Source organism: Ursus arctos, unplaced genomic scaffold, assembly GCF_023065955.2.
Source record: "Ursus arctos isolate Adak ecotype North America unplaced genomic scaffold, UrsArc2.0 scaffold_32, whole genome shotgun sequence".
Classification (NCBI taxonomy): domain Eukaryota; kingdom Metazoa; phylum Chordata; class Mammalia; order Carnivora; family Ursidae; genus Ursus; species Ursus arctos.
Genome location: NW_026623008.1, coordinates 16,506,420 through 16,754,381, shown reverse-complemented (window position 1 = coordinate 16,754,381; position 247,962 = coordinate 16,506,420). Strand labels below are relative to the sequence as shown.

The 247,962-nt window shown below is 44.6% G+C and overlaps 3 protein-coding genes and 2 non-coding genes across 14 annotated transcripts; 3 read left to right on the top strand and 2 right to left on the bottom strand.

Annotated features, from left to right (window-relative positions):
* Positions 1–3,816: 3,816 nt before the first annotated feature.
* On the bottom strand, positions 3,817–3,888 carry TRNAK-UUU (transfer RNA lysine (anticodon UUU)). Its single transcript has one exon. It is a non-coding gene; the product is annotated as a tRNA-Lys (tRNA).
* Positions 3,889–71,686: 67,798 nt separating this feature from the next.
* Positions 71,687–74,094, top strand: HTR1D (5-hydroxytryptamine receptor 1D). The gene has a single exon (XM_044390622.3). The coding sequence runs from the start codon at positions 72,267–72,269 to the stop codon at positions 73,398–73,400; it is 1,134 nt and encodes a 377-aa protein (XP_044246557.1). The 5' UTR covers positions 71,687–72,266; the 3' UTR covers positions 73,401–74,094.
* Positions 74,095–94,710: 20,616 nt separating this feature from the next.
* LUZP1 (leucine zipper protein 1) lies at positions 94,711–211,802 on the top strand. 8 transcript variants are annotated; one of them, XR_008956713.1, is made up of 5 exons: positions 94,712–94,793; positions 150,205–150,309; positions 168,062–171,248; positions 172,828–174,059; positions 211,664–211,802. XR_008956713.1 is itself a non-coding variant. In XM_048221697.2 (5 exons), the coding sequence occupies exons 4-5, from the start codon at positions 168,180–168,182 to the stop codon at positions 172,981–172,983; spliced, it is 3,225 nt and encodes a 1,074-aa protein (XP_048077654.1). In that variant the 5' UTR covers positions 125,930–126,077; positions 128,944–129,067; positions 150,205–150,309; positions 168,062–168,179; the 3' UTR covers positions 172,984–176,812. The 8 variants fall into 8 exon arrangements, 5 of the variants coding, with proteins under 5 accessions (XP_026372876.1, XP_026372877.1, XP_026372875.1 ...); XR_008956712.1 differs by lacking the exon at positions 211,664–211,802 and adding an exon at positions 209,333–209,632; XR_008956711.1 differs by lacking the exon at positions 211,664–211,802 and adding an exon at positions 181,503–185,772.
* Positions 108,327–108,404, top strand: LOC113268646 (small Cajal body-specific RNA 20). Its single transcript, XR_003321181.1, has one exon. It is a non-coding gene; the product is annotated as a small Cajal body-specific RNA 20 (non-coding RNA).
* Positions 178,173–236,627, bottom strand: KDM1A (lysine demethylase 1A). 3 transcript variants are annotated; one of them, XM_026517093.4, is made up of 20 exons: positions 236,119–236,626; positions 228,157–228,322; positions 214,447–214,506; positions 209,358–209,491; positions 205,516–205,594; positions 204,847–204,939; positions 203,901–204,007; positions 202,253–202,334; positions 200,979–201,073; positions 191,025–191,167; positions 190,568–190,658; positions 189,246–189,380; positions 188,416–188,489; positions 187,423–187,534; positions 184,187–184,319; positions 182,285–182,472; positions 181,766–181,880; positions 180,343–180,470; positions 179,550–179,696; positions 178,173–178,677 (listed from the first exon to the last, which is right to left on the bottom strand). In XM_026517093.4, exons 1-20 carry the CDS (start codon positions 236,470–236,472, stop codon positions 178,492–178,494), a joined length of 2,622 nt encoding a protein of 873 aa, XP_026372878.2. In that variant the 5' UTR covers positions 236,473–236,626; the 3' UTR covers positions 178,173–178,491. The 3 variants fall into 3 exon arrangements, with proteins under 3 accessions (XP_026372878.2, XP_026372879.2, XP_044246463.2); XM_026517094.4 differs by lacking the exon at positions 214,447–214,506 and having other exon boundaries at positions 236,119–236,625; XM_044390528.3 differs by lacking the exons at positions 200,979–201,073; positions 202,253–202,334 and having other exon boundaries at positions 236,119–236,627.
* Between the last annotated feature and the right edge of the window lie 11,335 nt (positions 236,628–247,962).

Sequence of the window (247,962 nt, the reverse complement as noted above, 5' to 3'; positions counted from 1 at the left end):
GTTTTGAAATTACTATTTCCAAGAACCATGCAAACAAAAATGTAGCTAGATTTGTTGGAGGCCAGAGAAATAAGACTATTATGTGGTTCTTGATTATTTACACCATAGAGGACAACGCACATATGAAGAGCTCAAGGTAATTTGAAGTGAGATTATATGCACCTTTTTATATGGGCTAGCTGATATCCTTGGACTTTACTTCAAATGAATGATGATAATACCTGTGAAAAGTTGGCATGAGGACTTATACTTTTTCTCATGTCCAGCGTCAACTTCTATAAACCAGGCATGAAGAGAAACAAAAAATAATTCTGCAGATCACAAGGTTTATTCTGTAAATATGTACGTGGAAGAGGTGAAATTACATTTCTCTGAGTCTTCCCTCCCCACCCGCCAACCACCTTTTGAGTCTATAGGGACAGTTGAGAGGTCAGTCAGGCTCTGGTTAAGTGTATTAGGTTATAGTAGAGGATTTTAAATACGGAAATGTTCAGTAGGATAGGGTTTACGACTGACCTTGAAGGTAAGAGTTACCATGAAAATTCATAATGAAAGACTGAAGAATGATCCGTTTCAAAATATAAACCTTGAAACTTAACAATTGTTGGCTCTTACGATAATAACAAAATACTAGAAACCAGGATCTCTAAGAGCAGAGGTCTTCTGTTGTTGATTCCCATCTGTTGGTTTAGCAGATTGAATCCAGGGTGTATCTTAGCCCTGTAGCAAACAGCAGTATTTTATTTTTGCCCATTTCCAGATACTGGTGCTTTGCCACTGTTGAATAGTTTTGAACAGTGTCTTCAGAAACTTGTAACATGTGAATTTGTCGTCCCTTTGAATGTTTTTTAACTGCAAGCTGAGAAGCATTAAGCCCAGCATTCCCCACAGCTTGTTCTCAAACTGTTCTTACTTAATTTCTCAGGTTATTTGAAATGGTGATTCCTTTTTTCTTCTCTTTTTTTCCCCCCTGAAGCTGAATTTTGCTTTTTGTGTCTCTTTAAAAGTGAAAACATGAGTCCCCCTTGTGCTTTGCTACCAGAATCTGACATCAGGAGCAGCTGTTGGCCTGTCTGATTTTCATGCATGGATTTTTCTGGGATGGAAAGCCTATCACATCTAATGTTTAATAGGACAGCATGAGCAAATTCACTGGCTTTCCTTTGTGTCTAGTGAACACCTAACCATTTTATATTCCTTATGCTTCTGGAATGTCAGTCCAAAAGTAGAAGTTGTGGACAGGAAAGAGGGCATTTCCATCATGTCTGATAAACAGACATTTTGAGGTTTGTTTGTTTTCCTTAAAAACTGCCCTGTAGACTCTTCAGGACCAGATGTTTTCCTTATACTTTCTTTAAAAAATTGTTTATTATGTTTATCATGCGTGAATTAGTATTCTGCCCTAGTCCTAAAGGTAGTTTTATATGCTAACTTTTGTTTTGCCTTTCTAGCTGCTAAGATAGATAATGGTTATTGCAAAGTGCACGTTTTTAAATGGTCTCCAGTGTCGACTGCTGAGCCAGTGATGGAATGAGTACATTGAGGAAGAATGTGTCACTTGGAATCCAGGACCATTCAGCAAGAATAACTGCCTGATATATGGTCAGAATGCTCAAACTCTTACGGCATATCGGTGGCTTTCTCTTCCATTGCCCTAAAAGCAAGTTTTGTTGGCCTGAGTTCCCCTAATCTAGCTATTCTCATTTCCATTTCCAAACTAGTGACCTAGTTCTGTCATTTTGGGGTTGAAGTGTCAGTGTGTGAGTAAAGCAGACATACTTAATCACTTATAGGGAAGCAAATAAAAAAAATTGTGAGCTACTTGAAGCATAGCAAGTTTTAATTTTCAGTTTATGATTTTGCAAGGCATAGTGACATTTCTTGGTGGTTAATTCCGCATGAATTATTCAATACTTTTTCCCTCTTACCTAGTTAATTTTAATGCTAATTTCTTATAACTAAGAAAGCAATTGAATGGAATAAGCCTTTGAATTTAAAGCTTGTACTAATGGTAGGGAAAGTTCACCTTTTTTCTGATTTAAGTGGCATGTAAATACCAATTTCAAATTTGACTGGCAAATTAGAGAATCACTTAGAACAATTTGGCATTATTTTTTATTCCCGTCGTTAGAACTGTTTTTCCTTTGCATTTATACTACAAAGTAAGTCAAGGACACAGACTCATATTAAAATGGTCAGCTTGTATTTGGTCTTCATGGGAATTAGGTCTTTTTTTATTTATGTTTTTAAAGTAAGCTCTGTGCCCAGTGTGGAGCTTTAACCCATGACCCCGAGATCAAGAGTCGCATGCTCTACTGACTGAGCCAGCCAGGCGCCCCTTCTTGGGAGTTACGTCTTTCTTCACTCAGCAGTTATTAAAGGAACAAACAAAATTTTAGGCTATTGCGGATTAATTCCCTTTAGTTTGACTAAGCTGAATTTCATTAAGGAATAGAACATGTAATTCATTTCCACATACTTTAAGGTATGACTCATCCCTGTTGAAGTTGTGAGACTCAAACTACGCCCGAATCACTTAATTTTATGTCCTTCCCTGTTTACTGTGTCTGACCTTCAAGATTTCGTGGCTGATGCTGAAATGGAAGCCAACCAGTGCAGAAATTTGGGGGAAAATGAACCTGAAGAATGCAAAGGGAAGTAGGAATTCATTTCTAGCATTCCCAAACCTGCTTTGTCCTGTCAACGTCACTGCAGTCAGAGGAAAAGAACTGAGTTCATGGAAATTACCAGCTAAGCCTTACATCTTCTTTAATGTGTTTAGGAAATATTCTGAAAAGGTAAGTGAGATGTCTGTTTTGCAGAAAGACTCTGTTAGGTGTTTTTAAATGAATTGTTCCATATTAGTAAAGATAGACCACGTCTTTATTCTGAGCTTCAGCAAGTCTTGCTCCCATTTGGTCTGGTTCGCAGTGTTGTGGAGAAGGAGGGGTCGCTCAGCCTGCCTGCGGCTTTTCCTCTGCTTCTCAGCAGTGCAGCTGGAACTTGCATTGAAATGTACAGTGCTGATTTTTGTTTCGTGCTCACATTCTTCCTTGGATTGTTGTATTGTAGTTTTAATTTTATCCCTCACTGTATCTATGGAAAACTTTTACATGCTTCAGAGTTACTACCAGAACTACACTTGCATTGTATGCAGTGAATCAGAGGGAGCTTAGGGTTTTTATAGGTCTCCACTAACATCCACCTATACTGGCTTTGTCGATAAGTTTTTAAATTACTAGGATTAAATTATTTCACATTCCTTACACACCTGCGTGTCTGGCATTGGGCCAGACCTGAGAATACAAAATGGACTAGCGCACAGTTCATGTCTTGAGGAGTTCATTTTTTACTGATAGGACAGAGATGAAATTCTAGTTCAGGAAATAAAAGTTAACAAAATGAGGCTTATTTCATTTCCCCATCAACAGTCCACTCTAGCTTGTAAATCTGGATATGACAGATTGTATTTGAAAGATCGTGTGTGTGTGTGAGAGAGAGAGAGATGCAAAAACACTTAATATGTGTTAAGTACTGTTCTAAGCTCTACACAGATATATATATTTTTAAATCCTCACAACTATCCTATGAGATAAATGCTATTAAAGCCCAGTTTCTAAATCATTAAGACAGAGAAGTTAATTAACTTCCCTAAGTCGGCACAACTGTGATCTAGGACCCAGTGTTTGAGCCCAAACAGGCAGATTGCAGAGTTTGCACTCTTAATTGCGGCATGATATTTATGTGCAGTACCTGGCTGTGAGTACCCATAGAACATTCCAGGGGTTTTTGTTTGTTTTTTTAAAGTAATCTCTACACCCAACATGGGGCTCGAACTCATGACACGAGATCAAAAGTCACATGCTCTACCAACTGAGCCAGTCAGGTGCCCCAAAACTTCCAAATTCTTCATGAAATTTTTGAAAAGGAAAGTTCTAATAGCATTTCCCCCTCCCGCAACAGAGTGTGTGCACACAAAATTGAAAACTGAAACAGAGAAGTGGAGCTTATCTTATATTTATTTCTATTCAATACCTGTTGTCCCTTTCTTTTTGGAATGTGGACATTTTCTCTAGCTGCTAAATCATGAGAAAATACAACTGCTGAGACTTTTCCTAGGATTCTTTAAAAAATAGATTAGGCGCCAGGGCAAAAGTAGAAAACTGCTCTGAGAACCCCAGGTAGGTAATTTACGTCCTGTTGTATGCACAGTTTATTTGAAGCTTCTGCACCTCTACGCCCTGTTGTTTTTATACTTCTGTAAATCTGATTTGACCTTTAATAAAGTATTTTCTGAAGTGAGTGTTTTTGTGGTCTCATTTCCCATTTGGCGTGTATCTCCTGCTGTATGTTATTGGCACCCGTTTCAAAATCGGCGGTTTAGTTAAAGTAAAAGCTACTATATACCCAGTACTGTTGAGAGCTAAGAAATCTATATGCCAGGGTTTTGCTCTTAGCTCAGTGCAGGTTCCACCCAGTACTAAAACTGGCAGATTTATAGAGGAGAAACCAGATGTTCCAAAATGAATGTGAACAGTGGTTGAATATCTGAAGCAGTTTTGACAAGAAAAATCTACCCTGGTGAAATCAAGTTAACTATTCCATGATTAATTAACCAGAGAGACAAATTGGATTATATTCTAGGTCAGGGCTTCTCAAACCAACGTGCATGTGAATCACCCGTAGTTACTGTTAAGATGCAGATCTCGATTCCGTAGGTCTGGGGTCAGCCTGCAAATCTGCATTTCTTTTCTCTTAAAAAGAAGTAACAGTTTTATTGAAATAAAATTCATATAAAATTCACTCCTTAAAAATGTACAGTTTGGTGGGTTTTTTGTTTTGTTTTCTTGTTTTTCTTAAACACGCAGTTATGCAGACCCTCACACTGTCTTAATTTCAGGACATTTTCTTCATGCCAAAATAGAAACGCTGTATCCATTAGTAGCTACCTCCATTCACCATCACATCCGCCGTCAGATCTCTGGCAACCACTGATCCACTTGGTCTCACTTTACGTTTCACGTGAATGGAATCATATGTTCGTGGACTTCTCTGACTGGCTACTTTCATTTAGTATGTGTTCAGGCTTCATCCCGGTGACGTGAATCAGGTCCTTCATTCCTTTTATGGCTGAATAATTTCCCATTGCATGGACATACCACATTTTGTGTATTCAACAGTTGATGGACGTTTGGGTTGTTCCTACCTTTTGGCTGTCATGAACCCTGCTGATGTGAACATTCGTGTACAAGATTTTGTGTGGACATGTGTTTTTGTTTCTTTAAGGACTAGACTTCAGGAGCAGAATTGTTGGGTCATATGGTAACTTCCAAAAGAATTATGGTAAGGACACTTGGGAGATTTACCCTCTTTAAATTTTTTTCTTAAGATTTTGGGCTTTTTAAGTAATCTCTACACCCAGCATGGGGCTTGAACTCACCACCCTGAGATCAAGACTCGCACACTTCACGGACCGAGCCAGCCAGGTGCTCCAGCTGTCTCCATTGTTAAGTGCGCACTGCTACGGTTAACTTCAGCACAGTGTTGCACAGCAGATCTCAGGCAAATGGTAACTTTAAAATTTTGAGGAAGCGCTAAACTTTTCTAAAGTGGCTGTACCATTGGAGAGTCTGCATTTCTGGTAAGCTTGCAGGAGATGCTGAATTGCAGGCTCTAGGTTACATTTGGGCACCTATCAAGTAAACCTGGATACGAACTTAGTTCTACTGGCAGTGTCTGGCCAGCAGCAAAGAAGGTGTTTTGGCTTTCACGAGGCCTTGGTCCCTCACTGCCTGTTTCTTCTGACATCAGCCTCACTGCCCTGAGCTTACTGTAGCCTTTGAACTCTTCATGTAAATGGGTACGTCTGATCTCTAAGAGGGAAGAGAATTTTCATTTTTAGTTTATAGGCAGCTCTAAGTCGCGAATGCCCATACAATTGGCAGAATATTTACAAAGATCTTTGTTCCACAAAATGTCTGGGTGGCTCCTCATTTAGGGGGAAAGAGATGAATGAACAGAATGCGAGGGTGTAAACCTTCCCTCCCAGTTGAGTTTCCTAAATTCAGTTCCTTTATTCACACGACTAAGATTTGACATACTGTGAGAGATTTGGTTTCTGGGCTTTGGTTTGCAGTTTGATAGGTAAGACTAGGTGGGCAAGAAGCAAGCACAGTGTCAGAAAGGGAGCCAAGTATAGCTTAAAGGTCTGTGGGAGTTCAGGTAGGGTAGGGTGATGGCTAGAGATAGGTGGTAGAAACTAGAAAAGATTTCTTGGAGATGACGAAGTAAGCCAGGATTTTAGAGAGGTGTATGAGGAAGGTGTGTTCTAACACGGCAGAGCAGAAAGCGCTGAACTATTGAGGTCCTTGGTCGTAGCCTCTGTACCAGCTCTTACTGAACAGCGGCCATGTGCTGTGCTAAGCCTTGGGTATACGATAAAGGAACAAAACAAGACCTCTGCTCTCATAATTACTGATCAAGTAGGAGATTTCAGGTGTAATACGATGTGATCTGTATAAAAATAGCATGTTACGATTTCAGAAGTAGTTTTAGAAAGGTATAATCCTTGGGATTGGCCGTTCTGTTTAGCTTGACTTGGTGGTGCCTGAAGTGAAAGGAGTAGGAAATATAGATGTAAAAGAAAATGAGCATGTTATTTACTGTAGCCTTCCGCTTTGAAGAAGTGGTCTAAAAGTCTGAGCACGTGGCTAGTAGTAAGGGGGGACAGCAGCAGTCTGGGTTTGGGGTTCTTTTCCCTTAGTGCCTGCGTGGCTCTCAACTGCAATCATAAATTGATGGCTTTAGTGGAGATGCAGGGAACTTGGTCTTCGTAATACACTCTAGGGCCAAACTTCTCCACCTCGTAGTCTCCCACAAAGATTGGTTAATGGGGTTCTTTTCAAAATAACTTCCTTGGACAGATATTTCCACCTCTTGGCTGTTCACAGCCGAGTCTGGTCGCTCTGTCCGCTCCAGTGGGTCATGGGTTGTATGGATGAGTCTTCACGGGTCTTGGGGGTTCTTTGTGTGTTGCTGCCTTGCAGACTACCCCCAACATTTAAGAGCTTGGTGGTTTATTGAAATGTAATTTAAGGTTAATTTTAGGGGATAGCTATAGACATCGATGTTTATACTTCAAGAAACCTAAACGTTAATGAGCTAGTGGCCCAATCTAAGGAAGAGGACTTGATAAAGGTAATCCTATACTCCTGACACTTACACTTCCTGATGCCAGTGTAAATGGTCCTGTGACCACGCACTGCAGAGCTGAAGCCGAGGCATCCTCCTATTTACATTCCTAGGATTTTCCTCCCCAGTATGAATTCTTGCATGCCGTAAAGACAGGAATCACTGGAAAATTTTTCAGAATTAACATGCTCGTTGGCTTTGCATCCAGGGAGAATTTTCCTAATGTAAGAGACACCATTAAAAGCTTTCCCTCATTCTTTATATTCATAAGTTACCTTGCAGCGGGAGTTGTCACAAGTTTCCTGAGAAATGTGGGAAAATGGAAGACTTTCTAATACTGATGGCATTCAATAGGACTGGCTCTCCAGAACGAATTCTCTTGTTGCTTAAAAATTGAGAAAACATTCAGGGCTTTCCCACAGTTACTACATTCAGACTGTTTTACCATCATTTGCCCAAGTAATGAGAATCCTTGTGCTGTAGGTTTTCTCCATTCCTTATATAAGTGCCAAACTTGGTTCAAAACGAACTTTATTATCTCATGCAGTTACACGGAGTCAAGAATCCACGAGTGGCTTAGCTGAGGGATCTGGCTCTGGGTCTCGGGAGGTTGCAATCACCTGAAGACGTGATGGGTTGGAGATTCTGCTTCCAGTGTGGCTCGCTCACATGCCTGGCAGTTAGTGCTGGTTGTTGGCAGAAGACCTCACTCAATTTCTAGCCGAGTGGACCACTTCATTGGACTGATTGAGTGTCTCATGACACGCAGAGCAAGCACCCCACCCCCCACCCCTGCCTGAGTGAATAATGTAGCAAGCCTCCTTCACTTTCACAATATCCCATTGATGACACCCGTCAGCCCCATTCAGTGTGGGAGGGCACTACAGGGAGGTGAGAATCACTGGGGCCATCTTGGGGGCTGGTTGCCACAACTTGAGAGGCATTCGAGGGTATTTGCTATTCTATTAAAACAAGTTTGATACAAAGCTGGCCCTTGATATGCAAACTTAGAAATGTCTGTTAATGACTCCTAGTACATCTTAATACTCTACAGTGAGTTCTCCAAAAGTATTTTGACATAAAGGTAAATGTTTAGTATGTGTGTAGCATTTTTGACCAACTTGGTTGGGAGACATTTTTCTAAGATCTGGAGGCTGCTTACTACCTACCCTGAGATGCACCCCAAGTGCACATAAGGCCCTTTAAGTTCGCTCATCTGAACTGAGAAGAGTGAGAATTTTTTTTCCCCTTTGGGCTTACTTGATTAGGAAAAGGCAGGAATTTGGAGAGGGGGGACTCAGGTGTGACTACGAGGTTTCTAGTGAGACCGTCTAGTAGGTCATAGCTCTACTGAGGCAGGGAATGCACGAGCATGCCTAGGCGCAAGAGGGATTTGATCACAGGTGGTTGGACGGGTGTTCGGAGATAGCAGAAACCAGTCTGCAAATCTGTCCATATGTAGTCCGCAGCTCAAGTGAGTTGAAGGCTGTAAATAAACCTCCAGGAGAATTAGGAAACAGGAGCAACACTCAGCCCGAGAAGGGGAGTTTCAAGGAGAGGAAGGCTGACAGGGCCAAATACAGCAGAGAGTGTGGGAAAGGTGAACGAGAAATGGGCACGGTGATGTGGCCGCAGCGAGGGGAGGACACGTGGTGCATTGAGAAGTGGGAGGTGAAGAAGGAGTGGTGAGGAGGACTCTTAAGCTTGTTGAAAAAAGGAGAGAGGAAACGGTAGCTAGAAAGGGATGGAGGGATGAGGTTTTGTTGTGGGAGGCAGGGGTTTGTTTTTTGTGTTTTTTTAAGATTGGAAGGGCCTGTTGAGAACAGGAAGGGTTAAAAGTGTGGGAGAGGGTGAGGACAACCGTACCAAGGCCCCAGAGAAGATGGGAGTGCGTGGAGTGGGAGGCTGTGGTGAAGCAGTGAGCCTTGGACAAAAAGACATCACATCCTCTGACACTGGAGGTAAGAATATGTAAGTTTGCAAGATAAGGGGAGATTTGAGAGTTTACCTTACTTGAAACTTGTTTGCTTTAAATAATGAAATCTTCAGAAATAACGGTTCCACTTTGTGTTACAAGTCCTAGAGGGAGGAATGCACTATTGGTTGTTGGGATCTTGTGTCAGAAAGCCCTGTTACAGTTAGAATTAATGTCTGCAAGTTCATCAGACTCACTAGCTGTGAGGCCTGGGGCGTGCGCCTTGCCCTCTCTGGACCTCCGTGCGGTCACCCCTAGAAACGAGTGCACTCCGTTCCTTGTTACTGTGACTAATCCAGCTTGATTGCCTTTCTCTGAATATGGTGCAGGCATCCAGCTCGGCTCACGAACTGCTCTTAAGTATGTTTCAGGGATAGCTTTAGATTACTCTGTAGGGTCGCATATGCTCTAATGTGCCATGTATGCGATTGGCAAGATAGACTCATTTCCAGAAACATCATCTCAGCGGTGCTGTGTGACTCGGCAAGTAACTTAACTTGTCTGAGCCTCTGGTGTTTCCTTCATAAAATGTGGAAGGGCTGACACCTACTGTATTTAATTTTGACCACAGGTCTATTGTGTATGTAAAACACTCCTAGTGCTGGAAACTGCGGGAATTCGATAAACAATAGGTCCAGAATCCCATATTCAATATCCTTGTGGCCGGATGTGTTCAACAATTAAGTTTTCTGATTGTAGGAAGCTGCCCTGGGGCATAGGTACTGAATATTGTGTATTACATTATCTTCCATTTGGCAGCATCCCAAAGTCCTAAACCACAGCATCCCATAGTCAAACACGTTAATATTTCTGCAGGGAAACATGCGACAAAAACTATGGGTAGCCGGCTGTCAGTTCAGGTTTTGCCTCCAAGTGAATTGTATACCAAACTTAAAAAAATTCTCTTGGTTTTCCTAACCTTTTGGGTTTGGGAATTGCCAATACAGATTATGGACCTGTGCGCCAGTCAGTCAGCATGTTAAGCCCTCCTCTGGCCAGCTCTGTCTAGTACTATGAGTATTACAAACAAAGACGAGGCCTTGGTATCCGTCCTCCCTCAGCTCTGGGCTGTTTGGACCATATCTAGAGCCCCTTGTGAGGCGCAGAGTAGAAGGAACGGGATAACTCAATAGAAAACTGGGCAAAAGACTTGAATCATGAATCAGCACATCATAAAAGAAGCTGTCCCAGTGATTACTGAACATAGGAAAGGACGCAGCTTCATTTGTAATCAGGGAAATACACAGCAAAACCACAGCGAATGCCGCCCTGACGGCGGAGAGAAGTCTGCTGATGGCAACTGTTGGTGATGGAGCCACGTGAGCTCACACCTGGCTGGTGGCAGAGCAAATTAGAACAAGCACGTTGTAAAACAGTTTGTCTTTCGAAATCAGAGAGGGAGACAAACCATAGGAGACAACTGTAGGGAACCAACGGAGGGTGGCTGGAGGGGGGAGGGATGGGGTAGCTGGGGGATGGGCATGAGGGAGGGCACGTGATGGAATGAGCAGTAGAACATCAGTGCTATGCAACTGATGAATCACTAAACTCTACCTCTGAAACTAACAATACACTATATGTTAATTGAACTTTTTTTTAAGTTTGTCTTTACATTTGAAGACACATGGCATATACCCCATTTTCCAGTATTGCCGCTCCTTAAAGTTGCAGCCTAGAGAAGTTCGTGGGCCCACGTGTCAGAATCCATGTACAACAGTGTGACAGAAGATACAAAAGATTCTATTTCGTGGTCTGTGGTGCTTTCCTGGTGGTTTGCTATATAATTATTCATCTATTTTTAATGCACTTGTTTGTACTGGTGTTCTATTTCACAAAGTGTTTTTCAAAAAATGTATAGATTTAAAAATATATATATATGGGTTTTGGAGCCTAAACTTACGATGTGATCTTGAGCAAACTAATGTCCTTGCCGTACTGTAAGGACTATTGAGCCAACCTATCCTAGTACCTAACAGTGCTCATAATAATAGGACAGCAGCATCTTCTCATGTACCAGGCATTGTGCTAAGCACTTTAAATAAATAATCTAACTTAATCCTTATAACATCCCTGTGAGATTGATGCTATTATTTCTCTATTTTTTTTTAATAAATAAGTCAACGGCTCAGGTTTTCAGCAACAGGCCTATTCACTTACTGGCCAGCTCACCAAATTTACTTTTTTCCCCCCAAACTTTTCTTTATAAAATTGATAACTCACTTGAATTCAATAGTTTTAATAACTCTGACCAGTTTTACTTGACCTGCCTTCATTTTTATCTTTAATCAGCTTTTGAAGGCATGTTGCTTGTGTTTCTTCCCTAACTCCCTGCTGTCTAGCTGCTGCTGTACCCCAAAGGGGACTGAAGCAGAGAGTCCTCTGCCTGGGGAAGAAGGGAGGAGAGTCGAGCTAGGCCGAGGCTGCTGATCCCACAGATGGGTGTTAACTAGAAGACATGAAAGCTTTAGGATCAACAACTCCATGAGGTAGGATGGGCAGGTGACCTCTAAACAGTGATTCCCCAATCACTCACTTAGTAAACTGACAGGTTTCAGAACCCAGGTAGCACTCCTCTCTGGGCATTTTTATTTTAATCAGAAAACCGTGAGAATGCAGAATCTTACCCTCAGAAAGGAATTGTTTAAGGGTGGGATTTCCCATGACCTAACCAAGAGGACTGTGGTTGACCCTTGAACAACATGGGGGGTTAGAGCACAGTTGAAAATCTGTGCATAACTTTTGACTCCCCCCAAACTTAACTACTAATAGCCTCCTGTTGACCAGAAGCCTTACTGAAATTATAAACGATTAACACATTTTGTATATTATATACTATATACATATAAGATTTTTATTTATTTATTTGACAGAGAGAGACAGCCAGCGAGAGAGAGAACACAAACAGGGAGAGTGGGAGAGGAAGAAGCAGGCTCCCAGTGGAGGAGTCTGATGCGGGGCTCGATCCCAGGACCCCGGGATCACCCCGGATCAGACGCTTAACAACTGAGCCACCCAGGCGCCCCTTATATACTATATCTTTACCATAAAGTAAGCTAGAGAAGAAATGTTTTTAAAATCATAAGGAAGGGAAAATACATTTACAATATGTTATTTTTTAAATACCTTTATGTGTGTATGTATGTATGTAAGCTCTACACCCAACATGGGGCTCAAACTCACAACCCTGAGATTGAGTCACGTACTCTACTGACGGAGCCAGCCAAGCAGCCCTGTACTATATTTATCGAAAAAAATCCACATAGAAGTGAACCCATGCAGTTCAAACCCATGTTGTTCAAGGGTCGACTACAGTCATCTTATATGAAGGCATGAATGGGAAGTAGTTGGGTCTCTGGGACTCTTTCTCCCTCGCCCCCAACCATTGGCTTTATTGAGATATAATTAACATATAACATTGTGTAGGTTTAAGGTATACAACGTGTTGATTTGTACACATATATATTGCAAAACAGTTACCGTCACAGGGTTAGCTAACACCTCTGTCACATCACATGATACACATTCTGTGGGCCTTCTGATAATGAGCACGCCCCTGTGAGAACTCATGTTCAAAAATACTACTAGAAACATAAGAGCTATAAAACAGTAGTATGGCTACAAGTTCTGTCTGCAAGTCCTGCTTTCTAGTATTCCAGAGGTTCCTTATACATTTTTGTTGAATAACCAAAAACAGTGGAAAAAATAAAGGGCTAGCAGACATTCGAAGAAGGTATTGCCAGACTATTCCCGGCTCTGGCCACCAGGTGGCACTGTTTGCACAGCTTCCAGGTCTTGGTGACTTTCTAGATTAGAACTACTTCCACGTGTGTGTACAGTATGCCCTGAAACTATCGGTAGCTCGCAGAAAATTGTCTTCAGATTTCAGAGATTTGTGTTATTTTGTTTTTAGCTTGACACTCACTGTTTTGAACTTTGTGTGTAAAAGAATGAGCATCAGCCTCGAAGTTTTCTGACTATTCCACTAGTCCCAAGACTGGAATGAGAGGCACTAACATTCAAGATCTCTCTGCTCTAGCTTCTGTTTTGGACTTCCTGGCAAAAGACTCTTGTTTAATTCTACCTTGCCCTTTATAGATGCTAATTTAAGCATCTGTTAGGACAACCATAGCCAATTCCAGAACATCAAGTGGCATCAGTACTTGGTGTTTTTAGAAAGTTCCTTTGGGTTCCTTTTGACACCAAGATATATTTCCATAATTGCAACCGAGTTCAACCAAAATTGTCTGCTTTAAGCAGCTCTCAAAGACAGAGGTGAGAAAGAAAAGGAATCAACTTCGGGACAACACTAAAGATCTCCTCTGTCTCTCTTCTCCCTTTATCCCTTTTCCTACCACCTTTTTTCTCGTTTCCTTTTCTTTCTTCCCCGTTCTCATAATGTGATCGATATGCCTATAAGTTTACTCCCAACATCTTATGAACATTTTAAGCTTTGAGAAAAGTGGAGAGAATTTACAGTGACTACCCCTATACCAACTACCTGGATTCTACAATTACTTGACTATACTTGCTTTATACATGTCTGCGCTTCCTGCCATCAATCAGTTAATCTTATTTCCGTGATCTATTTCGAAGTAAATTGCAGACGTCTGTACACAACCTCCCAAATAATTCAGCAAAGGATAGGCCTTCCAGTCTATCTGCCAACATAAATTTTATGGCTTTCCAATGTACTGTGTACTTCTAGTGAAGTTTAGTGGAAGTTTCTTTCACTTGATGGAGCTTAGGGTCTTAATTTCTTGCCTTGGTTTGGCCAACCATCATAATGCTTTTTGTAACATGAAGACTCTTTCTTGGCAGAGATCCCTCCTTGAAGCCTATTCAAGATGGTCAAGGGTTGGCTAGTCGTTCAGTGGTGACTGCTGTTAGGTTCATTGTCTTTGGCAGGACAAAATCCTTAATAACCATCCCCACCCTTCACACTCCAGGACATGTCTTCTCCCACCTGCTGTGAGTTTTCTGGGAGAAGTTCTTATTCCTTCCCACATGGATTGTTCCCTAATCCATGTGATTAGGGAACAATGTCGGTTTCCAGAACAGAGAGTGTTGCTATGGGAACCTAAAGTTATTTGGAGTTGCAAAATGATAGCGAGTAATCAGTGACACAACCTGAAACACTCCATAATTGTCCCTGGAGAATAATAGGGTAAATGTTTTATTCTTAGATGAGGGAACTTCTGTGCTTTTGTCCTCTGGGGAGCTTCTGGGAGATGGTGATGAGCTGCTGAGTGAGAAGGCTGGGGGTTGGGAGAAGGTGGCTTCTGGTGGCTCAGATACCTGGTTGTTCCTGGATTGTGGCCCCTAGACAAGTCGTTTATTCTTACTGAGCAGCAATGGTCTATTCTGGAAAATGGGGTGTCAGTCTAGAGCTGAAAGGGACTTGGAGATAAGCTGATGTGTGATTCTCTGAAACAGACGATGCCTGCACATTTTGGTGGGAAAGCCCTATAAATGAGAACTCAGCAGTGAGGGGGAAAGTCTGTACACACAATCCTGGACTTTCATAGAAGTCACACATTCACACATTACACTTCGGCGGTCCTTAACATTTTAATCTATATGCAGCACTCAGGATGGCCTGTGACTAGTGCCATTACACCATGGTGTCATTATCAACCTGCAGTCCAAAAAACATGATGCTTGTGTTTGAGAAGATAATAACACATTTTTCAGAAGATAATTTTGTTCCAGTGTAGTTAAAAATGTTCATGAACTTAAAGGTGCAGGTAGGAGATGAAATCAAGAAGCTAACAAGGATAAGGTCCATAGGACCTTCGAGGCCGCTGTGAGAAGTTTTGAGAGAAATGGGAAGCCCGAAGAGCACTTTGAGCAGAAATCAGAGTTCCCTGGTCGCTGCAGTCGCAGTGGCTTCCTTGCTGCTCCTTGAAACAGGGCAGCTTCTACACGGAGCCTTTACAGTGGCTGTTCTTCTGTCCTGATCGCCCTCTCCACAGAGGTCTGGAAAGCTCACTCTTCACCTCGTGCAAGTCTGTGCTTCACAATAAGCCTCTCCTGACTACCTTCCCCTGCACCGTGCTTCCGATACCCCCTCCCCTGCCCTACTCTTGCTGCAGCACTTTCTCACCTTCAACCCACAATACATGACTGACTTATGAGTTATGTCCACTGTTCATTCTCTGTGTCCCTGTGCTGGAACGTGAACTCCCCAAGGGCAGGGAGCTTTGTCTCTGGTTCACCAAGCACCTAGAATGCGTCTGCCACATTGGAGGCTCCCACGTATTTGCTGAAAGAATGACTTAAAGGAGTAAGTTATGATTATGCGGGAAATTTGGCTAAATTAATTTAATTAGTTTTGTGGTTTTTTTTTTTTTTCTCATCGACAATGACTAAATGGGGATTGAACGTTTAGAACAGTGAAGAACCTCTGAATTATTTCAGAGAGATTCGGTTCTGCTCTTTAAAGGTGTTTCCCACACCAGGAAGGTTCACTCCTCTTTTAGGGATATTTTTAGTGCTGCAGGGTGAAATAAAAGATTTGGGGCCAACTATTTTTATTTACTGTTTTTAAAGATTTTATTCATTTATTTGACAGAGAGAGCATAGGCAGGGGGAGCGCAGGCAGAGGGAGAGGGAGAAGCAGATGCCCTGCTGAGCAGGGGGCCCGATGGCGGAACTTGATCCCAAGACCTTGGGATCATGACCTGAGCCAAAGGCAGCTACTTAACTGACTGAGCCACCCAAGTGCCCCTATTATTTACTTTAATATGATTTCTAACTTACTGAAAAGTTGCAAAAATAGTACAGGGAACTCCCTATAACATCCATCCACATTCATCAATTGCTTTTGCCCTATTTGCCTTATCATTCCCTCCGTGTGTGTGTGTGTGTGTGTGTGTGTGTGTGTTTCCGCAACCTGAGAGTTAATTGGAGACACTGTGTCCCTATACCCATAAATATTTCATGTGTATCTTTCAAGAGCAAAGACATTTTCTTGCTCAACCACAGCACAGTTATTGAAATCAGGAAATTGAACATTGATAGAACACTATTGTCTAACCCACAGCGCATTTTCAAATTTCATCAACAGTCCCCAAAAATGCCCATCACCGCTATCTTCCCCCCCGCCCTGTCTTAGATCTGAGCCAAGATCACACATTACATTTAGTCATTAGTCTCCTTCAATTTGAAAATGTCCTTTAGCCTTTTTTGTGGGGTGTTTTTGAAGTGTCCAAGCCGGTTATTTTGTAGATTATCCCTCAATTTGGGACGGTCTTGATGTTTCCTTACGGTCAGATTTAGGTCGTTCGGGCATATTTAGCAGAAATACCACAGGAGTGATCTCATATCCTCAGTGCATTGTATCAGGAAGCACGTTTGTTGGTGTTTCCCAATATTGCTGATGTTAGCTTGAATCATTTGGTTAAGCGGGTGTCTGCAGATTTGTCCATTGTGGTCCATTACTATTTCTCCCTTTGAAATTAATGAGTAATTTGTCTGGATATCCTTTGAGACTGCGTTCCTCATCAAACTTTCATCCACTGGTGTTAGCATATCCCTTTTGTGTTTATCACTTATTAATCTATAAGGAAGAACTCTCCCTTCTCCTGTGTTCCTTTATGTTAGTGTGGACTCACAGATTCTTTTTTTTTTTTTAAGATTTTATTTATTTATTCGACAGAGATAGAGACAGCCAGCGAGAGAGGGAACACAAGCAGGGGGAGTGGGAGAGGAAGAAGCAGGCTCATAGCAGAGGAGCCCGATGTGGGGCTCGATCCCATAACGCCAGGATCACGCCCTGAGCCGAAGGCAGACGTTTAACCGCTGTGCCACCCAGACACCCCGGACTCACAGATTCTGACTTTACTTGATGGTTTATAATCCATTACTATCATCATATTATTGCTCAAATGGTCCCAGATTTCTGGCCAGCCATTTGCCTTGAAAACAATTTGACATAACCATAGTCCGTAGTTAGGGTTTTTAAAAAAGGAAATGGTAGTCCACATTGAAAAGGTAGAATTTAGGTTACTGGAAAGTAGAAATAATTGGGTAAGGAAAAATCACCTTGGGCAATTCACCACCACAAAAACACCCTATATGCTGGGGTGTGTTAAAGAGAAATAGCGAGCCGCTCAACACTGTTCAGAGCAGGTGTGGTCTAGGGGACGAGGAGGGGTGTGTCCCCATCAGAGAGAAGACAGACAGAAGTGCTGCTCGAGAGGGTGGCTTCAGCCCTGGAGTCGTGGGGGCAGTGCACGGATGCAGCAGGAGGAGTGATGGCCACTCGTAAAATCAGAATGTCAGTGCCGGCCAGAACCTCAAAACCCATGGTTCAGCTGTTCTTAACCTCTTTGAGGACGTAGCCAGCCACCTTGGAGAGTCTGATGAAAGCTGTGAACCATTACTCTTCAAGATGCACATACGATATTAGGTACAAATCCGAAGCGTCCAGAAATTTATCCATGGATCTGAGGTCTACTCAATTAACTTCTTTCCCCCCCCATAACCTTGTAATCAAAGAAGAGTGTGATTTTCACATTCTTAGAACAAAAAGAAGTATGATCTGTTTCACCATGAGGTCATGTACAGATAGACTTTATTTTACTCTGATGCTTGTCTGAAGGCTCAACAATCAGGTACCAGCCAAGAGTCTATGTCTTCAGCAAAGAAGGACCATGTGTCTCAGAGCGTCCTCTTTCCACCCAGTGGAAAAGAACGGTACTAGGCACCCCAAACTGTTGACGTTTTAGAGAATAGTCTCTTCGGTACAGGCTTCCCGTGTCCCCACTTAAACAACTTTCACACTCTACCAGTGGGCCAAGTGAGGATTTCCAGAACACTTTAGCTAAGAAGGTGACGGCTTCATGAGATTGCTAACCTAAGATCTAGATGACATAGGACTGAATGAACTGATGGGAGATGATTATAGTTTGAAATACTATTGATGTTTTTTAATGTTCTAGTTTCTGGAAATATAAGGAAGCCTTTCTCTCTTCATAAGCTATGTATAACATGACAGTTTAGTAGACTCTGCTCTTGCAAACTGAAATGAAACTTATTTTTTAAAATATTTTATTTATTTTAGAGAGAGAGCACGAGTGCAGGAAGGAGCAGTGGGGGAGGGAGAGGGAGGAAGAATCCAAAGCAGGTTCCGTTCAGCACGGGACTCGATTACGCCACCGCAAGATCATGACCTGAGCCAAAAGCAAGAGTCAGACGCTTAACTGACTGAGCCACCCAGGCGCCCCTGAAATGAAACTTTTAAAAATGATATCTTCTGGGGCTCCTGGGTGGCACAGCAGTTGGGCGTCTGCCTTCGGCTCAGGGCATGATCCTGGCGTTATGGGATCGAGCCCCACATCAGGCTCCTCCGCTGTGAGCCTGCTTCTTCCTCTCCCACTCCCCCTGCTTGTGTTCCCTCTCTCGCTGGCTGTCTCTGTCTCTGTCGAATAAATGAATAAAATCTTTAAAAAAAATAAAAATAAAAATAAAAATGATATCTTCTTCTCACCGGCCCACCCTCTCCTCCCCCTCCCCTAGAAACTCCTCTGGGGTGTCCTTATTTTTCATGCAGTGTAGTTATTTGCACGGGTTTTTCTTTACCATTCTGTAATGGAAACATTGGCTTGTCGTGTTTCAGAAGGATGCTTCTTTAATCAGGTACGATCAGTACTCTCAAGGAAACAGAAACGATACTTCCATTGCCCTCTGGCACGCGGTTTGCAGAGTTCCTAGCCTCATAGGTGAATAAGGAAGGCCATTTCCTGGCAGGTCCCAAAATCTTGGATATTTGGGGGACTCAAAAAGAGAGGAATTCACTTAAATTTTAAGTTCAATCTGAGATCCCTTATGAAAACTTACAATAAATTTATACTGTCTGTGTGGAAAGTTAATGTTCTTGCCGTACCTGTGTGTATAATCAAGCCAAACCTAATGAGACCGCCCTTATTTTGTGAACAAGAATAAACTTTCTGGGGCGCCTGGGCGGCACAGTCGTTAAGCGTCTGCCTTCGGCTCAGGGCGTAATCCCGGCGTTCTGGGATCGAGCCTCACATCAGGCTCCTCCGCTAGGAGCCTGCTTCTTCCTCTCTCACTCCCCCTGCTTGTGCTCCCTCTCTCACTGGCTGTCTCTCTCTGTCAAATAAATAAATAAAATCTTTTTAAAAAAAGAATAAACTTTCTTTGAGGGTTTTTTTTTTTAAAGATTTTATATATTCATGAGAGAGAGAGTGCCCAAGCAGGGGGAGGGCCAGAGGGAAAGGGAGAAGCAGGCTCCCTGGGATCACAGCTGAGCAGAAGGCAGACCCTTTACCAACCGAGCCACACAGGTGCCCCGAGGTTGGTTTATTTGTTTTTTATAACAGGGAGTGTATTAGTCTCCTGTTGCTGCTGTAACTAGCTGTCACAAACTTGGCTGCTTAAAACAGCCTAAACGTATTATCTTACGGTTCTGGAGAGCAGGAGTCCAAACTGGGTCTCGCTGGGCTAAAATCAAGGTATCAGCAGGGCTGTGATCCTTCTGGAGATTCTAGGGGAGAAGGCATTTCCTTGCCTTTACCAGCTTCTAGAGGCTGCCTGCATTCCTTGGCTCATGGCCCCTTTCCATCTTCAAAGCCAGAAATGGCTGTTGAGTCTTTCCGATGATGCCCCTCTCTGTTCTGACTCTCGTCTGGCTCTAACCCATTTAAGAACTCTTGGGGTCCCGTGAGGCCCACCCACATAACCCAGAGAGATTTTCCATCTCAAGGTCACCTGATGAGCAACCTGACTCCCCCCCACCATGGAACATGACGCCTTTATTCACAGGTTCCAGGGGTTAGGACATGGACCTATTTGGGGGGTCATTCTTCTGCCCACCACAGGGCGAGGCTGTGGGAGACTTTGTGCTACAGTAGGAAACTGCGTTGTCCGGAGCAGCGGCTGGCAACCCCCCCCACCCCCAGCAAGGCCAGCAGCCCGCAGGTTTTGCAGTCCTGTGAGTGGCTTTTACATTTTCAAAGGGTTGACGAAAATTAAGAAGACTATCTTGTGCTGTGAAAATTATATAAAATTCTAATTTTTGTGCCTATGAAGTTTTTCTGAACGTAGCCGCGCTCATTTACGTATTGCCTGTGGCTACTTTCACACCCAAAGGACGGAGTTGAATATTGGAACAAAGACAACATGGCCCACGACCTGGCCCTTCACAGGCAGTTTGCTGAGCCCCGGTCTAGCCCACACCCTTCCAGGTTGTCCGATTTCGGCTTTTCCTTGCTTCGAGCTATTTTACGACTCTGTAAACTGTAGAGAACTGATAGAAAAGTGAAAGAGTGCTCGTCGGTCGCCATGCAGATTCTGCCTGACAGAGGTCCATTGACTTTACTTCCCGCTGCGGAGAAGCCGTTCTGCTTGCTTTGCACACTCAGCAGTGTTTCTGATCAATAAGTATGTCTATTCTTTGGATCCTCCTTTGAACTGATTTTAATATCCTACCCGTTCCCTCGTGAAGAATGAGTTAAATAAAATCTTCAACGCGTGTTCATTTTATACCTGAGTGCAGAGTATGATTTTACCCATTTTGGAAAATAGTGCTTAAACATGGGCTATTCAGCGAGGGATGTGAAGACGAACGAGGCCCAGGCCCAGCCCCTCCAAAGCCGGGCTCTGCCTGGCACCTGCATTAACCCTGAAGTTTCCAAAGCTTCCAGAGATACCGCAGAAATCATTCTGCTTTGGGGCTTATCAAGGTGGTGATAGAGCCGATACCTGCACAGGGCGTCACAGAGAACCATGCACAGACCAGAACCTAACCAGAGGGGAGCTATAGTCTGAGGACCCGGGTGCACCGCAGATGAGGCCAGGGAAGGAAGCATCTTGCACGGTAGCGAAGCAGATGGCCTTCGGAGTCCGACAGTCCTGCCCTAGTTCTGCCGTCATGTGATTAGACAAGAGGCATCAACTTCCCTGACCCCATTCCTCCTGTACGTGGGCATAATACAGATGACTGGCAGAGCTGCTCCGAGAACTCCAGAAAGGAGGCCGCACCTGGTCCCAGGGCTCTCACACGGCAAACGATCAATATCGATCAATCAGTGTTCTCACCAGCGGAGCTAACAAGGAGCTGAGGCTGATGGGGCAGGGATGCTGGTTTCAAACGGCAATAATTGTTGGTGACGTCTCCTGAGTCCTTACGAGGAGCGGTGCTCACTCAGTCCACACGGCGTCCCTAGAAACAGGCACTGCTGCTATAGAACATGGCTGGTTGATGGAGTATGGCCTCGGAGAGGAACGGACTGGCCTTATCCGAGTGCTTCCGAAAGCCCACGCGAACCCCAGTGGGCTGAAGTTGCACGGAGACAAGGGGTGGGTTCAGGGAAAGACTAACCTCAACGCTGTTGCACAATAACGGGGATGGATGTGAGGTCATGAGCTCCCCATCACACACCGTGTTCAAGCAGGGACCATACAAGCTCTGGAGAACCCTGAAGATGGGGTTTATGTGTTATACAAAGCTTGGAGTTTGGGCTCGATGACCTCCAAGATCCTTTTCCATTCAAATTCTGGATCACTTTCTTTCCCGCTTTGTCACCGATCTCCTCAGTCCTGATGCTGCTTGCTATGACCCGAAACCTCTTTACCACTCAGAAGCCTTCTATTCCGTGTGGTCTTTAAAAAGTGTCCCAGTGTTGTGTTCATTCTGTTGTCTCTTACAGTAGGCGCCAACTGGAGCACGGGAACCCCGTTTCATGCATCTCCAGTAGCCTTGCCTGTGATGCCCCCTTTTTTTCCAAAACAGGTCTCCTGCCTGCACCATCATGAGGCAGAGCTTGTGACCCCAGCTGGGCCACTCATGACTGCAGCCCTGGCCACAGTGACAGGCCAGGTCCCTCAGTAGCTCTCTCCAGATTGTTTTCAAACTGGAGCTTCGGTACTAAAGTAGAAGGGTGGAGCTGGAGTTGCTCGTGGCCATAGTCCTAACACGTCGAAAAAGTCGTGATGGGGCAGGATAGTATAAAGCCGTCATATCACCAATAAAAATAGGCAGAAATGCAAGGTCCCTGCTGGCACTTGAGGCTCAAAGCCAGCCCACCCAGCCCTGCTCTTCCCACAGCCGGGTCAAATAACCCCAACATCTCCGTTTTGAGCTTCGGCTAATTGGGTTACTTGCAGCCGAGAATTCTCTTCAGTGCGTTTACCCTTTGGCATGCCAACCGAGTGAACAACAGGCATTAAGTTATCTGAAGTCTAATTTGCATTGCATTATCCTCTCCCAAAGCACTTTGGTGGCCATCTGCAGTCCCATCCTCCCCTCTTGATCTCGGGGTCAAGAGCTCAAGCCCCACGTTGGGCCTAGAGCTTACTTAAAAAATAAAAACTCAAAAAAAATTATTGTAGGTCAGTCGGTTAAGCGTCTACCTTCAGCTCAGGCCATGATCTCCGGGGTCCTGGGATCAGGCTTCCTGCTCAGTGGGGAGTCTGCTTCCCTCTCTCTTTCTCTCTCTCTCTCTGTCTGCCCCTCCTCACCGCTCATTCTCTCTCTCAAATAAATCTTCTAAAAAATTATAATAAAAATAAAATGGAAATTGTTTTATAGAATTTAAAGTTATCTGTGTGGAAGCAACTCAAGTGTCCAATGGATGAATGGATAAGCAAAATGTGGTGTATCCTATTTAACTGAATAATATCCGGTTAAAAGAGCAGGAAATTCACCTGCTACAACATGGTGGGAAGCTGGGCACATATACTAAGTGAAATAAGCCAAGCCCAAGGATAAATATTGTGCAATTCCACTGATAGAGATAGAGTGGCTGGATGCATAGAGACAGAGAGTAGAAGGGGGTTCCCAGGGGCTGGAGGGAGGGGGAGACCACGGGATTATTGTTCACTGGGGCAGAGTTTCAGTTTTACAAGCTGAGAAGTTACCGAGCTGGATGGTGGTGATGGTTGCACAACGTTATAAATGTACTTACCTCCTCTGAACTGTGCACTTAAAAATGGTTAAGGTGATCAATTTTATGTTATGTGTATTTTACCATGATTTTTTAAATTGGAGGGAAAAAAAAAAAAAGACGGAGTCATCTGGATCATTCCCCATCTGGGCCACTCCGACCGTGCAGATCAAGGACGCATCACCATTCCCACTGAACTATGCCAAGTGCACCGTTCCCACCTCGCGTGTGGCTCTGGCAGTGACTTGGGAATTAGGTTAATTTGCACCCTTGATCGAAGTCAGAGGTGTACGTACCAAACCTTTCACATGTTCTCCTTCCCTAACTCACTGGAGGCTGCCCTCGAGAGAGGGGCTGTGGCTTTCAATGTTTCTGACGTCCCTCAGCCACCTCCTGCAGAAGGTCGCAGGCGAGGGGCAGGGGTTTGGGGGCTCCACGCTTCATTCATCCCAAGTGCAGCAGAGACTGAATAAGGAGCTTCATCGCAGTGCTGTGCGTGGGAGACAATGCGCGGAAAAGGCAGCCTGAACAAAGTGAACTAAAACGTCCTGTTCTCCCCACTCCAGGTGAGGGGAGAAGCTGGGGCAGGGCACCTTTTCAGGTTTCCGAATCCGAGGACACCGTGTCGTGCAGTTCCAGGCAAGGAGGGGAAAAGGCACCTTGGGCATAGTAAGAGCAAGAACGGAGGTATTGTTTCACAGCGAATCGGATGAACACCAGGGTGATCGGAGAATGCCAGGCTCTCACGTAGATGCGAGAGGCGTGATCTGCAGGGGGACCCCGGTTCCGCGGTGGAGGGGAGCTTGCTTTCAGAGAAGCGACCGCACTAGACCTTCAGCTGCAACAGAAGCTCCCGCAGCCCTCTCCCCATCCACGGAGCCGGGGCCCAGCCTTTGCCCTGGGCAGGGATGGCCCAAGGCAGCTGAGACCAGGCAAGAGAGAAGGGGCGGAGTTGGGGAGCGTGGGAGTGTCCATGCAGGACCCCCTCTCTTGCCACTGAGGTCCCATTTGTAATCTAAGAGCTGAGCGCCCCATTCGCTGCTTCCCCTACCAACTTCCCCGGGGCCAGAGACCTCCCGGGCCTGGGGGGACTGTGCTAACTCTTCCTTCGGGTTCCCTCACTCCGGTACCGATACCGGTACCGTTTCTCCCAGCCGGGGCACGATTGACATTTCGGGCGAGTAAGTCCTCCTTGAGCTGACCGCTCTAGCGGGGGCGCGAGTGCATTCACCGAATGCGTGCCCCTCGTTGCAAGAGCTCCTTCCAAAGGCCGGGGAGAGCACCCCCCCAAGGTGTTCCAGAGTAAACATCTCGTAAAATTTGCAGGAACGAGATTTTTCTTTTTTTTAAGATTTTATTTATTTATTTGACAGAGAGAGAGAGACAGCCAGCGAGAGAGGGAACACAAGCAGGAGGAGTGGGAGAGGAAGAAGCAGGCTCCTAGCTGAGGAGCCTGATGTGGGGCTCGATCCCAGAATGCCAGGATCACGCCCTGAGCCGAAGGCAGACGCTTAAAGACTGCACCACCCAGGCGCCCCTAGGAACGAGGTATTTTAACTGTGGTTAGTTCAGACCACTTACTGTCTCCTTTTCTTCTAACACTTTCCTCCCCAAATTTGTTTTTAATTTTTTATCTTTTTCTTAAAGACGCCCCCCTGATGGGGTTCAGGACAGGCTACCCCCAAATATAACATTTTGACATCTTGATATTATTTTGAGCTGAAGGGGTTTGGGAAATGACAGAGCAGAAAGGTCACTCCGACTTCCTCCCCGCTCGCCCTTCTTCCCTGAAACAGGTCATTGAACCCACCACGGGTGAGAGGTGCCCTCCCCAGACCCAGAGGAGAGGGACGTCCTGATCTCCCAAGACAGAGGGATGCCAAGAAGAATCCTGGTTATACTAGACTTACCTCATATTCCTTAACTTGTCCTGTTTCGGCACGACTGCCCGCTCTCCTGTCATCCACACGCTCGGGCTTGACTGTTCGGGTCGCTCTTTCCTTGCGAAGGCTCCCGTGCCATCTAAGGCTTATGTTAAATCAACTTGCGTGCTCTTCGATTAATCTTTGTCAGACCCCGCCAAGGACTCTAAGACGACTGAGGACAACTTTTTCCTTCCTCCACCCCCCAAATAACCTAAGCTTCAGGCTCCACAAAACTCAGATCTGATCCTGGAGTTGCCCACCTCTGGGTTCAAATCCTGGCTCTCACCCCATCCTAATTCATTCAAGACTTTCGAATCTCTTGGAGCCTCTGTGTCCTCATTTGAAAAATTCACGAATGGTGATTCCTCTTAAAATTCTTGTAAACGCTGAGAAAACACATGTGCACCGCTCAGCTCCCATGCCCGGAACAATGGAACACCCCGACAATGGTAACAGTTATGGAGGCGGTCGTGTTCGCTCTTCCTGCCGCTGCGGATCCAATGTGGTGGCTGCTTGCATCTGGGGAAGCACTACCAGCTTCCCCACCGTGGGAGACATAGATGACAAGGAGGGGCTAAAACATTTGCCAAAAGTGCCACCAAGGAAAATGTCTTTTTCTGAAGACGATGATGGCGTGTTCAAGCTTAGTGTCTGAGAACAGAGGACCCAGCAGAGAGGACCCTACTTTCATGAGTGTCTTACTAGGAAGCACCCTCTCTTGATGGATCCCCTCTCTGTTGACTCCTCTGCAGATCCCCCCATTTATTTATTTATTTTAGAGCGAGGTGGGGAAGGGGCAGAGGGGGAGCGAGACCAGCAGACCCCCACAGAGCAGGGAGTTGGGTGTGGGGCTCGATCCCAGGACCCCGAGATCATGACCTAAGCCCAAATCACGAGTCAGATGCTCAACTGACTGAGCCACCCAGATACCCCTAGCAGACCCCCATTGAAATAGATGCCGCAGTAGGGGCTTCACAGGGACTGGTATTAATTCTGCTTCTGAAACTTGGTGGTGTGTTTAGGGATTTCATTAGAATTCTTCAAACTGTAAGATACAGGGACACCCTGGCTCAGTCGGTAGAGCAGGTGACTCGATCTCGGGGTTGTGAGTTCGAGCCCCATGTTGGGTGTAGAGATTACTTAAAAATAAAATCTTTTAAAAATAAACAGTAAGATACGTTATATACGCTTCCTTTGTGTGTATGGTGTATTTTGCTACTTTTTTAAGCTTGAAAAACAAATATGCGGGGGCGCCTGGGTGGCTCAGTCGGGTAAGTGTCCCGCTCTGGATTTCAGCTCAGGTCATGATATCAGGGTCCTGAGATCAAGCCAATCGAGCCCCATGTTGGGCTCTCTGCTCAGGGGGGAGTCTGCTGGAGGATTCTCTCCCTCTGTTCCGTCCCCCCCACCTTGTGTTCAGTCTCTCTCTCTCTCTCTCTCTAAAATAAATAAGCGAATCTTAAAAAAAAAAAAATGCAGCATGGTTCTCCCTTGTCTCTGCCCTTGGTTCACCATCATCTCCTGGGCCTCAGTTTCCACTACGTAAAATGGACCTCTCTAGGGTCCCTCTGGTTTTAACAGTGTATAGATGTCTATGGAAGTCTTTGCCAAACTGAAAAGAACATTAAGAACTTGAGTCTGACAGCCCATCTGAACGCCTCCCCACTCAGCAGCAAAATGTATTTCTGTCTTGACATCTAAAATGAAAGCTTAATTGCTGATAAGCGGCTGACAACTGGTAAATGCATTTGGGTGGCTTAGGAGAACTCAATCTATAATGGGCATCTGACGCTGCTCTAGAAACTTGGGCTCTCGGAGTGAAGCGAGGGGTCTACAGGTGGTGGGGAGTATGTCAGGGATCCTGTGCGGCCCAGGAATGGCAGCCCTGTCCTCTACAGGCCGTCAGTGAGAAGTGACAGCAGAGACAACACGTGCCATTTATTTACTTACTTTAAAGATTATTTATTTATTTGAGAGAGAGCACAAGCAGGGGCAGAGGAAGGGGCAGAGGCAGGGAGCCGGACACGGGGCTCGATCCCAGGACCCCGGGATCACGACCTGAGCCGAAGGCAGACACTTAACCGACTGAGCCACTTGGGCGTCCCAACACGTGCCATTTATAGGACACCTGCTGCGTCCCAGCACGGCCCTGATTGCTTTTGTGCAATGATCTCGTGTGGTCTCCTGACAACCCTACGGTAATACCTAATGACAAACATCCTTCATCGAGAACTTCCTATGGGTCAGGCCTGACCCTAGGCATTTGAGGTCTTGAAAGACCTCTTTCAAGCCTTACGAGTCTATGCGGTAGACCCTCTATCTTACACTCGTACAGATGGAGAAACGGAGGCACAAGTGGCAGACAGTTCATGCGTGATGCGGCCGAGATCCGAGTCCCATTGTCGGGCTCCAGAGCCCACGCTCTTACCTTCTGGACTCTATTGTCTTTCCGAAGGAAGTGCTATTATTATTTCCACCTTATCGATGATGGAACGGAGGCCCACAAAGGTGAGGTGACTTACCTGTGTGACCTCAGGCAAGTCACGGCCCCTCTCCGGGCCCAGTCCCATCTGTACACGAGAGGCTGAGTGCTCTCTCAGGGTGTGGCCGGGACGTGGCCGGGGACGTGGATAAGGAGGTGAAGGTCTGGCACAGAGCAGGCGATGAGGCTTTAGATGAACCAGCTGCTTCTGACTCCCCAGGAGGACAGGGGACCTCCAGGGTGGGGAATGTCCCATCGCTTCAACCAGGGAAGCCCCTTATCCCAGGCTCCTCACTTCCTGGAGGAGAAAGACCAGGAAAAGAGATGAGGGGTTCGTGTCCTGTGACTGCTGTCACAGAGTGCCACAGACCTGATGGGGTGCCACAATGGAGCCCAGTCTCTCACAATTCTGGAGGCCAGAAGGTGTCAGATGGGCAGGGCGCCCTCAGGAGGCGCTGGGGAGAAGGCTCCTGACCTCCAGCTTCCGGTGGCCGTGGGCATTGCCCGGCTGTGGCTGCTCTCTGCTCCATTTCACGCCTGTGTGTCTGTCTAGTCTCCCTCTGCCTTTCTATTTATGTTTTTACTGGGGATTTGTGACTTCGCTGGGTTTTTGTTTGTGTGTTTTTTATAGTAGGCTTTATGCCCAACGTGGGGCTCGAACTCACGACTCTGAGACCACCAGTCATGCTCTACGGACTGAGCCACCCGGGAGCCTCTTGTGACTTTATTGTTAATTCTGTTGCTATATCTTTTGCTTATGGATCCTTTTTACCCAATGTTTTAATTGTGGAAAAATATGCATAACATAAACTTTAACCATTTGTAAGCGTGTGGTTCACTGGTACGAACACCATGCATGAAGTTGTGCGGCCAACACCAGCCATCTCCATAACCCCTCATCTTCTAGAACTGAAACTGTACGCATTGAATAAAACTCCCATTCGCCCCTGGCACCCCCATTCTGCTTTTCGTCTCTGTGATGCCGTTGGCTCCAAGTCCCTCATAGAAGGGGACCCAGCCGCACAGCATTCATCTTTTGGTGGCCGGCTTACTCCACTTAGCATAACGTCCTCAAGTTTCTTCCATGTTCTAGCAGGTGTCAGAATTTCTTAACATTTTAAGGCTCAAGAACATTCCACTGTGTGTATACACCACATTCTGCTTATCTGATCCTCCATCTGTGGACCCTGGGGTTGCCTCCATGTTTTAGGTACTGGGTACAACACCGTGATTCTGCCTCCGTCTCTTAGAAGGTCACTTGAGGGGCGCCTGGGTGGCACAGCGGTTGGGTGTCTGCCTTCAGCTCAGGGCGTGATCCCGGCGTTATGGGATCGAGCCCCACATCAGGCTCCTCCGCTATGAGCCTGCTTCTTCCTCTCCCACTCCCCCTGCTTGTGTTCCCTCTCTCGCTGGCTGTCTCTGTCTCTGTCGAATAAATAAATAAAATCTTAAAAAAAAAAAAAAAAAAGAAGAAGGTCACTTGAGATCGCATTTAGGGCCCACAGGGATAATCCAGGATAATCCCGTCAATCTCAAAATCCTAAACTTAATTACACTGGCAAATACCCTTTTTCAGAGCAAGGTTACAGGCAGAGGTTCTGGGAATTAGGATATAGACATACCTATGGGAGTACTTCTCAGCCTGCCACAGGGTAAGAGGAGCAAGAAAAGGGGGGTCAATGGATGGGGGGGTGTGGCACCATGGGTGCCGATTGTAGGGCCCCTCATCTGTGCCCGAATGCCTAATAATCGTCCTCTACCACCTTGTCTGCTTCCATAGTGAGTCTATGCAAATCTCATGACACTCCCAGCGAAGTGTGCACATTCTGTTCTTCCGAGGCCCACAGGGTGTGGCAGCAATGCCACCACTCTCTGCGGCCGGACTTGCTGCCACGGAGCACCCTGACAGACCAGGGGTCTGGGACCTGGGTTCTAGGCCTGCCTGTGCTCCCGGCTCTGCAGGACATTGAGCAAGGTACCATTCTTCTCTGAGCCTCACTCCCTCCTACATGCTGTTCCCTCTCCTTGGATCTCCTTTCCACCCCCTCTCCTCTATCTCAAATCTCAGCTCGCATATCTCTTCCAGAAAGCCTTTTCTTAGCTCTCAGGGTGAGGCTAGCGGCCCCTCTTCCACATCCTTGAAATGGCCTTGTCTGTCATCCACACAAGCGCACCAGACCGTGGGCGCTGCAAGGACAGCCATGGTGACCCACATGGTGGCGTCCAATCCAAGCTCTGCCATTTACCATCTCCATGGCCTCGGGCAAGTTACTGATCATTCCTTGCATGCCTCAGTTTCCCCCTCTGTAAAATGGCAGTGATAATAGCATCTGTCATCTAGCGTGACTGTGACAGTATAACTGAACTATTATCTGTAATGTGCTTAGAAGAGCACCTGACGTCATGTGAACACACACTTAGTACTGACGCTGATCGTTACCCTTTGAACCTCCGGGTTGGCACACAGAGGGCGCTTGTGCAAATGTCGACCAGCTCCAGGTGATTTCCACGTTCTTCCCAGTCTTCCGTATTTTCCAGTTTTGTGTCAATGAGCGGTTGGTGCAGGAGAAGCCAGGCAGGAGCCGCGGTGAACGAGACGGTGATTTGAGCACGTCCAGACTCGGAGTCCGTCAAGTAGCGCAGCTGAGTGTTTCATCTGTGCTCCCAGTCCTTCCCAGAAATGACCCTGCTTCCTCTGTTTCTCTTTTCAGACTCCGCCACCCCTTTGGAAGCTGTCTGAAGAGCCACTGTCTGAAAGCTGTCATGAGCCTGGGCAGGTGAGAGGCTGGAAGAGGCTCTTGCCTCGGTTTCCTTGGGGGGCCGCAGTGCTGAGTAACACAAGAGAAGGGAGGCTGGGCCGGAGGGCCTGCAGCCTTGCAGGGCGGCCTCGAGTCTGCTGTCACGGAACAGTTCCCCACCTCCCACAGCCCCGCCCGCCTCCCCCCTACACGCACATTTGCCCACAAGATGAAGTTCTTTTTTTCTTTCTGCTCTAATGACCAGTCTTGGAACTTGTATCAGTGGATGGAGAACCAGAAACACACATGACTTGTATGGCCTATAAGAAGGTTTCTGCTATTTTATTTATTTTTAGGTACTCTTCTTTCTTCTTAAAATAGATCTGAAGCACCATGAGGTTGTTCAGAATGACCTAGGCTAGGCTGGCACTTGGCAAAGCTGTGTTTCCTTCCTCCTGCCCCCAGGACATACACGCGCCTGCTCCCAGGCCCCTAGATCGTGGCCCTTCTCAGCTGCACGTCACCTAAGCGGCTGAGGGTTGACTGGTCAATGACCTTTCTCAGAGGTGTTTACATTTGAAAAGCAAATGCATGGAAGCCCCAGCACCCTAGTTCTTGCCGGCTATGCTCCCCAGAAGCCCAGTGCCCTGGAAGATGGTCCCAGATAACCTTTCATACAGTCAACAACTATTCACTGGTACCAGGGTCAGGGGTACAGAGGAGAAAATGAGAGTCCTGCCTTCAAGGCCTAACCAACAACTGGGGAGACATGCAAATTACAAATAACATCGTTGCAACATTAGAAATGGGAACAAAATACTACAGGAGGTCAATGAGAGGAGCTGACATTTACTGAGCACTTACTATGGTCAGGAACTCTGCTATGTGCTTTATTATACATTAACCTTGAAACCTCACAATGACCCTGTGAGGCCCCCTTTCACAGATGAGCAAATTGAGGCTCAGAGAGGTAATGCAATCTGCAAGATTCCGTGGCTTTCAGCCAAATCTCTCAGACTGAAATCTGCCTGAGAAATCGGGGAGGCTTTACAGAGGAGGCAACTTTTACATTAAGACTTGGAGGGGAGTCGGGAGATGGCCAGGCGGAAAAGTTGAGGGGGTAGGGGAAGAAGACTTCATTTCAGTTGGCAGGAACCAACTAAAGCTTGGCAACTTTAAGGAATGGGGAGGAGTGACTGCTTCCTCTTCCTCCCTCCCAAAGCCTATCCCCTAGGATTCCCCACCGCCGGTATGGCATCTACCCAGGAGATTCATACCAACTTGGAAGCCCGTGTCTTCTCAAGAGTGATGTTATTCTCTCTGGCTGGAAGCATTTCTGGGAGACTGTGCGACAAAAGCACATGCCTCGGGACTAAACCCACTTGGGTTCAAATCCCAACTTTGTAATGTCCTAGCTGTGTGGGCACGTTGCTTTCCCTTCTTGAGCCTCAGTTTCCCCATCTATCACAGAGGGATAACACCACCTGCTAAGCCTGTTCTGACGCTTGACTGAGAGGATCCGGCCAAATCTCCCGGCAGTGAGCACACCGCAGTAAATGCCAGCCGGTATTCATATTAGGAAGTGCGTGTATGAAAGCTTCAAGGCCGACTGGTTAATGTGGGGGCCAAAACACTTTCCACGGGATCAGATGCCCGGTGGCTCTAATGACAATCTGGGGGCAAAAATCTCTGCAGGATGTAACGAGGATAAAATTGAAGGAGGTGATTCAAGTATGCAGAGCACTTAGTCCGATGTCTAGCACTCAGGGGTCGGTGCCCCAAACACTAGAGCTCTCCCTGGTACTTATCGTTCAACAAGCCTTCTTGCGCACAATGTAAATAACCATGATTTACGGAGGATTTTTTCGGAGATTCATCTCATGCTCTCTATCCAGGGACCTCTATCTTGTACAACCACTTTCTCTCTCTTTACAAACTGTGTTAAGTTCTGTCTGTGTCCTTTACAGAAAAAGTTACTTTTTTGGCAAGCTTGAATTTGTAACTGGAAAAGGGATAGGATGGCTTTAGAACCAGAGATCCCGTGTGTGTGTGGGGGGGGGGTTGCCATGGAAACGGTTTAAGGTAAACTTTCTTGTATGGTATGCCCAGTGAAGTAATTGGTCAGGAGGGAAAAGGAGAAGCTAGAAGCAGTGTCCTTTGAAAAAGAAGAGTTAAAATAACGAAAGAAAGGCTAACAGAATGAAGAGAAGTCTTTTTCTGCTCAGGAAAAAAGACAAGTTAGAAGGGTCCTACCGCTGGTGAGGACAGACACTGCATAACTTGGAGCTTTCTTTTCTCATTGTTTCTTCTGTGCATGGATTGAGATGGCGGGAGTGGGGGAGGGGGGTTGGAGTAAAGAGAGAAGGGAAAACAGTAAAGCTAATCAACGCTCCCGACTGAAAGTAGGGAGTGTTTATGGCGATGAGGACATCACTGGCCAGTAAGAAGAACCACATGTCAGGACTTGTTAAGGTGTTTGTAAGCCCCACAGAGGTATGTAGACCTATACCCCAGGAAGTTTTAGATGGTTAAGAGACGAAGAGCCAGTTGAAGATATCTTCTCTTATAGCCAGAGCCCTAAGCCAAGGGTAAGCCCGGCCGTAATAAATACCAGTGAAGGATTGTGATACCTGGCTACTTGTATTAAACTAATTCTTCCTCTAATTGCATATATTTTAAGATATTATTATAAAGAACATTAACATTTTGCTAGCGTTTCATTGGTCTTTTTAAAAAGCAAGGCTTCTCGGGGTACCTGGCTGGCTCAGTCAGTGGAGCATGGAACTCTTGGTCTGGGGTTGTGAGTTCGAGCCCCACATTGGCTGTGGAGATTACTTAAAACTAAATCTTAAAAAAAAAAAAAAAGTAAAAAGTACGGCTTCTCTATTCACTGACCATACCTTCTGTTAAGCTTTCAAATCATCTGTCAGTTGACAGATATTCCCTGAGTCTAATGGGCACCAGGCCCCATGCTTGGCCAATGGGTAGCTGGAGATAATAAAAAAAAACCAGCGTCCCTTCCCTCATGGATTTTATAGCCTAGTGAGGGAGGCAAACATTCAATGAAAAATTACGTAATTAAGTGCTAAAAAGGAGAAGTTCAGCAACGTGCAATTCTGTGTGAGCAGAATATGAGAAGTATGAGCCTAAAGTCAAGTACTAAAATATCACTCATTCAGAGCATGAACCCCACAACGCCAACACATGAACAACGAGAACCAGAATCCTAGGGGGGCGCCCGGGTGGTTCTGTCGGTCAAGTGACCGGCTCTTGATTTTGACTCAGGGCAGGATCTCACGGTCCTGGGATCGAGCCCCGTCTCGGGCTCTGCACTCAGTGGGGAGTCTGCTTGAGATTCTCTCCCTCTCCCTCTCCTCCCTCTGCCTCTCCCCGGCCCACCCACCCCCCAACACCCACTCACACACACATGTGCACACATGCTTTCTCTCTCAAATAAATAAATAAATCTTTAAAAAAAATTTAGAATCCTGGGGCGCCTGGCTGGTTCAGTCAGTAGAGCAAGCGACTCTTGATCTCGGGGTCATGAGTCTGAGCCCCATGTTGGTCTTAGAGATTACTTAAGGAAGTAAAAAGAATTGTTATTTTTTCAAGATTTATTTATTCATTTGAGAGAGAGCGTGCCTGTCGGGAGGGGCAGAGGGAGAGGGAGAGAAGCAGATTCTACTAAGCATGGAGCCCAGCTCAGGGCTCGACCCCATGACCCCAAGATCATGACCTGAGCCAAAACCAAGAGTTGAAAGCCCAAATGATTGAGCTACCCAGGTGCCCTGAAATAAAAAAAATTATTAAAAAAAAAAAAAGAATTAGAATCCTACTCACATTTCTGAACTCAGCAAATTCAATTTTTTTAGTATCCTTTGCATACAAGATATGAAACAGAGGTGATCCTTGCCCTCAACAAGGTCACACTCTAAGTGGGGGGACAGATACGCGGTAATGACCTGACCTGGTTCTGTTCTTAGCTGACAGTCCTCGAGTGCTTGTTCTGGGCCTGGCAGGAGGCTAAGCACTGATGTACGTGATCTCAGTTAACCCTCACAACAACCCCAGTACAGTGGTATGGCAGTATCCCCTTGTTTCATACGGAGAAACTGAGTCACAGCTTGGTAAAGCGCCCTACTCCAGGTCACACGACTTGTAAGTGGTAGAGTGGGGGTCTGAACCCGGGCAGTGAGGTTCCAGAGCCTAGCTACCAGGCCACTGTCTGCTGTCAGTCAGGATGGCTAGACAGGGGTGTGGGTCAGGAATTTGGAAACGTCATACTATGGAAGTGTTGGGAATGGCCAGAATTCAGAGCAGACATTCCCAGGATTCAGTGGGGCTCGGGTGTAAGAAGAGAATCCTTCCGTCCCCCAGTGCTGGGGTTCGTCTGCTGCACCACCATCGGGCCTGCTCTGACAGGGCTGACAAGCGGAGGGAAGTCAGCCAGAGGGTCCTACAGTGCTGGAACGAAGCCTCATGGGGACGCCCGGTCAGCTGGGCAGGGACCAGTTTCCACAACCGCAGGAAGAGAGTGGCCACCAAGCACATGCGGCCCCTGGAAATGGGCCTGGAGAAAGGAGAGAACCATAGGAGGCTCTGGGAAGGAGGGCATGGAGGTGACAAACCTGGGTTGGGACCCTTGAGAGTCCTGTTTGCCAGTGACCCCTGTACTCCCCTGGGACTTCTTTCAGATATTCCCACTGTTTCCACAGAACGATGTTTCCAAATTTCTGACCAATAGCCTACGATGAGGAGACAGAGTCAGGATGTATGACCTCGCTCAAGGTCACACGGCCGCGATACGAGGGCCCTGGCTGCACATCCTGGCCCTCCCCGCCAGCTGTCACAGCACTTCCCGGGCTCAGAGGCCCAGCCCCACACTGAGTCGGTGCCCCGGAGCAGAGGCCAGAACTAGGCACCGTCCCCTCACCAGCTCAACCTACCACTGGGCACTCAGCCAAATGGGCCTGTGATTGATGGATGCAGCTCTTTCCCTGAAAAATAATGAAAGCCAACTGGGCACTTGCGGCCTCAGCTGCCGGGGTGACAAGTGCTGCCTTGGTTATTTCTGAAATAATTAATGACTGTGCTTGTCTAATCTCACTTGAGGTGTGAGAAGCAGGAGTGAGCCAGGGTGGGGGTGCTGCCTCTGCCCCATGAGGGACCGGGAGGGTTATTTTTATAAACTCGGCTTCAGAGCCTTTGCTTAGACAGCCCCTCCCTCCCACCCGTGTGGGCCTCAAGATGGCGGACAGGCTGCCTGCAGGTCTGGCTGAACCTGCCAGAGGTGTTATCCCCTCCCGGGAGATGGCTCTAGACACCCTTTCCCTTGTGCTCAGGCCCACAAATTCCCCCACAAGCCCTTGTGCACTGTCCCTGGCCAACCACACCCACGAGGTCACACCACAGGTCATCGTACAATTAGAGCCAGAGGCATGCTGTATCCCCTTCAACAGTGTCACCCCCTTGCTGGAACCCCACAGTGTCACCCCCCTTGCTGCAACCCCACAGTGTCACCCCCTTGCTATAACCCACGCTGTCACCCCCTTGCTGCAACCCCACTGTGCCTGGTGACTTGGCTGTCGTATCTCCCACATGTCAGGCTACCATCATCCTCTCGTCTCGAAGCATTTTCATGGAGCAGAGCTTCCTCACCCTCATTCCCATTTTGCAGATGGGAACACTGAGGCTTAGAGAGAATGAGTCACCTGCCCAGAATCCCATAGCTAATTTGAAGACCAGGTCTGTTGGACCCTGGAGCTCTTAACCAGTAAATTCATCTGGAAGAGCCCGCAGGTCGGTGGAACCCAGGCTGCCCAGAAATCCCACTGGGATGAACCACTTGAGATTCAGTCCAGCCCTTCACACTGTGAGAGCGAAGTGTCACAGGGATGTCACTGGAAAATAAAGTCACCAACTAACCCCTCCAGAGATGGGACTCTCAGGAAGACCGAGCTGCTCTCCGGGGGCCATACACGTGGGCAGCTGGAAGGGCCTCTGTGCAGCCAGCGCCTGGAGCTCAGAGCCTGGCCCAGGGTCCCAGAAGCCTCTGCTCCTCACCCTGCTTGTGTCTCCCCCGCTCTGTCCTGAAACGTGCCCCCCAAATTCCCTTAACGTGTTGGGGAGCATGTGTTTCCTCTGCTGGGCAAAGGAGAGGGCCAAGCCCAGGGGGCTGAAAACACAGACCCTGATGCTCCCGAGGACAAGGAAAGCAGCTCCCGCGCTGCCGGGATGGACCCAGCTGGGCAGGAGACGCTCTTCCAGCCTGGCTCAGGCACCAAGAGTTTGCGTGGAAATCTTCCAGATAGGAGTCCTCAGCTCAAAATGAATGAATCATTGTGACCAAAAAAACAAAAAAAAAAAAAAAAAAAAAACCCACAAAAAACCAAAAACCCAAAAAACAAACAAACAAACAAACAAACAAACAAACAAAAAACAAGTCAAAGCAATGGCAATTTATTCTTTAATTAGGAAAGGTATGCATGGTCATGTGTAGAGAAAAAAATCCTCTTTTTAATGCCTAAATAAATACATGCAAGTGTTTGTGTGCATAGTGTTAGAGACCCTTCTTTCCTTCCCTCCCTTCTTTCCTCCCCCTTCTTTCCCTCCTTTCCTTCCTCCCTCCCTTTTCCCCCTCTCTCCTTCCTTCCTCCCTCCCTCCTTTCCTTCCCTCCTTCCTCCCTCCTTCCATCCTCCCTTCCTTCTTCTTTTTCTACAGAAAAAAAAATCATTCTTTATTGTCCTGGAACCTATTTTTTCATTTAACAATGTATTGTGGACACCTCTCCAATGTATTAGATCTGTGTATTCTTTTCATTAATCTAAAATGTTAATAAGTAATATATTCACATGGGTCAAAGGTACACAAGAGCCTTCAAAGATGAGTTTCCCTCCACCCCTGTCCTCCAGGCACCAGGTCGGCTCCCCAGAAGCAGCCACCATTGCCTTTGCTGTGGGCCCTCCAGAGCTTTGTGAAGCATGGATAAGCAAATGTCTGCATGCAATACCGTCCCTCCCATTTTACGTAACAATATATTATTGTATGTACAAAACATACAGTGGATACTGTTCTGCATCTTGCCTTTTTTACTTAATACCATGTCTAAAGGTCATTCCTATCCATATGCAACATTTTCATTCTTTATAGTGGTTAATAACAGCCTATGGTTAATAACAGCCTATGGGACGTGGACTGATTCATTCCAGCCCTTCTCTCAGTGATGGACCTGTAGGTTGCTTCCAGTTTTTTGATTCTGCTGCTATAAAGAGCGCCTTCGTGGGGGTGCCTGGTGGCACAGTCATTAAGCGTCTTCCTTCGGCTCAGGGCGTGATCCCGGAGTCCTGGGATCGAGCCCCACATCAGGCTCCTCCGCTGGGAGCCTGCTTCTTCCTCTCCCACTCCCCCTGCTTGTGTTCCCTCTCTCGCTGGCTGTTTCTGTCAAATAAATAAAATAAAATCCTTAAAAAAAAAAAAAAGAGCGCCTTTGTGAATCTCTTGTACAAGGACCTTCATGTATTCGTCCTATATTTCCATCGGACAGATTCCTGGAAGTATACTTACCGGGCCAAAAGGTGGATATACTTTAAATTAAATTTCTTTTCCCCAAAGATTTTATTTATTTATTTGAGAGACAGAGGGAGAGAACACAGAGGGAGACGGAGAAGCAGACTCCCCGCTGAGTGGGAAGCCTGACTCAGGGCTCCATCCCACGATCCCGGGACCATGACCTGAGCCGAAGGCAGACGCTTAACCGACTGAGCCACCCAGGCACCTCTATACTTTAAATTGTAATAAGTAGCGCCAGATTAATTTTCCAAAGGTTGTAGCAGTTTGTGGGCTCACACTTATTTTTATTTTGTTATCTTATTGGTTGCTTACATTTTTGCCAATCTGATGAGAGAAAATAACACTTCTGGTTTTGCATGTGCATTTCTCTGAGTGTCTCTTCTGTGGGAGGCTCTGTGTCTTTTCATAAGCACGTTGGCCCTTTGCAGTCAGTCACCTTCTACGACTTGTCTGTGTCCTGAGCCTGTTTTTCTAGCGAGTTCTTTGTCTTCCTCCAAGCTACTTCTTGGGTATCCTTTCTTTGTTTTATGTAGAACTACTTTCCCCTAATTTGTTATTTTGACTTTGTGTATCGTGTCATGTACCGTGGAGAATAGTTTATTTTTTGTGTAGTCAAATCTGCCAAGCATGATAGTATTTTAAGGAAAAGAAATTTATTTTTATCTTAAAAGATGAACATTTTAAATTTGGACAGTATAATTTCAGCCTGAATGCTGATTTCGCTTGCCTGCCAGATGCTTTCCTATTCTAGGTGTTGTGAAAGAGAGAATAGCAGAGGTCAGTCCATACGTGAAATGTTTTGACATTGCTTTGTTTCAAATGCTCCCCCACCTCCCGGGGCCGGCGCTGGCGCTGGTGCTGGTGCTGGTGGGAAACTCACCTCCCCTGTGTTAGGCTATGCTCTACTCTTAGTTACGCTCTACTCCACAGTATCTCGTGTGATCCCTATGACATCTTTTGGAAGTCAGCCTTTTTTTCTTTTTTTATTGAAATAGAACTCACAGATCATAAAATTTACCCTTTCAAAGTGTACAATTCAGTGATTTTTTATTATGTTCACAAAGGTGGGTAACCATCACCATTATCTAAATACAGAACTTTTTTTTTTTAAGAGAGGGAGATGGAGGGGAGGGTCAGAGGGAGAGAGAGAATGTCAAGTAGGCTCCATGCTGAGCATGGAGCCCAATGCAGAGCTTGATCTCACCACCCTGAGATCATGACCTGAGCTGAAATCAAAAGTCAGACGCTTCACTGACTGAGCCAACCAGCGCCCCGAAATCCAGAACATTTTTTTTAAGATTCTATTTGTTTATTTGACAGAAAGAGAGAGAGAGAGAGAGCCAGCGAGAGAGGGAACATAAGCAGGGGGAGTGGGAGAGGAAGAAGCAGGCTCCCAGCGGAGGAGCCTGATGTGGGACTCGATCCCGTAACGCCAGGATCATGCCCTGAGCCGAAGGCAGACGCTCAACCGCTGTGCCACCCAGGCGCCCCCAGAACATTTTTAACCCCAAAAAGAAACCCTGTGGTAGGTACTGTTTTCATCCCCATTTTACAGATGAGGAAACAGACTCAGGGAGGCGATGTAATCTGGTTTGGATTTGAACTCAGCCCTTTTGCAAGTGTTGGCTTCCTTGTGACTGACACCCACGAGGCTAGTCCAGGGATTGGCAAACTTCTTCTGTAAAGAGCCAGATAGTAAATATTTCAGACTTTGTGAGTCACTCAATGGGTAAGTGTTTTTTGAATTGAATTTAGGGCAAAAACTCCATATGAGGAAGAAGTTTCTAAATGTCCGACAGTGGTTCAAGATTTCACGGAGGTATTCGAGTAGAGGGCCGGCAAGTAGACACAGTTTTTTGTTTTTTAAGATTTTATTTATTTATTTGAGAGAGTGAGAAAGAGCACAGAGGGAGAGGGACAAGCAGACTCCCGTCCGCTGGGCAGAGAGCCCGATGCGGGACTGGATCCCAGGACACTGAGCTCATGACCAGAGCCGAAGGCAGATGCTTAACCGACTGAGCCACCCAAGCGCCCTAGAAACAGTTTTAAAGAGTCGGATCCAGGAGAGACCTAATGGAGCCCAGTACTCCAGCTCCAAGTCAGAGCAGCTGATGTCTGAGACCCCTCCCATCCCAGCAGCTCCCAGGCCGAGGAGCACACCCCGCGTGTAGTAGGTCCCTTACAGGGCGTGTTATAAAGTCTAAACACCCTGTGCTGCCCTGGCATCTTTGAGTCTCCCAGGGCCTCGGAGGAGGCCTGTTCCCCTGCTCCAGATCTGCCCCCCGCAACAGCAGGAAAGGCTCCCCCTTCCCCCCGCTAGTTCCCCTGTTGGCAGGGCCAGCTGTCCTCATCACAACCTAATTGATTGCAACTCCCTGCCAGCCTGAGAAATTATCCAAACAAGCCAATCACATCCTCCCAAGGAAACCCCACCCTCTGGGTTACTACAAAGCCCACCTCCCTGGGCCCCCGGGCGGTTCAGTTGGTGAAGCATCTGGTTTCGGCTCAGGTCATGATTCTGGAGTCTTAGGATTGAATCTGGGAATCAGGGAATCTGCTTCTCCCTCTGACCCTCCCCACTCTCCTGCTCTTTCTCTCTCTCATTCTCTCTCTCTCAAAAAAAAAAAAAATCTTGAAGAAAAGCAACAACAAAGCCCACCTCCCACAGCCCCTGCAGGTTCACTCCGTTCCTGAGTGCAAGCCCCCTGCGGTCCTGGGTGGCGGGCTGTGTCTTCCTCTAGGGCTCTGGGAGTATGTTTGATTAATAACTCCCTGTTTGAGTTCATCTGTCCCGTGTCAGGGTCGCGTGTTCAGCCATCTCCTACTAGTTAGGGCGGCGACCCTCCCTCACCAAGCAGGTGACTAGGAGGCAATCGAGACAGAGGGCATCTGCTGCCCTTTCCCAGCATCCACGTTCAGTGACCTGATTTTCCCTTGGGGCGCCCCCTCCCCAAGCCTCGTGGTTCAGGTAGGACTGGCTCCAGCCATAACTCAGGTTTATTCCATCCATTTTGCCTCATAATTGGTTCAGAGACAAATACGTGACCCAGCCTGATCCACGGAGGGCTACTTTCAGGACTCTCTGAAACAAGGGAGAAAGAGGCACTTTTTTTCTGCTGAGGTAGCTAAGCAGGTGAGACAGTCGTCTGAAGTCACTAGTGGCCGCTTTATGGAAAGTCTGTCTGAGATAAACTGCTATAGTGGAAAATAGAGCCTGGATCCAGCTATACCTGAAGTGGTCCTATTCTTATACTTTCTCAGTTATGTGAGCCAGTAGGTTCCCTCCCCCCCCATTTGTTTTCTGTTTTTGTTTTGCTTTGTTTTGTTTTTTGCTTAGCTCAAAAGAGTCTGGACTAACAATACACTCAATGTACATAAATTAAATGAATAAATGCATTCTCAGTGCTTGCTACACTCTTTGGTAGGTCTTAATCTTTATTGAATGAAGTCTTCCATTTAAGAGAGAAGAAATCTTATCTACTGAAAACAGAGCCAGGACTAAGATTTAAAAACCTAAGATGGTGTGAAAAATTTGGGGGTGAGTTTTTCATGCACTCTAGCCACTCCACTGAAGCCACCAAGAACCAGAAGGGGCTGGTCTGCCCAGGTGGGACCTCCGTGCCCCAGTATCGCACGTCTCCCGGTGGTCCTGTTCCCTTGGATGGGTCATTGAAACAAAAGGTGTTTTCCCCCAGGTGTGAGTAATGGAGCTGGAGAGCACCACGTACTTCCTTGAAGATTTGGTCTCCAGTGAAACAAGCCGTTGGTAAGTTACCAAAGCACCGCCATGTCTGATTTCTGGTACAGCTCTATCTAGTGACCATACTTACAGTCTAGGCAAGGGGTGTTAACTTGGGGACCCCCAAGAGCTCCATGGGTGGAATTCAGGCAGGACACAGACTTGAATAGGGGAAAATTACTCGAATAGGGGAAATCTGTGTTTTCACTATCTTCTATCTGAAAGTTAGAATCACTTCAGTTATGAATGAAGGCAATAAACCACCTATTACTAGCAATCCCTGTGGCTTTGTTTCCAATAAAAATCATAGATATTTTGGTATCACATTATGGTTGTTGCAGATATCTTGAAATATTGTTTATGACTTTGAAATTAGGATGGTTATTAGGCCAGCTGCCAGATCTTGTTATTTAATGTGTCAATAAAGGAGCACTTTTATTATATCATGGGTTTTTAAAAAATACATTGTGACAACTGTATTTCATTATAATTTGTTTCCTTTGCAATCCTATGTATTTTATTTTATGCATTGAAATCACGTTCTGAGGAGGAATCCATAGGTTTCACCAGATTGCCAAAAGGGCCACAGCCCAAACACCAGTTAGGAGCCCCTAAGCTAACCCTTTTATGTTGTTACACCCCGAATCCAGTTCCTAGCCTCAGTGAATCGCAGTCTGTGTCTATAAAACAGGAACGTTAATGGCTATGTTACAAGATTATTGTAATGTTTAAGCGAAGTAAACATAGTGTCCAGCCTGTTGCTTAACACATAGGAGGATATCTGCGTGTTTCTCTTTCCGCATTTCAAGCAGTTCCCAGCTGGTAGTGCAGCGTGAAGCCCAGCGATCTGATGCCAAACTTCCTGGGTTCGAATCCCAGCTCTGCCTTGATCTCAGCTCTCTAAATCTGTTTCCTCATCTTTGAAATGGGGTTATTTCTTTCCAGCGGTGTTACAGGGTGAAAGATATAGTCACAAAACAGAAGCTGCTGGACGCCTGGGTGGCTCAGTCAGTTAAATGTCTGCCTTCGGCTCAGGTCATCTTCTCAGGGTCCTGGGATTGAGCCCAGGCAATGGGCTCCCTGCTCAGCAGTGTGTCTGCTTCTCCCTCTCCCTCTGCCTGTGCCCCCCGCTCGTGATCTCTCTCTCTCTCTCTCTCTCTCTCAAATAAATAAATAAAATCTTTAGGGGCACCTGGGTGGCTCAGTCGGTTAAGCGTCTACCTTCAGCTCAGGTCATGATCCCGGGATCAAGCCCTGAGTCGGGCTCCCTGTTCATGGGGAGCCTGCTTCTCCCTCTCCTCCCCACTCGTGCTCTCTGTCACTATCTGTCTCTCTCTCAAACAAATAAATAAAATCTCTTAAAAAATGAAATCTTAAGAAAAAAGACAGGAGCTGCTATTATCATCAACAGTCCCATCAATTTCTGTATGAAAAAAAAAAGCTGGACAAGTTGTCCTTTCTTTGCCAGAGAACTATCCTCGCCCTCAGCCCACTCCTTGATAGTTCCCGTCGGACTCTTCCGGTGATGAGAAGTGTCTCCAGGTTTCTACTGCCCTGCAGTCATCCCATCTTCCACCAGGGATGGAGCCTGGTGCTGTCATCATGCATCAGACACTAGCTGGCCAGGGGGAAACGTCCTTAAGACCTTGTGCTACAGGGGCGCCTGGCTGGCTCAGTCCGTGGAGCATGTGACTCTTGATCTCGGGGTTGTGAGTTTGAGCCCTACGTTGGGAGTAGAGTTTACTTAGACACACGCACAAACATGCACACACACAGACACCTGGTGTTCTTTTTTTTTTTTTTAAGATTTTATTTATTTATTTATTTATTTATTTATTTGACAGAGATAGAAACAGCCAGCGAGAGAGGGAACACAAGCAGGGGGAGTGGAAGAGGAAGAAGCAGGCTCCCAGCAGAGGAGCCTGATGTGGGGCTCGATCCCAGAACGCCAGGATCACGCCCTGAGCCGAAGGCAGACGCTTAACGACTGCGCCACCGAGGCGCCCCGACGCCTGGTGTTCTAACTGGGAAAGCTTGAGGCCCAGCAGGTGAAGGGACTTCCTCCAAGGTTGTGCAGATCTCCTTCAGTGACACAGATTCAGTTGCTGTCCTTCCTAGACATTGTTTCATTTCCTCTCTGCACCCTTCCTGCCTGAGAAAGAACGAGCCTTTCAGGAGAGGGTGGATGAATAATAATGAGAAAAGAAACAAGAGGAGAACTAACACCCCAGCACTTAATCCTGCCTGGCCTCATGTGACGAGCTACAGATCACGCCACTCTTCCTCACCCAGCCTAGGAAGTAGGTACTACTGTCCTCATCTTACACAGTGGGAAGCCCCGGAGAGGGCTGTATATCTTGTCTAGGGTCACAGAGCCAGTAAGTGGCAGGGCCAGGCTTTGAATCCAGAGCCGTCTGACCCAGCACGTGTGCTCTTGCCGTGATGACATCTCAGAGTCCCTTCTGCTTCTCATGTTTATTGAATGGCATGGGGTCCACGCTGCCCCAGTCCAGGGCCCCCACGCCTGCAGCCTCTCCCTAGAACTGCCCTGTGCCCTCCGCTGCCACCCCACCCCCCACCCCCGTCAAGAGTTCACACTGGCTGCGGCCCCGTCGCTCCGGCTGGAACCCTCCGTTCCAGAGCAGCCCTGGCGCCGAGCCAACGTGCTGCCCACCCGAGGGTCCCGCGCTCCCTCTTCCCCTGGATCACAGGGCTGCACGGACCTGCTAATTGGGTTTGCACTGGGGCTGATCTGTTCTTGTGCTCAGCGTGCATCCGCACCCCCCACCCCGGCAAGCAGATGGGCACGTTGTGCTTTCGAAAGAATCATAATTAAGGCAATTTAGCATCTTCCTCAAAGGACACTCTTCCTCCACACGGAGGAAATGTCTCTGGAGCTGCTTTAGAATGTCTGAGGTTGAATTCTGTGGCGCTCACAGCTGGTCCAATGGTGGGGGCGGGGGATCGGGTGCTGAGGGGGAAGAAAGAGAAAGCATTCTTCTGCCCAGGGCCTGGGGCCGGGGAGAGGAAACGCCAGGAGCGGGGGAGACCTGCTTTGTGACTTTGAGAAGGTCTCTTTCCCTTCCTGATCCTTTAGGTACCACGTTTGTTTAAAAAAAACAAAATAGGGGCGCCTGGGTGGCACAGCGGTTAATCGTCTGCCTTCGGCTCAGGGCGTGATCCCGGTGTTGCCGGATCGAGTCCCACATCAGGCTCTTCCGCTATGAGCCTGCTTCTTCCTCTCCCACTCCCCCTGCTTGTGTTCCCTCTCTCGCTGGCTGTCTCTCTCTGTCGAATAAATAAATAAAATCTTTAAAAAAAAAAAAAAACAAAACAAAATAAGTAAAAATAAAATAACTCAACAGTAGTTTGAGAGGAGACTTATAGATTCAGAATCCCTGGAGTTGCTTGTCAAGATTCACAGATGACCCCGACTCAAGCCAGGCCGGAAAACCTTTTGTTTAGAATATCCTCTGTTTTACTGAAAATGCTTTTTTTTTTTTTTTGCTAGAATTTTAGAGCCAGAAGTCACCTTAGTAACCTCTCTTATATAACGTGGAGCGTGAAGTTTGCTGACGTAAAGAAGCAGCTTGCTCGAAAGCTTAGTAATTAATGTTTTCTTTTACTCACATACATTCATGTAAATACATTTTATAGCAATAAAACCCCCTAGTTACAAATGCCAACAGTACATGTAAGAGAGTAAAAGCTGGAAGCCTTTTGCACCCACGCCGTCCTCCGGCCTCCCCAGCTGACCACCGTGAACAGCTTGGTAGGATTCCTTCCCAGCTACTTTTCCAGCATTTACGTGCATTTCTATAGTTGTAAACGTCCACAAATGTAGTTTGAATGAATACGTGAATTGAATACATGAATGGGATCACAGCACACAGGCTCTTCTAGAACTTGCTTTTGTCATGTAAGCTTTTTCCCCCCAGAGAGTTTATCATATCGATACACAGACACCTACCAAGTTATTTTTAACTGCTTTATGGGCGCTCATATGTAGATATAATATCATTGATTGAACCAAAGGGAATGCAAGCATTGGGTCATCTTCGGATTCTCCCCACTATGATAAACGGGCATCCGTGTGCATGTGGGAGGCTACTTTGGTAAGCTGAGACTTAGCAATGGTACTGTCAAAAGGCATGCTCGCTTCACCCTTGGAGATTTGCTGGCAAGTTGTCCCAAGTTCCAAAGAAGACAGTCCCAGTATCTCTTCTCCTAGGGGCCCCATTTCCCCACACCCTAGTCGATGTTGGATGTGACCCATCTGTTCCAATTTCTCCAGTCGGATGGGTGAAAATCAGCTCTCATTCCCCAAAATTGCCTTTCAGGAATGAGAGCTGATTTCCACATCGAATTTGGAGGTTATGTTTTGAAGGGAACACCTGAGATTTTATTTTTAAGTCATCTCTGCACCCAGTGTGGGGCTCGAACTCACAACCCCGAGATCAAGAGTCGCATGCTCCACGGACTGAGCCAGCCAGGTGCCCCAAGGAAACACCTGAGATTTTAAAAGGATGCTTAGAAATCTCAGATGTGTCTGTCAATTAATTATCCATGCCAGAAAGTTCCCTTGAATTTCAGAGACTGTCAAACTGCTTTGTCTTTGGAGAGAGGAAAGCTTTTTCCATAGTCCCAGAAGGCTGAATTTGGAAGCAGCATCTATGCATTGTTGTTATTATTATTATTATTATTATTATTACTATTATTAAGAAACCACATTTTAGGATTAAATCCTGCCTTTCGTCTCAGCTGGGTCCCAGCGGGAGTGGTATGAGGGGACAACAGCGTGAGACTGGTGTATGAGTACATTTAAGGCATCAGCCCTGCACCTCTGTGGTCAGTTCACATCGAGAAAGAATCCCTACTTACCAGACTCCTCTCTGTAGTGAGAATTACACACACACACACAGAGGAAAAACACTGGAGGATCAAGGGGCTTGTGGGCTTTAGGGATGCAACGGGGGAAAGGCAGGGAAGCAACTCCGTGGCTCTGTGGAGGGAGCTAGCTGTCGAGGGCCTGGCACCCTGCTGGCCTCTTCGTCTTGTCTCCCTTCCTCTCGGTTCTGCAGTAGCAATCCCCCACTCCATACTCCATACCTTTCGTAATACTTTCCTGGGAATTAGGATCTCACTTGTCCCCCTCAGAGTTCTGAGTCCTACTTCATAGTCGGAGAAATACTCAGGCCGAGTCGAGCGGGGTGGGCCCCCCACGCCAGCTGCCTCCTGTCATATATTAGCTGTGAGACCTTGGGCAAGTTACTGCCGTCTCTGTGCTGTCTCCTTGCCTGAAAAATGGGACTAATAAGTAAAGACCTGGGGATTCCCTTGGGAATCGTGTATGGAAAGTGCTCCTCATGGTGCCTGAGCTGTTAGCAAGGGTCTTCCCCACCCCCTCCACCCAGGGGAGGCCTGGGGACTTATCTCAGCCCTCTGAGCCTCGTTGTGTCCATCCATAAAATGGGGACGATAATTCCCTCCTCAAAGGCCGTTGTGAAAGTTAAGGAATTATTTAAGCGCTGTGCCCCGTCCCTTGTGGCCGGCCTGGCCTCATCTCCTTCTCTGGCTTCAGCCCCTTCTCTTTCTGACTGAAATGTTCAGAGGTGGGCTGTCCTGTCAGGCTCTGTTAGCTCAGAGGAGGACAGGCATTACGGGCCTGTGGAGGGTGGCGGGGTTGGCTGAGGATGCTCTCTGTGTGTCTCCCTGAGTCTGCGACTGGTCCCCTGAGAACCCAGTGTGCCTCTCAGACATAGTCCCAACTTTCCTCCCCCATCTACCCCGCAGCTGCTGCCTGCAGTCAGGCCCCGCACGTCTTGCCACAGCCTCCCACCCGGTCTCTCCCACTGCAGACCGTCGTCTTCATCCATCCTTTACACTAGTTCTGGAATTTTCTCCACATACAAACCAAATACGGAGTAAACCTTTCAATCAACTACTGTCTGTTCTAATACTTGATTTTTACTGAACATTTCTACGCACCCAGTCCTATGTTAAACGTAGTCCTCCCTTCATGTGCTCCTCACAACACAGGCAGATACTTTCACTGTGCCCATTTTACAGATGAGCAAGGTCAGAGAGCTGCAAAGTGAACCAGTGGGATGTAGACACGCTGAAATCCTCACTACAGTCCTTGAGGGTAAGTCATAGCCTCCTTGTACATTAATGTATTCATTCAAGAAACCTACCGTGGGTCTAGGATGGGTGGCATTGATCTAGGTCCAGGGGTAGAGGGGCAAGTACGGATGGAGTACGACAGGGCTGGAGCATGAGTAGGAGGGGGTGCCGGGGAAGGCTCCCTGGAGGAGGAGGCGGCCAGAGGAGAGCTGAGTGACCTGAGGGAGACAGGAAACAGGCAGAGAATGATGGATCCTGGCCCCAGGCACCTGGCAAGAATGAAAGGCCAGACGCACGGAGCTCAAACCCAGCTTCATGCTGTTCTCTGTGTTTCTCCCTGCCTCCGATGTCCCTAGGAGACTCCGAAGACTGCCCAGAGCCTGGATATTGGGTTGGAGGCTCCCTCCTGGCTGTGGGTACCAGAAACACCAAGACCTTCTCAAATGGCTTTGACCCGAGTTAAACCGAGATACCAGAAATTCGACTCCTCTGGGGAGGGGCCGCGTACCCCCCACACAAATCACAGAACCATCCGGCTAAAATGACTGATCAGAGATGACTAAGTTGAATATTGCTTTTTTGTTTTAGTTTATTTACACAGCCCCGGGATCAAGAGTCGCACACTCTACTGATTAAGCCAGCCGGGTGCCGCCACCCCGCCTCCTTTTTTTTTTAAACAGAACTGATGAGTGGATTTTGTGAGGATGACTAATCTGGTGTCAGCTCCAGTCTGGGTCGGCCCGCGGAGGCAAATGTGTCCTCCTCTTCTCAAATGACTAACTCTCTGGGCCCCTCCGTGTCTCAGAGAGCAGAGGGGTGGGAGGTTATGCCAGACCACAGACAAGCCCTCCTCAGAAGCTCCTTCCTCCCATGAAAGATGCCCGGGATCTGGTGGTGACGGAGGGGGTGAGGGGTGTTCACATTCAGCAAACATTTAACGAACGCCTAGGGGGCCAGGCCAGTGCGAGGCATTTCCATATCTTGATTCATTCCACCCTCACCATGATGCAGTGTAGGCACGAATGTCCCCATTTTACAGACGACAAAACTGTGGCTCGAGAAGAGCCCCTCCTGCCCAGGTTCACCAGCCAGGGAGCAGCAGAGCTAGAATGTTCTCCCAGGCCTAACGCCAAGCCCATGCCCTCTTCTCCCTGACACGCTATCTCCCTTTTATTTTCCACATCGTGTCTCTTTTATTTCCGCCCTCAACTCTGCAAGAAAGATATTATTCTCATTTTATAGGTGGATTGTGTGAACGAGTCGGTGGCGTTGTCCCTATTTTACAGATGACGATTCTTTTTTTTTTTTTTTAAAGATTTTATTTATTTATTCGACAGAGATAGAGACAGCCAGCGAGAGAGAGGGAACACAGCAGGGGAGTGGGAGAGGAAGAAGCAGGCTCATAGCGGAGGAGCCTGATGTGGGGCTCGATCCCATAACGCCGGGATCACGCCCTGAGCCAAAGGCAGACGCTTAACCGCTGTGCCACCCAGGCGCCCCAACAGATGACGATTCTGAGGCTCAGGGAGGTAAGATGTTAGAATTTGAACTCAGGCCCATGGGCTTGCCACTAATCCCCAGCAGGGCCAGGAAGCCAGTGGGAGTGGTTACAAGTGAGAGCAATCCGGAATATCACACTTCCCCTATTTCCTTGGCTCGTTTAAACTTCTTTCCATTTGTACCGCAGAATCTAAAATTTCTCCAGTTCTGAGAGGGAAAGATTCTTGCCTTGGGGTCAGACCAGACGTCCCCTGTGAGCTGAACTTCCCTGCTACAGCTTAAACCCTTCACAGAGCTGAGCCAAAGGAGGCGCCTCCCTCCCTTCCTGGTGGCTACCAGCCTCAGCCCTGCTGTCCCCTTGGATTTCTATTCCCTGGGTGAAGCCATGGAGCTCTTAATTAAATTCCCTGGTTAGAAGTCAAGCCCGAGGAAAACAAATAGAGAAACCTCTCCTGTGGGACCTGTCTTCTCCCTGCTTGGAGGTTTGATGCTGGAGATGTATCACGGCTGCCCTTGGGACATCCATTCCTCACTGCTCCGGGGAATTTCCTGTTGGCTGCTTCCAGAGGAAATTGCGATGGGAGGTATGGAGATGTTATCAGGAGTCTGGGTGCTGTGTTCCAGTTAGGAGTGAGGGGGGTGGTAGGGGTGGGAAGGCGGCAAAGACAGGGAGGAAGGGTGGTGGGAGACACTGAGATACGGGCTCAGGGACAGTTGGACACTTGTCCCCAAGGACAGTAGACACCTGATCACATGTACCCCCGTCCTAGGTGACTCCCATTCTCCCCTGACCACACTCTAACAGACACAAAGAAGCATGGGGAGCTGGAAAGAGCACTGATCTGTGAGTCAGGAAGTGCAAGGTCTAGTCCAGACCTGCTACTAACTCACTGTGTGACGAGTTAATCATAATCAGAGCAAAACGTGTTGTGGGTTACATGTTAAGTGTTATGCTAAACCCCACTCGTGAATGAGCTTACTTATTCTTGCAATCTTATCCCCCTTTCTCAAAGAACCTGAAGCACAGAGAGGTTAAGTGACCAACCCAAAGTCACACAGCTGGTAAGCAGTAGAGCTGAGATTCAAACCAAGTGGCCCGCCTCCAGAGCCCAAAGCTCCTGACCGCCCTCTCCAGATAGTTCCTCCTTGTCGGTCTCATCTGTGAATTGACAGGATCAATATACCTGAACTTCAAAGGCCCTCCCAGCTTGGACAATCCGTGCTGTAGTCAACATTCACTGTATTGCCAGGCACTGGGCTGGGAACTGAAGGATAAGTAAGGCTTCACCTCTGTCCTCAGGTTATAAACTTGAGAGTAGAAATCACATCTGAGTTATCCTTGCTGTCCCCGAGCCACTTACCACGGCACAGTGCAAAGAGCAGGAGCTCAAAATATTTGTTCACTAGACGTGTGATTCGTGGTGAGAAGCATGGGCTTACAGAGATAGAACTGAAGTGCCATCCTGTCACCATGCTTGCAGGAGAAAGTCAACTTCTGTGTCTGTTTCTTTATCTAGTGGCAATAGAGCGGTCCTGTCCTCACAGGGTTATGGAGAGGACAGTGGATGTTAAACACTCCGCATAGTGCTTGGCACATAAAAACTACTCAATAAATATCGGTTCCTTTCCTTGGTAGATTCTCCATCCTTCCCTTTGCCCTTGTCACTACCTGGTGAAGGGCCCTCTCTGTTGTCCCCAGGTCAAAACTGTCACCTAATTTCCGCTCCTGGGGGCAGGCAGCAAACTTGCTCAGCAAACTTGGGAGCAGCGAGGAAGGAAGAAAGGAGGGAGAAGGCTGGGCTTCCGGTTCCCTGAAAAGCCCTCGCCTGGATTCTGATTCCCATGCAGTCCCTGACCCTCCCTGGTGCGGATGTCCCCTCTGTCTAGACAGATCTCTCCTGAAGAAATTGCAAACCACAGACTGTCTGATGACAAAGCTTGCCCCTGACACTCGTTCCCTGACGCAGGATTCATTCAACCCCGTTCAGAAAAGGGCAAGCCTGGCTCCCACCTCTGAAGCAGAGGGGCCTCTGTGGCAGCTGGGTGGTTTCTTTCATGAATTTATCCATCCTCCGTCCATCCATCCATCCGTTCATCAGTCTTCGGTCGAATGCCTGCAGTGTGCCAACCCGGTGCTAGGCGTGGGCATCCTGAGGTGAATAACTCCTCCCCTTCCAGAATTCGAAGTTGGGGGAGATGGACACAAAGTAATTCTGAAAGATAGGGCATCCCAACTACAATGATCGTGATAGGGAACACTCGTGGGGGCTTATCACATGCCAGGACCTATGCGATGTACGTCAGGTGCGTGGTGTTAACAGTCCTTGTCATAACCCCCTGAAGTGAGTTCTGTTATTGGGATCAGCTTACACGAGCCAACTGAGGCTCGCGGAACTGAGGTAACTTGTCTAGGGTGGCACGGCTACTGAGTGGTGAAATCAGGAGTTAAAACTCAGTCTGATCACTGAGTTGACACTTTTTTTTTAAGATTTTATTTATTTATTGTCAGAGAGAGAGAGAGCACAAGCTGGGGGGAGGGCAGAGGGCAGAGGGAGAAGCAGGCTCCCCGCTGAGCAGGGACCCCGATGCAGGACTTGATCCCAGGACTGGGATCATGACCTGAGTTGAAGGCAGACGCTTAGCTTAACTGACTGACTCACCCAGGCGCCCCTGAGTCGACACTTTTAACCCCCACTCCACCATCAGACCTGCAAGGAGGGAACCACCACTTCCGTTCAGGAGGAATGGGACGGGCCCTGCAGAGAAGTGGATCTCAGAGCTGGGCCTTGAGGGGATGAGTCATGGTAAGTCAAGAAGGTATGAAAGATTCTGGAAGCGAGAGGGATTCTGACTCACGGAAATGGGGATGAGAACTTTGCAAATGGAAGGAAAAGCATGAGCCAGTGACAGAAGGCAAGACATACAGAGTGGGAACGACCTGGGAAGAGCTTGGAATGCCAGGGCGGGGAGTTGGACCTCTTCAGGAGGGGTGGCCGGCGCTGGCGATGTCCGCTGGCGATGTCCGGGCCAGGAATCCACGTGTTTCAGGAAGCCTGTTCTTGTGAAGCATGGAGGATGGTTTGGAGGGGGCAGGAAGCTGTCAGGGAATTGCTGCAGGTTTTCTCAGCATGGGAGCGGGTGACGGGGGGGGGGGGGGCTGCGCTCGAGTTTTCAGTGATGCCCATCTAGGTATCGGGGGGTCAGGGCACAGAGACTGCCAACCTACCACTGTTCTATCATGCTGTTTCCTTACTCAGAGCCCTTCCCTGTCTCCCATGGCTCTCAGGATAAAGTCTGGGGTCCTTCCCCTGCCATTCAGGGCTCTTCATGAGCTGGCTCCTTCCTGCCCCTCCAGCCACATCCTGACCTCTTCTCCCTACTCTAGCAATATCTACTGACATGCAGTTTCCCTAACCAAATTCTTTTTTTAAAAATTTTTTCTTTTGAAGATTTTATGTATTCATTTGAGACAGAGAGATACAGAGAGAGAGCCCGTGCATGAGCAGGGGGAGAGGCAGAAGCAGACTCCCCACTGAGCACTGAGCCGGGAGCCCAATGTGGGGCTCCATCCTCAGACCCGGAGACCATGACCTGAGCCGAAGGCAGACGCTTAACCATCTGAGCCACCCAGGCGCCCCCCCCCCCCAACAAAGTTCTTTTCTTAGTGTCTATGCCTTTGCACATGCTGTTCTTTCTACCAGGAAACTTCTTTGCTCTCCTTCCCCCTTCTTTGCTCAGATGCCTGCTACTCACCCTTCCGGGCTCAATGCAGGGTACCCTCCCCCCTCCAGCCTTTCTCCCTTCCCCCACACCATGCCGCACTTAACTGCATGTGTGTTTTCTCTCCAGGACTTGAAAGCTTCCTGTGAATGGAGAATGTGCTTACTTAACACAGAGGGCGAGGGGACCTTCTCCAGTAGACCCAGCGCTTTCCTTAGACCAACCTTCCAAAGGCATTTACCATCGTGGGCTGCTTTTGTTGTTAAATTCCATCAGTTCATTAGAGCGTGCTGAGACGTCACACACGGTTTGCCCCCCTCTCTTCCCTGTTTCTCATCCCTAGTCAGGGCAGCTTCTGGGGCCATCCAGGTCTTTTCATTGAGGACACCCCGCGCCCCAGGTGTATTTACCCGGTGTGGGTTTCCCAACTCTAGGACCTCAGGCCGGCCCCCGGTGGTAGTGCCTTGCTTCTGCTGTGTAGACAGGTCCCTTCCTCCTCTAGGACTGTTCCACTAGGGGCAGCAGCGGCAGCACCTATTCTGGGAAATGCCTACCTATGGCACTGTTCCATCTCCCTATTTCCTATTTGGGAAGAGAGCCCAGGACCTGAGCAGAGTGAAGGAGGCTGAGGTGTGGCTGCCCATAACTCCTCTCTCTTCACCAGTGATTTACTTGCCTGGGATTTGCACTAAGACAAAAAGAACTTTTGCATTATTGATGATCATTGATCACAGCCTTCCAAAAAAGAGATTGAGAGCAAGGAAGGCCCCTGGCCAATGCTCCAATGGTAAACTGGGAGGGTGAGGTGTGGAGAAAGGAGGGGAGTGCCAGGTGGGGAGGGATTTGTGGAGACAGAAGGACACGGAAGGACACTCACAAGAAAGTCGGGAGGAGCTGCTGAGGGTTGGTGGGCCAGCTGTCCAACAGCTGTGCGGGCGGTAAATAAACCAGCACCGGACTGCGGGCCTCTCCCTACACCCAGCTAAGGAGGCTTCACGACAAAAACTGTTGCCAGGGACGGAGAGTCACTTCATAAGGGCAAAAGGGTCGATTCATCAGGAAGACCTAACAATCCTAAAGCTGGATGGACCTGATAACAAGGCTTCAAAATGCGTGACGCACAAGCAGACAAAAAGCCCATCCGCACATGGAAGGCCAGCTCCACCCGAGCCGCGTGAAGCCTGGACACGGGGCGGGCCCAGCGCTGTGCCTCGTCCGCGGATGGTTCTCGATGTTCGCTGTGTGCTCGTCTTCTCTCAGCCCTGGTTCTCTGGGACAGGGCAGAGTCACGGCAGCACAGGAGCAGGGAACTGCCCCTGCCTCTCCGACCTCAACTCCCGCTGTTCACGTAGTCCCCGACCCACCGGCAGGCTGGAGGGTGGGAGGTGAGGAGTCCCTCACCGGGAATACCGCGGTGTTCCCCACACTTCTGCAGGGCCCACTCCCCACCTCCTGCCTCCGCTCAGATGCCACTTTCCCCGTGAGGCCACCTCATCTCTCTTCCCTTTCCCCGCTTTATTTTCTTCCAAACCATTTACCTCCAAACATTTTACATGTTTTACTTATCACATTCGTGTAAGCTCCCTTGGGTCCTCGTCTGTTTAGTGCACCACGTCCCCAGTGCCTAGAACACGCCTGACACACAGATCAACAGTTATTTGTTAAACGAAGGAAAAAAAAAATCCAACTAGGGATGGACACACGAGATGGGCCCGGAAGGACGGACGCCGAAGGCTAGGCTTTCACCCCGGGCTCTGGGCGTGGCCGGCCTCCCACCCCCGCCACTGCGGACCCAGCCCACCCGCTCTCCTACAGGTGCGGCGCGGGGAGCCCGGGGAAGGGCTGGGGCGGCCGCGGGAGCTCGGAGCTCCCCGCGCGTCCGGGACGGGAGGGGGCCGAGCCTGCGGGCCGCGGGCGGGGGGCCGAGAGGGGAGCCAGCCTCGCGGGGGAGGAGCAGGGGGAGGGGAGCGAGGAGGAGCGGCGGGCGCGGGAAGGGGAGCGCCGAGCGGGAGCCGCAGGGCGCCGGCCGGGGCGGAGGGAGGTGGGGATCGCGAGGGCGCGGGCCGGGCAGAGCCCCCGGGGCGGCGGGGCGGGCGGCGCCCGGAGCTTGGCGGGGGGTAGCGGCGGAGATGCGGCGACCGCCGGCGGAGAGACGCGGCGCTGCGCGAGGAAGCAGGACCCGGGCGGGCGAGCCCGAGGTCAGCACCTTTGTGGCCAGGAGCGGGTAAGCTCTCGGAGCTGAGTGCCGCCCGGGGGGGGCGGCGCGCCGGGGCCCTCGCGGCTGGAAGTCCGGCCGCGGCGGCCGTCCCGGGGGCGCTGGGGCGGGGAGGGGACGCCGCGGCGTGGGGCCTCGGTGACCCGGCACGGCCCCCTTCTCGGCGTCTTCGGGCGGGAGGCGCGTGAGCGCGCGCGGGACAGAGGGTCCCAGAGGACCAGTCCGACCCACGGGGAGCGTCCGGGGGGCGCCGTCCGGAGCCCCGGGACGGACTGGGGACGGAGGCAGCGCCCGGAGATGGCTGCGGGGTCCCAGGTGCGCGTTGGGGGCGCCCCGCGCCAGGACGAGATCTGGCCGGGCGGGGGGCGCGCCCCTGGGTCTGGGGCTGTGACGCCCCCACGTGGCCCCGGGCGGCGGAGGGAAGAGGGGCGCTGCCCCCTGCCGGCCAGGTCCGGGTGCGGCGCAGCGCGGGGCTGGCCCTTTCCCGAGGGGAGTTGAAAGAGCGTGCAGTGTGGAGCCTCGGTTTCCAGACCTGAAGCCCGGCGGGCCCGGACTTGCATTGTGACCTTGGGCAGGTCACTGCATCTCTTAGAACTTCAGTTTGCTCATCTATCAAATGGAGGGGATACTTCTCCCACCCTGCAAGATCCGTGGGAATAAATGAGATGCTGTAAGGATGCCTTTTTTAAAACTGTAAAGTTCTGTACAAATCCTAGCTAATCACGTAATGTCAGAACTGGAAGGGCGCTAGGAAATGTGCTTGGCTGTGAATGGGAAGAGTGGAGACTAAAGCTTTCCCAAGGTCGCATTGCTTGTGAGAGGATCTAAGACTTAGCCCCCTGCCTCACCAGCTCTGGGGAAGTTCAAAAATTAAGAGCAGGTGCTCTGCATCAGATTATCTGCATTAGCAAACCGGGCTTGGCTATTTATAAGCTGTCTGACCTTGGGAAAGCCCTTAACCTCTCTGAGCTGTGTTTTTCTCCCATGTGAAATGGGTTAAGAATGCTGCCTTACAGGGTTGCCGTGCAAATCAAATGTGGTCATTGCTCAGCACAGCACCTGGCCACCACAACAGCACAGTCACTGGTGGAAATCATTGCTCTGGCTCGTTGGAGTCACCTCTCGATCTCTTCCTTGGAATTGGCCTCCAGTGTTTTCTGATTGAGCACATATCGCGGGTCTGTGCTCTCCTCTGGACTGCACAGCCACTGGTCAGTATCTTAGCCTTCCTCACAGAGACATGGAGGGACTCTTTACCGACAGCAGCAAGCAAGGCTGCTTGGACAGCTGGGACTTCTCCAGCCTTTGGTCCTGTCCAGCGAGTGGGGAGAAATGGGTGGTCTTTATTGTGGAGGCATCGTGGATGCCAGGACCTCGAGGGTGGCCTAGGAGGAAGGGGCTGGCCAGCTGGACGTGAGTGGTAGGGCCTAGGGCCTCTTCTCCCCCATGGTGCCTAGTACAGGCCCAGGAATACAAAGGTGCTTCCTCAGAGGTGGTCAGTTGTGTGGCAGATAATGAGAATGAACGTACAGGGTGTCCCTTCTCTCCTAGGCCTCAGATGGATGACAGTTCTTGGCAAAGTGATGTGACTATGAGTAGAAAGACATTCTCAGAGTGAGGAGTTCCTGGGACCTGAGAGGTCCCTCTCATTGTGGATGGTGCGGGGCGGGGGCGCACAGAGGGTGTCCTCCAGCAAGCTGAATTCTACAGACATCGTTTAGTCTTGAACTTTCTCTCTCAGCAGCAGATGACACGGCTGACCACTCCTTTCCTCTGGACACACTCTCTTCCGGCTCCTGCAATGTAACATGGTCATATTTTCCCTTCTTCATGTCTTGTTTTTTTGCAGGTTTACCCTTCTTTCTACAGCCATTAGCTGCTCCGTTCCCCCAGGCCCTCTGCTCCGTGCGTACCAGACACTCTCCCTGGGTGATCTCATCCACCCCGTTGGCTTTAGTTACCACCTCTGTGCATGTGACTCATAAAGGTTTGTCTCCAGCTCAGATCTCTCCTCAGGCTGTAGACCCATCTAGGTATTGTCAGCCCCGCATTGTTCTAGGCGCAGGGGATACAGTGACGAGCTAGACGGAAGGCAAGTTTTGGGAGGGGGTGGGGGTGAGACAAGCAAAGACAAGAGGAGAATATCAGATAGGGTTAAGTGCTAAAACGAGCAGCGAGCAGGGTGATAGGATAGAGAATGAGAGCTACTTTATTATATTGGCTGGTCAGAGCTTTGCCAAAGAGGTGATATTAAGCGTGGGGTGGGCAGCTGGTAAGAGATGAAGTCAGGGAGGTGTCCTGGGCAGCAGACAGGGTAGGGCCTTGTGGGCCATGGTGAGGATTTCAGACTTTGTTCTGATATGGGAGCTGTTGGGGAGTTTCAGACTAGAGAGAGCAAACGCTATGATTTCTCCAGGGCTCATGGGAGCCTTACAAAGTTCTTCTACTGCCAGCCTACTGTGTCATGCTCACTGGAGTGCGGAGGGAAAAGAGGTAGCTCTTCAAAGAGCTTCCAGGCACAGGCAGTGAGAGGCACAAACAGACCTGGAGTCAGGAGAGGGCTTATAGGAGGAAGGTTTTGCATCTGATTACCAGAAAAGGCTTCCTGGAGGAAGCAGCTTTTGAGAAGGGCCTCAGAGAACAGATGACATCAGGTATGCACGGAGAGGAGGGGATCCAGGCAGAGGAGAGTCAGCCTGAACCAGGATGCAAAGGCCCCCAAATGTGTGTAGGGATCTCAGGGGAGAGGGGACAGGTTTGTAGGGAGGAAGAGGTCAGGCTAGGGAGGAAGTCTGAGCTGTTCAGAGCAAGACCCTGGGTCTGGCCACATATGTGCTGTGTGACCTTGAGCAGATTGCATTACCTTTCTGAGCCTCAACCTGCTCGTACATTAAAGGGAAGTAACTGGTTAATTGCTGGGGAAGAGAGGGGACGGGGAGGATGCCAAGTGGTGAATGGCACCAAGGATCCTGCCTGCCAAGGAGGAAATGGGAGGGGCTGGTGTGGATGAGGAAGATGGTGGCTGTATTGAGGGTGGGACCTCCCAAACCCCCATGAGCAGTGGAAGGAGTGGGCAAGTTTCATCAAAAAGATGACAGTCGATCCTTGGCGTGAAGTGGCAGTTGGGTGGGTGGATGAGGGTATCCCACACAGAGGGCGCTGGGCTTCATGACACATGTATACCACTCTCCCCACTTCCAGAAATCAAGTCCAGCAGGGAGACAGGCAGTCAGCAAGTGAGCCCAGTGGGGTGGGGAGGAGGGAGTAATCAGTTCCACCTCTTGGGTCCAGAGAAACCTCCAGAGAAGGTGGATCCAGAAATGAGAGGAAGGGTATTTCAGGTAGAGGGAATGGCCTGTGCAAAGGCTCAGAGGAGTGAGAGAGCAAAGTTGTTTTTGCAGGAGGGGGCCTCAGCCATGCTGGAGGTGGGGTCTTTTGCGGAGTGTAGGTGAACAGGAAAAGGAGAGGAAAGGGCTGGATCGTGCAGCCTCTGGATAGGTAAGCAACAGGAAGGGAAGAAAAAGGATTCAGGGCGCATGAAGGGAAAAGTTCTCCAAGGATTTTTCAGTCCGTGGAATAGGTGTCAACGGTCCCAACTCCTCTTTCCTGGCTGGCTGCAACTGTCCTGCGCTCTGCTTCAGGGTCACTTCCAGAGGGGTCCCAGGGTCGCAGGTTATCTGTCTCTCCTACATTCCCACGGCTCCCTTCATGCTCTGATGTCATCCTCAGTCGTATCTGTGGAGCCAGGCTCCAGGAGCGTTTCCCCGGGGCTGTCGGAAGTCTTCCCAGGAACAGGCTCCACGTGTGCGTTGCTTATACCAACACGTCGTAAGGCTTGAAGCGAAGAGCTATTGAATGGTTGAGGAAACAGGTTCAGAGAGGTCGAGAAACTTGCCCAAAGTCACAGAGCTAGTAAGTGGCAGAGCGGAGAAGCAAATTCAGTCTACCTGACTGCAAAGTTTGTGCTTATAACACAGCTGGATTGTGCCTCCCAGCAGGGCGAGCAGATGGTGAAGGGCAGGTCTGGATCCCGTAAGCACTAACAAACTCAGTGTTTCATTTCTAGGAAACGAATTCCTGTTGTTCGTACCTTGTTTATCCAGTCTGGAGAAGACAGCCTCTCGCTTGTCCTGGAAGTGGTTTCACTCCATCAGCTCACGTGCTGTCTGGGGACCCAGATGTGCAGCCCCGTGGGGGGGGGGTGGGGGGGGGAAGGAGGCTGAGTTCCAGGAACTAGGGATGCATGCAGCCCTCAAGGCTTCTGGTAGAGCATGGTCTGCCCTGCCAGGCTGCTCCGAGACTTACTCCCCCTAATATTGAAACTCAGACAGAGGTGACTGGGAGATTTGAAGATACCAAAACATACGGTGTGAAACGGGCACGAGAGCCACTGGATACTTCTGTCCTTAGTGTCACGTTCCTGCTGCAAACGAGAGGCAGAGGAAGCAGCAATGATGGGATCTGAAGACTTGGTCTCTGCCTGTAACTCACTGTGTGCCCTTGGGCCGGTGTCCTGCCCTCTCTGGGCCTCTCTCCCTGCCAGCGCCACAAGGGAGCTGGACTAAACGATTCCTGAGTCCTTCCCGCTCTGACACTCAGATCCTTAAGTCCTCGCGCTGACTTTGCTATTATCCCTCGCACCATTCATTGCGGCGCATGGACCTGCCGCAGCACGTGGGAGCTTGTCAGCAACGCCGACTCTCAGGTCCTACTCTGGTCCCGGGGAATCGGCACCTGCTCGTTTCATAAGATCCCTAGGTAGCCCGTGGGCTCATTCTGGTGTGAGATGGGCTGCAGTGAGCGGCTGTTTCTGCCCTCGCTCTGGGCTGTGCTGCGACGGCAGGTGGAGGATTGAGCCTGACCGCTGAAGGAAGAGCTCACGAGTGCTCCCCGGGGCCGAGGCCCATTCAGGTAAGAGCGATGGAGCCTGGCCTAGAACAGGTCCCCAGGAAAGAGTGTGTGAGTGTGTGCAGGCTTGTGTGGGCTATTTGTGCAGTGGAGGAGGGAGTGCAACGGACTCACTTACCTTTCCCGAGCGGTTTAGCAGGGAGGCGAGCAAGCGGGGCTCCTAGCCTAGATCTGCAGGGCCTCAGACAAGCCATTTCCCCTGAGCCGCAGTTCTCTGCCCTGGGCAATGGGAAGAACACCAGTGGGACTGACTTCAGAGGTTGGGATCGGCCCTAAATGAGTTGATAAAGGAGAAGTGCTGAAAACAGTGCCTGGCACATAGTAAACTCTTAACAGCGCGAGCCCGAGCCCTTACTACTGCTGTTCCAGCCCCGGCGCGCGCAGCACCCCGACCGTCCCCACCCCGCCCCTGGATTGAGGGAGTGCCCTGAGGACAGAGTCCCAAAATGACCCATAGGGGGCGATATCACCCCCGTTGAGAACCACTGGTTCCAGAGCACCGCTATGCAATAGAGATAGACAGCAAGCCACTAAGGTAATTTTAAATTTAGAAAATTTAGAGGTAGCTGTGAGAAAGAAAGAAAGAAAGAAAGAAAGAAAGAAAGAAAGAAAGAAAGAAAGAAAGAAAGAAAGAAAGAAAAAGAAAGAAAAGAGAAAGAGAAAAAAGTGAATTGAATTTCACTTGTTTTATTTACTCAATATGTCCAAAATACGATCAACTGATATAAAAAATTATTAGTGAGATACTTTACATTCTTTTTGAAACTCAGTGTGTTTTACACTCCAGCACATCTCAGTGGCCACATTTCAAGCCCTCAATGGCCATGTAGGGCCAGCAGTGGCTATTCTAGAGTTTCTCAGCGCTGGCTCTCCATCCCAGCTGTGTCACATATTACCCATGTGGCCTTGGGCTAGTCATTTCATCTTTCTGGACTTCAGTTTTGTCATCTGTAAAATGGGGGTGCTAACTCTGCCTCCAAGCTGTAGTATTAGAGGCAGATGGTGAGAGTTTAAAGCCCCTTTGCCTACTTTCCCACAAGCATGGGAGAAAATCCAGTGAGTTGTCAACCACAAAGCCTTTGTGACATTTAGTCATTCAAGGTGGTCCCTTCCCTACCGAAGGCTGGTAATAACTCAGTACAAAGCTGTAAGGAAGAAGGGGTTGCGTTCTCAGACTTCCCTAGCTGTTACAAAGGTCTGGAAAACAGGCTTCACCTGTCTCGGATTTTTATTTTATTAATTAAGATTTTAATTATTTATTTGACAGAGAGAGAGCAAGAGCAGAGGGGAAGGGCAGAGGGAGAGGGAGAAGCAGCTTCCCAGCTGAGCAGGGAGCCCCACTGGGGGCTCAATCCAGGACCCCAGGATCATGACCGGAGCCAAAGGCAGATACTTAACCAACTGAACCAGCCAGGTGCCCCAAACCCTTGCATTTTCAAGATGGAGAAACTGAGGCCCAGAGCAGGAACTGACTTCTCTGAGGCCATAGAGAGATTATGGCAGAACCAAGCAAAAGATCAGAGCTCCCCCCTTTCAGGCCAAGCTCTGTTCTCAGAATCCGTTCCTCACCAGTTCAGGGAGACTAGCATAAACAGGTACTGAGCTCTTGCTCTGGGCCAGGTGTCAGGGCTCTAGGGGTTAAGTAAGTCATGGTCCCTGCACTCAAGGTCTAGTGACGGAGACAGTCCAGCATGGTAAGAGCTGGGGTGGTTGGCATCCAGAAGCAGGGGTATCTAACCCAAGCTGGGCTGGGAGAGGTTAGGGAAGGCTTCCTGGGGAGGTGCCAGAGCTTAGTGCTGAAGCATGACTTGGATTAGGCAACCGGAGGGCTGAGTAGGGGATACTTTCCAGGCAGAGGACACAAAGGGGACGGAGGTTCAGAGCAGAAAGCAGCACTGGGGCTCATGGCAGCAGGGTGCCGGCAGGAAGACTAGCACACCTGTGTCACTGCAGTGCAGGGTCGCAGCCAGGCGGGTCAGGAGACGATGCTGGAGATGTAAATAAAGACTGGTTCATGAAGGGTCTCTTAGACCAAGCTGGGACTGAATCCCAGGGGTCTTGGGAGCCACTGGGGGACTGTAAAGGGCTGACATGGTCAGACTTTTAATTAAAAGGAAGATTCTGGGGGCGTCTGGGTGGCTCAGTCAGTTAAGCATCTGCCTTGGGCTCAGGTCATGATCCCAGGGTCCTGGAATCTAGTCCTGTGTCGGGCTCCTTGCTGAGTGGGGAGTCTGCTTCTCCCTCTCCCTCTGCCCCTCCCCACCGTCATGCCCTCTCGCTCTCTTTCACTCTCTCTCTCAAATAAATAAATAAAATCTTTTTAAAAAATTTAAAGAATAAAGGAAAATTCTGAGTGTGATGTGGTAAGAGAAGAAAGAGGGGGCAAGAGTGGCGCAGAGAGCCCCTTTAAGCCAGAGAAGATGGTGGCCTGGAACAGGTGCATGATGGCAAGGGCTAGAAGGGAGGAAAAGAGCCAAGGCACAGATAGGTTTATGCAGTAGAATTGGCAGAATTTAGTAATTCAGCAAACAAGGGGATTGTATCAGTCAGCTATTGCTGTGTAACAAACGACTCCCAAACTCAGTGGCTTAAAATGACATTTATTACTATGTGTCCTGCAGCTGGAGACTGGCTGATTTAATCTGAAATTGGCTGGGCATTTCTGCTGGTTTAGCTGGGCTCACCCATGCATCTGTTGGTGAGCTGAGGAGCTCTGTTCTAGGCTGGCTTTGGCTGGGGGCAGCTGGCTGGAGTGGCTCTGCTCCATGCGGCTTTGCCTCCTCTAGGGACCAGTGGGCTCATCCACACATGTGCTCCTGGCAGTGGCAGAGCGTAAGCGGAAACATGCGCAGCCTCTTGAGGACTAAATTTGGAGCTGGCTCACTGTTACTTCTGGCTCCTTCTGTTGACCATAGCTAGTTCATGCTGAACCCAGACTTGAGGGACAAGGAAATCCACCCCTCCTTTTGACAGGGGAAGGTGAAGGCAGCATGAGGTGGTAGAAGAAACGCAGAGCTGTGCTGAGAAGGGTGCGAAACTTCACTGGGTGGTCTTAGACAAGACACCTGCCTCTGTGGGCATCAGCAGTCTCAGCTGATTAGATTGGATTGCATCATTTAACCTGTTCCTTCTAAATCAGGTTTGCAAGGGAGGGGCTGTTAATTATAACCAACTGTAATTGATGGAGCGTTTACTCTATGGCTGGGCTTTCTGTTCAGCTCACTCAAATATAATAGTTTGAGTTTGGTGTTGTTATTGTCCACATTTTCTTTTTCTTTTTAAAAATTTTATTTTATTTTACTTTATTTTTTAAAAGATTTTATTTAAGGGCACCTGGGTGGCTCAGTTGGTTGGGCATCTGCCTTTGGCTCAGATCATGATTCCAGGGTCCTGGAATCGAATATGACATCGGGCTCCTTGCTCAGCGGGGAGCCTGCTTCTCCCTCTGCCTGCTGCTCCCCCTGCTTGTGCTCTCTCTCCCTGACAAATAAATAAACTCTCTTTTAAAATAAAAAAGATTTTATGTATTTGAAAGAAAGAGTGTACAAGTAGGGGGAGGGGCAGAGGGACAAGCAGACTCCCGGCCGAGCAGGGAGCCCAACAGGAGGCTCGATCCCAGGACCCTGAGATCAGGACCTGAGCTGAAATCAGACGTTTAACTGACTGAGCCACCCAGGCACCCCAGATTCTATTTTTAATTAATCTCTACACCCAGTGTGGGGCTCGAACTCACACCCTGAGATCAAGAGTCACATGTTCCACCGACTGACCCAGTCAGGCATCCTTCGTCCCCATTTTCCACATGAGGAAACAGCTCCAAGAGGTTAAGTGACAAGCCCAGGGTCTCCCTTTGACCGGTAGAACTCGTGGCGAAAGTTCTTAGGCACTGAGGCACTTAATCACTACTTTTTGGGGTAGGCTTTTTACAAGAACAAAAGTGCCCCAAATACGAGTGTATAGCCTGATGAACTTTCGCAAGGTGAACACACCCAGCTCAAGAAATAGGCCATGATCTTCAGCCAGAAGCCCCTGTCATGCTCCCTCCCAGTCACGGCACCCCCTCCCTTCAAGGACAACACCCTAGCATCACCTCCATCAGTGTGGGTTAGTTTTGCCTGTTCTTGAACTTGGTGATGTTGGACTCACACGTGGTGTGTCATGATGTTGAGCTTCTTAGGCTCGATACGATGCTCGCTTCTTCCATGTGGTCGTGTGTCGTGGGAGCTGGTGCTCCTTCTCACTGATGTGTCATATGCCTGTGCATCGCTCTGCCACAACCCGTTTCTGCAGCCCACTGCTGATGTCTGTTGGGATAGATTTCAGTTCATGTATGAACAATTCTTGCACAAGTGGTTTGGTGGACATACCTACGAGTTTTTGTTGGTTATATAGCTGGAAGTAGAGGTTTTGGTCAGAGGTTTGGCTATTTTTTATTTTCTACAGTTTCCAGATTTTATAATTAGAGAAACAAGGGACGGATGGACTTGCCTGAGATGCTAATTAGAAGTCAAGCCTTGCGCTCGGAAATAGACAGACACACACACCCACGTTAACACTTTTCTAGTTTTCTGCACATATTATTTCTCACAATACCCTCAGGAGATAAACTTGATACCCTGATTTTACAGAGAAGGAAACTGAGGCTGAGGGAGGTCCGTTGCCCTAAAGAGAAGGAGGTGGTCACAGCTGTGGATGCACTTTGTAAAATATACAGCACTCTTCAGATTTGTGGAGAATGATTTCCCCATCCAGGGCTCACTCAGCCGTACCACACAGCTTTCTAGAGAAAGAACAGACACGAATTTCTCTGGAGGGTATTTATCCTACTGCAACCAATCTTTATCACAGAGCCCTGGGTTCTTTTCTTCCAAAAGGATGAGACTGGCTTCAGAGGATACATTAAACCTATATATCCTCTTGGTTTCGGGCAAGGTTTTATGACTCTGTTAAAATAAAGATCCTTCAGAAAGGGGAGGTGACCGATCTTTCTGCAAACTGAATGAGCCCTGGGTAGGAAGCCCTTGTTAAGAGGCTACGAAGAGCCCCTGCTGTGGATCAGGCATGCATCCTTCCTACTGAATCCCCAGAGTGGTTCTGGGAGAAAGGTGCTATGACCCCAATTTACAGATGAAGAAGAAAAGCCCAGGAGGTGAAATGACTTGCCTCCACTCCAGGGCAGGGATTGTTTGGGGGAAAGGAACTGGAAATCCTGTCTTATTACCGTTTCTCAGGGCCCACTGGAGTGTTTCTTTGTCCATTTGAACTGGCTCAATGGGAAAAGTAGGAGCTGGTGCCAGTGAGGTTTCCTGGGTACAGAGGTTGCTCATGGACATCCAAGGATAGAAAGGGGTGCCATTGGATCTGGAAGTTTCCTTCCTCTTCCTCTCTTGGGGCAGGTGGTTCCCCTGTCTCTCTGCTCTTTTCTCTGTCCGCTCCCTTCTCCTGCCTCTCTCTGCAGACCTGTTTTCTTATTTACCTATGGCTTTTCTGCTGCCCCCAAACTTGCCCTGGCCTTGGTCATGGCCGTGGCCAGACTTCAGCCTGTGTCCTTGGCTTGCAGATTGCTCCTCCTCCGTCGTCAATCCACCCAACTGCTCACAGTCTCCTTGCAGGATTCCCAGGAGAGAATCTGGTGGGCTCATTTGGGGTCACGTGTCCACTGGTCCAATCGGCCATGCTCACAAGTATCCATGGAACAAGTTGAGATCGAGACTCTGCTTTTTCCCCTCTATCTTGCTTCAGAGATGCTAGAGCTGGGGGTGGATGGCGTGGCTGGGGTCTATGTGATCTGGACTGTGGGGGAGACACTGCTGGGCTGAGGGGAGTCCTCGCTGCTGTTGTGGTGGTTCCTGGGGGGTGTGATGGGTCAGGGAGAAGCCCCCTGGTATGGCTGACCATGGCAGACATCACTTACCAAAATGGAGAGGGATGGCTTGTTGAACAGTGGACAGAAGAGACCTCGTTGCCTGCAGACCTGACTTTGGTTGGACACGTGATAGAGAAACCAGAGAGGTCATCACTCACTCCGTCGGCCATTTGGATCCATGATCTTACCAGTGCTCTCCGTGCTCCTGTGAGGTCTGCATTATCAGCTCCAGCACGGAGGCTGTGCAGGCCCAGAGAGCTTACATGACTTGCCCAACAGCCGTAGCAAGAACGTGGAGCAACAGGAACTGGAACCTGATCCTACCTGACTTAAAATGTATGCTTTTAAGGGGCGCCTGCCTGGCTCAGTCGGTTAAGTGTCTGGCTCTTGATTTGGGCTCAGGTCATGGTCTCAGGGTCCTGGCACTGAGCTCCATGCTCAGTGGGGAGTGTGCTTGAGTATTCTATCCCCCTCTTCCTCTGCCCCTCCCCCGCTCATGCTTTCTCTCTCTTTCAAATAAATAAATATTGTTTTAAAAAATGCATGCTTTTAGGGGCACCTGGGTGGCTGTTGTTAAGCGTCTGCCTTCGGCTCTGGGCGTGATCCCAGGGTCAAGCCCCTCATCAGGCTCCCTGCTGGGAGCCTGCTTCTTCCTCTCCCGCTCCCCCTGCTTGTGTTCCTTCTCTCTCTGGCTGTCTCTCTGTCAAATAAATAAAAAAAATCTTAAAAAAAATATATATATATATATATAATGCATGCTTTTAGCCACTGCCTGCCATCTTTGTACCCTCGTTACATTTGTCCAAGTCTTTATACTCAGTGCACATCACATACATAATCTTACTGGAAGTACTAAGCATCCTTTGGGGCAGCACAGCCACGCTTATATTCCCATTTTACCAAGGAAGATATTGAGGGTCCAAGAGAAGTCGTGACTTATCCTTGGTTACCTGCTGCTCTGTGGCAGAGCTGGGACCAGAACCCAGATCTTCCAGATTCAGATGTACCAACAGGTATTACGGTATCAGATGTATCCGTGTCATTGCTGGTAGCATGGTTCCTTTTTTGCAAATGTACAAAATAGATTGTCTAAGAGAAATCATTACAAATATATCATTCCCCACAAAAGAGTATATATTATAATATACATACCGTTCAAAGAATAATCATCAACATCCTTGTAGCTACCACTACCTTAAAAAATCCATCATCACTGATACTTTTAAAACCCCTGCACAATCTCATTCTTGCATTCTTTCCCCTCCAGGGGTGACCACAATCCTGGATTTTATATTTAACATTTCCCTGCTTTTCCTTATGGCTTTGCCAACATATATTTATATCTCTAAACACTTTGCATCTCCGTACGTGTTTTTGACTTTGGCGCCAAGTGGTGTGCGAAGCACCCACTCGATGCAGCCGTGGTTTACCCAGGTTTGCCTCTCCGTGGTGCTCTGGCGTGGGAATACGCCCCATTCTACTACTCCGCTGTGGATGGATGTTTGGATGGTTTCCAGTCGTTTGTTTCTAGCCAGTGCCACCGTGACCATTCTTGTTCCTCTCTGCTGATGGACACAGAGAAGACTTTCCCTGCAATGTATACCTGGGAGCAAAATTACTGGGCCATGAGGTAATCATTGCAACTTTAGCTTTAAGAGATAATATCAGATTGTTTGCTAACGAAGTTCCTCCTCTTTACACTCTACTAGTGGCAGGTGACAATTCCTGTTGGTCCATACCCTTCCGGGATGACGTGACAGATTTAAAATGTTTTACTTGTCTGCTGGGTGAATATGCCATCTCACTGTTGTTTTCATTTGTATTTTTTGTTTTATTATTTGAAGTGTGACAGGAGAGGCAGTTCCTTCCAGAGCTATGGACTTTATCTCTAAAGGTAGCTGGATTATGGGAAATTCCCCCAACTTTGTTGAGGGTGGGGAAGGACAGCAGGCAGGAGAGGAGGGAGATAGCTTCAGAATCATGTGGCTTCCCTCAAAATTCCAGCCCAGCATTCCTGACCCAAGCAAGCCACCCTGTCCTTCCCAAGATGTCACCCACCTGCCTCCCGGGCCTTTCCAAGCCCACGCCTTTCACTGAGTGAAGTCATTGGAATGCCTGGAACCCAAGGGGCGGCCACATGGGTTTTGTGGAGCAAGCATACAGCCCTCCGTGAGAAATGACTACACCTAGTCTGTCTGGAAGGAAGAACATTCTAAACAGTCCAACCCAACTTCACATTTTCCATGTGAACCGAAGTGGGAGGAAAACTTCAGCCAGAGGCTTTTGAGGTGGAGCATGGAGTGAGAGGGTCAGGAGAGGGCATCGTTTTCACCGATCACCATGAGGCCTCAAACCAGTTTCACTGCTTGAAACCCATGCGCCTTAAGGCTTTTCTTCCTCATGGCAGGCAGTGTGGAGAAGAATGGAAATCTCAAACACAGCTCCAGACCCAGTTTTTCCACTTCCAGCTGGGTGACCTTGGGCAGGTGATGTCACCTCTTTGCTCACTTGTAAGGTGGGGGCCATACTGCCCACGTCACCGTGGGTGACTCTTGGCCCAAGGGCTAGCTCAGTGCCTGGAACATAGCAAGAGCTCTATGAAAGACATAATAATAATAATATCTTTTCAACTTTGGGAATGTTCTTGAATAGGTTAAGATTAAGTTTGGTTTTCTTGGGGCACCTGGGTGGCTCAGTCAGTTGGGTATCTGACTCTTGATCTCAGCTCAGGTCTCAGTCTCAGGGTTGTGAGCCCAAGCCCTGCGGTGGGCTCCATGCTGGGGTGGAGCTTATGTCAAAATAAACCAACAGATTTGTTTTCTTAAATTGAGAATGTTTCCCCTCCTCTAGGAAGATAGATATTTTTTTTTTTAAAGATTTTATTTATTTATTTGACAGAGGCAGCCAGAGAGAGAGGGAACACAAGCAGGGGGAGTGGGAGAGGAAGAAGCAGGCTCCTAGCAGAGGAGCCTGATGTGGGGCTCGATCCCAGAACGCTGGGATCACGCCCTGAGCCGAAGGCAGACGCTCAACGACTGCGCCACCCAGGCGCCCCGGAAGATAGATATTTTTAAAGATTTTATTTAGTTATTTGAGAGAGAGAGAGCACGAGCAGTGGGAAGGACAGAGGGAGAAGCAGGCACCTCGCTGCGCAGGGAGCTGACATGGGGCTCAATCACAAGACTCTGGGATCATGACCTGAGCTGAAGGCAGATGCTTAACCAACTGAGCCATCCAGGTGCCCCAGAAGATATTTTTTTTATTATTTTTTAAAAATTTTAAAGATTTTATATATTTATTTCACAGAGTGACAGCAAGAGAGGGAACACAAGAAGGGGGAGTGGGAGAGGAGACTCAGGCTTCCCACTGAGCAGGGAGCCCGATGTGGGGCTCGAACCCAGGACCCTGAGATCATGACCTGAGCTGAAGGCAGACACTTAACGACTGACTGAGCCATCCAGGCACCCCAGAAGATTTTTTTTTTAACAATGAAGTCCCCACAGTTTGAGGAGTGGAAGGGAAACTATTGCATTGCTGTCGTTTAGGCTCTTAATGGTTTAAAAATCAGTCAATCACAGACACAGACTGAACCTTCCCGACAAATCCCCCAGCCAAGCTGTAGGGGCCGGGAGTCAGACAATGAGTCTTGACATGGCTCAGTGTTTAGTGGGTTTCAGAGGCTGGCCTTGCCAGGAGCGATGGAAGCTCCACCAGGGCCCTGAGAAGCAGGTAGGGTGGCCACTGTTTTGACGATGAAATCTGAGACTCAGAAAGGGGTAAGGGACTTGCCCAAGGTCATACAGGAGGGGCGGGGGGAGAAGAGGGATTGGAGCCCAGCTTGTCCCACCGAAGCCAAGCTCTCCCCTGCACCCAGCTGCCTCCCACCTCTGGCGCCAGCCCCCTCCTGAGCCTTCTCTGCTGTCCTGCCTCTGCTCTCTGTGCTCCAGCCCACTGGGCTCTTTGCCAGGCCTAGCACTTTCTGACCTCTGGCCCTTCGCTTTTGCCTTTCCAGCTGCCAGGAATGCCATCCCTCCTGACCTTGACTGTTGAAATCTTCTTAATGTAGCCACCCATTGGAGCAATATATGGCCCTGAAGAATGATGTTAATGGGAATGACTGATGGAACAAAGTTCAAAATATATTGAGTTGAAAAACATACAAACTATGAATCAAATTCATACATAATCATAATCACATTTTATTTTATTATTTTTATTTTTTTATGTTTTTATTTTTTTAAAGATTTTATTTATTTATCTGACAGAGAGAGAGAGAGAGAGCCAGTGAGAGAGAGAACACAAGCAGGGGGAGTGGGAGAGGAAGAAGCAGGCTCCCAGCAGAGAAGACTGATGTGGGGCTCGATCCCAAGACCCCCGGACCACGCCCTGAGCCGAAGGCAGACGCTTAACGACTGAGCCACCCAGGCGCCCCCATAATCACATTTTAAAAGTGTGTATATATATAAATCTGTCTGGCCAGCTCCATCCCAGGGTCCTTGAAGCTATATGTCCACACCTCGTGCCAGGCTTTGAACACTCTCAGGATGCGACCTGGAAGAAATCAAATGAATCATAAGGATTCCTGGTGGAGTTATAGCATTCCATATAAGGCAGGGGAAGTGGTGGTAGGGGTGTGGATGGGGCTAAGGGGTCTTGATACTCTTCTTGTCAACCCCATACATCAGGGGCTGTCCGCGGACCCCACAGACTTCAGCTGGGGTCATGCCAGAGATGGGCCTTGCATAGAGTGCCCTCTGCTTTAGCTGACCCAAATCATCTATACCAGGGGCCCCAAACTCCAAGAACCCTTTGGCTTGTCCATGTCCCAAATACTGAAACCCAGATTCAAGGCCAGAGGCACACAGAGGAGAAAATGAGTCTTCAAGGTTTTTTTTGTGACGAAATTGCCAGTTTCCATTTAGAAAGCTGAATATATTTTCTGGAGTTGAACTTTCACCATGAAAAAAATGCTCAGTGTTTTAATTTTTCAATTAACTTTTCTGCTAACCAAAAGGTGTTTCTGTTTTTCCTTTTGTGTTTAAGAATTATGCATGCTGGGGCGCCTGGGTGGCTCAGTCGTTCGTTAAGCATCTGCCTTCAGCCCAGGTCATGATCCCAGCGTTCTGGGATCAAGCCCTGCATTGGGCTCCCTGCTCAGCGAGAAGCCTGCTTCTTCCTCTCCCACTCCCCCTGCTTGTGTTCCCTCTCTCGCTGTGTCTCTCTCTGTCCAATAAATAAATAAAATCTTAAAAAAAAATCATGCATGCTCACTCCAGGAAATTAAAAAAAAAATTTTAGGAATAGAAGAAAGGTCACCTCCCCTTCCCCAATTCCTAGAGAAATACATTGTAAAAATTTGGTATCTTTCCTGGTGACCTTTTTTTTCCCCCCTGTGCATGGAGTTATTTTGTTTAGTTGTCATTGTTGCTGAGCACATAGAATGATGGTTTCTGATTCATAATTTACAAAGCTGATTTCATGTATTTATAACAAGCCTGTGATGTTTCCAACGGCTCTGCCCCCTCTGGGAATTGTGGGGGTGGGACTCATTGCCCTCCCCTGGGTTCTCCTGACACTTTTGACAATGCTAGTTTCACTGTGCCACTGCTAGCACTGAGGAGTATGTTTTTAAACTTACAGTTAATGTCGAGTGTCTCAGTTATCCTTCTAGAGCCTAACTCTTGCCTTCTTTTCTCTTTTAAGCCCCAGAGCTCTGGACATGTGCCCTTCTCAATGAGCCCACGGTGATCGGTTTGTTTTGCCTTCTCCCAGCTCATGCATATTTCAGGTCTTGGTAACCAGAATGTTTTGTCTGTTCAGGCTCAAAGTGATCAGTGGGACAGGAACCAAAGTTAAGTGCTTCGTGATGTGTCAAGATGAACTTAGGAAAACTGTGAGCTGTTGACCGGACTGCTTCTCATAATCTGCTGGTACTTCTTTCTCTCTCTGGTTTTAAAAGTTCCCCAGAGGCAACCTGAAACCCAGGCTCTTCTCAGAATAGGATGGGGGAAATTCCGAAGTTCTCATCAAACACATTTATCCCTCAAGCTTTTAAAGGAGCCAAAATGCCAAAAGCTTGAATCCCAAAGCACTGCCCACACTGGTGTGATATCCTGATAAATGTCTAACAAATTCAGCATGTGTCCCCTGGGCTTGAACATTTGCTGGGCAAAGTTCCAGAATAGTGAGACATCTTGGGATTCATCCGGCTTAGGAAAGACCTTTAACTACCAGCTGTCACCTTACTGTTCTTCATATAGTCAAGTCTTGAGGTCTTTTCACTGTGGGCTGCTCTGATGGAGGGCCCCCACCAACGTGAAGCAGAAGGATGACCTTGTCCTGTAGGCCAGACAACTGTGAAGGGAGCTGTGTGTGTCCAAGTCTGTGGGAAGAGAGAGCCACCTAGAATGTCCCCGCCAAACCAGTCCCTGGAAGGCCTTCTCCAGGAGGCCTCCAACAGATCCCTGAATGCTACGGAAACCCCAGAGGCTTGGGGTCCAGGGACACTCCGGGCCCTCAAGATCTCTCTGGCTCTGCTCCTTTCCATCATCACGATGGCCACAGCCCTCTCCAATGCCTTTGTGCTCACCACCATCTTCCTCACCAGGAAGCTCCACACCCCAGCTAACTATCTCATCGGCTCCCTGGCCATGACTGACCTCCTGGTCTCCATCTTGGTCATGCCCATCAGCATCGCCTACACCACCACCCGCACCTGGAGCTTTGGCCAAATCCTGTGTGACATCTGGCTGTCTTCCGACATCACGTGCTGCACGGCCTCCATCCTGCATCTCTGTGTCATCGCTCTGGACAGATACTGGGCCATCACGGATGCCCTGGAGTATAGTAAACGCCGCACAGCGGGCCGGGCGGCTGCCATGATTGCCACCGTGTGGGTCATCTCCATCTGCATCTCCATCCCGCCACTCTTCTGGCGGCAGGCCAAAGCTCACGAAGAGATGTCAGACTGCCTGGTGAACACGTCTCAGATCTCCTACACCATCTACTCCACCTGCGGGGCCTTCTACATCCCGTCTGTACTGCTCGTCATCCTCTACGGTCGCATCTACGTGGCCGCCCGGAACCGCATCCTGAATCCGCCTTCGCTCTACGGGAAGCGCTTCACCACGGCCCACCTCATCACGGGCTCTGCGGGGTCCTCGCTCTGCTCGCTCAGCCCCAGCCTCCATGAGGGGCACCCCCATACTGCCGGCTCCGCTCTCTTTTTCAACCACGTGAAAATCAAGCTGGCCGATAGTGTCCTGGAGCGCAAGAGGATTTCCACTGCTCGAGAAAGGAAAGCCACCAAGACACTGGGGATCATCCTGGGGGCCTTCATCATCTGCTGGCTGCCCTTCTTTGTCGCATCTCTGGTCCTCCCCATCTGCCGGGACTCCTGCTGGCTCCACCCAGCCCTCTTTGACTTCTTCACCTGGCTTGGCTATCTCAACTCCCTTATCAATCCAATAATATATACTGTGTTTAATGAAGAGTTTCGACAAGCCTTTCAGAAAGTTGTCCATTTCCGGAAAGCCTCCTAGTCTTATTTGCTGGTGACTCCTATTATCTGTTGTGTCCTGTAACCCAACTGGAATTATCTTGTTTATTTTTCCTGAGATTTGGGTCAATCCTGGTATGTCGGGTTTTGGTTCGACCGATAGACTGGCCCAGCGTTCTTCCTGTTGTCTTCTTGACTTCTGCGCTGCCCAAAGTGGAGCAGCTTTGTGAAGGGTGACAAGACTGAAGATTCCACTTAGCATAATATTTTCACGGCTCATCCATGTTGGGAGAAGTGTGATCCACAGGATTCCCTGTTGATTCAATTCAGATGCAAAGCTGTCCAACTCCGCAGAGAGACCCTAGGCTCAAATGGGAGGCTTTCTGGTCTACCTAAGTTTTGTATGGTGCTCAGAGGAGAAGGGTACGTGAGGTTAATGACCTGAGCTGAAAGAGAATTGGAGTCAGGATGGAGGGCTCTCCATTCCATGTGACACCTTAATTAGAAAATAACACGCAGATCAACTACCCCCTACCCTTTCCCTTTCCCCAGTATCTCTGCACCGCCTTAATATTCTGAAGTTAAAACCCACCATCACCTTCAATGACATAGATTGACAGGCTTTGGACCCACCACGCTTTGTGTGGGACACCGTTCTGAATTTTGTTTCATGAATTTTTTTTTAATATCCTGTTCTCATCAGAGATCTTAAGATGTTGAGTCTTGTCGAATAAAAAGCATGAGACGTCATGGTCAGTGAGGTCCTTGGGTGTTCCCACCCCTCCCTGGATGAACCTTTCAATCCACTTCAGTCTCCAGCATTTACTGAGCACCCACCGCAGGTCCGCCCCGTACTGGAGTCCTGGCATCTCCCTCTCTCTCTCTCTCTCTCTCTCTCTCATAACAATGAAAGCCAGTCTTGTGATGGTTAAAGCTGAGCGCCTGAGGCCTCAGTTCAAATTCAAGTACTACCAAATTCTAGCTGGGTGGCCTGGGGCAAGTTTTTGAAGCCTCCTTTGCCTCACTCTCTTCAACTGTAAAATGGGGATAATACTAGGTATGTTATTGTGTAAAAACACTAGCTGCTGTTTATGGAGTGCCTACAGTGTGCCTTGTGCACATTTTCTTGTTTGCCCTTCATCCCCATTTTATAGATGCAGTAGAGAAATATTCCTGTTGTTAGGGAAGATTTCATAAAGAGGGGACAGGACCCCTAAAAGCTGAGTCTTTGTGGGATGGGAGGCTAAAGAAGGGGAGATGGGATGAGGCCTCTTGGGGGAGATGGAGCGAAGCAAAGGAAGGTAGGCAAGGTCACACCAGGTGGAAGAAAGAGCAGGAACAAAGACTGGGAGGTCTGTAATGCTCCGTGGGGTCTCTGGGCACAGAGAGAAGAATGAGAGCCAGGAATACGGGATATCAAGAAGGGAGGGAAAAGAGGGATGCCAAAATGGGGGGTGGGCAGGGGTACACAGAGAAGTCTTGTGTTGACCTTGAAGTTCCTGCTGGACATCTCACAGAGTGCTCCCTGGACCATCTGCATTAGATCCAGGGGCTTGTTAACATTGGATTCCTGGTCCCCAACTCAGACCCATTAAATCAGATCTCTGGCAGTGAAGACCAGGAATCTGCATTTTAAATAAGCCTCTCTCTGACTTCTTGGAGTAGATGATTTCTATCTCTCTAAAGTTTGGGAACCTCTATGTTAGTGTCTTGCTCCCCCTGTGAGGTCCCTCCCTAAGCCCAGAGACACCTCTCAGCATATTCATTGCTCTCCTCTGCACCTGGCATGCCCTTACCTACCTTCCTTTAAGGCTGTGCTCTCTTTCCCATATCCTCTGTCTTAATCTGGACCATCTTCCTGATCTGGGAAACATTAGGAATTCAGAGACAGGACAGGGAAGAATAGTTCAGTGGTTAGCTCAGCGGACATAGGCTTTGAAGCCAGAAACAGCCAGAATTGTGTCCCAGTTCTGCCATGTATCAGCTGTGTGACCTAGGGCAAGTCGCCTATCCTCTCTGTGCTCCAATTTCTTCATCTATTAAATGGGGTTGTCAGTATCTAAGCCATAGGATTTTTGTGGGAATTCAATGAGGTGATAATTATAAAATGCTTTGCACAGTGTCTGGCACATAAGTGCTCAGTAAAATGTCATCTGTTACTGTTTGAGAGCTTTGAGCCAATTACAAAAGAAGCTTAAAAGTCACCTCCTCGGAGGTGACCTTACCCTTGCCCATCTAGAACAAAAGTCAATAAACCTTCTAAAAGATGGCTTTATAGGGACGCCTGGGTGGCTCCGTCGGTTAAGTATCTGCCTTCATTCAGCTCAGGTCATGATCTCAGGGTCCTGGGATCAAGCCCTGCATCAGGCTCCCAGCTGAGCAAGGAGCCTGTTTCTCCCTCTGCCTGCTGCTCCCCCTGCTTGTGCTCTCTCTCTGACAAATAAATAAAATCTTTTTTTAAAAAATATTTTATTTATTTATTTGACAGAGATAGAGACAGCCAGCGAGATTGGGAACACAAGCAGGGGGAGTGGGAGAGGAAGAAGTGGGCTCATAGCAGAGGAGCCTGATGTGGGGCTCGATCCCATAACGCTGGGATCACGCCCTGAGCTGAAGGCAGACGCTTAACCGCTGTGCCACCCAGGCGCCCCAATTAATAAAATCTTAAAACACACACACACACACACACACACACACACATACACACATGGCTTTATTGAGACATAAGTCATACACCAAATAATTTACCCACTGAAAGTATACAATTCAATGCCTTTTAGTATATTCACAGAGTTGTATAACCATCACCATAATCAATTCATCATCCCAAAAAGAAACCGTGTACCCTTAGCCAACACTCCCCAGCCTCCCTGGCCCTAGGCATCACTAATCGATTGTCTGTCTCTATAGATTTCCTATTGTGGACATGTCACATAAATGGAATCATGCAATCTGCTCTTTTGTGGCTGGCTTCTTTCATTTAACATAGTGTTTTCACAGCTCATCCATATTATTTATTTTAGATTTCATCTATTTATTTGAGAGAGATCGAGAGAGAGCACAAGCCAGGGGGAAAGGCAGGCAGAGGGAGAAGCAAGCTCCCCACTGAGCAGGGAGCCTGATGCGGGGCTCAATCCCAGGACCTTGGGATGATGAACTGAGCTGAAGGCAAACACTTAACTGACTGAGCCACCCAGGCGCCCCCACAGCTCAACCATATTAGAGCATACACACTATTACATTTCTTTTTATTGCCTGCTAATATGCAATTGCATGGCTAGACCACATTTGACTTATTCATTCATCCGTTGATGGACATAGGGTTGTTTCGACTTTTTTCCATTATAAATAATGCTGCTATGAACATTCTTGTACAGATTTTTGTGTGGACACATGTTTTTATTTCCCTTGGGCACACACCCAGGAATGGGATTGCTGGGTCATATGGTAACCCTAAGTTTACCCTCTGAGGACCTGCCAGATGGTTCTCCAACATGGCTGCTCCATTTTACATTCTGATTAGCAGTGCATGAGGGCTCCAGTGTGTCCACATCCTCACTGGTATTTGTTTTTTGATGATAGCCATTCTAGTGGGTGTGAAGTGGTATCTCATTGGGAAGGCAAACTTTTTTTTTAAGGGCCAGGTAGTAAGCAGCTTCTATCACCTCTGTTCCGATTACTCATCTCAGACACTGTGGCATGACAGTGACCGTAGACAATATGTAAGTACACGAGCTTGGCTGTATTCCAATAAAATTTTATTTACTAAAATAGGTGCCAGCTCACAGGCTATAGTTTGCAGAGCCCTGATCTTAAAAACAAACACCTCTCCCCGCATCTACCTAGTTATTCTATATCCCCTTCTCTTGCTTTATTTTTTTTATCGTACTTATTACTAATGACGATACGTATGTGTTAGTTTTGCTTCTCGTCTGTCCACCATCTCTAGAGTGTCAGCTTCTTCAGGGTGGAGACCTTACTTGTCATGTTCATTGTTTGATACCCAGTACACCAGAGTGCCTGGCACATAGTACGTACTCAATAAATATTTGTTTGAATGAATGAGTGAATGAATGAATGAAACACCATTTCCAGGTTTACAAACAACCTCTTCTCAATGTCTTCATCTTTAAAATTTTAAAAGAAGGTGACAGGCCCTGGAGCTGGAACCTCACACATCATGAGATCTGATGTCAAGTAGACCTAGGAGAGACTCAGAGCAGTCCTGTCCTGAGTGTAGCTGATGCAAGAGATGAGTGAGGAGGCTGGGTGACCCCAGTGCCTCCAAGAAACCAGGGCTGGGGCTGACCTCTTAGCCTGCACTCAGCCTGGCCCATCTGTCCTTTTGTTCAGATGACCCCCTCCTCCTTCGTCTCTACGCACTGACAGTCAAAGGACAGACCAGCGCTGGACAGAGATGGGCTGTTTCCTGATCTTTGTTATTATTGCCTGAAAGCTGTCCTTCGGGATATCATACCTGGAGAAGTGCACTGTAATTAGGCAACATGAAGGTCAGATTAAAAATAAACTTGCGTCCCATGACCACAGAGGAAGCCTGTATTTGAGGCCTTTCTCCTCCATGCCCCCTCCCCCAACATCATTGTCATGCTCCTAATTCTTTCACACTTAGTCACAAACACACTGCTGGGGGAGAGCAGAGCCTTGGCTGGGAGGGGACTCCGCTCATTTCTGATTGAAGCAAGTGTGGTCGACACAGCAGGGTGCCCACCTAACAGCCAATCCTGCTTCCTTGCCCACTGAACCCCAGATCAGCTCCAATGGCAATGCGTCCAGCCCCCCAGGAGGTGAATCCTCATTGGTTTAAGCCAGTTGAGGGTATGTCCATGCCCTTTGCTAGGGATTGGTCAAGGGATAGACGTGAGCAAGCACTGGCCAATGGGATGCAAGTAGGGAGACCAACTAGACAGATTTGCCCAGGACTAAGGGGGTTCCCAGAACCTGCAAATTTCAGTAGAAGCCAGAAAAGTACCAGACAAACCAGAACAAGTTGCTCATGCAGAATATAAGGGGAAGCCGGCAGGGGGCTTTGGGAAAGATACTTCTTGCAGGAAAAGAGAGACAGGTAAGGACAAAAAGTTCTTCCTGCCTTGGGAGAAGTCCAGTGAGGAGGGGAAGCTTGGGCAGCCGTAAGGCGGTTCTGTAGGAAAAGATCACGGATGCCCTGAGGATGGCGGAGGGCAAAGAACAAGCCCCAGTTCCTTGACCATATCACTGAGGCACTGAGGCATCCCGGGGGCTACCTGTCTCAGATTTCTTGTTACCTGAGCAGTAACAATCCTTACGGATGAAACCCTGTTAGCTGGATTTTTCTGTTACTTGTGGCTGAACACATCCCGACAGATACGGGAGGGTCCTCCTCTCTCCTGCTACCTTGCCCTTCCATAGGCTGGATGGCAGCAAGCCTGCGCGTCATGAGGCACTCTTGGGTTGGCACAGGCTTGGCACCTTGGGCGGGGAAGTAGGGACAGCCGGAAGATGTTCAGAGTGAGCCAGCAAGTGTGATAAACAGCGTATGTGCGTTGGCTGCTTTGAGAGGTGACCCAGGGACCCAGGGATTTCCAGTGTGGTGCAAGCGCTCCGTGGGGTCCACGGGATCATGTGGCAGCAGAGGAAATGAAGGCTCAGAGAGGGTGACTCATCTGAGGCCACACCAGTTAGTTTGAATCTCCCATCCAACGTGCATGCTCTTTCTCTTCACAGCACTGTCTTGGTTACACCACCAAGAAGGGATACTTACTGGAACATTCCTGGGGATGGGGAGATCAGTTTCCATGAGACACCCAACCCATCATTGGTCAGCACTGACTGTTCTTCTCAATAGGGCCAAATCTGATTTTTTAAAAGATCTGTTTATTTGAGAGAGAGAGAGAGCAAGAGAGAGAGAGTGGAGGGGGCAGAGGGAGAGGGAGAAAGAGAATCTCAAGCAGACTCCCTGCTGAATGCAGAGCCCAAAATGCAGCTCGATCTCAGGACCCCGAGATCATGACCTGAGCTGAAGGTTAACCAACTGAGCAACCCAGGTTAAGCAGTTTTTGAATCCTGATTTTGCCAGCCTCTCTATGTGCTGTCTCTCCCAGCTTTGTGGGATCCTCATAGGAAATGCATCCCAATCATTAAAGAACTGTTACATGCGCTGGGGACAGAGGCAGAGTCCTTGGACCACTTCCTCCGAGCTAGCATCACCAAACACGGTAAGGGTGCCTGTTCTATCAGAGGTACTGATACTCCCCCCTACCCTGTATTAGAATTCTTCGGAGCAACAGAACCACTATGATGTGCATATGTACAGAAAGAGATTTATTTCTTTTTTATTTTAAGATTTTATTTATTTATTCGACAGAGATCGAGACAGCCAGCGAGAGAGGGAACACAAGCAGGGGGAGTGGGAGAGGAAGAAGCAGGCTCATAGCGGAAGAGCCTGATGTGGGACTCGATCCCATAACGCCGGGATCACGCCCTGAGCCAAAGGCAGACGCTTAACCGCTGTGCCACCCAGGCGCCCCAGAAAGAGATTTATTTCAAGGGATTGGCTCACACAATTGCAGAGGCTTGATGAAGCTGATGCGTGGGAGATTCAGAAAATAAGTTGCCCTTCGAGTCCAAAGGCAGGCTGCCATAGAACCAGAAAGAGCCAGTGTTGCAGATGAAGTCCAAAGGCCATCTTCTGGAGAATTCCCTCTTGCTCAGGGGAGGTCAGCCTTTTGTTCTATTCAAGCTTTCAACTGATTGGATGAGGCCCACACACATTATGGAGGGCAATCTGCTCTATTCAAAGTCCATTGACTTAAATGTACGTTCATCCAAAAACACCCTGGCAGAAACATCCAGAATCATGTTTGACCAAATATCCGGGCATTGTGGCCCAGACAAGTTGATACATACAATTAACCATCATCCCCCTTCTTGCTCTCACAGCAGGTTCCTTAGAACACGTCACTCTGACCTGTGATCTCTCACCAGACTGTGAGGTCCACAGGGACTCCCCTTGATCTCTGTACTCTTACTACCTGGTACACAGCCAGTGCTCAATTAATAATAATAGCTAGCATTTATCGAGTTCCTACTGTGTACCCAGATTGCCCTAAGCATTTTATTAACATTAACTCAATTAACCCACATAAAGTTGGTCCTTTTATTAACCTCCAGATAAAGATCTAGAAGTCCCAAGAAATTAAATAATGTGCCCAATGTCATGCTTCTAGTAAGCAGAGGAGCCAGAATTCAAGCCATAGAGTTACAGCCTTGAATCCGCCATCTTAACCCTAGTGGATGAGGCCAAGGTCAAAACAGCATGTAGCTGCCAGGGGCAGCATAAGGCAATGAAAAAAACACAGGTTTAGGAATCAGACAGACCAGGCTACCGATCTCGGCTCTTCCATTTACTTGCTTTCTGTCTCTGTGCCTCACCGCGCTCTTCTCTACAATGTGGGTAACAGCAATGCCAGCCTCTAGGGCGGTTGAGGCTGGGCACTGTGCCCAGCCCTGTTCCATTCAAAACCAGGGCATATTCTTGAGTGAGACCCAGCCACCGTTGACTCAGGAGGAATTTTGCTGAGCACCGACTATGTTCTAGGTACTTTACAGACATTTTCTTTAGTTTAATCTTCAGATCAGCCCTGGGAGGGGTCTGAGTCCTGATCCCCCTTTTACAGATGGGCAAAGGAAGTTTGGAGCACTCATGAGTCACATAACTAGGCTGGGACAACCCATTGTCCCGACACATTGCAAAACCGGTGCTCTCGCCTCTATCCCAGGAATCATAAGCTCAGGGGGGACTGTGGGGGCCATTCGTAAATGAGTAAAGCAGACCAGCTGTGTGATACAAGGGGGAGAGGTGGGGACTCTGGTGACCTGGAGCTCATGCCCTATCTTGTAGTGGCAGCCACTACTCATCTCCAACTGACTCATGCTGTTCAGAAATGTACTTGGCCTGTTGATTTTTAACAGAGTGACGAATCTGGATTTTCTATGCAGTCCCCTTATTTTGAATGTTGAGAACGAATTTAAAAACAAACAAACCAATGAGCTACTTACTATGCTAACCACAAAACAAACCTGTGAACCAGATGCGGCCCCCAGGTGGCAACCTCTGACCCTCCCCCACACTATTGGCTCATTTCTGTGCCGTGTATGGCGGTTGGTTCCCTCACAGAGCTCACAGTTTATCTGGAGACCAAAGTGCAGGAGCAGATTAGAAAGCCAGACAACCTGTCCTCCACTGCCCCTGTCCCATGCCCCGCCCCCGCAGCTTCCTCCCGTGCCATTCCAGTCACCTCCCTGTCACAGGAAGGGCTGGCTTGTGGGGGAGGGGAAGAGACAGCGCCTGGGGTTACACTGCAACCCGCGGGGAGCAGATGGGAGCAGTCCTCTGCACCTGGGAGTCTTAGAACAGTGCATCTACCTGCTCCACCAGGGCCGCCCCCCGGGATTCCAGACCGGGAGGCTATCAGATGCAAGAGGACCTTCGAGGTCATCCAGGACAACCCCAATCAGATCACTAACGTCAGAGCAGTAACTCACACATTTTGATTGCTTTTCTTCTTTGATCCCCCAACAACTAGGTTAAATGGGAGCCAGTATTAGCCCCATTTTTCAGATGGGGAGACTGAGGCTTAGAAGGGTTAAGTAACCGTCCCAAGGTATCACAGCACATAAATAGGAAAGCCAAGATTCACATCTAATCAGTGCGAACAACCCAAGAGCCAGTACTGCGAGCGATCAGCCCACACTGCCAGCCTGAGCCACTCTCCACCGGCTGCTTGATCCCTCGCCACTCCTACCAGGTATCCTCAAGCCTCTGCTCACGTGTCCAGTGACAGGGGGCTCACTACCTTTCTATTTTATTAACCATAGCTACACTCACCCAGCACTAACCAGGTGCTACGCTTTGCGCTACCCATTTTTTTTATGATTTTTCTTTTAGATTTATTTATTTGTGAGAGAGACAGAGAGAGCGTGAGTGGGGGAAGGGCAGAGGGAGAGGAAGAGAATCTGAAACAGACTCCCCACTGAGCGCAGAGCCTGAGGACTCAGAACTCAGGGCTCAGTCTCACGACCCTGAGATCATGACATGAGCCGAAACCAAGAGTTGAACACTTAACAAACTGACCACCCGGGTGCCCCAGCGCTAGGCATTTTAAAAATGTTTTACATCATTCCATCCTTATCGATCCTGCATGCTCCATATTATACCCATTTTATATATGAGAAAACCAAGTTTTAATGTGATGAAAGAACTTGCCCAAGGTTACAACATGAGTTAGGGACAGACTGAGATTCAAATGCATCTTTTTTTTTTTTTTTAATCTCAGACTGAACGCCTGTCTTGGTTTTGGGGGGAGAAAATTCTGTCCCTTGAAGTAGTAGCCCCTAATTCCTAGTTCTCCCAGCCCTCTTCCCCAGATGCCCTCTTCAGATGTTTGAGGGTAGACACTTGTATCCCTTGAGTCTTTTTTTAATAACAGAGTCGATATTCTGGCTCCTTCCACTGTTCCCCATAAATGTGGTTTTGTGGTCCTCCCTCAGCCATTATTTTGTTCATTCTCCTATGGATAAATTACAATTTCCCCATGTCCCATTCAGAGTTCTAACCCCAAATGGAACACAGAACTCCCGACATGGGCAGAAGGACCATCACCTCCCTCGCTGAACATATAGTGCTTCTATTAATGCAGCTCAAAACCCAATGAAGCATCTTCCATGTATAAAGCGCTTGGTATATAGAGAGTGAACAGTCAGCAACTTTCCAGTGCTCTGGGAATTTACATCTTCCCACTGAGCTAAGGAAGGAGGCAGAGTCACAGGTCACTTGATGAAGTTTATAAAAATTTTATTTATTTATTTTAGAGAGGGGGGTGGGACAGAGGGACAAGTAGATTCCCTGCTGAGTGTGTAGCCTGATGTGGGGCTCAATCTCATGACCCCAAGATCAAGACCTGAGCCAAAACCAAGAGTCAGACGCTGAACCAACTGAGCCACCCAGGCACCCCAACTTGGTGAACTTTAGACATAAATCCTAAAATATCAGAGCTGGTAGGGCCCAATCCCCTTCCACCCTTTTTTTACTGATGAGGCAACCGAGCCCAGAGAAGGGCAGTGACAGACCCAAGATTCCACAGTGAGACAGAATCAACTTCTGCCTTTCTCAGAACCTCAGGTTCAGGTAAGCGCTGGGAAGAGGGATGTAGACTGGGATGAAAATACCACCCTTTGGAATATTGCTGTGAAGTGGACGCATGCGAGTCCTCCTTTCCCAGAGCTTTGGTCAGAAATCCTGGTCTATTCCAGGTGTGACCACCAGGTGGCGGAGGGGCACCAGAGAGAGGCGCAGAAATCAAAGGGGGGTGGGTACCTTCCTCATTCACAGAAATGTTCCTTGGCTTGCGGGAATGGTGAGGTGGGAAAAACCTGTGCTTGCTCTGGGCGGACACTCCGGCAACTGTATACATTACAAACGTATACAGAGGTGAATTCTGCCTCAAGCTTCGGGCAGTTGCTAAAGCTTGGACATAGGTATCCCACAGACTTGTAGGAAATCTAGCTCCCCTTTGCTGCTTTATCAGGTCACCTCCCTGACACCTGGCCTCTGACACATAGAGTGGGTGCAAGATAAGGGCCTCATTTCCCAGGGCTCTACACAGAGCCGGAGTTGCTGGTGGTCCCTTCCTGGCTCGTCCCTCTCCCAGGTGGATGATGGGCAACCCCCCCGCCCCGACCACCCCCTCCCCGCAAGGAAGCCTCCGTCAAATGGCAGGAAGTCTTTGCTGCCACCTAGAGAAGGTGAAGGTGAGGCTAATGTCACCTGACGGCCTCACAGTCCAGCTTAGGCCTGGCCACTCATCCACACATTGGTCCATCTCATGTCACACAGGAAACTATGTGCGAAGGCACTGTTTGGGGGCTTGGGGGGCCAAGGATGCCTGAGAGGAAAGAGAGGGTTGGAGGAGTAGGCTGGGCCTTGGGAGCTAAACCGAGCTATTGACTTTGAACTTTAAACTGGGAACAACAGGAACTACTGAAGATTATTCATCAGGGGAATGACTTGTGTAGATAAGTGTGGAGAGCAATCACTCTGGCTGTGGATGAAGGGAGGAATGCAGGTGGGGGAGCCTGGAGGCAGAGAGACCAACCGTGGGGCTGAGCAAAGAAGAGATGCAGGCTGAACTCAGGTGACAGTGACGGTGGCTGATTTTTCAACCACTCGGAGCTTCTGATCAGCTTGAGGCACCCCAGGGAAACTTGTCTGTCTTGCCCATAAGCTAGTTCCGCCAGGGTAAGGGGCTGCCCGGAGGCCAGGCAGGAGGAAGAGGGGGTCCTAGCAAAGGTGTTTCCTAGATCCTTGATGAAAACATCCTGGCAAGAGAGAGATTGGCTGAAAAGAGAGACAAGATGCTGGGTCCGGTTGGAGGGGAGAGGCAGTGTAGACTAATGGTTAGGAACACATGATGGCATCAGACAGATCTCTTTTATGTCCCAGCTCTGCCACTTCTTAGCTATGTGTCTATGGAGACAGGTCACTTTGCTTCTCTGACCCTCAGTTTCCTTATCTGTAAAGTGTGATTCTGAATAGGGCTCCCCCCAGTGAAGCTGTTGGGGGGGCTGGACAAGGTAATGTGTGTAAAGCTCAGCACCGTGCTCTCCACCCACCACGTGGAAGCCTAAGGGGGAGTTCCAGGTCTTCAATCTCCCCTCAAAAACAGAATCTGTTGCTGTGACACGGTGGTCATTCTGGCTCTATGGCACCTTTCCAGGCCAGGGTGTCTCCAAAAGTGGGCCTGCCCGGGCTGCACACCACACTGAACTGAGCCAAGGGAATTCCAGCCAGAAGCAGCGAAATGATGATTTGATCAGCCCCAGGGCCACATTCTGGGGGAAATGTACCATTTCTGTTCTACTTTTTGAAGCATCGAAAGTTAGTCTCCTTACTCCAGGGGTCTCAGGCAAGATTCCTCGTTTTATTGTCTTGGGTTCTTATTTTGTGGGTACTCATGCACTACAGTCTTCCTGTAGTTTCAGTTAGTACGGCCAGTGCTTTGTAGAATTCTTTCATGTAATCTTTATGGCAACTCTCTTAGGTCGGTCCTGTTTGCTATTGTGTCCACTGTGCAAATGAAGAAACTGGCTTAAGGAGCTTAACAAATGTACCTGGGTCTGTTTAATACCAACCCCTTTGCTCCTTGCAGTGACACTTACCCGTCCTGTGGACAGGTCAGCAGGAAGAGACGAGGTTACCCTCAAGTGACCTGCCCCCGGTGTTCCCCAGTGAGTAGGATGCCGAAGTTTGTCTGGTCCGAAAACCAGTAAGAGAAATAACCATGTGACCCACGGCCCAACAGATGCCATAAAACAGCCCACCTTATTAGTTGGGGGGAGGCTGTCTCTTGTACAATGCATTCCTCTGAGAGTTAAGTGTAGAGAAAAATTTCTCTCCCAAGTCACTAAACTAATTCTTCCCATCAGACTATAGTTATAGCTAATTCCTACACAGAATTTACCATATGACAGGTCTGTTATAAGAACTGAATATGCTTTAACTCATTTAATCCTCCCAACGACTCAAAGAAAGGGGTTATTCTATTATCCCCATTTTTCAGAGGAAGAAACAGAAGCACAGAGAAGTTAAATAACTGCCTAAGGTCACATGACTAGTATGAGGTTGACTTGGACTTCAAAACAACAGTCTGGCCCCAGGTTTTGTGTGCTTGACTACATGTTTGCTACTTCCCATATAATTTGTAAACTCATCTTATTTCCCTTTTTGCTTTGACTGCCAGGAAACTCAGCTAGGTTTTTTTGCTTTGTTTTGTTTAAAGATTTTATTTATTTGTGTGAGAGGGAGAGAGCCCAAGCAGGCGTAGCAGCAGGCAGAGGGAGAAGCAGACTCCCCGCTGAGTAAGGAGCCCAGTGCAGGACTTGATCCCAGGACCCTGGGATCATGACCAGAGCCAAAGGCAGACACTTAACCAACTGAGCCACCCAGGCATCCCTGTTTTGTTTTTTGTTTTTGCTCTACCACAGTGCTATCCTTAGGAAACTTAGCCTAGTATTTCTGCTATAATTAGTCAATTTTTCATCTTTCTTCCCTTCTTCTCCACTGCCCTTTGGTCCAGGCTTTCCTTACTTGTTGATTCTTGCTCTTTAATTATCCGTCAAATAGGCTTGAGGCTGCAATGGAAACTACCCCAAAACACTTTGGGGAATAGGCAGGACAGAATGCATCAATTACATGAACAGAGACCATTTCCGATCCGCTGAGCCGACTGGACACAGTTGGTGCTAGATGGTTCTTTTGAGCATCTTCCGTGTGACCGACACCATGTTCCACGATGTGGACTATATAACAATGAACCCAAGTTTGTCCAGTGTTAAATTATGCTAACTGCTGTAATAGAGAAATCCTAAAATTTCAATGCCTAAATAGAGTGGAAGTTAGTTCACTGTGTTCACAGTTGTGAACTAACTGAACCCATTCAGTCAAGTGACTGAGTGAGACCCAGGCTGACCAAGCCTCTGCCACATTCAGTGTGTGTCTTCTGAGGTCACCCTGGTGCTGGCATCCAGCTGGCAGGTGATAGAGAAAAGGTAGAGCTCTGAGAAAGCATACATACTTCTTAACTCAGCTTTGGCCTGGCTGGGGCACACATTGTCTCTGCCCACATCCCATTGGTGAAAACTAGTCACGTACTTAATTACAAGGGGAGGTAGAGAATGTAGTCTGGGCTGCTTTTCTCTGAAACAACTCTACCCATGGAGGGTGAACATCTTTGGTGAACAGCTGACATTGTTCACAAGGAACCGAACAATTTTGAACCATCAATCCTAATAAAATGGCTAAGAATACCATGTAATATATAGTGTAGCCACGAGGAGGGAAATGGTCCTCCTTTATTGATAGGGAGCCAGGAGCAAAATGCAGTATTTACATTTTGGACCGAAAATATTTGTCCAACAGGAGAATGGGCTACTATGGGAGAGAAAGAATTCATCACGCTAGAAGGAGTCAAACAGAGGCTGGAATTTTCACTTGGCTGAAGGTTCTTAGAAGAAGTCAAACTAGATGCCTCCTACCAGTCCTTCTAACTTTGAGCTTCCGTGCTGGGCTCCATGGTCATCTCTGAGCACCTATTTTGTGCCAAGCTCTAGGCACCCCACCTTTGGGGACCAAAAACAAATGAGACAAGGTTCTGGCCCTCGGGTTACTCTGCTGTGATGTGTTGAAGCAGGATATATGGGAAGCAGGATAGAGGAATGGTCTGAGCTCTGGAAACGGGAGACTGGAGTTTAATTTCTAACTCTATTGATTTTAGCTGTGTGACATTGGAGAAGCCACTTGGCCTCTCTGGTTCTCAGTTTTCTCATTTCTAAAACAGGAACAATGTTATCTTCGTAGCTTCTGAGGAGTTCAATGGCACAATTATATTTAGAGCATTTGTAACACAGCGAAAGGTAGTAAGCACTTTATTTTATTCCAAGTAATATGTTAATGATGACCTTGGGTAGGTCATTTCAATTCTGTAAGCCCCAGCTTTTTCATCCATAGGCTGGAGTTACGCACTCACACCACGGGGCTGGCATCTTTCTGTGTTGCGGGGTCTGCGGTCTGCCGTTTCATCTCTCGGCTTCCTCCCGGGGTAAGTGGGTCACATCCCACCCAGCTCCTAAGGACTGAAAGATTGTGGATGGCAGTCAGCACCTTCCGGCAGAGAGGAGGAACCTGAGTTAACAAGGACGCGATTTCCTGGCTGCGCTCCCCGGGAAGGAGGTTTGTGCTGGGTCCCATCCCCCGGCGGTCCTGCTCAGGAAACGTGGAGAGAAAGCCAGGAACCAGGCCTGCCAGGCCCCGGGCCCCTCAGCGCCTTCCCTCCTCCCCGGCCCTCGACTGCAGGAAGCCGGCTGGCGGGCACGCCCTGCCCGCTGGGTGGGAAAGGCCGCGAGCGCGCCCCGCACTGCCGGCTTGCCAGGCCCGCGGCGGCGCGGAGCTGTCACTGCGGCAGGCGCGCCGCCTCCCCTGCCGCCCGCACTCCCGGCGCAGCGTGCCGGCAGGTTCCCATTCGCCGAGGCTGAGCCCCGCAGGAGCCGCCGCCCCGTCCCGCCCGGCTCGGAGCCCACGCCGCTGGGGCTGGGCTGGGGGAGGGAGAGGTCGCTGAGGCCTGAGGGTTTGTAGGTGAGTGGTCCAAGGTCAAGGCTCGCCAACAGCAAGGCCGGATTCGACCCGCGCGGTCGGCTTGACTCTGAAGTGTGCGCCTTCAGTCTGCGGTCCTGGTCCAGGGGGTTCAAGAACAGGAGGTCTGACTCTGGGGGCACCCAGAGGTCTGTGAAACTCTTGATTTTGTGCGTAACATGTTGTGTATTGCATTTTTGCTTGGAGTTTTAAAGGTGTCAGTGACCCAAAAAGGGTTAAGAACCGTAGCTTTCCAAGGTCACGGGTTCCTCACTGGGGACTCCAGCTTTCTGAGGACTTGAGGTTCCTCGACAGCCTATAGCACCTTGAGAATATCTCTGCAGGGCCCTACAGCTACTTTGGTGGGACTTGGGTTCTCTATAGGATCCCAGGATCTTCCTCCTGGAACTCGAGAATCTTTCTATAGCGTGTCTGGGGTCTGCTTGGGGATTTGAGGTTCCTATGGAATCCTGGAGTCTCTTTTCAGAGGTTCTGAGAATCTCCCTCTAAGGTCCTATGTTCCTCCATGGTGTCAGTTCTAAACCTGGGCCTCAGGATGCCCTGAAAGCGTAGCCAAGATATTGCGGGTGTAATTACTAGGAGAGGTTTCAAAGATGTCACCAGATTCTCACAGGGGTGTCTGATCCCCAAAGCTGGGAAAAGCATTGCTTTAGAGCATCCAGTGTAAAACACCTTATTCCTCTTTCACCAATAAGAGCCAGGGAAGAACAAGATGCAGGAGATAGAAGGTAGTGTTCTTTAGAAGGCACAGCACCGGCTTTGGAGGCAGGGGTTCCTAGGTTAAAATCCCAGCTTTTGTGCTTAGCAGCTATGTGACCTTGAGCAAATTTCTTCATCTTTCTGAGCCTCAAGGCCACCTCCTCCAGGAAGCCTTCCCTGTGTCTTGGATTCAGTTAGGTTCCCTCGCCACATTCCCCAAACCTGATGCTCTCTGATGCTTAATGCAATTGTTTTTAAGTAACGAGTTGTGTTTAATGTTATTTTGTCTCTCTACCCCATCAGCCATTCTCCAAGAAAGCAGGACCTTTTTCTGTCTTATAGGGTGTGCCATTCCTGGCACATGTTAGGCCCTCAGCCATTTATTATGAAATAAATAAAAGAGGGAGGGAATGAAGGGCTGCATGCCAGATGCTGCACTGGGGGCAGAAAGGGATCAGAAATGGCTAAATGTCATTTCTGTCCTAGAGGAGGTCCCAGGCTGGTGGGGGTAATGAGAGTACCTATAAAGAACCCTAAATGTGCTAATGGGGGTAAACACTAATGGGAAAAGCACCAAGAGATCTAAAGATGAGTGAGACTCAGTTCCTCGAGAGTTGATGGAATCACTTCCCTTTGTATTATGTGTTATGACTTACGAAGCGTGTAACTGACATAAAATGTCTGGGTAAACCCTTATCTTGCAGAGATGGGGATACTGCTGCTGAGAAGAGTTCAGTGACTTGGCCAAGGCCACCCACACAACAATGGCTGCCCAAGGACATAAGTCATTCGCTTTGGAACTCAGCCCACATCCTTTAGGAAATGGGCTTTGATGTTGTGAAGGTCTTGGTTTAGATCCCACTAGATGTGAGACTTTGGGCAAGTTACTTTACTTGCCGTGAGCCTTGTTTTCCTAATCTGGTGGGAATAATGACCTCCATAACCTATAAGAGCTAGCATCTGTGAAGTGCCCAGTATGATGCTTGCTTTACAGTAAAGGATCCGTGTTTGTTGAATGAAGGAATGAAATACACATCTTGGTGGGTGGCCTGCAAGGTGAAGGGACTGGAAATCATGCCATTGAGGTGACAGGAGGAGAAATTGAGGATGATTTTGTCCCTTCCCACTCTCACTTTCTGTGATTCCTATGAAACTTAGCACTGGCCTCAGCCACATTGTTATAATGTATTGTTTGCAACCAGCAAAAGTAGACCAACGCCAGCTTGGTTAGCTTTCCTTTTATACCTACCTTTACTGCATTTTTTCTGATGACCACATAATGTACGCTCCTTGTAAAAATTTAAATTACAGAAAAGATATGAGGAAAAACAAAGTGCAAGTTTAGGCACAGTAGATAAAAGATGCTGACATAGTGTTATTGTTTGGGAGGGGCACAGGACGAGCAGCAAAAAAATTCTTCCTACTTTAAAGTTTTTCCTACTGGCCTGGCCATGGCTTCTGGAAGTTTTGTTAGGAGTCTTGCCTTTGGCTGTAGCATTGAAAGTTCAAGTGTAGCTAAGGGCTGGAGAGTGGGGAGGAGGAGAGAATTGTCGGGGCAGGGGCTTTCCCTGGAATGAGATGGAAACTGTGGAACTTTCTATGGCAGTATGCAACTGGTTCAGATGCCCACTGTTGATTGCCTTGTAGTTGTGTTTTCATCCCCTCTCCTCTCTCTTAGAATTTAGTAGAGTCTCTTTGGAAAGTTCCTGCTATCACACACACACCACACAGAAAGGCAAATCAGAAAGAAAAAAGGTGAAAGCACCCTATTTCATTCTCTATAGTCTCCATTTTTATGTATGTACTGAGCATAGAAGTTATAACCATGAGATCCCACTACACCTATAATTCCGTACCTTACTCTTACTCTTTTTCCTTTTTTAAAGTTTATTTATTTAAGTAATCTCTACCCGCAATGTGGGGCTTAAACTCAGGAGTCACATGCTCCTCCTACTGAGCCAGCCAGGCGCCCCAGACCTTTTCTTTTTTCACTACAATGTCTTCCTTCCTTAAGAGGGCTGTCAGTCTCCAAACACTAGGATGCATATTTGTAACTAAGCATTCTATTGCATTGTGGAAGCCTTCTCCACTGTTGTCTGGTTTTGGCATATTGTCACATGTCCCTTGATAGCCATTCCAAAGTTCTCTGGGAAATGTGGGTTCAAAACTCTGTGCACCCAATGTTCATAGCAGCAATGTCCACAATAGCTAAATCGTGGAAGGAGCCGAGATGCCCTGCAACAGATGACTGGATTAAGAAGTTGTGGTCCATATATACAATGGAATATTATTCAGCAATCAGAAAGAATGAGTTCTCAACATTTGCTACAACATGGACGGCACTGGAGGAGATAATGCTTAGTGAAATAAGTCAAGCAGAGAAAGACAACTATCATATGATTTCTCTCATCTATGGAACATAAGAACTAGAATGATCAGTAGGGGAAGAAAGGGATAAAGAAAGGGGGGGTAATCAGAAGCGGGAATGAAACATGAGAGACTATGGACTATGAGAAACAAACTGAGGGCTACAGAGGGGAGGGGGGTGGGGGAATGGGATAGACCGGTGATGGGTAGTAAGGAGGGCACATATTGCATGGTGCACTGGGTGTTATACACAACTAATGAATCATCGAGCCTTACATCGAAAACCGGGGATGTACTGTATGGTGACTAACATAATATAATAAAAAATCATTATTAATAAAAAATAAAAAATAAAAAAAAAATTCATGCAATGCTAAAAAAAAAAAAAAAAAAAAAAAACTCTGTGCAACCGTACAGACCATTATGAGTGCTACGATTTACATAGTACAAAAATCAGAGTACTGAGTCAATGGAGAAATGAAACCAAACTACCAGTCCGATGAAACCAAACTATCAAACCAAACTGTCCACCAGGTATTTTGATCTTTTACAGCAAAATTGCCCGAGGGCCAATGGGTTATGTGGTGGAGATGTTTGCAGCAGAATTGCCTTGCAGCGAAAGTACCTAGAACCAGAAATCTACCCCATTCCCGTTACTGACTGAGATTCTTGAGGTCAGGACTCCCTGTCCGCCCTACTTCGGGCCCAGAGGCCAGCACAGGACAGGCCTTACTGGGAGTAGTAACAGCAGCCACCATATTAGGCGTGAACGAGGTGCTGGGCTCCGAACTAAACTCTTCCACATGTTATTTCATTTAATCCTCACAGCCACTGTGTACGAGATAGGTACTATTATTATTGCCATTTCTCAGATGAGAGGCTGAGGTGCCATCTTTCAGTTGAAAGCCCAAGGTCACACAACTGGTAAGTGACAGAACTGAGATTTGCATGCTGAGCTTTTCTGTGCCCAAACTTTTGCTGTGAATGAATGAATACGTGATTGATGGGCTCATGGATCTTGGAGAGAAAGTTCTGTCTTCAGAACCTCCCCTGTATGTCCTGGGTTCTCTCTGCCAGTGGTTTGCAATGCTTGGAATCGGCATCGCCACGCAGGAGAACTCAGGAAAGGCCGTTTCTTTGCCTGCAGCGGTCCTGTGGCCATGCCTGCTTTTCATGGGAAGTGGCATTTTTGAATCTCCTTTTCTAAAAATAAGCTGCATTTTGTTAGGGGCCCTTGAGAACCAGCCCAGGCATTTCAGGACAGCCATTTGCCTGTCTGCAGCTCAGGAAATTAATCAGAACCCCAAAGCCCTTTCCCTCTTCCCACAGGCCAGCACTCTGGAAACGCCCAGGGCCTTGCTGCAGCTCTCCTCAAGGACTGCAGAGATGCCAAGGGCAGTTGAACACAGATCTATCTCTTTGTCAGAGAAGCGAGAGCAGAAAGGCACGAGGGAGAAGTGGGTCAGCTCTGCTGCAAATAACTTGAAGAGAGAACTCAAAGCTGTCCCCCACTTGGACGGGTGCTGAGTGACAGAGACACCCGGGGGCGTCAGATGTGACTCTGCAGAATCCCCCTGGGGTTTAGAACTGGAGTGTTGGTTTCTGTTCCAATGGCAATGTTCTGCAGGCCTCTTTTAGTGAGCCTGGTGTTCTCTTGGGACCTCCAAGTCTAACCCCATGAAATGACTGGGAGGATTATCACTAGGGGTGCTATGTGCTGTTAGGAGCTGGAAATAATACTGATGATAATGATGAAAATAAGAATGACAACTACATCATTTCTGGAACACTCGGCCCGGTGCTTTCCACACAGTGTTTTATGTAATTACAGAACAAACACTGAAAGGACTATATTAATATCCCCTATTTTACGCATGAGAAGAATGAGACTCAGAGGGAGCTAGCATGGGCCAGAACATGGGTGTATAATTCCAGGGTTTTCTGGCACCACGAAACATGCGTGGTTTCTGACCTCAAGGAAGTGAGGAAGTGCTAAGAAACAAACAGGAGGTCCGTTTGACACAAGTTAAAATGTGTTCATGCCCGCATGAGAGTTAAACACAATGCACAGGTATTCGGGTATTGAGAGCAGGGAGAGTGGGCTCCTCATTGGGGGAACTAGGAGGAGTTGTAAGTTGAGATGAGACAGCAGGGGAAGAGCATGAGCCATGGGGCAGATGTGGGAAAGCAGTGGGTGTGCGAGTGGAAGTTTGGATAAACTTTACAGTGTGTGTATGTCTGTGTGTGTGTATAAAGGTAGGAAGAGAACAGACCAGGCCAAGGTTTTGGCCCTTACTCCGCAGGCAATAAGGAGCTTACACAAGAGATGTCTCAAGAGACCAGCTCTGCTGCTGCAGTTGGAGAGGTAGCAGCCCTCAGCGCATCTGTGTCCTGGCTTGTGAATGCAGCTCTGTGCCAGCATGTGGGAGGGCAGCTATGGGGAGAGAGTATCTGCGGCTGTGGCCTGTACCATGCTGGGTGTGGGGTTAGGGCTCCCTTCAAAGGCTCTCCTCCCTTCTTCTCTGGGTCCTAGGTACCTTGCACATAGTAGCTCCACCAGAAATGTGACATAGAATTATTGGAGGGACTTTTGAGAACATCTGGTCATCACTCCTTCCCATCTTAAGGTAAAAGTGAGGAACATAGATGGAAAAAGACTTGTCTAGGGTCACACGATGAATTAATAGCAGAGCTGGGGACTGGAACCCATGCCTCCACGCTGAGCGCCTTTTCCACATTTGCTGAGTAATAGAAATAGTATTCATTGAGTGATTACTCCATACCAGGCCCTGGGCTAAACACCTTTACATGGATTATCTCATTTAATCCTCACAACCCTCCTGGGAGTGCCCCTCTTGAAAGCAGGACATCTTTCTTGTCTGCCGATTCAATTTCGCACCGCGCCTAGCACAGGCCCGGAGCACCTAGCTAGGCAAGCAATAATAACTTGGCAAAGTCCAGGTCCTGGGAAGGGGGAGGTAAAGAACGGGGGGGGCGGGGCTGACCGGCAGCCCCGCCCCTCCATGCAGACCCCGCCTTCCGGGGCGCTTACGTCACCCATGGCTCCGCCCCTCATTGTCAGTCCCGGGGAGCCGGAGGAGGCGCCGGCCGCCGGGAGCCGAGCGCCGGACCCCTCAGCGGGCGGGAGCGCGGGCCGGAGTCGCCGAGGTGAGGGGTCCGCGGGGAGGCGGCGGGCGCGCGGCGCGGGAGGCTGGGGCGGGTGGGCGGGCGCGGAGGAGGGCGGCCGGAGGGGGCGGCCTGCCCGGGCAAGGGGTCGGGGCACCCAGGGGCGATAGGGCAGTATCGGCGGGCGCACCCGGGGGAGGGTTGGGGGGGGTACGGAGTTGAGGCGGAGGGCAGTTGGAGCAGAATTTTGGAGAAAGGGCTCGGAAAGAGATCTTTTGGGGCGAGACCTTGAGAAATTTTTTGGAGTTGGAAATTTTTCTGTTGGAGGGGGAGGGAAGGTTCTGAGAGACTTCTGGTGGGAGCGAGAATCTGAGGAGAGATGTTTGGGGCAGAGAGCCGAGGGGACATTTTCGGGGGGCGGAGGAGAGTTTCGGGTCGAGTTTGGGCTTCAGGGGGAGGGAGCGCGGGGCGCGGTGGGGGCGGGGAGCGGCCGGCCGGGTGGGGGGCCGGGACCGCCGGGAAGGGGGCTGCGCGGGGCCCGCGGGCACCCGGGGAGGAAGGAAGTGATCTTACAGGAAGAGCCCGGGAGCTCCCGAGGAGGAGGAGGAGGAGGACGAGGAGGAGGAGGGAGGTTTGGGAGCGCTCTGGCCGGGCTGCGGGACCGGGCTGTGGGGGCGCGGGCCGGCTGGGGAGGGGTCCCCGCCGCCGCCGCCGCCGCAGCTGTCGGCCCGCCGCGCCGGCCCGCGCGTCCCGGTCGATGCTGGCCTCGCAGCCAGACCGCTGGGCCGGGAAGGAATTCGAGGCATTCGCTTTGTTTAAGTTGCCAGTAGACAGTCCTTAGGACTAATTAATGGTGGAATCTGCAGGGGGACGCGGGCGAGCCGGGCCCGGGCCGCCCCCCGCCCGCTGCCGCAGCAGCCGCCGCGGTGAACTTTCCGCAGCGCGCGCGGCCCGCCTCCCTGCGCACCCCCGCCCCTGCCCGGGCCGGGAAGGAGCCATGGCTTCCCGAAGCGCAGGAATGAAGTGCGGTTTCTGCGGCCGGTGGCCTCTGGCTGCGGAGGCTGCCGGCGGGGAAGCCGGCGTCCCGGAGCGGCCGGGCTAGGGGTGCGGAGCCCGCATGAGAGCTCTCAGAGGTGCCTGCGGTTTCTCTTAATAACCTTGGAGGAAGCTCTGCGAGCCGAGAAAGACCATCTTGCTTCGGAGCATCTGTTTCTTCGTCGCGTCAGCCCCTTTCCTAACACTGCAGAGCTTGTTGTGGCTTGTTTCGGAAATGCCGAGACCAGTGCTCACACTTAAGGGTGGGAGAAGGGAAGAGACTAGGCACCCCCCCCCCCCAACAACCAACAAAAAACCAACCCTGCCTGTAATCTCCAGAAAGCCAGAGATTTGCTTGCAGATTCTCCGTTACAACGTCACTGACTTGAATGACCTTGGGAAAGGAATTGTGCTTCTGAGCTCCTGGTGCCTTATCTGTTGATTGAGGGGAAAATACTCTCTGGACCTCCCTGCCTTTTGGGGATATTTTGAGAGGTGGGGTTTGTTCAGTGCATTTTACTGACTGCTGCAGTTCTGGCCTAAGGAGCTGGACTAGAGTCAGAGTTGGGGGAATTCAGATCCTGGAGTAAGATTTTATTAGCTCAGATTAGGTAGGGAGGGGCAGTTTTGGATTTTAGGATGGTTCCCTTTGGAGAATCTGTACAGTATGTTCCAGATTGTATTCTGTCACTTTGTGTGCAGCTTTGGTGGCATTCGTGTGGTTAAATTAAGTAACTCCCATAGAAAATTCTTCTGTCAGAAATAATTATTTTGCTCAGGATTCCCCTTGGGGCAGATTAAGGTTTTGCTCAATTTACTCAGAAGAATTTTCCAGGTTTCTAAAATTAAATCACTTTTCTAAAGATAGTAACTAAAGTTTGAAAAACTGGAAACTGGGGTGGGGAGGGAGTTGATTAGAGTATGAACAAGGCAGCACATACAGGTTCATTGTTGTTCTGTGATTACAAACAGGGATTATGAATTAGCCTTGATTAATAGGTATTTTCTTACTCCTAAATAATTTAAGACCAAGAAAGGGAGCTTATTTTGTTGAGTTGTCTGCTCTGTGTGCAGTAATTGGGGCAGGTGGTCTATATCTCATATAGTTTTCTCAACAATGCTGTGAGGAGGTAGTTGAAATCCCTGCTTTACGCATGGGCAAACTGAAGGTCAGAAGGTAAAATGACTTCCCCAAGTTTACAGGTACAGCTTGGTAAGAAGTGGAGCTGGAATTCAAACCCAGGGCTATTTCTGAGGTCCATGGTTATGTCTGTTATGCACACTGCATTAGTTTCTAGGCCTTTGACTCAGCCACTGGTTCACCTTGGACTGTAGAGTAAGTCAGTTAAGTCTATTCCCCAATAGTGCTGCCTTCCTTTTCTTCCAGTAATGCTGTCAGTATGCTTTTGAGATGTTTTTGTTTTTGGTAGAAAAACAAACATATAAGGTTGTACTAGTGGTGTGTCCTATGTACAGTAAGTGCTAAATAAATAAATAAATAAATATTTTTATGATGGAAGCATTTGTATTGAAATGCAGATAGATAACTGGGTGATCATAGATTTCATTTATATAATGGAAGCTGTTAGATAGCTGGTGGTCCTTCTGTAGAGGCCATCATTAGGGTGACATTCATGATCAGAAGCAGAACCATTTTTCATGTAGTACAGCTTTTTGGGACAGTGTCAGCTTCTGAGTAAGCACATTACTTACAGGTAGGACAGAGATAGTCAAGCTGAAAGATTTGGTATAGACTTTGAAGCGCATAGTAGATGCTCAGTAAATGTTTGCTGAAGAAATACATGCATTCTTTTTTTTTTTAATCAGCTTTGTGGAGGTATAATTTACCTACAGTAAAATTCATCAGTTTTAAGTGTGCAGTTTGATGAGCTTTGACAAATGTATGCAGTTGTGTAATCCCCATGACTGCCATCATTTGTTTAAACTTTGTGTTCTTTTTAAGGTACTGGTTAGCAAAGTGATCCCTGGGAATGTTGTGAAGTTCCTGTGTTCCCAGATTCAAACTGATGAGATCAGAGTGAGTACTAGAGAGTCAGTATGCCAACTTTGTAGGAAATAGGGAAACCTTAGGTATTTATAGGTGAGGTGCATGAGAAGAATAAGACAGAGATAGGGATATTGGTAGATCAGGGGAAGGAAATTCATGAGGAACCAGGTTTTCATTTTAGGATGAAGATACACATGGGGGGGGGAATTACCCAAAGATTTTTAAGAAGTTGAACTTGTATTTTTGTTTCCCTTTTTTTTTTTTTTAAAGATTTTATTTATTTATTCGACAGAGATAGAGACAGCCAGCGAGAGAGGGAACACAAGCAGGGGGAGTGGGAGAGGAAGAAGCAGGCTCATAGCGGAGGAGCCTGACGTGGGGCTCGATCCCATAACGCTGGGATCACGCCCTGAGCCGAAGGCAGACGCTCAACCGCTGTGCCACCCAGGCGCCCCTTTTGTTTCCCTTTTGAACTGATACCTCCTGAAATATAAAACTTCAACATCTTTGGCTATACTTAGGAAGTGCTTTACACCTTATAGTTCAAATAATTCTTAAGGGTGGGGATGCTATAAAATAATTGAAGGCCTTGCCCTTCCACCTATGGCAGAATAGCCTTAGTGTTTATCCCTCTAACTTATTTTGGCTAATGTTCCACAAAGGGAATACATCAGGTAGAAATTGTGTCTTTCTTGGAAGACATGAGATTATTTTTTCCTTCTCATAATTTTTTTTTTTAAGATTTATTTATTTGAGAGAGACAGAGATAGGAGTGTGGGGGTGGGGAGGAGTGGAGGGAGAGGAAGAGGGAGAGAAGCAGACTCCGCGCTGAACATGACATGGGGCCCAATCTCACCACCCTGAGATCATGGACCTGAGCCGAAATCAAGAGTGAAATGCTTAACCAACTGAGCCACCTAGGCACTCCTCCTTCTCATAATTTTTTTTTTAATGCAAGATCTTTTTTTTTTTTTTTTTAAAGATTTATTTGACAGAGAGAGAGCGTGAGCACAAGCAGAGGGAGTGGGAGGGAGAGGGAGAAGCAGGCTCCCCCAACAGAACAGGGAGCCCGACACTGGGCTCTGTCCCAGGACCCCGGGATCATGACCTGAGCCGAAGGCAGTTGACTAACCAACTGAGCCACCTAGGCTCCCCATCCTTCTCATAATTTCTTAGGTCACTGAGCCTGTCCCAATCTGCTATAGTCTGTTTTAGAAAAAGTTTGAAGCCTCTGTTGCCAAGCTTTTAGAAGCAGCCTCATTTAAAAAAAAAAAAAAATTTATTTAGAGAGTGAGTGTGAATGGGGGTGGAAGGGGTAGACGGAGAGAGAGTCTCAAGCGGACTCCGTGCTGGTTGAGGGGCTTGATATCAGGACCCTGAGATCATGACCTGAGCCAAAATCAGGAGTCCGATGCTTAACCGACTGAGCCATCTAGGTGCCCCTAGAAGCAGCCCCATTTTTATATCTTACTGCTCATTTCTCTTTATGCATTCTGTTTCTACATGTTGACTGTTTTATAACCCTTCTGTCCCACCTGTCAGTCTTAAGAATGGAAACTCATCAGCCATGGGCCCTCCATATATCATTAGGAAATAATAATTAAATTAAAGTACCAGTCTACCAACTCAATATTTTGGTTGATGATAGGGAGAAAATAATAACTCTGTGTAGTAGTTATTATCCTCATTACACATGAGGAAGCTAAGCTCAGAGCAGTTACTGCTAGAGCTAGTGAGGGGCAGAGACCATTGATTTGAGCTCATATGTGATTGGCACTCAAGTTTGGGATCAGTTTCATTACCCTCTCTCTGTATTAGGGTTAGGGGAGCAAGGGAAGGGCTTGGAAATACCATATGAAAATATGACAAGCATTGCTAATCTTTTAGGCATTGCTGTTTTTTTTTGTTGTTTTTTTAATAAAGATTTTATTAGGATGCGTGGGTGGCTTAGTTGGTTAAGCGTCTGCCTTTGGTGATCCCAGAGTCCTGGGATGGAGTCCCACATCAGTCTCCTTGCTCAGCGGGGAGCCTGCTTCTCTTTGCCTGCCGCTCCCCCTGCTTGTGTGCTCTCTCTCTCTGACAAATAAATAAATAAAATCTTTAAACAACGAAAAAAGATTTTATTTATTTGAGAGAGAGAGAGAGGGAACGCGTGCATGTGCACGCCTGTGTGAATGCATGAGCAGGGTGGGGGGCAGGGAGAGGGAGAAGCTGACTCCCAGCTGAGCAGGGAGCCGGATTCAGGATCCATCCCAGGACCCCTGCATGATGACCTCAGTAGAAGGCAGATGCTTAACCGACTGAGCCACCCAGGCACCAGGCATTGCTGTTTTTATCTATTCCTTTCTTAATTTCTAGAGATTCTGTTTTGCATTCTAAGGCATTTATAGTTCATTCTTTTTTGCATAACTCCCTTCCCAGATCCTGCATTTTTTTCTTTATGAACATGATACTTTGTGTGTTCACTGGCTGTTTGACTTACCCCTTCTCCTATTTTATATGTATCTAAAAGTTTCCATCAAGTTAATCTGTCAATCAGGACATATTTGCGTGTGCTGTTCCCATTTTATCTGGACAGAGTAATATTTTTAAAACAATATTAAAAACTTGCATTAAAATTTTTTAAATCACATCTTTTTATTGAAGTATTATATGTATATATATATAAAGAGTACAATTTGATTGTGTGTTTTTTTTTTTTTTTTTTTTTTACAAACAATATATCCGTGGAACCAGCACCTAGATCAAGAAACAGTATTACCTGTACCCAGAAGCCCCCACCGAGTTCCTTTCCTGTTCCTGCCTCTCTTCCATCTCCCGGAATGACTTCTAACAGCATATATTAATTTTGCTTTTTTTGTACTTTTGTAAAAAGGGAATCATACAGCAGATATGCTTTTGGGCCTGGTTCCTTTTATTCAACAGTATGTTTGTGAGTATGCAAAAACCTTAAAGATTTTCTTTAGGGCTTGAAATAAAATCCAAATTCAAGCTCCTTATCTTGGCTTATGATATCTTGTATAACCTGGCCCCGCCTACCTTTCCAGCTTCACCTTATACCAGTCTTGTCCATCATGCTTCAATCACACCAGCTTCTTATTTATCTTTAACAAGCTTTTTCCTACCACAGGGTCTTTATACGTTTGGCTGTCTCTTCTTGAACACCCTCTCCCCTGCTGTCTGCCTGGCTGCCTCCTTCAGGCCTTAGCATATGCATCAGAGATACTTTCCCTCATCGTTTTATCTTGTAATCCTTTTCCGTTATTCCCGTTACTGGCGTCTGTTGCCTGCCTTCATAGCACCTATTACAGTTTATAATGATACATCTGCTTGCATGATTATTATCGCCTTCCCCACTAGACTTCACAGGAGCAGGGAACTCATCTGTTTTGTTCATCAGTGTATACCTAGTACATGACACAGTGACATGTAGCAGGTATTTAATAAATATTTAATGACCACTTTCCCAATTCAGCACCTTTGTTCCCATTATCTTTTGTCCTTTTCTCCTCATGCTGTTTAACTATTTAAACTTTTCCGTCATTCAAGGCTCAGCTCAATTCCCTTCTATGAAGTCTGTGCTGACTTTGCAGTAGTAAATCTTTCTTCTCTAAAATTTTGACATTTATTGCTGATACCCCTCATGTTCTTGGTAAGTCACACTAGCATGTATCTTACCTACTTAATTGGATCAAAAGCTTCCCCCCCACAAAATCTTGCAGCTTGTAATGCCAGTACCCCTAATATCCTTGGTTAATTTCACTAGTTTGGGTCTTTACCTAATTTGATCAGAAACTTCTTCATCCGAAGCTAAGTTGTTTTAGCTGGTAATTCCCCTCAATTGCTTTCACTGAGCTTTGCACATAGTAGGCCTTCAGTAGAATTTCTGATGATTGATCATAATGATCTTATGTATAAGTATCAATTTTAATTTCTTAGGTTTATTAACATGGACTCTTTTTTGCTTCTCCCTCTCCCTCTGCCTGCCGCTCCCCATGCTTGTGTTCTCTCTCAAATAAATAAGGAAAATCTTAAAAAAAAAAAAAAAACCCCGACAAAACATGGACTGTTTATTAGAATTCTTAGTGTTTTCTCTGATCCAAAAGTTGAGAGTGCCCCAGGTGCTTCAGATTGATATGACAGTTATCAGGGTGTGAAAGTACAGGAATCCAGGCCTGGTACACAAAGCAGACACTCCTTTGGAATCTGTCACTGGCAAAGAACTAACTATGAACAGTTCTTTCTTAGAAAGACGCTTAATCAGTGCTTGTCTGATGCTCTCAAATTGGAGTTCTGAACTGAAACGAGAGACTGGGTAATACCTCACTTGAACTATTTTGTTGAATAACATTTTATTTTGATGTCAAGGATGAAAACTCCAAGCCAGTTAACACTACCTTCTCTGAGTTGCCAGTGGGCTCCCTCAGTAGTAATTCTTGCTCTTTTATTAAAGGCAGAAGAATGTATGTACTAATATCTAGTACATACTTTAAGCCAATTTAAATGCAAATTTAAATTCCTTGTAACTGGGATGATTTGATATACATGTGGTACAATTAGGTGATACATGTAAAACTTTTTTTTTAAGAGGTGCCTAATGTGTATTTTAAAGCAATGATAATTTTAACTTTTTTTTTTTAATTAAAAATTTTTTTTGAGTAAGCTCTGCACTCAACATGGGGCTCAAACTCATGACCCGGGGATCAAGAGTTGCTCACTCTACCGACTGAGCCAGACAGGTGCCCCATTTTGACTTTTCTGATGGATTTATATCAGAAGATTGTGGTGTGATTTAGTAATTGTTTTTATGGAAACATTGGAGTAGAGGTACTTAAGGAAGTTTCTGAGAGACGTTGTTAGAGTAATTTTGTTCACAATCATTCCTTATCTTTTCACTGTTATTTCTTTTAACAACTTAGAAATATTTTGTGAAACCAGCCTCTTTACTTTTTACCCCAACTAGGTCAAAATAAACAGTATATAAGTAGAACGCATTTATATTTATCCATACTTCAGACTACCACTAGACTTCAATAACTAAACTTTTCTTTTGAAATGTGAGGAGACAAATGATAAACTATGGGGAATTCATGGTAAAAAGTGACTTTCAGGGACGCCTGGGTGGCTCAGTCAGTTAAGCGTCTGCCTTTGGCTCAGGTCATGATCCCAGGGTCCTGAGGTCGAGCCCCACAGCCTGCTTCTCCCTCTGCCTGCTGCTTGTGCTCTCTCTGATAGATAGATAGATAGATAGATAGATTGATAAATAAATAAATAAATAAAATCTTTTAAATAAAAGTGACTTTCAGAATGGATTACAAAGTTAGTATGTACTCAACCCAGTCTCCTGCACTTTTCTTACTCACAGTTGTTCATAACATTGGCATCTAGGCATCAGGAGATCTTGGAGTATGTTTCTGAATCATTTAGTTTTATTCAAGTAAACTTTTATTAAATGTGATTTATTGTATTCTGATTCTTTGACAGTTGGTTGTCTATTTGTGTCTTATTCTCATTCTTTGACCATTTTGGTTAAATAGTACTTTACCTTATAAGATTATTTAAAGCTATACAGTTTCACTTCTGTAGCCTCAAAAAGCCTTAATTTTTCCATCTTTATGATGGGAGGAGTGATTGTGAGGATTAAATAATTTAATGTACAGAAGCATTTAGATCATAATACCTGGTACGTGGTAAATATGGCCATTATTCAGTTTTACGTTTTTGTTTACCCAAAGAATAGACGAAAAACTTCCTGTTCTTATTAGTTTTAAAATTAATATGATTTAGTCTAAAGTCTGTTAACATCTTTGTATACTGGGCAGAGTAGAAGAAACTCAAGAATATTTATTTATTTAAGATTTTATTTATTTATTTGACGAGAGAGAGAGAGAGCACAAGTAGGCAGAGCAGCAGGCATAGGGAGAGGGAGAAGCAGGCTCCCTGCTGAGCAGAGAGCCCAATGTCATTCAATCCCAGGACCCCTGGATCATGACCTGAGCCAAAGGCATACATTGAACCAACTGAGCCACCCAGGTGGTCCAAGAATTTTTAAAAGCTTAATTTTAACTTGATTAATTTCTAATGAAGCTAGGGACTTTCTCAGTGACTAGTTTAATTTCCTTTATTAATCTGTTTTTCTTGAATGACTCATCTGTAGCTCAAATGTTGGCTATGTGGTTGTAATTGGTACAAATGAGAGATAATTTCTGGATGTCCTAGCCAGCCCTTCATCACTTAAAAGTGAGACCCTACAGGGGCGCCTGGGTGGCACAGCGGTTAAGCGTCTGCCTTCGGCTCAGGGCGTGGTCCCGGCGTTCTGGGATCCAGCCCCACATCAGGCTCCTCTGCTGGGAGCCTGCTTCTTCCTCTCCCACTCCCCCTGCTTGTGTTCCCTCTCTCACTGGCTGTCTCTATCTCTGTCAAATAAATAAATCTTAAAAAAAAAAAGTGAGACCCTGCAACTGGAAATTGAGACTATTAGTAAGATAATATGTGAGAATATTTTAAACCATTATAATTTTTGAAAATTATTTATTTGAAAATCATTGAAAAATATTCAGTCTGGTTATAGAATTTTGGGATAGTGATATTAATATTGTTAGCCATTTACTTCTGCTTATTCTAGGTAAAGATCTCAAGTGATTTTACAACATTAGTTATATTTGTCAGGTACTATCTTAAGCATTTTATGTGCATTATTTCATTTACTTATTCATTTAACAAATATTTATTGAGTGCCTGCCATGTGTCATACACATCATCTCATTTAATCCTCACCACACCCATGAAATAGATATTTATTCTTTTAGCCCCATTTCACAGATTAGGAACTGGAGCCCAGAGAAGCTGTGTATCTTGCCCAGTGTTACAAAGCTGTCAACGGGTCAAATTTGGGATTTTTAAAAAATTTTGTATGACAGTTGCTGAAATCTTGGCATAAATTACTTCTATGCCGGATTTTTTTTCTTTAGGAGAAGGATGTTAATCAAAATTTGAAGTGTGTTCTAAATAGGTTACAGTCCAGGTACTTGGAGCAGGATGTGTTAGGTTTAGGTAAGCTAAGCTGGGGTAATTTCCTCTCTTATTCCAAATCCGTCTCTTTAAACAACCAGCAAAAGAACAAAAGACAGTTTTCCCCCCCAAAAGACAACTTGGAAGTTCCTTCTTTTGGAGAATTCCAGTTTACCCAAACCAGTGTGAACCAAATGTAAATTTTCAAGAAGGTTGGATTTAAATAACTGTATTAAACATCGTTCCTTCAGAGGCACTCTGAGAGCCAGTGTTATGGAAGCACGATAGTTGAATTGTTAAAATTAAAGAACTTCAGTTGTTATCCACATTTTGGATATCCATTTTGCTGCTTTTGCATAGATCTGGTGTGATATTTCAGACTTCCTCTTTTGTTAACTGTGGTTTTATGGTCATCTCAGAGGGGTATCTATAGGGTAATATGATTGCTTTTTTTTAAAGATTTTGTTTGTTAGAGCGCGCCAGCACAAGCTGGGGAAGGGGTAGAGGGAGAGAGAGAAGCAGACTCCCCACTGATCAGGGAGACCAACGTGGGGTTCAATCCCAGGACCCTGGGATCATGACCTAAGCCGAAGGCAGACGCTTGACAGACTGAGCCACCCAGACACCCCATATGACTGCTTTTTAAAAGCAAATACCAGAAGTTTCCGAAATGGGAAATAATTTTGTATTTATTTTAATGAGATTTCCAAACTGCTATACTTCTTTTGAATTTGCTTTAGAGCATATTGCACATTCTTAATCCTGATAAGTCTTCATTTGGGGGAGTTATATTTAACTTTTGGAGATAAGCAAGTCTGGTGAATGAAGTGAGTAACCAGTGTGGTTTTTGGTCATAGATGTAATTCTGAGAGCTGGAGACCAGGAATTTTCTGTGTGAGGTTCATCTTTGAGAATCTACAAACAGAGTTTCAAAAAGGTTTTGAGCCTTGGTGGCATTGCTGGAAGAGAGTCTTGCTTCCCAAGATGACCTGAATAACAGCACTTATTTTGAACCTATAAATAAAAATCATTGCTTGACTATAACTTGTTTAACTTGTATTCTTGATTAAGTTGAAATTGTCTATAATGAAAGCATTATCTTGTATTAATACCAATATCTTATTTATAGCCTTTAAAAGTTAGTCTCTTTTTTCTGTCTAAAAGACAGTTTTTTAGTCTTTAGAAAAGAATATTTTTAGTCTGCTGAGAGGCAAATATATATAGGAACAGATTTGAACTCATTATAATTAAAGGGTGAAATGTGTTTTCCTGACCTACTTACCCAGGCATTATGTGTGTGGCCTTTCTGTGGAGGCCAAAGAGTTCAGATAGAAAAATGGTATCATCCACCTGGGTCTGACAGCATATCCTGTTTCTAAAAGTAAATAAATCTCTGGTTTTACCCAGTTTCAAGTTAACTGGGTAAGTTAAATGCTGAGCAAGATAATTATAGTTAATTTTTGGCTCTTTAAAACCCTGGAACAGCTTTATCACAAATGTGTGTCCTCCTAATTACCTGGGGGTGTTTATCTTACTTATTTAGGCCATGTTAGTGATTTGTATCTAGTATCAGTGAATAAGCAGAATTAGAATTGAAAATTTTCTGCGGGTTCTCAGTCATTGAGGACTAATAATAAAACCTAACATTATTGACTATGTGCCAGCCGCTGTATTTAAGCGCTTTTTATATCTTTAATCTTCCTCTCAACCATCCCTTGTGGTAGATACTATTATTATCCCCATTTCATAGATAAAAATTCCTTAGAATAGGAGATCAGTATGCCTAAAGTCAACACAGACGATGAATGCCAAGCTAGGATTTGACCCCTGAGCTTACAATTGAACATTACAGTGAGCACATGATGATTTTATGAAGTATGTGCATTTAAGATCATTCTTCCCTAAGTAAATGAGGCCAGTGTTGGCTTATGTTCCCTAGGATAGGAAGAATATAATTTTTAGATCTTGATAAACTTAAAGTTATATTAAATGTCTTTAAAATGGAAGACTGTTCCAGAGTATACAAAAGCTGATTGAATATGTAAGATACTACAGAAGTAGTTTAGGCTGTTTGTGTAACAGAGTAATGGTTGCCAGTAGGTTTATATTGGGAATACCAGTTGTTGTTTTTTAAAGATTTATTTATTTATTTGGGAGAGAGAGAGAGAGAGCGACAGAGAAGGAGGGAGAGGGGGAAGGAGGGAATCTTCAAGCGGACTCCTTGTGGAGTGCGCGGAACCTGAGGCAGGGCTCAATCCCACGACCCCGTGAGACCTTGACCTGAGCAGAAACCAAGAGTTGGGCCCTCAACCGACTGAGCCATCCAGGTGCCCCAGGAATACCAGTTTTTATGCTTTCTGCCACAGCTGTACTGGAGTACAATATGAGATATTCTTAATATAATTTGATAAAATTAGATACTTTCTAACATATGCTGAAATTTTTTTCCCGTAGGAACTTCAGGACTGATGATTATGTTAGAATTGTTTTAAAACCGGATCCCACTGTGACTTGAAAGAGACCATCAGGATCGTAAAGAAGTGTGATGAAAAAATAGATGGCTTAGTAGTAGTGAGGCAGTTAATGGAGCAGGAAGGAATAAGGTAATGGAGGGATAAAATTTCAGGTCATAAAAGGCAAGAGGAATGGAATTAGGGCAAAAATAGGTGAAGTAGGTGGTTATTCATTAAGTGGGTATAGTCGAGAAGAGTGCAGAGAATCTTTAGGGAAGAGAGGTAGAGAGGAGACAAGGAACACTGGCTTCATTTACATATTTGGTCAGTTTCACATCAAATTTAAAAGCCAATAATTTAGTTAATTCTATTCAATTTATAGTACCTGTTACATATTGAACCCAGGGCTAATTAATGTGGACAAAACAAAAGGACAAAAGAAGTGCTGTATATAGCCCTTGTTCTAAGGAATTTAACATTCTAGTTGGGGAGACAGTACCTGGTTTTTGAAACGGTTCCTTGACAATATTGGATCATATGTTAATGCCAAAAGGGGTGATACTGACTGGTGATTCCAGAGCTTTCATTTGATAAACCATTCATATTTCAAAAGAACTTTTTGTTTTCCAAGTAAGGATGCAAAAATGAACAACAGCCTTCTCATCTAATACCACTGTTTCAGAAAAGAGGAACCATTTTAAAACAGAAGTGGAAGGGCATCATCTTAGATGAAAGTCTTTGTATTGAATAATTTAGCCTTATGGAAAATTTAATATTCTTTGGTGAAAATGCCACTGAATCTATGTTTGAATGAGTGGTAATTGCTCTAGGAGGTCTGTTAATGCTACTAACTTACGTTAGAATGACAGGTAATAGTTTACTGAGATTAGCCTGGGCCGAAATGGTCTGTGATGTCTTCATGGAGGACGTTAAACTAGAGTTTTACAAGGATGGATAGATAGGATGTGAAGAGACAGAAAGAAGGGGATGGTTTTCCAGGCCAGGGCAACAAAAGAATGAAGATACCGAGATTGGGATAAACTTGTATTATTGATTGAACCTAAGAATACTTGTCTGCTCCACCCTTGAGGATCATTGTTGGGGGTGCCACGAGCTGGCAGCTTTGTTTTCCTGCCTCAGACATCTGGAGTTGCTGGGAGCCCCCACTTGGTCTATGCCAGGCATGCCGACCCCACAGACAGACTAGAATCTGAAGTGATAGCACTGGGCATGGGGCCTCTAGGCTTTCCTTGGATAGTGCCAGGCTCTCATGAGCCGATCCTGGCCCGTGTTGCCCCAAAAGTATTTTGGCCCCCTGCCTGCCCCATAGGCAACACCGAACAAGTAAACACACCTAAACAGGTAGTCATCTACCACAAAGATGCCTGGGAGGGAGTGGGGCCTCTCACCTCCTGCTCTCCTGCTACACAACTGCTTTGGCCCCGGGCAATATCACCGGGGCCGGGGAGGAGAGGGTGTCCAAAAGTGGGGACTTCTGTTGTAGAAGGGGTGTCCGAGTCCACTTGAGGAGGATCACCATTTTTCCCTGCCTGGATTAGCATGGGTGTCAGCCAGGCTGCTCCATCCATCCACTGAGAGCTGTGTCTCCTGCATAGGGTCCCCTACAGGATTGTGAGGCGCAGGGTGGTGAGGAACAGCGAGCGGGTGGTGAACAAGGAGCGCCGCAGGCCTCTGGGCTGGGAGGTCGGACCTGCCACTCAGTACACCGGCCACAAGCGCAAGCCCCACTTCCAAGTCCTTGGCTTGTCGGACTGCTTGGGCTCCACACGCTTGCAAGTGCAAAGTTTTCTGTGTTGAGGTGCCTACTTCATCAATTGCCAAAATAATGTTTTAGAAAAGTTTTCAAGCTCTAACGGTTTTTCACTAACAAGAGTTCGGAAAGCATCTTATTTTGTTCTAAAAACAATAAACCACTTTCTGTGGAACTGTGGGGGCGGGAAGAATATTTGTCTGCTCCAATAGTAGAGTTCAGATTATGGACAAGGAGGAGATAAGATTAGTGAGGTAATGCTTGGATTATGAACAGTCTTGAACGTTATACTGGGGGATTTGGACTTCATCTTGGTTCCATTTGGGAACCACTGAAGGCTTATAAAGGTAAGGCACTGATAAATATAGAACTGTAGACTGATTAATCAGGAGGTGTTATATAGATTATTGGAAAGAAGGCCAGTTAAGGATTTTTGTAGAAATTCAGATGTGCATACTATCAGGACCTGAATTTAGGGACTTAAAAAAAAAAAGTATCTTAGAAGTTTTGAAGAAGGGGGCGCCTGGGTGGCTCAGTCATTAAGCGTCTGCCTTCGGCTCAGGGCGTGATCCCAGAGTTCTCGGATCGAGCCCCGCATCAGGCTCCTCCGCTGGGAGCCTGCTTCTTCCTCTCCCACTCCCCCTGTCTGTGTTCCCTCTCTCGCTGGCTGTCTCTGTCAAATAAATAAATAAAATCTTTAAAAAAAAAAAGTTTTTAAGAAGGAAAAGATAGGAGTTAATGATGTGGAGAAGGAGAGGTAACTTTTAAGATTGTGAGACTGGTAAAACTGGGGGGCATTTGTGATAACTGGTTAACTGAAGTTGGAGAAGGGGACAGGGGGGTTAGCCTTTTTGCCACAAATTCTCTGCTAAATATTACTCTATATCCATGTGCTTTTATGACACCATTTATTTATTTATTAAAGATTTTATTTATTTTACAGAGCATGAGCAGGGGGAGGGGCAGAGGGAGAGGGCAAGAATCTCAAGCAGACTCTGCTCTGAGCACTGAGCCAGACATGGGGCTCGATCGCATTACCCCAAGATTGTGACCTGAGTCAAAACCAAGAATCAGTGCTTAACTGAGCCACCCAGGCACCCCACAACACCATTTATTTGAGATATGTTGAGGTTGCCTTGGGATTGAAGTGGAAGTTGAAAGGTTTTCTTTATTTTGGAAACACTCATTTGGAAAAAAATACAGATGTGGTACATTTGAAATGGTTAAACATTGTATAAGTTATTAGTTATAGAAATTGTATCCTAATAAATAATATCATTGTTAGATGACCTGTCAAGTATGGAGGAAATTTTGGAATGCATTGGTGACTTTAGAATTTTTTCATTTAGGGGAATTTGTCCTGTGGCAACACACTGATTCACCTTGGGTGATTTTATTTATCGTGATATAGTTAAAATAGTCCTCCAGTTTTTGTCATTGCAGCATGTCATAGTAGAATATAGTATCTGTCATTTCATGAGTATCTGCTGTGTAGCGGGTACCTGATGTCTACTAACTCTTCATTGTTTAAAACTGCCTCATGAAATAGGTATTGTTACTCCTACTTTACAGATGAGGAAAACTGAAGCTCATAGGGGGTTTAAGAAATGTCCCTTGGGGAGCAGTAAAATTAGGATTCTCGATCACTGTGACACAAAATCCATGTTCTTTCTCCTACTCTGTCCTTGGATTATAGGTCATAAGAATAGGAATAAGGAGGGCAAAGAGATAATTGATTAGGTGGTAATTCAAATCAGTGAAGTGCTACCCACATATTAACTGGTGTTATCTAGCGTTTTCCATCTTGTCTGTGTGTGGAGGAGTCGGGGAGGGGGGGGAGGGCTTCAAAGACCAGATATGATCTAGCCCTAGTTCTAGTCAAGGACAGTGACTTATCTTTTGGATAATGTCTCTCATATCCTTTTGTAGAGCTTTCAACAAATCCTTCATAGAAGTAAATGTTCGATTCAGAAAACAAACACACCGTTGACACAATTTCGGCAAATTGCTAGTCTGGGAGATGATATCTAAGGAATTTTCAGGGTCCAGCTTCTGGGAATGTGGGATTTGAGGGTCATTCTGCTTGAAAGTGTAGTTAGTGCTAGAGACTAGCTGTCTTTCATACCTGGCAACTTTTTTGGGTGGTATTTGCCTTTCTTAATTCTCCCCATTATCCACAGCCATAAAAGTGTTTAGCTTTTCTTCATGTGTGCTGTTGATAATTTCTTCAGTGTTCTCTCTTCGTGTTATAAAGCTCAGCCCCACCCCTCTCCACCTCATTCCTGCTGTTCTTTTACCAGCTGCTTGTATTGGGTCTGGTAGAAACTGTGCACAAATGTGAGCAAAGTCCTAGCTTCTTAAAATGTTTTCTCCCAACATTTCCTCCATCTCCTAACGCACAACTGAAAAAAATTTTTTTCTCTAATGAATGCTATTACTCGTATTTTTGCTGGTTGAATATTTTGTCATCCTTGGACAGGGGGAGCAATTAATATATTTCTAGTCCTTCACTGTTGCTTCTCGACCATTTTTTGCCATTTTTGCATGGCTTCTGATTTTTCAAAGTCCCTACCATTTGCTCTCCTCTGTTCTCATTGTGTTTGGTGACTTTCAGGATCCACACAGATCACTTTTCTTCACTGTCCCATTGCCTAGTATACACTTTGCCTAGGACCTCACTGTTACTGATTCTTGTCTGTCTTGGATCTGTAGATTGCATCCTTGCACTCTTTATTGAGTCCTTCCTTTGAGATTAGGAATACACTGGGGTCTTTTCTATCCTAAATAAATAAAATCCCCCTGCCTTTCTATCCTTTAGAGTTATTGCCATATTTTTTTTCTTTTACTCTCAGACATCTAAAAACAGAGCATTCTCTGTGCAGCCTTTTCTATCATACTCCTCATTCTTTAACACCCTTCCTGTCTTGTTTTTGTTTCAAACACTTTATTGTAAATGCCCTGTCAAAAGATCCAGTGTCCATATATTCAGTCATTTTCATAGCCTTTGTCTTCCTTAATCTCTTGTCAATATTTAAGCTATTGATCATCTTCTTCCTTAACCTCTGTTCTTTGGAGTTAAAAATATGTGTTTGGCCCCACTGAGCCTGGTAAGGCCATTTTACCTGGAACTTGGCTGGTTGTTGGACTCTGGTGTTCACTTTGGGGCCTGTACTGACTAGCAGAGAAGGGGTGGGGCAGGTTGGCGCTGTGCATCTCATCGTGCTCTGTACCCTGTGGACTTTTAAGTAAATAATTGATTTGACTTGCTAGTCTTCCTGTTCTCTCTCTACCTCTCTCCCTAATCCTGCTATGGCTTGTTGGTAAAATGGATTGCCCACTTCTGCTCTTGACTCTGGTTAAATACTATAGTACATAAAAGCAGACATTTCTTTTTTAGAGCAGACTTTTGGAAAGAATGTTATGAATTAAGTTCTTTGGTAAACTCATGTGAGATTTGAAATGCTCCAGAAAATTTGGGAAAGTTTAATGAATATCAGTGAAGTGGCCTTAATGAGAAAACTTTTATAAAGTCTTCTCTCTTATTTTAGTATTTTTTTGGAAAGCTATTTCTGGAAAAAAAACCCCACATCAGATTCTGTCATAGCAAAAATAATTACACTGAGAATCTCCGTATAATAGAATTTCTAAGCCCCATTTATTTTCAGGAGTGTTTGCTATAATAACCCAGTACTGTGACAGTTCCCTGGAGTTTATTAGGGTTTTGACCTGAATTTGCCAGGACAGTTTCAGAAAGTTACAGAGGTAGCTGGGAAGTAGTGGCATGAGCACATGTGGGTTAGGCTAATACAGATGGAGGACAGCAAAGTTTTGAGATGACATGATTTTTTAGAAGGAAACAGCGTTGAGTTATGCCACTTTTTGTTGCTGTTTTGCTATGTTAAATGGTCATGGAAGCCTTGAATCCTGAAAATTTTTTTGTCCTTAGAGATTTGAGTCATTCTCTGTTCTTAGATGTTTATCACCTTCCTGTACAGGAAATAGAATTATTCAGACAAGAGAGATGATAAAGAGGTTTGGACTAAGTGAGTCTGGAGGTTCTGGTTCTGTTTTTGTCATTATTTAGCTACATAGACTTGAGCAGGTCACTTTACTCTTTGGGCTTCAGATTTGTCAAATGATGTGAAGTAAATAATTTCTGAAAAGATACTACTATTTTAATTTGAGGTGTTTTGATTAAAAAGCCATTCACAGCGAGTCTCAAACTCAGTTTACCGATTAGTCAGAAATGTGATAATTTGTATTGAGATAAGTCTGTGACAGTTTGTATTAAGAGATAAGAGTTCAGTATGTCGTTTGACATGTAAGAAACGCTGCAGCTCTGTCTTCAAAATGGTAGACTAGATGCCTACATCAGCAGCAGTGTTCCATGGATTATAAGGGTACTAGAAAACATTACTGAACTATGGAGATACTGAAATGTGAAATCCAGTACATATGCCTATTTCAAAATGATGTGATAGCTTTGATGCAGATTTTTTAAGTGTTTGTTTATATGGAAAATAGGTAAAATGGCAGAGTGAAATATTAACAATAGTAGCTAATGACATTTGGTTAGCATTTCCTATATGCCAGCTGCTGTCCTCAGATGATTTTATAATGCATTTAGTCCTTCCTTAAATAATTCTTTGCGGTAGCTATTATCCCTGTTTTACACATGAGGACACTGGAACATAGTTAAGTAGCTTGCCCATACTGCTATTAAGTGATATATTGTCACATATATGACTAGGTCTGTGTGACTCCAGATTTTCTGTTCCACATACACATGTATCTGTACCACATACATGCTGCATTCAAAGTGCATACAGATGAAGGTATATGGTGGTGAGAACAAAGTAGAATTTAGATGTTGAATGTTTGACTAGGTTATTGTGTTTGCTTCCTTAAGCCATGTGCTATAATATTCTAACATAATTTTTATTACACATTACAATTATGTTAGTTTAGTAATACCACTCACATTTACTGACCAACATGGCCTGGGTTTGAATTCCAGATCCACCATGTGATTTTTGTGTAAACCTGGGAAAAGAACGCTACTTCTTTGTGCCTCAGTTTACTCATCTGAAAAATGGGGTTAATAGTATCTGCCTCCTAGTGTTGTGAGAAATAAATGAGGTGATGCAAAGGGCTTAGAATGATATGAAGTAAACATACAAAAAATGTTGGCTATTGTTATGTTATTCTTTTAACTTTTCCAAGTACCTTAAATAACCATTTTCTTCAAACAGCATTCCTGTGTGAGGGGTAGGGTCTAGAATCTAGCATATTTAGTCTCATTTACAAATAAGAAATCCATGAAGCAACTTGTCTTACGACATGAGAACAAAATTAAATGGAATTAAATTTAAAAGGTTAGTTAAGCCCGGTCTGAAAGACAAAAAAATGGTTTGGGATGAGTGTCATGTAATAGTCACCGGTCTTGGATAAGTAGGACAGGCCTGTGGTGTTTGGAACGGGAAGATCATTCCCAGCTACTCATTTCTTTTTCTAGTCCCTGATTCCCTTCCTGCTGTTAGAGGGGGATGTTGCTGCGTCATTCCCATGTCCTGGTGTAGCCATCTAGCAAGCTGAGAAACAACATTTGAAGGGTATCGGATTCTCTGGGAACTGAGAAAACAGCTTACCTTTTCTATGTGGAAAAGAAGGTAAACCGAGTGGGAGGTGTGAGCTACCAGTATGAGCTGTGCTCTCATGTGAGTTGTTTTATGGGTTTAACTCTTGAACTGCTTCCACTGAATCCCACTCTTTTGTTGTCTGTCAGTTTCCTGCAGTTGTTTAGAGGCATTTTTAGGATTCAAGTGCTTCTAGTTTTGTTTTATTTTTTCTAAAATGCTTCATGCGGCTTGATCTAGCTCAGCTGTCAGCGCCTGATTTTGCTGCAGTACGTGCTGCATGATCTCTGCATTGCTGGAACCAGATCTTGGTAAGACTTGCCTTTCCATCTCTTTGATGAAAAGATTTCTTTGCATCTCTCCCTCGGGCTAGTCTGCTGTAGCATTGGAGGCTCTTCCCTACTCTTTGGAAAAACCTAAAAAGAGTTTTTGAGAAGTAACCTTGCGTTGGGTTCCTCTTGGCTAGATTTCTCCAGCTAACGGCTGTTTGCTTTCCCTTAGCTCTAACACATAGGAACGATGTCTTCAGCTAATGTATATTGTGCCTGCCATGCAAGAGACTATTATTACCAGTCATTGGAAATGCAGAATGTAAAAATTGAAGCATATTGAATTAGACTGAATAATGATTAAGTACGGATGAAATGATATATCAAGAAGAGATTATGCAGACCTGGATTTAATTCCCAGTTCTGCCTTTTATTCCCAGTGTGTCTCTGGGCAAATTTGTTTAACTTTCCTGAATCTTAGTTTTCTCATCTATAGACTAGGAGTACTAATAATACCTGTTCTTAGGATTGTTTTAAGGATTGAGAGAATAAATTGATGACACTGAACAGAAAGCATGATACAGTACTGTGAAATGTTACTAGTCTTCCTGCAAGTGATTGAGTTTCTTGTTAAAATTGGTATTAGTACTTAGCTCAGGTTTGTTGCAAAGATGAAATGAGGATGGATAGACAGGTAGATAGATAAATAGCTGGCTCATAGATGTGACTTGTGCAAAAAAATACTGGAGCAACTGAAATGCTGGCAGTAGTGTTTCTTTGGAAGAGACGAATTAAAGTAGTACCCAAGTCGTACCAGCACCAGCAGCCAGTCAGCGCTGCTTCAGCAGTCTCTGTTACTCTTGCTGTACTGAGCTAAATATGTGCATTTGTTTTATGGATTTTGTATTTTGCCTGTGATTCAGTCCCTTCTTTTTTACACATAATCATGTTCTCATTCGGAGAGCTTAGCTTAAATTTTATCATGAAGTGCTTGTAGATCACTTCAGAGAAATGATTTGTCCCACTTCTAAATGCCATTATGATGCTTACATAGTATTTTTGCTCCCATGATCTGCCTGGAGAGAAGTTCTGTTCTATTCCTTCTTAAAATCTCATTCAGATCTCTCCTATGACCTTTCCTAACTCATTATCAGTCCACTCCTTCGGTACTTCTATGGTTGTAGTACATCTTCGGAAACACTTGTTGCACTTACCACATTATAATTATTTGCTTACTTTTGTCTCCTTATAGTGAACTATGACTATCATAAGAACAGAGAATTTTCTCTGGATTCCCGTTTTATAGCACATGCCTGGTTCAGTAAGTAATGATGAATTGAGACTTCGATGCATTAACCTTGTGTTGGTATTTTCTTTTTCCAACCCAAAAGGGCGTGGTGTCTCTCTGTGTGTTTTAAAATAAAACCAACAGGGGCGCCTGGGTGGCACAGCGGTTAAGCGTCTGCCTTCGGCTCAGGGCGTGATCCCGGCGTTATGGGATCGAGCCCCACATCAGGCTCCTCTGCTGGGAGCCTGCTTCTTCCTCTCCCACTCCCCCTGCTTGTGTTCCCGCTCTCGCTGGCTGTCTCTATCTCTGTATCTCTGTCAAATAAATAAATAAAATCTTTAAAAAAAAAAATAAAACCAACAGGGGTGCCTGGATGGCTCAGTTCATTAAGCGACTGACTCTTGATTTCAGCTCAGGTTATGATCTCAGGGTTGTGAGATCAAGCCGCATGTGGGGCTCCGTGCTCAGTGGGAGCCTTGTTGAGATTCTCTGCCTTTGCCCCTCTCCTGCCCCTGCTTGCGTACACACACTCTCTCTAAAATAAATAAATAAATCTTTAAAATAAAACCAACAAAAATATATATTGATGTAATTCACATACCATAAAATTCACAACCATCACCACTATTTAATTTCAGACCATTTTCATCACCCCAAAAAGAAACTCCATACCATTAGCAGTCACTCTCCATTCTCCCCTACCTCCAGAACCTGGCAACCATAATCTGTTTTCTGTCTCTGTGTGGATTTGCCTATTCTGGACATTTTATATAAATGGAAATCATGCAATATGTAGACTGTTGTGTCTGGCTTCTTTCGCTTACCACAGTGTTTTCAAAGTTCATCTGCGTTGTAGCATTTATCAGTACTTTATTTGTAGGGCCGCATAATACCCATTGTATGAATGTACCACATTTTGTTTATTGATCGGTTGAAAGACACTTGGGTTGTTTCCACTTTGGAGCTATTCTGAATAAGGTTTGCTGTACAAGTTTATGTGTTGGCACAAGTTTTCAGTTTTCTCAGATATATACCTAGAATGGAATTGCTGGGTCATATGGTGACTTTAACTTTTTGAGGAACTACCAGATTTTTTTCACAGCATCTGCCTGCACCAATTTGCATTCCTACCAGCAGTGTATGTGGGTTCCAATTTGTCCATATCCTCACAACCCTTGTTATTATCCTTTTTGATTATAGCCATACTAGTGGGTGTGAAGCGGTATTGTGTGGTGGTTTTTATTTGCATTTTCCTAATGACTAACGATGGTGCATCTTTTCATGTGCTTATTGGCCGTCGGTATATTTCATTGGAGAAATACCTATGCAAATCCTTTGCCATTTTTTTTTTTTAAGATTTTATTTATTTATGTGACAAAGAGACAGCCAGCGAGAGAGGGAGCACAGCAGGGGAGTGGGAGAGGAAGAAGCAGGCTCACAGCGGAGGAGCCCGATGTGGGACTCGATCCCGGAACGCCGGGATCACGCCCTGAGCTGAAGGCAGACGCTTAATGACTGCGCTACCCAGGCGCCCCCTTTGCCATTTTTAAAATGGCTTTTTACTGTTGAATTATAAGAGTTCTCTGTATATTTTGGACACTAGCCTCATCAGATAAGTGATTTGCAGATATTTTCTCTGAGTTTTTGGATCTTTTTTTAAAAATCTTTTTTTAAAAAAGATTTTTTGTTTATTTATTTGACAGAGAGATAGGGAATGCGAGCACAAGTAGGCGGAGTGGCAGGCAGAGGGAGAGGGAGTAGCAGGCAGAGAGCAGAGAGACAGATTCCAAACTCGATCCCGGGACCCTGGGATCATGACCTGAGCCGAAGGCAGATGCTTAACCAACTGAGCCACCCAGGCAGCCCTGAGTTTTGGGAACTATTTGCCTAGAATTCATTGCCCACCTCATATGTCTACTTGATATAGTAGAACTAGAGGTCCTAAAAGCATATGTTGATTGAAGGAATTGCCATAGTGCAGGTAGCACTGAAGTTGTGCTTTTCTAGAGGCCTTGGGTTATAAGAAAGATAGCGTATGACTCGGAACTAGGGAAATTTGGGTTTTAGTTGTAGCATTGCCATAGCCAGATAGTATGACTTTGGGCACATAATGTAATTCTCAGTTTTCTCACCTGTACAGTGAACGATTTGGACTAGGTAGTCTTTAAGGTCACCACTAAAGTTGTTTGAGTTGATAAGGTCCTTGGGGACACGTTATAGGTCAGATTAGACTGTCTCATTTGTTCTTAATACAGAACTCTTGTGCATGTTGTTACTTTTGCTAGAAAACTTATTTTTTCCTCTTCAGTCAAGAACCCTGTCTTTAAAACTAGTCATAGTAAATTCTAACCAGCTCCAGTCATATGAATAAACCTGGATTTTTATTAAAGAATTTATAGCTAAAAGAGACCTTTAACATTCTTTTAATCCAGTGTTCTCTATTACAAGTGATGAATTAGAGTCATAAAAAAGTTAAGGTCATTGATTTAATATCGCATTTGCTGAGTGTCTGCTATGTTCGTGGCTCAGGCTGTATAACTAGTTAGTGGCAGAATTGAGATTGAGAGCTGAGATCTCCTGGACTCTCGGTTTGCTATTTCTAGTATACCATTTTGCTGTGGATTACTAGATTAGAATCTGGTTAAGAAGTAGTATCAGGAATTTGCCAGTGTTTCAGCTAAGGCTTACAATAATTTGCCTCCAAATTCTGATCTTTAATTAATTTGTGGCATTAAGGGGGATCGACATATATTTGTTACATATTTTAGGTATAAGTTGATGGATAGTTTTAATTTTTAATTATCTTTCTCTTTTTCAAGGGCCTGTTTTCAGCCTTAGAGAATTATATGTAGCTCTAAGATCCCCAGTTGGCTGCCTGTGATTTTATTATAACAATTCCAGTCCAACACCATTGGTGTTATACTGTCCCAGCCCATGGTCTCTCTGGTCACTGACTCCTGATGGAAATGATTTATATTGGCCCTGTACCTATTCCTGACCACCTGTTCCTGTTAATGTGGGTTTTCCAATTCTTCAGTGGAATATGCAACTTCATCGGAATCACAAATACAGGGGTGCCTGGGTGGTGCAGTCGTTAAGCATCTGCCTTAGGCTCAGGGCCTGATCCCAGAGTTCTGGGATCGAGCCCCACATCAGGCTCCTCCTCTGGGAGCCTGCTTCTTCCTCTCCCACTCCCCCTGCTTCCGTCTCTCACTGGCTGTCTCTCTTTCTCTGTCAAGTAAATAAATAAAATCTTTAAAAAAACGCCAAAAAACCCAAAAAAACAAATACAGTTCTCTTGAAAATCTCAAGTCTCTACCTAACCTCACCCCGTAAATAGGTACTGGTGTGGGCTGATGGAATTATTTGAGTAGGAGCATAGCATATTCCCAAGGAGTCTGCAGTTATTTATGTGCAATGTCAAAACCCGAAAAGCACTTAAATGAAAAACATGATTCGCTTCATAGCAAAATCTGACCGGAACTAAAGTGAGACTTTTTATACTACTTAGTATGAATATTCATGTACAGATGAATGTATATAACATTTGTTTCATTCATTCATATAAATTCATTATTCATATAATAAATTCGTAAAATAAATTTCATTCATTCATATAACATGAAAAAAATATACGTATATATTTATATTTTTTTAAATAAACTCTACCCCCAGCGTGGGGTCTCAAACTCCCAACTCTGAGATCAAGAGTGACATGCTCTACTGACTGAGCCAGCCAGGTGCCCCATGATTATTCATATATTTAAACTGTGGAAATATTGATGTTTGCCTACTGCGTGTTGTCCTAGTCCCTATTATATTATAATCTTTCCAAAATCTAAAAAATTCTGAATTCCAAAATCTATTTAGCCCAAAACAAGGGACTGTGGATCTGTATTTGTTCTGTTGTTGGTAGTTGCTTGTTATAAGTGGATTCTTCTTGAAGTAAACCCCAGCAGGTTGAATTTTTGTACTGGGCCTTCATTGGGCAGCTAATTTCCACTACTGTGTTTTGTTTTTCAAAAGAACATTGCTGTGCCACCTATTCATTAATATTGCTGAAGGAGTTTTCTCTTGCTCTTTAAAAGAGTTGAGAATTCTTTATGGTTTCTTTCTTTCCTCTTCAATTATTATTTTTTTTTTGGAAAATTTCTAAACCTAAAAAATTGAGTGGATAGTATTATGAACACTCATTCACCTGGATCAGTGGTTCTCAAAGGGTTATTTACAGATCCCTGGGGGTCACTAAGACCCCGTAAGGGATCTGCAAGGTCAGAACTATTTTCGTAATAATACTAAGACATCATTTGCCTTTTTCACTGTGGTGATATTTGTACTGATGATGCAAAAGCAATCAATGGTGGATAAAGCTATTGGTGCCTTAGCACAAATCAGGGTAGTGGTATCACATTGTATTCGTAATTATATTTGTGACACACTTGCAGTAAAACAACAAATGTCAGTTTCATTTAAGAATGTTCTTGGGGCGCCTGGGTGGCTCAGTTGGTTAAATATCTGCCTTCAGCTCATGATCCTAGGGTTCTGGGATGGAGCTCTACAGGGGGCTCACTGCTCAGCAGGGAGCCTCCTTCTCCCTCTTCCTCTGCCTGCTGCTCCCCCTGCATCTGCTCTCACTCTCTATCAAATAAATAAACTCTTTAGAAAAATATGTTGATGCAGCAGTAAAAGTTACCAATTTTATCAAAGTTTGATTTTTGAGTACACATCTTTTTAATATTCCATGTGTTGAAATGGGGTGAAATACTTCTGCATATCAGGGTGTAGTGTTTATTTGAAGAATTGGTTCGAGTTGCAAGCTAAACCTCTTCTTTCATGAAACATCATTTTTACTTGGAAGAATGAGTGACAAGCTGGTTACTCAGATTTGGGTATTTGGGAGACTTTTTTTGGAAATGAGTGAAATGAAGTTTGTCACTTCAAGGAAAACAACTGGAAGTACCTATTGCCAATGATAAAATTCAGATTTCAAGCAAAAATTAGAATTTTGTAACATATCTATCACTGTGAGCTTGTCAGCTACCCAACACTTAGTCTTTTTTGACAGGATTGGTGGTGTATTAACAATAGTGATTTTTCGATACTATACAATGAAATGTGTCAGCATTTAAGATCTGCATATCTGTCAGCTTAGTGAACCAGTATTCATCAAATGATCAAGGCATGATTTTATAAAAATCATGCTTGGTAAAAGATCCATTTGAAGTGCGAGATAGATCAATGGATTTTAATGTGACGGAGTATGAAAAGTTCCTATGGATGTGGGTTCAGATTCCATATTACAACTAACCCGTGAGAAACTACTACTTGTCAAGTTATGGTATAGTATCATAGAAGAATATCTCTCATCATCTTAAAAGGCTGTCAAAGCACTCTTTTTTCAAGTGCATAGTATGTTGTTATTTTCTTCTCCTACAACAAAATGCCATATCGTAAGCATGACGCAGAAACAGGTATGAAATTGCAGCAACTGACGTCAAAGAGCTTTGCGGAAGTGCAAAACCAGTGCCACTCTTCTTATTAAATTTTTTGGTTTTGGAAAATTACTTTCCATAAAAATGTTACTTATGGTAACATAATGAGCTTATTGTAATTTGAAAATCAACATGTGTTTTACAATTTTCTCAGTGTTAATTTCTTATATGGCAAATCTAGATTCATATATAAACAAAAGCCCTTTGGGGTCTTCAGTGATTTTTAAGAGTACAAAGGAGTCCTGAGATAAAAAAGTTTGAGAACTACTGATCTAGATTTATGATTGTTAATCTTTAGAGATAATTGCTTTTTTTCTGTTTGTCTAATTTTTTCTGAAACATTTGAAAGTAAGTTGCATACATCATAGCCTGTAACCACTAAATAATTCTGCATTCAACCTTGATACAACATTGTCTAATGTTAGTTCATATTCAGATATCCCAGTTGTTCCATAAATGTTCTTTATTGCTTTCCCTCCCCTTTAGAATCCACTTCAAGGATTTCTTGTTACGTTTGGTCCTCCTGTCCCCCCCTTTTTTTTCCTCCTGTCCCTTTTAATCTAGAGCAGGGATTGGCAGACTTTTTCTGTGAAGGACCAGATAGTAAATATTTTTGGCTTTGCGGGCCGTACTATCTCTTGAAGAGACAAGCACCCATAGACAATATGTAAATGAACGGGCATGGCTGTACTCAAGTAAAACTTTAGTTTGAAGACCCCTGATCTAGAAAATCTTCACTCTTAACTTTCGTGTGTGTGTGTCTTTGATAACACTTTCTCTTTTAAAGAGTCTGGGCCGGTTATAATGTCCCATAAGTTGGATTTGTCTGATTCTTTTCTTTTTTTTTTTTTTAAAGATTTTATTTATTTATTCGACAGAGATAGAGATAGTCAGCGAGAGAGGGAACACAAGCAGGGGGAGTGGGAGAGGAAGAAGCAGGCTCATAGCGGAGGAGCCTGACATGGGGCTCGATCCCATAATGCCGGGATCACGCCCCGAGCCGAAGGCAGACGCCTGACCGCTGTGCCACCCAGGCGCCCCTGATTATTTTCTTATGCTGAGATATGCAGGGTAAACATTTTTGGTAAGAAATAGTACATAGATGACGCTGTGTGGTTCCCTTTGTATCATATTGCGAGACACATGTTAGTCTGCTCCATTATTGTTGATGGTAAATTAGACTCTTCATTAAAAGGTACTTAATAACTCCCCTTTGTAAGTAATCTGTGGGGTGACTTTGAGACATTGTGACTATCTTATTCTCCCACCAAATGGTTTTAGCTTTCGCTGATGATCCTTTTTTGAATCAGTTATTACTTTGGTGGTTGTGATTATAGTTCTTAATATCTGCTTAAGTAACAACAGCAATAAAAAAACAAATTGTATTTTCAGAATAGTGCTCGTGAGCTTATTTAGAAAGCCCTATTAATATATATTGTTACCGTGATTCTGTGGTTTAGTTTCCCATCCTAGACTGCCTCCCTGGGAGGGTGAGGCTGAAGGACTGGGTCTGCATGTGTTACACTGAACAGCTGCTTTCTAGAAGCAAAGTTCTAAAATATGGTGTCTTCTTCTGAGCCCAAGGTTGCTTAAGAAGGACCTGGCCTTGTCTGGGCTGGATATTGTCTTTGCCATGGCTAGTTTTTCCTCTTCCTTACCTCTTTTGCCAATATTTCATGTGTTTTAGTGGCTCAGTTTGTGGTCGTATAGTACTGTCTCGATCAGTTTCTGTCTACTTGTATGTTAAAGCTTGTGCTGAAAACCAGGTAGTTACAACTTAGAAAAAAAAATTTTAAGAGGGACATTTTTCCCTACTACCTTCTTATGAAATTTCAAACTTACAGAAAAAGCTAATAGTCTAATAAATACACCTTTTAGCTGGATTCAGTAATTGTTAACTGCCATATTGTACTTATGTAGTATGTATGTATATTTGTATATATGTATCCATTTTTTCTTAACTATTGGATAACCTGCAGATGTGTAACCCCCTAGAATAAGGGTACTGTACTACATAACCACCGTACTGTTATCACACCTGACAAAAGTATGTTTCTAATATATAATATCAGTTCATATTCAGATGTTTCCAGATTTCTCAAGATTGCCCTTCATAGTGGATTTCTGAGAGATATTCTCTCGAAGAACAGTAGTTGATGAGAGAGTGATGTACAGTTGAGCAGTCAAGTGCTCTATGTAGTCTCTGACAGAAAAATAACTACACATTTGTATGGTGCCCTGCAGGTAGCTGCAATTAGTTGCATTTCATTGGCCAATAAAATGAGGTCATCTCATTGCAGGGGAGGAGGCTCAGGACTTCTTTAGTTTATTATGGTCAAGTGTTGCACCTTTCAGAATGTCCGTGAACATGATAAATTGAAAACATAAATGAGAATGATGTCTAGCCTAGTGCCTGGCTCATAGTAGGTACTTAATGAGTATTTGTTGACTTAATTAAAGATGTAATTGGAAGCATGTGCCAGAAGACTATAATTGAGCATTTATTGCAGTGCATTTAGTGTCTGTTAGGTGTTTGTAGGAGAGAAAGAAGTAGAAAAATGGTATTCATGCTCTTGTGGAGAACTCTACAGTATTAGGTGAGAGGAAATACTCTTTTTCCTTAAACCGATCTTTATTGAATAACTATTATATTTATAACATTGTACTGGTGGGAGTATAAAGGAATGACAAGTCTGTACTAACCTTAAGGACTTTTGCATAATAGTTGGACTAATGTGGTATAAACACACAAAAACGGGCACCTGGGTGGCTCAGTTGGTTAAGCATCTACTTTCAGTTCAGGTCATGGTCCCAGGGTCTTGAGATCAAGCCCCGCATGGGGCTCCCTGCTCAGCGGGGAGTCTGCTTCTCCTTCTCCCTCTGCCCCTCCCCCCAGTCATGCTCACACTCTCTCTTTCTCTCTCAAATACATAAAATCTTTAAACACACACACACAAATGAGTGTACTGTATAAGAGAATAATATCTCCATCATGATAGTATGTGCTTATATGCTAGATGGCAGTAGGTGCTCAAGAAGGGAAGAATTAATGAGTAGTGAATGTGGAACAGTTCCACTGAAGAGGACATGGCATTGAATTGTTTCTTGAACAGATTTGATGAGATGGAGGAGGAGATGACGGCCATTCCGGGCAGGGGAGATGTCCGGGCAAAGGTATAACATGAAGGAATTTGTCCTCAGGAAATAATGAGTAGATCAGTCTGTCCAGGGAAAGGAAAAGATAATGACTAGCATGCCAGGGTCTTGAGGGACAGACTAAGGAATTTAGACTTCAGTTTGCAGTTGTTATGGGTGCTTCTCATAGATCTTATTTGTGCATTAGTGCCTTGTATTCTGAATCTGTTAATCAACTAATACTTATTGCTATGATACTCATTGTATTCTTTGAAATTCTAACAGCCTTGATCACTTGCAGATGTTAAATTGTGATTCTGGCGCATGGTTTGTATGTAGATATAGAAACAGATGCAGAAAACGAATGAACCAGGAAAAAAAATTCTTTTAAGTGATCTTACTTCCTTGGGAAAGTTTGATGGGGTGCGATTTGTATCACTAGTAGGTGCTGAGTAGTTGAAGGGTTTTGTTGAGAGATGGATTAGGGGAGATGTTGAAACTGTAAGAAAGGCCATGCTGATGTTAAAATGTGTTGCAAGATTCCAAATATCACTGTCATCTTTATAATCTGTATTTTGATAAGGCAATGATCACTTATGTTTGAGGGCCAAAAATAAGAGAATGTGAGACCGGTGGTGAGATTTTATCATCTTGATCGTTATTTAAAATACAACCACAAGGGGGCGCCTGGGTGGCGCAGTCTGTTTAGCTTCAGACTCTTGGTTTCGGCTTAGGTCTTGATCTCAGGGTTGTGAGATCGAGTCCCCCTTTGGGCTCTGCATCTGTTTGACACTCTCCCTCTCCCTCTGCCCCTCCCCCACCTCTAAAATAAATCTTAAAAAATCGTACAACCACCTACACATACAATCCTGATAGCTCCTTAATTAACTCACTGTCCCACCTAACCAATTCCCACTTGTTTAAGAAGGACTTTATCATTTCTTACCATTCTCGGCCATGTCATTGATAAATGCACTTTATGACATTAACTAGGACTAATGCTATATAGTATTTTATTTAAGATTAAGATATTTAAGATTATTGAGAATTTTTTCTGTATTCTGCTTATTTTCTCTTTAGCTAATGGAAGACTAAGCCAGTATATAAACTTATGCTGTGATAGTGTTTATTGGCTGTCCCTAGGAGTCATAGCTTTTATAAGCTGGAAGAAATCATCTGGACTCTTGTTTTAATCACCCTGGTTTGTAGATCTGATTTAACTGAATGGGTAAGTGCCTTAGCATGAAGGGAAGGAATTATCTGGATATAGAGGAACCCAGGCTCTCCTTCCCTCTCCCCTCCGTACATTGTGGTGAGATCATTCATGGTTCTTCTCAAAACAAAACAATATATTGATGTTTATATCCCAGTTCTCTGCTGTTGAGAGCCTTAATGGTGCAGTTGGAGAAATAGGACTTAAGACATAGGGGCGCCTGGGTGGCTCAGTCATTAAGCGTCTGCCTTCGGCTCAGGGCGTGATCCCGGTGTTCTGGGATGGAGCCCCACATCAGGCTCCTCCGTTGGAAGCCTGCTTCTTCCTCTCCCACTGCCCCTGCTTGTGTTCCCTCTCTTGCTGGCTATCTCTATCTCTGTCAAATAAATAAATAAAATCTTAAAAAAAAAAAAAAAAGACATAAAAAGGGTAAGGCACATCCTTCCCCCCCCTTTTTTTTCTTTTTGACTATATTCCCTATGCTGTACTTTTTATCCCTGTGATTTATTTTGTAACTGGAAATTTATTTATTTTATAACTTCACCTATTTCTCCACCCCTGTCCCCTCTGGCAACCACTAGTTTATTGTCTTTGTTTATGAGTCTGTTTCTCTTTTTTGTTCTTTGTTCTTTTGTTTTTCAGATTCCATATATAAGTGAAATCACATGGTATTTGTCTTTGACCTATTTCACTTAACATAGTACTCTCTAGGTCACATCCTTCCTTTCTTTAGGAAAATTTAGGACTAGTTGGAGTTTAGGACAGTGACCTCTTACATTGCTTCCACATGTAGTGGAACTTTTAATAATGCTGGCCTTATAGGTTGAGTCTTATATCAGATTTTTATTCTCCTATCCAGGTTCAGATCACACTAGTAAGTATCTCTGTATAATGCTGTACAGTTTATGAAGTGTTTTTATAAGCATTATCACATTTAAATTTTAGGACACTACTGTTGGGTGGGGAGGCAAGAGCATTTATCACTATTTTATAGCTGAAACTTACCTGAAACTTGAACTCAGATTTTACTTCATGTCTGCCTCCTAATGTATGAAATGACACTGCTTTTATGATTTCATTTGCTTTATATCCAGATTTCCATAGTAATGAGTTATGTTTTGATAGGTTCCATTTTGGAATAACTGAAAAAGCTGTGTTTTCCATTACTTATTCAAATGTAGTTGAAAGAACATGATTTTTTTTTTTTTTTTTTTTTAGCTAAAGTTGGACTGAAGAACTTGATCTTAGGCAGATTCTTGAGTTTGAGTTAAAATGTCCTGTTTAACTCTCATGAATTCAGCAAACATTTATCAAACGTGTTCTATGTGCCAGGCTTAGTGCAGGGGACGGGAGATGGGGGGAGCCTTGGAAATGAAAGTGTTAAAATGAAAAAAGCAAGAATTTTAAGTCAAGTAGACTTGAATTCAGAACCTAGCCTGCTACCATTTTATTTTATTTTAAAGATTTTATTTATTTGAGGGGGAAGAGAAAGAGCGAGCGAGCAAGAGAGCACGAGTGGGGGGCAGAGATAGAGGGAGAAGCAGACTCCTTGCTGAGCAGGGAGCCAGAAGCAGGGCTTGATTCCAGGACCCTGGGATCATGACTGAGCCAAAGACAGGCGCTTAGCTGACTGAGCCATCCAGATGCCCCCTCCTACTTATTTATTAGTAGTAAATTATTTAACTCCTTGGAGCCTCAAATTCCTGATCTCTAAAATGGGGATAATATCGGTTTTGTAGGATTATTTTGAGGATCAGGGTGACGCATATGAACCATTTGGTATAGTCTATCTTTAATAAGTCATTATCACCCCTAAGCAAATGAATAGTCAAATGTGTGTGGGGAGAGTTCGCTGCATCTTGACAGAAAGTGTTTGGCTGACCTAATGCAGAGTCGAGTGAAGTATGTTTGGCTGCCAACATACTATGTTCTGCTTTTGTTGAAACTTGCAGCTCTCACACTGGCGTTTGCCAACATTGCATTTGACTTCTCACATAGTAGAAGCCAAGTCATTCCTATGGAATATAAGTCATTTGGAAACACCTGTAGGCTGGACCTTTAAACCTCTATTGCAGTTCAGTTGGGGAAACAAAAAATCCCACATTACCATAGGGTGGTGAAAGTCATGTGGCAGGGAGCCTTTCTGGGCTGGCACCCAGATTCAACTTCCTGAGCGATGTAGCCATCTAAAGGATGACACTGGTGACAGTGCATATGGCAGGCAAACTGAGTGGGATGAAAGACCAAGAACTTGTTTTGTTTTGTGAAGTGGTGTTTTATTCATTTGTAAACATTTATTGAGCATTTACTATACGTCAGGTACCATTCTGGGTGCTAGGAATGCAGTGGTGGTGGTGGGAAAGCCCTTTTTCTAGTAGGGCTTATGTTCTAGTAAGGGAGAGTGTAAATAAATACAAAGTATAATGAATCTCCAGTAATGCTAAGTACCATGAAGAGAAATAAAACAGAAAAAGCAAGGACCAAGTTAGAGAAAGGGTGCGTTGTTTTAGAAAGGATCTCACTTTAGATGGAGTGGAAGGGAAGACTTTTCTGAGAAGTAACACACAGCCCAGAATGAAGCCAGTGAGTGACCATCCAAGGAAAGGAACCCGGATGTGTGTTTCAGTAACCCTTTAGAAGGGTCTTTGGTATGAGGAGTGGAGGTGGCACTGACTTCGGAAGTTGCTTTAGGAGGTGGGAGGGGGGATTACCTTATTAAAGTGCTTAAAATTAGCATATTTATTCTCAATATGGGAGGGAGTGGGTCTGGTACTGCTGAAAATCAGCCGGGCATCTTTGGAACACATAGTGTAGGTTACACCTCCCAGAAAATGTATATTTAGGTGTCCAGGAGAGTTAACAATATCCTTTTTCCTCACAGTATTTTAAAAAGCGTAATCTTTGGACCTTTTCTATCAATACAAATGCAAATCCGTGGGCTCCACAACAGATCCAATTAATGAGACTATTTGAAGATGGTTCCTGGGAATCTGCAGTTTTAACAAGTAATTCCATATTCATACTGAGGTTTGAAAATTACTATTTGTAGTTTTGTTGATAGAAATCGTCTTTATCCCATGCTTAGTGGGTGGGCAGGCAAGTACTTGCTTATTTAAGATTCATTACTTTTCATAATTTGCATCAGAGCTTGCATTTCCTTTTGCATTGATTCAGTTGTTGGCTTTAATCTCTGATAGACTGTAGCCTCTGTATTAAGATGTTTTGTTGATGAGCCAGCAGAAAACCAAGCTGGTCCTCTTTGCTCACATTATTTGGCGTTTTCACGATCAGCCACATCCCTGGGAAGGAACAGACTTTGAAAGGAGAATGCTGCATTGGCTGTGTGACTTAGATGCTGTAGAAAAAAGCTTGCTTACGCTCATTTTGTCTTGTTTTGTTTTCTGTTAATTGAAATTTCTAGTTATTGTGATTAAGGTTTTTACATTTTTTTCATAGGTCTTTAACGTAATGTAAAATGGTAAATCAAAGGGAAAATAGAGAATGAGGATATTGGGAAAGTATTTAATATATTTAGTGGTAGACAATAAATACTCAGTTTGATTTCAGTGGAGGGGCTGGAAACAATCAGCAGTGGCAAATTTAAACCATCTGTAGATGGTCAGACCAGATCCTTAAAGGCGTCACAGCCAACATTCTAGTGGGCACACTGTTGAAGAAAGTATGCACTGTTTCCCCCATGTTGAATTTTAGTGGTACCCTTGATGTTCATTGTCAGGTTGTGGGAAGGCTAGTAGCTTCGAAGCCTATCTGCCAGGGCCCATCTCCAGGCTGGTGGCCCAGCTTAAGACTTTCGTACCTTGCCTCTTGGGTACTATTGTGGTTACAGTCTTTCTTTGGCACCTCTTGGAAAGAGGTGGAGCCTTTTAGAACTTGAAAGGACCTTCGAATGAATGAAGTCTGTATTTTTTATCTTACTGTTAAAGAAACCAAGATTCAGAGAATCAAAATTTTTCTTGGGTGGACCGGCCTAGATACTGGATACTAGAATATGAAGTCTGGTGATGTGGTTTCCTTCGATAGGGTCATCCAGTTGAGTCATCTTTTTAAAATGTGCCTCTTTCCCCAAAGCTGTTCCCGTTCTGCCTCAGGGTTCTCATAGCCCTTCCATTGTAGCACTTGGTTGTTTTTGACTTTGCCTGGCCAGTGATTGGGAGGCCCAGGTAAGGTGTGGGTGGGAATTTATATCTTGCTTACTAGTAAAAATTATGTAATGTTTAAGAGAAAAGCTCTTGAAATTAAGGATCTGGAGGAGCAGAAGCTGGCCCTGAGTCACTCCACAAAGCATCAGAGAAGGAGAGTTCACAGAGTTGGTCTCTTTGCCTTGAACCAGATATTTACTTTCTTTTCCCCCCCTTTCCTTAGTCACTTGACTCCCATAAACTCAGTCTTATGAAGAGGTATGGTGTGGCTTAAGGGGCTTGAGTTGGGATTCTGGACACCTAGCTTTTAGGTCCAGTTTTACTCCAAGCCTTCATTTTCCTCTCTTTGGACCTTATTTCCCCCATCTTTAAAATGAAGGGCTGGATAATTGATCCTCTAAGATCTTCTTAGCTCTGATATTCTTAGATTTCATGAATCCTGGAAGGGTCCGACGTTGTTTGGTGAAGGGCCGCAACTTGTAGTTTGCTCTGACACACAGCATAGAGTCTGTATGGGAACTTTACCACAGTGTACCCCGGGGGATCTCAGGCTAATTTTTTTCAGTAGGAATGTTTCTGAGAGTGGATTTCATAGATAAGCCAGTTTTTTCTTTTTTAAAGAGAATGTAAAAGGTTAAAAATAAGAGTGAGAGAAGACTTCAGAGTTGGATCTGTGGGGAGTATATTACTGTGTGTCCCAAGTAACTGTTCTAGAACCGCAAATGCTTTGTTCAGTCTGTATAGGGTGGCACAGTAGTATGGCATTCTTCTGATGCTGTTGAGAAGAACAAGGGGCTGTAAGGAAGTTCAAAGTCCACAGTTAGTTTCCACCTTTGGAAGAGGCGTGCCAGCTTACCTCAGGGCCCAACGGGAGGGAGAGCTACTGAGGACAGGATTTCTAGCTTCATCTAAGCTCCTACTTCCTAGTGGAATGATTTGAGCCCCTCTCTCGGCTCTGTATGACTAGAAAATCTGCAGTTTAATCTTGGGTTGTTTGGCTTAAATTATGGGAGTTTATTCCCCCTAAAAATGTTACTTCAACCTGAGGACAGCTTAATGATTCTTGTAGGGTTCTCAGAGCTCTTTGGGGATGAGTCTGTCCCCAGAGCAGGCTTGATGGCTGTGTTGTAATGACCTAAAGCCAGATACAGTCTGGCTCTGTACTGGAAACCATGTACCCTCGTGCTTCTTCTTTCCAGTGGGTGGGGTTCCCTCCAGTCCTGCCTGAATGAGAAGCATTTAACTGGCTTCCTGGTCATGCCCTGTCTTGTCCTTCATTTTTTGCTTTTCATTGTTTGCTGTAGCTCAGCCCATCTAGTTGTGGCTTTACACAAGGCAGTAGCCTCCAAGCTTTGTACGTGTTTGTAACTGAAAAAAAAAAAAACTTTAAAAGCTTCAGTTAGGGCAGAGGAGTTTCCGTCTCTTGCTGTGTTCAGGGGATTAGGGTGAGGAGTGGGGAAGGTGGAGAGGTGGGGAGACTGGGATCCAAGAAAACACTCTAGATGAGGAATTTGAGGAAATGGAGCTTTGGGTTGTTGACAGGGCAAAAAAACTTGAGGAATGCTCCTGTTTGATAAATGAGCTATTTTTAGTTTGCAGAATGAGAGTAGTTTCACCAGCATAGTGGAATCTTCAGTCATGTTTGTAACTTACTGAGTTTAGGCTGTGCTGGAAACTTGTCAGGTAACATGCTAATTTCCTCCAATTTTTAGTTCTGGTCTGGCTTAACTCCTGTAGTCCTGTGGCTGGGCCTCAGGGCATGTGAGTGGAGAGTAGTTGGGGGAGGGGGAGAGCTGCCGCAGATTGAGAAGCTCCTCAAGGAGAGAGAATCTGTATGCTAGGCCCCCACCCTACTCACGCACTGGGGCTATAGGTCTCTTCGTAGATGTAAGGTGGTGCTTAAATTCAGAGTGATTCCTGGTGCGCCCCCAAGCATGACCTTGCGTGGAACTGCCTTAGAATCTGATTTGCAATTTTTCTGGTTAACTTGGCATTCTGTGCCCATCTTTCTTGGTCCTTAGTTATTTTACTCTGCCTTAGTGATTTTTAATGGATTTTAAGCTCCCAGTTATCATTTATGCAACACACTTTTATTCAGTGCCCTCAGATATGTGTGCCTGGCATTATTGTAGTGCTAAGTGCCCTTTGATCTTTGTTTCTTAAAGAATTTAGATTCTATATGTGTTTTTTCTTTGTCTGTTTGTTCTTTTAAGATTTTATTTATGGCAGAGAGAGAGAGAGAGCACAAGCAGGGGGAGAGGCAGGGAGAGGGAGAAGCAGGCTCCCTGATGAGCAAGGAGCCTGATGCTGGCCTCTATCCCAGGATCCTGAGATCATGACCTGAACAGAAGGCAGACCCTTAACCGACTGAGCCACCCAGGAGCCCCTATCTGTGTTGTCCTGTTGAAGAATGTCAATTTAATTACTTAAAGTATTTTAATTTGTAATTTTGGGAAAGCCAGTTTATGTCAGTTACTCGGACACAAAAACGTGTTTAGTGGTCTGATTTTAGGTACTATATGGTCATTTAGAGGAGCTGGACCTTCCTAACTGGGATGTGCCCTTTGCTCTTGTAAGAATTCACAGTGGTACGGAGAAAATGGTAACAGCAGAAGTTAGTGAGAAAATACTGGAGCAGGTACAGACTGAAACAGCTGTGCTTGGCTGACAAATACCCCGAGTGCTGGAGGGCTCTCTGGTCGGCAGGGTTTAGAGCTTCCCATTGGAGCAAATTTTGCTCTTATTTCTTTAGCTTTATACACAGGGAGGTTAGCCAGCAGCTTTTGAGTGTGGCTGTTTGTAGTCTTGGGATTTTTCTCCCTGGGCTGGCCTTATTTTTTGCTTAAAGCATAATAAAAGTAATCTGTAGGGGCACCTGGGTGACTCAGTCGGTGAAGTGTCTGACTCTGGATTTCTGTTCAGTTCATGATCTCAGGGTTGTGAGATCAAACTCCGTGTGGGGCTCTGTACTGGCGTGGAGCCTGCTTAAGATTCTCTCTCTCGCTCTCCCTCTGCCCCTCCCACCCTCTCTCTAAAAAATAAAAGTAATCTCTATAACTGATTCTCATGGGGATAAGGAAAACTTAAGAGGTAGTTAGCTTAATAAAGCAAAGCACCTGGTGGACTGACTGATCCATCTTATTTGGGGACACTGGGGAGTGGAAATGGTGAGTTTCCCTTTCTGGGCACTGAAGACGGGCTGCCTATGAAAGCCTTCTGTTAGAAGCTTTCAGCTTGCCTTAGGTTAGCAAATTATTTAAAATAAGAGCCTCTGTGTCCTCACATATAAGATGGGTTTGATAATACCTTCTCATAGAGTTGTGAGAATTAATTGAGTGTATGGGAGTGAAGGCACTTTGAAGTATGAAATAATGTATAAGCATTAGGTTTTATTATTAGCAGGTATATTATTTAGGGAACAAGAGGTGTGGACTTTAGAGGCCTCTGGTAGGTCATCTCTGGGGAGCCTTTCTGATGATTCTGGGCATCCTAGAATCTGGACTTCCTTTAGTTGGTGTTAATAAAATAATACTCAATGTTATTACTCAGTTTTACATGTGGGAGGTGAATTGTTCTTTCTTATATAAGTACACCTGTGCTTGTAAGAATATAAACGTAAGCACTTCTCATAGTGTTCAGCTATTTAGCCATTGAACATTTACTGAACTATTACTATATGCCGAGTTCTATGCATGTGCTTGGATTTGGAGATGAAATACTATAATCTTGGCCTTTTAAGAGCTCACAGTTTGGTGGGGGGAGATAAACAAGTAGATAATTACAATACAGGATGGTAAGTGCTATCTATGTAGAGGCAATCCTAGGGTCTTTCAAAGGGGCCTGTTCTTACTTGATGCCTCTTACCTTCCTCTCCAGACTTTGTTTAAAAGCTATAGGAGATCTTAGGGAGGCCTGGAGAGATGAAGCAGTTTGCCTGAGGTCATACCCATAGCTAGTTGGTAGTGAAGCTAGAACTAAAATATGAGTTGTGAAATTCAGTCTCTTACAGCTTTGTTCTTAGTTCCATTAGCACTGACCTCAGTTTTTCCTCCCTTGCCCTAGATTCCCACTCTTCTCGAAGAGGTAACTCTCTCTGTCCACTCTGCCCCACCATCTTTTCAAGCTTTGGTTCTTACTACCTTGTCTCAGTTCTATTGAAATGGAAGGAGGAAGGCTTGGGAGTCTTAAATTTGAGCTCACTGAGGTAGAATGGTCCTTAGCATTGGCCGCACATTAGAATTGCTTACAGAGCTTTTATAAAATACTGATACCTAGGATTCTGATTTTTACTCCCATATTTGTTTGCTCTTTATTGAGATAACTTATTTTAGTTTAATATTCCACAAAGGGAACACATCAGTTAGAAATTGTCTCTTCCTCAGAAGACATAATTTTTTCTTTCTCATAATTTCTAAGGTCACTGAACTTGTCGTAGTCTGTGATAGCTCAGGTCTGTCTTAGAAAAAGTTTGAATCCTATGTTGCCAAGCTTCTAGAAGTAGACCCATTAAAAACATTTTTTGGTAAATATTTTATTTAGTTAGAGAGTGTGCATGAGCGGGGGGGGGGGGGGGGGGAGGGGGAGGGGGAGAGAGTGTATCTTAAGCAGGCTGCATGCCCAGCAGCTCAGTCTCACAACCCTGAGATCATGACCTGAGCTGAAATCAAGAGTCGGATGCTTAACCAGCTGAACCACCCAGGCACTCCAATACTCAATGAATTTTTATATATATGTATACTGTCATGTAAAGACTGCTCACATCAAAATCTGCATCAGGTCAAGATAGAGAACATTTCCAGAACTCCGGAAGGCTCCCTTGTGCTTCTTCCTCATCAGCACTGGCTGCCCAAGTAACCACTTATTGTGACTTCTGTCTCCATTATTAGTTTTGTGTAGTCTTGAGTTTCATTTAATAGTATATAAATAGAATCAGTATGCACTCTTTTGGGTCTGGCTGCTTTTGTTCAACATTGTGTCTGGATATTGGATATTCATCCATGTTCTATGTAGGAGTATGCAAGTGTTTTATTGTTTGGATGTAGCACAATTATTTAATCTTCTGTTGATGGACATTTGGGATCTTTTTTTTTTTTTTTTTTTTTTTTTTTTTTTTTTTTTAAAGATTTTTATTTATTTATGTGACAGAGAGAAAGCCAGCGAGAGAGGGAACACAGCAGGGGAGAGGGAGAGGAAGAAGCAGGCTCCCAGCCGAGGAGCCCGATGTGGGACTCGATCCCGCAACGCCAGGATCACGCCCTGAGCCGAAGGCAGACGCTTAAAGACTGCGCTACCCAGGCGCCCCTGGGATCTTTTTTTTTAATATTTATTTGGGGTGCCTGGGTGGCACATCGGTTAAAGCGTCTGCCTTCGGCTCAGGGTGTGATCCCGGCGTTCCGGGATCGCGCCTCACATCAGGCTCCTCCGCTATGAGCCTGCTTCTTCCTCTCCCACTCCCCCTGCTTGTGTTCCCTCTCTCGCTGGCTGTCTCTATCTCTGTCAAATAAATAAATAAAATCTTTTTAAAAAATTTTATTTATTTATTTATTTGAGATAGAGCGAGAGCAAGCGAGAGAGAGAGAGCAGGAGTGGTGGAGAGAGGGAGAGGGGGTAGCAGGCTCCCTGCTGAGCAAGGAGCCCATATCGGGCTTGATCCCACATCTGAGCCGAAGCAGATGCTTAAGTGACTGAGCCATTCAGGCGCCCCGGACATTTGGGATCCTAACAGTGTGGGCTATATGACAAAGCTGCCATGGATACTCTTAAGTCTTGTGTATGTCTTTTGATGGATGTATGTACTCATTTCTATTGGGTGTATACCTAGGAATAAAATTCTGGGTCATATGTCAGCTCTGGTAGATATTGCTAAAGAGTTTGGTTGTACTGGGTGTTAGCTTCAAAAAAAAAAATTTTTTTTTTTTAAGTAGGCTCCATGCCCAGTGTGGAGCCCAGTGTAGGACTTGAACTCATGACCCTGAGATCATGATCTTAGCCAAGATCAAGACCTGAGCTGAGATCAGCTGCTTAACCCACTGAGCCATCCGGGTGCCCGTCAGATTTTTTTTTTATTATGAAAAATTTCAAACATTAAAAAGGAGGGAGGCTAATATAGTAAACCTATATATATCTATGTTCAGTAATTTTTAAGATTTTGCTACATTTGCTTCATTTCTGTTCTTTTTAACATTTTGAAGAATTTTAAAGCAAATCCCAGAAATTGTGTCATTTTACCCCTACATGCTTTTTTAAAAAAAGAATTTATTTTCTTTATTAGAATGCACGTGTGGGAGGGGCAGAAGAGGGAGGGAGAGGGACAAGCAGACTCTGCACGGAGCTGGATCGGGGCTCGATCTCACAACCCTGATATCATGACTTGAGCTGAAGTCAAGAGTTGGACACTTAACCAGCTGAGCCACCCAGGTGCCTCATACCGACATACTTTTATATGCATCTTTAAATATGGACATTTTCTTACATAACCATAATGCCATTATTAAATTTAATGAAATTAACAGATCCTTAATAATACCTAGATAAGATCATAATCAGCTTTCCTTGATTATCTGGAAAATGTCTTTGCAGTTCGTTTGTTAGGATAAGGGTCTGACCAGCCACACAGTACATTAGGTCATTATGTTTCCTGAGTTTCTTTGTATGTAGAGTCCTTCTTCCTCTGCTCTCCCTTTTTCGTATCATTGACTCATTGTAGAAATTGAGTCAGTTGCCAGACAGTAATAATGTTTTTGAAAGCTCCTAGGTTTTTCTAATAATTAGCTAAGGTTGAAAACCCCTTGGAGTGTAAATCTCAGGACTGTTCTTTTAGAGAGGTGAGGGCTAAGGGCTAGAATATAGTCATGAAGTTCTCATTTGTCCCGATTTTACTTTGTGGTGTGAATCTTCTTATTTAGTAGGAACTTTAAAGGTTGATTCTCTAACCTAAGAATCAGAGACTCTGACATGAAAAAGCAGGTATGATTTCTTCCCTGTTGAAGTTCTTTTCTTGCAGAACTGTTGATCATGAGGTTTTGGGTTTTTTTTGTTTGTTTGTTTGTTTTTTAATTAGCTGAACACAATTGGAAATTGAAAAATAGGTCATTCACGGCGGTTGAAAGAAAACTTTAAGGGATTAAGAAATTAAGTCTATACGCAGCACAGGGAGGAAGTGTTAAAACACCCATGTAGGGGCGCCTGGGTGGCTCAGTGGTTAAACGTCTGCCTTCGGCTCAGGGCGTGATCCCGGCGTTCTGGGATCGAGCCCCACATCAGGCTCCTCTGCTGGGAGCCTGCTTCTTCCTCTCCCACTCCCCCTGCCTGTGTTCCTCTCGCTAGCTGTCTCTGTCAAATAAATAAATAAAATCTTTAAAAAAACAAACAAACATGAGTGGGTAGGGGTGGGAGGCTGGAGTGTCCCAAGACAGGCTGCAGTAAAGCGCAACAGGGGCTGGATTCCCATACCAGGAAGACCTAGGGCGATTTCTTTTAGTTTGTGCCAAGCATCTTCTAGCAATTAGCCACCATATCACTCCATCCTCTTTATCTATATGGGCTAAATTGTGCAGATAATCTTATTTTAAGTAATTCATCAGATCTAAGTGCTCAACAGGTTTTTGTTGGAAAGTTGGTGTGGTGGTCACTGGCATGGACTGAAACGGTGTATCTAGTATAGGAAACCTACGGGAGGTCAGAGTGGCTGTAGCTAGGCTTTGAGGTACTATGGGATTAGTTCCTAATCCTAGATTGTCAGACCTAGAAGGGCCCTTGGGGTCTTGGATTCTATCCCCCCCTTTTAAAAGATTTTATTTATTTATTTGACAGACAGCGAGAGAGGGAACACAAGCAGGGGGAGTGGGAGAGGGAGAAGCAGGCTTCCCAGCGGAGCAGGGAGCCCAATGCGGGGCTTGATCCCTGGACCCTGGGATCACGCCCTGAGCCGAAGGCAGACGCTTAACGCCGGAGCCACCCAGGCGCCCCCCTCCCCCTTTTTTATATACAGGGTATGTTAGTTATATGTTGCGGCATAAAACAATACACATTTATTGTATCAGTTTCTGTGGGTTAGGAAGCTGGGCATGGCTTTAGCTGGGTCCCTTGCTTCAGCGTCTCACACAGCTATAATCAAGATGTCAGCCATCAAGTGTGACTGAGGAAGGGCCAGCTTCAAGTTCACTCAGAGGTGGTTGGCAGGATTCAGGTCCTCGTGGGCAGTTGGATTGAGGGCCTCAATTTCTTGCGGGTTGGTAGATGGAGGCCATCTGTAGTTCCTTGCCATATGGGCCTCTCCAGCACAGCAGCTAGCTTCATCAAAGCGAGAGATGGCAAAAGAGAGAAAGTGCCAGCAAGAAAAAATTCAGTCTTTTATAACCTAATCTCAGAAATGACATCTCATAATTCTTGCCATATTCTTGTTGTTAGAAGTAAGTCGTGAGGCCCAGGCCAAACTCAAGGGGAGGAGCCCACATGAGAACATGGACACTAGCAGGTGGAGATCATTGGGAGCCATTTTAGGAGACTGCCCGTTTTCTAGAGATAAATTCAGGCGTCCAGGTCTGCTGACTATCAATATATTTGCCTATTTACCGTATTTTTGATGCCACTGGGGAGAAAAAGCCCCTCAATCTGTGCATTTCATTTGCCTCTGTCTGTGTAATAACTCTGTTATGCAGTGTCCTTCTGTGACAGTCTGATAAATGTCATGTTTATATTTGTCAGTAACCAGAGCAAGTTGTTAAAAATCATACGTAGGATAGGTTGATAAGACTTTTTCACTTTGACCAAGAAATAAACCAGTCACCAGTCTTAAAAAAAAAAATACTGACTTTGTGTTTCACACTGTGCCAGGCCTGTAGAGGTACCAAAAAAGCATAAGAGAATAAGAGGGTAGTCTATAATTATTGTGTGGTATGGACAATAAGTGCAAAAAGTTAGAAATTAGCATTGAGTCAATCAGCCAATATTTTTGGAGCTCAAAGCTCTGTGTACGAAGCTTTATGTTAAGTGCTATAGGGAACATAAAACTCAGACAACCTTCTGCTCTCTCCTTAGGAGATGATATAAAACAAAGCTATAATGCAAAGTAGACTGGAAATTGTGCAAGTAGAGACACGGACAAAGTACTTTGGGAGCAAAGGATGGGGAGGCTTAGATGTTAGAGCCACAAAGGGCCCTTAGAGAGCATCAGGTCCAGTGGTCTTTACCATTCTGGGGACATGGAGCCATTTCGTCAGAGAAATTGAAGAATCCTTGCTAAGAAAAGAGAATCAAGTGAAATTAGAAAGAATATAACTTTTTTAGCTGCCAGGGATAGGAGGACTTGAGATGAAAACAGGTGGCCATAGATCATAGAACAGACTTCTCCAGGACTGAGGACTTTTCTCAGTAGCACAACTCAGCTGGCCAAAGGTAGACCCTGCAGCTGCCTTGTGTTACCTATACTATAACAATAACCATGTTTTATGGTGGCCAAAGTACCTTCACATATATTATTTCATTTGGTCCTTACAATCTCATTGGTCATTTCTGTTTTACAAATGAGGAAACTGAATAGAACTCAGAGAATTGTAATAATCCACAAGGGTCACAGAACCAGTAAACTGGAGAGACAGGACTGGGTCTCAGGATTTCATAGCCCAGCGTACTGCCCAGCGTATGTGTGCTCTGAGCTTGCCTGCTCTTTGTTCTGTGTGCTTGTAATACTAAAGACACTGACTTGAAACTTGCTAGCAAGCGGGACTTACGAAGGGGACGAGACAGAGACACATGCAGGGCTACAAGAAGGGAACTTGGACAAGGGGTGGTGGGGAGATGCAGAGAACTGGGCAGGGATCCCGCTGAGGTCTTCTGACTGGGGCGTCCTCTTTGCCCTTTCGGATGCTGCCCAGTGACACCTCTGGCCCCTCCCACCTCTCTAGTACTTCTTTAAAATTATTTCTGCTGGAACTGGGCCAATGAATTTCTCAAGGCTCCTTTCCCAAGGGCTTCGTGGTACACTTAGAGGGAAAGAGAAACTAAAAATGTGCAGGAGATGTAATGCTTTATCAGAATGGTGGTGAGAAGAAAATTGGATTAACATTTATAGAATATACTTTAGGCCAGGCCTTATGTGTGTACACTTAGTGTATATTTTCCTATAATCTGGACATCAGCCCTGTGAAGTTTAGATATTATCACCTCTGCGTACACTTGAAGAACCTGAGATCGTGAAGTGGGGTCACCGAAGCCGCTGTGTGACTGAATTGTAGGGGAACCGAGATTCCCTGGCTTCTGAGACCATGTGGACTCTTTCTGTGATAGTATGTTGCCTGGGCAGCAGGCAGGGCGGAGAAGGAGTGAGACAAAGGGAAGCTCTCTTGAGGCTCTAACATGGAAAGAAACTTCTTGCTGGGGGTAGAAATAATGATGACTCCCCCAAAACGAGCCTTGAAATTAAAATGGCAGAGCAAACCTTCTAAACCCAGGCCCTCCAGGATAAACAGCCATGTCTTCTGTTCCTGACGCACCAAGGGAAAGTGTGTAGAAGGGCATTTTTATCTTCCATTGTAGTGAGGAAGATGAGATGTATGTATAAAAAAAAGACTTCCGGATTGATACTGTGGACATTTGGGAATCAGTCCAAGGGGTGCGGAATTCTAAGCTGAGGAGAAGGGCTTGAAGCCTTTGGGTAACTTGCAGCCACCAGGACTTGCCACTTGTACATGAGGCAGTGCTGCTAGGACAGTGCCCCCTTTAAACAGAAGCAGATGAAACCGAGTGTCCTCAGCCCTGCGTCCATCCTCTTGAATCTGTCACCTTCACTTTGAAATAGCCAAACTTCTCTAACTTGCCGTCTGTATTCACTGCCTCCCTCCACTCAGCCTGTCCCAGGCTGGTTCCCGTCACTTTGCTGTGCACCTCTCAGGAAGTCACTCATGTCCTCTGTGAAGCCAAATTCAACAGATTTTTTTGGGTCATTTTCTCAGTGAAGTTGATGCTGTTGACCACTCCTTCCTTCCAGAAACACTCTCTTGTCTTGGCTCCAGTGACGCAACCCTGTCCTATTCTTCCTCCTACTTCTCTGCTGTGTTTGTAGACTCATCCTCCATTCTACAGCTATGAAATGTTCTACTGTCCCAGGCCCTTCTCTCTGCTCATAGTAGACACTCTCCCTCGGTGATCTCATCATCCCCATTGGCTTTAGTAACCACACCCCTGTGGACGTGACTCATAAATGTATGTATCCAGCCTGGATCGCTCCCCTGTGCTACAGACCCGTCTATTGTCAGCCGGGCCCCGTTCTAGGATATGGAATACGCTGGGGATATAGTGATGAGGTAGACAGAAGGTGGGGGTAGGGGTGGGGAGGAAGGGACGGACAATAAACAAGTAAACAAAATACCAGATAGGGCTAAGTGCTGAGGTACCATAAACCAGGGTGATTTGTTAGAGGTTGAGAGCTACCTTATATTGTCTGGTCAAGACTTTACAGAGGTGGTGGAATTTAAGCTGACCCTTCAGTGACGAAAAGGAGCCAGCTGTACAGAAGGAAGAGGGAACAGCTAGTGCAAAGGCCCCAAGGCCGGAATGAACACTGTGTGCAAGAAGCAGGAAGTGGGGAGGGGACCTGTTAGGAGATGAGGTCAGAGAGGTAGTAAGGGCCAGATCACACAGGGCCTAGTAGACTCCGGTGAGAACTTTAGATTATTCTAAGTGAAAGGAAAAGCTGTGAGAGGTGTTTTGTTATGTTGTTTTAAAGCAGAATAGAGTCTTGATCTAATTAAATGTTAATAAATTTAATTTGCTATCTGGAAAGTGGTGTATATATAGGGGAGAGTTGGTAGCAGGGAGACTTAAGGAGGCTGTTGTAGTAGGTCGGGTGAAAGTCCAGTAGCTTGGACTAGGGTGCCTAATAGGGGATGTAGAGAGCAGAGGGATAGGTTTGAGAAAATTTGGAAGTGGAGTTGATAGGACCCGCTGATGGATTTGCAGGTGGGGTGTGAGGGAAGGAGACACCTGGCATAATTGGGTGTTCAGCCTGGGCACTTGGGTGAATTGGGGGAAGACGTAAAGAGGAATGAGTTTGGGGAAAGAAGGGTGGGAGGTAAGTACCATCAAGAGTCAGCATATGGATATGTGATATCAATTACACATCCAGGCAGAGAAGTCAGGTAGGCTGTCGGATATGCTTCTGGACTTCAGGGAGGTCATTGCTGGAGATAAAAATTTGGAGGTCATTGATATTAAAAATCATGGGACTGGAGGGGATTGCCCAAAGAAGGGAGGGTACAGGTAAAGTAGAGAGGCCTCAGGACTATCTCTGGTCAAGTAGAGGAGAAGGCAGAGCAGACTGAGGATAACCCATGGATTAGGAAGTTCAGGCAAGTGTGATATCCTCGAACCAAGGGTTTCGGTGGAGAGTGGTTATTTGTGTTAAATGCCATTTGGAGGATAAGGAAGAGACCACATAGAATTTGGCAGTGTTGAGGCCTTTGGCCCTGATGAACAGTTTTCGTGGAGCATTGAGGATAGAAGGCTGATTGGTGTGAACTGAGAATAAAGGGTACGGAAGTGAAGAGTAGAGACCACTGTCGGTTTTGCTATGAGGAGAAGCAGAGACGCTGGACCAGCTGGAAGGAGGTGTGAGAGCAAGGGAGAGTTTATTCTGTTGTTTTTTTTTTAAGATCAGTAATTCTAGAATCTTGCTTTCCAAATGCGGCCTCTGGATCCATCTGGGAACCTTTTAGAAATACGGAATCTCAGACCCCACCCCAGACCTACTGAGTCAGTTTCCGCACTTCAGGGGGATCCCCAGCTGATTTGTGGGCACCAATTAATTTTTTCTAATCTGTCTAGGACCTGCATGTAGGTGTAGGACTACTGTGTGCATTTTGTCTGTAACTCATTCCACATGTGACTCACTGTGTGAGTTGATCAGCGTCCTCACTGGTCTAGACCCTGTGTGGAGAAGTCCTCCTCGGATCCTGTGCTTGGATGTTGTAGCCATGTTAGCTTGCTTCCCAGATGTCCAGGTGCCTATTCTCAAGTTCCTGTACTTACGCTGGTAGGAGTCTGCGAGCCAGGACTAGACTGTGGACCACATGCTCGTTGAGTAGGGGCATTTGAGAGTCTGCGGGGAGAAAAATGATGATGTAAGCGAGCAGAGGTCATTGCATACGAAGCTAAGAGGGCTTCAGATCCGTCGTAGACATGAAAAGCTGTACTTCATGTATCAGCAAAGCCTCTTCATTGTAACAATGGGGAAAGCAGAATGCTGGTATATTGTTGGACTTGTAGTTAGGAAATGATGGTCTGAGTGTTGCTTCTTGGGAACAAAGTCCTTTAGCTGATGAGGACTGGAGGTTTATTGAGAAAGAAAAAGATGTGCAAGTCATTTGGGGAGTCGCAAAGTGAACCTACCAAGGGAAATGTAGTAGCATTGCTGGTAGCAGTCGAGGGATGTGTTTGAGATTTGCGGTGATAAATTTAAAATGCGGTCTCCTGGCTGGCTCAGTCAGTAGAACATGTGACTCTTTATCTCAGGTCGTGGGTTCAAGCCCCATGCTGGGCATGGAGCCAATTACAATTTTTTTTTTTTAATGATGCAAGTCCGTAGTTAGCATTTTCTCTAGAGACATAGCTTAGTAACTTAGCTGCTTTGGTGTGGGCTCAGAGAGGTCGTTAGTTTCGTTTAGTGAGAACTGAAGTTTTACTACCTGAATACTGTGGGGGGGGGCAGGTGAATGAAAGATGTTTGCAAGGGACTGATTATGAGGGAAATGAGCACATGAAGGGGGTATGTAATACCATTAAATTACTTCTCTTTTATAAGATGGGGATAATAGAGTTGTAAGGATTCAGTTAATTCCCACAAAGTGCCCAGAACGGGGCCGGGGGCATAGTAGGTGCCATGTTTGCCCCCAGTGTGGTTAGGTCTTACTGCCGTTGCGCCTCCTAGCCCACAGAGGGCCACCCTCCCCGTCTTTTGACACCGTTCTTCTCTCCTTCCATCTGTGGTCCATACTGAAGCGGAAGTGATCTTTTTGAAATGTACACACCTTACCCCTACTTAACACTTAAATGACTTTCTGTAGCTCTCTGGATAAGGACCAGATCCATAATTTGGTCTCCAAGTGCCTGTGTGGCGTGGCTCTCTCCATACCTCTCCATCCTCATCACCGGTCATGCATCTGCTTGTTCCCCCTTCGTTGTCATCCAGTTTAGCTCCTTGAGTTCACTGTGCTCCCTCTTCTGCTTAGAAACGTCCTGACCACTAGTGGCAGCCTCGTAGACCTCTCTGGGAATGGGTCGGCTTGTATTAATTTACTAGTGTGATTCCTAAATCAGTGTTTTTGTGTTGCACTCTACAGTAAATGGCACAAGACAGTTCTGTTTCTACTCCTAGTTTTATCCCCAGTGCTTCCCTCAGAGCTTGATGCATGGTAGCCAGTCAGTATTTGCATGAATACATGATTGAATGAAAGAATGCACAAACTACCCATCAGCCTCCTGTTGGTTTGTGGTATTTGGGATGTGGATCAATACTGGCTTTTTGGAAGGTCAGAGTTCAGAGAATTCCTTGGGGAGGTGGTATAATGCAAATTGTGGGTCAGAAATACCTAGGCGAGAATCCACTGACTAGCCATGTAACTTTGACCCTTTATTTCTTCCTCAATTATAAAATAATCATGATGGTATTTACCTGAGGGGGTTACTGTGAAGATTAAATTAGGTAATAAAAGCACTTCTGGTTTCTTTCTCCTTAGGCAGGTTGTTGTGACTTGCTGTTTACATTTGCCATTACCTGCCCTAATCCTTGTGGCCCCTTCTTGATATCCTAATTAAAGACTCCTAGGGGTGAAAGGGAGCCAGCATGTTCTTCTGATTCAGCCAACTTTCTAAAGCAGGTCTAAAACCAACAATTTTAGACATGTGGTTCTATTGCTAAACCCCACAAACATGGGCTAATTGCAAGGAAGCCTAGTCTCAATGATAGCCTACTTGTTAGAAAAGGAAACGGCGGACAGGTGGCAGTCCTTGAGGCCCTGCTTCTAAATAGATGCCCTAATCACAAGCTAGTCTTATCAATTGTTTATTAATAAGTGGTTCCAAAGTGTTTGAAAGTTCTTAAATCCTTTCTTTCTAATTTTAATCTTGTTTATACTCTTGGTTCTTTGTTAGGTAAAGTTTCTTTGGTAAGCTTTCTTTGGTCTCTTTGGTGAAGCTGGGAGGTGGGATTACTGGATTCTAGTTCTGTCTCTGTTATGAGCTTCCTAAAAGAGTCACAAGTCTTAATCTGTTTGCTCATCTGTCATGTGGGGGATAAGAGTATCTGCTGTCTCATCCCAAGAGTTACATGGATAAATGAGTTATCCTGGGAGAATCAGACATTATTATTATTATTTTAAAGATGTATTTATTTGAGAGAGAGCGTGCGAGTGGTGGAGAGGGGCAGAGGGAGATGGAGAGAGAAACTCAAGCAGGCTCTGTGCTGAGCATGGAGCCTGACACAGGGCTTGATCTCACGACCCTGACATCACGGACCTGAGCCAAAACCAAGAGTTGGACACTTAACTGACTGCACCACCCAGGTGCCCCAAATTGGACATTATTTTAGCAGCCCTCCATCATAGATAGGTATTGAAATCTGTTATTAATGTAAAATTTAAGAATTAATAACAAGACTATTAATTTATTCTTTAAAATTTTGTATAAATTGGGCGCTTGGGTGGCTCGGGTGAGCGTCTGCGTTTGGCTCAGGTCATGATCCTGGAGTCGTGGGATCGAGCCCCACGTTGGGTTCCATGCTCAGCGGGGAGTCTGCTTCTCCCTCTCACTCTCCCTCTGTGCTCTCTCTCTCAAATAAATAAAATCTTAAAAAAAATAAGAATAAAAATTTGAATAATTGTATAACCCTGAGGTATTCTAATAAATCACGTGAATTGGCATGTCACCACTTTTGCCTTTTGGGACCTATTTTTTATAGTTTCTTCAAGGGCAGACGGAGACAGCATGTTAACGGTTCATACATGTTGTTATTGGGAAGGCCCTTAAATATCATTTTGTCTTGAGCGCTTTGTTCGACTGATGGAAAGGAGACCCAGAGTATAAAAGACTTGTCTGAGGTTGACAGTGTGTCAGGTGGCTGTGAACTCCCTGTTCAAGGTTCCTCACCTTAAGAGGGTACCTCTTCTTTTCCCCAGTTTCCCACTTGCTCTGGATTCTCCGCCCTTGTTGGCAGGTGGGATGGGGCGGAGAGGGCTTGAGAAAAAGGCAGGGCTTTCAGACATGTCTTCCTGCAGCCTGTGTCCCCCCCCCCCCCCACTTTTACCTGGAGTGTCTTGAACTCTGGCATGAAGTGACTAGAGGGTGGGAAGGTGGTCAGGGATGGCCTTCCAGTTACCTGCTTTTATCAACCCAGGTGAGACTAGATTGGCTCTCCCCAAGCTGCTGCCATCTTCAGCCCCAGACCCAGTGATTGGTCCCACTCCATCCTGCCATCAACTTGTTTACAGGTTGGCTTTTTGGTGAAGAGATTGTATAGGGCAGAAAAAACATAAAATCCCTCCTCACTTTTTTCCTGAACACTCCTGAGAATGCTCCCTTAGCAGTTCTAGGAGAAAAATATTTGTCTCCTTGCTTCTTGCTTTTCAATAGACACAACGGGGATTTGACTCCTAGGACTTTGGATATTATGGTTATCTCAGGCTTAAATTTTTATCCCACCCTCTCATTTTCCACCTTCAATTTAGTTCTTTGCTTACATCTGGAAGACCTCCGAAAGTTAACTAGTAGATATGAGGGGTGGGCTGCTCCAGCGGAATTGCAGGGTCATGGAATCTCTGTGATGCTTAGTTATTCTGGTTCTCTTGGGTAGCGGTTTATCTGGTGACGAAAGCTAAGGTATCACTGTGGACACTCAGGTGAAGGGCTGGGGGTGGTTCTTCTAGAGACTGCAGATGACCCAGAATTTTTCAGTGTGGGTAATTTCTCTTGACCTGCAAATTTCGTGGACTCTTTTCTTTGTCATCTCCATTCTGTTCTTAAGCCCATTCAGAGGATTTTGTGGTGGTTGTTTCTGTTCCGAAATTTCCACTTTTCAAATAAAAATTTTTTCACTTCCTCTGCTTAGCTATAATTGCTGCTTTAATATCCCTGTCTGATAATTCAGTATTTGGGTCATCTTGGAGTTGCCCTCTGCTAAATGTCTTTTCCCTTGCAAATGGGTGTAGTTTTTCTGGTTCTTCATGTGACTGGGATTGTAGCCTCAACATGAATGCATGTGGATGTTGTGCTGTGGAGACACTGATTTCTGATGATGTTTTTATTTTAGCAGGCAACTACCTCAGACTCAAAACTGCAGCGTCTGTCTCCCCTGTGGGGAGGAGGGTATGCAGTTTAAACCTTAGTCCAGTTCTTTCGTCCTTGGCTGAGGCATTTGGCTTCTGCCCTGTGCTTGGCGGGTCAGGGCTCAGCTGGAGGTTTGGACAGAGTTCACACACAGCGCCTGGGACTTTGCTTCTCTGGCCCTCTTCTTCCTTATTTCCCATTACCTGTGGCTGCTCTGGACTCTTGTCTGTGGTTCCTCCTTTGTTTTTTTGATGGGCGCTGGAGCTGTCAGCCCTCTGGTGAAAGCTCCCAGGCTGGGGAAGTCGTCCTATCCCAGCCCCTTCTCTGTTTTTGACTTCTTTCCCAAATCTGCCAGCCTTTGTTCACTTCAGATAGTTTTTTACATTTTTCCCCAAGTTTATTGTTATCTGTTGGAGGGTCATACTGGAACCAGGCTTACCTAATAGCATTTTTATCCATTATCAAAGTGTTTTGGGAACGGAAGTGATACATACTTAAGAGAGCTTCAGTCTTCAGTCAGATAAGGGTGATCGGATGCATGTTTTTCGGTGTAGCTTATTATCTCAGGTGGACTCAACCGCATTCATTTTAACTTGCTTTGCAACCTTGGATAAGTCTCTTCTCTGGGGAAGTCACTTCCTCCTCTGGCACGGGAGACAGTTCGAGTCTCCGTGATCTGTAAGGGTCCTTTCATCTCTTCTTCTGGACAGACAGACAGAGATACACTACCCACACACATACACTACCACCTCTGTGGTATGGGTGGCTCTCCCTGGGTGGAGAGCTCTCTGAAGGGGCAGCACCCCTCAGATGTTTACAGTCATCCTCTTGTTCTGGGGACAGCAGGCCAGTACGCCAAGGATACAAGAAGTAAATGACATTCAGAAGCAAAGGAAAGAAATCATTTGCTGCTTGCTTCCATCGCTTAGGAACAAGGAGAGAATGTAGACAGTTGAAAATAAATCCGGATCATCAGGAGTTCCTGTTTGTTTGATTCTGGACAGTGCATTCTATCCTGTTTTGAAACGGCTAGCCCCCTGGGCCTTAGTAATATGCCGGGAAATGTGGCAGGAGGCGGTGGGGGCAGTAGCTTTCAGCAGCTTTCAGTACCCTGTCATTGTTAGGGCCGAGTGGAGGTAGACCAGATTTAAACAGCAATTATACATGGTCTATACATACTGACTTTTTCAAAAGTGTGGGGGGAGGGGTTATGGGGGGAGCTAAAACTTCTCCTACATTCACTCAGGCCATCCCTTGGGTGCTGACCCTGGTATAGACCTTTTTTCCTACTTTTCCATTTTTCTTGCTTGTCACTAATTCTTTTCTGTTCTGGTCTTACTGGCTTGAGGCTTCAGGCCCTTGTCTTTTTTTAAAGATTTATTTATTTATTTATTTATTTATTCATTCATTCATTCATCTGAGAGAGTGAGAGCCAGCGAGCATGTGCAAGTGGGGGGGCGGGGCAGAGGGGGAGAGAGGATCAGTTAGGAGCCTGACACGGGGCTCGATCTCATGACCCTGAGATCATGACCTGAGCTAAAACCAGGAGTGGGATGCTCGACCAACTGAGCCACCTGGGCAGCCCCCTCATCTTTTTTCTAAAGCCATTTGAAAAAACTATCATTCAGTTATCTCTGTCTTTTAATTTTAAGGCTTCTCACTCTCTAGGAGCATAGAGGCAGATATGGACTCTACCGTGTGTGTGTTATGGGGTTGGTAGTGGAGATGTGGAAATCAGACTAAAGGGACCAACAGCCTCGGAAAGAGGTCACAGGGTAGTCTGTGGGATGTGTGAGGGAGGGATGGGCAGTCATGATGAAAGAAGGGGGTTAGTTTGTGGTTAAGACCAAGTATAGAAGCTTTACTTCCAGTGTAGAAGGTATCTTTCTGTTCTTTGGCAAGACGAGGATAGACAGCAGTTTGCCCCAGATCTTCTACCTCCAGTAATTCTTCTGAAACTTTAGGAGTAACATTCAATGGGTTAGTAGACCTTTCAGGTCTCTGGGGAATGCTTGTTACAAAACCAGAGGGTAACCTGCAGACAGAGAAGCTCTACTTGGTTCTAATTGATACTGGGTGGTTCAAGGCCCTTTTGAAGACCACATCTGGAAGGCAACCCAATGAGAGTCAGCCTGGTGAAGGGGCTTTTTTGTCAGACAGGCATGGGTTTAAATCCTGACTGCCATTAGCAAGCTGTAAGACCTTGGACAAATCACTTGACTTCTTGAAATTTAGATTCTTTATTGGGGGTGATATTATTGTATTATTGTTTGAATAAAATATAAAACATATTGCCTGGGGTGTGGTAGGTACTCCACAGATGTTTGGGTTTTTTTCCTTATCCATCTTCTAGAACATCTTATTTTTAGTAGAATACTGGCTTTAGCCCTAAGCAGTTGTGTGACTCACCCTTTCCAAGTTTTAGTTTCTTTTCCTTAAATCGAGGGCATTTAACTAGTTGATTTCTGAGATCCCTCCAACCTGTAAGATGTCATGAGTTTTAGACTACTGGGGACTGTGGAGGCATGTTAATTTAAGAAATACAGTGGAGTCTGCCTTGAGATCATATCATCTGAAAGGAAAAGGGAGTCTCCTCTCCCTTCAGCCCAGTCTTGGTGCAATTCCCACGTTACCTATGTCTTGCTTTCTGTTTATATTCTGTCCAGGTCAAGAGGCAGCTGGCATTGAAAGATAGTGAGTGTCTGTTTCTAAGACAGCAAGCACCAGGGAGGCACCGGAAGCATTAACGGAAAGCTTAAATTCCCTAAATGGTAAGTATGCGGTACGTGAAACCTGGGCACACTGGTAGAATCGCATGGTTTCTGAAGTCTCTGTAATTTTTGCATCACTGTAGGAGATGGAGGAAAGTTAATATTTGTTGATGAACCAAACACTGTGCTAAGTACTTAATTTTTTAAAAGATATTATTTATTCATTTGAGGGAGATACAGAGAGAGCGAGCTCAAGCAGGGGGAGGGGCAGAGGGAGAGGGACAAGCAGACTCCACATTGAGCAGGGAGCCTGACACGGGACTCAATCCCAGGACCCCAAGATCGTGACCTGAGCTGGAGGCAGACACTTAACGAACTGAGCTACCCAGGCACCCCCTTCATATGTTTTCTAATGTAATGTGCCAGCCAGCCAACCTACCCACGGTAAAAATCCTTGCATTTAGTCAACAACTTTCAGAAATAGGCTGAGCTAGCATTTGCTGAATACTTACTGTGTGCCAGGCCAGTCCTGTTTGACATGCAGTATCTCCCTTAGTATTTACACCGACGCTACAGGTAAGTGCTCTTATTTTCACCCCAAGGAAATGAGCCGCAAGGAAGTACCTTCTCCAAGTTCACACAGGGAGTGGAGGGAGGACTGGATTTCACCCTGGGTTATTTTCATTGTACTATAATGTTTCTCTTTTGAGAAAATTACCTTTTTTGGTTGAGACGGTGTCTGACTTAATCTTTAAAAAGCAAAGCAAAATAAAGAAAAACCCATCTTGGTTGACAGCTAGCTCCTTTTCCTAGTCCTTTTGGATTCTGTGAGCCAGTGATTTTATTGGTTGGTGCTGACCAAGGCAGAGCACACTGAGAAAATCGAAGGAGCTCACACTTACATGGCCAAAGGACCAAACCGAGGGGTCTTGGTCACCAGTGGTAGCTGGAGAATAGCTAGAGGAAGGTTCTCTGGAGAGGTAAAGCGATAGGGGCGGCCGCAGACTGAGTCTGGGAACTGGTTCTAGGCATAGTAGTGACAGGACAGGATGTAGGAAAGGCATCTCAGCAAGACCTCTCACTCTCAGGGTGACCCCTCCCCGGAAAGGGGCACATCACACATAGCTCTGGCTCTTCTTAAGGGGGTGGGAAACTTTGAGACAAGCTCTTGCCCTGTTAATTGGTTCAGGATTTTTTTTTTTTTTAAAGATTTTTTTTATTATTTATTTGACAGAGAGACACAGCGAGAGAGGGAACACAAGCAGGGGGAGTGGGAGAGGGAGAAGCAGGCTTCCCGCTGAGCAGGGAGCCCAATGCGGGGCTGAATCCCAGGACCCTGGGATCATGACCTGAGCCGAAGGCAGACGCTTAACGACTGAGCCACCCAGGCGCCCCTGGTTCAGGATTCTTGGCACGCCTGAGTGGCTCAGTTGGTTAGGCATCTACCTTCGGCCCAGGTCATCATCTCAGGATCCTGGGATTGAGTCCTGCATCAGGCTCCTTTCTCAGTGGGGAGCCTGCTTCTCCCTCTCGCTCTGCCTCTTCCCTCTGCTCGTTCTCTCTCTCGAAGGAAGGAAGGAAGGAAGGAAGGAAGGAAGGAAGGAAGGAAGGAAGAAAGAAAAAGAAAGAAAGAAAAAAAGAAAGATGTTAAAAAAAAATTGGTTGAAGATTCTCGTTCTGTTCCTTTCTCTGGAATATTTTTCCTACCTCAGGGAACTGGGTTAGGAAACTCGTTCCGGTTGGATGGTGTGGCAGCCAGCATTCATTGTTCATTGATCTTTCTGACATAGTCTCTTTTTATTGGAGCACCAGTGTTTTGTGGTTTTGTTTGTTTGTTTTTATGTTGCAGGTTTTTATGTAAATTCTACTTCGTTAATATATGATGTAATATTAGTTTCAGGAGTAGAATTTAGTGATTCATCACTTACGTACAACACCCAGTGCTCATCACAACAAGTGCCCTCCTTACTGCTCATCCCCCGCCCACCTCCCCTCCTGCAACGTTTAGCTTGTTCTCTATAGTTAAGACGCACCAATGTTTTTTAATATACTTGGTGAATTTGACAGGGTGGGTAATCATTTTCTTTAACCGAACTTACTACGCATACCTGTTGTACATAGAGTATTTTGTTACCTGCTGGGGCTTATGTTCTGGTGACACAAACTGACCACTTACTCCATGCCTAGCACAATTCTTGGAGCTGAACGGCTCTAAATAGAACAGTAATACAGCACTAAACAAAACAAGAAAAGTCCTTGCTCTAGGATTATGTATAAAAGGGTAGAAACTTAAAAAAAGAAAATGAATAACTAGATAGAAACAAATAGGTATGTAGATGAATAATGTCCGCTAGGTGACATGTGCTCAGAAGAACAAAAGCAGGGTAAAGTGGCCAAGTGATAGGGAGCCTGGAACTGCTCCTTTATGTAAGGAGATCAGGGAAGGCCTCTATGAGGTGATAGTTTCAGCCAAGATCTGAAAGAGGTGAGGGATCCAGCCAGGGATATCTGGGGAAGAGGTCCCAGGCAGAGGGAACAGCGGGTGTAAAGCCCCGAGTTATCAGTGTTACTTGTCCTTGACAAGGAGGCCCCTGTGGCTGGAGTGGAGTGGGAGGGAAAGAGTAGTAGGAGTAAGAGCAGGGAGGCAGTGGGACCCAGATCAGGTAGACACTCAGAGCCAGGGGAAGACCTTTGGAGTGCGTTTTATTCTGAGTGAGGTGGGGGTGGCCCTGGGGAGTCAGAGCAAGGAGTGAATGAGCTGACTTTTGTTTTGAAAGACTTTGGGTGCTGTGGGAGAATAGACTGGAGGGGGGTGGAGGGGAGGGCAAGAGGACAGTGTGAAGTGAGACGGAGAGACCAGCTAGGAAGGTCTCGCAGGGATCAGTACAGTGTAGGGGAGGGATGATGGCTTGGACTAGGGTCCTAGGGTGCGTCGCCAGAAAGTAATGGATTCTGGACATATTTTGAAGGTAGGGTCAAATTCTAATTCCCCCTGTAGAAATGTTTGATTTCTCTGGACTTAACCTTTAGGTCACGTGGGTTTGAGGGTATCAGTGGAAACTTGTCAGTAATCCCTGGTGAAATTCTGAAACTGAGCAAAGGATGAGAACACAGTGTCCCCTAAAAGCCACTTGTGCTCACTAAGTAAGTCATGCTAACTGATAACAGTTCTTTGTTTCCTTTAAGCTCTGCCTTGTTTTTATTTAAACTGTAGCATCAGTACAAGCTTATTGTAGAAATATAGAAAATAAAGATAACAGGAAACAAACCAGCCATAGATGATTACTACATGTAACATTTTGAGTGTATATCAGGACAATTCGTTTTTGCAAAGATTCTAGGCTGGATGGTCTGGAGTATGCTACAAAGATAATGTGGCTGTGGGGCGCCTGGGTGGCACAGCGGTTGGGCGTCTGCCTTCGGCTCAGGGCGTGATCCCGGCGTTATGGGATCGAGCCCCGCATCAGGCTCCTCTGCTGTGAGCCTAGTTCTTCCTCTCCCACTCCCCCTGCTTGTGTTCCCCTCTCTCGCTGGCTGTCTCTCTCTGTCAAGTAAATAAATAAAATCTTTTTTATTTATTTATTTTATTTATTTACATAAATAAAATCTTAAAAAAAAAAATAATGTGGCGTAAGTGCTGCAGTTAGGGATTTAACATTCTCTCATGTGATCCCAAGACAAAGGAAAAATTGGGCTGGCTTACAAGCAGGTATTGTACAAGTATTAATAATGGATCAGTGTTTACCAAGAGGGGCTGTATTTAGTGGTGTTCTGGATGGCTGTTCTTTGTTATATTTTGTTTTAACAATTTGAACATAAGCATCAGGGAAGGAATAGAAAAGATGTGCCTATCATATTTACAGTGAATGTTTGCAAGTTGAAATGTGTAGAAGTATTTAGACAATTGAAACTATTGATTGAAACTAACTTTCAAGTTGTGGAAATGCAAAACAATAGTAAACAATTTAAGCTGAAACTTCTGTGGCACTTCAGACGGATGGAGTACTAGTCTAAGCGCTTCATGTATTAACTCATGTGTGCTTACAGTAACTCTCGAAGGTAGGTATTGAAGCGCAGAGGAGTCAAGTAACTTAGCTGAGATCACACAGCTAGTAAGTGGCAAAATCAGGGTTTGAACTTAGGCTGTCTAGCTCCAGTGTCTATAATCTTTAATCCTTGTACCATACTGCATACAAAAGATATAAGTCCCATATTTAGGTTATTAAAATTAATTAGACTCAATAGCAGTTTATTTTTTAAAAATTCGGAATGAACTACAAACTGGTAATGTGGCTGCCAGATTAGCTCATGCAGTATTAGGTTCATTATTAAAACTGGATTAACCAGGTCATCTTTCAAATCCTCCCCCACCCCTTTACTCCATTGCTACTGTCTTAGTTCAGGCCCTTATTCTGTCTCTTGCCTTGGTTATTACAATAGCTCCCTAGTTTATCCTGTCAAAATGCTCTTTCACAAATGCAGCTCTTTTTTTTTATATAGGTTTTTTTTTTAAGATTTATTTATTTTAGAGAGAGCGAGAGAACAAGCACACGGTGGGGGGAGGGGCAGAGGCAGAGGGAGAGAGAAACTTAAGTAAACTCTGTGCTGAGCACGGAGCCCACTGTAGGGCTCAGTCTTACGACTGTGAGATCATGACCTGAGCCGAAACCAAGAGTCGATGCTAAGGGACTGCGCCCTCCCCCAGGCACCTCACAAACGCAGTTCTCATTGTGTGGCTCCCTTGCTGAAATCCCTTTGTCCAAAGCAGGTTTCTCATTTGCAAGCAGGGTCACTTGTAGACACGTAGGATGTGTTGTGGAGGGTCTGTACAGTGGTGGTCTTTTTGTTTCCGTTTTGAATTAGTTGGCCGCATTTAAAAGACTCCTATAAAAGTAGAAGGTGATCTCCCCTTTTAGCCATCGTCCTTCCAGGCCCCCGTCGCTCACTGACATCATTGGCCTGATGTCTTTGGCATTTGCATTTGCAACCCATGGCGTGAGGCTAGTATCTTTCCTCGAACGTGGCGCGCAGATCCGAAGACAGCTCCTCAGATGTAGTTTGGTTGGTACAGGACGCAGGCAGACTAATAGCTTCATTTCTTTTCCAAATATTTATAAGGTTCCTTGCCTTGCTCCAACACAGTGTTCAGCGCCCATGAAGGGAAAATAAAGATGGCACAGTCCCTGCTCTTGGAGCTCAGAGCCCAGGAGAGGAATACAAACATATGAGCACGGAAGCACCATGGGGACAGCGGTGGAAGTACCTGCAAGGTTTAGGGCGGTGCATGGTGTGCGGGAGGGGCTGTCTGAAAAGGCGGGAGAGCACAGGTGCCCCACTGAGAAAGATGGTCTCCTGGGAGTGGGGCAGAGGCGGCCCGAAGGAAGAGGCTGAAAGCACACCTGTAGACTTGTTCCTCAGACACGGCCACCTCAGCCTCTGTGCCTGCTGGCAGATTGCAAGGGTCTCCGTGTTGCTACCCTGTCTGCCCCCAGCCTCACCAGTTACCTGCTCTGTTCTTCATCTCATGCCTCTCCGCTCAGTCCTGCGGCAGAAGGTTCCCCAGCTGCGGCAATGTTTTGTTCCCTCTCTCCTTCCCTTTCTTCTCCTCTCCTTTCTTCTCTCCTCCCTCTCTCCTTTCTTTCTTTCCTTTCTATAAACAGTTATTTTATACCTTTTACGTACCAGAGACTGTTCGAAGTCTGAAGAGACAGTAGTAAAAAAACAGCTACAAACATGAAAAACCGTGTTCCTGGTGTCATGGATCTTACATTCTAGTAAAGAGTCAGGCAGTAATCAAGTGTTTAAGTGTGCTTAAAAAAAGGGGGGGGAGCTGTCCAAAGATGGAATGAATTGCCTTGGGAAGAAAGAAGTGTCCTGCCTATTGTTAGAAGTGTTTGGACAGGAGTGGAGTGGCTACTTACAGGGTACCTTCTACAGGGAGTGGGAGGTTGCATCCCACAGTCTCTAAATTCTTTCCCCCCGGAGACTCTTTCTCTGTTAGGTGAGCTACTAACTGTTGAGGTTTGCATATCTGAAACACGTGAATCTGTGCTTCTGGGAAAAGTAATTGAAGCCCAGTGCCGACATAGAAGCACTTGGGAAGAAGTGGTGGTGAGATGTGGACAGCCTGAGGGTTGAAGACAGGTGACTAGAAATGGTTGGGAGGAAGCTGTTTAAAAATAGTCTTCCCATTTTCCTTTCTATCAGGGGTTGGCAAACGGTGGTCCACAGGCCCACTGCCTGTTGTAAATAAAGTTGGGCGGGAGCACAACCATGTCGGGCACTTACACAGTGGGTACGGCTGCTTCATGCTACGGTGGCAGAATTGAGTAGTTGGGACAGACCCCAACTTAGGTCTTACAAAGCCTAAACTATTTACTAGTAAACTAAGTTGTATACTGCTATGCATACTATCATGCTTTCCATAATCGAAGTATAATTAACATCCAGTGTTGTATTAGTTTCATGGGTACAGCATATTGATTCAGCCTTTCTACTCCGTGCTTACCACGATGGATACTGTCAAACTCTATAGACAGAGCTTGCTGTCCCCCTACTTACAGGGACTGTTGGGAAGAGGAAGTGTGAATCATGGTAGCTGTGGTAGGGGGAAAGGGCAGGGCAGATTGGATTATGTTCTATTTCAGACCTTCCTGGTCCAGGAGGACAGGAAGAAGAGCCAGCCTCCAAAATGCTGGATAGGGCCATTTGGAACTGGGTTCAAGAACTTTGGCAGAAAGGAGCCCTGAGAGAGAATTGGTGCTGGATCTTTCTAGTGTGGATTGGAACTGAGCTAGACGCCGGTGTGGGGGGGGCAAGGTGGCATTAAAGGATGGGACCACCCTTCCCTTTCATCCCTTCCCTGTGATTCCTGAGGTTTAATATCAATCATTTCCTTCCCAGAATCCACCCTTGGGCACAATTAGTCACTTCTTCTGAGCTTCTCATGCAGCGTCTATCAAGTGGGTAAACTGTGCTAAGTGAAAAAAGCAGGGTAGGAGGACAGGAAGCAGGAACATTGGTGCTGTGCTGTGTAAGACTGTCAGGGAGGCTGCTTTATTATTGTTTTGTAATTCTCTCTTGTGCAAGGGCCAGGCAAGGGTCAGGTCTTCATAATCTGTCTAGCACTTGGCAAAATACTAGCTAGGCACCTCATAGATATTCCATAGATGTCTACTTAAATAAATGAGTTTCACCTGGATAAACATACTTAACCTAGGGCATGTGGGAGGCACTGGGAAGAGAGGCATCTACCCCTTCCTCTTGGATGGTCTAAGCGAAGCATTTTTCTTACTCTGGTTATGCTTAGAGCCAAATGCTCAGAGAAAAGTGACACTCTGACCTCGTTTTCGGTCAAGTCTCTTGTTTTTCCTGGGCATAGAAGGGCTGATTTTAGTGAGGCTATTTCTAGTAGGATTTTGCGTGGTGAAACTTACCTTAGGTCTGCATCGGACTTTTCAGAGTTCTTTAGCTGATAGTTTTTTGTTTGTTTTGTTTTTTGTTTTTTGCTGTGAGGTAGGTCAGGTTGGTATTTTATTTGCTCGGAGGAAGGTGCTGGGCCATAGAGAAGATCATTGATTTGGCCAACAGGGTAGCATTCTCAAAAGAATATGGATTATGGAAGTAGACTTGGGTTCAACATCTGGCTGTCCTCCTTGCTAGCTGTGTGACCTTGGGAGTTTAAAGGTCCCAATCCCATAATATTGTGAAGGCTGAATAGAACAGTAGTGATAGCTGCTGTTGGTTGTGACTTAGGTGCTGGGCATTCTGCTAAGCCCTTTACATCCCCTGGGATTACCATACTTTATGGAAGAGAAAGCCTCAGAGAGGTAACTTGTTTAAGAAAAAGTAAGTGGTAGATCCGGGATTCCTGGAGAAAGCCTGTCTATGGAGTACTTAGTATATTATCTGTAGTGTAGTAGTGCTCCATTGGTGGATGTCCTCTTCACCTTTTTGTTATTGGTCTGTGTATAAACAGAGCTCCATACTTTGTAAAAATGCTTAAGAGTTTTCAGGAAGGCGATTCTACACAATGGGAAGAATCCTGGATAGACAGTCGGAAGACTAAAGTCCTTACCTTTACTGAGTTGCTAGAGAAACCACAGACTTTACCTCTGAGTCTCAGTTCCTTCGTTTTTAAAATAAGGGGTTTGGGCCAAATAGGTGGTTTTATTTTATTTGTTTTTTTATTTATTCATGAGAGAGAGAGAGAGAAAGGGAGGCAGAGGGAGAAGCAGGCTCCCTGCTGAGCAAGGAGCCTGACCTGGGGCTCCATCCCAGGGCCCTGGGGTCATGACCTGAGACAAAGGCAGAGGCTTAACCGACTGAGCCACCCAGACGCCCCGGTGGTTTTATTTTAAATAAAAGCAGTGGAACTCTTTACTGTCATATGGGGGAAACCCAGTATGTTAAAAAGCTAATATGAGTTGCTTCGGCTGATGAAGTGAATGAAAGAGCCTGAAGCTCAGCCTGGTCAAACCTTCTCCCTTGTTCTCTTCCTCCTGGATGACTCCTGAAGGGATTTGCTGAGCCCAGTTTGAAAACCAGTGGATGAAATGATCTTTGAGTTACATTTTGGCTCTGAAATCCCATTCTGAGGAGTGGAAAAAGATCCAGATTTTCTTTTCCTCTTCTTTCCAACACGTGGTCCAATAACTAGAGTTAGACAGCCTGTGAATGATGTGGGGTTTTGAATTTATGCCGCGTTTCCATGCATAGACCTGAAAGCCAGAAGGGGCAGTGTTGGAACAGGGAAAAGCGCCGGGACTGAGACGCTGCAGGTGGCGCTGGGCTTGGGATGAGTCATTCAGGGCATCAGCACAGGGCCTGGTATCTGTGCCGGCCACATCTGCTCTTGCCAATTGTTTTTGCCCTTGTAATCCATGAGTAGCTTGTTGACATTTTTACTATTTTGTGTTAATGGTTAGTGCCAAAGGTCTGATAAGTCATTTAATAATTGGGGTCTCGTTGAGCCATTCATTCATTGAATTTTAAGCATTAAATATGTGCTAAGCTTCCTGCTGGGTACTAAGAATACAGTGGTGAATAAGAAACAAGTTGCCTTGTGTGCTGTGATGGGACCAGTACAGCGCACTCACTGGAAGAGCAAGGAGCAGAGGCCCTGATCTGACCTGCGATTTGGGGAGGGACGTGCTCCAGGAGCTTCCAGGGGGAGGTACTAAGGTGGGATTTGGAGAAATGAGAAAGATTACCAGTCAAGCTAGTAAAGGCCTGGAGGTGAGGGAGTGCAAGGTTTGTGGGCTGCAAGGGCGCACACGGCGTTTGAAGGGGAGGCTGACCAGGTGGGCAGGGCCAGATCCTTCAGGGCTTCACGTGCTTCGTTGGGGACTTTGGGCTTCATCCTGAGAGCAGCAAGGACCTTGAAAGGATTTTGAGTAGTGGTTAAGAGCTCCTTGTCTTCACATCGCCAATAAGTATTTGCTGGATAGTTAAAGGGCTTGGCTTTTCAGTTCTTGTGCTCTGCTAGCTGGTTCATATCCGAGTTTTGAACAGAACAGTAAAATTGGCACTAAAAGCCAAATGAATAAACAAGCAATAGGATTCTGGATTCTACTGATTCAGAATTAGAATTTCTAGATGGGCTGTACTAAGTTTAACATTTCTCTCCTCTGGAAAAGGAATTCGTTTATGAAAACTGTAGTATGAGTGAGTTGCTGAGGGAAATGTTTGGTTACTGTAAGCTGTTTTTTTTTTTTTTTTTAATTTTAAACAGCATTATTGAGATCTAATTTATATATCAGAGTTCATCTCTTTAAAGTGTACAATTTAATGGCTCTCTAGCATATTTATGAGGATGAGCTGTTTAAAGCACTTTGTAGAAGCATCATCATTTGTTATAACTGTTAAGCCAATACAGATTCTTTTAAAATGGGTTTATGGCCCCTATTTTATTCAGCTCCCATTTCCTTCACCCTGTGTATAAACTGGTCAGGTGTCTTTTGTTTTTACTGGACCACTAAGCAAAAGGCCAAAAGCTGAGTGGCACTCGAAGTAGGAAAAGTGGATGGGAAGAAGGGAAAAGGTTTTTTTTTTCTTTCTAAATATATAAATGTGGGTTTTTTTTTTCCCTTCCATTTTTGAGAATGAGGAAGCATATAAAAAAGAGAAAGGAGACCAAAAGAAGCAAAGAGAAGACAGAGAGAGACGGACCCAGGAAGCAGAGTGGCGTATAGGGGGACCAACCAGGGAGAGGGCAGAGTCCCAGAGGCTGAGGGAGGCTCTGTAGCTCCAGCACCCCCGCGGCCTTGGCGATTTTTAGGACCGCGCATGGGCGCCATCTGGCGGCTGGCGGCTTACAGTGCGACCAGGGGAAGGGAGCTTGGTGTTGGAGACGAGTGGCTTTTGGCATTTCCTCAGATCTTTCTCTTTTGCCCTGGGTTTTCTTGTGGGATCATTGTTGAGTTGATTCTTCTCTTCCGAGTGGTAGCTGTTCTTCTGTTATGGCTCAGACCACGTTCCCTCACTCCTTCCGCCTGGCTTTTAAATCTAACCTCATCACCCCACACCCTTGGTGCTGCTGTCACCTTCTGGTGCCCCAACCCCTCAAAGTGCCTCTGAATTCTCAGTGACTTTAGCTTCTTATTTAATGTCACTCTTTCCAGCTCTGGTCCTGTTAATTTGTGGTGCTTTCACAAGGTACAATTCTGTGGTCCTTGCAGCGCCTTTACCTCTAGCTATTTCTCTCTTCCAGTGATCTTCCTAGCCCATGCCTGCTCCCAGCAGTCCCATGATCATGGTCATCTGTGACCAAAAACTTCAGGATTTTTATTTTTGTTTTTTTATTAAGACTATCTGGGGCGGCACCTGGGTGGCTCAGTCCGTTAAGCCTCTGCTCTCAGCTCAGGTCATGGTCTTGGGGTCCTGGGATTGAGCCCCATGTTGGGTGGTTCTCCCTTTCCCTCAGCCTGCTGCACCCCCCCCACCTCCCGCTTGTGCTTTCTCTCTTGCTCTCTCTCAAATAAATAAAATCTTAAAAAACAAAACAAAAACTCTCTTGGGGGCGCCCGGCTGGCTCGGTCAGTGGAACACGCGACTCTTGATCTTGAGGTTGCAAGTTGGAGCCCCATGTGGGTGTAGAGATTAAAAAAAATAAAATATTTTTAAAAAGGAAAAAGACTATTTTAGAGTATTTTTTGGTTCACAGAAGAATTGAGGGGAAGAGACTTCCCATATACTCCCTGCCCGCCTGCCTTCCCCATTGCCAGCATTCCTCACCAGAGTGGTACATGTTACAGTTGACCTACACGCTCACGCCGTAAGCACCCAGAGTCTGTAGTTTATGTTACGGTTCGCTCTTGATGGTGTACATTCAGTGGGTTTGGACAAATGTATAATGACACGTATCCACCATCAGAGTGTCATAGAGTAGTTTCACTGCCCTTAAAATCCGTGCTCCACCTCTTCATACCTTAGTTTTCGACATTCTCCATTACTGCAGCCCCTTGGATCTATCTAGAGATAGATCCCTCTCTGATGACCAGCTCCTGTCTTTCAAGCTCACGTTCTCTCCTGAAATCTAGCCTTGTATATTCAGACGGCCTCTTGAATATCTCCATTTGGATGACTAATTCATATTTCGTAACTAGTATGCCCCAGACCGAATTCGATCTTCCTTCTCACACTGCTCTATAGTCAGGCATCCCTGTTTGAATTGATAACAACTCAGTCCTTCTACAAATTCAGACCAAAACCCTCGGAGTCATTATTTCTTTTTTAAAGAGCTTTTATTTTATTTTCAAGACTGATTTATTTTAGAGTAAGCATAAGGAGGAGGGGCAGAAGGAGAGAGAATAGACTGCGCTGAGCGCGGACTCTGATGTGAGGCTTCATCTCATGACCCTGAGATCATGACCTGAGCTGAAACCAAGAGTTGGATGCTTAACTGACTGCGCCCCCCAGGTGCCCCCCTCGGAGTCATTCTTAATCCCCTTGTCTCACACCTCACATGCGATCCAAGAGCAAGTGCCGTGATTCTCCTTTCAAGTGGCCAGAGTCGGACCACTTCTTACCATGTGTGTGACTGCTCTCCTGGGCCAGGCCACAACTGCTTTTTGCCTGGATTACTGCTCTCACCCTTAACCTCTGTGGTCTGTTTTGAGCACAGCAGTCATATCAGGCTGTGTCTTGTTTTACAGGTCGTCTGTCTCTATTTTTTGTTATTGAGATAAAATATAGGGTGTACAATCCTTAAGTCATATAGCTTGATGGCAGGAATCTGCCATCCATAGAACATCCCCCAGCAGTCTCCTCCTCGTCACGGTCTCCTCCGAGGTAGCCACGATCACCGTGGATTAGTTTTTGCCTGTTTTTCAACTACATATAAGTGAAATGATATAGTCCAAATTGGACTGTATTAACTTTAAATCCAAGTTAGAGTATGTTATTCCTCTGCTCAAACCTTTGGATGGGCTTCCCTTTCTTAGACGAGAAATCAGAGTCCTCCCTGGGGCCTACAAGGTGCCCGCACTTCCTCTTTGACTCCGTCTCTCACTACTCTCCTTTTGTTCCCTCATCTCCAGCAGCCATGCTGTCCCTGTTCCTTGAATACATTAAGTATGCTTTTTTAGTAGTCAGTTTTTAATCTTCTCTGCCTAGAATGTTCTCGAAATATTCTTCTTTGCTTCCTTCAAGTCTCTACCTAGGTGTCACCTTGAGGCCTACCCTAATTACCCTGTTTAAAATTGCAACCCCCTCTCAGCACCACCCCCCCCAGGCTTGTTTGTCTGTCTATTGAACTTAAATTTTTTTAAAGAGCACTTTTACATTTACAGCAAAATTGAGCAGAAGGTAGAGATTTCCCATATACCTCCTGCCTCCACACCTGCCTCCTCATTATCTGTATACCTGACCAGAGGGGAACATTTGTTACAACTGATGAACCCACACTGACACATCATTATCACCCAAAGTCCATGGTTTACATTATAGTTCATTCTTGGTGTGTTATACAGTCTCTGAGTCTGGACAGATTTATGAGATGTGTTCATTGGTACAGTTATCAGGCACGTAGCTTTATTGCCCTACAAATTCACTCTCCTTATCCCTTTCTAACTCCTGATCTTTTTATTGTTTCTATAGTTTACACAGTTTTGCCTTTTCCAGAGTGTCGTGTAGTTGGGATCACATAGTATGTAGCCTTTTCTTATTGGTGTCTTTTACTTTTGAGCTTCCCGCATCCATGTCTTTTCATGGCTTGGTAGCTCCTTTCTTTTTAGCCAAATAATATTCCATTGTCTGGATGGACCACAGTTTGTTTATCCGTTCGCCCACTGAAGGGCGTCTTGGTTGCTTCCAAGCGCTGGCAGTTAGGAATAGAGCTCCTAGAAACCTCTGCATGCAGTTTTTCCTCCTCTGGGTAAATACCAAGGAGTGCTGTTGCTGCATCGTGTATCGTGAGAGTATGTTTAGTTGTAAGAAATCACCAAACTGCCTTTGAAGGTAGCTGTATCATTTTGTATTCCCACTAGCAGTGGGAATTTCTGTCGTTCCACATCCTCACCTAGCATGTGGTGGTGTCAGCGTTCCAGATTTTGGCCGTTCTCATAGGTGTATAGTGGTATCTCCCCATTGCTTCGTGTTCCTGATGAGCTCTATTCGTAACTGCCATATGCCATATCGAGAGTATTTTCTTGGTACCTGTGTATATTCTCTGGTGAAATCTTTGGGATGGCCCATTTTTTAATCAGGTTCTTATTGGTGAGCTTTAAAGGTTCTTTGTATTTTGTTTATACTCCTTTATCAAATGGGTCTTTTGCAAATATTTTTCCCCAATGTGTAACTTGTCTTCTTATTTTTTTTGACATTGTCTTTTGCTGAGTAGAAGTTTTTAATTTAGTGGAGTCCAGTTTACCAGTTATTTCTTTCATGGATCACACCTTTGGTGTTCTAGCTAAAAAATCATCACCATACCATACCCAAGGTCATCGAAGTTTTCTCCTATGTTACCTTCTATGCATTTGATAGTTTTATGTTTTACTTTTAGGTCTGTGACCCATTTTGAGTTAATATTTTTGAAGAATGTAAGATCTCGTTCTAGATTCATCGATTTGCATATGGATGTCCATTTGTTCCAGCACCATTTGGTGAAAAGACTATCTTTGCTTCATTGGATTGTCTTTGCTTCTTTGTCAAAGATCAATTGACTATGCTAATGTAGATCTATTTCTGGGCTCTTGAATACTGCAGTTTTACAGTAAGTCTTGAGGTCAGATAGTGTCGGTCTTCCAACTTTGTTCTTCAGTATGCTTTGGCTCTTTGGGTCTTTTGCCTTTCCATACAAACTTTACAATCCGTTTGTTGATATCCACAAAATAATTTGCTGAGATTTCAATTGGGATTACATTGAATCTATAGGTCAAGTTGGGAAGAATTAACATTTGGATAATGCTGAGTCTTCCTATGCATGAACATGGAGTATCTCTTCATTGGCTTATCCGTCTTTGGTGCATCAGTTTTATAGTTTTCCTTGTGTAGATCTTGCACATATTTTGTTAATTTATACTTACGTCATTCTTTTTTGGGGGGTGGGTGCTAATGTAAATGGTATTTTGTGTGTGTTTTCTAAATGCTATTGTGTTTTTAACTTCAAATTCCACTTGTTCATTGCTGGTATATGGGAAAGCAACGGACTTTTGTATGTTAACTTTGTATTTTGCAGCCTTGCTATAGATTTTTTTTTTTTTTAAATCAGTTTGAGGAAGTTCCCCTCTATTCCTAGTTTGCTGAGAGTTTTATCATGAATGGTATTGGATTTTGTCAAATGCTTTGTCTGTAATTTTTGATAAGATCATTGATTTTTCTTTAGTCTATTAATATGCTGGATTACATTAATTGATTTTTGAATGTTGGGCCAGTTTTGTATTGGGATAAATCCCACATGGTCATGGTCTGAAATTCTATTTATACATTGCTGGATTAGATTTCTAACATTTTGTTGAAGATTTTTACATCTGTGTTCATGAGAGATCTTTGTCTGTAGTTTTCTTTTTCTTGTAATGTCTTTGTCTAGTTTTGGTGTTAGGGTAATGCTGTCCTCATAGAATGATTTAGGGAGTATTTTCTCTGCTTCTAACTTCCGGAAGAGTTTGCAGAAAATTGTATAATTGGCATAATTACTTTTTAAATGTATTTTACAGTTACTAGTGAACCCATCCGGGCCTGGTGTGTTTCCTGTTTTTGAAGGTTATTAATTATTGATTCCATCTCGTAAATGTATAGTCCTATTCAGATGACCTATTTCCTTCTTGTGTGAATTCTGGCATATTATATCTTTCAAGCAATTGGTCCATTTCATCTAGGTTATCAGATTTGTGGGTACAGAGTTGTTCATGATCCTTTATTATCCTTTTAATGTCCATGGGGTCTGTAGTGCTATCCCCTCTTTAACTGCTGGTATTAATAATTTTTATCTTCTTTTTTTCTTCATTGGCTAGAGGCTTACTGATTTTGCCGATCTTTTCAAAGAACCAGTTGATTACTGTTTCAATTTTACTTTTCTTCAGTTTACTTCGGTTTTAATTTGCTTTTCTTTTTCTAATTGCCAAGGATGAAAGCTTAGCTTATTGATTGTGGATCCTTTTTCTTTCCTGATATATGCATTCAATGCTATATATGCCTCTAAGCATTGCTTTTGGTACACCCCACAAATCTTGAAGTCTCCATCTATGGTAGTGGTTTCATCTCTTTCTTTTTGCAAGTCTGTAAGTTTATGCCTCACATATTTTGATGCCCCATTGTGTTAAGTGCATATACATTAAGGATTGTTATGTCTTCTTGGAAAATTGAGACTCCTTTATCATGTCTTTACCCCTGATAAGTTCACTTGCTCTAAAATCTGCTGATTGAAATTAATGGAGCTACTCCAACGTCCTTTTGATTAGTTAGCTTGGCAGATCTTTCTCCATCCCTTTACTTTTAATCATTACTTTAATCATTATATATTTTTTAAAAGATTTATTAGTTTATGTGAGAGAGAGAGAGCAGGGGAGGGGCAGAGGGAGAAGGGGAGCGAGAGAATCTCAAGCAGACTCCCCGTTGAGCATGTTACCCAAAGTGAGGCTTGATCCCACGACCCTGAGATCATGACCTGAGCCAGAATCAAGAGTCTGACGCTTAACCAACTGAGCCACCCATAAACAGCTTTTTCAGTGAAGGTCTGTTAATAATAAACACTTAGGTTTATGTTTTCCTTTTTTTGTTCTGAAAGGGTCTGAGATCAAGACCTGAACTGAAATCAAGAGTCAGGTGCTTAACTGTCTGAGCCACCCAGGTGCCCTTTCTTTTATAAAATCTTTTTAGGGGCGCCTGGGTGGCACAGTGGTAAATCATCTGCCTTCGGCTCAGGGCGTGATCCCGGCGTTGTGGGATCGAGCCCCACATCAGGCTCCTCCGCTAGGAGCCTGCTTCTTCCCCTCCCACTCCCCCTGCTTGTGTTCCCTCTCTCGCTGGCTGTCTCTCTCTGTCAACTAAATAAATAAAATCTTTAAAAAAAAAATCTTTTTAAGTTTGTGCTGCCCTTTGTAATCTGCTTATATCTCTTCTCAACCACTGTATCTCTTCATTTGCATCTAATATGCCATTTTTCTATTTCTAGTGATTCTTTTTGGTTAATTAAAAAATCTTCTGATCTTAGTTGATACCATCTTTTTCTTATCTCTGGGTTTGGATTCCTTTTATGACTTTAAACATTAGAATGTGCTTAATATGGGCTCAGTCTTACGAACTTTGGTTCTTCTTTGTATAGCCTTTGTTCAGTCATAGTAAAATAGTGGTCCTTGTGTTTGTGTGTATGTTTTAAGATTTTATTTATTTGTGAGAGAGAGAGCGAGCGAGCATGAATGGGGGACAGAGGGAGAGGGAGAAGCAGGCTCCCCACTGAGCAGGGAGACTGATGGAGGGCTCGATCCCAGGACCCTGGGATCATGGCCTGAGCCGAAGGTAGATGCTTAACTGACTGAGCCACCCAGGTGCCCCTCCTTATGTGTTTTGTAATTTAGAATTGTAAACCCAAGGTTCAGCAGGACTTTATCTTTGGGACTCTTGTGTGACCTGGGTAGAAAGTGTATCTCTCCAGAATTTTTTTGTTAACCTCTGGTAGGTTTCCCAGGGATTTTACCAGGCTGAGACCACTTTAGATTCTCAGTGAGGACAAGGTGATACCAGAACACTCAAAGCAGTGTCAATTTGAGCTCAGAACTCAAGTGAAGGCATGCCCCAAATGATCAGTTCTCTAGGGGTATAACCTTTTCTTTCTCCCTTCACAGAGCCTAGGTCCTGTTATCTCCCTAATGTCAGTGAGGTGATTTTCTTTTTCACTAATCTCTTTCTTTCTCTGAAGCTGTCATAGTTCTGAACAATTGTATGATTATTTACTGCTTTGTTACCAAGAGCTTTCTATGCATTATTTCAGAACAATAATGGGGAGAGATATGGTAGGGATCATTATACCCATTTACAACTGAGTAAAACTGAAGCTGTTTATTTAATGATTTGCAGAAACATAAGGACACTCCTGAGATTATGTAGGTGGCTCACGGTGAAGATGAGAAATGAGGCATTCCTCTGTGTCTTTTTGCCACGCGGCCACTGGTAGCATTCTTTATTAGGATGAAACTAGATAATCACCTCAGTATCAGTCATGAAACACTAGTGTTTTCCTGCAGGATTTTTAAAATTCATTCATTCAGCACATCTGAGCACCTGCTGGGTTCTAGGCACAAGAATTAAAACAACTGGGAGCTGAAGTAGAGACGTTAGATTTGCGCCTGACATGCTTTCTGCTTTCCTTCTGTAGCCTGATAATGGTCTCCAGCTGCCAAAGAAGGTTGTGGATGCCAAGAGAAAGGTAACCATTTCTCATCCCCTCGAGTGGAACTGCATGCCGGTAGGAGCCCACACGGCTGGCAGTAGACATGGCTGAATTTACAAGCTACAAGGAGACCGCCTCTAGCCGCCACCTGCGGTTTAAGTTACAGAGTCTAAGCCGCCGCCTCGATGAGTTGGAGGAAGCCACAAAAAACCTCCAGAAAGCAGAGGACGAGCTCCTGGATCTCCAGGACAAGGTGATTCAGGCAGAAGGCAGCAACTCCAGCATGCTGGCGGAGATTGAAGGGCTGCGCCAGCGGGTGCTGAGAATCGAAGGCAAGGATGAGGAAATTAAGAGAGCAGAGGACCTGTGTCAGCTGATGAAGGAGAAGCTCGAAGAGGAAGAAAACCTCACCCGGGAGCTGAAATCTGAGATTGAGCGGCTTCAGAAACGAATGGCCGAACTGGAGAAGCTGGAGGAGGCCTTCGGCAGGAGTAAGAATGACTGTACCCAACTCTGTCTGAGTCTGAATGAGGAGAGAAACCTGACAAAGAAGATCTCCTCTGAGCTGGAAATGCTCAGGGTCAAAGTGAAAGAACTGGAATCTTCCGAGGACCGCCTGGATAAAACTGAGCAGAGTTTAGTGTCAGAGTTAGAAAAGCTGAAATCATTAACTCTGAGCTTTGTAAGTGAGAGAAAATACTTGAATGAAAAGGAGAAAGAAAATGAGAAACTGATAAAAGAGCTCACTCAGAAACTGGAGCAGAACAAAAAAATGAACCGAGATTACACAAGGAACGCTTCTAACCTTCTGGAAAGGAGTGACCTACGGATTGAGGACGGGATCTCCTCCACACTGCCGTGCAAAGAATCAAGAAGGAAGGGCACTCTGGACTACCTAAAGCAGGTAGAGAACGAAACAAGAAACAAATCAGAAAATGAAAAGAACCGAAATCAGGAAGACAACAAAGTTAAAGACCTTAACCAAGAGATTGAGAAACTTAAGACACAAATCAAACATTTTGAATTTTTGGAAGAAGAACTTAAGAAAATGAGGGCCAAAAATAATGATCTTCAGGATAATTACCTAAGTGAGCAAAATAAGAACAAACTCTTAGCCAGCCAGCTGGAGGAGGTAAAGCTACAAATCAGGAAACAGAAAGAGCTAGAGAATGGGGAGGTGGAAGGGGACGAGGCTTTCCTGTCCAGCAAAGGCAGGCACGAGAGGACTAAGTCGCGAGGGCATGGGAGTGAGGCACCCGTGTCCAAGCACGCGCCCCGGGAACAGTCCCCTCAGCATAAGCGGGAGAGGCATCGAAACAGGGAGTTTGCTCTCAACAATGAAAACTATTCTCTGGGCAACAGGCAGGTCTCCTCTCCCAGTTTCACCAATAGGAGGGGAGCCAAAGCTTCCAACGTAGGGGCGGCTGCAGACAGTGGGACTCAGGAGACAAGGAGAACTGAAGACCGATACGCACCGGGCTCTTCTCAGAACGAAGGGAAGAAGTCCAGGGAGCAGCCGCCAGTGCTTAGCCGCTACCCGCCCGCCGCTCAGGAGCACAGTAAAGCGTGGAAGGGTCCCCCCAAGCCAGGTGCTGAGAGCGGGTTGAAGGGAAGAGTGGAGAAGACAACACGCACATTCAGTGACAATACCACCCATGGATCTGTTCCCAGTGACATACTGGGTAGAGCTGACAAGGCTTTGGACTCCTCCACTGAGGCCCTCTTTGGCAAGAGGGGGCAGGTACCCGGCAATGGAAGTCCGTTAAATCAGGCTGCAGACTGTGGCAGTCCTAAGGGGATTGGCTCCCTGGCCTCATCTCGAAGATCTTCCTCAGAAGGGCTCTGCAAGGGCAAAAAGGCGGCCAGTGGCCCAGAGGCTAATACCAGTTTCCCCAATTCCAAGCCTCCACTTTTATCAAAGTATCCTTATAGCTCCAGAAGCCAAGAGAACATCCTTCAGGGCTTTTCAGCCCCAAATAAAGAAGGCATTGATCAACCCGTAGCTGTTGTGATGGAAGACAGTAGTCAGCACGAGGCCCTGAGGTGCCAAGTCATCAAGTCCGGTGGCAGAGAGAAGCCAGACTCAGATGACGATGTGGACGTGACCTCTCTTGTCACTGCCAAGTTGGTAAACACAACCATCACTCCGGAGCCAGAGCCCAAACACCAGCCCAACTCTAGGGAAAAAGCCAAATCCCGAGGAGGGCTTAGAACCTCCCTCTTTGAGAATGATAAAGATGTTGGGACGGAAAATGAATCTGTGAAAGCTGTTAGAGCCTCCACCACTGCCGCGGAGTTCCCAGATGCCAATGGCGCTGGAGTGAAGAGCCAACGGCCCTTCAGCCCCAGGGAGGCCTTGCGCTCTAGAGCCATCATCAAGCCTGTCATCATTGATAAGGATGTGAAGAAAATCATGGGAGGATCTGGAACCGAGACCACCACGGAGAAGCAGAAATCCACCTCCAAACCAGGGCCAAACAAGGTGACAAGCAGCATAACTATCTACCCCTCGGACAGCAGCAGCCCGAGATCCACGCCAGGCGAGGCCCCGCGGGAGAGGCACACATCCACCAGCAACATCCAGGTTGGGCCAGCAGAGCTCACGTCAGTCAGCAACCACGTCAGCTCTCCCTTTGAGCTCTCCATCCACAAACATGACATCGCCCTGCAGTTCACAGAAGCTGAAAGAACAGGCGATGGGCCCCTGAAGAACAGGCCAGAAACCGTGGTCTCTCGGAGCAGCATTATAATCAAGCCGTCGGATCCTGTGGAGAGAAACAGCCATGCACCCGCAGCGGAGACAATCAGGTGGAAAAGCCATAGTGCCCCTTCAGAAGTGGGCTCTTCGGATGCCAGACACGTCACTGTGCGCAACGCCTGGAAGAGTAGGCGAGACTTGAACTCTTTAGAAGACCCCCCAACTCGAATAGGTAGAAACGTGGAAGCTCCCAACGCCTACACCCAGAGGGCCTCCACAGACTGCTCCGACCTCGGCCAGCCCAGGTTGTACCTTTGTGAGCAGGGCGTTCAAAGGGCAGGAAATTCAGGGGACGGCCCCGAACTCGCCTCCAGAAGGACCCAGAGTAGCCTCACCGTGTCCGAGGTGCTCACTCGTCGGAATCGGGTGGGAGACACTGCCACCACTGCAGCCTGGAACCACTCGGCAGGCACGGTGAGCCCCCTGCTTTCCCTCTCTCCCTCCCCTCCTTCCACTTCCCTTTTCTCTGGCCTGTGTGACTCAGGATTAGGGGGCTGGGCAGTACTGGGAGCTGGGTTGCTCAGGGACTGCTGAGCCTCGGCTGGGTTTGGCCTTGAAGAAGAATGAGGTAGCTGAAGAGGGTATTTTGGCAGAGAGCAGCATGAGTTTCCAAAACTTTTCCCAGCGAGTCTCTTCTGTATGTGAAGGCCACACAAAAAGAAGAGATCTGGCCCCACTCTCTGGGTGTGCCAGGGGAGCCAGAGGAGTCCCCTCAGAGCCCCACCGAGCGGCACCCAGCAGCACAAGAAGCCGCGCACAGAGAGGAGAGCCAGGGAACGGGTCTCCGCAGCAGAGCTCGGCCGGCTGCTGGCATGTGGGGAATGAGCAGAGCATGGGCTTATCCTGGGCCTCCTTGACTTGCTTTGTGCCCACGTGTCACCCTCTCTTTTGCCCCAGACACCTAAGTCATCGTATCCTCCATCTGAGGGCAGGGCTGGTCCAGTAGGCTCATTACAGGCTAGATAAATCCCCAGCCACCTCCTCTTGAAGGTCAGAGTGTCAGTGGAGTGAAGGGGAAGCCTCCGGGAGTGTGTTCTGGATACGGAGCCTACGAGGATGCAGGACATTCAGCGCGGGTTGAAGGGATCTGCAGTGGGGCCCAGGACTCCGACCTCCATTGTTTCCTTCTTTTTAAAAGGCAGGGGACGGTGCATTGACTCGAAATGTCCTGTAAGCCCTCACAGGGTGCTCAACATCTGACAAAGCACTTCCCCACCATCTCAGTCTCTCCAAGAGCCCCGTGGGCAGGTATTATCCCCATTTTTTAGATCTAGAAATGGAGGGTCAGAGACACAAAGAGCTTTACTTAAGGCTACCCGAGTGAATTACTGGAAGAGCTAAGATTTGAATCTACGATTCCTGTTTCTGAATCCAGCACTTTCTACCCTGCCAACCTGACTTTCTCACTCATACTTGTGGTCTTTGATCTGCCTTTGCTCGAAGGACCAATGAGAACATTGAAAAGGCAGAATTCTGGTAGAAGAGGAGTGAAGGGGTGTGTGTGTGTGTGTGTTTAGGTCCCTGAAGCTTTGGATATCTGAGACAGGATGAGGGGTAGGTATAGGACCTGAAAAGGAAGGGACCGGGCTTTCTGGTAGTTTGTAAGTGGGAAGTAGGAAAAGCCTGGTCCGGCTTCCTTTTCAGTATACTTCCTTGCTCTCCAAGCAGGGAAATGGCTCACCCCAAGAAGCATGCAGCCTACACATGCAGAACTCCGGGACCCTTACTTACGGGGCTGGCCCCGTGCCCCCATTCCAGGCCCTGTCCTACGCTACGAGCCCCAGCAACTTAGGGGTGTAGTCTCTCCTAGTTTCCAAGGAACATTTAAATTGGCCTGTCCTCAGACCAAAGCAAATCTCTGCAGTTACACTGTGATCTGTCTACACTGTACCTCCCTCTGCCGGGCAGGCAAGCATCCCTGGGGTAGGGAGTGAGCGTGTCTTTGTCACTCGCCGTTGTCCCCCACAGCTCACTTCTGTCCTTTTTGGCCCAGGAGGAAGGGGACGACTGTGCACTCAGTGCCCACAGGCGACCGCACAACTCCCTGGAGCGGTGTGAGCTTCCTGCGAAGCCGGGGCCGTCAGAGCCTGGGCGAGCCCGGGCTGAGGAGCGGTTACGGCCAGCCAGGCCCTGCGCCGAGGACAACTGAGCCGGCTGGGTGAGGTCTGCTGTCTCCTCTCCTCCAGCTTCTCCGCTCCCCTGCCTTCCTGCCCTATGAAGGATGCAAGTCCAGTTAACCAGGCTAGATGCCAGGCCTTGGCTGGGAGACGACGGCAGACCAGGTTGTGGCTCGGGTCATGTTGCCAGTTGGCCAGGGGGGATCACAGACTACAAGCTGGACGTAGTCACCCAGGCCCAGCCTTCCCCGATGCATGAGTCCTCTTTCCTTGTCCCTGTCCCCAGGTCGGATGGGCCCCTCTGGCCCCCAAATGGGGAAAGCTATAGGAAGCCCTTGTATCCTCACCACACAACAGCAGCCGAAAGCCCTTCTGTGCTCCTGTGGGTCCGAGGGCACCCCTTCAGCGTGGCTAGTTTCTCAGTCTCCTCACCGCATCCACTTCACTCCTTGTTTGCTCCAGGGGCCTAAGTACCCGCGGAGACTCAGCAGCCATCAGCTCCACGGGAGGGGTGGGGGGGTCCGCTCCTTTCCCCTTTGGCCTTCCTCAGACTTGTACAGCAGAAGAGGTCCGTGCTGCCTCTAAGGGACTATGGGACCAAGCTGCAGGCAGAAGCTTCTCGGACATGGCCCCCTGGCTGATGATGGTTTCCTGGGGGCAGAGCACACGGGTACCCACCTACTGGAATGATGTCATCCCTCCCTTCCCCCGGCTCTCTGCTCACCTTCCAAAGGCACCTGGAAGCGCACAAGCCTCACGCATCTCCTTTCCTGATACCAGTAATGCTGCTGGCACTGCCCGCTCCTCTCCCTCGGCTGGAGACTTCAGGCCAACTCTGTCGTTTCCAACCTTCGGAATCCTCCCGGACTAAACTGGGCCTGACCCAGCGTACTCTGCCTTCTAGAAGTGCCCAGTAAGGGGGAAAGTGGGCAGGAAGAAGCGTTTCCCCAGTCACTCCACAAAGCAATATTTCCACGGAAGGCATGGACTTTGTTCCTCTTCCTTCGCCCCCCACGGAGGAGGTGTCGCACTTTACAAGCTGAAGCATTCCTACAGTTGGGCCCTGCTTTCTGCGGACTAGCATTACGATGACTTCACTGGAGGAAAGGTAATAAATGCCTACCGAGGGCCCCAGGTGTATACAATGCAAAATGCAACAAACGTTTCAGGGAGCCAGCTAAAAAAACGGACTAGTTTCCTTCTACCAGTCCCCAGGGGTGGGGTGGGGGGGCGGTTACAAAGAACCAGATATTCTTGGCACTGCTTTTTGTATAACACTCAGTTCAAAGAAGGGATGCCTTTCAAAGGCTACTTTTAATGGCGCAGACACTGTTCCTTCATAGAGAGCATAACTAGGAGTCAGGAAAGCTGAATTTTCTTCATGGCTTTGTACTTTCTTGCTGTGTGACTTTGGGCAAGTCACTGTCCTCTTGGGGCCTCCGTTTCCTTATCTATAAAATGAATTCTTTGAAATGGTCTCTAAGGGTCCTAAATCTGGCATTCTGAGATGATTGTTTACACTGTCCTGTGGGAGCTGATTCTTTTGGAAGGTAGCATCCAGATGGGTTCGGGGAAGGTGTCCGTCCCCGTCCATTCCCACCCCCCCCCTTGTTTTTCTGGGCCTTATTCTTTCCACGTTTTAACACCGTGAGAAGTACGCAAAGCTCGGTTGGCCTTGTTTTTCTAGTCTGTGAGATGAGGGATTAGAGCAGATGGCTTCTGTAGCCCTTTTGGCACCAGCCTTGCCCACTTGGCACAGTGTCCCCTGGCTTTTGGGACACCAGTTGGCCATCTCGTGTTGCTGTGCTTTGCGAGCTGTCTTCCCTGCCTGCAACTTAGTGTGGCAAGCAGCACTCATCACGCCCGCGTCTGCCCTCAGACTTGGCGACCCTGGAGGTGGCTTGGGGCACACCTAGCTTCCTTTCGGGGACGGAAAAGTTTTGTGCCTCCTTCCATTTTCTGGAACGTTGCCAGGCTAAGGGCTTTGCCATGTAGCTTCTCTTTCCTGTACAACGCTGCTGCAGGCGCTCAGTTTAAGATGCTGTTTTCAAACTCTCTTCCTGCTGCTTCTCTCCGTCACTGGCCAGGAACTCGCTTGCCCAAGGCTGCAAGCTCTCACCTGTAGCCTCCCTGCCATTCTTCTTCGCTGGTTGGCAACACTGAGAGTCCAAAGGAAACGGACCTCTGTGGTGGTCAATTGAGGTTATAGGAAGCTAAGTCTGCGGCTCTTCTCTGCTGGTGGAAACAAAAGGGTGCCAAGCCATGCCTACAAAGATTTCGCCAATAAATCTCGTCTTTGGGCGTTGGAGCCCTGGATTCTGGTGCTGTAGCTCCTGGTGCCAAAGTCTGGATCTTTCCACATTGCAGCAGCACCAACACCTGCCACTCCCCAGAATGCTCTGTGGAAGAGGGACAGCTGTGGTGCCCTCTTGCTGGGGGCTGCTATCTTAAAATCTGAGTGCAATAGGATTTGATTGTAACAGTTATTTCAGGATAAATATTGTGTTTCCTTAATCTGCATACTTTCTAGAACCATTGTAAAATAGATTTTATTTTTAAATGTCTTCAGCATTGCAGAAGATACCATTTGTAATAGTAAGTGCAGGCTGGAGGCTCAGTTCCTCTGGGTTTCAAATGGCTGGCAAGGCTGGCTCTCAGATTCCAAAGTTCAAAGGCACCTTTCTGAAAAGCAGCCTCTGTGTGACCCTCTGGACCTCACCGTCAGGGGTCCTGGAGGAAACTTCCACAAAAAGGGGAGACCTGGTAATTAAATAGCTGTCCAATCGACCAAATATGCCCACTGTCCCAGCCATCAGACCCGCTTTTAGGACAAGCTTCTGCCGCAGCGTGGCTCGAACCCCAGATTTTACTGGCAGGTGGATAGCTGTGGGAGGGTTCCCCACAAGCCTGGGGAGCCTGGCGCTCCAGAGCTGCGTGGTTGGAGAAAAGTATTCAAGGTGGCTGAAGGCCAGAGGCCGGTCTCTCACCACTCTGGTACTAAAACCGCCAGAGAAGGCTGCAGGGGTGGCCGGCAAAGAAGCCATGGCTGTTTTTGCTTGGCAACGAAACAGCGCGGGCTGAAGGGATCTGCAGTGGGGCCCAGGACTCCAGCCTCCACCACAGGCAAGTCTGCACATAAATCCTCCCCCCTCACTGGGTGTGGGCAGGGTCTCTGTTGATCTTGGACCTGTCATCCTGGGGCAGTTTTACATATCGTGGGTTAGTGCCAGGTGCCACCCCTTCCCAGTAAGGGAGCAGGGACCCAGGCTCTGGGTCCCGAGCCACCTCTGTTGATGTGGGGTCCGTTGTTACTCTGACAAGACTGCTTTGGAAGAGCTGCTTTTAGGGATTATCTTTTGACTACCCCAGGTGGGGCCCAGGGTTCTCCTCAAAGCCTCACAACCAAGATCATAGGAAAGGGGCCCTATTTTCCTGCTGCTTCACAGCTCAGAACATGTACTGAATGGAATGTATTTTTAAGAGAATAAAGTCTATTTTTTTGTATTTTAAAGATTGGGAGGGCTGGGGAAGTAGCCCTCAAAAAACTGTTAATGCATCAGAGGCCCCTTTGCTGGGGCCTCGGTCTCTGTCAGTCCACATCTGCTCGTTCAGGTGGGCGCTCTGGTCCCCCCGCCCCTTGGAGTCCACAGGTGCAGCAGCTTCTACATTCCCGCTCCGGGCATGGGACCAAGGAGGCCGGACCCTGCTGCTGGAAACCAGGGTGAAGCCGTGAGCGGTGCCTCAGGCTCCTTGGGTGCATGTGTATAGTGGACGCTGCCTGTCTGCACGTATCCTCCGGCTCCATTGCTGTCTGTCGGCTCTGCAGCACAATATGTAACCAATAAAGCTCCCTAGTTTCCACGTGCTCTTTGCGTGAGTCACTCATGCCATTTTGGTTGTCATCGGAGTCCAGCTGTCGTCTGTGCACTGGCACAGCTAATGTATCTCACTGCATTTTATTTAAAGTAACCAGCTAGTGATGCTGAAAGGACTGGAAACATGCTGGGGCTTGGAAAAGGACACGCTGGCACCCACATAACGGGACTTGACTTAAATGTAGCAGTGAAACAGCTGCTAGGATTCTTAGTTTTAGGCTTGTCTGTTGTCACACACAAAAGAGTGAGCTGTCTGAAGGTACCTATGCCATTTATTTAAACAATGTTATAAAGCACCTAACGCTGGGTCACCCACCTGAGGTAACAGTATGAAGGGCAGAGCTGGGGTTCAGATACAGGTCATAGCAGTACTTGCCACTGCATGCTGTTCTAACCTTTACACCACTCGCCCTGATCCTGGTGTGCGGATCTCCCCCACTGCTGTTACTCGAAGACTAGGGAAAAGTCCTCTCCATCTTTATCATCTTATCATCATTAGCCCACCAACGTTAACGTCCCGGAAATCTTGAATTGACTAACACGAGTAAAAGCAAACAGATTATAGTAACACTATTAGGAGCCCTTGAGAAGAACAGTTACTGTTCCCTTCTTGTAAAAATGTTTTTACCTTATATGGCAAAAGGGACTTTGAGTAAGGATTTTGAAATGGGGAGATGATCTGGGTGGGCCTTAAATGAAATCACAAGTATCCTTGTACGAGGGAGATAGATAGGACTACAGAACAAGAAAAGCAGAGATTGGAGTAATGTGCTCTGAAGATGGAGGAAGGGGCCACAAGCCAAGAAATACAGCCACTAGAAGCTTAAAAGGCAGGGGAAAGGAATGGTCCCTCAGAGCCTACTGTGATAATGTTAGCAGCAGCAACAGGAAACTAACAGAACAGCTAAGTCACCCAAACCCTTGATCTTCTTACGGAACACTTCCTAAAACTTTTATACCAGTACGTTGGCCAAAAGTGGAAAGTTAGCACATACCCATGGAGGGAACCTGGGGAGTAAAGCCTGAGTGGTCTGCCAGAGACCCACCCAAACTCTGTGCCTTGTTTTACCTTAAAAATTCAAAGTCTCCTCTAATAACCATATGCTTGACCTGTAGCTTCACACTCTTGGCGTACAGTCACCCCACAGTCCCGATGGGGAGCTCTCTAGTTCCACCGATCAGGAAGCCCACTGCTTCTGTGGGGCTCCCCTCAACCCCATCTTCAGACCTGACCAACCAGTTTCTGCCTTTCTAGAAATATCCTTATACCTTATTAAACATGGATAAAATGGGCATTTCCAAAGGCACAGTACCCGTTATATAAATCTAAAGGGGAAACAACAAAAGAATTTTATATGAAGCTTTATTTTTTAAATATAAAAAAACCACCACACACCAAGAGACTAAGATGTCCTCTCACGATGCTTGCTTACCTCAGTCTTTAGGAAGAATACCGACTTCCACACTAACGGACAACTGCCTCTCTAGCTCTAAGTCACTCAAAGGAGGCCACCTCCTTGGCCACCTGGCATCATGAGTTCCAGTAGCTGATTGGAGCCCAGATGCCAGAGTGAGTTTCTCAGTGGGATCCAGTATTGCTACGAGAGCTTTGCTTACACAGCAAAAGACTCGCATGTCGTCTGCTTCCCTCAGAACCCATCAGTCTCACATGCTTGGGGACTGCTGTGCAGGGACGCCTGGTGTGGCCTGGCGAGGCAGGGTGTACATGGCCCCCAGGAACTGGTCTGCAATCCTTCCTGCTTCTCGCAGCCCACTCAGCAGAGCGCCATGGACGGTGGCTGGGTAGTTACGGATTGTATGTTCTCCAGCAAAGAAGAGTCGTGGAATTGGCTATTTCGGGAAAAAAATTGAGAGAAAAATCAGCAAGTTGCAAAGAGTAACTTTTATTTTTGTTGTGTTTGAACTGCCAAATTCCTATTGGCCTTTGAAGGCTGTGAATCACAGACCATCATTCTACCAGAAAGGATCTCCCTCATCAGCGGGCATTCTCCTAGAAATGACCAGAGTAGAAATGCAACAATACAACTCAGCCAAGCCAGCCTTAGTCCTAGGGTGATGCATAACTGCATCTGTTCTTGTTTATCACTGGATGCCGGGGGATACCCAGTTCTAGCACTTCCTCTGCCTCCTACAGTCCCTACTGGGGCAAGGGGTTCCTGACCACTCCGTACCTCAGAGAATCCAGCATTTGTTCTTTCTCAGGGACGCCTCTGCTGCTCAGCTCCAGAGCAGGCTCGCGGGGTCCTGAGGAGCCCCTGCTACTCGGGAGCAGAGTCTGGCATCTAGATAAGGGGCCCTCAGGGGCATGTCCTGGAGACCCCTAGTGACGGACACCCTGCAACAGTCCTACGTGCCGTTACAAAACAGGGTGCAACTAAAGATGTTTTTCATTTTTTAGGGGAGAAAGTTTGAATAAGGAAAAAGTAATTGGCTTATATGGTTTCTTCCATTCTGAATATGGATTGCCTAGGTTTACAGAGCCAGAACGTGAGAGATCACGCACAAATAATACTGTTCCTTCCTTTTACTCTGCTCTTGGTTATATGAAAGGGTGCAAGGACAGAACAACCAAAATCTAACCATCACCACCCCCTCCCCCCCCAGGGCAAAAAACCCACAAAACTGTGGCATGGTGTTGACCCTGAAATCCTGGGATACTGGCCTTTTCCCAAATAGGCCCAGGTAGTTTGCCAGTTTCTCACCTGTGGAGCACCTGGAATTGAGGGGCCAGGAGTGATTGGCTGAGCCATTAAATCATAGTCATTTCCAGATGATCCTGCAGCTACATATGAATAGGAGCCCCGGGCCCAGGGATCAGCACGCCAGCGAGATACCACAGTCTCCTTGGGCTAAAGGAAAAAGCATGAGCTGAAGTTACTACAAGGCAGAGGACAAACCGGTCCTCTCTAAAAGGTGGAAAAGGTGTGGTGGGTGCGGATAAAACAGAGCCGTAAAGAGGCAGGAGATAAGAGTGAGCCAAGTGATGAATGCCTCTGCTTTAAAACACACAACACAAATGGCTTCCAGCTAAGCTTCCACATTGCCCTATGAAATCTATAGACCTACCCGGGACTTGACCTTTAGTCTCTAATTCACATGAAGCATTAATATGCCTTCTTTCAAAGGAATCATAAGGATCTAAGGTGTTGCAGTGGGCCTAAAGAATAGAAAAAGTACTGAGCGATTCTTCCATGAGCGAGTCTGACCACTTTGTCTAAAAGGCAGGAATGGTAGGACTCCACATGCAGATACAACGGATGAGACCAGCAGGGACATGCAGCAAAAAGCCTTCTCAATCCCCCAGCCCACGTACTGGGGGGCTTTCCTAAATCCCACACTTACACACAGACTCCAAACAATGGCATTCATGGAAACCCAGCACACCTCTCAATTCTGGCTGAAACTGTCCGGAAACTGTGCTGCCCAATGTAAAGAGACTGTGTCAAACCCTGCTCTAGTGTGAGCCTTGATCCCCACTTGCCCTGACCCACTTACCTGGGGCACCGCACTGCTACCAAAAATCCCTTTGAGGATGGCCAGGCATCGGCCGACAATCACATCATCGCTTATGTTTTCCATGATGCCGGCAGCTTCTCCTGCCACTAGTGCCAATAGTATTGGAGCTAGAGAAACAGAAAGGACAATTCCAGGGTTTTCCTACAGACTCTTCTCAAAAACTTCTTTATCAGGCCCCACATTATTCTGGGCACTCTGAAATCTGATGACCAACAGATAGACACGCAACACTCGTGCTAGAGACAAGTTAGGTTTCTGAAATTGCAACTCAAAATCTATCCCTTAGAATGCAGGTGGCAAACTCTAGTCAGTCAAGCGTGCCTCATGTACTTAACCGCTTACGATTTTGCAGAATACGAACTTCAGACCTTGCTAAGAAAACCAACAGGTATTCCTGTATTTAGCCACAGAATCCTTAGCCCTGACCACCTTAAGACAGTTCACTCCGTGGCAGGAGCTACATCCTTTTAACTATTCCAGGCCCCTCCACGCCCATCACCACCTTCACCCACCCAGCTGGTGACTATTTAGGCAACAGACTTGTGTAACAGGCACAGTACAAGATGCTGGGACATAACAGCTATAAACTAGACTATATAACTCCACGGATCAATAGATAAATATCACACAGCTATAATTATGAACCGATAAAAGCAATGAAAAAAAACAAAGGATACAGAGGAAAAAATACAGGGACTTAATTTAGATTTGAGGCAGGGGAAGTATGTGTGTCCTGGGAGGCCTCTTTGAAACAGTGGCAGTTAGGTCAAGACCAGAAAGGCTGGGCAGAGTATGTCATGTTGGGAAGGAAGAGAAGAAAAAAGCTCCCCAGGGCCAGACCGTACAGTACATGCAGAGGCCGTGAAGTAGAAGACATGAGATTTTTACACACACACACACACACACACACACACACACACACTTTAAGCACCACAGAAAAGAGCAATTCAATTACAGAAGAAATTAAAATAGGAGATAGGAAGTTGATACATATATTCTGAAGGAAGTGATCAAAGATTCAGGGAGCCAGTAAGACACAAAAGTCTGAGAACGAGGAATATAAGTTTCCCCTTACGGGGAGCTTCCCTAGTTCTGTCTCCTGGCTGGGTTGATTCTTCTCTTTATGTTCTCTTTTGCAGTGCCCTGGGCTTTCACTCTGACCCTCTACTTACGGCCCTGTTCCTAGATGGCTTGCCTCCTTAAGTATTTCCCACTAGGATGTGAGCTCCTTGACTGCAGGTATTCCCTGCCCCGCCCCCCATCCCCATCACCTAGCAGGAATTTCTGGAATTGGTTGAATTAATGAAAAAATCAAGGCATATATATTTGAGAAAACCCTGAATATTCCTAATTCTCTGTTCCTGCAAGGATATGAAAAAGATTAAAACCAGGAAGCAGTTACCTTTATAAAGGTTCCAGAAGAGGAAGAGCTCACCCCGGCTGGCAGTCGTACTGCCGACATGCCCGAACAAATTGACACTTGGATCCCAGAACACACGGTCAAAACACAGTACCACCTGTTGTTAAAAAAAAAATGGAGCACACGAACCGATGACAGGGCTCAGAGAACACGGCTTAAGCACAGCTGTGCCTCAACAGGAAATACTACTTCTCAGACCTTATTAAAGTTTCTTCTGATCTACTCTCAATATAAGCCTAGAAATCCCCATCATAAATGTATTACTTAAGCAACATTTAGAGCTGTTTTTGTGGGCTTAGGTTTGCAAAGTGATCCCAGAAGACTCAGTCTAAATATATATAAAATTACAGGCACTGAAATGACTGAACTGACAGGCTCTCACCCTGACCTCGCAGAGCTGAGAGTACAGCAAAATTACAAAAATGCAAGCCCCTATCTGACTGGAGGACACGAAGACTATTTGCACGACGGGTATGTGCAGAGATGCCCAGGGCAAGTTACCTTGTTAAGGTTGCCAAATCCCATCCTTTGCACCGCGGACGTTTTCCACTCAGGAAGCGGCGGCACGAACTGCACGGCCGGCGGCTGCTGCTTTAGCACCCCCAAGGGCAGCGTGCAGAGCACTGCATCGCACTTGTAAATGAAGGTCTGGCTCGTGGAGCGAGTATTCACAGCTATCACTTCACATCCTAGAGATGGTGGAGGGAAAAGGCGTCACTGGCGATAAGGACGGTACTGAACATTCAGCGCACGGCGGAGTCTACCACCATCTCAGTTCGTTCTTACCACAGGTTTATGAAGTCTGTTCTAGCCACTTGCTAATATTAGAAAACCGAGGAGGTGGCAAAGTAACTTCAGACAAGGCCGCACGGGTACTAACTGCCAGGACTCAAATGCTAACAGTCCACTTCAGAGTCCCGGCTCTTCGCCACCGTACTTGTCGTACCTTCCTGATACACTGGTGATCTTCTGGGCTAATCTAAGAGCCTTATTATTTACCAAGGGTTAAGTAAATTTAGACCAAAGGGAAGACTAAAGGTCTGTAACAATAAAAGCAGTCCACGGTGGTTAGGTGCTTACTGAGGAGCAAGAGAGGACGACCCCAGACCACCGCGGTGCGGATCTACGGATGTCGCCCAAGGGGAGGCCGTGCTAGTCGAGAGAACGCACTGTGATGCCTAGCTGGCCAGAGTCTCAATAACGCTCCAAGTGGACCGCAGAAAAGGCACTGAGAAGAGTTTACTGTTACCTTCCTCACTGGTACTTTCTCTTTAACAAGTACCTATTTATAGAATTTCAGAAAATATATAAACAGCTCAAAATTGGTATGAGAGCTCAGTTCATGTTCACTTTCTCACTGTTCTTCACCTGCCTGCAAATGGCTATCTAAAGGCTACAGGTCTCAACATCAGCTAGAAGCTGCCTATGAAGGGGAAATCAAATGGAAAACGGTTTCAGGGGTTGTAAAAAAAAAAAAAGAACATCTGCGGTAATCTCTGCAATTCTAGAAGAGCGGTCATGAAGAGTAAGCAAGGTTGATGGCCATATCTCCACTTGTCGTGAGGGTCCTGGGGGGAGGGGAGAGGGGTGACTAGGGGTGATTAGCTATCATCGAGAGTTCCAGACTATTAATTCCCAAAAGTGGGTGGCCAGCGGGTTCTCTGTACTCCACATTAAATGTGCTCTGAAACCAGCCGCAGTAAGCACTGAGCCTTCTGCCTGTGGGAATCAGGACAACTCCATCTGCTCCCAGTATCAGAAACCAGCCCGAGCAGTTAGCCCACCTGAACAGGAAAGGCTAGAATGGATCCAAAGAGCAAGACGCAGTTGGTAAAATACAAGGAGTGGGTCCCACTGTACCCAGAGGCCAAAATCCTGGTCTTGAAGACAATATACTCAGTGGGACGCCTGGGTGCTTCAGTTGGTGAAGCGTCTGCCTTCAGCTCAGGTCGCGATCCCAGGGTCCTGGGGTCGAGCCCCACATGGGGCTCCTTGCTCAGCAGGGAGTCTGCTTCTCCCTCTCCCTCCCCCTGCCCCCCACTTGTGCTCACGCTCTCTTGCTTTCTCTCTCTCAAATAAATAAATGAATCTTTAAAAAAAATACATGCAGCAAAAATTAGATCCAAACTCACTGACAGTTGTTACAATACCAAAGGAATTCACATACAGATTGGAAACTTGCGTCGTTTTTGGTTTACACGACGATGGGTTGGAGCGCCCAATGGCTCTACAGGCTCAATCCTTCTGTCAATGCCGATTTTTAAAATTAGCAGTCGTAGTTTACATGCTACGACATTTTACCAGGAAGTGTACCGAACACGTTTTCGGTAGGTCGAACTCAAGCAAAGACGGGTGCCGTGTTTCAGAGCGAGAGGCTCATCCCCCAGGGAAGCGGGGCCGCACCTGAGGCTGTGTAGCGAACCTGCCGCACCGCCGTGTTCAGTTTAATGTCCAGGCCTTCTGCTAACGCCACGGGCACACACGAGTAGCCGTTCCTCACCGTCAGGTGGCTGCCAGTGAACTCGAAGTCGTCATCCTAAAGAGGAGAGAAAAGGCCATCCATAGGTTCTTAATTTATGCCATACATCCTGAGTTCCGTAAGATAAACATCGAAAAACCACCGTTTGTAGAAAAGTCAACATTCTAAGGCAGAAATTACAGAGCCACCACTCAGTGTTCATCACGGCTATCCCAGGAAACTAGAGGAAAAAGAAAAAACGCTTAAATGTCCCTAATGGCCATCTCTGGGCAGTGAGATTAGGGCAGTTTCTTCTTCCCCAGATTGAGTTTTCTCCTAACAATCCCATACCCAACCCCTCCGTCCAGGGGTGGGGGGGTGGGATCTCTCAAAGAAAGAAGATTCAATAAATTCAGATGTTTGTTTGGCTTTTGAATGCATTACAGATTTGGTGGAATATCTGATTCACCACCCTAATTACATTTTCTTCTACCTAAGAGCAAAATTAGTTATTTCTTAAACTTATAGGCTTGAAAGATGAGGAAGACTTCCAAAACTAAAGTTGGTCAAATTAGATAAAAACAATCTGGGATTATAAAGACTGGCCCAAGAGGATCCATATAGTAAAGAAGTCAGCATCTGGCCCGGAAGGATTCCCAAAATGATCTTATTTCTTTGAATTTACTGAAAATTTTTCTTTATAGAGAAATTTTTGAAGGCTAGTCAGTATTTTCTAATTTCATGAAATTTCTGGGAGAAAACACAGCACAATTCTTTTGAATTAGGTAAAAATATTGGGTTGGCAGAACTCTCACTACTTAGTGACTGATTCATCTGCTCCCCATACTGATCAGTTCAAATCGACCACACTACTCAGGATTTAATAAGATTACGAATGGATACATATTGAAACTTCAAATGATATATCAGTGATGAGGAAGGGTCTAATTTAGTAATACATGGAAAAAAAAACAAAAACAACTGGGAATTCTGTAAGACTTTTACCACTAACAGGTCCAATCCTCACTCTAAGTCAAACACTAAAGAACATCAAAGTATAATCTAAAGATTAAGAATTCAACTAATTTGGGTCCCCTGGGTGGCTCAGTCAGTTAAGTGTCTGTCTTCAGCTCAGGTCATGATCCCAGAATCCTGGGATTGCGTCCCGCATCGGGCTCCTTGCTCAGAGGGAACCCTGCTTCTCCCTCTGCTGCTACCCCTGCTTGTGCTCTCTCTCTGACAAATAAATAAAATCTAAAAAAAAAACCCAAAAAACCACACACAAAAACCCAAACTAATTTTACAAGGAAAATGTACAATGGAAATGAAAATAATGTAAGTAAAAATGTAATATTTACTTCTGTAGTCTTAGGTCTGGCCAAAGTCTCAGATTTAGAGACTGATCCATTCAATATCTAAGAAGTCCTGTGATTTCTCACCAGTCAAGAGTAACTCACACTTAAATACTTAATAATTTGACAAAAGACATGTAACACCTGTACATTCAGAACTGTAAAATATGGCTGAAAAATATTAAAGAAAACCTAAATAAATGGAGAGATATACCATGTTCAAATCCCAATACCAATCAAAGTCCCAGCAGGTATTTTTTTAATAGAAATTGATAAGCTGATTCTAAAATTTTTATGGAAATACAGAAGACCTAAAGTAGCCAAAATGATCTAAAAAAAGTTGAAGAACTTACACTACCTAATTTCAAGACGTACCATAAAGCAGCAGTAATCAAGACCATATGACAGTGGCATGTGGACAAATGAATGACTAGGAAGGAATAACCATAAATAGTCTCACACATGGTCAACTGATTTTCAAAAAAGGTGCCAAGACAAATGAAGAAAAAGGATGGTACTAGAATAATTAATTAGATAACCATACGGAAAAATATGAACCCTACCCTCATCTCTCATTGTACACAGAAATTAACTCAAAATGAATCATAGACCTAACATTAGAGCTAAGTCCATAAAACTTCAGGAAGAAAACAAGAGAAGATTTAGTGATCTAAGTTTAGACAAAGATTTTTCAGGATACAAAAAGCACAAAGCTTATAAAAGAGAGTTGAAGAAATAGGGAACTTCATAAAATTAAAAAGTTTTGCTCTTTGAAAGATGCCATTTAGAAAATGAAAAAGGAAGCTGTGGACTGCAAGAAAATACTTACAAAACAAAAATGTGACAAAGGAATTGTATCCAGAATCTAAAGAACATAATGAACTCTTACACAATTTAATAAGAGGTCAACCAGATTTTTAAACAATGGGCAAAAGATCTGAACAGACTTTCCACCGATGAAATGACATACAAATGGCCAATAAGTACATGAAAAGGTGCTTCACATCACCCATGGTTCTTCACATCACCCATCCCTCGGGAAATGCAAATTACCACAATGAAATGTACTATACACCCAGTAGAATGGCTCAATTTTTAAAAACTGGCAGTACCAAGTGTTGGTGAGGATGTGGAAGAACTAGAACTTTCATACACTGCTGGTGGGAATGCAATTTGGAATAGTTTGGAGTTTCTTACAAAGTTAAAAATCTACGTAAGACCCAGCAATTTCACTCCTAGATATATACCCAAAAGAAAGACGTGAATGTTCATAGCAACTCCCATCATTTATAGTCAAAAAAACAGGAAACCATCCAAATGTCCAGTAATGTACCAGTGTATGGATAAACAGTCTATGGCACAACCATACAACGGATACACCGAACACTGAAAAGGAACAAACCACTGATATACCACCAATGAATCTCGATAACTTTGCTAAGTGAAAGAAATCACACATAAAAGGCTACATTCTGTATGATTATATTCCATATGGTTCAATTTATATGTAATTCTAGAAAAAGCAAAACAACAGTGACAGAAAAGAAATCAGGGGTGGTCTTGGGCCAGGACTGGGAGGACTGGGGACTGACTGTGAAGAGGCAAGGAAGAACTTCCCAGGATGGAAATGTTCTGTATCTTGATGGTGGGTGATTCATGACTATGTACGTTTGGCAAAACTTCAAACTGTTTGCTTAAAATAGGTAAACTGTACTGAAACGTAAATTCTATCTCTTAATAAAGCTGTTTAGCAGACACATACAAATCAGGTTTCTCCTAAGAACCCTCTCAAAGATATGTGCACAAAATAAACGATAAAGGAATTTTACCTGATCCCAATGTTTAAGGGAGAGTGTAGACAGAGGTGTGGCATTAGCAAATTCAAGATTTGCAAAATGCCAATCAAGTATTTGTCGGTCTCTTGATGAGAGATACACGTCACTGTAACATGAAAACAGAGCAGCACAGGTTATTAAAGCACTACTACTCTCAGTGGGCTGATGTGGACAATCTTAGTAACTCAGGAACCTAAGCCTGGTACTGTGCCTTATATAAAGAAATTACAAGTCAAAAAGTAGGCCCTTATCTGTCTGAGTAACTCCTTTATTACTGGTGCCTAGAGAAGTGCAAAGCTCATTATATAAAGGAAATTACTATCAGGCTTCATTTGTCTGGGGGGTGGGGGGAGATGGGGTGCCTGGGTGGCTCAGCTGGTTAAGCGTTTGCCTTTGGCTCAGGTCCTGATCCCAGGACACATCGGGCTCCCTACTCAGTGGAGAGTCTGCTTCCCCCTCTCCCTCTCCCCTGCTTGTAATCGTTCTGTCAAATAAATAAAATCTTAAAACAAAACAAAACAAAAACGACTTCTTCCTATCAGTACCTGGCATTATAAAAGCTTGTTTTATAAATAGAGCGTGATTTTTTTTTTAAAGCAAGAATGGGTAGCATCCCCAGCTCCAGAACAGAGCAGATACATTGGAGGCCAGATGCATCATGGAGCACAGTATCAGCATATAAGTATTCACTGTCAAAAGTATACTACTTTCCTAGTCCTCAGAGTTACAGGAATTTAAAGCAATACCTACCACCTTCTATTCCACTCACAGGAAGACAGTATATTTCATTCAAATACCAGATCTTATGGAGAAAGGTTATCTTTTCAAAAACCAATATATTTAAATATTTAAGACACACCTACACATTAAGGTTACAATCCATTCACTGGACATAAATAAAAGCCCACAGTGCTTTGTAATTCTCCTTCTAAATATAACAAAGAACAGCAAAAGCTATTCCTCTGAACATCTGTGCGTTTTTCTCACCTTGGGGGATTGGCTTCCAATTCTTGAAGTTTTTCTTCTAGCTTTCCTTGTGTTTCGGCTAATTCATCGTATTCCTGATAAAATCAAGAGAACTGGGTTGATTTTAATGGGTCAGAGACCAACCTAGCTGTTTATACCACAAAGTGTAAGGCCTGGACCACCACCTCCCTGTCCAGGCCATATCTGGGAGTACGCCTCAGCTTAAGGCTGCATCAGGGCTCAGGAGGGTTGTTCTTGGAGGCAAGTTACCATGTGAGCCCAGAATGAAGACGGGGTGCGGAGGAGGGAGAGGGCACGCAGGAGGAGATAAAGGAAGGAGAGCACAGCAGTGTGCTGCAAAGTAAGGGTGAAAAAGAAGAGCAACGACCACTTTCTGTGCATTTACCCCGGCCCTGGCATGGGAGAGCATTTTAGACCCCTTACAAAGGGGAAGTATCAACACTGTGTCACAGATGAGGGGATTAAAGGAATCTAAGATCCCATGGCTAAGAGACACTAAGTTAGGGATTTCGATCAGACAGTTTGTTACCAAATGACTGAAGTCTACGTTATTACTCTAAACTGACAGGGATAAACTATGACAGGGAGCTAAACTGAGATGTAAGTAAGGTGAAGTACAAGACTGTGAAAACAAAGTAGAAATTCTGCAGAAAAAGCAGATCTCAAACCAAACTAACCCAGTCAGTCCCCTTGGTTTCGGTGTACCAAACCCTCTTCTACCACAGGCACCTGGGATTGGTTAGTGGCTCCCCCTTTTCCAAAGTTTCCCAGATCTACACTCTTTCTTAGGATTCCAAGGAGAACCACCCAGGCACGCATGGGTACCACACCTTGCAGAGGGCGGTCAGGTCCCTGTGTTTGCTTTTCACTAAGAACTCGGCAGTGATATCTCGGGGTGGCTTGACCTCAGACGCTTCTTTGTATTGCTGATGGAGTTCTTTAATTTTCTCTTTCAAATTTACCATCTAAGAGGGAAAAATACAAATTTACCATTTCAGATAGTGATGTAATCCATCTCCAAATCATATGCTTCGGTTCCTCCCCTCAACTGCAAGTATGCCAAAACAGGTTACAGTGCAAGGTCCCCGAAACTCTTAAATACCTCTTCCACATCCTGACACTTCAGAATAGGAAAAAAAACCCTGTATGGTTCAACACAGAGGTATCACACCATTATCACAGAAGAAAGATCATCTCTGCCTTCCAAAACAAATGGAGAACCAGGAGTGTTCCATTAATGTAAAACAACATATATGTATAGAAAAATCAAATTCCAGGAAAAACAAAGCACCACTTTAACTTATTGTTTTGGGGAACAAATTGTCATGATTTGTTTTCTAAATTGTGTAAAAAGCTAAATCACCACACGGAACCTTCCAGGGCCATTCCTAAGGTTAGTCTCTCAGCTTTCTGATGGTACTGGGCCCCACAGCTATCCCGGCAGCTGTTCTCCAGCCTCTGCTCATTTCACACGTGCCACACACAATCCATGAAGAAGGTGGGCACAGACCTCTTCTCATTTGACAGGATGAAGAGACAAGGCACAGTGAGAGCGAGGCAAGAGTCTGGTCACAAGACGCACCCAGATTTTGCATTAAAAAGCTCCCCACAGGGGCTGTCCCACTTCACATTTAAGCTTATACTATGTTTGCAGATGGCAAGATCAGGAGAAAACAAATGGTTTCCCAGTCTGGAACCAGGCCTCTGCGAAGTGGAGGGAAAGAAGAGCCCTCGGCAGACATACCACTGAGGACTACCCCCCATAACCGGCACTGAAAGTGAGATAGTTCCGGCCGTGAATTATGGTCCTGGGCTGCAGACTTGTCCTCATCAGTGGGAGTCTGACCCCCGCACGGCTCATTTCCCTCTTACCATAGAATCCAGCAGAGGGCACTGGGCTAGCTTTGGCAAAGCGAACCTGACACAGGAAAGATCTATTTCCCCGGCAACAATTTGCCAATAGTACCAAACTGAAAGACTGACAGGTAATACTGTGCCTTTTGTTAGTCACTATTTTTTTAAGAATATTGAGTCCCAGCTGCACGGACCTTCTCTCCCCCAGAGGAAAAAAAACAAAACTGAAAATTTCAAAAGCCCACCTGGCCCCCAGCACTGACGCATCTTCAGCTATGAGGAAAATATAAAATTTCACCTTATTAAGAAGTTCTTTCAACTCCTCCTGAGTCTTCACTATCTTCTTCCAATGTTCAATCTGCTCATCTTTGACATGCTTTTCTTGTAACCTAGAAGAGATGACACATATGCCTTGGCCACACAGCCAGCTTTGCAGCCTAAGACAGGAACCCATCAAAAACATTCAAGGACATCAAAGCCCACTGAAATTTCTAATACTTCGGAACAAGAAAGTTGGCGGGTGGCGAATTATTTTCTCGGCTATGTTAAATATAGTTCAGTACCATAAAAGCTAGGCATTTTAGAATCGAGAGGGGCCTTAAGGATCATTTTTAAAAATGGTTTTACTTCGAGATTTAATTCATATGAAAATAAGTGAAAACTAGCTCAAATAAGACTTGCTGAAAACCTTAAAGCATAAATAGCAAATCTGTACATGGAATTCATTATACAATAAGCAGTATCAAAGTACTTACTGAATGACGACTTCCAACGCCTGGCCGAGGGACACAGGCTTATTATTGAGGACATTGAAGTCTAGCTGATGACTGAGGTAAGATGTAGCTTCTAGCAACCGGTTAAACTCTTGTTCTACCATTTCATCTTTCTCTTTAGGAACCTGAAAATCCGAAGTATAGCAGAGTTGATCCTTATAGTAAGACCAAACATAACCATCCATGAAAACACAAATAAATGCTCTCCAGTTTAAAAGGTCAAAATATGTACCTCAAAGGGGAACCTTTGAGGACAATGATTCCAACGTTCTTTTCTATGAAGTGGTCAATTCCATTAAATGAGGTATGAAATGTTTGGCCCTGATAGTTTCTATTCTCCCAATTTTGCCCTCTGAGCTGGGACTCCACCTCTACGAATGGCCACAGGATGCCCACTGGTGCTAACTGGTGCTAACAGAAGTTACGTGGAGCACAAGGTGTCCTGGAGCTGACATGCACTGAGAGAAGCTGGGCCGACATGCAAATGACACACTGGAAAAGTCTCAGAGAACAAAAACTATGTCAACACACCTGAGGGCTTTCCAGAATAAGGGCAGGATGGAAAAATAAGAAGCCCAAGGTATTGCCTTTCCCTCAAAGATGAATTTCAGGTGGGAGTAGGGAAGAGAGAAGTGAAATTCACGACTGTTATCAGAACAACAGCACCTTCATTCTTCTGCAGAGCAGCAGTGTTTTATGGCACCAGTTCAGTTCAGAGCTGAATGTCCAAAGCTCGTAGACTAGGAGTGACTGAGGTACCAGGCCTGGCTCATTACTGTGCAGGAAGACAGCAGTCTGCGAAGCAGATCATCAGGCTGCAAGACCACGTTCCTAATCCCTGCTGTGGCCCTGCCTGCTGATACCGGCGGTTAGTTGATACAAATCCCTCTGCTACTGCTTAATTCAGTCCTAAGTAAACTGCATCTGCAACCTCCCTGCTGAATTCACGGGAGGAACAAGAAAAAACAAGCATCTCTAAGGCAAGCATGTCTAAGGCAAGCATCTCTTGTCAGAATAAACTGGGCAGCAACTGGGAAATGGGGTTTGAAATATGGAATTTCACTTTACAGCCAACCTAAAATTGGTAGTAAGAAGACAGCATTAAAGAAAGTTCTAATAAACACTAAGGCCAAGGAGGAGTGATCTTTTATAGTCAGAGGTAACTTGTGGGTGAGATCATCACAGTAAGATTCTACCTCTCATTTGAAACGCCTTAGTTTCTGCCCTTTCCAATTAAACAGACACTTTTTCAGGCACCAGTCTCTGCCCTTCACCGAGGAGTCGCACAAGTAACTACGGGATGAGCCACCGTGTGGCAGAAGAATATGGCAGAAATACAGTCTGCACCCAAAAAGGAAAGGGAAAAGGACTGCAACTCTCTTTTGGAACTGTAAATATGACACCGTAGCTGACCCAATCAGAATCATATTCTAAAGCATCAAATTCTACAAGGCCAAAGATGGGAACGATCAGGAAATCGTTATGAATTAGAGAATCCCCGTTGGCCTAAGAAGTATAATCCCTGAGAATCTTCTGGTTTATGCTGAGAAATAAGGCAGAGAATCAGACTTTGGATGCTTGGTGCCCTTTACATAGGAGTGGTACCTGAGACTCGGTGGATCACACACATCTGACCTACCCATTCACCTCCATGGCCAAAGGAAGCAGCTCTTGGGGACACCCCTACTTATTCTGATTACACAGCTATCAGAGCTGATGGAAGAAACCCTCTTGTCAGGAATTTCACTGACTTTCTCGTCAGTTGCTTTTCCTCAATGATGTGATGGGTCATATACAGAGCAGCTCAAAGCAATGCTGAAATTTTGCTCAGTGTGATTCCTGCAATGATGTTACCAAAGATGGTTCTAGAAACTCTAAATTTGGTGTCTCTTTAAAAAAGGAAACAATTACATTTTTTAACACGAAATCTATATAGTTATGAGATCTTAACTGATCCCAGATGCAATGTGCACGACTGCTTTTCCTGGAGTACAAAACAGTGATATTTCTATGTGTGGCTTCAAAAATGCCTAGCAAGAGGATGCTACAGCAGCAAGAGGGACCAGCTCACATGTGCCTCTTGTTCAACAGGGCAGAATGTGCCAATACCCAAGTGTGCGCATGGTACAGATTAAAGCTCCTCCAGCGTCAACTGAATGGCTTGCTTCAGACGAGCTTTAATCTTTGTAGCTAGGGCGGCAGTCACATAGGGAAGTTCATACTGAAAAGTACGCAGCACTCAGGCTCAGTAACTGGGGTCCAGGGGTTGTGGTGGAGAAACATTTAAAGGGACACTGTCAAGGTTAGAGGGACCAAATTTGACCTTTTGTTTCTTCCCTCTGTTTGCTGAGCAGCCCACGTGATTCGTAACGCTTCCCCCTTTAGTCCGCCCTCACCGCCCCCCACAAAAAACCTTTTTACATGCGCTTTCAATGACAAAACCTCAAATGGCACCAGCCCAACATACAGGCGCAGCTCTACCACAACAAACCAGTGTGAATGTATGATGGAGAGGACCTTTGGAAGGGAAAGATCGAAGTTTCAAGCTTTTAATGGATTACTGTAAACAGTGAAGAAAATGATTTGAAAAAATTATTAAAAAAAAATACCTTGACAGTGTCCTTTTAACCAGTGCAGCAGAGAGAGAAATAAACTGTAAATAACAGCCCAACAGCCACGTCAAGTTTAGTTTTGTACGACAGCAGTAAAATCAAGGCTTTAAACACACAGCATGACAGAAGCATTCTGTTAGCTCAGAAGCTGCAACCACCAGAGAAACAAGGAACAGACCGTATAGAGACCAAAATGGGAAAGTCAAAGCACAGAAATGGGCAAAAGAAAGGTAGTTTGGGGAGGCGGATGTGAGGGTGGTAAAGGGAGATGGCATCAGAAAGCAATGAGGAATAAAGCAAAACTCAATAAAAGAGAAAAGGAAAAACACAGAACAGTAACAAGAACAACAACAAAATCAAACAAACAAAAACCAAACCAAAAGATGACTGCCTCATCTGACGGACACCAGGATGACACACTGCATCTCTGGCCCACTGACTGGGTCCTCTGCTCTAACTGGAGATTCCACCTTCCAGAATACGAGAGACAGCACTTAGGCCCCACCCATTTTCCACCTAGTTAAGCAATTTTAGGACTGTTGCCAGAGAGACCAGGGATAGCTTTCAAACCTGGATTTTGTTCCTATTAACTTTAGAATTCCACTTTGAAATTAAAGAAATATTTGGAAAATAGCAAATACTTGTCCATTAGGAAACCAACACTGGGGAAAAAACCAAAATGTATTTTTTGATATATTTAAATCTTGAATCGGTTTTTAAAATTAAGCTAGTCAGATATGTTCTATTTGACATACTCAGATAATGAAAAGAACTTTAGCAACTGACCAGCCCCTGAGCACCCCTGAGGTACCTGTTTCAGGTCACTGCCCTCCCCTTGGTGAGAACCCTTGAACTGTTAGTTCCATAAAAAATTATGGAAAGGAGCTGAAATACTGGCAGTCTTTAAACACAAGGTACAATAATTTTCATTTTACCTGACTATTCTACTCTAGCTTCTTAAACTGCATCCTGAGAAAGGAACTCACCAAGTGACTGCAAGGGGCTAAGCACCATGTGTGATGGCAGCTGGATTTCTGTGACAACATATCGAGAACACAGAACAGCAAACTAAGAAGGGAAAGTATCTCTGATGATGTTCTCTAGCAAAGAGTCAAAAAGGATATCAGTAAAACAGACTTTTTTGGAAACAGATTTGATTACAACTTTTCAAAGCCATTTATTTCTCTATGAAAGGCTCCAAACAGTTCCTTCAAACTGAGAATCTGGCATGTGTCACTGCTCTAAACAGGTACAACCGCGACCGCTCTGGTCCTGTAGACAGGCTATGGAGCACCCCTGAGCACGGCCTGGCGATCTGGCCCACGCAGAACACATTCAGGGAGAGCCAAGCGATTTCTGGACAGGGTCCTAGTCCTGCAGGAAGTCATCTCAGAGGGAGGACAGCTCTCCTCGGTTCTACCTCTGGTTACATTCTATCATCACAAACCCTTTAAGTCCTCAAAACCCTGTCCATTTCTCTTGCTTCCAGTGCGCATAAGCTCTCCGGCGGCAGAGCAAAATGGAGTCAGGTGCTGCTACGTTCTGGACACCCAAAGGTTGGAGATTTAGCCAGAGAAATCCTAAGAATAACACAATGAAAACAGCTGTAATGGCCAAATTTGGCCAACAAAGGCTACAGTAAATCTCTGTCTCTCCCATTCCCATGCACTTCTAGACTTATGATAAAACAAAAGATTAAGATTAGTTCCTTTGGTAAAACCTGGAAGAAAAATTTACATCTGAAGAGTCTCTAATTCAGATTCCCAAATAACTAAAAGAAATGAGATACGGCTAATATCCTTAAAGAGAGAATAAGGACAACAGGTATATATACTTATTCCAAATAAAATTCATTATGATTCTATAAATGGAACCGGTTGTCTACCCCCACTGTTTTTTTTTTTAAACCTCATCAGGAATCTTTTAGGGGATGTAAATAATGGACTTCTCTAAAGCAGTAACTAAGCTGCATGGAGAAGGCACACACAACACATCAAAGCAGTTCACTCCAGCAGTTTCCAGCACACAGTAGAGGTGCTCTGTAAATTCTTACGAAATTAATAAATTAATAAAGCTTGGAAAAGCAAAGTCAGTATTATAATTATATTTGAAAGGAAAGTAACTATTTTGCATCTTTAGGAACATTTATTAAAGGAAGGCATGAAATTTTTACATTTATAAAAAGTGGAGATTGGAAGACTTTAAAAGGTAGAGAAAAACCACCTTTAAAATACCAAATCTGGGGGCGCCTGGGCGGCTCAGTAGGTGAAGCGTCTGCCTTTGGCTAGGTCATGATCCCAGGGTCCTGGGATCGGGCCTCACATCGGGGCTTCCTACTCAGCAGGGCATCTGCTTCTCCCTCTCCCTTTGCCCCTCCTCTCTGCTCATATTCTCTCTCTCAAATAAATAAAATCTTAAAAAAAAGAAAACAAAAAACCTGTTTCCACAAAGGAAAAGGAAAACTAAAAGGCCAGCAGGCCTGTGTCAAAAGTATAACTAACCCAAGCATCACTCCATATGAATGCAAATGACAACCTGCTGAATTGAGGTAGGTACGGAGTATAACCAATTAATGGCCTTCGTAAAAGACCTGGCACTTTTTACCTTTCAAATGTATCTTTCTTCCTCACAAAAGCTGAGCTATTCCCAAGAAGAAAATCAAGATCCGTTTCTCCAACTAGTTACTGAGTCTTTGGGCCTCACTTGGTAAAAACAAAACAACAAAAACTACAAAAAAGCCCAACTCCCTACCCCCAGTGGACACTAGAGATTTTATAATGCAAAATGCTATAGCAGTGCAGTAATTTGATTAAGATGCTGTTTCATTACTCAAAAAAGCCAAAATAAAACTAGAATTTAAAGCCCCAGAGTTACATGTGTACAAGGAGATACACAGAAAACATTTATAGTTACTACTTCCCCCATCTCCACACACATCCATGTTTTCAGTCTCCTCACTGGTGATTCCCAAATTATTCCTGAAATATGAATTACCCTATTTCCTAACTATCTCCATATCCAGTTAAAGCTGATTACGGCACAGTTCAGAGAATAACTTCATCATTAGTCAATCTGAGGACAGCTGCTGTATTAGCTCTATTTTTATGGGCTTGGAAGATACGTCTAATTATAGGGACATCCTATATTAGAACCAAATAAGAAAGCCCTTGTTCTAGTCCTCTAGAGCCATCGAATAAGCTTCTGTCAAAAACACACACAGAAGCTCAACACCCCGGCTGCAATGCAGGACCAGAGAGAATGAAGTGAACTCTTTCCGGGGTTCTTGTGATCGTGATTAAAACAGTATCAAGAAAACAGAAGAAAAACCACTTGCCATGTGATTTCTTTTTATAGCAGCAAAATGGAGGGCGCCTGGGTGGCGCAATCTTTAAGCCGTCTGCCTTCGGCTCAGGGCGTGATCCCAGCATTCTGGGATCGAGCCCCACATCAGGCTCCTATGCTATGAGCCTGCTTCTTCCTCTCCCACTCCCCCTGCTTGTGTTCCCTCTCTCGCTGTCTGTCAAATGGATAAATAAAACCTTATATATATATATATATATATATATATATATATATATATATATATATATATATGGCAGCAAAATGACTAGGTATGGTGACAGGTCCTTAAGATGATATTACAAATGACAGTTGTCACTCTGAGCTAACTGCTGACTTTGTGCAGGATGAGGGAATTTCTATGTACTAACAACAGAACCATCAAATCACCCTCTTTTACGCGGAGGCTGTCTACAGAGAATGGAGGAAGACAAACCCATTTCCTTCAACGGTTTACCAAAGCAAAATCAATGTCTGAGTGAATGTCCACTCCGGAGTGGGGGTGGGGGGGGTCTTGCTGCCTCCTTAGAGCAACTGTTAAAAGAAGGCTCTTGGAGAAGAAGACTCGGCTGCTGAAGTCACACAGGCAGCTGGAGCTGCACGCACTTACTCCAGTCCCCACCTTCTCTGAAACACCAGCCAGACACAGCAGAGCGGTGTGGGCACACCTCCGAGATACTGCAGGTCTGGTTCTGGACACCGTAATAAAGTGAGTCAAATGGATTTTCTGGTTTCCCGGTGCATGCAAAAGTTATGTTTACACTGTACTATAGTCTGTGCAATAGCATTATGTCTAAAAAACAATGTACATACCTTAAATAAACTACTTTATTGCTAAAAAAATGCTAACCGTCATCCAAGCTCTCAGTAAGTTGTAATCACTGATCACATATTACCATAATAAATAATGAAAAAGTTTGAAATATTGTGAGAATTATCAAAATGTGACAGAGACACAAAGTGAGCAAATACTGTTGGAAAAATGGTGCTGACAAACTTGCTCTATGCAGGGTTGCCACAAATCTTCCATTTGTATTAAAAGGGGGGGCCATATCTGCAAAATGCAAGAAAGCAAAGCACAATAAAACAATGTATGCCTGTAAGGGAGTGTGATCTGGGACACCAGGCAGCACGTTCTGGGCCGTGCGAATTATTGACCGGAACAACCCTAGGCAAACACCATGTCTGGGCTTTACGTTCTTCCCCTGCAAAATGACAGAATGAAGCAGCTGACCTACTTACTCCTCAGGTTTCTGAAGAAACAGATTTGTAATTATAAACAAAATTAATGAAACTACAGCTCTTAGTTCTTGTCCGATAAGCCAAAAGCCAATCTACTGGTTAAGAGTTGTCCATTTCTCCTCTGAACCAGACTACAAAATCATTAACGTGACTTCTTGTGTTTGATTAACTTAAGGCAAACAGAACTAACTCAAAGCTGCAAAGAATTTTCTCCTCAGTTTGAGGGTGCCTGAAGAATCCTCCCTGCCATTTGGCTACTGCACCAAATACAAACACACTGAGTCAGAGAAACCCTTTTGTAAAGGTCAGAGTTGAATGACAACTACAAACTGCACTTGGAAAAATATCCCTGCATACACAGAATGCTGAAAACCACACACCGGCTTCACGGAGGCTCACTACGGTGCTACTCAAAGGGCTGGTCCTGGTGAGATAAGGAGCTTATGTCAGATCATAACTGAAGCACCACTTCTTTCATTGGAAAGTCCTGCTACTCACCCCCACGTCCCCCAAATCATCATTTGAACTAACAGTGTGCTTAATGATGTAGTTTATTTTATATTCTGGCACAAACGATGTCTTTATCTCATCCCATACTGGTAACCCAACAGTTAGTTCATGAATTAGCAGCTCGTTGCAGGCCACACTTGAGGGGAATGCTGGTATACTATTTGGAAACAAATGTTTTAAAAATGTGTTAAAGTTCCTCTAATACCAAGAAAGGAAGAGACAATTTCTCTGGGTATTTCTATTAGAAAAAACTTCTGTCAGAAAGACTAAACCTGCTCTATATTCAGGAAAGTCTAAAGAAAAAGACAGTGTCTCAATGACCAGTGATGACCTTTGGTTTGGATTCATTACTTCTTGAGGACTAATGTAATGTGTACTTCAGAGGCCTTGCTTCAATTCAATTCTCTACATTATTGTCTATCTACCTAAAACACCTATCCGGTCACGTCACTTTTCCTGCTCTCAACCCTCTGAAGCCCCAACCTACAAATCAGCCTAGTAAGCAACATCCCTCACGCTCAACTTCAGTTTTGTATCTTAGCCCCACCAGTATAATCCCATCCTCCTTCAGAGACGTCTCCTAGTCTTAAACCTTCCTCCACAACCACATTAAGTCCTAAGCCACCTTCACAAATGCTCTCTTTCCCTCTAAATCTCTCCCTACTCTTGCCCCTCCCACTTTCAGAGACTTTGACTCTTTCTCTCTCGCCCTCCCCACTGGCTCTTCCATAGCAATTTATCCTTTTATCTAACCCTCGGCAAATCTGCCTTGTGTTACTGGAATATGTATGAGCAGTGTATTTCTAGTGGGTGCGCTTTTTTTGGGCAGGGGCTGTACCACAGATTTTAATGATACTTATAATTCCTGATGTTCTTGGGTTCATAAAATAGCTAGAGTCACAGGGAATACATAGTAAATGTTGAGAACAATGCCTAGATTTTGGCAAATATTTAATAAATACTTGCTGATTGACTGTGATTTGCTTTAAAATACCCCAGACCAAAAAACACAGAAGGGACTGGACACAACAAGATTAGAATAAATGAAAGTCCATTATTACTCTATTCTTTCTACTTTTGTGTAGGTTTAAACATTTCCATAATAAAAAGCTGGGAAACAATTATCTGTGTACAAGTCCCACTAGACTGTGGAGTCTCCTATGGCAGGGACTGTCTTATTCATGTCTATAGCCTTTATAACAAAATAACAGAATAACAAAAGTTTATTGAACTGTTGACTTAAGCTCTACTTCCTCCTTTTTCTCTCGTTCATTCTATTTTGTTTATTCTGCCAGAAGGTTGTCCCACCCCCAAAACAAGCCCTGGGAGGAATCCGAATCCAGAATGGTGAGGATAGAAGCCAAAGCATTCCCTTAAGTCTGTCCTCTTCTGATAGGAACCCCAGAAAGCCTAAAGGCCTTAGTGAGGATGTCCATCAGACTAGCAGACTGAATTCAAGAGTTGAGATCTTACCACCTTTAGCAACAATAGCTAAACTGCCATATGCATCGTGAATCTTCCCTTCCTCAAAATACAAAGCTGATAACATGCTTATATCCCAAGAATGGTAAACTTGCTCATTCCTGATAGGGAAGGGTTGGTAAAATTCTGAATACGAACTTTTGAACTGCACCCACCCCCCAAAATTAGGACTGACTTACATGATCTAAGCCTCCCAGTACACTTGTTGTTAAACTGCTCTTACTCCCTCATAGCAAACATCACTGCCATGCTACGGCCTACTAAGTATAGGAAGCTTCTATGCCTCTGCTCAACAAATACTTTAATCTGCCTAAGCACCTGAGTTCAGTATCACCACCTGGCTATTAGCGCATCAAAGTCTTGAACCTACACACATGGAACGGAAGTCGTAAAGAGCACACAGAGCTAAAGCACACGATGGGAGGCACAATACAAAGAAATGAAGAGTCAGGTGTCAATTCCACAGGTCTCTTAGAGTAGGTGGCCACAGCCAAATAAAAAAAATCAACTGTCTAGCTAGCCTTCATGACATGTCTAAACATAAATGCCTAAATAGGCATGTAAATTTGCACATATGCAGTAATAATCCCTTCCTATATAGCTCACAGTTAAGGAACAATTAGAATGTCGCATAATTTCTATCCTCAGTTCACATACTGATATGTGTGTATATTCATCCACACATTTCCCCAAATTGTTGTTTCAACTGAACCAAAGAAATTTTGAAAAGTTCTGTTTGTCCTCAACTTACAGCTTGTCCATTGGCTTCATAAAGTGGGCATTTTTGCTTGATCTTGGCCAATTCCATATTTACTTGTTTGCTGACCACAGCCATGGGATTCCCTCCTAAAAAAAACTCAAACTATTAAATTCAACATATCTATGAAGAGAGAACACAAAGCAAAAATAAAAAATATTTTTACCCAAAATTTAAATACTCAAAGCTTAGGGTATGTAAATTATAGATTTAAAAAAATGCCCAGTAAAATAATATGTAATATATGCTTGTGAGAATTACAATGAAATATATGAAATGTGTAAGGTAAGCATAAAGAAGCAAAAAGTTACCTATAACCTCACGTTAACATTTTATTATAGATTCTAGGGGCGCCTGGGTGGCTCAGTCAGTTGGGCATCTGCCTTCAGCTAGGGTCGAGCCCCACATCGAGCTCCGTGCTCAGAGGGGAGCCTCCTTCTCCCTCTCTGCTCCCCTACCCCCTGGCTCATGTTTTCTCTGGCTCTCTTTCTCAGATAAATAAAATCTTTAAAAAAATTTATTATAGATCCTTCTGGATTTTATGTGCATAAAATTATACACACACACACACACACACACAAAAGGATCACAATGCATGTATTGTTTTGTAATCTTTTTCTCAACTTAGCAATAAACCGTGGCCATCATTTCATGTTAATATAAAGCTACATAATTTTTAGGGGTTGTATAGTTCTCTTCGTATAACAATATAATCCTTGGAACCATGCGTTCTGATGTTTTGTTATGCCACATTTAAAAAGCTCCAGGGGCACCTGCGTGGCTCAGTGAAGTAGACTCTTGGTTTTGGCTCAGGTCTTGATCTCCAGGTTGACAGATCGAGCCCTGCCACGGGCTCTGCACTCAACTCAGAGTCCTCTTGAGATTCTCTCCCTCCCCCTCTGCCCCCCCCCCGCTTGTGCATGGGCAGGCACCCCCACGTGCACGCTCTCTCAAATAAATAAAATCTTTAAACAAAAAATAAATAAAATTTAAAAAATTAAAAGCTCCAAACAACATGGTCCACTTGTCTATTTTCTTAGGATAATTTCCTAGAACTGAATCTGCTAGGTCAAAACATATGTACAATTTAAATTTTGCACATATCAGTGTATCTTTTCAGGAAGACTATTTGTCAATTCACCTCTTACTAATACTAACAGCAGTATCTTAAACCAAAATATTTTAAAACCACATTTATGGCTTTAAAACATAAGCTTAATCATGAGTCTCAGATCTTGTATAACAGCACAAAACTAAGGACTACTTACCAAGACCTGTCACTACCATAGCTCCAAGATCAGCTACATAGTTTCCTTTGCGAAATGTAGCAACTCGTCCACCCACTCGATCCTGTTTTTCAGAAATTAAATGGCTAAAATCATCAATTCTATTTTAACCATAAGAACCTGGCATGGTACCACCCCAGGCCTCTGTCTCTTATAATTTAAAAAGAAAGTTATAGTTTAGAGTATACAGGGCGTGCAGTGTAGGCACAAAGAGCAAGTGAAGTTTAACCATTTGAGGGAGTGGAAGGGAATGAATGAGAATTAAGTGATAGGAGATGGGAACAATTTGACAGCCAGACATATTTAGCCACAGGTACTATTATTTCTCTACCCAGCTGTCTCTAATACCATTTACTGTAGAGGCTGAGCAAGGGCCACTCACACAGAAAACATCTGTTCACAAATTGCAACACTAAATGCCATCTTTCTATCACCATGTTCTGACTTTTGCCCCCCATCCCCCCAAGTCAGCTGTGAATGACAGATGACTTCTCAGACTTCTCAGTGCAGCCCCATGTCCAGGAGCAGAGTATCTACTGAGCATAAACTTTTGACATTATCTCTCATTCCTCAACAGGCCCAAGTTTATCTCTGCTGACTAGGGATTTTCAAATATGGGGAAAAAATTACTGAGCTGTAGTGATGCTTCAATCATGGATATTATGAGAACACTCTAACCTCTAAATAAACGAAAGCAAAACAAAACAAAAAACCTGTATGCTAGATTAAGACTCTGCATGGGTAGGGATCATATTAGTCCCGTTATTCATTACTGTATTGCTAGTACACAGGACAAGAGGGCACACAAATGTTTCCTAAATTATCTATAAAATATTATTTTTAGCAGGACTATATTGAAAATTATTTTGATTTCCCATACTTTATTTGAAAAGGATATTTTAAAAAATTAACAATTTATAAAAAAGCAACTCAGATGTACTACACAAAACATTCTGAAAGCTTCTATAAAATTTTAGATTGTTTAGGTTACCTGAGAAGTTTTTTTTTTTTATTTTTTAAGTGGTGTTATGTCCAGGGAGGCCTGTAAGCCACTGGAAGATAACTAAATGTCAAAAATCACTCATGAAAATAATTTCAATAGTAGCATCTTAACATGATGTTCTTTTTCCCCCACTCTGTGCCATCATCCCCTTCCTCCTCCCATGTCTATTTCTCTTCCTAGGACTGATGATAAGGGAACCAACATATCTTGGTTGCATCAGGCACTAAGGGATGGCTAGCGCCTGAGGTGCATTCCTTTTCTTTTACTTTCAAATGGATACAAGCCACTCTGTTACACCACAAAAAATAACTGCTACCTACAAAGGGCATGTCCACGAAGGCCCAAAATTTGAAAGTTAACTACAAAAAACAATAACCTGAAAATATCCACCAAAGGGCTGTATGGATCATTTACAAACTCTAAATACTGAGTATCTTTCAAAGCTTCACTGTCAAAAATGCTTTATCCAATATAAATCACGTTATCTAAAATACTTTTAGTATACAAATCAGTTTGGTTTAGTTCAAGCTGTAGAATTCATTAATTTGCAATAGATAATTTCTTATTGCATTGATAAATATCTATTTGCATTAGGTCAGGCTTCTAAACACAATACAAAATTCTTACCCTGGCTTCCAGAAGCGTGACATCCATTCCAAAACTTTGTAATTGACGAGCTGCTGCCAAGCCTGAGACCCCAGAGCCTATAATAATTACCTTTCCTGTCTTTTTAGCTAAAAGTAAAAAACGAACAAAAATTACAATATTTTGTTGTAGGTTTAAGAGTTTGTTTTACCATTTTTTACATCATGAAAACCTCTAAGTTCTCAACATGTCATGATGTCTTTCAAAGTGAACAGTTCACTTATTTTTCAAAATAGAGAAACTATCTGAATACAAATTAGCAAATACTGAAACTTACAAATTTTAATTCAATGTTAAAAACTTATAAATGAAATCCTTTATCTGTAAAGATTTCCTTTCTCATTACACCATAGTCATGTGCTTTGGTGTCTGTGACTGGTTAACTTATCATGAATAGTCTGCTTCATTTACCTCACAATTATACTAGGACAATTTGACAGCCAAATTATTCTTAAAGTCCTTTTCTTTAAGCTCTACTTCTGCTGTCTTTACTATCCCTTTTTGAAGAATTATTAAAGCATCAAAAATAAATTAATTAAAAATAAATAAAAGTGTTAATTTTCAAAATATCCCTGACTCCTGGATTCCTGGCAGTATAAAGAACTGGTCAATGAAAAAAAACCTCAAATCTCTGCTTTCCTAACAGACTTCTCTTGTTTTTAAACAAATTTTGTTTTCTGATTTTTCTTACACTGGAAATTATCTTTTACGACAGTATACTCATCAAACCAGAAATTACAGGCAATGCATATTTATGAAGAGATTTTACTTTAAATCTAACATATAACGAGATAAGCTTGGGAATATCAGACTCCAAATTTAGACTTAGAAATCAAAATAAAATGCTAACAGCCTCCTGGAAATAAAAGAGAGTCCTAGAACTGTAACTTAAAAGCCCATCTATGAAGTCCATCTGCCAGGTCCTTACTTGGTAGGGGTTTTATCCTCTTATAGATGCCGAAGTTGATCAGACCGTGACGCTCTAAATAACTGTGAACTCGGTGGACAAGCACAGTATCACCTACAGAACAGATGAATTTTAAAACAAGTTCATATCTTTAGCAGTTTAAACAGAAAGTTCTTTGAATCTTGTTTTTCCATCATGAAGTTATTCTATACATATTTTCCATAAGCTTCAGATCATGTGACTCCTTTAGAAAAGTGATTCCTATGAGTCTACGATGTAGTCCAAAATGCCGATCACGTGATTTGGACTTTTTAAGAATGATATTCAGTTACAGATGAAATAAAGAATAAAAACAACCCTTTTAAAAGTAGTATCATAATCAGTCACTTTGGCAAAAACTTTTCAAGACTTTGTGGGTGATAAATGGAAAATGAGAAAGCCAGCCAGCCAGCCAATCAAATGTCAACAAAGCACTCCAGGGATTAAAGTTGGAACACAGTCCTGGTGAAATTATTAGCGATCTCTTGAATTTACTCACAATTTAAAAACCAAGAAAATAATTACCAAGACACATAATAGTTTTCTATAAGGCTTATTTTTGCATAGCACAAGGTAAAGTAATCTGAACTGAAAAAATTCATTATCAGTGAGCCATGAGCCAAAACTAGTCCCACTGAAAACATTACTTACTGTTGTAAGGCGCTTCTAACTGTTGGAGAGCAGCCTCAAAGGTCAGCTGAATCTTTGGATTATCCAACCACAACTGCAACTGTATTTAAATGACAGAAATTTTATTACACAAGCAGACACAGACCACTTGACCACTTGAAAATATCTTTTCAACTTTAAGTCCTCAAATATAGGCTTTCCTTTCATCGAAACAGAGGGTTATATTCCTGACAAACTGATGAAACACAAAACCATGTCAAATGAGTAAATTATTAAGAAGCTGGAAAATATTCAGCCTAAAACAAAAAACAAAAAAAACCTAGTAATTTGCCAGTATCATATAGCTGCTAGGAACCAACTAGGATTTAAACTGGGTTACATGACTCCAGAGATACTGAGTAGATAAAAATCCACAAAATCAAATGATCAATTACATATGCAAAGGTGGAGGGGAGGGAAGAGGTACAAGTGTAACTCCAGTTTTTAGCCTGCCAACTAAATGAGTTGGTATGCTATTCACTAAATGAGGGTCACTGAAAGAAGAGGTAAGTTTATAGTTTCAAGACAACCAAGAGATACAAGATTGGCATCCAGATACAGAACTAGGGTTCTGAGCAGAGTTAAGGTCTGGAGCCATTTGCTTATGGGTGATAACTGAAGCCAATGTGCAGAAGAGGCCTCCCGGGGAGAATATACAACAGGGGAAGGGAAAGACCATAAGGAGCCTTAAGGAACCCCAACCAGTTCACATAATGGCCTGTTTTGAAAGATAAGCCTACAGGGGCGCCTGGGTGGCTCATTTGGTTAAGTGTCTGCCTTTGGCTCAGGTCATGATCTCAGGGTCCTGGGATTGAGCTCCACATTGGAGCCTGCTTCTCCCTCTCCCTCTGCCTGCCACTCCCCCTACTTGTGCTCATTCTCTCTGTCAAATAAATAAATAAAATCTTAAAAAAATAAAGATAAGCCTACAAATCTGTCAGAGAGGACAACCACCAGGAAGGTGGAGAATCAGAATACTGTGTTAAGCTAAAGGAGTTTAAGAGAAGGAAACTGAAGTTTAAGAGTTTAAGAAGAAAGGAGTAGTCGATTATTTCAAATACTGCTGAAAAAGCACTAAGGAATGGAAAATAGCACGGTGTAATCAATAGGCTCTTACACAAATGCTCTTCAAATTGAATAGGCAAGACCAACTAAATGCCACCATATTTCAGTCTTAGCTAAAAATTAACTGCTCCAAGTTTCAACAAAGAAACATGGTTATGTGTAAATAAATCCAATTACAAAGAGATATGACCAAATTCATAAGCACCCTCTACTTTACACGGTTGCCACTGTCAAGGCAAAATGGGCTTCCTCAAGTACACACCAGGCCCAAGCTCCTCACCCCTCAACACAAGCCTTCTTCCTCTGTCCATCCTATAAAAAAAAAAATAAAGCTCGGGTCATAGTCTTTAGCTCAATAATCCTAAAGTTGTTGTGGTTTCAAAATCTGTAAGCAAAAGAACTGATACAATTCTTGTAAGAGAATGATTTATGTTCAGTTTTATAGCCAGAGGCCCACAACTCTAATCTGGACCAATCCTTCCCTCCCCAAATCCGAGTTTTGGTCGAAGAAGATAAATCAGAGAAAACAGAGGTCACTGTAAATCCACCACTCAAATTCAAGTAAAGAGTGAAAACTTCCCTCAGATGAAACAAAAAAATGATGACCTTATCTAAAAATATACTTCTAAAAAAATTTAGTTAATTAATCAATTTTAAGTAAGCTCAATGTCCAACATGGGGCTTGAACTCACGATCCTGAGATCAAGAGTCGCATGCTCTACTGACCGAGTCAGCCAGGTGCCCCCTAAAAAATCCATTTAGATCAAATATTGATATGTTATACACAGAAGCCGATTCTAAGACAAATAAGTGTCGGAAATATACATTAAGAATTTTCCATTCACTTTTTAAAATAATCACCCTGTCTTTTCTTCAAACACTCAAAATCCCTTTATTCTGTACTATGAAAACCCAGTATAACCCACCACTGACTCTAGCCAACAATTTAAATTCAGCAGGGGTTTTGCAAACTAATAGCCAAAATAAAGAAGTTAGCGGTAGCTAAAAAGCAGACATGCTAAAATGACATCTCTGAGCTATACTCAAAGTAGATGAAATTACAACATAAATTTCTTTTACTTTGTATCACCCTAGAGTACAATGAATATATTCTGAATAGTATCTTGCCCTCCTCTACTCTATGGCTAAAAAATTTCTGATGAATAAAAGCCCATGAAAGAAAAATTCGCAGAAGAAATATAAATGACTAATAAATGTGGAAAAAGTCAGTCTAAGTAATTGAACAAGTGGAAAAGAAATGAAAAACTTTTAGTCTATTATAACAGCACAGATTATCATTGTTTTAATAACCAAAGCAGGGGCAGAGCAATAGGGATGTCGACTGATTCAGTCTCTCTGGGAAGCCATCTGACTATAACTATCAATCGATCTATATTGATATATATAACTCTTTCTATATATATATTGTTTTTGGGTTTTGATATATATTTTTTTGACAAGGTAGTTTTTCTTCTAGAACTCTTATCATAAGGAAATAAAATAACCAGAGATAGAGTCAAGAATGTATAAAGCTGTTCAGAGCTTAATAAAGCACAAATGGACATATAAATGCCTAACTTACAATATGACCCAACTGTCAGACAAAATATTATGCAGACATTAAGGGGCGCCTGGGTGGCACAGCAGTTAGGCGTCTGCCTTTGGCTCAGGGCGTGATCCCGGCGTTATGGGATCAAGCCCCACATCAGGCTCCTCCACTATGAGCCTGCTTCTTCCTCTCCCACTCCCCCTGCTTGTGTTCCCTCTCTCGCTGGCTGTCTCCATCTCTGTCAAATAAATAACTAAAATCTTTAAAAAAAAATATATTATGCAGACATTAAAATCAAGCATTTAGCCAGAGGAGGAGGATGAAGCAGAGGGGCAGAACAGAGTAAGAGTTTCTCTTATCCTGGGAAAGAAAGACAAAATGGTTATTTAAAAATTTAAAAAACATGGGGGGGGGTGCGGGGGGGGGGGCAACTAGCTGGTTCAGTCAGTTGAGCACTCAACTCTTGGTTTTGGCTCAGGTCATGATCTTAGGGTCATGGGATTGAGTCCTGAGATGGGCTCAGTGCAGAGTCTGCTTGACATTCTTTCCCCCTCCCTCTCCTCTGCTCCTCCCCCAGTTCGTGCGCTCTCTCTAGAATAAAATCTTAAAAAAGTGGGGGGAGAGGAGGCCCCTGGGTGGCTCAGTCAGTTAAGCATCTGACTCTTGATTTCAGCTCCGGTCATGATCTCAGGGTTGTGAGACTGAGCCCTGCGTCTGGCTCTGTGCTGGGTGTGGAGCCTGCTTAAGATTCTCTCTCTCCTTCTCCCTCTGCCCTTCCCCCACCAAAAAAAAAAAAAAAAAAGAAAAGAAAAAAAAAGTTTCGGGGCACCTGGCTGGCTCAGTCAGTAGAGCATGCAACTCTTGATCTCAGGTTGTGAGTTTGAGCCCCACGTGTGGCCTGGTTTACTTAAAATAAGAAATTAAAAGTTTAAATGAAGATTCTTTGTGTTTATGAGGTTATGAAGAATGAAAAGGATCCAAAGAACGTATGGAAATAGCATTTCAATTTTTTAAAAACAAAAATTAAATATACATCTAAAAAAATAACTGAAGGGAAAAAACAACTAATTTTTAACAATGGTTACCTCTGGGTAATGGTACATGTTATAGATAATTTGTAATTCTTCCTTTCTTTTTTCTCTTATTTTCCATAAAAGTAATATGCGCTTCTTATAATCCAAACAGAAAAAAAACTGACATGGAAACTTACTGTGCGGTTTCTAATGAACAGAAAAACCTTCTGGGTCTGTTGCGGTCCACTGATGATATCTGGAAAACAAGCTGCTTCTTGAGAAGTCATCCGGTCATGAGGAAGTCTACTCTGGAAAGCTGCACCCTCCACACCTAGCAAAGAAAGCAAAGGACTTCTGGGAAAAGTGCAAGTGAATACAAAACCAGGGATAATAAAACTCCTTTTTTGCCTGAAGAACCTCTGTAAAGCTCTGCCTTAATCACAGACTGATCTCACCTCCTTTAAAATAAAAATCTTTCATTTTGCTCAAAAGCTGAAACATCTTTAGAATTTACTCTTCTGAGCGTGATATTCCAAAAATTACAGTTTACTAATGAGTGAAACAAAATAACAAAGCATGCAGCATATTTTCTTCATCCGCAAATCAGCTTTGTAATACTGGAAGATACCCTAATTAAAATTAGCATCACTGACAGTGTTCCCGAAATCTTAAAACTAAGGAACCAGAATAAAGGAAAATACACTGAAAGGAAAGCAAAAGAGACTACGAGTGAAAAACACAACCAACATGCCTTCTTTTAAGATTACAGCAGGGAACATGGAGAGGACTTTCAAGGTTTAATAACCAACAGTAAGAAATGCATGATTATCTTGTCAGTGGTACCATCCATTAGTTCCCATAATGCAAAGCTGGCAAACAGTGAGATAAGTTAGGCAGACTGCAATGCGGATACAGAAGGAAGCAAGGAATTTACCTGTCCCAGCAAAAAAACATTAGAAATGCTTTACTACACACGTATGTCACTGCATATACTATACACTACACATACATAGAGTGTATACACGTTCTCTGTACAAGTAAAATATTATTTTGAAACTTTTAAAACTGGGTAATAAATCAATTATTTTTATAAGCTGATAGTTAAGTACATCTTTATAAGATGTCCTAAGAAACACATTTACATGTATTCTACCTGTATTCCTAAGATCACCTTATAAAAGACCTATTTAACCACCAGCTTATGAAAATATCAAGACACAAAGAGTTTCAAAATTCAATACCACTGAAATAATTATATATAAGTAATGAAATAGGCACCAGATATCCATATTTAATCATTTAAAGCACATAGAACAAGAAGTTAGAAACACTGATAATGGAAACAAAATTAAAGGGAAGGCAGGGTAAGATCAAGAAAATAAAAAGAACAAATGCAGGTAAAGATGTAACTTAGAAAATGATAGCTAACTTATTAAGGTGCTGTCTCCACAAAGACATTTATAAACAGTAACTCGGACAAAAATAGTTAACAAGAGGTCAAGCAAAAATGCCTAATGCTAATATGGGTGGCACATTAAGAAACAATATTCTTGGGAGAAAAGGAAAAAAAATCTATCGACTCACAGTAGATAATGAGGGTACATGTACTATATTTACGTTACTAAATCAAATCAACAGTTCTCTCATTTAATGAATCTCAACCTAAAATTAAAGATTGTCAGGACATTTATTCCCTAAGGAAAAAATAATCAGTAAGAGCCATATTGTTGAGAGTGGAACATGAAATTAAGGCAAGGAAAGAAGAAATGCTCGCAACAGGGGTATAGGTTATTTCAGTAATGTGAAATTTTCTAAAACTACACACAGCTTTGATGTCCCTAGTCCCTTACCCCCAATCAAATAAACACAAAATAAAACCAAGAACAAAAACATGTCACATTATAATGAGCATTACCTACACAATAACTCCAAGTCCTCAGAATAAAGATCTCTTGAAATAGGTCACTTCGTAAGTGTGTACTATCCACATGAAAACCAATGAACTCTAGAAACTGTACTCCTCCCTCCCCAAATGGGGGTAGTTTTCTTTCTTAGCTATGCCTTCTACATGCTTACTAAGTCATCACTGAACATCAACTCTACCACAAAATACTACTGTCAACGACAGTCCAAAAAAACCATGTAGGGAAAGACACTAAGTTTTATATTACATTTGGCTCCTCATTCCAAGTGCTCTTATTATTAAAAATCACTCTAAATTAGTTGGCTAACTTTGGGAATCTTGAGACTATGTAACAATTAAGAAATGTTATTTACATGAAGTCATGTGGCAGTTTTAAAAGTATCTTTAAATCAAACAACAAATGACTAACAAAAGGAATTAAAGAAGCCAAAAATTGTGACACTAAGGTACGTGTGGAATAATAATCTTCTCCATCTCTGTCTTCTACATAACAATGAGAAAAAACCTAGTTATTCTTAAAAACTTGTCAATTTACAGTTTCCAAAAGCTCAATAATATTTTCTTCCTTTTGGTTTTTAGGGTTGAAGACTATTATTTCAAGGAAGGAAGACCATGATCAACACAAAGGTGAAAACTGTGTAAGAAAAATATCTAACCTCTTATCAAAGAAACACAAAATGTTAACTTGGAACCCAAGCTGTTCAGAAGCTAACTCAAAGCATTCTTTTAATAGGATATTTCCAAAATGAACCAATAGACCTCTCTGGACAATAGGACTCATAAGATCTCCTTTAGATGGATAAACCTTAAAGAATAACTGACTTTAATAATATCCTTATTAAAAGGAAGTACTAGTAGTACATTTCATTCAAAAGTAATTTATACTTGCTGTTTGTGTGCACTTAACACAGTCTGGTATTCTGGAAATTGAGAATGTTTCAAAGATGCAACCTTAATTTTTTAAAAGCCCCAGGCTGCCTACATAACTGTCTTGCCCCCTCAGTTCAATTCCTTTTTTTCATACTTCACACAGGAAATTCCAGCATCACCTTTCAAAATGCAGTCATGCTAAAGCAGAAATGCCCTTTCTAATGGTCTGATTGGCTCACACTTTCTCTGAAAACATAGTAAAAGTCATAAAATATTTAAGGGACTATAAAGACCTTTCTCAATAAATTAGAGATGCAGAGAAGGGGCAGGGGAAGGTGAGGATATAAATCCTCTATTCCATGAAAGCACTTTCTCCCTGATTCTGATGATACAGGTAGCATCTTGAGTAGAGTGAGGTAACAGAGATATAAAAATTAACAGAAAAGAAGGCCTCCATGAAAGTTACTTGCCTTCCCCCCCCCCCCATGAAGTAGATAAATTAACTAGAATAACTAGATTTCTAGTTGAAGAGTGAAAACAAAAGCCTGACAAGAATCTACATATAAAAGACTACTTAAAATTAGTAAACTACAGATGCACCGTATCCAGTCCTATAACAGTTTAAAGATGAAAAGAATAAAGAATAGAAGGAAAGGAGAGAAAAAGAAAAAAAGAGGAGCATCGTATGATTTCTTATGCTTTACATCTTTTACTTTTAGGGTAAACACACACTTTAAATGATTCTATGAGAGAGGGTATAAGGACTAGTCTTCACATAAGAAAGACGACCTCTGGGTTCTCACTCCTCTAACTGTTGGTATATACTTGGTCATATCATTTAACTCTATTTCAGGTCCTAATCCACAAAACAGGGGTGGATACAATATTATCTGTTTGACAGCAGGAAGCTAGAGAAAATGACCTTGAGTTCCCTTCTAACTTTTAAGATGTTGGAAGAATACACCAACTTGATGTGGATTTATAAAAGTCAAGATATGATCCTGGTCCCAAGATACTCATGAGGGTCATTTGGCTTCATTAAAAAAAGAATGTTGATTGCTTACAAGCACATGCTTCTAACTGATCATCTCACAAATGCATGCTTCTGAACATGGCAAAGATCTAAAGAGAGATCTTGAAGGGTTCAGAATAGTCCCCACCATTCTTGGAAACACTTAAAAAAAAAAAAAAAACACAAACTCATGTTCTACTAAACACTAAGTCAGAAGCACCACAGTTTTATGAGTCTGTTTTTACTCTCAGCAATACAACATACTGTTTACTAAAGCAAAAGAGTGTATTTATTCACGTTAAACCAAAAAGCAACAAGAAAACTCCATTTATTTCTTCAAGATTAAAGCTCGAACGGCTATTCCTGATCCTCAGCAATTCCTTGGAAGACCCAATTGTGCATCATTTGATGAACAGCATTCTTGAAGGTTTATCTGCCACGGAGACTCTGAACGAGGATTTTAACTCCTCTAAGATAACCATGTACTGATTATCAACCTCCAATCCCTCGGCTAACATTTAAACAAATTTACTTCTAACTTTCTGGATCCCCTATATTCTAATTTCTGCATTAACAGTGAACTTTGACCCAAGAGTAAAATACAGACATTTCCCAGACATGCTGTACACAACGGCAAAAGACAATTTTAAAGTAGACTTAACAGTTGAAAAGTGACAAACTCCAAAAGTAAAGTAATACCCATTCCAGTTCTATCAAAATGTATGTATCAGTCAGCTTTGCGCACTGAACCACACAAAAACATCCAGGGCAAAGGATGAAATCCAGACGTACTACTTTGGATTCCTGGAACAAACTTTAACAGCTCCAGATGGGCCCTATAAATCATTTAATCCTTTACTTTGTCCTAGAAGTAAAAATATCATAGTGTGATCTGAAAAGAAAGAGCATTTTGAGTAGACTTTAAAAAAAAAAAAACGATTAGTTTTCATGTGACAAAATGTTTAAGCTACAAAATAATTAACTATGTCATGTTAATTGAAAAATTGTACCCAACACTATCTAATAACAACCACCTCTGAAGAGTCCCCTGCCTGCATAATTGCTCTGACTAGCCCTAGAATGCCTTTCTGTCCTTTTCTTTTCTTTTTGAAGGCGTTCAGCCTATGGCTTCTCCTCTCTGTGTATACAGCTGTATTTCTTTTTAAAGGTCCCATGACTCCTAAATCTATGTTTTATATCATGTTTACTGTTACTATAAAAGCTGCCGGGAAGAAAAGGACCCGCCATCTCCTCAAAAAAGTGAAGAGCGGAGGGCTGAGATCGGCCTGAGGACTTCAAAAGGGTCTGCTTGCCTTTGTTCTGGCTACACTCTCCTATCCTACTGCTCTGTCCTGAGGGTTATGTTTCCCCTGCGCTTCTGGCTCAAATGTGGATACCACAGCCAAAAACACTTGCAAGCATCGATCCCTGACTTGGCGGCTCTTGCTACTAAGTGGCAAGCATCTAACGCCACCCTCACCTGATGCTTGGCCGTCTCCATACCCTCCAGAACTGTCGTCTTGAAGTCCTCCTGCTTGCCCTGTGGAAGGAAAGAGGAGAACTCAGGGACCTTACTCCATAAATTAAGATAATATCTGGACATAAAGGCCTAATAGCTGGCGACTCACAAATTCACCACCAACTAGTAAACCCATATTCAGAGAGCTCCTTCTTCTCGAATCAGGCCCAGGGAATCCCATCATAGTCTTCAAATTCTGGTCAGAAAATTTCAACTTTACACACTGATTCTTGTTGAAAGGTAGAACAAAGTACATAGTATTTCTAATCACTAAATCCTTGCTGTCAGTCTTATTTAAGTCAAGGTTGGATGCGGGGAAAAACGAATTCTAAACGTCTTTCGCTACTTGTTGCTGAACTGAGAGTAAGGTGTCACATGGGCTCTTGGGTCTCGAGCTGCAACAATTCAGCATCTGCTCCATCTCCCTTTATCTTCACCTTTCTATCCACAAAGAATATACTTATATAACAAACAAAAGACATAGTCTTAATGAAAAAGTCTCCCTTTCACTTCAAAGAAGGGACTATAAAGATTCAGCTCCAAAACAAGTTTCATTTACCATGCATGCTAGACAGCACCAGATCTGGATACGCCAGTGCTTCCGTAGTAAAACTTTCAAACACACAAGACACCCTGCAGTCATATGCCAAGTAATGTAGATAGACACACACAGTGGGGACTGGGGGAGCCAAGATATGGGGAACCTTCTACCTCAATCTATACAATAAGCCAGCTAAGAAATTTTCCATTGACTAATACGTAGAAATAACTTCGAGAAAAGTATCACAGCTTGAAAGTTCAATCGGACAAAGTCAGAATACATCATCTTCCAGACTCTTCCAAAACCTATCACCAAGACAGATGCTATAACTTCTTAAGCTTCTAGCTACCTGGTAACTATGAGAAAACTACAGCATGACCTTTGAAAGATATAAAAACACTCTCCAATGATCTAAAACTAGACAACCTTCACTAGTTTATTTTAAAAGAATCTCAATGAGAAAGCAGACTGATTAACCACCATTTGAATTAAAAGGGAGCAGGAAAGTGAAAATCACATCTTGATCCTCTCGTATTTGAATGTGTTTAGATAGAAATGATTTTTGACATTAGAATGTGTTACTAGAAGGTATATAGTCTGAAGAGTCTCATTCCAAAATTATTTCACTATGCTCCTGTCTGAAGGGCCCTTGAGGTTTTTAGAGGGGTATGGCTCTCAGACAAGGCTCAAGATATATGATTTGTTCTTTACAGCCTTTGGAAAAGAGCATATAATTATGAAGAGATGACTCCTTACAAAATCCAGTCTACAAACATCTTGAAAATGCAGGCCCTATATTTAAAATTTTACTTTTAAAGTTTAAATAAGGGGCACCTGGGTGGCTCAGTCAGTTAAGCGTCTGTCTTCAATTCAGGTCACCATCCCAGGGTCCTGGGATTGAGCCCCACAATGGGCTCTCTGATCAGCGGGGAGTATGCTTTCACTCTGCCCCTGCTCATGTTCTCTCTCTCTCAAATAAATAAATAAAATCTTTAAAAAAAAAAGTTTAAATAAAAAATGTTCATTCTTCATAACTTCCAGATTTATTCATAAAAAATCTTAGATATATTTTTTTTAGAAGCTGTCATTGTTCCGTTTTGTTCTAACAGAACCACACTAGACCAAAAGATTGAACTGTATTTTAAAAAAGGGGAGACGTGGGCGCCTGCGTGGCTCAGTCAGTTAAGCGTCTGCCTTCGGCTGAAGTCATGATCCCAGGGTCCTGGGACTGAGTCCCACATCCAGCTCCCTGCTGAGGGGGAGTCTGCTTCTCCCTCTCCCTTCTGCCCCTCCCCCCTGCTCGTGCTCTCTCGCTCTCTCACTTGCTCTCAAATAAAATCTTTATAAATATTTTAGAACAATGAAATAAATACAGTTTTCAAGAATAACATTTAAGCACTAGGAACAATAAAGCTCCTCTCTCTCAAATTATGTACCCTGGCAGGCAAAGAATGAAAGCTACAGTCTCCTGTCACGAAGGCATCTCACCACTTCTAAAAATAAAAACAGAACCCACTTCCAAGCTGGCCATTAAGTCCTGAATTATTTTATCCTTCCTATTTCTATCATTTGCTTTCTTCCCCCACTATATGTCATACAGTATGCTAAATTAATTTATTTTAACCTACAGGTAGCTCTTGGTTGACTGTTTTCTGTCATGGTCTTTAGACTAAGAAATCCATTGAAACATGGATTTCTTAAGCCTGACTTCTGTGCTCAAAACATTAACAAGGTTGCTCTTTTACAACAAGGTAGGGAGGTCTTTTTTGTCTTCTGCTTTTGAAAAAAGGAACAAAACTCATATATTGTTCTTCAATAAAAATATGTAGGGGTCATATGAAAAATATTCAAAACCCTGCGATGATTTTTTTAAAGGGATCCCTCTTAACAGCAGAAAGCCAAAACAGAAATGAAACTCCAAAGTACCGCATAAGCAGAGAAACAGGAGAAAACCAAATAGGTGATATAAACATATGAGAAATGATGAGAAATAAAAAGTGCTTACAATTAAGTAAAGGAACAACGTGTCTCTTAATTTGATGAAAGTTTAGAGATGAGGTCGCTACTTTCTCTCCAATCATAACACACTCAGGAGTATTTGGACGGTGGCTACTTCTCCAAAGACAGATAACAGCATCATCTTTATTAGTGATATTCTAGACCAGTTCTTCCACTTTCTTAAAAACAACACACATACAAATGTTTCCACCTAACTTTCCATCCAGGATTGCCTCTGATTAGAACATATAAAATGCCACATGCACTTGTTCTTTGGGTCCTTCTGGCCTAGGGCTCTGATTCTTACAGTGGCACAAGGACGTGGAACAGCAGGCAAGTACAGTTGTTATCCTCCCTGAGCTCAAATTCAAGATAGAAAATGAACATACGCAAAAGCCACTTTTTCATATCACCTTGATTTTGGCACCACTGTGCAGGAGACCTTTTGTTTTCTTTTTTTTTTTTTTTTTAAGATTTTATTTATTTATTTGACAGAGATAGAGACAGCCAATGAGAAAGGGAACACAAGCAGGGGGAGTGGGAGAGGAAGAAGCAGGCTCATAGCAGAGGAGCCTGATGTGGGGCTCGATCCCATAACGCCAGGATCACGCCCTGAGCCGAAGGCAGACGCTTAACCGCTGTGCCACCCAGGCGCCCCAGGAGACCTTTTGTTTTCATTCCCACCACACAAACACACACTCACACACTCCTCGAGTTTGAAGTAGAGACCCCTAGTACCTGTATTTGTGCTTATCTTCTACAAGTTGAAAATAAAATCTTTGGTTTACTTTACAGAGTAACCTTTCAGCTGCCCTCTAATAAGTCTTCCACAGACCTGTTAGGTTATTCTTGAAAAACAGTGAAGTATTTTAGTTACAGTCACACTACTGGATGCTTTCTCATCTTGATTCAAATTCTCAATAGATCACTCTTCCAACATCTTACAAGGAAATCTATAATGTCTTTCAAATATCTTTATCTGACAAGCATGGAGGGCAGGATCACCGATGTGCTGTTTCTAGGAACATACTGACCAGCAGATTCACATTTTGACTTTAGTTTGTTGAAATCACAAATTGGTAACTTTTGTAGACAATTTGAGAAACTTCTAAGTTTCCTGGGAAGCAATGATTTTTAAACGAAAACCAACTTCTCAAAATTGTACCAAATTTATAGAAGTGACTACCAAGCTATTAGTTTCAGTTACACCTGACAAATTAGCAGAGGAAAAAAAAAAAAACCTTAAAAGTTTAAATCACCTTTGAACACATGCGTTTCCACTCTATTAACACCTCAGTTTAGTTTATATTTTAAATAATCTCACTAATTCAATGTTTATTGAATACCTATTCCAAAACTTCCAAGCACAAGTAGAAAGTTGAACACATTAAGTACCTATTTTCAAGAGGCTTATAATCGAATGAAAGATGAAAAATATCCAGAAAGAAACTTTTTTTATTTTTTAGGGAAACAAAAGGCTAACACAGACTTGAGGAATCAGCAAAGCTTTTATGAACAAATCCAGAGATCTGACAGTCAAACCTCCAGCATGGTTCAGAACACTTACAAAAGCAAGGAGAAAAGCACAGACGTGGAACGTATAGAGAACCACACAGTACCTGCAGATGTGGGAGAGCAGGAGAGATAAAATGGGCCACTTTCAGTGCCAAAACCTAAACTTGATCTTAATAGTAATGGGGCAGAACTCTATGATCTGTCACAGGAAAGCAGCAAAACAAGTGATATTGTAATTAATATAATATGGTCACTTTGTACCAGATGGATCACAGGGAAAAGGTGACCTAGATTAAGGAGATCCAACTGAAAGACTGCTTAAATAATTTAGATATGAAGTGAAATTCACTAGAATAAAAAGGTAACAATGAAAATGGATAAGGCATTAACAAGTCAAAGAAGCTGTTCACAGGAAGATACAGGACTTTAATACAGACTTGATCAAAGGGCAAGGGACGGTCAAGATGACTCCAAGTTTTTAAAAGTTCAAGAATGGTAATGCAATGGACAAAATGGGAAATTTAGGGAAAATTTAAGTAAACTAAATTAAATGAAAATACTCTTTACTTGATTACTTAGTCTTTAAAGTAATTAAAGACTAGAACTCCAGGAGCACCTGGGTGGCGCTGTCGGTTAAGCAGCTAACTCTTGATTTTGGCTCATGTCATGATCTCAGGGTTCTGAGATCAAGCTCTGTGTCGGGCTCAAAGGATTCTCTCCCTCTTCTCCTCTCCCCTTGCCCCCCGCCAAATAAATAAATCAATCTTAAAAAAAAAAAAAAAAAAAGACTGAACTCCAAAGTTTGAATGGGGCCAAAACTTTACAGTAACATGGAGATAATAATACGCTCAGAGAGGGATGCCTGAGTGGCTGTCAATTGAGTGCCTGCCTTCAGCTCTGGTCATGATCCCAGGGTCCTGGGATTGAGTTCTGCATCAGGCTCCTTGCTCATCAGGGAGCCTGCTTCTCCCTCTGCCTGCTGCTCCCCATGCTTGTGTTATCTCTCTCTGACAGATAAAAAAAAAAAAAATAGTAATAGTAGGCTCAGAGAGTTTAAAGCAGCTGTAAATGTAGGACTAATCTCATAAGGAAAGTCAGTTTCAAAGAGGAATTGATCAACACAGACAAATGATAAGAAAAAATAACTGAAAGGTAGTGAGTTATTGGTGACCATCACACCACTTCGTGCTGCCTTCCAGTCCTCTCTGTAGTGAAAGATGGCTTTAAAAACATCCTAAAGTGTACTGATCTTGACGTATCGCCTTCCTTTTTGACTATGATTCTAGACAGAAGAATAAATGATCTACAGCAGTTCGAAGAAATGCAAAGGGAAGTAGAGAGGTAGAAAAGCCTCAGGCATTCCTTCAAAACACATGAGAGGCATTTTAACACAGCTAACACTGACCAATATTCTCCAACAAAATTATCCAGAATAACTGAAATCTATGGATTCCAACTAGAAGAGGAATCTTAGGTTACACTGTCAATAAGGCCTAGAATGCAGGAAAATGGTGCTGCTTGAGGTAGGAGCCTGCCTAAAATTTTCTCACTTTGCCACTGGAGGAGCAGTAATACTGCTGATTTGCACCTGAAGACAAGAGTGGGGTAGAAGTGAGAAACTCAGCACCAGAAACCCTATACAAAGTAAAAGCCCTATAAGCTAAAGAGGAAAACAAAGTTTTTAGAAGCCAATGGGAAGAATTAACTTTTTCACATGCTATTTCCTTCCACGTTACATAGCAGGGATTTCCCTCACCTTTTAGTTCACTTTTCAAAATGTTCCAGAGAAAGTCTACGATTTATATGCTGTAATGTTACTCAACTACCAAGCATAAGGTGAGTTTGAGTAACAACAAAGCTTACTTTTCTAGTTTATTTACCTGTGTTTTTTTTTTTTAAAGATTTTGTTTATTTGACAGAGAGAGAGACAGCCAGTGAGAGAGGGAACACAAGCAGGGGGAGTGGGAGAGGAAGAAGCAGGCTCCCAGCAGAGGAGCCTGATGTGGGGCTCGATCCCATAATGCCGGGATCACACCCTGAGCCGAAGGCAGACGCTTAACCGCTGTGCCACCCAGGCGCCCCTACCTGTTTTTTTAAAGTTAGTTTGTTTACATATGTAGGCATGTCCGTATGTATGTAATCTCTACACCCAGTGTGGGGCTCAAATTCACAACTCCGAGATCAAGAGTCGCATGCTCTTCTGACTGAGCCAGCGAGACACCCCTCACCTGCTTCTGGAAAGGCCAATACTGAAGTTTATCCTGGACCTATTAAAAGAACCATAATAACTTTTCACAACTGATAACCATGAAAGAATTTCAACAAGAGAATCCCTTTTTCCTGCTCAAGTAAGTTTCTCAGAACGCTGGCTATCTACATCTTCTCAGATCATAATTAGAGGCTCTTCCCATCCTCAGTATGATTTGAGTCTACACTGCTACGAAGAAGATACAACTTCTTAGGCATTAATTAATCATATGTGTTCTTCTATCTTCACATATTACAAGACGCAGAAAAACAAAAGCAAAAACACAACTCTATCTTCAAATGTTAAAGATCTCTGTGATTAGCAAATACTGCAAAAAATGTTAACATTTGTTTTATCTCAATAGTTGATACATGGATTTTAATCAGGTTATTCTGAGGAGAGAGAATCTGTATTAGAAAAGTACCAAGATTTGCCATTCCTCCTCTGATTTAACATACAAAAACTTAAATGATCTATTTTGCAACAGACATGTTACTAAAAATGGGGTACCACAGGGGCGCCTGGGTGGCACAGCGGTTAAGTGTCTGCCTTCGGCTCAGGGCGTGATCCCGGCATTATGGGATCAAGCCCCACATCAGGCTCTTCCGCTATGAGCCTGCTTCTTCCTCTCCCACTCCCCCTGCTTGTGTTCCCTCTCTCGCTGGCTGTCTCTATCTCTGTCGAATAAATAAATAAAAATCTTAAAAAAAAAAAAAATGGGGTACCACAAATACTTTCCAGTTTCCAAAAGTGATAGAGTATATACATCAACCTACCCCCATTTTTCCTGAATAAAACATCAATCCACCCTATTCCTAGTTCAACTCTGTGTTTAATAAATACAAGATGTTTGTACACGAAGGTGGAATTCATATTTTCTCATTTGATCGCCATACCAAGCCCCATTTTGCAGATGAGAAAACCCGCATAGACCAAGTATCCTATTCTCTATTATACCATGACCACACCAAATAAAGGATGGTAAGCAAAAAGAATTCAAGAAATTATACAACTAAGGTTGCTCAGCTAACCAAATTACCATTTTGTCTTAATAAAAAACAAAACAATCAGTGAAATGGAATCATTAAGAAAAGCAGCTCAATCTGTCAAAGAACATAAAACTGGTAGCATTTGATTCAATGGTTATCAGACAAAAGCAGTAAACAGTTAAAAATCAAGGATATTAACTACTTCATAAAAGTCTAATCGAATTCCTTCATGTTTAATGTAAAACTTCCAAAAAACAATTTTGGGAAAAACATTTAAAAACAACTTCTGGATTCTCACCATACTTTGAATACACTTTTATTGTACTGTTTCTTCACTGTAGCCAATTCTTAAACCTGTCACCCTAAAGTGGACTATGAATTCTTTGCAGGAAGACCTAGTCTTCAGCTCCGAACCCTCAGAACCCAGCACCAAACCTGGAACAAAGGACTGTAGTTTTACAATTAATGTGTGGAATAAAATGAATGAGGAACGGCCAAATTTGGGGCAATTTTACTTTGTGTAGAAAATGTCTCTCTTTCTTTCTTTTTTTTAATTTCCCTTCCAGGGTGCCTGGCTCAGTCAGTGGAACATGCGACTCTCAAGCTTGAGGCTGTGAGTTCAAGGCCCACACTGACTGGGTGTAGAGGTAGCTTAAAAATAAAATCTTAAAAAAAAAAAAAAAAAATCCCTTCCATACTACTTTTTAAAAAAATTTGTCCACTAAGCCAAGGATTTAGGAAGACTTACTTCCCTCCCACTCTTTCTGCCTCTAAGTCCCTCCAAATGTTTATATAAAATGTGATATTTAAGAGTTATTTCACCTTCAATTGGATTTATGTATGCATTTATAACTCATACTAGGCCATAAATTATCTGTGAGTGGGGACCATGTGTTGCATAGTGATATATATCTTGGTCCATTTTTAGTTATCTCTCAAAACATAAAAATTTCGAATTAACCTTGATTACCTTTTCAGCCTGTGACTTTTTTATACTCAGCTCTCCAGTAAATTATTCTGGGGCACAGTTCCAAATCAGAACATTGAAATGATGCCATACAAAAAAGAGGGGGACAAGAAAATTAATCCTAGGTTTGCTTTCTAAATGTATATAATGAAGAACTCAAATGATTTCAGGCACTTATGTGAAACTAGCAGGCCAAAATGGCAACATAAGTAACTCTGTTAGGAATGAATTTCCCAGCAGCTTCTAGTAAATCAACAAAAGAGGGTCTCCTGCTGGGTACAGGGGTGTAACAGAATTCTATAATCCGCCCCGTGGAGGTAATCTGAATCCACTCTCTTGCAATCTGAAAGCTATTCCTCCTATCTGACTGTACTTGAAGGCACGGCAAGAGAAATCAGAGAGAAAAGCCTGGGATAAGCCACTTGAAAATAGGGCACGATAAACAGAATTATTCACTGAACTCTGACTGTAACTATCCATGCTGCCAAACCCAGGACTTTTACTGATAACCATCAGTATGACTGCCTCATACAAGGCCCTAAGAACAAAGAACTATAAAAATTTAAGGGCCATTACACAAATATTAAGACCACTACTTTTTCTTTCAAAGTAAGGAAATCCATCTTCGACTCTTCTGGTCAAATTCTATTATACTAAGTTCTAAAAGACAGTCCAAAAGATTTTGCCTTTCAGATTTTTGCTATACTGAATAAGCAATTCATAAAGTATTTAGTCATCAATCTTTTGTCATAAATATTTTCACTATAATAGTATTTGTGATCAAATTTCATTGCATTTTAAACTAAATTCTACTAACACATACATATTTTGTATATTTTCTATAATTTAAGAACTTTTACTAATTCATGTTGCCATCTCCTTTCATGTGATTTTTAAAAATATTCTTTCAACCTACAGTATGACTATTACATGAACAGGGCCCCAAAATTATTTAACACCACAAATTTTTTTTTGTCATACCAATCTCTCACATCAGTGATTCTGTAATCTGCTTAACAGCCCACATCTCTTTCAAACACACATACCACATACACACATCCATAATTACCATGCACAACAGAGAGCAGGTACTTTCCTTTGTTTACATTTTTATAAGAATTCTTATATATTCTTAAAAGAATATAAACAAGGACATGAAGTGATTCTTCCTACAGTCATTCAATAGAATCAATAAAATAGATTATAATGCAGAGCTGTCGTCAATCAGCTAACCATATCTAACAAAATTAACCAATGATTTGATGGAGCTTCATTACAGTAAACAGCACATCACCGAGGCTGGAAAAATGGTACACAGACACATGCACAAGCACATATATATGTATATATGTACTTATTTTTAAACATACATCTGATATCTCTGTTGAGAAATTCATTAACTTGAAGAAATCTTGAGAAAGGCATCTTTAACAGCCCATTTCAAATTTCATTTTATTATTTTAAAGCAAGTTTCCATAAGTCTTAAGCTTTATACAACTAAGCTACTTTTAACCGCAAACCAGAGTTCCTAAACAGCTATCCAACACAAAATTTAAATCAGAAACTAAGATTTTTCTGAAAATGTTCAACTATTGAAAGGCAGTGGAGTGAGAAAAAAAAATCATGTTTTTGTATGAAAATCAAAAAGCTAAGTGCTAGCAAACCATTAATAAAGTAAAACCACTTTGAGGAATAATCAAAGGCACACAGGGAAACAACTGAACCAAGAAAGGAAAAAAAAAAGCAATTCTCTAACAGAAGGATACTTTAACAGAGGTATTATTCTAAACCAGTAAAGTCCAACCGAGATTTTTACTCTACTTTACAGATGCTCCACTATTATGCGACACTACTAATAACCACTCAGTTCCAAAGACTTTTCAGATTCAGTTGGCGTGACCTTAAAAAACACTTTTATGTTGATAGAAGAGGCACTAGGAAACCAAATAACCCCATCGTTTGTTAAAACAAATACATTCAGAAGTGTACAGTAAATGTAAAAATACATGGAAATGTTTAGGAAAACAAATCATTTTAATTTTAAATATAAGCAGCAATACTTAGTATGAAAAATACATTTACTCACGTGACTACCACAGGACTATAGGCCACATTCAGTTATCATCAAAAACAGACAAAACTAAAAATAATTTTAAGCCACAACAGAACTTCTTCCCAATTACCTAAATCCAAACAAACAAAAAACCCAAACATCTTGTTACCATAAAAATTCAACTTTCATATTGAGAACCTTTTTCCATTGACCAAAGTTCACTAAACTTGATTATCAAAACAACCTAAATCATCTCTCCAAGACATTCTCTTTACTCCTTTAGTTCACTCTTAGAGACCACCTCAAATTTATTTTTCCAAAAAAAAATCTATTTTGGTGCAATGCCTCACTCAAAATACAAAATACCTCAGTGCTACCCCAGCAAGATCCTCCCAGTGTTTAAAGGACATGGAGTTCAAATTCCTCAGCCTGGTAAACAAAGACTCCAACCTTCCTTTCTGGCCTCCTCTCAGAATTCTCCTAAAGCAATCTCCCCCAGTAGTACTACTGTCTGACCCAATGACTTTGGAATACCTTGCACTAAAAAATATTTTATTCTTAAGAATAACATTGTGGAAAGTCAAGCAAAATTTTCTAAGGAAACTTAAAAGTTGGTAGAAATGAAATGTATTCAAACCTTACTTACGTATTTTAAGAGAGTAAGTTAATTTCTCGTTATTACCTAAAATGATTAAGATGAAAATATTTGGTAAAGAACGACCCATGTCTTCTCTCAAGATTTTAAGATACCCATATGACAATGGTTCTATTCAATTTTTGAATGAAAACTCAAGCGAAAGAGCTGGTTCTGATAAGACAAGAGATTTGGAAACCCTGGACAGCTTTTAAACGCTTAAAACTCACTTGACAATATTTTATGATTCACTATTAGGGCCCAATCTATTTCTAAATTATATAGGCCAGTACGTTGCCACTACTTTTCTGGGGAAAATAATTCCCTAATTCAACCTGGAAATCTTTTTTTAAATTTCAAGTTGTTTTAAAGGAGAAGTAACTTTATTTTCATAATCACAATATATTGCAAGTTTTGGCTGTTATCAACACACCTCTGAGCACTGAAGATAGTCTAAACTTCAACTTTTAACTTTACACCCCAAATACTGAGATAACTTATTTAAACCACTGCATAAAAATTTAACTACACCATAATAGCATAAAGACAGTTCCCCAAAACCTGAATCTCTTTAATAAGATATTTACTTCTTCTAGCAAGTGTCTGACAGTAATGGAAAAACAAACATACAAAAACAAAATAAAAAACCTCTTTCATGAAAAAGAAAATATCAACACCAGGTTTAAAATTGTTCAGAGGACAGGGGCGCCTGGGTGGCGCAGTCGTTAAGCCTTCTGCCTTCGGCTCAGGGCGTGATCCCAGCGTTCTGGGATCAAGCCCCACATCAGCCTCCTCTGCTGGGAGCCTGCTTCTTCCTCTCCCACTCCCCCTGCTTGTGTTCCCTCTCTCGCTGCCTGTCTCTCTCTGTCAAATAAATAAATAAAATCTTTAAATAAAATAAAATAAAATAGTTCAGAGGACAAAGAAAATGTGTATCAACTTGGCACATACTTAAGTCAGTTGTTCACTGGAGGCATGAACAACCACACACAAAAAAAGAGGGTGAGGCAGCATCTAAACTATCGGGTCATCTACTGAAGAATACCGAGAGCCCTTGAACCAAGAAATCAGCAGTCTCTTGAACTATGACAGATACCAAGACTTATCCCCATGTACCTCATTCATTAGTAAGTCTACAGCAAAGGTAGAAGAAAAGAAAGGCAAGAATCACAGAAGAACACAGAAGAAAAAGGAATAGAGAATCAAGGGAGAAATTAGAGGCAAGGACAGAAAGAAGGGATGAGAGCTAAATGTAAAAGACTAGAAGGAAAAAAAATATCAACAGAGAGGAGGTGTTTCGAGGTATGGAGAAGGCTACATTTGCCTCAGGGACAATAGTCCCAGAGGTAACAGATCACTGCCGATAATTGCCCAAGAAGTCATTTTAAGAAAGTTTTAGGAAAACCATTCTTAGAAAACCCTGGATTCCTGAGATAAATTAAACCCAGAATCTAATCCTCTTGTTTAAATATTCTCAAACCATGTTTTCATTATACTTTATTATAATTACTGAAATTATAAATTTTAATTTTTAGAGTTTTGGCCAGAATCTGTTTGGTAAATTGTAAATCTAAATTTAAATTAACACCTGACCTGTAATTCTCTCAAGTGATACATCAGTAATAATCCTTTAAAAAAAAAAAAATCTGGTGATTTATATAACATCTCATGGGAGAACCCCCCCTCCCCAAAAACCTAAAACAAAAGATAAAACTTCTCAAATTAAATATGTCTGTATCTGGGTACCTATGAAAGTCATGCAAGATATAGCAGATGGGATCTGAAACAAACATTTTGTTTTTAAAAGATGCAAGACTAAAAGAATTAGAGAGGTAAATGGACCTAGAGCTATTAAAAATAAAGTATTTTAAGGAGAACTCAGTAAAAATTCAAGATCAAGAAGAGTTAATGAAATGTCATTAAGGACAGAAGATACAAAGACTTAATTAAGATTCTGCTTTTGTTTGGTCTCTCCAAACCAGAAGGGTACCCCTCCTTGGTATGGGTATCCTCAGTAGGACTTAGTCTGAAGGGATGCTAGTGAGAACTCTTCAAAGATGTTTGAAGCTCTGAAACCAATACTACATTCTCCAATAATCTTTCCACTGTCATAGAAAGACTGTTTGAGTTTAGAAATCTCGTTATAGCCTTTTCTTCTACCATTCCTTTGATTGGAGGACTCAATACTAAACAATGAACAGGCACTTAGGCCTTTTCTTTTTGACCTCATAATATATTTTTATATTTGTTCACCAGGAAACTGTTCTCAAAACTGATCCCCACTCTGAAGGTTTTATCAAAAAGTATCTAACCATGTGGTAAAGGCAGAATTTAACCAGAATAATTTCTGAACCATTCTATTTACAAATTCTGAATCAGAGATCACCTGAGGGGTTTGGTCTTTAGATTTGGCTTTCTGTATGCTATCTCTAATTATTTCTCCAATTTCCAAGTGCCTTATACTGCCACTATCCTTCCATCCCCATCGTTTTACTTTCCTTCTATATATGTACAGACACACACACACAAAATATCAATACCGCTGTATATGTATGCACATACGCATGTGTGTGTACATATATACACATACATACACTATAGACACACATGACCAGTATCAGAGTATAAACCAAAGATAAAGACATAAATAACACTGTAGAATAGGAATTAATCCACTTCTTCTTACTTCCAAGATAAAACAAAACTAGTTGGTTACTATAACTCACCAGATGGTTCTTCAGGCTCGCTTTCATTTTCTTCCTCAGGTGGGGCTTGAGGGGGTGGGGGGGGAAGCTTCTTTTCTTTCTCCGCTTTAGCATTTCTCTCTTCTTCTGAATAATACTCATCTTCTGAGAGGTTGGCCAAGCTTTCATCCATCTCTCTGTACTCTACCTATGTGGAGATTACACCAGGGAAAGCTAAATACAGCGAACATCTAAAACCAGGGACTCAACTTGGAACCATCAGTGAATGTGAACTGCCCTTTAACTTCAAATTTTAAGAGAAATAAGCAAATAACAAGGAACAAACTAGCTCATAATAGGTAGTTATTAAAAACATATCCTGGGGCACGTGGCTGGCTCAGTCGGAAGAGCACGTGACTCCTGATCGCAGGGTCATGAGTCTGAGCATAGCCCACGCTAGGTGTAGAGATTAAACAAAACAAAACCAAACGAAAAACTTCTAAAATCTCTCATGAAACAATCTCGTGCCCGTTCAGACTTAGCCCCATCTATCAATATTCATCATAGTACTGACATTTAGATCAATGAATCTGAGGCTCTCTACAACTCCTAAGAACTCTTCTAAAATATGTATATGCAGATATGTTTGCATGTGCGTGTGTATTTGTCTGTATGTATACATCATGTTCACACACTAGACATTTCAACAAAGACTAAAATAACCTTGAGATAAAAATATAGTCAACTAGAACAACAAGTCTATCAGGCAGGCCAAGCCTGTACTTCTACTCTTCCATGGTAAAACAGCAAAATCCCAGAAACCAAATGGGGAGAAACAGCAGGTAATAAAAACTGCAAATGACAGCAGCCAAATTGAAACTATGAAAAAGTACATTTGCTTTAAAAATAACTGATGACCTAAGAGAGTGAAATGATGAAAACAAAGAATCCTTAATACAACAAATTAAGTGAAACAGAAATGGAGACCACAGGTGTTACTACTAATTCACACTCTGGTTATAAAAGGAGAGAACCAGGTAATAAGTATAAAGAGGAAACAATTTTGGTGAATGTCTTATTGGGGGTAAAGCAACTTAGGATAGGAAAGATTATAATGGACCTGTTTGCCAAAACTAGCAAGCTGTCACTGTGACTCCCACCCTAAAAACGATTCCAGGAAGTCACAGCAACAATAGATCCCTATTTTGGATTCAAAGAAAAGATAAAATGAATGAAATAAAAATTTATTAGATGTGGAATAGAGCAAAGACAACATGGTTTCTACATATAACATAGCTAATTTATTAGGTTTCTGAAATTAATAGTCCTGTGGATTACAGCAAATGTAATTTTCCTTAATTTTTGAAATGTCTTTGAAATAGCTCCATATAGCTGGCTCCTTTTATATTTCTTTCTTTCTTTCTTTCTTTCTTTCTTTCTTTCTTTCTTAATGACATGAACGCAGACAGGCAGGGGAGTGGGTGGCTAGTGGAGGTAACACGGATTGTGTCAGAAAATGGAAACAAAATTAAGGATAAATTAAACAGTTCTGACCCACGCTCTAAGATTCTTATTAAACACATGAATAATAGTATTCATCTATCAAATACAGACCACTGAGTACATGGCCACAATGGAGAAAACAATTATGAATAAGAGCCCTTATTATCTCAGCCCTTAATAATTACCTGAAATTCTAGTTGCAAACTATTCGTTCTTATCAGGTAAATCGAGAGACTTTACAATAAAACTTCCAGAAATCTAGATACTAAATTTCACCCTACTTGACTGGGATAAACTGTAAGAAAAGACCTCAGGACAACAGGCAAAAAAGGCAGCAAGGATGGAAAAGTTTCGAAGAGGTAGAGGGGTCAGAAAATGCAATACATGTTTAGAGTATGCAATTTCCCTTCTTCTTTTAGCCCTCAATAGCGCTTGATCCCTCCCTACCCCAAAGATTCAGCCCTTTAATCCTCTGTTCATCAACCTCATCCATTTAATCAATAATAACAAGTGCCTACCATGGAACTGGGCAATGTGCAAATTCTAAAACAATAATATAAGATCCTTTCTACTGCAGTAGTTCAGCTCTTTCCAAAGGATGTTCCACAAGACTGTACACCCTTTGAAGAAAAACGGAATCCATGATCAAGTCTGGAAAACACTGCATTCTTTACAGGCCTCCTCTAGGACAATCATGATGCACGTTAAAGTTACTGAGAAGTTTTGCAGCAAAAACACTTTTTCAAACATTGTTTAATCCAATCTTTTGATGAAACAGTAGCTACTAGAAGGAACACAGAGCTCTTAGTTTTCAGTGAAAAAATGATTAGAAAAACACCTAGAAGTAGGAGCAAAAATACCTAGGGGTAATATTTAAAAAACAACAACAACAAGGGAAAAAAATCTGTGTTTCACAGAACCCTAAGACTCTTCAGGATTTCATTTAAATACACATTTATATGTGTTAAACAAAACCATAATCCTTTGGAGACCAACAACAGACACATGAACTTGCACTGCTTGGGTACTAAACCTGGGGTAGACCTAAGAATGAAATTTCTTCTGCAATCTGCTCAACCAAGACAGTGTCCTGAGATGACAAGACAAGCTTAAAAAACAACCATTTGCACTACTTATCAATCACTGGATTTAATCAAGCACTGGGTCTTCACAAAACTTCATAAACAAAACACAGAAATAAAATTGGATTCTGAGACCGAAATAAGACTGCAACTATTGGGGCGCCTGGGTGGCGCAGTCTTTAAGCGTCTGCCTTCGGCTCAGGGCGTGATCCCAGCGTTCTGGGATCAAGCCCCACATCAGGCTCCTCCGCTGGGAGCCTGCTTCTTCCTCTCCCACTCCCCCTGCTTGTGTTCCCTCTCTTGCTAGCTGTCTCTGTCAAATAAATAAAATCTTAAAAAAAAAAAAAGACTGCAACTATTAAAGCTTAATCTCCACTCTCAAATTTGACGTGCTTTCTCTATATAAAAAAGCTTCATTTTCTCAAAGACTGACAACTAAAATAAAGGTTATAAATTTAAACTTAATATAAAACGGGCAAATACTACTTTATTTTGGGATTCTGCATAAAGTTTTATTTGGTAAAAAGAACAGTTTCTCTACTTAATAAAAAGTTAAACCATCTGAAAGAATCATACAAACTCAAAAAAATAAAAACTATTCCCAAAAAAAGGAACAGATACTTGAAACACAAAGTACTGCGAACCTCTCATCCCTAAGTAAAATCCTCAAAGACTCTGGAGGTTCTACAACTATTTACAACCAAGGACATAAAGATGTCCAATAGGCAGATATAAGTCAGTAGGGTAATTATTCTTACCTTTACAAAGATGACTCTGAAATTTACACCTCCAGTCTCTCCCTTCTCTTCCTCACCCTTGCTACAATGCTTCATTCGCTTTCCAATCACCTTAAAGCTCCAGTCTTTTTGTTTTAATCTTTCTTCCTTTTAAGTCACCTAGGGCACAACTGCCAAACTGATTTTCCAAATAATATTTTTAGATAGTTTAAAGGTGAATGTCAAATTTTTCAAACCAGCATATAAACTTTCTGGCTCTAACCAGCCATTTTCTAACACACTAGTCAAAAAGTCCTCGATGTTGTTCTATGGATCCCTAAACTCCCTAAAAGCTACTCCCACCTTTTCCTGTTAATCCAATGCCAGAATTCAAGGCTCCTCTCCTCTGCAAATTATTTCCTAACTATTCCAAACTTGCAAATATATCTTTCCTTTCTCTGACTTGTCATAGCACTTAAGGTCTGCACTTCTTAGTCTAGTACAGTGCTGTCTGATACCATTTTCTGTGATAATGGCAATGTTCTGCATCTGCGCTTCCAATATGGCAGCAGTAGCCACATGTGGCTATTGAGCACTTACCAGGTGGCTCTTTAAGTTTAAAAGTAAAAACTCAGTTTCCTCAGTCGTACTAGTAACATGGGCTAGTGGCTACCATACTGAATAGCACAGATCTAGTGTTTGGCTCTCTCTAGAACCTGGACATGACTCTACAACCCAAACACTACTGATCCCTCCAATTTATCGTGCTCCTAGAAAAATGTCATTTTCAATTAAATTCATTTGCCCATTGTTCCCAATGTTCAATTGTCCACTCTGGACTCCCTGCTGCTTCTCAAACCACCACATAATATATCAAGCATGTTTCACTTCCTTTCTCCACTGGTAGTATTTAATTACCGGGCACCTTGCAATAAGTGTTTTGTTTGTATTATATCTAAACCTAAAAACCTTAGAAGGTAGGGTTTATTTTCCTGAGGAAAATGAACCATAGGGAGAAAAATTAAATCCTTTTCCAGAATATTTTTCTAAATTCTGCACTCTTTCAAGGCCCAGCTGAAGGCCACCATTCCTAAAGTCCCAACCCAACTTAACAATTCCAAACCTTAAATATTTTGCCATGTTAGCATACACACTCAGAGGTGATTTTATTCTGAAACTTATGAAACGTAAGCTTTAGGGACCTCCCAACTGCATGGACCCCTTCCAATACCCTGAACCTCGTTTTGGTTACATAACTATATATATAAAACATCTGTACCTATGTCCTCTATTGAATCTATATCTCTAGATACAGATACACCCGCCTGTGCATACCTCAGAATTCTTGAAGCAAGGCCAGTCTATACTGGACTCAGTTTGCTTTTTCTACCTTTAATGGATACTCTAACCCTTGAGGTCTGTTTCCTCTGGCTCCCAAGACTGGCCAGGAATAGGTCAGTTTCCCTAGTTCCTTACTTCCTACTTCCTAGTTGCTCCCTCAAATAAACAGGTAACCCACTTTTCTCTTTGGAGTTTCAGACCTAATCACAATGGAAAAACAGTATAACAGGAATTAAACACAGGATAATTACAAAGACAGAAATCTTATGGTATGTGCCAAACTGACCTACAGATTCAAGGCAATCCCAATCAGAGTATCAATTGCCTTTTTTGCAGAAACTGAAACCGATTCTAAAATTCATATGGAAATACAAGGGTCACAGAATATCCAAAACAATCTTGAAAAAGAGCAAAGTTGAAGAAATCAAACTTCCTGATTTCAAAACTTATTACACAAAGTCACAGTAATCAGGACAGTGTGGTACTGGCATAAGAACAAACATACAGATCAATGGGACAGAAATGACAGTCCGAAAATAAACCTTTACATTTATGGCCAACCAACGAGGGTGCCAACCATTCAAAGGGGGAGAGAATAGTCTTCGATAAAATGTGCTGGGACAAGTGGATATCCACATGAAAAAGAATGAAGTTGAACTCCTACTTCATTCCATTTACAAAAACTAACTCCAAAACGATCATAGATCCAAATTCAAGAGCTAAAGCAAAACTCTTAGAAGAAAACATGGAACTTAATCTTTATGACACGGGATTAGGCAATGGTTTCTTGGATATAACCCCAGAAGCAAAATGAACAAAAGAAAAATAGATAAATCAGACATTAAAATAGAAAACTTTCATAATCACCATATATAAAGAACTCTATTCAACAATAAAAATACAACCCAATTTAAAAACAAGCCAAGGATTTGAACAGACATTACACAATATACAAGAAATGACCAATAAGCATAAGAAAAGATGTTCAATATCATCAGTCATTAGGGAAATGCATATCAAATCATAATGAGACACCATTTCACATCCACTAAGATGGCAATAATAAAAAGACAGTATCAAGACAAGGATATGGAGAAATTGGAAACCTCATATATTGCTAATGGAAATGTAAAATGGTGTAGCTGATGTGGAAAAGTGTTTGGCAGTTCCTCAAAAAGTAAAACACTGGAGCGCCCGGGTGACTCAGTCAGTTAAGCAACAGCCTTCCGCTCAGGTCATGATCCCAGGGTCCTCGGATGGAGTCCTGTGTCAGGCTCCCTGCTCAGCGGGGAGTCTGCTTATCCCTCTCCCTCTGCAACCCCCCCCATGCTCTAATTAATAAAATCTTTAAAAAAAAAAAAAAAAGGGAGGGGGGGAGATGGGATAACTGGGTGATGGGCATTAAAGAGGGCACATACTGTAATGAGCACTGGGTGTTACATGCAACTGATGAACACCTGAACTCTACATGTGAAACTAATAATACACTATGTTAACTGAATTTAAATAAGTGAAACAAAAACAAAAAAACACTGAGATACCATATGATCTATCAATTCCACTCCTAGTATACACCCACGAGAACTGAAAACCTGCGTTCACACAAAAACTGCAGGATTGTTCCTAACAGCCAAAAAGAGGAAACCCAAATGTCCACCAAAATGATGAATGGATAAACAAAATGTGGTATTTCCATATAATGGGACATTATTATGCCACGGAGTCATCATATACCAAATGGAAATACTACATGGATAAACCTGAAAACATACTAAAGCAAGACACAAAGGCCACATATTCTCTGATTCCGTTTATATAAAATGTCCAGAATAGGCAAATTCATACAGAAAGTAAATTAGTGGTTGCCAAGGATGGGGAGAATGGGGAATGATCGCCAATGGTACAGGTGTCTTTTGAGAGTGGTGAAAATGTCCCAAAATTAAAATCGACTATGGTGGTAGTTACAAACCTTTGTGAATATATGCTAAAAATCATTCAATTGTACAACTTAAAAATGGTAAATTTTATCATGTGATTTATCCCAATAAACCTGTTTTTTTAAGAACTATCTTATCACATGGTTTCTGGCCACACTTTCTATTAAAATAGTAAAATAAAAACCCTTGGGCTTCTGCCCTCTATTTCATTTCTGAGAGCTGGGAGTCTCCAACCTGTGTCTTTTCTAACCCATGCTTTGGTAAAAGCCCCCAAAGGCCTTTCCTCTTTTTAGCACAGGGTTTTTATTCTTGGAGAGAGATCTCTCAAGTGGGCAGCTGAATTTGAGGGCGCAGTCTGGGTAATACTCATCTCAAGAAACTCTTTACACACACACTTGGCATATCCATTTAAAAACTATACAGAGATAGAAAACTTGTTACATGCATAAACTATATGAATTGCACGACTTTAAATATTTTAAAAGCATAAATCTCCAGAAAAAAAACCCAAGTCTAAAAAGTCTGTGCCCTAGTACTGCCTTAGTGCCCTGCACAGTTGGTGTTCCATGTGGTCCTTTGTCTGAGGCTGAGGATACTTGATCACAACATAAGCGTAGATTCCAGTTCCACCACTTACTTAGTTGTGTGACTTTGGGTAAGTTGCTTTAACTGTGTGCCTCTGCTTACTCATTTCCTAAAACGGGGCTAACAATACCTGTCCGTTGGTGTTTAGCAAAAATAAAATGTTAGTGACGCCCTGAACACAGCATCTGGCACCCAGAGATGTGAGGCAGCTGTTGTCTGTGTATACTGTTCAGGTGACAAGTCTTTTTCTTCCCATATATTTGCACCTTGACTAGTTGATATTAACCCTCTTACTCAGCTTCCTCATCTGTAAAACTCCACGTCAAAAGATCGTTGAGAGAACGGAAGGAAAAAGGAAAACTAGCGCACAGCAGGGCTAAAACAACAAGAAAATGTTCTTTTCCGTCTCCATAGCTAAGGCCATTTCTTTAGCATTACCCTACAGCCTCACCGAGCGCCCCGCTGAAACTCCTTAAACACTGCCCAGGGGCCTCCAGACGCATCTGCGGACAAACAAGCCATGCCTGTCTCCAACAACACCAGCCAGAACTCCACGTCAGGGAGCCATGTTTCCCAGTCCAGAAAAGAAAAGGTGTACAGATGTAAGGAGTCAACCACCCCTCCCATCAATCCCCCTTTCCCGAGACGGCCGGGCGCCCGCACAAAGAGCGCATTCAACCCGCGCGAAGCCCTTCCCCTCCCTCACCCCACCCACCCAGCTGGCAGGGAGGTGCGGTGGAGACCCGACGGGCTGGGGAGGCGGGGGTGCCGGCGGCTGGACAACCTCGAGGGCGCCGGGCACCGGGGTCTAAGATGCAGGGGAGGGGGGTCGCGCCTCACCTTCGCTCGCTTGCGCCGGCTGGTCCGTCGCCCCTCCGGAGTCTCCGCGATTCCCGTTTCCATGGGGGTCGCAGATCCTGGCACGACGGTAGGCCCGGCTTGAGGCCCGGCGGACCCCGGCGGTTCGGCCAGTCCCCCGGGAGGCGAGGCCCGCGGAGGCTCTTTCTTGCGGGGAGTGCGCTCCCCGGCCACCCCCGGCCCGGCCTCGGCAGGGCCCGAGAGGCCCGCGGGCGGCGCGGCCACCTCGGAGCCGTTCTCCGCGCCTCCCGCTGCCCCGGAGCCGGCCTCAGTCCCGGCCGCCGCCGCCGCCGCTGCCGCCGCCGCCGCCGCCGCGGCCTTCTTCCCAGACAACATCTCTGGCCGCCTGGCCGCCGACGGCCGAAGGGGCCGCTCGGTCTGTCGGTCCGTGGGTCCGGAGCCGCCTCGCCTCGCCTCACTTCACACAGGTAGCTCGCTGCCAACCGCCGCCGCGTACGCACGCGCTGAGCGCGCTCCCGCCGCGTCCGGACAAAAAGGCCGGGGACGCCCACCGCCCCGCCTTCCCCCGCTGCCATAGAGCGGCGTCCTCGCGGCTAGAGCGGCACCACCGCACGGAGCACAGTGCTCTCCTAGAGCGTCGCCTTGGCCTTGGGAGTCGGCCCCAGCACCTTCCCGGTCTTAGGGCTTCTGGGCCATACTGCACCTCCGAGGGCGACCATTTCCTTCAGGAACTTGCATACACCCATGAATTCATTAATTCATTCACTCATTCATTCATTCATCCCTCCATCTATCCATCCATCCATCTACTCATTCGTCAGTTCAACCAATATTTATTAATGCTTACTACGTGACAAGGGTTTAATTATGAAGTTTTTGCTTTCAAAGAGCTTACAGCTTAGTGAGGGGAAAACATTGAACCATAACTGGAAATCATCTCATTGTTTCATAATTGTCCTGCTTGGACTGGGGAAATCTTGGAGAGCAAATGAGTTTCGTGGTAATAAAATGGGCAGAAGTTAGGAAATCCAGGTTTTGAGTCCAAACTGTATTGCTGTTGCCTCCAGGGCGGTGTTCTTGCTCTTCCTTCCATCTGGACCTCCTTCCCATTAGCACGCCCTCACTCACACCTGCTCCCACTTCCATACATAACACCTCTTTCTACTTCAGGTTAATTCTTTCTAGTGCTGCAGGTGGTGATGGTGGCTTATTTTTTTAATTCCTACAGGAGTCCTTTAGTGACCCAACACTGGAACAGCTTGTGTTCTTCAAGCTTGTTTCTACGTATTACACACAACTATAATTGCTTTTTTACATGTCTTTGTCTTCAGATTATAATCTTCTTCCTTTTTTAAAAAATTGTATTTTTTTTTTTTAGTAATCTCTACACCCAACATGGGGTTGGACTCAAGAGTCTCATGCTCTCCTGACTGAGCCACACAGGCACCCCTTCAAACTGTAATTTTCAAAAAATTATTCCACTTACATGAAGTTCAAGAACTGGTAAAACTAATCTCTAATGATAGTATCCAATCAGTGATCACTTGGGATGAAGGTGAGAGTTGACTGCAAAAGAGGAGGGAATTTGCTGGGGTCAATGGAAATGTTCTTTACCTTGACTGCGTGGTGTACACGTTAGTCAAAACTCACTGTATATACACATAAAATATTTTCACATTTTACTTTATGTCAGTTGTACTTTGATGAAGTTGATTTTTTTTTTTTTTTAACTAAGCAAACAGGAAAAAGGAGACAATTGAGTCCAGGAAATTTAGAAGCTGTGCAAGAAAAAAAGTGTAATCATAGTTCAACATATGGCTCAGCTATGAACTACACTGACATAACCATAATAACATAAGCATGAATATTGTTTTAACCAAAGGGATAGAATTATATTGAGAGAATGAAGGAAAGAGAAAGTTTGTGGAGGAGAGGGATGAGAGGGGTTTACAGAAGCAGGAATGAAATGGGAATGGGGGAGATTCTGCATGGGAGCCAAATCCTCATCTTCTATCATAAAAAGATTATGTATAATGTCAAAATGTATAATGTATAATGTCAAAACTGAGAAATCAAGAAATAGCCATACAAGCATACAGTTAAAAAGTTGGAACAAGTTGTCTGAGTCATAGAGCTTGAACATGGGAAAGGGCAGATAGATCAAAGGGTGTTTGTTTTAAACCCTATAGTTCTGACTTCTTTGCACATTTAATAATTTGATAAAACTGAAAATTAGATTTTTAAAATATGCATATCCTTTAATCCAGCAATTCTACTTTCCAGAGGACATTCTAGAAAAATACTTAAGTATGTGTACAAAGATTTAACTTTATGGGGCACCTGGGTGGCTCAGTCTTTAAGCGTCTGCCTTCGGCTCAGGGCGTGATCCCAGGTTCTGGGATCGAGCCCCACATCAGGCTCCTCTGCTGGAAGCCTGCTTCTTCCTCTCCCACTCCCCCGTTTGTGTTCCCTCTCTCGCTGGCTGTCTCTATCTCTGTCAAATGAATAAATAAAATCTTTTTTAAAAAAAGATTTAACTTTAATACTATTTACCTCAAATTATATATAATAGCAATAAAGAAGAATTAACCTAAAGGCCCAAAAGTGGCCAGTAATTGAATGTATTAGAATATCATAGTCATTAAAATTGACACTTGAACACGAAGAACTCCCATACAAAATAGTGGGCATATGTCAAAGATATATTTAACTCATTATTGAGAGAACCAGTAAGATGACAACGCTGGTTCAAAGGAAAACATGAAAAACTGATATATAGTCACTAGTCAGTGGAAAACAGAATGCTGGAAAAAAATTGCAAAGTTGCATAAGGAAAAAGTGGTTTTAACGTCTTCCCAGGCCACAAACGTGTAGACTTTGAGGTTATCTTCTCTATCAGACACAACTCATTTGCCTCTATTTGAAAAAAAAAAAATCATTTGCAACTTACCCATTTTTTCCCCAGGGAAATAACTAATTTAACTGTTAAAAATTGTGGTAAAATACACATAACATAAAATTTACCACCTTAACCATTTTTAAGTGTCCAGTTCACTAGGGTTAATTATATTCACATGGTTGTACCATCTCCGGAACTCTCTTCATCTTACAAATTCTGTGGCCGTTAAACCCCAGCTCATCATTTCTCCCTGCCTCTTAGCTCCTGGCAACCACCACGCTACTTTCTGTCTCTATAAATTTAACTACTCTGGGTATCTTATATAAGTGGAATCGGATGACTTTTGTGTTTTTGTGACTGGCTTCTTTGAGCATAAACACCTCAAAGCTCACTCACGTTGTAGCATATGTCAGAATTTCCTTCCTCTTTTTTTTTTTTAATGTTAGTTCATGTCTTTTATCAACCCATATACAATTACTTGTACTCTGGTCTGTTGAAGCGGTAGGTCAGACAACATTTCCGTCAGTTACGTCTGTTGAAGGGGCAGGTCAGACATTTGCGTCAGTCACGTCTGTTGAAGGGGCTAGCCGCAAGAACACCAGGGCCCCATTCCTCTGAAGGGCACTCCCATCTGAAGGTTGCCATTCTCATCCACCCTAGAGATAGTACTGCAGGATGGCTAGCATAACCTTCTTTCTCTTACGCTTATTCTTCTTGGCAGTGGCGTGAGACTTCTGTCTTTTCTTAGCACCCCCGCAAAGTCTCAACACGAGATGCAGAGTGGTCTCCTTTGGAACGTTGTAGGGGACAAAGAACGTCCACCTTCCGGTTGCTTACTCCTGAAGATCAGTTCCTGCTGATGGGAGGAATTCCTTCCTCATCCTGGATCTTGCCCCTTACATCTTCTATTGTATTTGAGGGTTCAGCCTCGAGGGTGATGGTCTTTCCCATAGGGGTTTTCATAAAATCTGCGTCTTGGCAGCAGTTCCACGGCAGATGGTGGATGGGAAAGGAGAACGTGGCAACAGCCCACGGGGCTTTCCAAATGTCCTTCCTTTTTAAGGCTGAACAATTCCATTGTATGTGTACATAGCATTTTGCTTATCCGTTCATCTGTTGTCGGGTTTTGGGGTTGCTTCCACCTTCTAGCTATTGTGAATAATGCTGCTATGAACACGAGTGTACAAATATCTCTTTAAGGCCCAGCTTTCGGGGCAGCTGGGTGGCTCAGTCGGTTAAGCCTTTGCCTTCGGCTCAGGTCATGATCCCAGGGTCCTGGGATCGAGCCTTGTATCGGGCTTCCTGCTCAGTGGGAAGACTGCTTCTCCCTGCCCCCCCCCCCCACCGGTGGTGCTTGCTCTCTCTGTCAAATAAATAAATAAAATCTTAAAAAAAAAAAAAAGACCCAGCTTTCAATTATTTTGGATATATACCCAGAAGTGTAATTAGTGGAGCAACTTACCCAACTTTTTTTTTTTTTAAAGATTTTATTTATTATTTATTTGACAGAGATAGAGACAGCCAGCGAGAGAGGGAACACAAGCAGGGGGAGTGGGAGAGGAAGAAGCAGGCTCCCAGCGGAGGAGCCTGATGTGGGGCTCGATCCCATAACGCCGGGACCACGCCCTGAGCCGAAGGCAGACGCTTAACCGCTGTGCCACCCAGGCGCCCCAACTTACCCAACTTTTAAAAAGTTAACACCTGACTTTACAGAGTCAGGACCCTAATCAATATTAAACAGTATGTCAAAGTTACCTTCCCCCAAAGCATCAAATGACCAACAGGTGGACCAGCTGGACAATATTCTAATATGACTGTATACAAGCTCAGAGTAATCTCTTTGCCTTATTTCCAGATCTTGGGTAATTTTTCTTTGCAGTCTCCCTCACCATGAGGGTAGGGGCTCTGTGTTGCTGGCCATTTCATTCCCAGAGGCTAGGGCCAGAAGTATTGTTGAATAAATGAGGTATCACTAAGGCCGACATCACCTGGCTGTTGTGAGGACGTCATGAGGCTGCTTACAAACTGCCCGTCTAAGTCTAGCACATAGTGGCTGCTTAAGACAGAGGAGTAGTTAATATTATTGTTATGCAGCAGCTGGGAGAGGGAAGCTGGTTATGACTCAGAGGAGGGGGCAGCCTCCTGTCATGGAGGGTGACTGCCCTAGAGGGGTCACCAAGGCAGGGGCTTGGGGCCTGGGTGTCTCCAAGCCATAATGCTGGGGGAACTAATGTCTCTTTTTAGGTATCTCCATGGGATACTTGCATCCTCAGGCACCGTAGGAGCACTGGCGGCTTGGTTGATCAGCTATAAGCCTGCCTTGTTTGGGTTCCTTTTCCTTCTGCTGTTGCTTAGCAACTGGCTGGTCAAGCATGAACTCAAGCCCACCCCCCCAGAGCCCCCGCAGGTGAGCAAGAGGGGCCTTGGCTTCAGCTAAGGATGATGGGATATTCACAGCTAGATTGGGGGTATGGGGGACAGGGAAGATGTCAGGATGATGGGGCAAGACTGAAAAATCCACAGCTCTGCAACTCCCACTTGGGGGATGGGGGACAAAGCACTCCCGTTACCGGGCTTCCATTGCCTGGGCTGTAAAATAAGGACCATCCCTAGCCAACAAACAAACAAACAAACAAAACCCTTAAAATACAGAGAACAATGGTGGTTGCCAGAGGGAGGAAGGTGGGGAAGGAGTGAAACAGATAAAAGAGATTAAGAGTACACTTATCTTGATGAACACTGAAAAACGCGTGCGAAGACTCACTGCCTTGTCTGCCGGAGACGATTACGACACTGTATACTAATTATACTTCAATCAAAAGAAAACAAAGACAAAAAACTTGTTAAAAAAAAAAATAGGGACCATCCCAGACTCTCCTACTTCATGTCTGATGTCAACATGGTTTGGCAACAGTAACAACGACTTTAAAGTGGAAAAATGTTACATGGATGAGGATGAACCGAAGATACCCGTGGAACATAGACACATCTCTAGAACGGCACAACGAAGACAGCAGAAATGTACCCGGATTACGACATCTTTCATGTAAAGTTAAAAAAACACGCAAAACCATACCCTGCCTTGTCTGTGGATGCCTATGGATAGTGAAGATATATGGAGGTTGGATCTCTCCAACCTCTGCGTGTTTGGTATTTTGAGTAGGATAATTCTAGATTGTGGGGGCCTGTCCTGCGAGCTATAGGGTGTTAGCTGCATCCTGAAGTTCTAACCACAGATGCCAAGAGCACCCCTTGCCCCCCCCCCCTTTGGGACAACCAACAGTGTCTCCAGACATTGCCAAACATCCAGTGGGGAAGGCAAAATAGCCTCCCATTGAGAACCACTGGTGAAAAGAAATATATGGGAAAAATAAATTCTGAATTCAGGATCGCAGTTGAGATGAGGTTCAGAGAGGGAGGGAACTCTACGAAAGGGAACTACAGGGGACTCCAGTTACATTTGTCATATTTTATTTCTCATGCTGGTATGGGAACATGGGTATTTGCTGTAATATTCACTTTTTTTTTTTGCATGTCTGAAATGTATTTTTTAAGATGTTATTTAGAGAGAGAGAGAGAGAGCACAAGCAGGGCGAGCAGCAGGCAGAGGGAGAGAGAGAAGCAGGCTCTCCACGGAGCAGAGAGCCTGACGTGGGGCTCGATCCCAGGACCGTGGGATCATGACCTGAGCCGAAGACAGATGTTTCACCAACTGAGCCACCCAGGCGCCCCTGCATATCTGAAATGTTTAAAATGGTTTTAAGGATGAAGAATTTACTGTCACTGACTCCCAAAAGAAAAAAAAAATAGTATTATTAACAGCATAGAGACAGATGAGGATTATAGAGATCAGAGCATGTCATGAGACCACAGGAAACTTGGCCGGTGGTGATTTTACGAGGCCTGACAGCAGTCTCAGGCACACTGGGAGAAACACACGCTTCAGAGCCAGATAGATCTGGGTTAAGTGCTTTCTGTCCCCTGTGAGTGCAGACGAGCAGACCATTTCATTTTTTCCTAGGAACCAAAGGCAAGTATGGGTCCTAGGAGTTTAGGGGCTCCCCAACTGAGAAGAGGACCTTTCCTCACTGGACCCCCAACTCTCTCACCCACAAGATGTGGCAAAGATGCCGTCCTCGCAGGCTGGTCGTGAGGATTGATTAACGGGATGTTTATAAATCGCTATTAACCAACGTTTCCTTTTTTGGGGTGGGGGGAGTCTAGGAACAGGCAGAGAAACCAAAGCCTCCTGAGGCCAAACCCAACAGCTACGTCTTGAGCACGAAAGAAGTCGAGAGACTGCACGCCTGCTTCGCCCTCCAGGACAAGGTCCTCGAACGGCTTATGTTCAGTGAAATGAAGCTGAAGGTCTTAGAAAACCAGATGTTCATTGTGTGGAATAGAATGGGTCACCGCAAGAGGTCAAGCCGACAGCGGACTTTTCCCATGAGGAAACACAGAATAAGGAGACATGACTCCATTTTCTCCATCGTCTCTGACTGTACTTCTAATTCCCCCTAACGAGGTCAGAGAGACTGGGGTGGGCTGGCCTCTTCGGATGTTACCTTTACTCAGTAAAACCCAGTCAGAGACTATTCAATTTTCTTAGTAAATCACACCGGAGAGCAAGATTGGAGGCCGACAGGCCAATCACCTTTGGGAAAGAAATCAATACTCACTGTCAGCCACGTAATGTTCTAAGAACAACCTGAGGGGGAGCCAGAACCCAGCTCCTCCTCTCTTTCAGTTGACCACCTTAACCCTAGTCTAGGACTCTGTACCTCTTCACCTCGAGTCTTATGATGGCCTCCCCTGGGCTGCTCCAGCTCCCAGGCTTCCCCTTCCCCTCTGCTCAGAGGCCAGAGCCAGGCTCTGCGAAGGGCGGCTCTGGGCAAGTTCACTGCCTGTTCTTGAGCCTACGCCCCGCTGTGCTTAACAGAACAAAGGCCACACTCCTTACCATGGTGCTCAGACCCTCCATGATCTGACCCTTTTCCAGGCTTGTTCTCCCCCTTACTCTCCCTCATGTGCTTTATACCTTGTGCCAGATATCCTCAACATCAGTCACCGGGTACCTCCTTTGTGATTTTTGCCAGAGCCATGAACCGCCTGAATGTTTAACTCAATATTGTCCCTTTGAATTGACTTGTTTCCGTAAATGCATCTGTGAAAGAAAGTCATAATAAAAATAATTAACTGTACATGAAAAAGCTATATCATTTGGCTGAAATAGAACATAACCGTCAAAAAAAAAAAAAAAAAAAAAACAGTGAAGACAGAACAATGTTACTAAAGTTCCAACCAGAGCTTGGTTGCCCACTGAAAGGGTCTGAACCTGGGAATTTGGGGTTAAAAAGAGTAAGTGTTAGTGTTTGAGGGATACACTGGCAACAAGCTAAGACTTTTTTCTCCATAAGGAGATCTAGAAGGAAATCCCTACCTCACCGTGGGATCCAGTGTGGCTTAGTCCCTGTTGGGACCCCACCTAAAATCATCTCTAATCAAACCGGATGGCTGGTCAACCCCCAAATGCATCCACATCTTTGATCACGTGGTTTCTTCCCCTGGAATCCCTTATTTTCCCCTTTCTCCTACTACACGTCTTTAGTCCTCCCTGAACTACACCTTCAGAAAGCTTCCCTAACCCAGCTGGGAACTGTCTCTGTCCTTGGTGTGCTCCCAGCCTTTTACCTTCAGTTCGGCAGCAGAACGTATCACGAGCCGGGATTTGATTCGCGCACATTTCTATATTCCCTCCCCGTCCTCCAACTAGATTATAAACCCTCTGAGGGCCAGCCCGGCATTTTGTTCCTCCGTCTACTGCCCCCCACAGCACCCAGCACAGGGGCTGGTATACAGTCAGTGCTTCATAAACAGCATCTCTGATTGCTGATCACAGTCTGATGTGTCCTGACATGTTCTCTGTGCCCTCTTTTTACGATGAGCCCCCTATATCCTTTTTTTTTTTTTTAAGAGCAGGATCTCTGGAGCCTAATGACCTGGCTTTAAATCCCACCTCTATCCACTCCCAGCTGTGTGCTCTTAGACAATTCTAAGTTGTTTATTCTCTCTGTACCTCAGTTTGCTCGACTGTCAAATGGGGAGAGTGGTACTACCGCGTTCACTGCGTGTTCTGAGGATTAGGTGAACTACCACACCCCCTCAGGTCTTTGCTCCCGTGACCTCCCTACTTACAACTAACACAAGCCTCCCTTGTGGGTTAGGTATCCTCTCCTTGCCTCTCCAAGGCCACTCTCCATTCTGGGGTTGCCTCAGGCTGCTTTAGGGCTGGCTGGGTTCCTTCACAGAGGGTCACTCCTCTCAGAGAGGCTATCTCGACAGGACCTTCTTCTTCCAGGTTCCCTTTGGAACCAGGGGTGGTAGCCCCCCCCCCCCAGTTTTGCAGCCCAGAGGGGCTGCACTCTCTTTAGACACTGCTCACATCTTTGTCAGCAGTCCCTTTCAGCTAGCCTCACGGGCCATTGCTAATGGTCTTGCTGTACGGCCAGGCCATGCGACCACCCAGAACTGGACCATTAGGAGAATCCCCATATGGTAACTCTGCTGTGGAAACAGATAAAGCATTCAGGCACAGAGTCTAAAGGTACGTGCCAGGTGAAGAAGCCCACAAGAAGGCCCCGCCTCTTGACAGCCTCTGGACAGAAAAACTGGTCAGAACTCCATGGCTCGTCCATCCACTCGGTGCACTAGGTCCGTGCCTGGACCTACCAATAACAAAACCATCATGCAAGTCTGACGTGGCCCAGCGAGGATCCACTTGACCTGTGAAGTCGCTGGTACTCACGGAGTATGTCTTACTTGCTAGAAACGCTGGCCTGTGGCTGTAGGTAGAGCGCAGGAACTTGGGGATCTGACCAGTTCATGAGAGGCATATTGGGGGCTGTGGGTTCTGACCACCACAGACCTGATTTAGGCTATGGGGTGGCTACTCTCTTCACCAAGCTTGACTCCTAAGGTTCTGATGAGCACCTTTGCCATGTATTAAAATTTCCCCATATGATACAGTCTGACAGTGGAACTCTGCCTCCCCGTTGAGGGCCCCGTGGATACGGAGTTCACTTGCCCTTCCACACGTGTCCCCTGCAGATGGTGGGTACAAGGGAGCTTTGGTATGGCTCGTTCAAGGTGCACATACATCAGCGCTCCCTCATCATCCTCTGTGGGCAGCTAGGCAAGGGAAGGGTACACCTGACGTGTCAGACAGAACGCTGACTCCTGGGTTCCTATGGAGATCAAGGCTCTGGAAAAGGACAAATCATTTGGCTCATCCCAGGCACATGGCAGTTCACGGGTGATCTAGCAAGAACATGCAAGAAATCTCAGGAAACAGACCAGGGTGGAGGGCTAAATAAACTTGCCTTCTCTTCCAGATTGGGACAGGCACTGCTGCACGGCCTCTAGCAGCTGCCCTGGCCAGGGCCCTTGGCACGAACCTATCACAGTACCGAACATACCATCACCCTTACCCCGCCCACCATCCCCCCGCTACAGGAGACTTATCAGTGACTCACCCTCTGACAATGGCAAGGACATTGTTCCTAGCCGGCCACAGCCACCAACAGCTATGTCTTGGGCCTCCACCACCATGTTCCCATCCCTTGCTCAGATGGTGCTGAGGCCCACTGGCAGAAAATTGAGCAGTGCCCTTCGTATTCCAGGACTGGATATATATAGGTTCTCGAGTCTGGTATGGACTCCATGGTAAGATGGCTTGGGCCTCCACCATGGGATTTGTACCATCACTCCAGGCTTCCCTCCCCCTCTGGTGTCTCCCCCGGCATTGCCAACAGCTGCTGGAAATTCCCTTATGAGCCCAGCTGATTTCTACCCCTGTGCTTTATTACACTCTTCCTGATCTCCATCCCTAGTGGGTAGGCTTGTGTTTGATGAGCCCTAGGTCAGGGGATGGACCTTGGAAAAACAATCTGGATTGTATGGGAAGACCCTGGGGGCTCACTCCAGGTTCTTTTTTTTTTTTTTTAAAGATTTTATTTATTTATTGGACAGAGATAGAGACAGCCAGCGAGAGAGGGAACACAAGCAGGGGGAGTGGGAGAGGAAGAAGCAGGCTCCCAGCGGAGGAGCCTGATGTGGGGCTCGATCCCATAATGCCGGGATCACGCCCTGAGCCGAAGGCAGACGCTTAACGACTGCGCCACCCAGGTGCCTCTCACTCCAGGTTCTAGCAATGAGATGACAGCAGGTGGGGGGGGGGACTCCCTTCCCCAAAGCAGAAATGAATATACAAGGTCTCCACGCCCCTCAGGGTCTTCAGGCTCCTTCAGCCCCGCAAGCCATTTCCCTGGTGCCTGAGCTCAGACCACAGCTTTTCTTTACTTGCAAGGCTGACCTCACACTCTCTGTACAAAAGAGGAGTTGGGGGGGGGGGATCTTCTGCAGCACACGCCAGGATGTTTCTGGCTATGCCCTGACCCTTGAACCTCTCTCCATATGATGATGAGAGACTGCACGATGTATCAGCGCCTCATTAACTGCTGGCCCGCCGTGTCTAGGTTCCCCAGTGAAGAAGGATTTGCACCTATGATGCACGACTTTGTGGTGTTTGACTTCACCCCACACCCACAGCTCCTGGACCTCGGGGCTCAGGGCTCAGATCCTCCTTCAGGTCATTTCGCTCCCTGGTGATGGCTTTAAATATTCTCTACTATTTTCTTTATTTTATTTTATTTTATTTTTTATTTATTTATTTTTTAAGATTTTATTTATTTATTTGACAGAGATAGAGACAGCCAGCGAGAGAAGGAACACAAGCAGGGGGAGTGGGAGAGGAAGAAGCAGGCTCATAGCGGAGGAGCCTGATGTGGGGCTCGATCCCACAACACCAGGATCACACCCCGAGCCGAAGGCAGACGCTTAACTGCTGTGCCACCCAGGCGCCCCGTAAATATTCTCTACTATTTTCTAATGCCAACGATTTTCTAAAT

Coding starts and splice junctions, on each gene's coding strand:
- LUZP1 (XM_026517091.3), top strand. CDS start 168,180: ATGGCTGAATTTACAAGCTACAAGGAGACCGCCTCTAGCCGCCACCTG. Junction 171,249..172,827: donor GGAACCACTCGGCAGGCACG/GTGAGCCCCCTG, acceptor TTTTTGGCCCAG/GAGGAAGGGGACGACTGTGC.
- KDM1A (XM_026517093.4), bottom strand. CDS start 236,472: ATGTTGTCTGGGAAGAAGGCCGCGGCGGCGGCGGCGGCGGCAGCGGCG. Junction 228,323..236,118: donor GCCGGCGCAAGCGAGCGAAG/GTGAGGCGCGAC, acceptor ATCTCCACATAG/GTAGAGTACAGAGAGATGGA. Junction 189,381..190,567: donor TGAAAGAACTTCTTAATAAG/GTGAAATTTTAT, acceptor TTTCCCTCTTAG/ATGGTAAATTTGAAAGAGAA.
- HTR1D (XM_044390622.3), top strand. CDS start 72,267: ATGTCCCCGCCAAACCAGTCCCTGGAAGGCCTTCTCCAGGAGGCCTCC.